General features: G+C 39.9%; 1 protein-coding gene across 3 annotated transcripts; it reads right to left on the reverse strand.

Annotated features, from left to right (window-relative positions):
- Positions 1–28,270: 28,270 nt before the first annotated feature.
- LOC149823500 (Pseudouridine synthase family protein) lies at positions 28,271–207,903 on the reverse strand. Of its 3 annotated transcripts, XM_090018879.1 has the most exons (7): positions 207,524–207,879; positions 207,390–207,422; positions 203,940–204,052; positions 186,105–186,253; positions 95,663–95,807; positions 78,244–78,672; positions 28,271–28,878 (listed from the first exon to the last, which is right to left on the reverse strand). In XM_090018879.1, the coding sequence occupies exons 1-7, from the start codon at positions 207,777–207,779 to the stop codon at positions 28,429–28,431; spliced, it is 1,575 nt and encodes a 524-aa protein (XP_089875005.1). In that variant the 5' UTR covers positions 207,780–207,879; the 3' UTR covers positions 28,271–28,428. The 3 variants fall into 3 exon arrangements, with proteins under 3 accessions (XP_089875005.1, XP_089875006.1, XP_089875007.1); XM_090018880.1 differs by lacking the exon at positions 95,663–95,807 and having other exon boundaries at positions 78,244–78,628; positions 207,524–207,903; XM_090018881.1 differs by lacking the exon at positions 78,244–78,672 and having other exon boundaries at positions 207,524–207,903.
- Between the last annotated feature and the right edge of the window lie 80,455 nt (positions 207,904–288,358).

Here is a 288,358-nt window from a genome sequence, read left to right on the forward strand (position 1 = left end):
ATCACTTTTCCCTTGTTATTGTCACCAAAGGTGACGGTTCCTCCGTCCTTATTTTGGAGGGTGGAAAATAACTCCGGCCTTCCAGTCATATGTTTGGAACAGCCGTTGTCCAATATTCATTTGCTCCTTATGTTGTGTACCTACAACAAAATAAAAAAACAGAGCATTTGACCCCTTTCTATTTTCGGGTCCATGAGAGTTAGTCTTAGGAACCCATATCCATTTGGATTTTGGTTTCCTTTGATAATAAATATTTTTTCTATAAAAGGATTTAGAATAAACATGTCTAGAATAATCATATCTAGATGCATTTCTATTAGAACTAGAAAGTTTAGTTTTATGAACAAAAGGTTGAAAATAATGTCTTTGATTTTTCACCATATAGTTTGGTCTATTTTGAGTATCAAAGAAGCTATATCCCAATCCGGTTTTATTAACCGAGCATCTTTGAGAACCAAGAAGTTTTTCTAGATTCTCTTGACCATTTGTGAATTTGGTCACTATAGAAAGAAGATCATTTGACTTTTCTTTAAGACTAGATATTTCTTTTTGTAAGAGATTGGTTTTAACTCCAATTTCTTTTATCTCAAGTGCTTGGCAAGAATTTTTCTTCTTGAGATCTTCTATTTCTTGAAGTAACACTTTATTTTGAGAGTCAAGAGTTAAATTTTCAGTTTTTAACTCTTTATTTTTAGAACTAAGACTCTTAAATTTAGCATATAAATCATTAAATGTTTCAAATAACTCATCATAGTCAAATTGACTTACCGAATCTTTTTGTGCTACAAAACACATGTTGGCGACTTCTTTATTTGATTCTTCATCGAAAGAGGAGTCACTATCATCTCAACATGCTTGAAATGCCTTTTTCTTCTTGAATTGGTCCTTGGGCTTGAATTTGAGAAGAGGACAATCTTTCTTGATATGTCCTGCCTTTTTGCAGTTAAAGCACTTTACTTCATTGGGAATGGAAGAATCTGCTTTCTTTGCCTTTCTTTGAAATCTTCCCTTTTTGATGAATCTTCTTAATTGCCTTGTGATGAGGGCAATATCTTCATCTTCATCTTCTTCTGAATTTTCTGAGTCAGAAGTAGCCTTAAAAGCAAGAGATTTATTCTTAGGCTCTTCTTCTTGTCTGTCTTGAAGTTGGACCTCGTATGCCATTAGGTTACCAACTAAGTCTTCAAGAGTGAGAGTATTGAGATCATTTGCTTCTTCAATAGCAGTGGTTTTTCTCTCTCATTCAGGAGTTAAACACCTTAGAATCTTTCTGACTAAATCCACTTGTGAATATTCTTTTCCAAGGGATTTCAAAGTGTTAGTTATATCGGTCATTCTAGTTACCATGTCCGATATAGATTCATTTTGCTTCATTTTGAACAATTCAAATTTATGAACTAAAGAAGCAATTATAGATTCCTTTACCTTTGATGTACCTTCGTGAGTTACTAGAAGAGTATGCCAAATTTCATTTGTTGTAGAGCATTGAGAGATGCAATTGAATTCTACCTTGTCAACGCCACAATATAATGCATTCATGGCTTTGGCATTTAGTGAAGCAGTCTTCTTTTCATCATCGGTCCATCTACTGAAATCAGTTGATGGAGTTTGGTACTTTTCTGAAACAACTCTCCAGATATCGAGATCCATGGATTGCAAGAATATTGTCATTCTTACTTTCCAGTATCCATAGTTTGTTCCGTCGAAGAGAGGAGGACGAACAGAGGAGCTTCCTTCTTTGTGCTGAGATGTTGTAGTTGTCATGCTAGATGATGGTCAAATCAAAGTAATAGCAAACCTGTGCTCTGATACCAAATGAAAGTGCATAAGGATCGAGGCAACGAGCACTAGAGAGGGGGTGAATAGTGCTTTTAAAATTTTCTGCGGAATATAGAATGATTTTGCAAATCTCAAAGCAAACACACAAAGAACACAAGATTTTATCCTGGTTTGGTCTAACCCGACCTACATCCAGTCCCCAAGCAAAACTCGCTTGAGATTTTCCACTATCAACCTTGTAAACTACAAGATCACACAGACCATAACTGGTCCCACTTTCAGTAACAACCCTACTGAAAGAAAACAACTCCTTTAAACCAAGGAGTCCTTCTTTTTACAGAAAAGAAATAACAACTTACAATACAACCTATGAGCCTTCCTTTTGAATGCAAATGAGATGCAATTGGCTTTTGAGGTTGTTGAAACACTCTACTCACGAATTCACTATCTCTCAAAGTGATTTGAGTGAAAAACTGAAGTGAAAATATCACGTGAGTGAGAAAACAAATACTTGAATGAATAGGAGTGAAAAGCAATAAGTAAATGATTCAAATCGATTGAATTCTTGTTGTTTTTTAGTGTACAATGCACTCATATTTATAGTTAAAGTTTTCCATACGTTGAGGGTATGAAAGGGAGTCAAACTGTTCATTTCGAACGATCAAAACGTTTGAAAAATTAAGACACGCCTTTTTGAAGTTTCAGGAAAACGGCAAAATTAGTCGACTGAAACATCAGTTAGTCGACTAATAGTTAGTTATTAGTAGACTGACAGTTATCGTCGGTCGACTGATCTGTTAATCGAGCCGTTTGAAAATCTGAACTTTTGAAACTTAGTCGACTTGAGAAAAGTTAGTCGACTGATAATATCATCAGTAGACTGAAAAATCTTTTAGTCGACTGCTGCTAAAATCTTCTGAAAAACAAACATTCTATTCAGTCGACTGATAAAACCTTCGGTCGACTAATTTGACAAAAATGACTTTTTAGAAAATATGGCGCGAAAGGATTAGTCGACTGGTAAGTCTATTGGTCGACTAATAAACATGAAAATTTAAGAAAAGAGTTTTCAAAAAAAGATTTTCATGAGGGTTCTTTTTAGAAAAGTTTTTCTAAAGACTTTTAAGGTGAAATGCAACCTAAATATGCACTATAAGTAAGGCTCTTACAAGAATCTAAGACTTTTAATGAATTAAATATTTGCACACTAGTCTTCAAAGATTCTTCACTGAATTCTTCAATTTCTTCATGGCCTTAGCTAAAATGCAGTTGATTCCACTTGCTCATCATCAAAACCTTGTACTTGAAGTATCATGTATGGCTTCATTGTCGTAACACATTTCAGCGGCATCTCCCCTCTTTGGCGGGAAATCGCTACGCTTAACTCAGGAAATGGATGTGCACCGTTGTGCGTACCTTGCATCCATCAAGGCTGTTGGAAACAGTGGGCCATAGCTAGGCCATACGTAATTGACTTAGTCTTTACGAAAGAGCATTTTGCCAAAAAGCGAAGCCTTTCTAATAGGGGCTTTATTCGTCAAGCAGAATCTTGAACAAGAAGCGTTAAGGTTATCACATTGGCGATTTGGAGTTGATCTCCATTTGACCGCTTATTTACGCGTCATATTTGTAGTATAAGTGGAAGCTTGTACTTTATATGGCGGCGACGTAAAGGAAATGCATATACTATTGTTCAGGGTGTGTAACTGAACGAAATATTCTACATATGTATTTGCAGAAAGTAGGACCCTTGGCGTCTTTCAACGCGACGACGTAAGTAAATGCATAATCGGAAGTGCATTAATCAGAAATTGCAGAAAGCAAGACCCTTGGCATCATACGACGCGACGGCAAAGGTAAATTACATAGCCTATGCGATATAAGACGCACCGACAGTATCAGCAGATATACACCTAGATCCGCATCCAACGATAGTTACGAGGCGAGCGGGTGAACACCGAAGTGTTCTGAAGGGCTCAACCAAGAACTAGGGCGAGATACCATTTTTAAGAACGCATATACTGTGTATTTGAACATATATATCTGACGATAGTTACGAGGCGAGCAGGTGAACACCAAAGTGTCCAAAAGGGGCTCAACCAAGAACTAAAGCAAGATGCTATTTCAGAATGTATATGTATATACAACCAAACAAATACTTGAGAGAGATGGATTAATGAAGCGAACTTACTTCAAATTATGGAAGAAACGACTCATGTTGCTTCAAATGATTTGATCTGTCCTCCGAGAGGTCTGGCTTTAAAAAGAATCAAATCTGGACTTCGGATGAAAAATGACTTTGACTTCAAACCTAACTAGGTTCAAGTCAAGTCAATTGGGTTTGGACCAGGTCAAGTGGGTTCAAACTTAGGTCAGGTGGGTTAGGACCAGGTCAGGCAGGCTCAGACCAGGTCAGGTGGGCTAGGCTAGGTAGGAGAGGTTTCGAAAAGGAGGAGAGAGAGAGGGGTTAGCGATTTTCAAAAGGGGTGCTCCTCTATTTATAGCCAAGGTTGCTTAGGGGCTAAGCAACCCTTTTAACCAAAATGCTCTTTGGCTTTTTCAGAAATTCAGCTTGATCTTATCCATCTGACTGTTTGATCTTATCCAGAAGGAATATTCTATGGAATATTCCCTGGAAGGTGTTGGAAGATCCTGGAAGGCTTTGGAATATTCTAGAATATTCTAGATTATTTTCTAAGAAATATTTTTGCGGGTCCCACAAATATTTTTGCGGGTCCCGCAAAAATATTGAGTTTTTGGTATTTTTTCTGAAAATTTCTAAGTAGGCTATTATCTTCGTATCTACTTAAATAAGAAAGTTGGCTCGTACAGATCTCTTGATTTCGTTCAGGTAGGAAGTTATGGCTTCTAGAGTGTTTGAGCATATATTCGTGAAGATACGAATATCCTAAGTATATTTGGGTCGCAGGAATCAGTTCGATTTGCTTTACGACAAAAACGCTATTTTTCACTGGAAAATGCCTCAAGAATTTATTCAGAGTTTGAACTGAAAAATTGCGGGTCTTACATCATTACCCCCTTAAAGGAATTTCGTCCACGAAATTCAGTTAAGAGTACTAAGTGAATAGCTTAAGATACTTATCCCGCATATTGGATTCAGGATCCCAAGTGCAGTCATCAACTCCATGATGTTGCCATCTCACTTTAACAAGTGGAATGACCTTCGACCTAAGCACTTGCTCCCGATGGTCCACGATCTCAACAGGTCTTTCTTCCATCGTCATATCTTTCTGGATGTTGATGTCTTCATGTTAGATGACATGGTAAGGGTCGTGAACGTATTTTCTAAGCATTGACACGTGAAATACGTTATGTATCTGTGCATACTGTGGTGGCAATGCTACTCGATAGGCAGTATCTCCGATCCGACTCAAAACTTCGATGGGACCAACGAATCTGGGGCTAAGTTTTCCCTTCTTTCCAAAACGGAAAACACTCTTGGTTGGGGAGACCTTGATGAAAACCTTATCCCCAACCGCAAAAGTGAGCTCCCTACGCCTTTGATCTGCGTAGCTCTTCTATCAGCTCTGAGCAGTCAGTGGCTTTTTTCTGATCATGTGGACCTACTCAGTGTAGTGCTGCAACACAATGGGCGGGTCCAAGGTTCACTCACCCACTTCGCCCCAATGGATTGGTGATCGACAGGGTCGCCCGTACAAGGGTTCATACGGTGCCATCCCAATACTAGCGTGGTGGCTATTATTATAAGCAAATTCAGTCAACACTAGATGGGAGTCCCAATCACCCTTTCATTCCAGCATACAGGCCCTCAACATATCTTCAAGAGTCTGTATGGTTCGCTCAGATTTCTTATCTGTCTGGGGGTGGAAAGTTGTGCTGAACTTGAGCTTTGTCCCCAGGGTGTAAGACCCACGAATTTCTGAGTGCTTTATTGTTTGATTTGAGTTGGAATGTATGCTTGTGTGTACTTGTGAGGTGTAGCACGTGATTTGATGAGATTTGATTATACTTTGTATTTTTGCCTTGTATTTGCGACCTAAAAATCGCGTAAATATATTGTGCAAGTAAGAAGTGTCTAATTCTGGATGAATTAGCCTCTAAGAATTTAAGAGTTGAATTATATTATATTTTTATGGTTTGTCCTCGAATTTGGGACTTATTTGACGTAAGAACCTTGTCAGTGCATGTGAATTACGAGTTTTGATCCACAATTGAACCTGAATCGTGATACACTTAATTCTCACAAACGAAAGGCAATTTTCTTGAGGGGTTTTGAGCATTCTATGTTAATTGAGGTGTTATAGAGAGCTAAATGATTCGTTGGGATTAATTTGATATTTTAAGGCATTAATGAAGCGTTGTTTTGAAACTTAATGAATTAGCGATTTTGGATCTTGGATCCGGGTCACCTAGAGGACCCAAAACCTTTGGGCGCCCCTCTAGGGGGACGATTTTGTCTATGTTTGACCCACTGGTCAAGGTTTGATCAGCTGGGTGGCACTTTTGAAAAAGAATTTCATGAGTATAAAAATATAGGCCACGATTGGCTCCTTTTCTTCTTTTGAAACTCATGATGAGCCTTGAAGCTCATCATGAAAGGTGTTTTCCAATAAAGGGGACATGGGGTTGGCGCCCCATGGTGTTTTTGTAATTATTTCAAAGTGTTTCAAATAGCTAAATCGGATTGGTTGGGTTGAGTGGCAGCCCAAGTAAAAATTACAAGTTTTAAAGTCTTTTTGAAACCCTTTACAATGGCATTACTGAAACTCTTTTGAAATGATTTTTAAAGCTCAACATGCATTGGGCGTGGATACCCATGGGTGGGGCGTGGAGCACTCCAGCCCTCCATCTTATGAGTTTTAATCCTAGCCGTTCCTTTTTGTAAACCCTATGTACTTAAGGAAGCAAGAGAGAGAAAGAACCCCTTGGGGGCGATTTTCTTAGAGGAGTCTCTCGCTCCTCCCTTGCTCTTCTCCCCTACTTCTTCTTCTCCAAAACCGAGTGAGAGAAGTCGTGAGTGTGAGTGTGGGGTGGTTCTAGCCGTGAGCACCTCCTTCATCTCTTTAGTTGATTCAAAGCCGCGAAGGTGAGACACCTCCTTTTCCCTATGCTTAGTGTGGACTTCGGATAAGTAAATGCACCTTGTTTCATGCATTTTCGTAAGTTGCCAATACATGTTTTCCTTCAGATTTGTGGATGTTTAATGGATTAGATTGCATGCATAATGAATGTCCGGTTAAGTATGTTTTCAAGCTTCTTTCTCATGCAATATTGGCATTGTAGCTCAAGGCCATACGGTTCTCCACGTTGGCATGCTTATTAGTACTTCTTAAATCCCATTTTAGCATTGGAAAAGTGTGACTTGCAAGATAACGATTTAACTTTTCGTTTTCCTCAAAAGCTTCAAGTATCATTTTTTCATGATTTGCTTTGTAACAGCAAGACTTCTTAAAGTCTGGTTCGGTTGGAAAGGAGGCACGCCTTGGCATAAGCCTAGCTAACTACCCGTTCGGGTTGACCTCCCTTTGGAGGTGCTGGCTTAAGCTCAAGCAGTCCGAGCCATGGGGAAATCGCTTCCTATCTTAACTTTTTGCCTCTTTCCTCTCGTCTTCGTCCTACTTGAGCAAAACCCCTTGCCAGCGCCCATTGCGGGTGGCTGGGGTTTTCGTTGGGGCCGACATGGTCTGGACCGAACCGGTTCAGACCTGCCCAAGGCCTTGGCCGGTTATAGCTGGTTGGGCTCTTAGCCCTTTTTCTTTTTTTCATTTCGTCCCAGCTTTGGCGGCAGCCTTACGGCTGTAGCTGGGTGCAGGCGGCAGGACTGCACCCCACCCCCCCTTTCGGTGATGGTTGTAGCCAGCTGGATCTGGACCAATCGGTCCAGATCAGCACAAGTGATTGTGCCCTCCTTTTTGGTTTGGACCAATCGGTCCAAACCTGGTCCGATTTGGGTGCCGGACCCAATGTGGGTTCATGGGGTTCGGTCACCCCCGTTCTTTTCCTGTTAGGGGGTCCCTAACTGAACCGACTCCGGTTAAGAGGCTTTTCGCCCTTATGCCCAGCGAACCAGTGCTACATGGGGCTGTTGCAGCCTAGCCACAGTGCTTTGGACTGCAGCCCACTGGGTCACATGTGTGTGTTCACAGCATGGGGTCCAATACTCCAATGAATTCCACGTTTTGACGCGTTACGACTTGGACAAGAACGCATGGTTGCCAAAAAGAAAGAATAGATGTACATATAGTTATATGTGTGCCAATGAATGATGATGTCATTGATATGATTGTATGGACTTTGCCTTTCGCGCGGGTACCACTTTCGATATGAAACGCAATATGCTTACAAGCAAATTCATATGTATTTTGCCGTCTTTATCGTGGTACCTTTAGCCTCGTTAGCAATCTCTGAGCTGCAGCCAAAGAGGGGCTGCAAGTGTGTTTGGAGTGGGATCCAATATCCCAACGAGTGCACTAAGTGTTTGGACTTATGCGATGTATGTGTGTGGACCGATGTGATGTATCAGGATGCTACTTAGCGTAGTTGGTGCACATTTTAGTACATAGATAACACGCACAATGAATGTGATCGCAGACTCATGCAATTAGCCCATGGGTATTGCAGTTGTGCAAGACTTACGCGACTTTGGACTCCTTGGCGAGTTGTTAGCGAGATGAGTTCGCTTATGGTTGCAGCGTGCGGGTTATGAACCTTGGCACCGCTTGTGAGTTAGGCTTTACATGCCAGATGCTTCTAATTGTCCCATCATAGCATCATAGCATACGATGTTGGAATCATCATAGGATAGTTCTTTCGCCTATGACAAGATGCACAAAAATATTCATTTGTACTTTATGTTCTGTGATGCATAATAGTCACTCATGCTTTGACTACTTGCATTGATGTATGCTAGTTACAGTCTTTCATGTTGATACACTTGTACTTTATGTTCTGTGATGCATACCTTATTACAAATGTTGATCCATTGCTAAAGCATGTTTCCTTGATGCATGCTATATCATTAATAGAAATTCTCGATAATGCTCCATGTATAGATATCACTGCTCTATACTTGTTCATGCTGCAATTGCCCAAATACTTTATATTGGCATGCTATGTTTACCATGTATAGCTTGTTCTTGATTTCCACACCTTTGGCATATCATGTTGGTTTGTCTCACCAGCTCGAAAGAGTACTGACCCCGTTTTATGGGGATACAGGTTTACTTAGGCGTGCGATGGAGCTCGATGTGCTGCAGCGGATTTTGAATCCACACTTCTGAACCTCACCTGTTGGATCCTGGCGTTTTGATTTTGTATAAGGGATTGATATGCACAGTTTTGTAAAGATGAAAATGAATTTAATAAAGGTTGTTTCATTTAAATGTTGTTTCACACCTGTAGTGACCGCCCAGGGCTTCCCGCTTGTTGGTATCCCCTTTTGGTTTCTTCCGCGCTTGCGCTTTGGTTTTCAAAAAAAAAAAAAGTTTTACCTTAAATCCAAAGGATTTTCAAGACGGGAATTATGGATTTGGGTCGTTACAGAACTGGTATCAGAGCACTGTTTTAAAGGAGTTAAGAAGTGTGGTTCAAGTCTCTGCACGCATCAGCCATCGCACTGTAAGTATTTCTAATCCTGTGTCTGTCGTTTAGTAGCTTGTTCTGCTTGATTTGGTGAATTGTGTGCTTTTCGGGCGTCTTCCAATGTGAGGCCCCATTTCGTGCTTAAGCCTCATATAACGGGCTTGAGACATCGATCATCGAAATCTAAGGGTTTGTTTGTGCTTGTGGATCTAGTTCCCAAGCTGTATCGAGTCAACTCCAGTGAGAGTTGAAGCTTTCGACTGAGGCTTAGGGAACTACTTGCGTAGTTCACCCTTCTCGTTCCACGTTGTGTTAGTGGAAACGATCGATATGTCGTAGTGATTATCGAGCTTTAGCCTTATCGTGGTGTAGACAGGATGGCTTCGACGAGAACCATCGTGCGAGCCACGGAGTGACAGCTTTCCTCTTCTCCAATCTTGTGGGTATTGTTGGTAACCCTATCCTTGACGAAGGGTATCTCGTTAGATGCGAACCTTTTGAAACAGAAAGGTGGAAGCCTTGACTGTGCCAGAGAGCCTTTGCTTATCCCGTAGGCGGATACTTGACACTGTCATTTTTCCCCAGTTGTTCTTGGTGATGGGAACGTATCTGTTGTTTCGTGCTTTGTATGTCGCGTGTGTTGCCGGTGACGGCATTTGACTCCTGAGTGGGTCACGTTCTGGGGATGGCTCGACACCGATTATCTGGGTGTAGCCACTCGTGAGAGAGCGTTGCGAGAATTTTGTTTCCCCCCCCACCACCACCACTGTTTGGAGGATGGTGGTGAGTTGGCTCAGGTAGTGGTTCCTGGTAGTGCCGACTGTACCGCGGGGTGGAGTAGCTCTTCAGCGATGCCGTTAGCGTGATGATTCGCTAACGATGCCATTAGCGTGGTGATTCGCTAGCGATGCCGTTAGCGTGGTGATTCGCTAATGATGCCATTAGGATGGTGATTTTCTAATGACGCTACTGAAGTGGTGATTCTTCAGTAATGCCGTTAGAGTGGTGATTCTCTAATGATGCCATTAGGGTGGTGATTCTCTAATGAAGGTCATTAGAGTGGTGATTCTTCAGTGATACCGTTGGGATGGTGACACCTCAGTGATGCCGTTAGCGTGGTGATTCGCTAATGATGCCATTAGAATGGTGATTTCCTAATGACGCTACTGAAGTGGTGATTCTTCAGTAATGTCGTTAGAGTGGTGATTCTCTAATGATGCCATTAGAGTGGTGATTCTCTAATGAAGGTCATTGGAGTGGTGATTCTTCAGTGATACCGTTGGGATGGTGACACCTCAGCGATGCCGTTAGCGTGGTGATTCGCTAGCGATGCCGTTAGCGTGGTGAGTCGCTAATGATGCCATTAGAATGGTGATTTCCTAATGACGCTACTGAAGTGGTGATTCTTCAGTACTGTCGTTAGAGTAGTGATTCTCTAATGATGCCATTAGGTTGGTGATTTCCTAACAAGGTTGCGGGAATAGTAATTTCTCTTAGCATGGCAGATCTCTGACGATGCAGTTAGCGCGGTGATTTGCAGACGATGTCGTTAGAATTGTGGTTTCCTAATGATGTCGCTAGGGTGGTGGTTCCCTAACGATGGTGTGCTTGACTAGTTACGATTAATGACGTTACGATCAATGATGTCTCGTGACGATGCTAGATGAGTATAGATGACTCGTATTTTTGCCTTGTCATGTGATGATGACTTTCCTGGTTTCGTTAGAGTGGTGTTCTCTAACATTCGTCGTCGAGAATAGTGGTTTCCGGTGATAGCGACCTTGTTTGGTGTCGTTTGAGATCGTTCGTAGAACGCGCTTTTGTCGTGTTGTGTTGCACGATTGAATATGATGTAAATTTTGTTTGAATTTTTGTGTGCTTATGCTTATGATAGTTGGTTGGCTGCTGCGATTGTTGTTTCGTGAGCTAGGTTTTTCGGACCTACCTTTGACTCACTTTGCTTCTGATAATGATAGATGACTTGGAGGACTAGATGCAATGTTGTTATGGGCACTGTGAACAACCTTGCAGAGGTTGTGCATCAGCAAGCGGCTGCAATGCATCAGATGAGTGAGAATCTTCAGCATGTAGCCCAGACTGTGCAAAACAGTAGTGTGGTTACATATAAGTGATTCATGGAGTTAGATCCTCCTGCTTTTGTGGGTAAGACAGACCCTGAAGCTGCTGAGTCATGGTTACGTGAGATGGAACGTATTTTCCGTGTTCTGGATGTACCAGAAGAGAAGAAGGTGGATTTTGGCACTTATCGCTTGAAGGACCATGCAGAGAAGTGGTGGGACACTGTCTCTTCGGTCAGATTCAAGGATGCGACTGTTACATGGGATGAATTCGTGGAAGTTTTTAACTCTGCTTACTTTCCAAAGCACGAACGTAGTAGGAAGATGCAAGAATTTCTGGACTTGCAGCAAGGAGCAATGACCCTATCCGACTATACTACAAGATTTCGTTGTTTGGAACGATATTGTCCGAACGTTTACGTTGCGGAGAATGATCGAGCAATGAAGTTTGCTCGTGGTTTGAGGCCTACTTTGAGAACTAAGGTGTTCACTAACGGGCCTAAATCGCTCGAAGAAGCTATTGAGGTAAATACTCTGTTAGATGAAGATCAATCCGAGCATCAGGCTCAAGTTTTTGCGATTATAGCTGAGAAGAAACCTATTGTGGTGCAGTCCTCGCCACCTACTAGAGGGCGGAAGCGTCAGAAAGTACAACTGAATGTCCAGCGGAGACGACCTCAACAATCGAATCGCCAGCAAAAGCAACCTCAGCGACCGGGAGTTGAGGGGAAGTGTCGGCAATGCGATGTAGATCATGCTTTTGGAGCTTGTCCTCGTTTCAAGGGCAAATGTTTCAAGTGTGGACAACCTAGGCATATTGCCAAGTTTTGTTTGGAGAAGCCTCCAACAAACTTAGTTGTTGCCGAGTAGGCGCAGTAAGGCGAGATCTGACCCTAGCATTGTTGCTTGTTGTTTCGTGATTTCGCGGACGAAATCCCTTTTAAGGAGGGTAGAATGTAAGACCCGCGAATTTCTGAGTGCTTTATTGTTTGATTTGAGTTGGAATGTATGCTTGTGTGTACTTGTGAGGTGTAGCACGTGATTTGATGAGATTTGATTATACTTTGTATTTTTGCCTTGTATTCGCGACCTGAAAATCGCATAAATATATTGTGCAAGTAAGAAGTATCTAATTCTGGATGAATTAGCCTCTAAGAATTTAAGGGTTGAATTATATTATATTTTTATGGTTTGTCCTCGAATTTGGGACTTATTTGACGTAAGAACCTCGTCAGTGCATGTGAATTACGAGTTTTGATCCACGATTGGACCCGAATCGTGATACGCTTAATTCTCACAAACGAAAGACGATTTTCTAGAGGGGTTTCGAGCATTCTATGTTAATTGAGGTGTTATAGAGAGCTAAATGATTCGTTGGGATTAATTTGATATTTTAAGGCATTAATGAAGCGTTGTTTTGAAACTTAATGCATTAGCGATTTTGGATCTTGGATCCGGGTCACCTAGAGGACCCAAAACCTTTGGGCGCCCCTCTAGGGGGACGATTTTGTCTATGTTTGACCCACTGGTCAAGGTTTGATCAGCTGGGTGGCACTTTTGAAAAAGAATTTCATGAGTATAAAAATATAGGCCACGATTGGCTCCTTTTCTTCTTTTGAAACTCATGATGAGCCTTGAAGCTCATCATGAAAGGTGTTTTTCAATAAAGGGGACATGGGGTTGGCGCCCCATGGTGTTTTTGTAACTATTTCAAAGTGTTTCAAATAGCTAAATCGGATTGGTTGGGTTGAGTGGCAGCCCAAGTAAAAATTACAAGTTTTAAAGTCTTTTTGAAACCCTTTACAATGGCATTACTGAAACTCTTTTGAAATGATTTTTAAAGCTCAACATGCATTGGGCGTGGATACCCATGGGTGGGGCGTGGAGCACTCCAGCCCTCCATCTTATGAGTTTTAATCCTAGCCGTTCCTTTTTGTAAACCCTATGTACTTAAGGAAGCAAGGGAGAGAAAGAACCCCTTGGGGGCGATTTTCTTAGAGGAGTCTCTCTCTCCTCCCTTGCTCTTCTCCCCTACTTCTTCTTCTCCAAAACCGAGTGAGAGAAGTCGTGAGTGTGAGTGTGGGGTGGTTCTAGCCGTGAGCACCTCCTTCATCTCTTTAGTTGATTCAAAGCCGCGAAGGTGAGACACCTCCTTTTCCCTATGCTTAGTGTGGACTTCGGATAAGTAAATGCACCTTGTTTCATGCATTTTCGTAAGTTGCCAATACATGTTTTCCTTCGGATTTGTGGATGTTTAATGGATTAGATTGCATGCATAATGAATGTCCGGTTAAGTATGTTTTCAAGCTTCTTGCTCATGCAATATTGGCATTGTAGCTCAAGGCCATACGGTTCTCCACGTTGGCATGCTTATTAGTACTTCTTAAATCCCATTTTAGCATTGGAAAAGTGTGACTTGCAAGATAACGATTTAACTTTTCGTTTTCCTCAAAAGCTTCAAGTATCATTTTTTCATGATTTGCTTTGTAACAGCAAGACTTCTTAAAGTCTGGTTCGGTTGGCAAGGAGGCACGCCTTGGCATAAGCCTAGCTACCTACCCGTTCGGGTTGACCTCCCTTTGGAGGTGCTGGCTTAAGCTCAAGCAGTCCGAGCCATGGGGAAATCGCTTCCTATCTTAACTTTTTGCCTCTTTCCTCTCGTCTTCGTCCTACTTGAGCAAAACCCCTTGCCAGCGCCCATTGTGGGTGGTTGGGGTTTTCGTTGGGGCCGACATGGTCTGGACCGAACCGGTCCAGACCTGCCCAAGGCCATGGCCGGTTATAGCTGGTTGGGCTCTTAGCCCTTTTTCTTTTTTTCATTTCGTCCCAGCTTTGGCGGCAGCCTTACGGCTGTAGCTGGGTGCAGGCGGCAGGACTGCACCCCACCCCCCCTTTCGGTGATGGTTGTAGCCAGCTGGATCTGGACCAATCGGTCCAGATCAGCACAAGTGATTGTGCCCTCCTTTTTGGTTTGGACCAATCGGTCCAAACCTGGTCCGATTTGGGTGCCGGACCCAATGTGGGTTCATGGGGTTCGGTCACCCCCTTTCTTTTCCTGTTAGGGGGTCCCTAACTGAACCGACTCCGGTTAAGAGGCTTTTCGCCCTTATGCCCAGCGAACCAGTGCTACATGGGGCTGTTGCAGCCTAGCCACAGTGCTTTGGACTGCAGCCCACTAGGTCACATGTGTGTGTTCATAGCACGGGGTCCAATACTCCAATGAATTCCACGTTTTGACGCGTTACGACTTGGACAAGAACGCATGGTTGCCAAAAAGAAAGAATAGATGTACATATAGTTATATGTGTGCCAATGAATGATGATGTCATTGATATGATTGTATGGACTTCGCCTTTCGCGCGGGTACCACTTTCGATACGAAACGCAATATGCTTACAAGCAAATTCATATGTATTTTGTCGTCTTTATCGTGGTACCTTTAGCCTCGTTAGCAATCTCCAAGCTGCAGCCAAAGAGGGGCTGCAAGTGTGTTTGGAGTGGGATCCAATATCCCAACGAGTGCACTAAGTGTTTGGACTTATGCGATGTATGTGTGTGGACCGATGTGATGTATCAGGATGCTACTTAGCGTAGTTGGTGCACATTTTAGTACATAGATAACACGCGCAATGAATGTGATCGCAGACTCATGCAATTAGCCCATGGGTATTGCAGTTGTGCAAGACTTACGCGACTTTGGACTCCTTGGCGAGTTGTTAGCGAGATGAGTTCGCTTATGGTTGCAGCGTGCGGGTTATGAACCTTGGCACCGCTTGTGAGTTAGGCTTTACATGCCAGATGCTTCTAACTGTCCCATCATAGCATCATAGCATACGATGTTGGAATCATCATAGGATAGTTCTTTCGCCTATGACAGGATGCACAAAAATATTCATTTGTACTTTATGTTCTGTGATGCATAATAGTCACTCATGCTTTGACTACTTGCATTGATGTATGCTAGTTACAATCTTTCATGTTGATACACTTGTACTTTATGTTTTGTGATGCATACCTTATTACAAATGTTGATCCATTGCTAAAGCATGTTTCCTTGATGCATGCTATATCATTAATAGAAATTGCCGATAATGCTCCATGTATAGATATCACTGCTCTATACTTGTTCATGCTGCAATTGCCCAAATACTGTATATTGGCATGCTATGTTTACCATGTATAGCTTGTTCTTGATTTCCACACCTTTGGCATATCATGTTGGTTTGTCTCACCAGCTCGAAAGAGTACTGACCCCATTTTATGGGGATACAGGTTTGCTTAGGCGTGCGATGGAGCTCGATGTGCTGCAGCGGATTTTGAACCCACACTTCTGAACCTCGCCTGTTGGATCCTGGCGTTTTGATTTTGTATAAGGGATTGATATGCACAGTTTTGTAAAGATGAAAATGAATTTAATAAAGGTTGTTTCATTTAAATGTTGTTTCACACCTATAGTGACCGCCCAGGGCTTCCCGCTTGTTGGTATCCCCTTTTGGTTTCTTCCGCTCTTGCGCTTTGGTTTTCAAAAAAAAAAAAAAAAAGTTTTACCTTAAATCCAAAGGATTTTCAAGACGGGAATTATGGATTTGGGTCGTTACACAGGGCTCTTTGCAGCTGCTCCCAGAAGTGGGAGGTGAACTTCAAGTCACGATCAGATATGATCGTGGTCGGCACTCCGTGGAGTCTGACGATTTCCCGAACGTAGATTTCTGCCAACCTTTCTGTTGAATATCTGGTGTTGATTGGCAGGAAGTGAGCAGACTTGGTGAGTCTGTCCACGATCACCCATATGGAATCGTGTTGTCTCTTGGATCAAGGTAACCCTACAATGAAATCCATCATAATACCTTCCCATTTCCATTCTGGAATCTCAATCCGCTGCATCTTTTTGCCAGGTCGTTGATGTTCGATCTTAACTTGTTGGCAGATCAAACATTTCGAGACAAATGTAGCCATGTCTCTTTTCATTCCCCTCCACCAGTACTTTCTTTGCAAGTCTCTGAACATTTTGGTACCTCCATGGTGGATAATGTACTTGCTACCATGAGCTTCCTGGAGTACTTCCTCCCTTAGCTCAGGGTTATTCGGAACCCAGATCCTTTTTCCCATCCATATTCCTCCATTTTCCTTCAAATGGAAGAAAGTATCATCTTTTTCAGCTCGAGCCTTTAGCTCCAGGTACTGGGGATCTTTTAATTGTTCAGCTACGATCCGATCCATGATCTCAGGCTGTATTGTCAGGCTTGACAATCGTATTCAGCCTGTATCAGCCAAGAAAGGCTTCTAGTTGATGAAATCCTCCATTAACTTCCATTGTTCGGTGAGGCTGGCCAGAGTGCCAACAGTCTTGCGACTAAGGGCATCTGCTACGACATTCGCCTTTCCAGGGTGATAGGAAATTGTGAATTCATAGTCTTTGAGGAATTCCAGCCATCGCTGCATATTGAGTTCTTTTTTAGAAAAGAGGCATTTTAAGCTTTTATGGTCCGACATGACCTCAAATTTCACTCCATAAAGGTAGTGTCGCCAAATTTTAAGTGTGAACACTACCCGGCAAGCTCAAGATCGTGGGTTGGACAGTTTTTCTCATGGATTCTCAACTGTCGTGATGCATAGGCAATCACTTTGTCGTGCTTCATCAACACACAACCCAGACCTGTTCCCGAGGTATCAGTATAAACAACGAAGCCTCCTTGACCAGAAGGTAAGGTAAGGACAGGGGCAGTGGTAAGCCTTTGTTTGAGAACCTCAAAGTACTCCTTACACTGGTCACTCCATTCAAACTTGACTCCCTTTTTCAACAGTTTTTTCATCGGTACGGTGATTCAGGAGAAGTCTTGTATGAACTTCTGATAATATCCGACAAGTCCAAGGAAGCTGCGGACCTCAGTGATATTTTCTGGTTGCTTTCAGTCTATCACAACTTTGACCTTCACAGGATCTACTGCGATTCCATCCTTTGAAATTACATGACCTAGGAACATCACTTTGTCTAGCCAGAATTCACATTTTGAAAACTTGGCATAAAGTTGATTGTCTTGAAGGGTTTTCAAGACGATTCTCAAGTGCTCCTTATGTTGTTCCTTGTTCTCAGAATAAACGAGGATGTCATCGATGAAGACGATGACAAATGTGTCTAAGTATGGCCTGAACACCCAGTTCATCAGGTCCATAAAGGCAGCAGGCACATTATTGAGTCCGAAGAGCATTACTACGAACTCATAATGGTTGTATCTCGTTCGAAAGGCAGTTTTAGGTATATCCTCCTCCTTTACTCTGAGTTGATGATACTCAGACCTGAGGTCGATCTTGGAGAATACCCTCGTTGTTTTGAGTTAATCGAATAGGTTCTCTATCCGAGGCAACAGGTACTTATTTTTAACAGTTGCCTGGTTAAGCATCCGATAATCGATGCATAACCGAAGGGATCCATCCTTCTTCTTTACAAACAGTACCGGGGCTCCCCACGGTGACATAATTGGTCGGATGAACCCTTGTTCCATCAGTTCTTCCAACTGACATTTCAGCTCACTGAGTTCAGCTGGCGCCATACGATAAGGGGTATTGGATATTGGTGCAGTTCCAGGCAAGGATTGAATTCTAAATTCAACCTTACGAAGTGGTGGAAGTCCTGGCAATTCCTTAGGAAATACTTCGGGAAACTCCTGAACCACTTCCAAACTCTCAAGGGATTGGATATTTGAGCCTTTAGCTGAAATGCTAAGTAGGAAGGCTATACAACCCTTCCTAAGGTATTTCTGCATTTTGAGAGCTGATATAAGCCGTTTTTGTGGAACAGACTTGGATATCCGGTATTCTATCTTAGGCATTCCTGGTTGTGATAGAATCACTCTGCCCTCGCGGCATAAGATCCTAGCATGGTTCTGGGCTAACCAATTCATTCCCAGAATGACATTGTACTGTACCATATCGATTAAGATGGCATCAGTAGGCAAGTGTTGCCCAGCTATCTCTATATCTAAATTCTTGATGCAATGGATACATTTGGTGCGTGAACCCAACAGGTTGTATACTTCGATCATTTTATCCACCGATTGTACCGAAGCATGGAGTTTTTCGGTGAAATCATCAGAGATAAAGGTATGAGTAGCACCATAATCAAACAAGACGTAAGTTGCATGTCCATTAACAGGTACGGTGCCTTAAATGAGGTCACCGGTTTCAACTTGTTCAGTCGTTACAACGTATACACGACCTGCAGCAGACCTTTGTTCTACTCTAGGCAAAGGCTGTTGGATTTGTGACCGTTGTGGTATTTGTTGAGAGGGTCCGACAGATCCGGCATTCCTCTTTTGCTCATCTGCAAGCTTCTTTCTGCACTGTCTTGCAATGTGGTCTACCTTGCCACAATAGAAGCAACCACTCATGTCACGTGGACATGGTCCTCTTCGTGATTTACATGGCATTTTGGGCAGTTTGGGTTAGACTGCAGATTATTTGGAGCCATGTTCTGCCTTGGCCTCACGGCTTGTTGAGTAACGTTCCCACCTTGGAACTTTCTCTTTTGAAAAGGTTGTCGTGAACCCTGGCCACTTGGGAATGTTCTCTTCCGATTTCCACCATCAACTACGGGCCTCTTTGCTACGATCACTTTTGATCGCTCCCAATCCACTTGAATTTTTGAAGCTGCGGCCACATTAGTTTAAAAAGTTTGGGGCATGCTGGTGATAACCCGTGACCTTAGCCCTTCTCGCAGTCCGTTGATGTACTTTTCGGCCCTTTCTTGGTCGGTCTCAAATAACCAGGAACAGTACCGCTCAAGATTTTGAAATTTGGTGGTATAGTCAATCAGACTCATACCACCTTGCTCCAATTCCAGAAACTCCATTTTTTCTTATTTCTGGAGTGCAACGGAAAGTAGTTATCCAAGAAAGTTCTCCGAAAGTCAGTCCAATGAATGACTTCGACTTGTGAGAACTGGATAATCTTAGTGGTATCCCACCACTTTCGTGCGTTGTCTTTCATCCTATACGTGCCAAAGTTGGTTTTTTTCTCTTTTGGTACTCCCAGTACCAGGAAGACACGTTCTGTCTCTTCGACCCAACCCTCTGTTAGTTCAGGATCAGCTCTACCGGCGAAGACTGGTGGATCGAGCTTGAGGAATTTTTCATAAGTTATTCCCCCAAGGTTCTCGTTACGAGGTACGACTGGTTCTTGCCTTGTTTCGCGGATGGCGGTAACCAGATTGTTGAGCGTTTCTAGCAGGAATCCTTGAGTATGGGACTCCTCGCTTGGCATGGTTCTCCTTGTTGTAGGAGCCATTTATCTATCACATACAAGCAACGTGTTTTAGTTTCTCAATGTATATATCGAAGCAAAGCTTTATTTACTTAATATACATTACATTCTACAAGCACATACATCGCCCTTATATACAAGTGTCACGCCACTCTGGCGGACATAGGCGGTGAGAAACTATATACATGAGTCTATTGACTCCAAAACATTACCAGTCTCTTCTAAGAACTGAGTTTCTTTCTTGACCAAAACGACCCAAAGTATCGTTTACTTCCACATTGCCTTGGGGCAGGCACAACTAGTTTTGGCTTGGGCGACACTTCCGCACTCTCAAGCGAATCTTATGGGTAGATCAGTGATGCCGGTCCACTTGCCCATTCTGTATCATTATGACTCGGGGAGTCCAAGATTATAACGGGATAATAGGGGTTGTATCCCTCTACCTAGCCATTCAGGCTCGGCGTTTGTGAAGCCGCTCCATTCCTCCATATAATGGCACTATGATTTGAGGAATTCGAAATCATAATGGGATTATAGAAGGAGTTGTTGCATCCCTCATCCTAACTGTGCAAGCTAGGCGTATATGATGCTTGTTGATAGCCTTGCGTCTGACCGAATCCCTCAAGGAATTTCAAGTCAAATTCTACCCGATGTGGTAGTTCATCTGAAGTCGATGAGGTATGGCTACTCCCCACACTGGAGTGATGTGGTCCACTAACACACGAGGTCTCGTCCCTAAGACCAAGCAATCCCTGCCGACCCATATCGGCGGTATACCTCCTTTGGCATTCTTTGGCGGAATGCCCCTCTTTGCCACAAAACTGGCAATCTTAGACCTCATATGGGCATACTCACTCATCGTGCATGATCCCGCAACGATAGCAGTACCCTCGTGAGTCATGAGTTGCCATCTATACAAAGATGCACTCAAATTAGTAACTATTATGAAGAGATATACTTACAGTGCGATACGGTGAACAAGACGGATCTCGAACCAGGTTTCTCAGACTCAGGCTCTGATACCAATTCTGTAACGCCCCAGATTTCCAAAACAAGCTAAGTTTAAAATTTTCATGAATTTTTTTTTTACAGCGGAACTTAGAAAAGGTTTTAGCAGCGAAATCAGACGATAATGAGTCGTCGGTTTTAGAAAACTCTGAGCATGTTGCAGGTATGTGGCCAAGCAACTCATTGACCACCAAAGTGTTCCATCTATCGAAACCACTGGTTTATTACAACATCACTGCTTGAGAAAAGCAAGATTTGTTCGATAAAAGGAAGCAGTACAACTTTGTCTAGAGAAACCCTTGAACTCGATGCTGTCTTACTCCGCATATCGCAACGCAGGTCCAACACCTGAAATATCCATAAAACGGGGTCAGAACCACTGATGGTCTGGTAAGCAAACAATCATACATTCATTCAACTCAAGTAAATGTGTAGACCACTCAGGGTCGCAATTCGTAATACGACGCTCAAGCCTCCACGACTTAGCGTATATCGCAAGAGCCTCCTCGGAGCTATGAGTTGAACATCCACGCAAGTCTTCATGACTTCGCGTAAGCCTTTTCAGGGCTGTGAGTTGGAATAACCGCTGAAATCTCTATGACTTAGCCTTGACCTCTTCAGGGTCTCGAATGGATGTCTAGCTCAAGCCTTTATGCTTGGCACATCCGTATCCTACGAATCTAAGAACAACTCTTCGAGCTTCGCTTAGTCGTACGGATATCATTTGGATTCTTTCCCAATCGGTCCAGTAGTATACCGACCATGACACATTCACAAAGGTTATGTAGGATTGACTCAACAACATCCATACACTCATACATTCAAAGTATCGTTGTACCTAAGCTAATGCTTTGTTTCGATAATTTCACCTCCCCCTGGGCTTAGGGGACTCATATCTAGGTGACAACGCGATGATTTGGGGGTTGATTATTCTATGTATTTTAGATACCTCAGAGGCCTGTTGACCCCATCCTACTAGTAGAACGGTACAACATACCAGAAGAGATCCTTACTAGATAGTCGGATGCATCCTGCTACTGCAGTAGTTGGGTTTAATCCTTAGATATTTAAGGATAACCACGACCTTCATACCTCTGAGTGACGGAGGCCATCAATGAACTTTATCTGGTTCAGGTGAAATATATGTCACTCAAGGTTGCGCCATCACCATCTTCCTCGGTTAGAAAATCTGAAAGGGGTCTGCCAGTCTTACAATTACTTGATGAACATTGCATGCCTATAAGGCAACCTTTGAGAAGTATGTACCCGACCCCAATCACCCACACAACTTTCACCGTGGAACAAAGGTTTTATTCATATGCATGCTTAACTCTGCTCTCGGCACTTCGGCCTGGACGAGCACTTCACCTCTTTCGGTGGAAACAATACACTCTGGCTCAGCGGCCCTTACGAGTCCGGTTGTCTAATAATTCTCAATGAGCATGCACATGACTCGATCTCTATGGATCAGCTACTCAGCGTATTTTTACGCAACGAGCTCAGAACCTTGTCAAGGTGCTACCACTACTTTGGCGCAATGACTCTTACAAGTACGGTGCTCTTACAGGTATCAGGGAGACGAGTCATTCTGACATCGTTACAACAAATGGCATCGTTATGCCACTTAACTGGTTCTGGCAGTTCTTCTGCCAACCATTTTGTCAGCACCTCCGCTGCTCTATCGACAGTGGTGCGACGACCCTTTCTACATCATAGAAAGTGTTTCATGAACTAGGTAGCACTCTGCTATATGACAGAGTATCCTGCTACATTTTTCTGAGCTATTCTTAGCTTCTTCAGAAATTTCAGTAGCATTTCCTCTCTTTAACGGAGAAAGCATGCGTTTCTTTTATCCATTTCAGCGACATCTCCCCTCTTTGGCGGGAAATCGCTACGCTTAACTCTAGAAATGGATGTGCACCGTTGTGCGTACCTTGCATCCATCAAGGCTGTTGGAAACTCTGAGCCATATCCAGGCCATACGTAATTGACTTAGTCTTTACGAAAAAAGCATTTTGCCAAAAAGCGAAGCCTTTCCAATAGAGGCTTCATTTATCAAGCAGAATCTTGAACGATGAGCGGTAAGGGAATCACATTGGCGATTTGGAGTTGATCTCCATTTGAACGCTTATTTACGCGCCATATATATAGTATAAGCATAAACATGTGCTTTATATGGCGGCGGCGTAAAGAAAATGCATATACTATTGTTCAGGGTGTGTAACTGAACAAAATATTCTACATATATATTTGCAGAAAGCAGGACCCTTGGCGTCTTTCAATGCGACGGCGTAAGTAAATGCATAATCGGAAGTGCATTAATCAGAAATTGCAAAAAGCAAGACCCTTGGCATCATACGACGCGACGGCAAAGGTAAATTACATAGCCTATGCGATATAAGACGCGCTGGCAGTATCAGCAGATATACACATAAATTTGCATCCAACGATAGTTACGAGGCGAGCGGGTGAACACCAAAGTGTTCTGAAGGGCTCAACCAAGAACTAGGGTGAGATACCATTTTTAAGAACGCATATACTGCGTATTTGAACATATACATCCGACGATAGTTACGAGGCGAGCAAGTGAACACCGAAGTGTCCAAAAGGGGCTCAACCAAGAACTAAAACAAAATACTACTTCAGAAGGTATACGTATATACAACCAAACAAATACTTGAGAGAGATGGATTAATGAAGCGAACTTACTTCAAATTGCGAAAGAAACGACTCCTGTTGCTTTGAATGCTTCGATCCATCCTCTGAGAGGTCTGACTTCAAAAAGAATCAAATCCGGACTTCAAACAAAAAAGGACTTTGACTTTGACTTCAAACCTAACTAGGTTCAAGTCAATTCAACTGGGTTTGGACCAGGTCAAGTGGGTTCAAATCTAGGTCAGGTGGGTTAGGACCAGGTCAGGCAGGCTCAGATCATGTCAGGTGGGCTAGGCTAGGTAGGGGAGGTTTGGAAAAGGAAGAGAGAGAGAGGGGTTGGGAATTTTCCAAAGGGGGGGGTCCTCCTCTATTTATAGCCAAGGTTGCTTAGGGGCTAAGCAACCCTTTTGACCAAAATGCCCTTTGGCTTTTTTAGAAATTCAGCTTGATCTTATCCATCTGACTGTTTGATCTTATCCAGAAGGAATATTCCCTGGAAGGTGCTGGAAGATCCTGGAAGACTCTGGAATATTCTAGAATATTCTAGAATATTTTATGAGAAATATTTTTGTGGGTCCCACAAATATTTTTGCGGGTCCCGCAAAAAAGTTGAGTTTTCAGTATTTTTTTCTGAAAATTTCTGAGTAGGCCATTATCTTCGTATTGTCGTAACTAAGAAAGTTGGCTCGTACAAATCTCTTGATTTCGTTCAGGTAGGAAGTTATGGCTTCCAGAGTGTTTGAGCATATATTCATGAAGATACAAATATTCTAAGTATATTTGGGTCGCAGGAATCGATTCGATTCGCTTTACGACAAAAACGTTATTTTTCACTGAAAAATGCCTCAAGAATTTATTCAGAGTTTGAACTGAAAATTTGCGGGTCTTACAAAGGTTCTATCCTTATCTAAGATTATTGAAACTTGCTATAGGGGTTAGCTGCATATTCTTGGTATAGAATTGCTTTGTCAACATATCAAGCTTGCAATTATTTTTCTTGGCTTGCATACATATCACAAGTATTTATATATATTTGGTAGAATTTTTTCAAGCAACTTGATGCTTATTGGGATTATTGGAATTGTTCTTTTCTTTTTTGCTTCTTGTGTTGTGCAGGATCAATTGTCATGAACAAGGATTGGGATTTTTCATATGAAAGGAGTCGTACTATATAGATTGGTTGAATGTGAATTTACTAAGAAAATTTGAGGTTAGTTATGGATAAGTCAGTTTTGTGGCATCAAAGATTATGTCATATACCAAGCAACATTAGGTCATATACCAAGCTCTAGGTTGCAACATTTAGTGTACATTGGTAGTTTAGGTGGGTCAAAGTTACTTGTGTCAAGGCATGTGCAAGAGTGTGGCAGCTGTAGGCTTACGAAGGGTTACAAATTGCCATTTGGGAGTAGAGATAGGGAAGCTAAGTGTCATTTCCATCCTATTTATTCAGATATGTGGGGTCCCTCACTAGTCATGTCCAAGGGGGATTCATCATATTTTGTCATCTTTATTAATGATTGCACAAAATATACTTAGGTATATTTCATAAGTAGAAATGAACTCGTTGAGATCTTTAAAAAGTTTTATGCTATGATCGAAACACAATTCTCAACTAAGATTAAGACTCTTCGAACTGACTGTGGTGGTGAATATGTCAGTTTTGTGTTTGAGAAGTTCTTGCAAGAAAAAGGAATAGACCTTAAAAATCATATTCCTATACTCCTAAGTATAATGGAGTAGCTGAAAGAAAGAATAGATATATTTTCAAGACAATGAGAGCTCTTCTCTTTGGAGGTTGTATGACAAAAACTTATTGGGTTGTTGCAGTTCAGTTGGTCATTTATTAAATAAATTGTATGTCATCATGTATTTTAAGGGTACATCTATTTTTTAAAAGTTATATGAAATAATTTCAAATTATAGAATGTTAAAGGTGTTTGGGTGTACATGTTTTGTGCTTCTACTTGATAAATATAGCGACAAATTGTTGCCCAGATATGTTAAATGTTGCTTTCTTAGTTTTTCAAATTGTCAAAAAGGTTATAAGTGTTATGTTCTAGTTGAAAAGAAAGTTTGGGTATCTTAAAATGTTGTGTTTCATAAGGATACGCCTTATTTTAGTCAGGTTGGGGATAAGGTAAGAGATGAATCTGATTTGTCCTTTTAAGTGTCATTTCCTAAGGAAGAAAGAATGAATGAGCATATGGAGGTTTAGGGGGAGCAAGTTCATTTGTGAGACAATAAGTTTTGACAAACATATTCTAAAAGAAATGATAATATTGTTGAGATTTCATTCTTGGATCAAGTGGAAGCAGAGGAAGTAGAAAATATAGAGGACAACTCTAATCTTATTCCTTGCACAACTAAGCCAGATCACAAAAACTTGGAGAGTTCCTCCACTTCATCTCCTCCTTCTTTGTTACCTCCGCAAGTATGTCGAATTTCAAGATTGTCTATTCCTTCTTGTTTTGTGTCTTATGAGTCTTTCTCTCCTAAACATCACACATTTTTTTATTTAATTTACTCTCATGTCAGACTTGTGTCTTATTTAGAAGTTGTTTCAAAAGATGAGTAGCAACAGGCTATGGTTGAGGAGACGAATGCACTAGAGATAATGCACACTTGGGAACTAATAAAGCTTTCATCTTGAAAAAATATTATTGGAAGCAAGTGGGTTTATGATATCAAAACAAAGGCAAATGGGTCAATTGAGAGATAAAAGGCAAGATTAGTGGCTAAGGGCTACAATCAACAGTATGAGATTGATTTTGTTGAAACCTTTGCACATATGGCACATATGACCACCATAAGAACCTTACTTGCAATGGTTGGTGTTTATGACAACTAGTTGTAACAAATGCATTTTTGAATAGTGAACTGAATGAAGAAGTATATATGGAGTTGCCTCAAGGATACTCAGATCTTGAGAGTGGAGTATGCAAACTGAAGAGGGCTTTGTATGGTCTCAAACAAACACCTCGAGCTTGGTTTGAGAAATTTAGTTCTACAATCAAATCGCTTGGCATTGAACAAAGTTATCATGATCCGGCCTTATTTGTGTGTTCTACTGCGCTTGGGAAGTACATATTGCTATTGTATGTTGATGTCATGATCATCACAAGTGATGACCTAAAAAAGGTTGAAGATACCAAGAGAAAATTGGCTAATATTTTTAAAATGAGGGGTTTGAGAATCCTAAAATATTTCTTGAGCTTGGAATTAGCATACTAAAAAAGGGGACTATACTTGTCTCAACACAAGTATGCAACTAGCCTGGTGGTTAAAACAATGTTATCCTAAAAAAGTTAGTTTGCCCATGAAAGCAAATTTGAAGCTAAGAGCATAAGATGGGGTCAAGCTTGAGGATCCAGTGATTTATAGACAACTAGTTGGAAGCTTGATAAATTTAACTAAATTTAGACCGGATATTACTCATGTAGTGCATGTCATTAGTCAGTTCATGAGTTCTCCCACTACAGTTCACTTGGCAGTTTTACTACAAATCATTAGATATATGAGGAATATTATGCAAGATGGAATGTTCTTTTCGACATCAACTTCTTCAGAGTTGAGAGCTTTTTGTGATGTTGATTTTGAAGGTGCTACTAAATATCACCTTTCTATCACTAGATTTAGTGTTTTCTTTGAAAGCGCCCTAATCTCTTGGAAGAGTAAAAAGCAGCAACGAGTTGCCTTGTCCATAACAGAAGCAGAATATAGAGTGATGGCTTATGTCACAGTAGAGATTATTTGGATAAGGTGGTTATTGAGAGAGCTAGGAGTTTTTATTGATGATCAAACTCCTTTATATTATGAACACATGAGTGATATTAATATAGCAAAAAATCCTGAGTTTCATGAAAGAACTAAGCATATTGAGATTGATTGTTACCATACAAGGAGAGCCTATGAAGATGGAGTTATTGCTCTTGAACGTGTGAGCTCTAAAGATCATATTGTAGATATGTTCACTAAAAGTCTTACTCCTTTGAATTTCAACACTTTCCTCTTCAAACCTGGGATGATTCCTCTTGCATCATCTCAAGTTTGAGGGAGACAGTTAAGAGTTATGTATAATGTGTATCTCCATTAGTGTGTTACCCCTCCTCTTGCATTTATTTATACATAGTATTATTTTCAAGGGATATTTTTGTCCTTGTCAAAATAGCATTAAGTCAAAAGATTTTGTCTTGTATTGGAGTAGAGGAGCGTCTCTCCTATAAGGGTGTATTCTTTTCATTTCATGCTTAATGAAGTTTCTTCCTCCAATGTTCTCTCTTTTGTGCTTCTTTCTAGCTTTGATAGTTAAAACAGTAAAGTGCAGTAATATTGTATATTGATTAAGGGTATTTTCGCTCATGGATATATATAAAAAAGAAAGCCTAGACGTCCATTATATTGTTTTCTGGTGTTCTCTAGCTGCCGTCACATTGTGTTTCTTTTCTTCATTGCTTGCTACACGAATCCCAAGGCACGTTTAACGTCAAAATATATTAGTAACATGTGGTGGAATGGCGTGTCCTACTGCACCCTCCAAAATCTGAATCACAAGTTCTAAGATAAGTGTTGAGGACGATGAGAAAATTATAATTTAATGCATCGTATCTCGAACATATCGAATAATCTTCAATAGATGTGTTGTTTGAGGTGCACTCATAAGCTAACCATGTGCGCTACATAAGCAATATCCGGCCATGTAATTGTCAGATAAATGAAGACTTCCAACCAATTGTTATATATTGTAGGGTCATCAAACAACTCCCCATCAGTTGATTGTAGTCTCACATTAGCCTCAATGAGATATCCACATGCCTTTTGTCATCTGCTAGTCTAGCACGAGTTACTAAGTGTGTTTGGTAGAAAAAAATAAAGTTTCAGTGCAAAAATCAGTGATTAACCGAAAGCAATTGAGAAGTTTACAGATATTTGCAAGTCCTACTTAATGCATGGTTTGAAAATTATTAAATCATCATATACAAAGGGTTTAATATTAGGGCACATTGAAAACAAAGTAGTTTCTATTTTAAGATATTTCGCTGAAGAAAGTAATAATGAGTTTTATGACCAGAGCAGCTGGCAAGTTTCAAGAGAATGGTACAGTGGTATGCTGGCAATTCTCTCTTGGGATACAATTATTCAAATAGCTATTCTTCCATAGCCTCCAAGCACTTCTGACTTGTTCAAGTTGTTCATCAGGAATGCTGGCATAAGTGTCAAGGTTTTCGACCCACTCTTTCCATGGGGATTTCGATGTAGCTAAAAATTTAGACATTTGAGGTAATACAATGTCAGAATGAAATTGATCGACAGACTTCTGTATCTCATCCGATTCAATTAATCTCACAACTTCAGGCTTGGAATCAGAGCCAGGGGAAGTGTTCCTCAAGGAGAATTGATTGCCCTTCAAGATGAGAACTTCAGAGGGAGCAACAGGTAGGACTATTCGAGAATACTTGGCCAGAGATAATTGTATAATATCTTTTGGCAGCAGAGACCGTTTCACTGCTACTGCAGTGCCCACCATCTTACGAATCTGCCAATATAAACAAGAGAATACTGAAAAAAGAAAGATACATGGACTAGCAAAGCAAGTAAATAAAGATTAAAACATAGACATGCAAACAAACAACATACTTCTTGCAAATGCTGGTGATCAGTTTAAGTCTCAGCCAAGATCACTCAAAAGTGATATATCATGCACAAGGACAAGATAAATATTATAACTAGAAGAAAATTTATGTAAATACCTGAAATTAGAAACTGAACTGTAGATGTCCATTTCCATTACATACATCGTCAGGCAGATTAAGCAAGCACGTCTATGTGCATCTATGTGTGTGTGCGTGTGTTTGTGTATCATTTAGTGAACAATGGACAATAATACATTTATGTGCTTAGGAACAATTGAAATTAACTTGGATAATTTATTTGGCATGTCTCCAATATTATTACAAAAGAGCACACACACTTCTACCTAACCCATTAAAAATTTTCACTTAACCCATATTCCATGGTCAAAGTTTATCCCTGCCATTCTTGTTTTACTTTGAATTTTTATTACTATTAACATTACTAGCATGAATACATCCTAAGAATGCCTTCCTATTATGTTTTGGAAACTGGTTTACCTTGTGAGTTGTGAGTTGTGAGACTGTGGCTAGGAGAGGTTATGTGCTTCATATTTAGTTTTTTACTGTATAAGTATAACCATTTTGGCTACTGAAAGTGGGTACACTATTTTATGCATCCACTCAATGTTAGTCACATGAAAGCAAGTATGTGAAAGGCACTACTACCGATGGGCTTGTCTATGAGGTTCCCACCCAAAGACCACGTAAACATTAACTAACTATTCATGATAAGTCGAGTATGGGGTTTCTTCCAATTTTACATTTTCCCAATGTGGGAATATTGTGAGGCATCTCTCTCTCTCTCTCTCTCTCTCTCTCTCTCTCTCTCTCTCTCTATATATATATATATATATATATATATATATATCACACGGACTCGGTTAGGGAGGTGCCGCACCCGAGTCGACACGCCCCGACACAGGTGCGGCTTAGGACACGGTTCGGATTCGATCAACGCTGAGTCGGACTCGGTCGACGAGTCGAGGCCGAATCCATCCTCGTTTTGGGCTCGGTCAACGTTGACCGAGTCCAAAACTGTCCATTTTTGAAATATGTTTTGGATTTGGGTTGGGTTCGGATCTGGACCCGACCTAGATCCAAATTTTCTTTCGAACCCTAAAAGGGGTTTACGACAGGGGGAGGGGCTTACCCTGTCGATTTTGCCTCCCCCCATCCCCTACAACTTCCTTACGCCGACGATCCACTCCGACGACCGTAGCCGTAGGCGACACCAGCCACTGTCTCCCCCTTTCCTCCGTCCACAGGTATGCCCCCCATTCCCACTCTCTCCTCTTCGTCCGGCAGGCGTAGAAGTACATTAGATGCTTTGGTTTCAACCTCCATTTTTTTTTCTATGCACCAATCCATCCTTCGGATCCACAGTAGTAATAGAGGCGGACACAACAGAAAATCTTGTAGTTCATCAGTCTATGATGTTCTCTGTTGTGGCAGATGATGAAGTCAACCCCATAAGGAGGCTGAGTGCAAATGTTATGAGAAAGAAAAAAAAATGGTGGCAAGATCTGGAAGTCAGAGAGTGCACCTAAACATGCTGCTTCTTTGGATTCACATATGATAAAACCAATTAAAGGATATGATGTTGACATGCCAACCAATTTCAGTGAGGATGAAGCAGAAGATACTGGTTCTTCTATTGAAAGATAGGATTAGTTGAGAGGACCAGGGAGAAAGTTAGTTTTTCCAGTGGATATGCTAAGTGGTCTTGGGAAATAACCATCTTGGTTGCACAGGGCTACAACTACAAGGACTCCAAACTATACCGGCTAGACCTTTTTTTCTTGATATCAGAACCTTTTGTGAACACCCCAAATTTTTCAAAATGATTGTAAACATTCCCCTTTTTCCCCTAACCCTCGTTTTCTGACAAAATTGAGTCATTTTAAAAACAAAGCTCCAGTTTATTCTCGAATTTTTTGGAGTCAAATCAATCTTCTTATATCTGACTTAATTTTGGTCCAGATCCATTCAAAATCCAAATCTGAGCCTCGTTGACCAATTCTCAAATTAAAATTACAAAAATACCAAAAAATAATTTTGAATGGCTCAGACAACCCATCCGACATCCATTTGGATTCATTGCTCTATATTTCTCAATTCGAGGTTAAAAGCTCGAAAATCTTCTTAAATCTTGAATCCAAACCCATTTTATGAAGAATTTTCCAAAGAATAGCCTTGAATCCTCAAGAAAATTCCTCTTTTCATAAATATTTCTGGCCTTCCTCATTTTCCAAAGAATAGCCTTCCTCATTTTCCGACAGGTGGTGGAGCCCCTTGCCTCCACCCCTTGTCGGAAAAAAAATGAGGCAGGGTGCTCCGCCCCTGCCTCGTTCTCATTTTTCGGCAGCCCCCCCCCTCCCTGCACCCTCTGCTCGCAAAAGAGGGGTCCCTGTGCCTCCGATTCACAGAGGAAGGGCTCGACCCCTCCTCGTTTCCTATTTGTCCGGTAGGGGTAAGAAGGAGGAGGGGGCTCGACTGACAGGCCGAGCCTTGCCCCGTCGGACAGAAGGGAAACGACAAGGGGCTTGACCCCTCCTCATTTCCCTTCTATCCGGCGGGGCAAGGCTCGGCTCGGCCTGTCAGCCGAGCCCCCTCCTTCCCCCACTCCTCCTTACACCTGTCGGGCACCCCTGCCAAAAAAAATAACGGGGCAGCGGGCTCTGCCCCTGCCTCATTCTTATTTTTCGACATCCCCCCCCCTCTCCCTGCACCCTCTGCTCGCAAAAGAGGGGCTCGGCAAGGTTCAACAGGGGCTTGAATTAGAAGATTCTATTTTATTTACTTATTTTCTTTTCAGTTTTCACTTTTCAGATATAATGGCAAGTTCTAGCGATAGTGTCAATACATTTGGTTCAAGTTCTAACCCTGAATTAGAAGATTCTAAACCACTTTGAAGGTTTGTGACAAAAGGGATAAAAGCTGGTGGTGGTGGTGAGAATGTGCAGTTTCATTGTAATCTATGTAAGACTGTTTTCATAGGTTCTTATACGCGTGTGAAAGCACATCTTTTGCATATTCTTGGTCAAGGAATTAAGGCATGTTCTGGGGTTGACAAAGACATGTTAAAGCAATTAAAGAAAGAACAAGAGGAAGTTGAAAAGAAAAAAATTGCAGAGATCAGAAATGATTCGATTAATTGTCTTTTCCTATTGCCAGTGATATACAAGAAGAGCTTTTAAAGAAAAGAAAGATGAAAAACAATAAAACAATACAAGCATCATTCAAAAACATGGCAAGAGCAGAAATTGATAAAAAGATTGGTCGATTCTTTTACTCAAGCTCAATTCCTTTTAATGTAGCTAGAAGTCCATACTGGAAAGATATGATTACATCTTTGGCTAATTGTAATTTGAGTGGTTATGTGCCTCCTAGTTCAGAAAAACTAAGAACAGTCGTTCTTGCAGAGAAAAAAAATAGAATTGAAGACTTGTTAGAGACCCAAAAGTTTGCATAGAAACGACATGGAGTGCCGATTGTTTCTGATGGGTGGACTGATATACAAAGGCGACCACTGATAAACTTCATTGCTTACTCACTTAATAGGCCAATCTTTTTGAAGACTGTTGATGCATCTGGAAAGTATAAAGATGCTGAATATTTAAAGAGATTATTTGTGGAAGTGATAAAAGAAGTGGGTGAAGAAAGTGTGGTGCAAATCATTACTGACAATGCTCTAGTTTGCAGTTGTGCAGGAATGAATTTGGCAAGTGAAGATACATATTCACATAGTTTTTGGACTCCTTGTGCAGCACACAGTTTAAATTTGACACTTAAGAGTATATGCAATCCATCAAAAAATGATGCAAATATACATGAAATATGCTTAGGGATTGAGGAAATAGAGCATGATGTTAGAAATATTAGAAATTTTGTTGTAAACCATCATCATGCCCTTTTTATATTTAATAAGCATTCTGATCTCAAGTTACTGAAAGTTGCTGAAACTCGTTTTGCTTCTCTCATTGTTATGATGAAAAGAATTAAGCAACTCAAGAATGCATTGATGATGATGGTGGTTGATCAAGATTGGGATTTTTATCGTACTGAAGATGATGTCAAGGCTCAAGCTATCAAAAAATGCATCTGTGATGATTTTTTGTGGGATAAAATTACATATTTTGTTGAATTTACAAAACCTATTTGGGAAATATTGAGAGAAGTTGACAGAGATGTACCCATGCTTCATAGAATTTATAAAATGTGGGACAATATGATTGAAAAAGTTCAAAGTATCATTTTTAAACATGAGAAGAAAGATATTGCACTTAATGATTCAAAATTTTACAATCATGTACATTCAGTTTTAGTGAGAAGATGGGATAAAAGCAATACACCTTTGCATTGCATGGCACACTCTCTCAATCCAAAATACTATGCAAAAAAATGGTTGACAGCAGGTGTTGGTCGTGTTTCTCCAAATGAAGATCCTGAGATATCAAAAAATAGAATGATATGTTTGTTAAAATGTAGCTCCTAAAATCATTGTAAATATAAATATATATATTTATATACATAGAGATATATTTACATATAATATATTATATGTACATATATCTCTATATATATAAATATATATATTTATATATTTTTACCCGAAAGGGCATTTCTGTCATTTCCTGTTTTGCGCATATTCACTTTTAGAATATGCTGTAATTTTCTTTTTATTTTTACTTTTGTAATTTCTTTTTTTTCTTTTTATTTTTTGATTTATTTTATGTGCATTGGGGGTCCCCCAATAGAGTCGTTGGGGGCCCCCAACGGTCACAAATGTGACCGTTGGGGGCTCCCAACGACTCCTTTGGGAGCCCCCCCTTGCACCTTCTAACATTTGTATAAATAGGGATGTTCCCCCCTTGTATTTCCTAAGCTTGAGAGTCTCAAGCATTTGCTTTTATATATTGAAATACATGCATTATTGCATGTTTATTATTTATACACTTTTTGTGTATTTTGTTCAAGTGTTGTGAGAGTGCTTTCGTGCACTTCTTTTATAAAGTTTTTATGCTTGTTTATGTATTGTCTCTTCGTAGACAATTTCACAATGTTTGGGAAGACTTTTTAATGATCCTTACATGTTTAAGGTTGTAAATAGTGAGTTTGACAAGTTTTCTACTATGAGATTTGATTCTTTAGCAGCACTCGTGGCAAGGGACGAGGAAGATCCCCTTAATTGTTGGGCAACATATGGATCAGAGACACCAAATCTGCAACGTCATGCAATGAAGTTGTTATCCCAACCTGCTACATCATCTTGTTGTGAAAGAAATTGGAGTACATATGCTCAAATTCACAACATTAAAATAAACAAACTCACTAGTAAAAGAGTAGAGGATTTGGTTTATGTTCATTCTAATCTACGATTAATTTATCGCCGCACCAAAGAAGAGTATAGGTACATTTTTTTCTTTGTATTCAAAGTTTGTATTTAAATATTTGTATTCAAAGTTTTAAGTTAGATACTAATATAGTCATTTTTTGATGCAGTTGTGGACCATCCAAGAATTGAGATATAAATCCAAAAGATTTTGACTTGGAGGGAGAACATAATTTGCATACTCTCAACATGGACTACATCGATCCTGTTCTTCCCTCAAATTTAGACGATGAGGCAAACTTATGATAAGTTTTGTTGTTTATCACACTCACAAGCTTCTTTATGTGTTATATTTTGGTAAGTTTGTGTTGTTAAGAATTGCTTTTTTATTTTTGCTTTAAAATTTACAATCTTTATGTGTCAATTTATTGTTATATACATAATTATAATTATATATATATATATATAGCTGAGTCCCCGTGTCCGAATTTTTTGAAATTGCGCTGCACCCGCACCCATGTGACATATATATATATATATATATATATATATATATATATATATATATATATATATATATATATATATATATATATATATATACATATATATGTTACAAGATACAACCAATTACAAAATGCCCCTAAGTTAATAACACAACAATTATACAAAGAGGGGCAAAACTCGAATAAGGAACAAATACATAAAGAAATAATTCTGCCTGAATCTATATCTAATTTTGATCCAATCCGGATCCAGAACTAGAACCAAGGTCACGTCTCAATAGCCTTGCTCAAGTTGTACATGGTAATCACCGTGGACAACTTGGACTTCAAATAAAAAAATCTTCGTGTGGTTAGACCTTTAGTACACAAATCGGTCAACTAATCTTCTGTTTCGAAAAACTTAGACTCCACCATAAAAACATAATAGCCTGAAGCTGACCTTTCATCTGGATTACCTGCCCAGTTTGCATCATCACTATAAGGATATTTTTGTGAGATTCTTCACTAGAATCTGTTTTGTGAGAAAGAGAAGAGGAGGAGAATAGGGGTTGCGGCTGTCACGATTTCAATAATGAAATCGTGACCTAGAACCTGTATTTAAAGTTTTAATATACAATATGGGTCCGGGTCTGTTATAATATCCACACCCGATACATGGTACATTCAGTATGACATGTGATATACAAAATACTACTTTTTCACCTCCCCTCAAGTTGATCATGGTTTTGAACCATGAACAACTTTCCTTTAAGCATCCAAAAATGATCTTTTGTTAAGCCCTTTGTAAATATGTCTGCTACTTGTCTTTCAGTATTAACAAATTCAGGCTCGATCTCTTTTTCTTCAACTTTTGTCTTACAAAATGTTGGTCGATCTCAATATGCTTAGCGCGACTGCGATGGACTGGATTGAATGACATGTTGAGAGCACTTTGATTATCACACAGCAAGGTAGACCGAGAGATCGTTTCTCCCACTTCAGTCAATAAATGCCTGACCCATGTGACTTCGGCAGTAGCGGCAACCATGGATCTATACTCGGCCTCAGTGCTTGATCTAGCAACGACCTTTTGTTTTCTACTACTCTAAGAGACTAAGTTTCTTTCAATGAAGACACAATATCCTGATGTAGACCTTCGTTCATCTGGATCCTCTGCCCAGTCTGCATCACAATATACATTAAGCTCACGCATTTCCTTGCCAGACGATTTTGGAGAATATATCAACCCATCCCCAATTGTTCCTTTCAGATATCTGAGTATCCTCTTAACTGCCTCCATATGGCCAATACGTGGTGCATGCATAAACTGAGACACTTGATTGACTAAATTGTTAAAATATGATTGTACATATATATATATATATATTTAGATCACGACACATACACATATATATATAATTACATATATATATATATATATGTCTATGTGTCTATCTACATGTATAAATATATATATTTATATATTTCCTTTGTAATACCCACTAGGGGTAAAATAGTCTTTTTACCCTCATTCACGCCATGTACATTTTTCCTTATTTCTTTTTCCCTTTCTTTTTTCTTTTATTTTTCCTTTTTCCTTTCTTTTTACCTTGGAAAAGCCCCCCTTAAGGGACGTTGGAGCCTCCAACGGTCACATTTGTGACCGTTGGAAGGGATCCAACATCCCTTAGGAGCCCTTCCAAGGGTTCTCTTTTGTGCCTATAAATAAAGCGGTTCTCCCCTATTGTAAGCATGCTTCTTTGAAGCCCTCTTGAGTGGAATATATTTTCTCACTTCATTTTGTGTGTTTTTACCACTTTTGTGGTGTGTTGTATTTTTGCCCATTAGTGGCTACTCGTGTATGTGTGTGTTTTGCTCTTGGAGATATCGCCTCTCTCATTTGGCACTTCATTACATGGTATCAGAGCAAGGTTAAGGAAGCTTCATCGGGATCTCACTTGACAAGTAATATTGATCCTCTCTCTTGCCTTTAAACCTTTTTTTTTAATATGGCAAACAAGGATGCAAAAATTGATCTCTCATTCAAATTGAATGGGACCAATTACCGAATGTGGGCAGCCGCTATGGAGAATAACCTCAAAGGTAAAAAACTTTGGAGGTATGTGTGTGGGACCATTCCAGAACCTCAATTGAAATTAACTAAGTTTGAAGGCGATGAGGAAAAAGCTTTGAATGAAGAAGAAAAAGAGAAGGCTATTCTTGACTTCTCTTCAAAAATGGAGGATTGGGAAATTGAACATGCTAAAATTCTAGCATGGTTCATGAATAATGTGGATTTAAAGATTTGTGCAAATCTTGCAAAATTTAAGAAGGTCAATGAAGCTTGGTTCTTTATGAAAGGAATGTACACGCAAAGAGATCTTGCTAGGCATTTCTTTTTACAAGAAAAGGCGAGAGAAACCAAGCAAGGTGATATGAGTATTAGGGACTATTATAGTGCCCCATCTTCTTTGTGGAATGAACTTGTTCTCCTTGAACCTCAATGGGAAGGTAGTGCTATTGCCAAGAGGCAAGAGCAAATGGAGAAAAAAAGATTCTTTCAATTCATTCATGGGCTTCGTCCCGAATTTGAGCAACTTAGAGGATCCCTACTTCATAGGGTTTCTACTCCTCTAAATGATATTTTGGCCGACTTATGTCAAGAAGAAACACGTTTGGCCTTGAAAAGAGATGTTGATGAAGTTCATGTCGTATCTAGACCCTGCAATAATGTTAGGTCATATAAACCACCCCATTTTTGGAAGAATAATAGTGGTGGAGGAAGAAAGATTATATGTCATAATTGTAATGAACCGGGTCATATTCACCCGGATTGCCCTAAATTCAAAAGGAAGGTTGCTTCCGTTGGTGAAATTCCTCCAAATGCAAATGAAGATCCAAAGAAGGATGGAGACATAAAGGAGTCCATTGCGCATCTTACCGAAACTCTTCAACAATTCATAAAGCTGAACTCCTCTACATCATCTTCTTTGTCTTCTACTTCCGGTGCCGCCATTTCCTCTTTTCCGAGTATGACTTATTGGATCCTTGACTCGGGTGCCTCCTTTCATATGACCCCAAATGCATCGCTTTTATCAAAACCAAGTCTAAACAAATTTAAATTATTTGTTTCAACCGCCTATGGAACATCCTTGGATGTTGAAGGCATTGGAAACCTTGAGAAAACTTTTTGACTAAAACAAAGAATTTTTTGTTCCTAAAATCTGAATTATTTCAAAATTTAATTTAAATCTTTTTTCTGTTTCTCAAATTACCGACTTTGATTGTAATGTCTCTTTTTTACCAACCCATTGCTATGTGCAGGATCTCCAATCCGGGAAGCGGATTGGGCAAGGCCATAGAAGAGGGAATCTTTACTATATGGATTTTTTGTCTTTGCCATCTAAATCATTTTGTAATCATGTTCAATCTAAAGATATTGAGACTTGGCATAAGAGGCTTGGACATCCTAGTATTTCCAAGTTGTATATTTTTCCTTTTTTGGAAAAACTTTGCAATACAAATACATTTACATGCAATGATTGTATTCTTGGAAAGATTTATTCGCTTCTGTATTCGCATAGTAATTTTGTGTCAAAAAGATCTTTTGAACTTGTGCATTCCGATGTATGGGGGCCAGCACCCGTTATGTTCAAAGGGGGATATTCCTACTATGTTACCTTCATTGATGACTTTTCTAGATATACATGGTATACATTATTAAAAACAAATCCGATGTCTTCAATATTTTTAAAGAATTTCATGTTCTTATTCAAAATCAATTTCAACACAATATAGCTATATTTAGATCCGATAATGGAGGGGAGTACATGTCTAGAGATTTTCAAAATTATTTTAAATCAAATGGAATTTTACATCAACGTTCTTGTCCTAAAACTCCGCAACAAAATGGTCTTGCGGAAAGGAAACATAGACACTTAATTGAAACAACAAGAACCCTTGTCTCTAAAAATGTTCCTAAAAATTTTTGGGTCGAAGCTCTTCTTACAACAACATATCTTATCAATCGTATGCCCTCCTCTTCATTAAAGAATGTATCACCTTTTGAAAACTTGTTCAAAATTACTCCCGATTTTAATAGACTAAGGATCTTTGGATGTAAATGCTTTGTGCTTATTCAAGGACAAGACAAATTATCACCAAAGGCCCTTGAATGTGTATTCATTGGCTATGGTGAAAATAAAAAAGGTTATAGATGCTATGATCTTCAAAACAATAAACTCTATGTATCAAAGAATGTAAACTTTCTTGAGGATCAAAATGGTTTTGATATTCACACATCTAAAGAAGACATTGATTATTCCTTCCTATTTGATTTAGCTCCTCGAATTGAGTCCCTAAATACAAATATTTGTGACAATACTTGTAATGGGATCTTACATCATAATGACATACCTCAACATGATAAGGTTTTTCAAAATGAAAACCTTAATGATTTAAATGTATATACCCGGCGGTTTGAAAATGAACATCAATCGGCTCTTGAAAGATATTTTCAAAACTTAGAAGAATCTATTGATGACAACCAACCTAGAAGGTCTTCTCGTAATAGTAGGCCACCACAAAAAATTGTATCTTATGAATCTTTTTCACCCAATTATAGAACTTGCCTCATGATGATACATTTGTATCATGAGCCTACCTCTTATAAAGAAGCTAAGGATCATCCTCATTGAATTGAATCAATGAAAATTAAATTAGAGGCTCTTAACAAAGCCCAAACTTGGAGCATTATTCGTCAACCATTAGGAAAAAAGGCTATTGGGTGTAGATGGGTATATAAAGTCAAAACCAAATGTGACGGATCCCTTAAAGATTGTGATCATTGCAAAATTTTTTCTCTCGTTCATTTTTCCTCTATCTTTTCCTTTCTAGCCTCTATTCCCTTTTTGAAGGGAAATAAAAGATAGAAAAGAAGAGAGAAGAGAAAAGAAAAAGAAAGAAGAGAGGAACTCTTTTGCAAAGGTCTCACTTAACCTTAATTTTGAAAATATTTTGAAATTACTCGCCTCCGTTTTTGAAAATTTACGGGAAGATGGAGAGACGGGATTCGCCCGTCGGTACGAGGTTCGACTGTTCCTGGCACCTTTACCAGGGGTAATCGAACTTATGCCTTTTTCTTTGCCTAAATAATATCTAAGAATTTATTCTAAGTCTAAAAATGCACAAAAAATCATGCTTGTGCAATGCAAACACAGAGATGTATGCTTTTAAGAAGAATAATTTTAGAACTTTTGGGATTATCCAAGTGATTTTGAAATAAGTTTGAAAATATTTTGAAGAAATGGTTTTTGAAAATTGATTTGAGAAAGTTAGATTTTGAATCTAACTTAGAACTTGAAATAGATCTGGAAGAAGAGACTTGAAGTTCTAAGTCTTGGAATAATCAGAGATTTGAAAATAGATCTTGAATTTGAAGAATAAAGACAAAAATGAGAATTTGAACTAAGATAGATTTTTGAAGTCAAAATGAAGTTTCAAAGTTAAAATGAACTTTGAATTTGAATTGGTTTTCAAAAGAAAACCGATTTTGAAAAGGAAATCTGATTTTGAGTTTTGAATTCAGAACCTGAAACAAGAATTGAATTTGGAAGTTGAATTTAGACTTCGGAAATAGATTTGAAAAAAATGATCTTGGAAATAGAAATTGAAATTGGAATTGGAATTTTGAAATCCGGATGAAATTTGAAAATGGAATTGAGAAATCCAGATGGAATCTGAAAATGGAATTGGATCTGAGAAATCCAGATGGAATTAGAAAATGGAATTAGATTTTGGAGATCCAGATGGAATTTGAAGATGGAATTGGATTTAAGAAATCCAAATGGGTTTTGAAATGGGATCAGATTTGAGAAATCCAGATGGAACTTAAAAATAGAATTGAATCTGCAATTGGAATCAAGTTGGAAAAATGGGATTGGATTTGAGAATCTGGAATTCAAGATGGAATGGGATTTGACATCTGGACAGGGCTCACATACCAATTATGAAAATTAAACACTCAAAGACGATAAAATTGCAAGTATTTGTGGTGGCTCTGATACCAAACCTGTAACGACCCCAACTCATCCCCTTTTGAAAATGCGGAATTTTTTTTTTTTAAAACAGTGCGGAAAACTTCCCAGAGACCCGGGGTCCTCACAGTTCCAATTCCAACTGGATAGCCATAAACCACAAAAGAACTTACAATTAACATCCATAACTAACCATTGCCTTTATTCATGAATTAAAAACTAATCTCAAAAATAAAGTGTCTGACTCAAGTAACCACTGATGACAATAAGCAAATAACAAGAACACTAGACTGAAAAACCAAAATAAAGAGCTACTCTGTCCACAAAGAAGACTGTCAAAACTCGTTGTGACTCTCGCGCCCTCGCAGTAGCTGTCGACTTCACTGATCACCTGTTCCTGCGAAAAACCAATGAAGTAGGGTGTCAGAATCGAAATCCTGAGCACAGCTACTTCTTAATTAAACAAGTGAGATAAAGAGTCAAGATGAGATATCATGCAACAATTAAGGGAAATACATACAAGACAGTTTATAGCATTTGAGAATTTATTCATGCAACAATCATAAATGCTAAGCATGCAAGGACAGTAAAGCAGTAGCATCTACTAAAATTTCAGCATGCAACAAGAATTAAACATTCAACACTTACCCTCATGTACTGAGTAAGGAAACCATTAAAGTATGCATGATCGAATGCATAACAGGAAAAATGCATGTCTTTTATGCAATTCATGAATCATTTTATTATCTTCCATTAAGTCTTTTGTTTCCTTATGCATGCCCTATTAAATGCATACAGCTTTAAGTTTCTCTTTTTAATTACCGTTGCCCACGGATACACCAAACGGGTACAAACCCCGAGGTTAAGTTAGGTTCCCAGGGTAGCTTAGTACACAATTTAAATATTTTTACTAGGTTCCCAACTTAGCCCTCGACCGAATCACCTTCGGAACATTAGACCTCCACATCTAATGTCGGGGACACAAGGGACACCCCACGCCCACAAGTGCCACTTCCTTGGTACCAAAAACAACAGCTGTGTCAAACACACCACTCCCGGGTAAAGTGGCGGACTCTCCCTAAAACTGTGGCCAGGAGAAGGAACCTCAATATCGGGTTTAGGGGACCAAAATTACGCACACGGAGTTTTGTATCCTCACAGTCTCCCCAAGAGCGGATTTCTAAGATCCCCATTCTCCAGATGGGTGATCCCAAAAGGTATATTACACTGTGCTTTGTTATTACTTTTTAATTAATTCCTTAAGTTTTGCAACATCATATGCAAAAAGAAAGATAAAAGCTCGCATCTACCTCGCGAGAGCCATCACAGGACTCCGGCCTGTGGAAACATATAGAACAGTGCAACAAAGCTGAAATATTTATAAAGCATGATCTTTGAAATGCATTTAAATGAGTAAGGGAAAATATTTCCACAGCTCGGGTTTACCAAACCCTCGATGATTCATTTTGATCACCGGAACACTAATGCAGGAATCTCAATCATATGTAATATAACAACACACATCGAGTACATCAATGAGTAAACATGTCCCAACAGTCATGTAAACCACCTCAACTCCTAACATAAAGAGAAATGAGACTGTAGGTACCTAATGCATGCTCAAGATTTATCATGCATCACAAGATTAGAATTCTTAACTTTATCAATCACGTAACCAGGCCGTGTTTTCATATGCTATCAACCTATGTTACTAACATGGCATGGTTCCCAGCATAAGAGAAGTTTTTGAAATTAGCAGCTCAGCCCAGCCGACCCTATCGGCTGGGTGTGGCAGCATAGACACAGGCCCAAACAGGGGCTGTGTATGCTGTCCGGAAACGCACCAAAAAGGGATGCTATATGCTAATATCCCCGTTTACGTATATACATATATATATATACATATATATATATATATATATGTATATATATACAGACAGACCTATATATATATGTATGTGAAAAGACTGGACCCAGCCCAGCCGATCCCATTGGCTGGGTCTGGCAGCATATTTATAGGTCCAGTATGGACCTGTGTATGCTGTCAAAACGACAGCCTAACCTATTTCGAAAACAACCATTGGATTACTTTATATATATCTCTTCTTTTTTTTTTAAAGAAACACACCCCCACCCCAGCCGACCCTGTCGGCTGGGTCCAACAGCACGTACACAGGTCCAGTTTGGACCCGTGTATGCTGTCAAAAACAGCAGCACTTCAGATTTCAGGGAACTGATTTTTTTTTTATTACTCATATACCCTTTTTGAAAACAACTAGGCACAATCCCTTTTTGTCTCAGGTTTCCTAAATGCCCAGCTGGTTAAGCTTTAACAGTTGCTAAGCAACGATCACAAATTCAATACCATATTTAATTTCTAAGACATATCAGAATTAAACAATGGATGAATTATCATCCCATTCTAACCATTCAAGTTCAAATAAAAGATGCCTATTAACATGATAATTCTGATGCAAAACTTCATTAAACAATATCAACTTATTCTAACCATTCAAGTTAAAATAAAAACGCCTATCAGCTTGATAAATCTGATGCCAATTTCATTAAACAATATCAACTTATTCTAACCATTCAAGTTCAAATAAAAGATGCCTATCAACATAATAATTCTGATGCAAAACCTTATTAAACAATAACAATCTCATTCTAACCATTCAAGTTAAAATAAAAATGCCTATCAGCTTGATAAATCTGATGCCAACTTCATTAAACCATATCAACTCATTCTAACATTTCAGGTTCAAATAAAAGATGCCTATCAACATAATAATTCTGATGCAAAACCTCATTAAACAATAACAATCTCATTCTAACCATTCAAGTTAAAATAAAAATTTCAAACAAAAGACTCAGCTAAAACTGGGTCTAGCACCCAGCCAGACCCACCCAGCCGACCCAGTTGGCTGGGTCTGGTACACAGCCCAGCCGACTGCATACCTGGGCCCCAAATCATGCAGGTAAAGCTTTTAGTTCTGTTTTTTTTTTTTTTTCAAAACAACAAGAGCACAGAAGGTGCGCGGGAGTAACAGTGGAAACTGTTCTCCATTAGATTCCATCGATTGTTGCATGGAGATCAAATCTCCACCGATGCCCCATTTGAATCAAAAAGAGGTACCCGTACCTCGTTTCGCAAATCCGGATGATCGGAGGCAGCTTAACTAGAGAGAGATCGGCTGAGGTCGATCCCACCCCCACTATCGAGCTCCGGCTGAAGGGAAACAACGAGGAGGAGGAAGGACCGTCGCCTGCCAAGGGTGGTGCGCACGCCTGCCGCAGTTGGGGAGTTGCCGGTGGTGTGGCTCCAGCAATGTGCACCAAAACGAGGAGAGTGAGAGAGATTTGGGGCAAGAATAGAGAGGTAAAGGGGAAGGGGATACCAACCTGCCATTTTAAAGGAGGAAGCCTTCCGAATTTGGTGGAGGTCGTTCCCCTTTCGCCGGAGGCTGCGGCTCACCTTTCCCTTTTTCCCCTCACACGATAGGGGTTAGGGTTTACTCTCAGCACCCTAACCCTCCCCCTTCTCACTTTCCCCTTTTTCAGAAAAATCGGGCAACCCTATCGGGTTACCCCCTTTTTCTCTTACTCGATACACAGGGGCGACCCGGGTCCGGACCCGGGACCCGGTAACCGACCCCGAGTTGGGTCTACGCCTGTTTCTCAACGAAAATGGGTCCACAAGTTGGATCCAACTGTGGATCCGTGAGTTCGCCATACATATCTCGCTTTATTACGAACGTTAATATATATATATATATATATATATATATATATATATATATATATTTTTTTTTTTAAATGCCCTAAGCTATGCATCAATACCCATTTATGGGTCCGAGATCCGAAATATGGATCTTAGGTCCAAATTGCATGTTTTCCCCAAAATTTAAATGGCAAAACTTACGGTTTTTACATCCTTACCCCCTTAAAAGAATTTCGTCCCCGAAATTAGCACGTACCAAATAAAAGAGGGTAATGATGACGCATGTCTGCCTCAGGCTCCCAAGTGCATTCATCTAGCCCATGATGCTGCCAATGCACCTTTACGAACGGAATCGTTCTACTGCGCAGTACCCTTTCCTGACGTTCCACAATCTCTATCGGCTTCTCGTCCGTAGTTAAGTCAGGTTGTACCTCGATCGCCTTATAGTGAATTATGTGTGAGGGTCAGGTACGTACTTTCTCAACATCGAGACATGAAAAACATCGTGAATCTGCGAGAACTGAGGAGGGAGGGCTACCCGATACGCAGTCTCTCTGACACGTCCAAGGACTTCGAAGGGTCCCATATACCTAGGACTCAACTTGTCTTTCTTCCCAAACCGGAAGATACTTTTCGTAGGAAAGATTCGAACAAACACGTGATCGCCTACCTCAAAACTGAGCTCTCTACGCCGCTGGTCGGCATAACTCTTTTGCCTACTCTGAGCTGCAATCAACCTCTGCCGAATTAAACGCACCTGATCCGCATAGTGTTGGACAATTTCTGGAGACTCTACTGCTCTCACTCCAACCTCATCCCAACAAACTGGATATCTACACGGTCGGTCATACAGTGCTTCATACGGGGCCATGCCAATACTAGCATGAAAACTATTGTTATAAGAAAACTCTGCAAGCTTCACATGTTTGTCCCAATCACTTGCCCAATCCAAAGTGCACGCTCTCAACATGTCCTCGAGCGTTTGAATCGTTCGCTCTGACTGCCCGTCTGTCTGCGGATGGAAAGCAGTACTAAACTTCAAGGTAGTGCCAAGGGCTTTCTGAAGCTATCGCCAAAATCGAGATGTGAACCTCGGATCCCGATCTGACACTATCGAACGAGGCACTCCGTGAAGCCTAACAATCTCCTCTACGTAGAGATCGGCCAAGCTCTCCAAGCTTTGACTAATCCTGATCGGAAGAAAATGAGCACTCTTTGTCAAACGATCCACAATCACCCATATGGCATCTCGTTGTCGTCGGGTCTTAGGCAGCCCTACGATGAAGTCCATTGAGATATCATCCCACTTCCACTCTGGAATCTCAAGAGGCTGCAAAAGTCCACCTGGTCTCTGGTGTTCAATCTTCACTTGCTGGCAAGTAAGACACCGAGATGTGAACTCCGCGATGTCCCGTTTCATCCCATTCCACCAAAAAGTCCTCTGAAGATCTTTGAACATCTTGGTGGAACCAGGGTGAACGGAATACTTCGACCTGTGAGCTTCACTCATCAACTCTTCCCGTAACGCTTTTGGAACCCACCATCGGTCCCCGAACATAATGGTTCCGCCCTCCTCCCGGCGAAACTGCGCTTCTGGTTTCTGAGCACTATCGCACAACTTTTCAAAGTCCGGATCTTCTGATTGGAGTTCCTCGATTCGATCTATGATCTCTGGTCGTGCCTGCATCCCGGCACAAAGGATGCGTTCAGAGTCATCAGAAAAAGGTTGTCATCGTACGAACTCCTCGACCAGATTCCAACTGCGTCCAATTAAGCTAGCTGCTGTGACTGACGCCTTTCTACTAAGTGCATCAACCACCACATTCGCCTTACCCAGATGGTAAGCGATGGAGAAGTCGTAATCCTTTAGGAATTCCAACCACCTACGTTGCCTCAAATTCAAGTCCCTCTGGGTGAAGATATATTTGAGGCTCTTGTGGTCAGACATGACCTCAAACGTTTCCCCATAAAGGTAGTGGCGCCAAATCTTCAGCGCGTACACTACTGCCGCTAACTCCAAGTCATGTGTGGGATAATTCTTCTCATGCACCTTTAGCTGTCGGGAAGCGTAAGCTATGACCTTTCCATACTGCATAAGAACGCAGCCCAGTCCAGTCCCCGACTCATCACTGTATACCACAAAACCACACATCCCGGAAGGCAATGTCAAAACCGGCGCTGTGGTCAGCCTCTTCTTTAACTCTTGGAAACTGTCTTTGCAGCGAGAGGACCACTCGAACTTCACTCCTTTCTGCAACAACCGAGTCATCGGAACCGCTATACGCGAGAAATCTTGAATGAAGCGACGATAATAACCCGCCAATCCCAAGAAACTCCTAATGTCTGTCACTGTCTTCGGCTGTTCCCATGACAAAACGGCTTCCACCTTGGTTGGATCAACCTCTACACCTCTCTCGGATATCACGTGACCAAGAAACATCACCCTATCGATCCAAAACTCACACTTTGAGAATTTAGCGTAAAGCTGATGTTCTCTCAATGTTTGCAGCACGAGTCGCAAATGCTCTCGGTGATCTTCCACACTCTCCGAATATATCAAAATGTCATCTATGAACACGATGACAAAAGAATCCAGCTACAACCTGAAAACCCGGTTCATCAGATCCATAAATGCCGCAGGGGCATTTGTAAGTCCAAAGGACATCACTAGAAACTCGTAATGCCCATATCTGGACCTGAACGCTGTCTTAGGAATATCTTCGGTTTTAATCCTCAGCTGATGATAACCCGAACGAAGATCAATTTTCGAGAACACCTTGGCCCTTCTCAACTGATCAAACAAATCATCGATCCTAGGCAAAGGGTATTTGTTCTTCACCGTTACTTGATTCAACATGCGGTAGTCAATACAAAGTCGCATTAAACCATCCTTCTTAACAAAGAGGACCGGGGCACCCCAAGGGGATACACTCGGTCTAATAAATCCTTTGTCAAGAAGATCCTGCAACTGCTTTTTCAGTTCCCCTAACTCAGCAGGTGCCATGCGATACGGAGCACGAGAAACTGGTGTTGTACCAGGCACTAGCTCGATCGAGAACTCAATTTCTCGATGCGGAGGCAAACCCGGCAAATCCTCGGGAAAAACATCCGGGAATTCGCGGACAACGTCTAACTGCTCCAAGGACGGCGCCTGACTGTCTTGAGCAGAAACACTGACCAATAATACCATGCAACCCTTCTTGTGGTACTTGGAGACCTTCAAAGCTGACATGATCCTCACCCCATCGGTCGGTCTCGTCGAATGACACAACACTGCAGATAATTTGGGGTGCTCCAAGATTACCTTCTTGCCCCGACACTGGAGGGTCGCATTATGCTTAGACAACCAGTCCATACCCAAGATGACATCATAAAATGTCATATCCAAAATTACCAAATCAGCAGACAACTCCTGGCCTTCTATCACCACGCATACGGATGGAAAATACTTCCCGCAGGAAGAGGATGCACCCATAGGTGACATCACATCAAGAGCCCTCTCGAGGCTAGATGGAACTAAATCAAGCAACTTTGCAAATGAAGAAGAAATAAAACTATGTTGCACTCGAGTCAAACATAACACGTGCAAAGTGTTCGGCGACTAAGAATATACCTTCGATCAGATCATCCTGGGAGGTTGTTGTTGCTGCGTAGACCCGTCCATTGGTCTTGCGCTGACCCTGCTGCTGTTGAGGCCTCTGCTGCTGTGGTTGTTGCGGCTGTCCACCCGGAACCGCAGGCTTGTTCGGACAGAAGGGGGCAATGTGCCCTGGCTGCTGGCACTGGTAGCAGACCCCCTTGAACGATGGGCAGAAACCTAGTGGATGGTTCTTGCCGCATCTGCGACATGCCGGCTGGGACTTCCCCTGTTGTCTCATCGGCTGAGGTCGGCCCTGTTGCGCGCCCTGCTGTCGCCCGTCATGGGTACGCTGCTTTTTCCCGTTCTGCACTCCCCCTCCTGTTGGAGGATTCTTCCTGGTCCCACCTGACGAACCTCCTCCGTTGCCACCCTTCTTCTGAAAACCACCTTTGGATCGTTCCCAGTCCTCGGTCAGTACGGTGGCTGACTCGATCGCCTCGGCCAGGGTAGAAGGACGACCCCCGAGCACACAAGTCCGTAACCCGTCCTTCAGTCCACGCACGAATCTAGCTGCCCTTGCCTTCTCATTCTTGAAGAGGTTTGGGCTATACTTCTCAAGACTCCGGAACCTGGTAGTGTATTCCACGAGACTCATGGTCCCCTGACTCAGATCGAGGAACCTTTGTTGCATCTGCTCCTCGGCGTAAGGGGGAAAGTAGGCATCCAGAAACTCCTCCCTGAACGTCTCCCAAGGAATCTCATCCCAATCAGCAAATTTCACCCTTCGCAGGGTGTCCCACCAGTTCTTGGCATCGCCCTTCAAGCGGTACGTGCCAAAAGGTGTCTTTCTCTCCTCAAGGACAAGTAAGACGTCAAACACCCGCTCAATCTCCTCGACCCATCTCTCGGCAGCCTTTGGGTCTGCCTTTCCTGAAAAGGAAGGCGGATCCAACTTCAGAAACCTCTCGAACGAAACGCCACCTGTGTTGGGAACAATATTGACCGGAGGGTCACGAGTCGCTGCCTGCGCGGCTGCCTGTGCAGCTAGTGCCGCTTGGGCCGTTTGTGCAGCTTGTGCCGCCTGAAGGTTCTAAGTCGCTTGCAGCGCCTGCGCTGTCTGTGTCGCTTGAGCCGTCATAGTCTCTGTCAGGGTATGGATGGCCTCCATCATGAAATCTCTTTGCTCCTGTCAGTTCGTGGGAGCAGCAGTAGAAGACGAAGCGCCTCTACGGGTATAGTGTGACATCTACAATGCACCACCTTTTACAACTTAGACTATTATTGATACTACCCCCTTAGGGTTGATCACGAGCAGTATTCGTTCCCGAATCACATCAGATTTTTAAAATTCACAACAAAGAGCATGGAATTTTAATTACCATAATCACACAGAACTTATATAAATTAAGTAAAAGTATTACGCAACTATACCAGTGAAGAAGACTGCTCTGGAGGACGAGTCACAACTTGTTGACGCTTCAGGACAGGGCTCACATACCAATTATGAAAATTAAACACTCAAAGACGATAAAATTGCAAGTATTTGTGGTGGCTCTGATACCAAACCTGTAACGACCCCAACTCATCCCCTTTTGAAAATGCGGAATTTTTTTTTTTTTTAAACAGTGCGGAAAACTCCCCAGAGACCCGGGGTCCTCACAGTTCCAATTCCAACTGGATAGCCATAAACCACAAAAGAACTTACAATTAACATCCATAACTAACCATTGCCTTTATTCATGAATTAAAAACTAATCTCAAAAATAAAGTGTCTGACTCAAGTAACCACTGATGACAATAAGCAAATAACAAGAACACTAGATTGAAAAACCAAAATAAAGAGCCACTCTGTCCACAAAGAAGACTGTCAAAACTCGTTGTGACTCTCGCGCCCTCGCAGTAGCTGTCGACTTCACTGATCACCTGTTCCTGCGAAAAACCAATGAAGTAGGGTGTCAGAATCGAAATCCTGAGCACAACTACTTCTTAATTAAACAAGTGAGATAAAGAGTCAAGATGAGATATCATGCAACAATTAAGGGAAATACATACAAGACAGTTTATAGCATTTGAGAATTTATTCATGCAACAATCATAAATGCTAAGCATGCAAGAACAGTAAAGCAGTAGCATCTACAAAAATTTCAGCATGCAACAAGAATTAAACATTCAACAATTACCCTCATGTACTGAGTAAGGAAACCATTAAAGTATGCATGATCGAATGCATAACAGGAAAAATGCATGTCTTTTATGCAATGCATGAATCATTTTATTATCTTCCATTAAGTCTTTTGTTTCCTTATGCATGCCCTATTAAATGCATACAGCTTTAAGTTTCTCTTTTTAATTACCGTTGCCCACGGATACACCAAACGGGTACAAACCCCGAGGTCAAGTTAGGTTCCCAGGGTAGCTTAGCACACAATTTATATTTTATTACTGGGTTCCAACTTGGCCCTCGACCGAATCACCTTCGGAACATTAGACCTCCACATCTAATGTCGGGGACACAAGGGACACCCCACGCCCACAAGTGTCACTTCCTTGGTACAAAAAACAACAGTTGTGTCAAACACACCACTCCCGGGTAAAGTGGCGGACTCTCCCTAAAACCGTGGTCAGGAGAAGGAACCTCAATATCGGGTTCAAGGGACCAAAATTACGCACACGGAGTTTTGTATCCTCACAGTCTCCCTAAGACCGGATTTCTAAGATCCCCATTCTCCAGATGGGTGATCCCAAAAGGTATATTACACTGTGCTTTGTTATTACTTTTTAATTAATTCCTTAAGTTTTGCAACATCATATGCAAAAAGAAAGATAAAAGCTCGCATCTACCTCGCGAGAGCCATCACAGGACTCCGGCCCGTGGAAACATATAGAACAGTGCAACAAAGTTGAAATATTTATAAAGCATGATCTTTGAAATGCATTGAAATGAGTAAGGGAAAATATTTCCACAGCTCGGGTTTACCAAACCCTCGATGATTCATTTTGATCACCGGAACACTAATGCAGGAATCTCAATCATATGTAATGTAACAACACACATCGAGTACATCAATGAGTAAACATGTCCCAACAGTCATGTAAACCACCTCAACTCCTAACATAAAGAGAAATGAGACTGTAGGTACCTAATGCATGCTCAAGATTTATCATGCATCACAAGATTAGAATTCTTAACTTTATCAATCACGTAACCAGGCCCTGTTTTCATATGCTAACAACCTATGTTACTAACATGGCATGGTTCCCAGCAAAAGAGAAGTTTTTGAAATTAGCAGCTCAGCCCAGCCGACCCTATCGGCTGGGTGTGGCAGCATAGACACAGGCCCAAACAAGGGTTGTGTATGCTGTCCGGAAACGCACCAAAAAGGGATGCCATATGCTAATATCCCCGTTAACGTATATACATATATATATATATATATATATATATATATATATACAGACAGACCTATATATATATGTATGTGAAAAGACTGGACCCAGCCCAGCCGATCCCATTGGCTGGGTCTGGCAGCATATTCACAGGTCCAGTATGGACCTGTGTATGCTGTCAAAACGACAACCTAACCTATTTCGAAAACAACCATTGGATTACTTTATATATATATCTCTTTTTTTTTTTTTTTAAGAAACACACCCCCACCCCAGCCGACCCTGTCGGCTGGGTCCAACAGCACATACACAGGTCCAGTTTGGACCCGTGTATGCTGTCAAAAACAGCAGCACTTCAGATTTCAGGGAACTGTTTTTTTTTATTACTCATATACCCTTTTTGAAAACAACTAGGCACAATCCCTTTTTGTCTCAGGTTTCCTAAATGCCCAGCTGGTTAAGCTTTAACAGTTGCTAAACAACGATCACAAATTCAATACCATATTTAATTTCTAAGACATCAGAATTAAACAATGGATGAATTATCATCCCATTCTAACCATTCAAGTTCAAATAAAAGATGCCTATTAACATGATAATTCTGATGCAAAACTTCATTAAACAATATCAACTTATTCTAACCATTCAAGTTAAAATAAAAATGCCTATCAGCTTGATAAATCTGATGCCAATTTCATTAAACAATATCAACTTATTCTAACCATTCAAGTTCAAATAAAAGATGCCTATCAACATAATAATTCTGATGCAAAACCTTATTAAACAATAACAATCTCATTCTAACCATTCAAGTTAAAATAAAAATGCCTATCAGCTTGATAAATCTGATGCTAACTTCATTAAACCATATCAACTCATTCTAACATTTCAGGTTCAAATAAAAGATACCTATCAACATAATAATTCTGATGCAAAACCTCATTAAACAATAACAATCTCATTCTAACCATTCAAGTTAAAATAAAAATTTCAAACAAAAGACTCAGCTAAAACTGGGTCTAGCACCCAGCCAGACCCACCCAGCCGACCCAGTTGGCTGGGTCTGGTACACAGCCCAGCCGACTGCATACCTGGGCCCCAAATCATGCAGGTAAAGCTTTTAGTTCTGTTTTTTTTTTTTCAAAACAACAAGAGCACAGAAGGTGCGCGGGAGTAACAGTGGAAACTGTTCTCCATTAGATTCCATCGACTGTTGCATGGAGATCAAATCTCCACCGATGCCCCATTTGAATCAAAAAGAGGTACCCGTACCTCGTTTCGCAAATTCGGATGATCGGAGGCAGCTTAACTAGAGAGAGATCGGCTGAGGTCGATCCCACCCCCACTATCGAGCTCCGGCTGAAGGGAAACAACGAGGAAGAGGAAGGACCGTCGCCTGCCAAGGGTGGTGCGCACGCCTGCCGCAGTTGGGGAGTTGCCGGTGGTGTGGCTCCAGCAATGTGCACCAAAACGAGGAGAGTGAGAGAGATTTGGGACAAGAATAGAGAGGTAAAGGGAAAGGGGATACCAACCTGCCATTTTAAAGGAGGAAGCCTTCCGAATTTGGTGGAGGTCGTTCCCCTTTCGCCGGAGGCTGCGGCTCACCTTTCCCTTTTTCCCCTCACACGATAGGGGTTAGGGTTTACTCTCAGCACCCTAACCCTCCCCCTTCTCACTTTCCCTTTTTTCAGAAAAATCGGGCAACCCTATCGGGTTACCCCCTTTTTCTCTTACTCGATACACAGGGGCGACCCGGGTCCGGACCCAGGACCCGGTAACCGACCCCGAGTTGGGTCTACGCCTGTTTCTCAACGAAAATGGGTCCACAAGTTGGATCCAACTGTGGATCCGTGAGTTCGCCATACATATCTCGCTTTATTACGAACGTTAATATATATATATATATATATATATTTTAAATGCCCTAAGCTATGCATCAATACCCATTTATGGGTCCGAGATCCGAAATATGGATCTTAGGTCCAAATTGCATGTTTTCCCCAAAATTTAAATGGCAAAACTTACGGTTTTTACATCCAGATGGAATTTGAAGATGGAATTGGATTTAAGAAATCCAAATGGGTTTTGAAATGGGATCAGATTTGAGAAATCCAGATGGAACTTAAAAATAGAATTGAATCTGCAATTGGAATCAAGTTGGAAAAATGGGATTGGATTTGAGAATCTGGAATTCAAGATGGAATGGGATTTGAGATCTGGAATTCAAGATGAAATTGGATTAGAAATCTGGAATTCAAGATGGAATTGGATCTGAGAAATCCAAATTTGACTTGAAAATGGAAGTGGATTTGAGATTAATCTTGAATTTATAGAAAATCGACTTAAGAACTAATCTCAGAACTTTGATTCTTAATTTCAAAGTGGATTGAATTTTGAAGATAAAAAACTCAAAAGATTTCAGAAAGAACTTGGGGATTATGGAATTCGAAATAGAGAATAAACTTGAATTTTAAACTTGAATTTTGAAATCAGGACGTGAATCTGGGATTTCAAAGTTGAATTGAACTTTGAAATTTGATCTAGAATGTTGAATTGAATTTGAAATTGAATCCTGATCTTGGAAATGAATTTAGAATTTCAAAGTTGAATTTGAACTTTGAAATTTGATTTGGTTTGGAATTGAATTAAGAATTTAAAGATGAATTTGAAATTTCAAAGTTGAATTGGACTTTGAAATTGAAGTTTAAATTTTGAAATAAGATAGAATTGAGAATAAGAAGATGAATTTGAATTTATAAATAAGAATTGAAGGTTGATTTGAGAAATGATAAAGATATTTGGAAAATTATCTCAAAATCACTTGGATTTTTGAAGAAAATTTGAAATAATTTGAGAAATAAAATGCAATTTTATCTTAAATGATGAATGATTAAAAGAATTTGAAAATTGAATTTGAAAAGCATATTTTATTCTTTAGAAGAATTGAAATAAGATTGAAGATATAATACATTCCTGACTATGGTCACAAATGTATTATAAAATAATTTATATTTAAATTCTGATAAAGGATAAAATACATTTTGGTGCTTTTATAGGGTTTGAAATGAGATTAACTTTCAATATATCTTGACTATGGCCATTGATATATATTTTAAGTTAATTTACAAGTCAAACTCTGATAAAAGGACGAAAAATTCAGAAAATATAATGATTTTTTAAGGAGACCCAGTGTGGATCAAATATTATTCTATAAAAGATAAAAATCCTAAGTATTGTTCACATTTTGACTATGGTCATAAATGTGAATCATTTACTTAGGACTAATTACTTCTTATTAGAATGGTGCACGTGTCATTCGTGTTTCACCATTATGGATTTTTTGAGAAATAAGATAAAATGAGATGAAAAACATGATTTATGGGATTTTACATGCTCATACATTCCAATCTAGACTAGAAATATAAAATTCTCATTGATATCTAGCTATTATATCTTTTAAAATTGAAATTAAAATGATAGAATTCTAAATCTAAAAGAGGAATTCGACAATTTCTGCATATTTCCTGCAAAATTCCAAATTAGCACAAGCAATATGAAAAGGAGATGTCATGTTGAAAGACTAACAAGCATATGATCATATCTAGGCTAATAATAAAATGTAGATATACCTATCTGAGTATAATGTTCATACTGAATGAATGAGACTATAGCAAATATAACATGTAACTAAGAAACTAGAAACTCTAACGAAGATGAAACGAGAAATGAAATATAGATGACATGCATAGAGGCATAATGGATGAGATTTTAGTGAATGTCACATGATTTTGCAGAAAACTTGCAGAAATTATATTAATAAATTGATGAGAGAGGGTGACATGTGAATGGTTTAATATACCTAAATACATAATGATTGGGCAACCTGCATGATCCATTTACATTTGTACAAGCAATATGCAAGAAAAGATAGGAAAAGATGATATAAACATATACTGAGATGCAGCAATACGGGCATGAATACAGTGTTACAATAGATGTGCTCAAGGTGAGTGAATGACTACAGCAGTGGTGGTTGCGTGTCAGTGAGATGTTGTTGTGGTGTATTGGAACAGAAGCATGAAGGAAGGCAAGCATTAGGTGTTATGACAGTAAAAGGGGCTATGAAGAGTGATACATGTTTGCAAAGGACACACGTGAAGATTGTGGAGTATTGAATGATGCATGACCCGTGTGTGAGGGCACATAACCTGCATGTGGCACTTGTCCAGACAGATTATAATATGAAGAGAGCAAACCAGAAAATTCTCTGGTTATCTGAATCCCAATCTCAGAGTTCTCATCCTGTGGATTTGGAACATAGAGACTGTTGAGATTAAGAGGTTTCCAGTTTAAGTTTTCTTAGATTAGAGGTTATTTGATATTTTAGTTTAATGAGGGACTTTGTAAAACCCCATTTAAAAAAAAAAATCTGTTTGGACCCGGGCCGGGTCGGGTCCGGACCCGACCCGGGCCCCTTTTTATTTTAGGGTTTTCAAAAACCCGAGCATTCGGGCGCCGCAACCCCCCCCCCCTTCTCTCCCTTTCGCTTGCGGGCAGATTAGGGAAACCCACCAGGGGTTTCCCCTTTCGGTTGCCCCCCTGCGCCTTTAAGAGAGGGTTGGAGGGCGAGGGGAGTCACGCCTCCCTCTCCAGCCCTCGCCCCCCCCCCCTCCGCGCCGGTCTCCTCCCTCGCTGCGCCCCGCCGCCGACGTCGGCCACCCCTCCCAGGTACGTCGCCCTTTTCTCTTCTCTTCCTCACCCCCCCCCCCCCCCCCCCTCTCTGTCACCTCGCCGGGAGGCCGACAGGCGGCGCACAGCCCCTGCCGCGCCCTCCCACGTCCCCTGTGCCTTTCGGAGGGTCGACAGGGAGCCCTCAGACCCTGACGCCATTTTTTCTTCCCCCTTTCTACCAGGGGCTATCGAAGGGCCGGCAGGGGTCCAGTCACCCCTGCGGCACCTGTTTGCCGTCATTGTTTTGGGGTCGCCATGACTCGGTCTGGCAGGGGCTGGGACCCCTGCCATTCGTTGACTCTTCCGGGCAGGGGCCGAGGCCCTGCCACCTCACCGCCATCGGCAGGGGTTGGGCCCCTGCCGTCTCGTGTCTGTCGGCAGGGGCTCAACCCCTGCCACTCTTCTTTTGCCGGCAGGGGCTCAGCCCCTGCCACATAATTGTTGCTGGCAGGGGCTCATCCCCTGCCACTTCATCGTTGCTGGCAGGGGCTCAGCCCCTGCCACTTTCATTTTCGCAGGCAGGGGCTCAGCCCCTGCCACCTAATCGGTTCTGGCAGGGGCTCAGCCCCTGCCACCTAATCGGTTCTGGCAGGGGCTCAGCCCCTGCCACTTGATTGTTTCTGGCAAGGGCTCAGCCCCTGCCACATTTATTTTGCCGGCAGGGGCTCAGCCCCTGCCGCTTCTTTGCAGTTGGCAGGGGTTGACCCCCTGCCGCCTCAGTATTTTTTTCGACAGGGGCTCATCCCCTGTCGCCCCGCTGCTGTCTGCAGGCAAAAGGCTGGTCCTTGACGTTCTTCTGATTTCGGCCAGCAGGGGCACACCCATGCTGCCTCTCTCTTTTCCTTTCAGCAGACTTGTTTTTCTACTTCTCCACATAATAATTAAAGTAGCACTATTGCAGACCTCGCATCGAACCCCCCGCTCTGGCTCCGCGGCTCGAGCCTTGTATCATCTACACGCGTAGACGCACGCAGCTGCACGACATCCCGAGGTAGGGAAAAGTCGCACGAATAGTATGTATGAACAAGATAGAATAAGACTTCTGTGATAGAATAGTTATTTGCGTATCTGAAGAAGTATTGGTTGGTCAAAGTTTTACTCTTTGTAATTCTTTTGAAATTGCATAATGAAAATTCTTTGGGTAGACTCATTCTAGAAAGAATCAAGTAGTTTACTTGGCATGCCTGTTTACGTGTAGGATTGCTTAACTCATAATTGTCTATTATGCATGCTTATTCCTTTGAAACTGCATACTTAAGACAGACTTTGTGAATAGACTCAAAACCACTGCAATTGCTATTGTAACCGAACCTTAAGGCAGGTACGGTATGAATTTTAGATAAGATCATGGAGTGTATTGAAGTGTGAAATCTACACTGATTTTGAGGTGGTAATATCGGCCTCCACAGGCCAATTGCTCAGAAAAGCAAAACATGTCACGTAGGAACCAAAAGAATCATAAAACATTATGTTGCCCTCTCATCGTAGTTGTACCTCTAGGAAGGTACAATCGTACTTTTGGACAAGTACGTCCCATGTGGGTTACGATGGTGGGATGATGAGGTTGTAGCAACCTCGATGAGTGCAATTAGCACAATGCTGAGATCACATAAATGGTGACCATTCGTCTTCACAGGCAAGATGCTCGAGTGGGTCTAAGGGACCAGAGCATGTAGGATGGGGCGGCGGTTAAGAAACCCCCGTCATACCCATCCGATCTTCACGGTTCATCAAGGGAGAGGATGGATGGTACAAAGACTCCGATGGACAGGTTGTTAACAACCACCCCACGGGCAAAAGACTCGGTTTCCCCAGTCATCGGAGTTAGGGGAATTGGGATTACCATAAATTATCCTAGGTGGTAACTCCCAGGCACTTCTGCAAAAGTTGGATACATCCATGGGCCACGAATGCCTTTGGGGATTTACTCTCTTGGTCACTGACCGTCCCCTTAGAAGCGGACTCAGTCAGCCATCCGGGTTAATGAAAACACCTGACATAATAAACCCCCGGATCGGTCTCGGTTGTTTCTACGTTTCGCGTCTGTGCGTACCCACAAGCTAGTTAATATCAGAACTTAAAGAATATATTCATGAATAGATGTAGATGACTGAGACTTACACTGCTTCAACTAACCACTCTTTGCACTTATTACATTTGTTAGAATAGACTACAACTGCTTTAATTGCTTAAATATCATAACTGCTTATCTCATGAATGTCCTGTTTTATTTTCATTCTACTTATCTGTTCGTGCACCTACTGGTTTGTTATGAAACTGACCCATTTCATGGGCAGGTGAGGAGTAGGACTTCACTGGCGGCCGATGGCGTGGTGCAACGTGGATCAAGATTCATCTTCTTTCTGCTGGCGGCTTGGCTCTGGGTCTTTTTTGGAGTTTTCTTTAGATTTATTGAACTTTGGAACAAAATGCTCATTTTGTAATAAACTGCAGATTTTAATCTATTGCCTTATTTCTTAAATTCCTTTAAGTGGTTATACATGTGAGTGATGGTTTTCCAGCTAACGTACCTAGGATTGTTGACTTGTGTTCCTTTCTAAATGTCTTCCGCTGTCGTTTTTAAAAGTTAAAACTTTAAATCTTTGAAAGGTTTTTCGATAAAGTTTTCGAAATCACAAGTCGAAATTTTGGGGCGTTACAGACTTATATGTAATTTCTCTTTTTTGGCCTCTCTATTTAACATAGAGATTAGCCCTAATAACAATTAACGAGTTCTCTTATTTTGCAGTCGTCTCTCTCTCTCTCTACCTAGGTTTCTGCACATCTCACTTAACCTTCTACATGGTATCAGACCAAAGCCATTGATCTAGGGAGCGTGATCGATCTTGATTGATCTACACCAACGAAAAAAAAAAGTTGGAATCAGGTGTGCAGTTTCTTTTTGCGTAAGATCTGATAACAGATCTGGTGTCTGACCAAGGTCATGACCCAGATCTGTCATCAGATCTAAGGGACACGGTGGATGCGTGTCTTCGGTCTGGTAGCTGTAACCCTTGAGCCCTTGATTTTTTGGATTTTTTTTCTGCCGTGATTTCCTACTGTTTGGGAGCAGCGGCAGTCTCATTTCCTGTGTTTTTTCTTGTGATCGAGATATGACTGATTTGTTTAACTGTGCCCTGAAGAAATGAAATTCTTGTTGGTTGTCGTGCTTTATATGTCTGGGAGCAGCAGATGTCGTGATTTTTTTTTTGCGTCTGCATATTATCGTGAATCTGGGTGCCGAGTTCTTCTCAAAATCTTAGTTGGTTGTTCTATTTCAGAATATGAATATCAGCAGTCGTGATTCCTTGCTGTGTCGTGATTTTTTTTTTTCATGCGTGCTGTGAAAGAAGCATGTTAGTATCAGTTGTGTTTCTGTCGTGGAAACAGCAGGCGTGATTCCCTGCTGTGTTGGAAAATATCCCTGTTTGTGGGCTGCTGTTTATTACTGTCATGGGATTCTGTGTTGAGTATAGCTGTTGGTTGTCGTATTGGATGATGCGTGATGGTAACACACGCTATTCCCTGTGTCGCTTGAAGCCTGTCCAGATTTTATCTCTGGTGTGGAAAACTGTGTAGTCGTGGACTTGCCTGACGCGTGATTATAAAACTTGTTGTTCAAGTGAGTGAATCTGTTTTTTTTTTGGCAGCTGAAATAGAATTAAATCTTCAGTATGGCTGAAACTTCGAAATGTGATTCCAAAATTGAACATATTGGGGAGTATAAGGCTTTTGCCAATCCCTTCTCGTACGGCTCTTCTGTAAGGTTGAATGAAACTAACTATGCCAGGTGGTCCATAACTTTTATGATGTCGGTATCTGGACATCATAGAAAACATATTTTGTTGGAAGACGAACCCACTGAAAAAGTGGGAAAATATGTTACTTGGGATGAAGATAATGACATAGTTATGTCATGGATCATGAATAGTGTCGAACCCCATATTGCAGATGATTTAATTTACTATAATACAGCCAAACAGATGTGGGACAATCTTCGAGATACGTACTCACAAGAGACTAATGTGAGTCGTATCCTACAAATCGAACAGGAGATATATAATTTACAGCAAGGAGATCAGACCTTGGCCCAGTACTATGCCTCCGTCAAATCTGCGTTTGAAGGACTCAATGCTCACAGGCCTCTTTGTTGTTCGAAGCAAAAGGATCATCAAGAACAGACTATGGTTGCTCGGTTTCTTACAGGTCTATCTTCAATTCTCTGTTGCAAAAGTCCAAATGTTGACTGGATCAGATGTACCTACTCTTGCTGATGCATACAATCGTCTGAGTAGACTTGCAATCTCTCTTCCACAATCTCAGTCTGTGACTCAGTCATCTGCTCTAGTTGTCTCATCTGGTTATGGGCGTGAAAATATTCAGAATATCAGAGGACGAGGTCGTGGACGAGGTATGAGAGGCAGAGGAAAGTTTTAATGTACATTCTGTAGAAAATCTGGACATTTAGAAGATCGTTGCTGGGATAAGCATGGTTGGCCAACCTCTTCTTCATCAAATCCATATGCTCCTAAAGCAAATGTTACTACTATAGAGGCAACAAATGTACGTGATAATATCTCTGCAAGTGACAGTATCACCCTTAGTCGAGCTGAATATGATGAGCTGATAGCTCTTCGCCCTTTGAGTTTCGCCCCTCCTGTAGCCGGTGTTGCCTACTCAACAGGGAATCATCTTCATCCGAATGACAGTAAGTGGATTATTGACTCTGGTGCATCCAGACACTTGTGTGGAAATTCGCTTGTTTTTTCAGATCTAAAGGATATTACTGTTCATCGAGGAGTCTCATTAGCCGATGGGAGTTCCTCACCGGTTGTTGGTCAGGGAAACATTTCTATATCCTCCTCCTTACAGTTGAAAAATGTTCTTCATGCTTCGAACTTTCCTCAAAGTTTACTCTCTGTTAGTTGTCTTACAAAAGAATTAAACTGTAGAGTGATATTTGATCTGATGGGTTGTCATTTTCAGGATTTGCTGACGGGGAAGAAGATTGATGGAGGCTATGAAGAAAATGGAGTCTACTACCTATATCATCCAGTGGGTACTGTTCATGCTGCAGTGGAACACTCATCCAGTCCTGTTCAGTGGCATCGGCGTCTTGGCCATCCTTCATTGTCAAAGCTTCGTTCTGTCTTTCCTCAAATTCCTTCCACTACATCATTTTAGTGTGAAGCATGTCAGTTGGGCAAGCATCATCGAAGTTCGTTCCCTTCGAGTCAGAGTCAGTCTAGTCATAAAGTTTTTGAACTTCTTCATGCAGATGTATGGGGTCCTAGTAAGATTCTTACTAGGACTTAGTGTCGATATTATCTTATTATTGTTGATGATTTCTCTAAGTTGTCATGGGTGTTTTTAATAAAAGAACGATCTGAAGTTCCAAGTATTATCAAATCCTTAATTCTTGAAATAAAAACTCAGTTTGAATCTATTGTCAAGATTGTTCGCACTGATAATGCTCTTGAGTTTAAATCCAAAGTTCTGTTACAATTTTACCAAGATCATGGCATTCAACCCCAAACTTCCTGTGCCTATTCATCTCAACAAAATGGGGTGGCTGAGCGAAAACATTGACACCTGCTTGATGTTGCCCGGACCATTATGATTCAATCCAATGTTCCTGCATTATATTGGGGTGATGCGATTACCACTGCATGTTATCTGATCAACCGCATGCCTTCATCTTCTGTGGGTGATCAAATTCCATTACATATTCTAAAACTTAATGCCCCACTCTTCTCTTTCTCACCAAAAATATTTGGATGTGTTTGTTTTGTACACAAACTTGGTCCTGACCGTGATAAATTATTTGCTCAAGCTACAAAATGCATATTTATAGGTTATCCAAAAAATCAAAAAGGGATACCGATGTTATGATCCTATTTCTCGCCGAGAGTATGTCAGTGCGGATGAATCTTTCTTAGAATCCACTCCATATTTCTCTAGTACCGGTTCCCCGCTGCAGGTTGGTCCAACTGACTCTTTTCCCTTACCTATACCTCCTTTTCCTTTGGAATTTGTACCCTTGGTACCAAACCAAACTTCATCCTCTTCACGATTTAATAATCCTCCATTGGTATATGTGCGTAGAGCTCCACCTCTGCCTGTGCCTCCATCCTCTTCTTCTCCAGAGGTAAGTACTACTGACAATAGTGATCTTCATGATGATGATAACAGGCCTATCGCTCTACGCAAGGGGACACGACAATGTACCTTATATCCCATATCTCATTTTGTCTCCGATGTCAGAATTGGAAATCAGATGAAAACTTTTATTTCAGCCTTATCTGCTGAAACGATTCCTCTGAACTATCAACAGGCAGAGCTAGATAACCGCTGGAAGCTAGCTATGCAAGAAGAAATTGATGCTTTAGTGTCTCAGCATACATGGGATTTAGTTGATTCCCCAATAGATGCTGACATTGTTGGATGCAAATGGGTATATACAATAAAGTACAAATCAGATGGTTCTATTGAAAGGTACAAGGCCAGATTAGTAGCAAAAGGATATACTCAGACATATGGTATTGATTTCTTTGAAACCTTTTCTCCTGTTGAAAGGATGAGCATCATTCGTCTTGTTCTCTCAGTAGATGTTCATCATGGTTGGAGTTTATGTCAATTAGATGTAAAAAATGCGTTTCTATATGGGGATCTATCTGAGACAGTTTACATGCAACAACCTCCAGGTTTCGAGGTTGAGGGGGAGTGTCAGAAGGTGTGTAGATTGAGAAAAGCGATTTATGGCTTGAAACAAAGTCTGCGTGCATGGTTTCAAAAGTTGTTTGAAGTGATGTCACGCTTTGGCTTCAACAGGTCAGCGGCAGATCATACACTATTTATCAAGAAAACTAACTCAGGCATAGTTGTTATGGTGGTATATGTGGATGACATCATTCTTACAGGAGACGATGTGAAAGATATTGAAGCCACAAAGGCTCATCTTCAAAAACACTTTGTTACAAAAGACCTTAGTTCACTTAGATATTTTCTGGGTATAGAAGTTGCCAGGAGTCGTGAAGGGATGGTTTTGTCTCAACGGAAGTATGTTCTTGACTTATTAAAGGAAACGAGAATGTTGGGAGCTAAACCAGCAAATATTCCCATGGACCATAAAGTTTAGTTGTTTGAAGAAAGGTCAAAACCGGTTGATAGCAAAAGCTATCGCTCACTAGTAGGGAAGCTACTGTATGTAACTGTAACCAGGCCGGATATTGCTTTAGCAGTAAGCAAAGTTAGTCAATTTATGGACAAACCAACTGAGGTACACTGGAATGCAGCTATAATGACTCTCAGGTATTTAAAATCTTCTCCTGAAAAAGGGTTATTGTTCAAGAAAGGTGGAACTCTGGAGATAGTGGCCTATTCTGATGCTGACTATGCAGGATCTATAGTGGATAGAAAATCTACCACAAGATTCTGTGTGTTTCTGGGAGACAACCATGATTTCATGGAGAAGTAAGAAGCAAAATGTGGTTTCTAGATCGAGTGCAGAATCAGAATATAGGGCTATGGCTCAAACATCTGTTGAATTGATGTGGGTTCGTACTGTTCTTCATGATCTTCAGGTGAAGGTTTCCTCTCCTATGACCATGATGTGTGATAACAAGGCTGCCACATATATAGCAAACAATCCTGTCTTTCATGAGAGAACAAAGCACATTGAGGTTGATTGCCACTATGTAAGAGATATGGTTCAAGCTGGTCATATCTCTACCAAATATCTAAAGTCGGAGGACCAAGTTGCAGATATGTTTACAAAGCCCCTTGCTAGACCAAATTTCTCAAAATGTTGTGACAAGCTGAGCATGATTGATATCTATGCTCCAGCTTGAGGGGGAGTGTTGAGATTAAGAGGTTTTAAGTTTATGTTTTCTTAGATTAGAGGTTATTTGATATTTTAGTTTAATGAGGGACTTATATGTAATTTCTCTTTTCGGCCTCTCTCTATTTAACATAGAGATTAGCCCTAATAACAATTAACGAGTTTTCTTATTTTGCAGCCGTCTCTCTCTCTCTCTCTCTCTCTCTCTCTCTCTCTCTATATATATATATATATATATATATATATATATATATATATACCTAGGTTTCTGCGCATCTCACTTAACCTTCTACAGAGACTGTTCTCCTTGTACTTGATGCTGGACACATCGTCAATGCCAGCAGTACCACTTAGTGTCATTGGTGTTGTGACTGCATATCCGGCAGGATTAGTGTAACTTCCATAGTCTATTGGACTAACAGCAGGAATGGGCTTATACTATGTAGGCGCATATTTCAGACTACCTGGAGCAAGGTGTGAGGTGATATGCTATATAGTAGGCTGCAGGGAGGCGGAATGGAGGGTAAACAGTATCATCGGCAGGTGGTGAAGTATGTGAGAGTGTGACAGATGCAACCAGTGAGTGGTAACCATGTAACAAGTGCTGTGGTGACAAAGACATATGAAAACTGCTAGCCTGGACGAGGTAACAAAAGCTGTGGAGTGGGTGTGCGACAGCAGGTAGGTGTTAAGGTGGGTACAGTAAGGCATGGTGTGCTGCTGTGAAACGGAATGCAATGGTAGCTACTGTAGATGCAGAAAGTGAATGAACAGTAATGAATCAGGTGCACAGGTGCAGTGACCCTCTGACGTGAATAGTGATATTTGCAGGATATGCATATACTGGAGATATTAAGACCATGCATGTGTTTAGTGGAGTGGGATAGTGAGTATAAATGCTGATGATGCAGTGGTTAAGTATAACAGGAGAATGCTTTAAAGCATCCTGTAATTTTTGCATTAAAACAAACATCACCATTTGCCTTAAGTGCAGAAGGCAGCACAATAATAACAAATCACCCGGGCCTTCTCAAAATTCGAAGAAAGACCAGTGGAAATCTTCGATCGTCGTGACCAAGTGCTAAGATCAAAGACCATTTCCTTTGTAAAGGTTCGGTGGCAACATCATGGAATTGACGAATGTACTTGGGAACCTGAGAGCGATATCAGGGAAAAATATCCTGACCTGTATTTTGATTCTTCAAGGCAATAAATATTTCGCGGAGGAAATTCTTTTAAGAGGGGTAGGATGTAAAACCCACAGTTTAAAAAAAAATTTATTATATCGGACCCGGGCCGGATCGGGACCGGGCCCGTCATTGATAGGGTTTTAAAATAACCCGACTCGAGAAGGGGATTTTGAGAAAAACCCCTTCCCGAGCACCGCACCCCGCCTGCGAAATCGGGCGGATTAGGGAAACCCACTGAGGGTTTCCCCATTCATTGCTCCCCTGTGCCCTTTAAGAACAGCGTAGGAGGGTGAGGGGAGGCACGCCTCTCTCTCTCAAAGCCCTTCGCCCCCATCGCGCAGACCTCCTCCTTCCCTACGCACGCCACCAGCGCCGCCGTCGCTGCGATCCACGTCGATCGACGACGCTGGCCACTGCCGTCGGTCTCCTCCCAGGTTAGTACCCTCCCTCTTCTCCTCCTCACCCCCCTTCTCTGTCACCTCGCCGGGAGGCCGAAAGGCGGCGCACAGCTCCTGTCGCGCCCTCCCGCATCTCTTGTGCCCATCGGAGGCCCGACAGGTGGCCTACGGGGCCCCTGTCGTCTTTTCCCTCTGGGGGTTCGTTGGAATGACGGCAGTGGACCAATGGCCCCCTGTCACCCCCCGTCCCGATCTCTTTCTCTTTGTCGGCAGGGGTTGGCCCCCTGTCACCCCCCGTCCCGATCTCTTTCTCTTTGTCGGCAGGGGTTGGCCCCCTGCCGCCTCTCGGCTGTCGGCAGAGGCTGGGCCCTGCCACCTTATTGCTGTCGACAGGGGCTCAGCCCCTACCGTCTCGTGGCTGTCGGCAGGGGCTCGGCCCCTGTCGCTTCAATGCTCGATGTCAGCAGGGGCTCGACCCCTGCCGCTTCAATGCTGTCGGCAAGGGCTCAGCCCCTGCCGCTTCGATGTCGTCGGCAGGGGCTGGCCCCCTACCGTCTCATGGCTGTCGGCAGGGGCTCGGCCCCTGCCGCTTCAATGCTGTCGGCAGAGGCTCAGCCCCTGCCGCTTCGTTGTTGTCGGCAGAGGCTCAGCCCCTGCCGCTTCGTTGCTGTCGGCAGAGGCTCAGCCCCTGCCGCTTCGTTGTTGTCGGCAGGGGCTCAGCCCCTGCCGCTTCGTTGCTGTCGGCAGGGGCTCAGCCCCTGCCGCTTCGTTGCTGTCGGCAAGGGCTGGCCCCCTGCCGCGTCGCTGTTGTAGGCAGGGGCTGGCCCCCCCTGCCGCCTCGTTGCTGTCGGCAGAGGCTGGCCCCCCTGCTGCCCTGCTGTTTTCGACAGGGGCTCATCCCATGTCGCCCCGCTGTTGTCGGCAGGCAGGGGCTCGCCCCCTGTCGCTTTTCTGATTTCAGCCAACAAAGGCACACCCCTGCTGCCTCTCTCTTTTTCGATCGACAGGCCGAACTTTCTATTCTTCGCATGATAATTAATGTAGCGCTAAATACTCACACTTTTGCAGACTTCGCATCGAACCCCGCTCTGGCTCCGCGGCCTGAACCTCGTATCATCTACACCCGTAGACGCACGCAGTTGCACATCCCGAGGTAGGGGAAAGTCGCACGAGGATTTTGGATAAATGAAATAAAATAAGACTTCTGAGATAGAATAGTTATTTTACATGCCTGCTTATCTAAAGAAGTATTTAACTTATGATTGTCTAGTCAGTGTTTTCCTCGTTCTGATTCTTTTGAAATTGCATGCTTAATGTAAACTCTATGGGTAGGCTCATTTTAGAGAGAATCGAGTAGTTTAATTGGCATACCTGCTTACCTGTAGGATTACTTACTTTGTGATTGTATATTCTGCATGCATATTGTATACTTAAAGTAAACTTTGTAAATAGACTCATTACTAGAGCGAAACCCACCGCAATTGCTATTGTAACGGGACCTTAAGACAGGTACAGTATAAGTTTTACAAGAGGTAACGAAGTACCCTGAAGTGGAAAATCAACACCTTATAGATATTAATGGGATAATGTCAGCCTTCACAAGCCAATTGCTCAAAGAGCAATGCATGTCATGTATGAACTAAAAGAATCCTAAAACATTAATTGTTACCCTCTCATTGTAGTCGTACCTCTAGGAAGGTACGATCGTACTTTTTGGACAAGTACAGCCCATGTGTGTTACGATGGTTGGATGATGAGGTGGTAGCAACCTCGATGCGTGCATTTAGCACAATGCCGAGATCACATAAATGGTGACAACTCGCCTTCACAGGCAAGATGCTCGAGTGGGTCTAATAGACCAGAGCATGTAGGATGGGGCGGCGGTTAAGAAACCCCCGTCGTACCCATTCGACCTTCACGGTTCATCAAGGGAGAGGATGAATGGTACAAAAACTCCGATGGACAGGTTGTTAACAACCACCCCATGGGCAAAAGACTCGGCTTCCCCAGTCATCGGAGTTAGGGGAATTGGGATTACCATAAATTATCCTAGGTGGTAACACCCAGGTACTTCTGCAGAAGTTGGATGCATCCATGGGCCACGAATGCCTTTGGGAATTTACTCTCTTGGTCACTGACCGTATTAAGTGTCGTATGCTGGTTTGAGAGTTTGGGCCTGGATCCAGTTTGGGTCTGACCCAGACCCAAACTGGGAAATCCTATTAACGTGTTTACTGGGGCACACATGTAATTTATAACTTATTCAATTGTAACCTAATACCTACTGCTTAAATACATTAAGCCAGGCCACAATAATACATTGAAAAAAAATATCGTCAGCCTGTGTGCAGTAAAATCGACTCAGCGTCTATCTTCTTTCTCCCTTTTTCTTCTCACCTTTCCCTCTTTTGCAGATCAGCCCAGGAGGAAACTGAAGTTCTAACATGGTATCAGAGCGTGGTTGGACCTAGGGCTCGGTGTTGATTCCAAAAAGGTATGACCTTAGAGATCATCTAATTTCAGCCAGGAAACCTTCCTTCTTCCCAATCTGGGTTATCGTTTTCTCTCTCAAACCACGATCTCTTCTTCTCTTCCAGTTTTCCTTTTTTGAAAGCACTATCGTGTTTTCATCTGAAACCCTATCTTGAAACTCGTGATTTCCTCTTTCTTCCTTCATCTGAAAACACGATTTCTTCTTTCTTTCTTCTCTAAAATTTGTTTTCTCATTCCTTTATTGCTGATTAATCTGCAAATACGATTAATCAATATCTCTTGAATCGTTGCTTGTACTTTCCTTCCTTCTCTTTCTGTTGGATCTGTTTTTCCATTCCTTTATCTGAATATTCATCGTTGATTAATCTGAAAACTCAGTTAATCAACGTGATCTGGCCCTTGTTCACGTGATCCGATATCTTGAATATTCATAACATTGATTAGTTGTGCTTTGGCTTGATTCACAAATATTGAGTTGATAATTTGAGTATTCACGTGATCAAAAAAAAAAAAAAAAAGGATCCGAGTTCTGTTATAGTGAGTTCTCTTCTGGACTGATTTTGAACAGTTACATTATCTTGAGTTTTAAGTAATCATTTGATTGCATTTTCTTAGAGTGCTTTCCATTTTATATTCTTGTGTCTCGTTACCATGGATTCTTTTCCATCCCAGTCTGGTCTGTCATCAAACTTCCTCAGTCAACTTGTTTCTGAAAAATTAAATAACTCCAATTTCCTGACTTGGAAGAGGCAAATAGTTCCTTTTATCAGGAGCCAAGATCTCTTTGGTCATCTAGATGGATCAATTCCAGTCCCACCAGAGTTCATTGCAAAGGAGGAAACAAACGCTCATGAGGCTGCATCTACTCACCGTGTTCGCAACCCGGATTATGTCTCTTGGATGAGAAAAGATCAGGCATTGATTGCCTACATCACCTCTACTTTGTCTCAGGAAGTACTAGTTGCTATCCCCGACGACTGCACAGCGATGGAATTGTGGAACAAGTTGACACAGACATACGCTCAGATATCTGAGGCAAGAGTTTTATTCCTCAAGCGAGAATTCCAGCTTCTTAAAAAAGGTGGTCTATCTATCATGGATTACTTGAATAAGATAAAGATCATTACAGATCAATTAGCCATTATTGGATGTGAAGTGTCGGACAAGGATAAAGTGCAACAGACATTGAATGGTTGAGGCCCAGATTATCATGTATTGGTGACATCATTATTGTGCTTGCCCGTGCTTCCCACATTTGAAGACCTCCGAGCAAAACTTCTACAATATGAAATGTCATTGAAAGGCATCGCTGAAGATTCTAGTGCTCAATCTGACTCCCAAGATGTCTTAGCCACTAGGTTCTCCTTTGGTCGTGGAGGAAATGGCTTCAGAGGAGGAAGAGGTCGTGGCAGATTTGCAGGTCCAGGTTTGCTTCCCACACCCAATATGTCGTTCAACTCTAATGTGAAGAACCAAACTCAAAGAGTTGTCCCGACATGTTACCTGTGCAATAAAAAGGGACATATTAAGGCAAATTGCTGGTTTAATCCTCAAAATAAAGGCAAATTGCAAAACACTGAGAGCAAGAAAGAAGATAATGTTACAAAGTCTGATGGGGAGGTGAAACAACTGTTGTTGGCCGCACTGTCTGGGTTACACTTGAAACAGAATGATCAAGGATCATGGTATGTTGATTCAGGAGCAGCGACCCATGTTACAGGCGATGTTGGTAAGCTCTCGAACTCGGTTTCTTACTTTGGTAAAAATAGTATTGTTACTGGAGATGGATCTCACCATCACATTTCTCATATTGGTAATGCAATCATTCCTTTGTCAAAATCATCTCTCAATTTGTCAAATGTTGTTCATGCTCCTAACATAAAAAAGAACATCATCTCTGTGTCTAAACTTGTTGATGATACACATTCTTATGTTGAATTCACTCCCTCTTCTGTGTATGTCAAGGATCTTCAAACGAGGGAGACATTCGCTGAAGGGGAGCGAAAAGGAAATATGTACATCTTCAAGGAAGATCCACTTACGCATACCAGTCCTGTCTTAAAGCCCTTATTGAAGTCTAAGTCTTTTCAGTCTGAGTTATCTAAGTCAGGTCCTGAGTCTATTTTTAGTCTTTCCAAATATAATAAGCCAAGTCTTTGGCATGATCGTCTTGGTCATTGCAGTTATTCTTTTCTTGAGAAACCTGTATCAAGCAAATTAATTCCTAAATCAAGCTTAGCCCTTGAGATCAGTAATAAAAAATGTCTCAGTTGTCAGATGCGTAAGAGTCATGTACTTCCTTTTGATTCTATAAATAAAAGAGCTTCAAGATCCTTTGAAATTGTTTATTCAGATGTTTGGGGTCCTGCGCCCGTATGCTCTTCTTCTGGCAGCAGATATTATCTCATCTTTATTGACAGTTACTCTCGTTATACTTGGATATTCTTTATGAAGCATAAGTTTGAAACCTTTTCCATATTTCGCAACTTTCATGCCTTTGTTCGAAACCATTTCTCTACCAATATTTTGCATTTTCATTATGATGGAGGTGGTGAGTATACATCGAAGGATTTTACTGATTTTCTCCAAAGTAATGAAATAAAGCGTAGTGTCTTGTCCACATACGCCACAACAAAATGGGGTCGCTGAGAGAAAGCACAGGCATATTGTTGAAACTGCCATGAGCATGATGCACGACAGTAATCTTCCCATTAGTTTGTGGACAGAAGCATTCCATTCAGCTGTTTATATTATAAATCGTCTGCCTATGACAATTTTGCAAAATAGTTCACCATTTTGTTCTCTTTTCAGCATTCAACCCGATTATAATGCTCTGCGGGTGTTTGGATGCATTTGTTATGTTCATATTGATGATTCTCTCAGGAACAAATTCCAACCAAAGGCTTCCAAGTGTAGATTTGTGGGATATGCTGATGATTATAAAGGCTATCGATGCTATGACCCCATGACTAAGCGTATTAGGATTTCCAGGAATATTGTGTTTGACGAGAATAATCTTGAAGATGTATCATTTAATACTAGTCAAGGGATTCCCAGAGAAGAAGTTTATCATCCGTGGATGAATGCAGAATTATTTGCAGATACTTATGGTGATTGCTCACCTCAGTGTACTCAAGAAACAAACTCGGCGGACCAAAATAATGTTGACTCAGGCCAAGCATGCTTACCTCAATCTGGGGATCAAGTCGGTGGAGCTTCATACACTGAAGAAGGGGCAGACCCACAATCGCATCCTATTGAAAAATTTAAAGGGTATGTGTATGTGCGAAGAGAAAAAGGTACTCCCCCTGCTCCTCACATTGGATCAGATACTTATATGCCTGTTGGAAACCTGAGGAGTTCGAATAGAATCAGACATCCTATTGACGGATGGGTCAGCTACAATAATTTTTCTATGGATCTTCAACTTTTTCTATCTCAGGTTGATAAGCATGATGAACCTATAGGGTTTCATCATGCTGTGAAATCAAACAAATGGATTGAGGCCATGAATGAAGAAGTGGAAGCGCTTCATGAATGTCAGACATGGGAAATTGTTGCCAGACCTCCTAACAAAAATGTTGTTGATTCCAAGTGGGTTTATAAAATCAAATACAGACTCAATGGCACTATAGAACGATACAAAGCAAGACTTGTTGCAAAGGGGTTTACACAGGAATATGGTCAGGACTATGATGAGACTTTCAGTCCAGTGGTCAAAATGGGGACAATAAGAATTATATTGTCTTTAGTCGTCAAACATGGATGGACACTGAGTCAGTTAGATGTCAAAAATGCATTTCTTCATGGAGACTTGAAAGAAGAGGTTTATATGGAACAACCTCCAGGATATGCTGAGGGAGACCCGAGCACATATGTATGCAGATTAAAAAGAGCCATATATGGTTTGAAGCAGGCCTCACGCTCGTGGTTTGAGAGTTTCTCCTTAGAAATACAGAGGCATGGGTTCTGTAAATCTCTCTTAGACCACTTTTATTCATCTTCAAGGATAAAGGCATAACCACCTTGTTGTTGATATACGTTGATGATATTATAGTTACAGGGAACTCCATGAATCACATTGAAGAAATAAAAGGACTATTAAGTCAAAGGTTTAAGATGAAAGATTTGGGAGATTTGCGCTATTTCCTTGGAGTCGAGGTAGACAGGAAGGATGGTTACCTGACCTTGACACAACATAAATACACGCTAGATTTATTAAAGAAATTCGGTATGCAAGACTGCAAGCCTTTGTCTACACCGAGTGTCTTACATCAAAAGCTCAGTTCACAGGATGGAGATTTGTACCCGGATCCTATAAGATATCGAAGTGTAGTTGGCATGCTTCAATATCTTACCTTTACTCGCCCTGACATTGTTTATTCTGTCAATCAAGTGTCGTAGTTCATGCATGAGCCACGAACAGGGCATATGGATGCAGTCAAGAGGGTATTGAGATACTTAAAAGGTACTATTGGAGATGGGTTGGTGTATCAGAAAAGTTGGAAAAAAGGAAGCATGCATGATGTCATGGTCTACAGTGATGCAGACTGGGCAGGAGATCCTGATGAAAGGAAGTCGGTTTCCGGATATTGCATCTTTCTCGGGGAGAACCTAGTATCTTGGAGCAGTAGAAAACAAAAAGCAGTGGCTAGATCAAATACTGAGGCTGAATATCGATCAATGGCTGTTGCAACTGCTGAAGTTACTTGGACGAGACATTTGTTGAATGAATTGGAAGAACAGATTTCCAAGTCTATTTTATTGTGTGACAATCAAAGTGCCATTAACATATCCTTTAATCCTATTTTCCACAGTAAGACAAAGCACATTGAGATAGATCAGCATTTCATTCGATAGAAGGTTGAAGACAAAGAGATTGAACCTCATTTCATTTCTACAGAAGACCAAGTGGCAGATTTGTTTACAAAGGGTTTGACGAAAAACAAATTTTGGTTCCTGAAGAACAAGTTGTCCATGGTTCAAGACCATGCACAACTTGAGGGAGAGTATTAAGTGTCGTATGCTGGTTTGAGAGTTTGGGCATGGATCCAGTTTGGGTCTGACCCAGACCCAAACTGAGAAATCCTATTGACGTGTTTACTGGGGCACGCATGTAATTTGTAACTTATTCAATTGTAACCTAATACCTAATGCTTAAATACATTAAGTCAGGCCACGATAATACATTAGAAAAGAATATCGTCAGCCTGTGTGCAGTAAAATCGACTCAGCGTCTATTTTCTTTCTCCCTTTTTCTTCTCACCTTTCCCTCTTTTGCAGATCAGCCCAGGAGGAAACTGAAGTTCTAACAGACCGTCCTCTTAGGAGCGGACTCAGTCAGCCATCTGGTTTAATGAAAACACCTGACATAATAAACCCCCGGATCGGTATCGGTTGTTTCTACGTTTCGCGTCTGTGCGTACCCACAAGCCAGTTAATATCAGAACTTAAAGAATATCTTTTGAAATAGTTGTAGATGATTGAGACTTGCACTGCTTCAAATGCTCTTTGCACATGTTACACTTGTTAGAATAAATTACAATTGTATTGATTGTTTTAATATAATAATTGTTTATCTCATGAATGTCCTACTTTATTTTTATTCTACTTATCTATTCGTGCACCTACTGGTTTGTTATGAAACTGACTCATTTCATGGGCAGGTGAGGAGTAAGACTTCACAGACGGCCGATGGTGTTGTGCAATATGGCTCAAGATTTATCTTCTTTCTGCTGGCAGCTTGGCTTTGAGTCTTTTTGAGTTTTTCTTTAGATTATTGAACTTTGGGAAAATGCTCATTTTGTAATAAACTGCAGATTTTTAATCTATTGCCTTATTTCCTCAATTCCTTTAAGTTGTTGTTCATGTGAATGATGATTTTTCAGCTAACGTACCTAGGATTGTTGACTTGTGCTCATTTCTAAAAATCTTCCGCTGTCGCTTTTAAAAGTGAAAACTTTAAATCTTTGAAAGGTTTTTCGATAATGTTTTCGAAATCACAAGTAGAAATTTTGGGGCGTTACACAAGGTATGTTGATATTGTGTTTTTTATATTTTAAATTATGATTTTTGAACATTTTAATTTTTTAATGTATTCATTATAGGAAATGAAGGAAGGAGCAGAAGACATGGTAGTGGAGGACAAGACACACGTGATGATGCAGAAAGTTCGCGATCTATTGCTGACTTGAAGGGGAAGAGAAAGATGATAGATTAATGAACTCTTGAATTATTAATTATTTTTTTGGTGATGTAGTTGGAGTAATCCAACTTAAAAACTTTTATGTTACTTTTTTGTCATGGTCTTATAATATTTTGTTGGTTTGATATGTACTTTTATTTTGAATCTTTCATGATGAAGTGAAGTAGTGGATTATGTTAATTTTAATTTTAGAGTTTAGAACTTTGTAGCTTATAATGTACAGTTTCAAAATTTATAGATTAAAAATTTAACCATATCTCTATGTAATCTTTGAGTTTATTGATTTCTCATTTTCTATGTTGCAGAGATGACAAGATTTACAACAATCACAACATCAAATAACAAGTCATTTGATTCTTTCGTTGAAAAAAATACACTTTTTGATCAAATTTAATTATTTTCTTAATGCATTATTTAGTGCTTGCATGCATTTGTTAAATGGTTGCAACAAGAATGCGAATTATGATCTTCTCTTGACGTATGATTTTTTAAATGCTTGACAGTTGCAATATGATGCATTTGTTAGATAATTACAACTTATATTATTTATTGTCTTAGATACATGTTTTATTTTGTTAATGATGATATAAATCTTATTTTTTGATAAAATAAAAATATATAATATTATAATTATATTTTCGCTTCCCTTTCGATTCTTATTCGCTTCCCTTTCGCTTCTCACTCGAATCCTATGACGCTTTCTTCTTCGCTTCCTAGGTCGCTTCCGAGACGCTTCCTAGGTTGCTTCCGAGACGCTTCTTCGGTCGCTTCCGAGAAGCTTCCTGATTTGCTCCTAAGTCGTCCCGCGCTTCCCGCTTCCTAAAATTTTAGAAGTGCCTCGCTTCCCACTTCCGCTTCCCGTATCGCTTCCCGCTCCCGCTTCCTCGACTGGCAACTCTGGTCCAACCGACTGAACCTGTCAACCAACCCAACTATATACATATTCTGCAGGAACAAAACTGGAAAAATCTTAGGCATAAGCAATATTTCCATCTATTTCACATGAATGGAATTAGTATTATGGACAGCACCAACCATGACAAATATGGTTAGCTTAATGCACATATATCAACACGCATTCAAGTTGTTTCTCTCACGATTTCAGTGTCAGTACAGCCCACGCACACACAGTTTTATAACAGGAATATTATCTTTTGTTCAGCACTGAAGCACCCCATAGAAGTGGGTACCTAAAACATATTTTCCCAGTCAAAAAAATTCAGTTGGGCACCAATCATATTTCCCTTTTTTTTTCTTTTGAAAAGAACATGCCCAGCCCAGCCGATAGGGTCGGCTGGGTCCAAAAGCATTTACACAGGCCTAGTTTGGGCCTGTGTATTGCTGTCAGGAAAGAAGAACAAACAGCAGTGATGGAATACTAAGAAAAAAAAACTGTTTACTCATCATCATACACCCATTCTTTTTTCTTTCTTTTTTTTGAATCAAACGAGTCACAGGCCAGCACCCAGCCGACTGAGTCGGCTAGGCCTGCTATGGCCCGGCCCAAAAAAGCACAGCACTCAGCCGACTGGCTCGGCTGGGCCTGTCGCCTCCTACCAGCGTACTGGTGGTCAGCAACATGAAGCAGCAAAATTTTTTTTTTTTAAAAGAAAGGGGAAAGTAAACGGAAAACAAACAGTCGAGCCATGGAGAGCGACTCGTGGTTCGCCCTCCATGTCTCTTAGGGCACACAACCAATATAGGGTTTTTATTTTCCATGGGTTCTCATCTCCAAACCCTACACGGAATCGAACCGATATTCGATCCCTCATCTAGACTCAAGATGAGCACCATACCTCTTTCGATTTTTTTTCGACAATCGGAGGCTGCAGTCGCGAGAGCAAGGTCGACTGAGGTCAAATCTCTCCGTTGTCGAGCTCGAGTCAAGGGAGAAACAGCGAGAAGGAGGTGGAAAAAGGGGGCTTCACTTGTCGAGAGTGGAGCAAATGCCCAGGTGGGAGGTCGTTGGCGACGATGGCTCTGGATCGACCGGCGGCGTCGGCTGCTGCAAAGCAGGGAACGCATGAAAGAGGGAGAAAAAGAGGGTCGAGTGAAGAGGGCAAGACCCTCTCCACTCCCCTTTTATCGCACTGAACCCCCCTCCCCTCTTTTCGAGAAACGCGGGGTCGGTTACACCTTCTGTAACCGCCCCCCCTCCTCCCCTTCGATATTTACAAGAATCGTGCCTAGGGCACGATTCTTGTTTCTACCGGGTTACGGATCTGGGTAGTCCGGGTCCGGGTTTTAAAACCCTACCGAGTTACGGATTTGGGTCGAGTCCGACCCGGGTGCGAGTGTTTTTAAAGGAATTTTTTTTTCTTAAAAACACGGGTTTTACACTAGCGCACCCTTTCTTTCCTTGGGATCTCGCAGCCAACCATGGCCAACTGATCAGCAATGACCTTTATCTAGAGCCTTGCTTAAAACTCTGGAACTTCTGCTTTAAATGTATAATCCTGGATTATGATATGTGAGAAACAATTTAAACTAGCTTGGGCCACAATTGCATAGTCGTAGCATCATCAGGAATGCCTATGAGCAGCTCCTAAAACAGAGTAGAAGTGATGTAGGCAACAAGTGCTTGATCTCTCTTTATCCAGAAAACAAATTCTAGATTTCTCATAAGAGTAGTGGATGTGACCCCTTTCTCATCTATCTCTTGCTTCTGGATATACTCTGAAGGAGGAACAATGGACCCATCAAGAAGTCTCAAAAGATCTTGAATCCTAATAAAAAGAGTTATTTTCCTCTTCCAAATAAGAAAATTATAATGATTAAGCTTTTCATAAACCAGTTGGGGCAGGAAAGTAGAGGACAAAGAAGGTTGGGAGTTTGAATACATTATGTGATATAGCAGGAAAGACAAGAATGAAGCAAACAAGAAAACTGAAAGCACGTCACAACAACCCAATGCAAGGAGCCTTGGGAGCTCCCATAGAGTCGTTGGGAGCTCCGGCTATATTAGAGGACAAAGAAGGTTGGGAGTTTAAATCCATTATGTGATATAGCAGGAAAGACAAGAATGAAGCCAACAAGAAAACTGAAAGCACATCACAACAACCCAATGCAAGGAGCCTTGGGAGCTCCCATAGAGTTGTTAGGAGCTACCAATGGCTATATTTATAGCCGTTGGGAGCTATCCCAACGACTCTATGGTAGTTTACCATAGATCCCCTCTATATACTAATAATTACAATTATAAAAAACAAAAATTAATCTAACTAAACTGTCCCTATTGGACAGACCTAGTTAAAAGAGATGAAATGACCATGTTGGGCATTACTTATTACAACAGAATATATATATATATATATATATATATATATATTCATTATATTAAGAATATATATATACATACTTTAACAGTGCCTGGACGTTATGAGCCACTAAAGCTCATTATTACTATCTGAGGTAAATTCTATTAGCCACTAGAAAGCAAGTGAAACCATGCAACCTTAGTTTGGATGATTATTTTGATACTTCAAGGATATGCAATATGACACTGCTTCTGTCCCATTAAAACTGAAATTTTTGTCTCTGAACGAATAATATATCACTATTTGAATTCAAATTACCTGCAATGATAGATTAGATGGTAATGTGTTACAATACGGTATTTGTTGAAATCAAATATTATGTTATTTTGCCTTTAACATAAAGATCTGAATTTATATTTCAAAATACATTTGTGACAGTTAATGTACGGTTCAATCATTGACATATGAAACAGTGTCTACTGACTAGGCCAGATGATGCATGACACAGGTAATCACAGCAATTAGGTAAATATGAAGAACATTCAACTAGGATAATGAATCCAGAATGCAGAACTCAATGCTACATAAACAACAGAGAGATGAAGCAAACTTACTTGATGCAACATAAAAGACACACCACAGATAGAGATCTCAACATATTGAAAACCACAGAAAGATTCAAGCTTTCCACAAGTGCAAGAGATAATTCTTCTGAAGTGTGAAGCACTGAGTCTGTCCATTTGATCAGGCTCATTCAGCCATCTTGCATGAATTGCCACAGGTAAATCTAAATCATTCACCATATTCTCAGATAGGGAATGTTCAGGTATATCTTCATCTGAATCATTAACAAGCAAAAGATCCTGCCTTTTTTCAAAGGCATCTTTAGCCTCGTTGACTGCACAGTCACCCTGCCCATTGTTTATCTCAATACCAGGGGATGCACCATCTGATATTCTTGTTCTGAAGGCGGCATGTTTCAGGCCATGTGAACTTTTTCTGTATTTTGATCGAATAGTATAATTATGAAAAGGATGTGATCCCTGAAAGGATGAATGCCAATAGCGATAATGGTCTAAGCACAAAAAGTTACACATTAATTATCTTACACAATCAGGCACTAGGATAATTCGCTATAGCAAATAAAGTTACAAAGTAAGAAACTAGTTGCCTTACAAATGCAATTTACGTTCAGGATCTCAGAAGAGCAGAAAAATTGATATTAGCACATATGCAAGAAAATGGACTTCTTATCTTAGCACATCAGGCAATTAAACACCTTTTCACTATATGACAAGGAAATCCTGAAACATGACAAATGTGGCCACTAATGAAGTAACTAGTTCCTCCTCTCAAAATTTTCAGGATTGAACTTTTGAATAACTCATCTATCACTAGGAGCCATTCTGTCAAGAACTCAGACTAGTCACGCAAGGCTCGTAGTCTCTAGCTGGCAGGTCAAACCATCACTGAGTACCTGGACATGTAAAACAGATTTTGAAAATGGGTAAGAATCAAAGTCCTTTGTACGATTCCTCTAAAATTTAAACAGTAATAAAATAGCATAAACCAAATTCAATGCATAATTTCAGAGGAATATCACAATAAATTTAAACTAGTCAGAGTTGCTTTTGTATGCATGTCCTTATTAAATGCACATCAATTTAGTTTTCATTTTTCCTTAAACCCGCGGATTCTCAAAATGGTCACAAATTCTCGAAGTCCAAGTTAGGTTCTCAGTTGTAACTAACACACAATTTGTATTTTATTACTATATTTTACACTCGTTCCTCGACCGATATCAGGAATCAGCACCATTCATCGGAACATTATAAATCAACATCTAATGTTGTGACATCAGGGAAATCAGCATCCACTGACGCCACTTTCATGGTATACCAATAATAACAGTTGTGTCAACAACACTCCCAAGCAAAGTGACTGAATCTCCCTAAAACCGTGGATGGGAGGTGCACCAACATATCGGGTTCAGGGGTACAATCACATAAGAAATTTTAGTATCCTCACAGTTTTTTCAAAACTGTCATCCAAGATTCTCTTCTAGAAGAGATATCAAGAAAGAGATTAATTACATTGTTCGGTCTCTTTTACCTTTTTAAACAAATTCAGGTTCTTTACACAAGAACTGTTTTGTAAATCAACATGCAAAACCAATTTTGGGCCTTGACTCGCATAATTTAACAGTGCAATTAACTTTGGAAAACTAATAATTTCCAAAAATAAATTTTTCAATGCATAAATTAAAATCAACAACATTGACGCAACACCTGCACCTGGACCACATGGTTGTAGTGGTTCACATCTTATTACAAAAGCATCTCAAAGTGATTTATGCATCTTTTGCAAAATTTTAATGAACATGCAACACACCTTGTTTCAAAACATGTCCACAATACACATTTAATCACACATGAATGCACATAAAGCTAACTGCAACATACATTATCATGATCCATTTCATGCATAAACACCCAAACATGCACATAATAATATTTATGCAAACATCAAAATAACTTCAAATTTTTCATACGTATGATATGCTCATTTGCAACATAGTAATTGAATGCATAAACATGCACAATCAAATCCAAAACATATATATCACCTTGCAGTACACATGAATGAAGGTCTGACAACATTGTTCAGAATCAGCATCCAACACACTACCAAATCTGATCGGGATGTACAAGCACACACTTTATCAAATCTAATCAGATTGCATATAACGCACCACTCGACAATCTGATCAGACTACACATGTGCAATTAGTGTTAAATCTGATTATATTGCATGTGCACCAACAGTGCCCAAATCTGGTTAGATTGTACCCCGTACCCAACTCAACAAAAAAATATGATTTTTCAATGCATAATTCTGCTCAAAGACATGCTGTCAACAGCATGTCGTTGCTGCACTAAAGCAAGCAACATGTTAATGATGTTAAATGTGCACCACAACCAGGGTGGCAATCGGGTCGGGTTGGCGGGTCAGAATACCTCAACCCGAACACGACCCGTTTATTAAACGGGTCGGATGTGGCAAACACGAACATGACCCGTTTATTAAACAGGTAACCCGACACGACACGGTTAACCCGTTTAATAAACGGGTCGGGTGGACACCCAATTACATGACGTCGATAGAGTCTTTTGAGTTTTTTCTGGTAGCTGCCGACACAGAACCCCTTTTGTTGGAAAGGGATTTTCTGACAAGATGCTCGCGGGGCTCACTGCCTCGTCGGTGATGTCCTATGTCTCACCGAGGTTCAACATCGTGCCGATGAAGTTTGTTGTCGTTAGAGACGCAGAAGGAGCTTTTCCTCTCTTCGGTCTCAACGATGGTCGGCCATCACGCTGTCGTCGACGGAAGGCTCCAAGGACCTCTTTCGGAGGCCACCATCAAAGGGTTGTCGGATGGTCACCGGTAAACAACGTGGGTCACCAAGCATTGACCGACGTTTTCTTCCTTTGACCCCGATCATGATGCTAATGGGGGAGGGTTGCCATCGTCAGTGGCCTTTCGACTGGCTGGCGGTGCTGGTGACCTCTGGGTGCCGCTCAGGCGACGTGGGTTGGCTATTGCTCTCTTGCGGGTTGACGGGTTCGTGTAAACGGGTTGACCCGCCCGCCTAACCCGTTTATTAAACGGGTCAAATGGGTTGGCGGGTTGGCATACCCCTAACACGAACCCGACCCGTTTAATAAATGGGTTAGGTGGGTCGACCCGTTTACGACACGAACCCGTTTAAGCCCAACCCTAATCCGGCTAAGAAGCGGGTTGGCGGGTCAGGTCAGATTTTGCCACCCCTAACCACAACAAGCTATTGACAGCATGTTGTTGCTGCAAAATGTGCACAGCAACATGTTGTTGGTAGTGTGGTATTGCTGCACAAGTGTGCGGCAAGGTGCTGCCCTAACCATCACATAAAAACCCGCCTATATGCAGAATAATCCACACTTATAACAAAATAATCAGACTTGCAATCAGCCAACAAGACATATATATACATCATCCGATAACAGCCAACATAATAGCATATGCTCAATTTGATGATAGTCAACTCAACAGCATAATTTAGAGTTGATGACAGTCAACATAACGACATAAAGAAACAGATTTGATGGCAGTTTAGAACAAAAATTTAGATTTGATGATAGACAACATAACAACAAAAAAAATCAGGTTTGATGTCAGTCTATCAAATTCATATATAGCCACCCTATAGTCGTTATCAATAATAACTGCATAGTTAATCTGATAACAGCCATCAAGATTAACATATACAGTTAAATTTGATCGGCATCAAAACAGCGTGAGATTAATGCTATTCATAGTTCATAAACTAATAGCAAAATTAGGTTTAATGACAATCCACAAAATAACATGTCATCGAGTCTGAAAAACAGTTATCAAAATCACATAATAAGATTTATCAACAGTTAACCAAAATAACTTTCAGATAAATCGGCAGACAGTCCTCAGGTACAACACATTCAGCTCTGTCACGTGTTAGACTCTACAACAAACAACAACAACAACAACTACGCCTTCATCCCACAACAATTGGGGTCAGCGATATGAACCAAAAAAGAAATTCATTTTGGGTCTTCCACATGAATCCTTTTCCTCCAATCATTTCTATCCAACGCCATGTCCTCGGTGAGGTTCAAAGCATTCATATCCTTTCCTATCATCTCCATCCAAGTCTTCCTAGGCCTACCCCGACCTCTTTTAACTAATATATTTTCCCATTTCTCCAACCTTCTAACTGGAGCATCATTAGGCCTTCGCCGAATATGTCCAAACCACCGTAAACGATTCTCTCGCATCTTATTTTCAATGGGTGCAACACCTACCTTCTTACGTATCTCTTCGTTCCGAATCTTATCTTTTATTGTATTTCCACACATCCATCTAAGCATCCGCATCTCAGCTACACTCATTTTTTGAATATGATGTCTCTTGGCAGCCCAACATTCCGTACCATATAGTAAAGCGGGTCTAATAGTCGTCCTATAAAACTTTCCCTTCAACCGCAATGGCATTCTACGATCGCACAGCACTCCAGTAGCACTTTTCCATTTCATCCACCCAACCTTTATCCTATGATTTACATCTCCATCAATTTCTCCATACTTTTGAATGATGGATCCCAAATATTTGAAATAATCATTCACCGGTATATCTTGCTCACCAAGCTTCACTACACTCCCATCCCTACTTCGTTGCTTACTAAACCGACATTCCATATATTCAGTCTTACTCTTACTCAACTTAAAACCTCTAGCTTCCAATGTCTGTCTCCATAATTCTAACTTAGCAATAACCCCAGCTCTAGACTCATCAATCAAAACAATATCATCAGCAAACAACATACACCACGGTACATTTTCTTGAATTGATCTCGTAAGCTCATCCATCACTATCGCAAATAGGAAAGGGCTTAAAGCAGATCCTTGATGTAACCCAACCGTTATCGGAAAATTGGTTGTCACCCCTCCACAAGTGCGGACATTGGTTACTACTCCTTCATACATATCTTTAATTATACTAATGTACTTGAGAGAAACACCTTTCTTCATCATTGTCCACCAGAGAACGTCCCTAGGTACTCTATCGTATGCCTTCTCTAAATCAATAAAAACCATATGCAAATCTTTGTTCCTCTCTCTATATCTTTCAATAAGTTGTCTAAGAAGATGTATAGCTTCCATAGTTGATCTTCCAGGCATAAAACCAAATTGATTCTCCGATATCATGACAACCTTCCTCAACCTAGACTCAATCACCCTCTCTCAAAGTTTCATAGTATGACTCATGAGTTTTATACCACGATAGTTTGTGCAATCTTGTATATCACCCTTATTCTTATATAAAGGCACCAAAGTACTCTTCCTCCACTCATTAGGCATCTTATTTGTTCGCCAAATCAAGTTAAAAAGATTTGTCAACCATTCTAAACCTTTCTCTCCCAAGCATTTCCAAGCCTCGATAGGTATACCATCTGGGCCAACTGCCCTTCTTGATTTCATTTTCTTCAAAGCCTCTGCAATTTCTTTCTTTTGAATCTTGCGCATGAAGTCACGATTTATCTCATGAAAAGGAATGGAGAAGTCTCCAAGATCTGATCAACATAATAGCATAACACAGATTTTTAATAACAATCCATGATCAGCTTTGATAACATCATAAATCAAAGTTCTACAGCATGTCTGATCAGCCTGCACTCACAGCCAACAGTGCCGACCTGATCAGATTGCTCATGCTCTCATGCATCGGCAATCGAGTAAGATTGCACAGCCAAGCAAGGCAGCAGTCTAATCAGATTGCCCATGCAGCACATTGGCAATCTGATCAGATTTGTTGGCAGCATAAAAAAAAATATGGAAAAGGCTGGTGCAGACTTTGCAATAGCATATATGCATATGAGCAGTTCTGAACTGGATCAAAACTGATCCCCAACAATATATGTATTGTTATTTTAAAATGCACAGTAAACTTCTCTCTCCCAACTTCTCTCTCCCTTTCTCTCTCTCTCTCTCTGTTTTTCAGATCTCACGCGTGGAAGGACCTGGAGATTCAAAATCTAACACAAGTAAGAGATTAATTACACTGTTTGGTCTCTTTTACCATTTCATATTCTTTACACAAGAACCGTTTTGCAAATCATGCAAAAGAAATTTTGGCCCCTGTCCCTCACAATTTAACAGTGTAATTTAATTTTGAAAAAATCAATAATTTGCACAAAATTTTAGGGTACAAAAATACCCCTCATTACAATAATCAATATTACATAATGCCATTAATGAAGAAGTGGATGTCACGGGTCCTGGATCTTCAGATCCATGACCCGTAACCGAGAAAACACTTCTTTTCACCCTCCCTCAAGTTGTGCATGATCTTGAATCATGAACAACTTGCCTTTTAACATCCAAAATCTGTCTTTTGTCAATCCTTTTGTAAATATATCCGCCACTTGATCTGTAGTTCGAACAAATTCAGGCTCAATCTCTTTCTCTTCTACCTTTTGTCTCACAAAATGCTGGTCTATTTCAATATGTTTGGCACGACTGTGATGGATTGGATTAAAAGACATACTAATGGTGCTCTGGTTGTCACACAGAAGAAGTGATCGAGATATCGATTCTCCGACTTCTGTCAGTAGATGTCTAACCCAAGTAGCCTCAGCAGTGGCGGCTGCCATTGACCTGTATTCAGCCTCTGTACTGGATCTGGCAACAGCCTTTTGTTTCTTACTACTCCAAGAAACCAAATTCATCCCAACAAATACAGAATAGCCTGATACTGATCTGCGTTCATCTGGATCTCCCGCCCAGTCCGCGTCAGAATAAATAGTGATCTCATGTGCACTTTGCCCATTTGTCTTTCGCTTATATGTGAGACCATCCCCAACCGTTCCCTTCAGATATCGTAGTATCCGTTTAACTGCTTCCATATGCCCTTCACATGGGGCATGCATAAACTGAGAAACTTGATTCACCGAGTAGACTATATCAGGGCGAGTAAAAGTGAGGTATTGTAACATACCCACTATGCTACGGTACTGTGTGGGATTATCAAATGGATCTCCGTCTTGAGAGCTAAGCCTTTGATGAAGAACGCTAGGAGTGCTCAAGGGCTTGCAGTCTTTCATATCCGATTTATTGAGAACATCAATGATATACTTATGTTGAGTGAGTCATTTTTTCAGAGGAACTGTCGACTTCAATTCCAAGAAAGTACCGTAGTTTGCCAAGGTCCTTCATTTTGAACCTCTGATTCAAGAGATGTTTGACTTCTTCAATGTGCTCATTGGAACTGCCAGTAATGATAATATCATCCACATATATCAACAACAGAGTAATTGTGTCTTGGTTCTTAAATATAAATAAGGAGTGGTCAAGAAGAGATTTCTTAAAACCATACTTTTGTATTTCAAGAGAAAAGTTGTCAAACCAAGATCGAGATGCCTGCTTCAATCCATATATCGCCCTTTTTAGTCTGCAGACATATTTTGTAGGATTACCTTCTGCGTAACCAGTGGGTTGTTCCATGTAAACTTCTTCTCTCAAATCTCCATGAAGAAAAGCATTCTTCACATCAAGTTGGCTAATGGTCCATTGGTGTTCAATGGCTAAAGAAAGTATGACTCGGATTGTCCCCATCCTCACAACTGGACTAAAGGTTTCATCATAATCCTGTCCTTGCTCCTGTGTAAAACCTTTGGCTACAAGTCTCGCCTTGTATCGCTGTATAGTCCCATCCGGTTTATACTTTATTTTGTACACCCATTTCGAACCAACAACGTTTCTGTCAGGTGGTCTTGATACGACATCCCACGTACCACATTCATGTAGAGCTTCCATCTCCTCATTCATTGCTTCAATCCATCTTCTGGAATTTGATGCTTGAGAGAACGTTGTGTGTTCATCTTCTTTATTCAAGGCTGTTAGAAAGAGTTGAAAATCTAATGAGAAATTTTCATAACTGACCCACCTTTCAATTGGATGGCGAGAACGTGTGGATCTTCTAGTATCAACAATGTTGGATGTTGAGGATGCGTCCATGTCTGAATCAACTATGGTGGGTGACTCTCTTCCTCGTCGAGTGTAGACAAGACCTTTATACCTTCCTGGATTCAAAGTTGAGTCTGTATTTTCATGATCAATCATTCCATCAGTAGACACAAGTTTCTTATCCTTTTGAATGCAATTTGAGCAAGCATCACTAGCTCCTGAGAGAAGTTCATAATTCAACCAAGGATAATAAGCCTCAACTCTATGTTTTGATTCTGAAGAACTAGTACATCGACAATCAAAATTCAATTCATCGAAGATGACATTTCTTGATATTTTGATGCGCTTGCTCACCGGATCATAGCACCTGTACCCTTTATAGTCATCAGCATAACCCACAAACCTGCACTTTAAAGCCTTGTCCTGAAACTTATGTCTCCTTGAACTATCAACATGAACATAACATAAACATCCAAAGACATGCAAATCATAGTAGTTGGGGTGTATACCAAAAAGAGACAAGTAAGGAGACTTGTTTTCCAAAATAGTCATGGGCAATCGATTTATCACATGAACTGCAGAATGAAAAGCCTCTGTCCATAAAGTGATCGGAAGATTACTGTCATGCATCATGCTCATCGCACTCTCAACAATATGGCGATGCTTCCTTTCAGCAATCCCATTCTGCTGAGGTGTGTGTGGGCAAGACACCTTTTTTTTTCTTATCCCATTACTTTGAAGAAAGTTAGTAAAGTCAATGGAAGAGAATTCACCTCCTCCGTCACATTGGAAACTTAGGATGTTTTCAGAAAATTGGTTTTTGACAAAGGAATGGAAGTTACGGAACAACTTGAAGGTCTCAGATTTATGTTTCATGAAAAATATCCAGGAATATCGAGAATAACTGTCAACAAATAAAAGATAATATCTAGTTCCAGACATGTAAGCAACTGGAGCAGACCCCCAAACATCAGAACAGATAGTCTCAAAAGGTCTTGAAGCTCTTTTATTGATAGAATGAAATGGTAAAACATGACTCTTACATAAGAGACAACTAGAACATTTATTGTCATTGACATTTATTCCTAGACTTGACTTGGGAATAAGATTATTCGAAACAAGCTTTTCAATGAAACTACTACTGCAGTGACCTAGACGACCATGCCAAAGATTTGGCTTATTGATTTCAGAGACACTAAAAACGCAGGTAGGATTTTCAGAAGACAACGATGATTGGAGCTTCAAGTTTGGATCTGCAGAGCTAACATGTGCTGAAGGATCTTCTTGAAAAACATACATATTGCCTTGTCGTTTTCCTCTAGCGAATGTCTCCTTCGTGTAGAGATCCTTAACAAGAACAGAAGAAGGAGTAAATTCAACTGAGGCTTTGACATCATCAACAAGTTTAGAAACTGAAACAATGTTTTTCTTGATATTAGGAGAATAAAGAACATTTGAAAGATTGATGGAAGATTCGGGCAAGGGTATGATGGAGTTTCCAATATGCGAGACAGAGTGGTGTGATCCATCTCCAGTAACTATACTACTTCTACCAATGTAAGGAACAAGTTTTAGGAGCTTACCTGCATCACCAGTAACATGAGTCGCTGCGCCAGAGTCCACATACCAAGTACCTTGCTCATTCTGTTTCAGATTCAATTCTGCTAAGGCTGACAACAACAACTCTTTTACTTCTCCATTGGTCCTTGTACTGTCTGTGCCTCTTTTTGCTTCAGTTTGTGTTGATTTTCCTGTTGGCTTTGATGTGCCCCCTTTTATTACACAGAAAGCAAGTAGGGATTGGCCTCCGTCTTTGTGAGTTGGTATATGAGTTGACTGAGAAAACTGGAAGAAAGAACTGATTGACTAGGAAGTGAATTCATGTTTCACAGAATTAAGAAAGTATTCAGCACAATCTGCTTACACCTGCAGTTTGTTTGTTTTTTTTTTTTGCAGGAACTAACTCAGATCGATGCTATCAGACTGCAGAAACTAATTTAGATTGCTGATATGAAACAGAAATTGAATGTCAATCAGATTTCTGATTTGATATGAATGAAACAGAAAATGAATGTATCGGCTTGATTAAGGATACAGCTGAATCAAAATAGGACCCTGCGTGATTAGATCACGCTATTATCAACCGCGATAAACTAGGTATTTGGGTCGAAAATCTGGATTGAGTTATTCAAGGGATAGAAAGAAGGCTGTGGAGTCGAAAATCCAAATCTGGATTGAGTTACTCAGGGGATAGAAAGAAGGTTGTGGGGGAATCGAGGTTCAGCCACCACCGAGGTAAAAGAAAAATAGAAAGAGGCGAAAAGAAGACTGTGGGAAGAAGAAGTCAGATCTGAATCAGATTATCTTCAGATCTGATTGATATCAGATCTGATAGAGAAGAAAGGAATGTGGGGAGACAAAAATGGGTCGTTCGTGAACCCAAAAAAATTGAAAATAGGGAACGGAGGGATATGTTCTTGACTTAGAAGAAGAAATCGAGAAGGATAGATCTATCGGACGTACCTTTGAGATCGATTCCAGTTTCAACTGAAGCGTGGCTCTGATACCATGTTAGATTTTGAATCTCCAGGTCCTTCCACGCATGAGATCTGAAAAACAGAGAGAGAGAGAGAGAAAGGGAGAGAGAAGTTGGGAGAAACCGATACCCCTTCAGCAATAGGGTCGGCTGTTGTGTATTCCTTCATATTAACAAGTGATTACAAAATTTTAGGGTACTAAAATACCCCTCATTACAATAATCAATATTACATAATGCCATTAATGAAGAAGTGGATGTCACGGGTCCTGGATCTTCAGATCCATGACCCGTAACCGAGAAAACACTTCTTTTCAACTTGATGTCCCTTCCACAATATGAAAATCTTGGATGGTGGTCATGGAGGACCGTAAGGATATTAAAACTCCGTGTGCGATTATGCCCCCTCTAGAAGATCTATCCACCTTATCCAATAAATAAAATTTTGAAATTTAAATAATTAATATATTTTATTAATTATTAAATAATTAATTTTAAGAATATTTGATAGGGTATCTGCCCCCTCTGGAAGTCCTCTCATAGCAAAATTCCTACTCAATTTAACCTTTATATTGGTGACATTTGCATTTCAGATCTGGATCTGAATCCAAAATCCAAATCCATATCCAAAATCTATATGGATCCCAACCTGGACCAGATCCTAGTCAATATGGGTCCTGAATTGCGTCTAGATCCATATCAACTTGGATCAAATGGATCTGATCCGATCCAATCCAAAAAATGATAAAAACTAAAGCGGGTCATTTTTGAAAAATGTGATTTTCGAGCCAACCGTAACCCGATTTCAGAAAAATGAAATATCAATGTTCTCAGAATTATGACACATCTAACGGTATACTTACTTGATTTTTGCCTTCGAATTTTGCCTAAATTTTGCTCAAATTTAAAGGTTAAAAAGAAAAAGTTTTACAAATACTAATCATCTCATTTTGGTCTTGTCAGTGGGCTCTGGGCTACGCCCAGACCCAGCTGACTTCACCTATATTAGAGGATATTTTCCATTATATTTATCAACTTTATAAAACACGACCTAAATTTCAGAATTTTCAAATTTAAAAAAGCCATGGGAAAAACACATGATATTACATCAATACCCTAGCAGCGACGGTGACCACACATGTCCAGGCACAGGCGATGTAGTAGACGACATGTGTCCATCACGCCAAGGTTGCTCCGTGTAATATCGTGTGGTTTCCATGATTTATAACTTCAAAATTATGAAATTTGGGCTCAATATTTAATGAAAATGATAAAAATCGTGGGAAAATATCTTTATATATAGGTGACGTCAGTTGGGTATGGGTGTAGCCCAGAGCACGCTGACAGGACCAAAATGAGCCAATTAATGTTCGAGAAAAAAATTGTTTTTAACCTTTAAATTCAAGCAAAAATCAAGCAAAATTCAGGTTAAATTCAAGAAAAAATCAAGTATACCGTTAGATGTATCTCATAATTTTCAGAACGTTGATGACTTATTTTTCTAAAATCGGGTTACGGTTGGCCCAAAAATCATGTTATTTAAAAATGACCCGCCTCTATTTTAACCTTTTTCTGGATTGGATCCGCTCCATTTTATCCAAGTTGATATGGATCTGGACCCAGTCCAAGATCCATATTGATTAGGATCTGGTCCGGGTTGGATTTGGATATGGATTTAGATCTTGGAGCCAAATCTAGATCCGAAATCCATCCATGACAATTTTAAAACTACTTTGAATTTAAAGTTTAGAAACAACTTTAAAATAAAATAAGAATGAGGTAGAGCCCTATATGGGCTTCCAGAACTCCCTTGGAATATTTCTTGAGAATATTAATTTAAATAAAATAAAAAAGATAAGATCTAGATCAATAAGGATGGTAGAATATAATATTGTGTGTTTTTCTATAATATTAAATTCTGAAACTTCAAAAAAAATGGCTAAGTGTTGTAGAAAAATCAATAAATCCTTAATCCTAGGTGGCGTCAGTTGAGTCTGGGTTTGGCCCAAGTCTCATTGACAATACCTAAATGAGCCAATTAAGATATGGTAAAACTTTCTATTTTTAACCTTTAAAATCGAGTGAAATTTGGGTTAAATTAAGGCAAAATTCAGAGGCGAAATTGAGATAATATATCATTAGATGCGCCTCGAAATTCTAAAAACAACGATATGTTATTTTTCTAAATTCAAGCTACCATTGGCCCAAAAATCGCATTTTTTCAAAAATGGCTTGCCTCGATGTGATCGGTTCTTGATTGGATCGGATTTGATCCGATCCGTTTGACCCAAGTTAATATGGATCTGGACCCAATCCAAATCTATCCACGCGTGGTGGGACAGATCTGTGCAGATCTATCCACATGGACAATGTGACAGCTCTGTTCAGATATGTCCACATGCAAACTATGACAGATTTTTCCATATGGACAGTAGAATAGATTCAGCTATAAGCACGAAATCAGAAAATTGAATACATGTCATGACGAAAATAAATGGAAGATTTAGCATTATATATATATATATATATATATATATATATATATATATATATATATATATCGGTTGAAAAAGAAAGGGAAAATCGACTCAAATCAACGTTATGTAAATATGTATATAATCATGTATTCAAATTCAGATTGTTTCCTTCTTTTTTTCCACCAAAACATCACATAAACTTAATTTAGGCTATTTCTCCCTATTCGAATCGATAGAAGAACCTGTACCTTCGATCAGAGATGAAAAAAGATAAAAAATATACCTCGGATGATCGAAACAGAAGATCCCTCTCCTTCTTCTCCTCTTCTTCTTCTTCTTTCATTTCCTTTTACTCTTCTCTTTTCTCTCTCCCTCTCTCTCTCTCTCTCTCTCTCTCTCTCTCTAGAAAACGAAATCTAGAGAGAGGAGTGAGTTAGACCTTTTTATAATATTTTTGTTGGTCTTCTACAGAGAGGGTCACATCGCTTCTTGAGTTTCTCACCCATTTGGCTATGAGATAGAGAACTCTATCTCTAACCACCTTTTTCCTTTTCAACTACTCTTTTATCCATTTGGTATTTTATTTATTTTTACTATTTTACTTTAACCCCATCTGCTTTAAGCCCTTTCCTATTTGCTATAGTAATGGATGGGCTTACGAGATCAATTCAAGAAAATATGTCGTGGTGTATGTTGTTTGCTGATGATATTGTTTTGATTAATGAGTCTAGAGCTGAAGTTAATGCTAAGTTAGAATTATGGAGACAGACATTGGAAGCAAGAGGTTTTAAGTTGAGTAAGAGTAAGACAAAATGCATGGAATGTCAGTTTAGTAAGCAATGAAGTAGTGATGGGAGTGTAGTGAAGCTTGGTGAGCAAGAAATACAGGTGGATGATTGTTTCAAATATTTGGGATCTATCATTCAAAAGTATGAAGAAATTGATGGAGATATAAATCATAGGATAAAGGTTGGGTGGATGAAATGGAAAAATGCAATTGGAGTGTTGTGCGATCGTAGAATGCCATTGCGGTTGAAGGGAAAGTTTTATAGGACGACTATTAGGCCCGCTTTACTATATGGTACGGAATGTTGAGCTACCAAGAGACATCATATTCAAAAAATTAGTGTAGCTGAGATGCGTATGCTGAGATGGATGTGTGGAAATACGATAAAAGATAAGATTCAGAACGAGGAGATACGTAAGAAGGTAGGCGTTGCACCCATTGAAAATAAGAGAGAATCGTTTACGGTGGTTTGGACATATTTGGCGAAGGCCTAATGATGCTCCAGTTAGAAGGATGGAGAAATGGGAAAATATATTAGTTAAAAGTGGTCGGGGTAGGCCTAGGAAGACATGGATGGAGGTGATAGGAAATGATATGAATGCTTTGAACCTCACCGAGGACATGGCATTGGATAGAAATGATTGGAGGAGAAGGATTCATGTGGAAGACTCAGAATGATTTTCTTTTTTGGTTCATATCGCCGACCCCAATTGTTTTGGGATGAAGGCGTAGTAGTTGTTGTTGTTGTACTTTAACCCCATTTGGGCTCTTCTAAAATCCCTATATATTAGGTAGCTGCCATATCCAAAAGAAATTTCGAAATTAATTAATTTTTAATACTTAATTATTATTTATTAAATAATAAATTCTCATAAAGTACCCTTTGGGAGTCTTTTTAACTTGCAAATTCACTCAATTAAACCTTTATATTGAATTTAAAACTTTAAATTCATTGGACTTAGATTTTAGATCTAGATCTAAATCCAAGATCCAAATCCATATGAATCTCTAACTGAACCATATCTTAATTAATATGGGTCTTGGATTGGGTCCAGATCCATATTAACTTGAACCAAACGAATCCGATCTGATCCAATCCAAAACCGGTCACATCGAGGCAGGTCATTTTTGAAAAAATGTGATTTTTGGGACAACCATAGTGCAACAACAACTACTACGCCTTCATCCCAAAACAATTGGGGTCAGCGATATGAACCAAAAAAGAAAATCATTCTGGGTCTTCCACATGAATCCTTCTCCTCCAAACATTTCTATCCAATGCCATGTCATCGGTGAGGCTCAAAGCATTCATATCCTTTCCTATCATCTCCATCCAAGTCTTCTTAAGCCTACCCCGACCTCTTTTAACTAATATATTTTCCCATTTCTCCATCCTTCTAACTGGAGCATCATTAGGCCTTCGCCGAATATGTCCAAACCACCGTAACCGATTCTCTCTCATCTTATTTTCAATGGGTGCAACGCCTACCTTCTTACGTATCTCCTCGTTCCGAATCTTATCTTTTATTGTATTTCCACACATCCATCTAAGCATACGCATCTCAGCTACACTCATTTTTTGAATATGATGTCTCTTGGCAGCCCAACATTCCGTACCATATAGCAAAGCGGGCCTAATAGTCGTCCTATAAAACTTTCCCTTCAACCGCAATGGCATTCTACGATCGCACAACACTCCAGTTGCTCTTTTCCATTTCATCCACCCAACCTTTATCCTATGAATTACATCTCCATCAATTTCTCCATACTTTTGAATGATAGATCCCAAATATTTGAAACAATCATCCACCGGTATTTCTTGCTCACCAAGCTTCACTACACTCCCATCACTACTTCGTTGCTTACTAAACCGACATTCCATATATTTTGTCTTACTCTTACTCAACTTAAAACCTCTTGCTTCCAATGTTTGTCTCCATAATTCTAACTTAGCATTAACCCCAGCTCTAGACTCATCAATCAAAACAATATCATCAGCAAACAACATACACCACGGCACATTTTCTTGAATTGATCTTGTAAGCCCATCCATCACTATAGCAAATAGGAAAGGGCTTAAAGCAGATCCTTGATATAACCCAACCGTTATAAGAAAATTGGTTGTTACCCCTCCACAAGTGCGGACATTGGTTACTACTCCTTCATACATATCTTTAATTATACTAATGTACTTGAGAGAAACACCTTTCTTCATTATTGTCCACCAGAGAATGTCCCTAGGTACTCTATCGTATGCCTTCTCCAAATCAATAAAAACCATATGCAAATCTTTGCTCCTCTCTCTATATCTCTCAATAAGTTGTCTAAGAAGATGTATAGCTTCCATAGTTGATCTTCCAGGCATAAAACCAAATTGATTCTCCGATATCATGACAACCTTCCTCAACCTAGACTCAATCACCCTCTCCCAAAGTTTCAAAGTATGACTCATGAGTTTTATACCACGATAGTTTGTGCAATCTTGTATATCACCCTTATTCTTATATAGAGGCACCAAAGTACTCTTCCTCCACTCATTAGGCATCTTATTTGTCTGCCAAATCTTGTTAAAAAGATTTGTCAACCATTCTAAACCTTTCTCTCCCAAGGATTTCCAAGCCTTGATAGGTATACCATCTGGGCCAACTGCCCTTTTTTATTTCATTTTCTTCAAAGCCTCTGCAATTTCTTTCTTTTGAATCTTGCGCATGAAGTCACGATTCATCTCATGAAAAAGAATGGAAAAGTCTCCAAAATCCTGAGCATGACTTTCATGGGCCAACCGTAGCGCAAATTCAGAAAAACAAAATATCAATGTTTTCAGAATTTCGAGACGTATCTAATGATATATTACTTGAATTTTGCCTCTGAATTTTGCAAAAATTTAACCCAAATTTTGCTCGATTTTAAAGGTCAAAAATAAAAAGTTTTACCAAATCTTAATTGGCTCGTTTAGGTCTTGTCAATGGGTCCTGAGTTACACCCAGATTCAGTTGACGCCACCTAAAAATCGAAGATTTTTATCGACTTTCAAAATACTTCGTCAGTTTTTCAGAAACCTTAGAATTTAAAATGATAGAAAAACACACGATATTATAAATGTTGGGTACTTTTTGCGTAGATAAAATAAAAAAGAGTGAAGAAAATGCATCAGGAAGAACTCTAATGAGAAAAAGAAGTGCACTAATGTATAACAAACCCATTATATATCAACAAGTTCTGATTAAAATTTAAAACTACAGTAATCTTAATTTTATCAAACACGAGATAAAGAGCATGGGCATTTTGTCCAAAACAATTAGCATTTTTGGAAGGAAAAGCTATGAGACTGGAACAAACTAACAACTCATGAGTTGTATATAAAGTAGTCAAAGAATATAAGCACAATATAAAAGATTAGGAAAGAACAAAAAGAAAAGAAGGCCCATCATGGCATTCAGCAAACAAATGTGAGCTTATATACAAACAGCAGATCAACTTACACTGTTTTTGGTATCGAATTTTTACCTTGAAAACTTTCAATATACATGAAAACTCCATTAAATGATTGTTTATTTCTTCAGCACTACTATGATGTATAAAAGATTAGGAAAGAACAAAAGGAAAAGAAGGCCCATCATGGCATTTAGCAAACAAATGCAAGCTTATATACAAACAGCAGATCAACTTACATTGTTTTTGGTATCAAATTTTTACCTCGAAAACTTTCAGTATACTGGAAAACTCCATTAAATGATTGCTTATTTCTTCAGTACTACTATGAGGTGTAATCCCTATTACTTCAGCAGGAAGAAGGTATGCATAATTGCGAATGACACATTCCCTTCGAGCATCAAAGCTCCTATCATGGTCCAAGAATAGAAGCAATAACAGTTCATGGGTCAGATACTCAATGGAAACGGTGTTAAAAATCAAATAAAGATTAGCAATCTCAATAGCTGTGTATTCTACTATTTTCCTCAAAGTAGCTAAAGCATGGGGCATTGCACAAGTACACTAAGCTTGGGAGGCAACATTAGTAAACAATGTTGTATATGTAAGTGAATAGTCAAAGTTAATAAGGACCAAATCTGTCCTCCTTTCAGTGCTTTATTCACTATTGTATTTATTCATGTTGTAAAGGGTACTTTAGTCAAGAAGAATGTTGTAAAGGGGAAGTTGACCCTATATGTAATGAAATAACGGAAAATGCAAAAACAATGTCACTAAAGGCTTACAAGATCACAATAACAATGTACGCAAGTCCACTATAGGACAATACAATAACCAACAAAAGCACTAAGTGTATATAAAACATTAAAGAACTAAATAGAAAACATAAAAATATTTATCTTTATTGAGCATAAATGCTTAAGAAAAGCATTGAAAAATGAAAGGGGATAAAAGCCCTTATTTATACACATACAAGAGAGAGGAAGACCTCAATAGATTTGTTGGACTGTTCCAATTGCTCTATTGACTAGTCAACTCTATGTTGACTAGTGAAAAAAGAACCTAACAACTATATTTGGTATTTGACCAAATAGTCCTTAGAAAAACAGAAAAAGATAAAAAGAAAAGAATAGCCTATTACAAGAACTGAAATGACCAAAATACCCCTAATGGGTATTTACCTATTACATCATTTATAAATAAAATATATATATATACATATATATGAATGTATATGTATATATGTACAATATGAACCAAATATATATATATATATAAGTATGAAAATACATACATATATATATATATACATGTACAACTTAACACTCCCTCTCAAACTTACGGTGTGATATACCGAAAGTTTGAAAATACAAAAATAATCAACATGAAGGATCAAAGTCTTTAAGTGTCTTCATTGGAAGTCTCCATCTTTATGTCGGATCAAAGACTTTTGCAAAGACAAGTCTCTGAATGTCTTTGTTGGTGATCATCTTCAAACGCCTTCATCAACTATCTCCATCATCATGATATAATGCATCAAATTCATTCATTTCTCAATCCATTGCATCTTTAAGAAACTGCAGAGAAAACAAAACCAAATTTTCAAAAAAAGGGTAATAATTTTTAAAAATATGAGATAATCATTAAGAAAGATAAAGAGGAGTATTCCTTAAGGATCAATTTTTATGAAATCAAACCATAAACTCAAAATCAACATATTTTTTTAAGAAGACATAAATGTTGATCGATAAGATGTGATCACTAAAGGATACATAAATCATCAAGACGAGATAAACAATTATGCATAAAAAGAGACCACACGAAGAGAATAGCTAATTAAATTATAATATCTCATATTTTTTTATGTTTTTTTTAAATAGAAAAATACAATTTTTAAAATATATATTTATATAAAATTGATAAAATTATGAGAAAATACTTATAATAGAGGTGACATCAGCTAGGTCTAGGTGTGGCCCAGAGCCCACTCACAAGACCTAATTGAGATAGTTAGAGTTTAAGAAATTTTTAGTTTTTAACCTTTAAATTCGAGCGAAATTCAGGTTAAATTCGGAAGCGAAATTCAAGTATGGATCAAAACTGATCCCCGACAGTATATATGTATTGTTCTTTGAAAATGCACAGTAAAAAAAAGCAGAATATGCTAAAATCGGCAAAACCAATATATATATATATATATAAGAAGAATATATGCAAAAATTGAGAGCATGTATTTGTAAATCCAAAAATAAATTGATGTTGAACACATGCCTAAACATGAAAATCAATGGCATGCTGACATCAAACCAAAATACACGAAATCATGAATCAAGGCATATATTTATACATGTTTTTTAATCAGATTTTCCTTTCCCATCCAAACTTACACATGAATCAAGTTTAAAACTACTTCTCCCCGTATGAATCTAGAGAGGAACCTGTACCTTAATTCAGATGCAGAGAAGATCGAAAATTTGATGGATGTTCGATGAGGAACTAGTTTTTTCTGCTTCTTCTTTCTTTCTCTCACTCTCTCCCACGAGTTGGGCTCTCTCTTCTCTCTAAGTCTCTTTCTTCTAAGAGTTGGGCTCTCTCTCTAGAATACGATTCTAGAGAGAGGGGTGTTAGATTTCACTAGGATCTGTCACTTGTGAAAGAGAGAGATGAAAGAGAAAGAAGGAGTTGCAACTATCACAATTTCCAATAATGAAATCGTGACCTAAAACATGTATATATATCCTTTGTTTACAGTATGGGTCAGGTCTGATATATTATCCAGACCCGGAATACAAAATAACAAATACAAGTAAAGAATACATAGACAAATAGACTTTTTCACCCCCCCACCCCCCTCAAGTTGACCATGAACAACTTGCCCTTAAGTGTCAAAAAACGATCCTTGGTCAAGCCTTTTGTGAATATGTCTCAACTTGTCTTTCAGTGTTAACAAATTCGGGCTCGATCTCCTTTTGTTCAACCTTTTGTCTCACAAAATGTTGATCTATCTCAATGTGCTTGGCACGACTGTGATGAACCGGATTGAATTACATGTTGAGAGCACTTTGATTGTCGCACATCAAGACAGACCGAGATATCACTTCTCCCACTTCAGTTAGCAAATGTCTAACCCATGTGACTTCAACAGTAGCGGCAGCCATAGATCTGTACTCAGCCTCAGTACTTGATCTAGCAATGGCCTTTTGTTTTCTACTGCTCCAGGATACCAAATTTCTTCCAATGAAGATGCAATATCCTGATGTAGACCTTCATTCATCTGGATCCCCTGCCCAGTCTACATCACGATATACAGTAATCTCGCGCATGTCCTTGCCAGATGGTTTTGGAGAATATATCAATCCATCCTCAATTGTTCCTTTCAGATATCTGAGTATCCTTTTAACAACATCCATATGCCCAGTACGCGGTTCATGCATGAACTGGGACAACTGATTGACTGAATAAACAATATCAGGTCGAGTGAATGTGACATACTGTAACATCCCTATTAGACTGCAGTACCAGGTGGGATCCTCACACAAGTCTCCATCATGAGCGCTCAGTTTTTGGTGAAGAATACTTGAAGTCCCTAGAGGTTTACAATCCTTCATACCTGCTTTGGTTAGAACGCCCATCGTATACTTGTGTTGGGTGAGAGTCAACCCATGAGCTCGGCTAGAAACTTCAACTCCAAGAAAATAACGCAGGGCACCAAGGTCTTTCATTTTGAATCTCTGACTCAGTAGTTTCTTGACTTCTTTGATATGATCCTCAGAGTTTCCTGTAATGACAATGTCATCAACATAAATTAACAATAAGGTGATCACATTTTGCCCTCTAAAGATAAATAATGAGTGATCCACTAGGGAGTGAGCAAAGCCATGCTTCTGAATCTCAAGAGAGAAGCTATCAAACCAAGAGTGAGATGCTTGCTTTAGGCCATAGATAGCCCTTTTTAGTCTGCATACATTTGTCTTACAATCTTCCTCATAGTATCCAGGTGGTTATTTCATGTAAACTTCCTCCTTCAAGTCTCCATGCAAAAATGCATTCTTAACATCAAGCTGACTCAGTATCTATCCATGTTCAACAGGTAAGGAAAGAATGATTCAAATCGTTCCCATTCTCACCACTGGACTAAAGGTTTCATCATAGTCTTGTCCTGCTTCTTGTGTGAAACCCTTTTCCACGAGTCTTGCCTTGTGTCGTTCAATGGTCCCATCTGGCTTATACTTTATTTTGTAGACCCATTTGCATCCTACCACATTTCTGTCAGGCGGTCTGGGAACAATTTCTCAGGTTGCACATTCATGCAAGGCTTGCATCTCATCAATCATGGCTTCTACCCATTTCTTAGAAGTGGTTGCCTGGTAGTACGTAATAGGTTCATCCTCCTTGTTGAGAGCAGTCAAAAAGAGTTGAAAATCCATGGAAAATTTGTTGTAGCTGACCCACCTATCAATACGATGTCGCATGCGAGTGGATTTCCTGACGTCAAGGGTGTGTGAGGAGGTAGGTGCAGCCTCTTGAGCCTGATTTAGCAGTCCTGAAGCAACCGCTCTTTGTCTAGAGTAGGAAATGCCCTTATACCTTCCTGATTCCAATGGTGGTGCTGCTTCACAGTTCTGCGATTCCGATGTACCAACGATCGTGGGACTCTCTTCTTCGTGTTGCACACAGTCCAAATGGCATTCTTCATTCAAACTATCAAAGAGCTCTGAATTCAGTCAAGGGTAATAAACTTCAACTAAGGAAGAAGACATGTCACCTGTGCCAATTTTATGATCGAAGTTCAGCTCGTCAAAAACAACATTTATCGAGATTTTTATGTGTCTGCTAATGGGATCATAACATCTGTATCCTTTGTAGTCATCCGCATATCCCACAAATCTACACTTTTGAGCCTTATCCTGAAACTTGTTTCTCAATGATTGATCAATATGTGCATAGCAAACACATCAAAAAACACGTAAGTCATGATAATCATGATGAATTCCAAAAAGGCAATGATAAAGAGACTTGTTGTCTAAGACAACCATGGGCAGTCTATTTATCACATGTACAACAGAATGAAAGGCTTCTGTCCACATATTAGTGGGAATATGACTGTCATGAAGCATACTCATCGCACTTTCAACAATATGCTTATGTTTGCGCTCAGCAATCCCATTTTGTTGTGGCATGTATGGGCAGGACACTCTTCTTCCTATCCCATTATTTTGAAGAAAAGAAATGAAGTCATTGGACGTGTAACGCCCTGAAATTTCAACACAAAATTTTGAGGATTTTTTTTGTACAGCGGAAACAAATAATAATTTCACGGTGAAGCATTCTGGAACGATACAGGAAAGTAAGAGCAAACCACACCATTTATTTTTATTTCAATAAAATTAAACCTCAGAGTTTCCACATTATGAGTCTCAAAACCAAATCCAATATGAAAGAAAGTAGGATAGCCCGGGAACAAGTAGATCAAGTCTCGATCAGCGCCTCATCCCACAGTCGCTCAAAAACCCTATTATTCACCTGAAAATAGTAAATTTATAGGAATTAGACTACAACTGTATAAGTAGGAATTACTGTAAAATTTCTCACAGGTATAACAGGTGTCAAGCATGTGATGTGGGTGCCTTGTGTGATTTTCAATATTACTAAATAAAACAAGTAAGCACTACCCAGATATATTAACATGCAAAATTTTTATGTAACGATTATAACAGAAAATCTATTGTCTCACAATTACCATTTCTAAAGTATGCTGGAAGTAAAGAAATACATTCTACAGGAATATGTACGATTGACAATATACTAAGTCCTATGTCACATGGGTGCGGGTGCGGGTGCGGGTGCGGGTGCGGGTGCGGGGATTCAACACTTCCAAAAAACCCGGGTGTGAGGGTGCGGCAGAGGCAAAAATGTAAAAAAAAAAAATATATATATATATATATATATATAGAAGGTTCCCCCAACGCGGGTCGGGATTCAGTGTTTTTTGCTGGTGTGTTTGTTTGAAGACTTGTTACCCACGTTTTGCTTGTGTACTTTAGCTCAACGGGAAAAAATTGATGAACCGAAAGGATTGGCAATCTAATCGACCCAGCCTGTTGTGTTCTGCTGACTGTCATGATTCAATCATGTTTGAAACTCCCTGGTCTTCACAAAAAAAAATATAAGCGAAAGGTTTGACGTGGTTTGTTGGAGAGAGAGTCTTCACGAGGCCTACGACGCCACTGCCACGCCATTGCCAAGGGTTCTTCAAATTTCATTTTATATACAGTTGCACACAGATGACAGCTAAAAGAAATTTATTGGATTTGACATGTGGAAAAGAGAGGTCTACACAAGGCTATGGCTAGAGCACCCATCTCGTCAGGAGAAAAGTGAATACTAATAGCCACCAAGGCTCTACCACCACCATTATCATTTATTATGGAGAGAGAAAATCCTTGACGAAAAAGGATTTGGTTGGTTGAATCATAAAGACTTCAAAAGGCTCTTGAATTTTGGTTTTAATTTTTTAGGAAGATGGATCATCATTTCCAAGTTAACAGTATGTTTTCCAAGGCTGTGAATTAATTGTTTGGAGGCAGGAATAGCATGGGATGCCAACAAAGCGCGTCAGATGTTGTGGACAAAAGTGCCCCTTTATAAAACAAGAGCAGCAGCAGCAAGCAGTTGTCCAGAAATTCTTTTTTTTTAAATTTTGCAGCCCATTTCGTAGGGCAAATTTAAAAAAAAATCCAAACAAAAATGGACCGAAATGACCCTGGGTGCGCTCAACGCACCCAGGATCTGGTTGACCGCACCCGCGTCGAGTCGCGTCGACGCAGGTGCGGCACCCTGCTAGCCGAATCCCCGTGACATAGACTAAGTCTACTCAATGTAATACCTAAATTGTTCTAATTAGTGTTTATATTTTCTTATCCCGTGGGTACACACGAACCAAGGCAACCGTAACAGAAAAGAACATTCGGGAGTGTATTATTCAAAGGTGTTTTATTAACCCGAATGTTCTAACTGAAACTGAAATCCCAAGGGAGCGGCCAGTGACCGAGAGAACCTCCCAAAGGCCAAAACCAAAACAGAATGCATCCCTAACTTCTGCAGAAGAACATGGAGCTACCACCTATGACACATTTGGTAGTTCGAGTCCCCTAACTCCGAGAACTGGGAACCAACGAGTCATTTTTGCTCGAAACACAAAACACATGTTCTCGGAGTTTTGTACCACCTACCCTCTCCAAGGTAAGCCCGAATCTGAGTGAGTTGATCTTTTATTTCTTTAAATTACCCAAAATACAGGGGCATTTCCCCAAACTACCTCCTACTATCATAGTAGTAGGTTCACAACCTTAGTCATTTTACCAAGGCATACACATCCACAACTTTTTTCATATTGATTGCACAAACCCACTCAGAGTGCTCTGATACCTTTAAATCAGTCAAGCACGGATTGTAATGCCCCAAAATCTTAAGCAAAATTTTCAAGAGAAATTTTTTTTTTCATATAAGCGGAAATAACTGATACTATGAGGTTAAGCATTCTGGAACATTACAGTAGAGAGCAAGCAACACCATTTCTTTTATTTCAAATATCAAGTAGATAATGACATCAGAGTTTTCAAATAACAGGAATAATAATAAATTGAAATTTAATGAGATTGTCCCAGGAACACAATAAATAAACATCTCGATCGAAGCCTCATCCTTTAGTCACTCGTAAATTTTATTATTCACCTAAAAATGGTAAATATATATAGGAATTAGACTACAACTGTCTAAGTATGTAACGACCCCAACTCATCCCCTTTGAAAATGCGGAATTTTTTTTTTTCTAAAACAGTGCGGAAAACTCCCCAGAGACCCGGGGTCCTCACAGTTCCAATTCCAACTGGATAGCCATAAACCACAAAAGAACTTGTAATTAACATCCATAAACTAACCATTACCTTTATTCATGAATTAAAAGCAAATCTCAAAAATAAAGTGTCTGACTCAAGTAACCACTGATGACAATAAGCAAATAACAAGAACACTAGACTGAAAAACAAAATAAAGAGCCACTCTGTCCACAAAGAAGACTGTCAAAACTTGTTGTGACTCTCGCGCCCTCGCAGTAGCTGTCGACTTCACTGATCACCTGTTCCTGTGAAAAACCAATGAAGTAAGGTGTCAGAATCGAAATCCTGAGCACAGCTACTTCTTAATGAAACAAGTGAGATAAAGAGTCAAGATGAGATGTCATGCAACAATTAAGGGAAATACATACAAGACAGTTTATAGCATTTGAGAATTTATTCATGCAACAATCATAAATGCTAAGCATGCAAGGACAGTAAAGCAGTGGCATCTACTAAAATTTCAGCATGCAACGAGAATTAAACATTCAACACTTACCCTCATGTATTGAGTAAGGAAACCACTAAAGTAGGCATGATCTAATGCATAACAGGAAAAGTGCATGTCTTTTGTGCAATACATGAATCATTTTATTATCTTCCATTAAGTCTTTTGTTTCCTTATGCATGCCCTATTAAATGCATACAGCTTTAAGTTTCTCTTTTTAAATACCGTTGCCCGCGGATACACCAAACGGTTACAAACCCCGAGGTCAAGTTAGGTTCCCAGGGTAGCTTAGCACACAATTTATATTTTATTACTGGGTTCCAACTTGGCCCTCGACCGAATCACCTTCGGAACATTAGACCTCCACATCTAATGTCGGGGACACAAGGGACATCCCACGCCCACAAGTGTCACTTCCTTGGTACCAAAAACAACAGTTGTGTCAAACACACCACTCCCGAGTAAAGTGGCGGACTCTCCCTAAAACCGTAGTCAGGAGAAGGAACCTCAATATCGGGTTCAGGGGACCAAAATAAGCACACGGAGTTTTGTATCCTCACAGTCTCCCCAAGACCGGATTTCTAGGATCCCCATTCTCCAGATGGGTGATCCCAGAAGGTATATTACACTGTGCTTTGTTATTTCTTTTTTAATTAATTTCTTAAGTTTTGCAACATCATATGCAAAAAGAAAGATAAAAGCTCGCATCTACCTCGCGAGCGCCATCACGGGACTCCGGCCTGTGGAAACATATAGAATAGTGCAACAAAGCTGAAATATTTATAAAGCATGATCTTTTAAATGCATTGAAATGAGTAAGGGAAAATATTTTCACAGCTCGGGTTGATCAAACCCTCGATGATTCATTTTGATCACCGGAACACTAATGCAGGAATCACAATCATATGTAATGTAACAACACACATCAAGTACATTAATGAGTAAACATGTTCCAACAGTCATGTACACCACCTCGACTCCTAACATAAAGAGAAAATGAGACTGTAGGTACATAATTCATGATCAAGATTTATCATGGATCAAAAGATTAGAATATTAACCTTACCAAGCACATAACCAGGGCCTGTTTTTCGATGCCAACCACCTATGTTACTAACATGGCATGATTCCCAGCATAAGAGAAGTTTTGAAATTAGCAGCTCAGCCCAGCCGACCCTATCGGCTGGGTGTGTCAGCATAGACACATGCCCAAACAGGGGCTGCGTATGCTGTCCGAAAGCGTACCAAAAAGGGGATGCCATATGCTAATATCCCTGATTACATATATACATATATATATATATATATGTATATATATACAGACAGACCTATATATATATGTATGTGAAAAGACTGGACCCAGCCCAGCTGATCCCATTGGCTGGGTCTGGCAGCATATTCACAGGTCCAGTATGGACCTGTGTATGCTGTCAAAACGACAGCCTATCCTATTTCGAAAACCACCATTGAATTACTTTATAGGTATATCTCTTTTTGAAATCACTAGGTACAATCCCTTTTTGTCTCAGGTTTTCCTAAATGCCCAGCTGGTTAAGCTTTAACAGTTGCTAAGCAATGATCACAAATTCAATACCATATTTAATTTCTAAGACATATCAGAATTAAACTATGGATGAATTATCATCTCATTCTAACCATTCAAGTTCAAATAAAAGATGCCTATTAACATAAAAATTCTGATGCAAAACTTTATTAAACAATATCAACATTATTCTGACCATTCAAGTTCAATTAAAAGATATCTATCAACATGATAATGCTGATGCAAAACTTCATTAATCAATATCAACTTATTCTAACCATTCAAATTAAAATAAGAATGCCTATCAGCTTGATAAATCTGATGTCAATTTCAATAAACAATATCAACTTATTCTAACCATTCAAGTTCAAAATAAAAATGCCTATTAACATGATAATTCTGATGCAAAACTTCATTAATCAATCTCAACTTATTCTAACCATTCAAATTAAGATAAGAATGCCTATCAGCTTGATAAATCTGATGCCAATTTCATTAAACAATAGCAACTTATTCTAACCATTCAAGTTCAAAATGAAAATGCCTATTAACATGATAATTCTGATGCAAAACTTCATTAATCAATCTCAACTTATTCTAACCATTCAAATTAAGATAAGAATGCCTATCAGCTTGATAAATCTTATGCCAATTTCATTAAACAATATCAACTTATTCTAACCATTCAAGTTCAATTAAAAGATATCTATCAACATGATAATGCTGATGCAAAACTTTATTAAACAATATCAACATTATTCTGACCATTCAAATTAAAATAAGAAATTTGGAATAAAAGACTCAGCTAAAACTGGGTCTAGCAACCAGCCAGACCGACCCAGCCGACCCAGTTGGCTGGGTCTGGTTCACAGCCCAGCCGACTGCATACCTGGGCCCCAAAACATGCAGGAAAAGCTTTTAAATCTGTTTTTTTTTCTCTTCAATACAACAAGAGCACAGAAGGTGCAAGGGAGTAACAGTGGAAACTGTTCTCCATGAGATTTCCATCGATTGTTGCATGGAGATCAAATCTCCACCGATGCCCCATTTGAATCAAAAAGAGGTACCCGTACCTCGTTTCGCAAATCCGGATGATCGGATGCAGCTTAAACTAGAGAGAGATCGACTGAGGTCGATCCCACCCCCACTATCGAGCTCCGGCTGAAGGGAAACAACGAGGAGGAGGAAGGACCGTCACTTGCCAAGGGTGGTACGCACGTCTGCCGCAGTTGGGGAGTTGCTGGTGGTGTGGCTCCAGCAACGTGCACAAAAACGAGGAGAGTGAGAGAGATTTGGGGCGAAAATAGAGAGGTCAAGGGGAAGGGGATACCAACCTGCCATCTTAAAGGAGGAAGCCTTCCGAATTTGGTGGAGGTCGTTCCCCTTTCGCCGGAGGCTGCGGCTCACCTTTCCCTTTTTCCCCTCACACGATAGGGGTTAGGGTTTACTCTCAGCATCCTAACCCTCCCCCTTCTCACTTTCCCCTTTTTCAGAAAAATCGGGCAACCCTTATCGGGTTGCCCCCTTTTCTTTTACTCGATACACAGGGGCGACCCGGGTCCGGGACCCGGGACCCGGTAACCGACCCCGAGTTGGGTCTACGCCTGTTTCTTAACGAAAATGGGTCCACAAGTTGGATCCAAATGGATCCAACTGTAGATCCGCGAGTTCGCCATACATATCTCGCTGTTTTACAAACGTTAATTTATATATATATATATATATATATATATATATATATATATATATATATATATATATATATATATATATATATATATATATTTCTTTTTTTTTAAAAGCCCTAAGCTATGCATCGATACCCATTTATGGGTCCGAGATCCGAAATATGGATCTAAGGTCCAAATTGCATGTTTTCCCCAAAATTTAAAGGGCAAAACTTACGGTTTTTATAAAGTAGGAATTACTGTAAATTTTCTTGCAGGTATATCATGTGTCAAGTATGTGATGTGGGTGTAGTGTATGATTTACAGCAATACAAGAATAAGTAAAGATCTATGCTACGACAATCAACAATTTATCAGAAGCTAACTGGCAGGTAACATCATTAGCAGCATTTAAATATCTCATAACCACAAATTTCATTGAATGCTAAAAGTAAATGACCACATCTCAAAAATAACTGTGTATGGGTACAATTGTAAATCTATCACTACCTACTCAGATGTGACACCTAAGATGATCTAATTCAAATGTTTATCTTTAATTATCCTACGGGTACACACGGGCCAAGGCAACCATTTCAGAAGAGAACATTCAGGGGTTCATTATTCATTGGTATTTTATTAACTCGAATATTCTAACTGAAACTGTAAATCTTAAGGGAGCAGTCAGTGACCGAGAGAACCTCCCTAAGGCCCAAAACCAAAACAGGATGTATCTCTAACTTCTGCAGAAGAACAAAAAGCTACCACCTAGGACACATTGGTAGTCCGGGTCCCCCAACTCCGAAGATTGGGGACTAACGAGTCATTTTCTCTCGGAACAATTAAACACATGTCCCCGGAGTTTTGTACCACCTACCCTCTCCAAGGTAAGCCCGAATCTGAGTGGGTTGGTCTTTTCATTTAATTAAATTTCCAGAAGTATAGGGGCGTTTCCCCAAAATTTACTATCATAGTAGTAGATCCCCATCCTTTGTGATCTTACAAGGGTATACAAGCCAATTTTTTTTGTCTATTTGATTGCACAGACCCACTCAGAGTGCTCTGGTACCTTTAAACTAGTCAAGTACGAATGCCCCGGTACTTTTAAACCAGTCAGGCTCACAAAATTTAAATTTAAGTTTCTCACCGGTGTTATTTACATTGAGTGCAAGCTCATCAACCCAAGTACCTGCATCAGGTACTCAACTCATATTGCCCATTGGGTAAGATTTCTCAAACACCCACTCAGAGTGCTCTGGTGCCTTTAAACCAGTCAAGCACACAAGCTCTGGTACCTTTAAACCAGTCGGGCAAAGTATTTCAAATTATTTGTGGAAGTACCTACATTTTATAAGGTAGTGTGATCACATTACCCCTTTAATCTATTTTAGACTCATGCCCAATCGAGGCAATCTCTTGTACGTGCATACCATATAGGTCATAAAACAGTCACATCACCACCTGTGCACATGGGGCACCACTTTGGTACCTTTGACCCTATGCTCACTCATAAGACAAAGCCTGTGCATGCAACATTTGTTTGTTTGTTTATTTTTTGTAGCCACATGCATATAAACCAACCCAAATGTTATGCATAATTTTCATGTCATTACAATGTTGCAATTGTGAATAGCAGGCATCCATTGTTACTAACATGATGTACAAATCACTTGCATAGCACACATAATATTAACCTGCATCAATCATTCATATGCAAGTATCCTAGACATGTTTCACATCATACGCATACCATTGTAAGAATAACATATCCATAAGCCGCACATCCTAGCATTACAAGCATTAATAAGTTTACTGTGTATCTAGATTCAACACGCAGTTATATAAAAAAAACAAGTTTTTGTGTGCTTGAATCAGCACACCCACAGTCACTTAAAAAAAACAAATTGTGTGACAGAATTCAACACACTTATAATCAATTTAAGCCAAATTTCTATGTACCTAAATGCAACACACACCCAGTAAATTTTAAACAAGTCTGTGTTCTTGACTTTAACATACAGTAAATTCTAAACAAGTTTTTGTGCTTGATTCATAACAGAGATTATCAGGACCCCAACTAAAGTTCGACAAAATAAATGAAGGGTGATTCATAACAGAGATTATCAAATTTTATTAACAGGAATTTTCCTTATCCTGACTAATAAATCAAATAGCCCACCAAAATCCATTCTGCCGCACTTCAAAACATTACACATACGCAAGTCAGGATTTATCTCAGAGAGTTAAAAATTATATTCCCAAATTGAAACACATTGATCAAGTAACTTGTATATTGTAATACACGCAGAACAAGGATTAATGTCTTCCAGGAAATATAATTTAGCACACAAATTTTATTCATTAAGGCGAGATACATGAATAAAACCAAAATATATTTTGCCGCACTTCACAACATTACACTAAGCATGGCGAATTGAAACAGGTATGCAAAATATTATTACCAAGATAGTATGATGCATCTTATAAATATGACATGCTCGAATAATAAAATAACAAAATGGATCTGAATCGACATCCAGCAAACAAAGCCCCAATCCCCATTGGCTATTTGAACAAATTCATGATGCACCGATACATCTGTGGATTATGTTACATAAATTGTTTCCCAAACCAAAACACGCAAGACAGGAATTTAAACCTTTAATATTTTTTTTATTTGGGTGTATACGGCAGTTAGAGAGGGAGAAAGAGAAAAGAAACGGGAGGCAGTTGGGGAAACCGAGAGGGAGAGAGAGAGATAGCGAGAGTGGGAGGAAGAGGTTCGGGAGAGCCCCTTTTTGTAGGAGGGTGGCCTCCCGGAAAGGAAGGACCCCAGCGGCTGCGCATCCCTCCTCCCCCAGCCTCCTCTCTCATCGCGTTAGGGTTCAGAAATGAACCCTTACGCTCGTTTTATCGGGTGTGGTTTTTTTTTTAACTTGTAATTCACGTTTTAACGCACGCCCCTTTTTTCGTGCTTTCATTTTAGCGCACCAATGAGTGCGGATTTGGTTCGACCGAACCTGTGACCCATGACCCATTTCGGTTTGGGTCCTCCTTTTGGAACTTGTCCCGGATCCATTCGCGAGTCCGGATTTTCTTTCCAAGTATAGGTATTTGAATTTTTTTTTAATATAGAACCATATTAAATTACTTTAGGTCTAAGTTCATTATTGTGGATCAGTATTGTGAAAAGCGTTGAGGCGTAGAGAGGCGCTCCACCAAAATCTGAGATGAGGCACAAGCCTCGAGGCGTAAAGCGTAAGCCTCAAAGTTTTTTTTTAGAAAACTTAAAAAATATATAAAAATTATCTAAAATTATAAATAAATAAAAAAATCTTTATTGATAAAGCAACAACCAACAGGAAATAAAAAATCTCAAAAAATAGTGAGTTCATCAAAAATAATAGTGAGTGAGTTCATCAAAAATAAAACTTTAAGCCTTAGGATTTTTCTTCATAAGCTTGAAAATACAACACACATATCTCCAATATTTAAGCCCAAACAATAGTGAGTTCATCAAAAATAAAACTTTAAGCCTTAGGATTTTTCTTCATAAGCTTGAAAATACAACACACATATCTCCAATATTTTCAAACTATCACAATGTTTTAGCAGTATTTTCATGAAACATTATTAAAGTATTTTGTCATCATTTTTTCAAAATAATGAAAATTTGAAGCATGCAATGATATTATCATGAAACATTGTGATATTTCCCCTTCCTAGATTTCTGATTTAACATCTTTTTCTCAATTTCATATTATTTCTATCTATTATCTTTTTTCTATTTTCCATAGTTTGGCATGAAAGACAACCTATTTCTATTCTATTTCCTAACTTTTCCATTTTTTCTCTCTATCCACAATTGCTAAGCTTTTCTCATGGAAAATAGGTGTGCTTGAGTTATCTCATCTAATCAACTCACTGAACATTGATAGTGATATCATGACTAGCTCAAAAATTATATCTTAGTCAGTAGGTTATGTATCCCCTTAACTTAAATGTTAAAGTTTAGCATAAACATGCTACAAGATCAACAATAGCACCTCAACCAAGGTGACTGCAGTCAATCATGTCAAAAGGCTCATCAGAAGCAGAAGAGCTGTGGCACTCCACAATCATCATCATGACTGATTGGTGACTATGCCCTTAAGTAGCAGAGGCTCTAAAATGAACAAAGTCCTTCACACTGTTAAAAGCTGATAATCCAAAAGCCATTGAAGGAAGGCAAAATGTCAGCCAGCCATTGAAGGAAGGCAAATTGGGGTGCGTGGTTGCGGGAGGGTATAAATTTGCGCGATGCAGCACCTTTACTAAGGGGCGTATGGTTTTTCCACATTAACTGAAAACAAAAAGAATAAATTAGAATAGTTGAATGCATTTTCTGTGCATGAACTACAGCAAAAAGAGGCGTGTACGGCTCAGTCCGAGGCGCGCCTCGCCTCATGGGTATTGCGCTTTATACCAGTGCCTCAAGGCACAAAGGCCCTCGCCTTGAGGCGAGGCGCGCTTTTTGCGCCTTGAGGCGCGTTTTTAATAACACTATTGTGGATCTTTACTCATTTATTATGGATCCAAAATCCATTATGCTCATAAAACCCTTTAAGAAATCAGGATCTAAGGATCCGAAATTTTCTTCATATGAGGATTTGGACCCATGGATCCAAATTACACTATCGTGGATTTCAAGTGACTTATAATGGATCCAAGTAAATTTTAATTGGTTCCCTACCCTTTTTACCTCTCCGATGTTCGGGATCCAAAAAGAAATATTATGGGTCTAAACTTCACATAACTACGGATCCCATGAAAGTGTTATAGATCCGATATAGAAATTTTCCTCATTAAAATTCGGTTTCAACATCGTGGATCAACTCCATTCGTCCTGGATCCAATATCCAATATGACCCTAATATTGAGGATCCAATATCAAAGATCTGATCCATTTGCCTAAAATCCCTTATTGGTTATCCAATTAAAATGTTCGTGATCCATTATCTAAAATTCGAAGGGAATATTGAAGATCCAAACAGGATACTAAGAATCCAACATAAAATATCCAAATAGGATATCCGAGATCCAAGTACGAATAAATAACTAAATTAATAAAATATCCTTGTATCAGCTTAATGACTTAAAATCTAAGTTCATTTATCTGGTAAAATCTACGGGTATTACATCGTTTCCCCTTAAAAAGAATTTTGTCCTCGAAATTTTATTGCGGAATTCCCGTAGAGATCGTAGTCTGAGGGGATTAATATCGACAAGGATGCACATATGTGTGTGAGCTCCCAACATATAAGGATCAGGACAACACACAATGAGTTTCTAAGAGAAGTTTGGAGCTAAAATTTGGTCTTGACAAAATTCATACATGATTTCTTTGATAGCAAAAACGTACTAAATCACGAGAAAGTCTTAACCTAAGATAGAGTGTATGTTCACTACTTCCTACTTGTTTAGTCACGGATGATAGACACGACCTGCTATTCCTTTAGCTTGTTCTTGATTATTGGATGGTGTTTCCTTTATTTTATCATAACCACGTCGTTGTTTGTTGTCCTCGCTATTTCTAACAAACTCTTTGTCCTGAATAACCTCCACTTATTCCTATTTCTCAAGGCCTTGCGTGGCTAGTTGTCACATGTTGTGACCTCGCTCAAGATGTTATTCTTAAAATGGACCCATATTTTCACAGACGGCCCAAACACATCCTCAAATCAAGGTCTAGAATCTCTCACAGAGTGGCCCTTCTATCCACAAAAGACACAAACATGTCATTATATCAAGATTTAAAATCAATAATGATCCAATTTTGCTATAACTAAATCCAAATCTATTGATCAATAACTGGCTATATTAATCAATCTCAGGAAATTCTCCCAATTTATCATAACTCTTTATTAATTAAAAATTAACAAGATCCACGCCAGATCACCTGGTTTGGGAAATGCATGACCTCAGAAAGAATTACCGCCCTAGAGGGTATACCTGGTCTTGGACAATACACTTCCTCACAGAAATCCACCGTCTTTGCGGCTACCCGTTCTTGAACAGTATACTTCCTCACAGAGATCCACCGCTCTCACTGGATTACCTGGTCTTAATCATGCATACCCTCACAGAGAATCCTTTATGGAAACAAAAATCATAAGATCCCCGTAGAATCACCTGGTCTGGGAAATGTACAACCTCATACGGAATTATCGCCCTAGATGGTATACCCGGTCTTGGACAATACACTTACTCACAGGAATTTACCGTCTTTGTGGTTGTCCGCTCTTGGATAATGTACTACCTCACGGAGATCTACCGCTCTACCCGGATTACCTGATCTTGGTCATACACACCCTCACAGATAATCCTTTGCGAAAAAGGTCCTCAACAGGTGCCAAAATAGTGATACATGCATAAATACAAATAACCGCTCTCAGGGTCGATAGTCACCAACATGGGCATAAGCATACATATCATCAATATGCATCATCACATAAATCATAAAATCACACCTTTCACTAATAAGGTTTCATGAATCATAGTTCACTATTGAACTTAAGCATATATTGCATGCTTTCAAATCACGTGGAATTTCAATCATATCATACAGAAGCATATTATCCTATGCATCATCATATCATTACCACCAAGAACATTGCATTTTCCAAATTTAACCTTGAAGCATGCGTAACCGAAGCATGAGTTCTATACAATGTGATCCAGCATATATCAAGAATCAACTAAACCTCAAGATACGTAACTTCTACGTAGTTCGAGTTATGCACACAGGATTCAAGTCATATATGCATATAAGACATTCAGATCATTTCATCATTTCATGTGCATTAATAATTCTTATATCATATCACATTCGATTATTTTGACATGAAACACACGCACTTATCTACTAAGAAATTTAGTCAGAGATCCATGATACACACATCAATCATGCTATGCAAGTATGATAAATCCATTCAGACAACCATAATACAATCATCTACAATGGAACTATGTAGGCGTGATACATCATTCACCTAGTAGGTCGATACCAATGATTTGTAGGCGTGATCAATAACCTAAAAGCTTTTAGATTTTAGATTGTTGACTTATCACGCCTACAAGTCATTAGTATCGACCTACTTGGGAATGATGTATCACGCCTACATAGTTTCATTGTAGATGATTGTATTATAATTGGCTGAATGGATTTAGGATACTTGCATGGCATGATTGATGTGTATATCATGGATATCTGACTAAATTTCTTAGTGTATATATGCGTGTGTTTCACGTCAAAATAATCGAATGTGATGTGATGTAAGAATTATCAATGCTCATGGAATGATGAAATGATCTGAATGTCTTAGATACATATATGATTGGAATCCTATGTGCATAACTCAAACTACGTAGAAGTTATGTATCTTGAGGTTTAGTTGATTCTTGATATATACATGATAACATTGTATAGAATTCATACTTTGGTTACGCATGCTTCGAGGTTAAATTTAGAAAATGTAATGTTCTTGGTGGCAAGGATATGATGCATAGGATAGTACGCTTTTGTATGATATGATTAAAATACCACATGATCTGAAATTTTGAAAGCATGTGATATATGCTTAAGTTCAATAGTGAATTATGGTTCATGGAACCTTATTGGTGAAAGGTGATTTTATGATTTATGTGACAGATGAAGTGATGATGCATATTGATGATATGTATGCTTGTGCCCATATTGGTGACTACCGACCTTGAGAGCGGTCATTTGTAGTTATGCATGTATCACTATTTTGGCACATGTTGAGGACCTTTTCTGCATACATGTTGAGGACCTTTTCTGCATAGGATTATCTGTAAGGGTGTGTATGACCAAGATCAGGTAATCCGGCTAGAGCGGTAGATCTCCGTGAGATAGTACATTGTCCAATAACGGGCAAGCGCAAAGACGGTAAATTCCTGTGAGGAAGTGTCTTGTCCAGACCGGGTATACCATGTAGAGTGGTAATTCCTTGTGAGATCGGGCATTTCCCAGACCAGGTGATCAAACGTGGATCTTGTTAATCTTTAATTAATAAAGAGTTATGGTAAATTGGGAGAATTTGCTTAGATTGATTGATATAGCCAATTAGAGATCAATAGATTTGGCTTTAGTTATAGCAGAACTGGATCATTATTGATTTTAAATCTTGATATAATGACATGTTTATGTCTTTTGTGGATAGAAGGGTCACTCTGTGAGAGATTCTAGACCTTGATTTGAGGATATGTTTGGGTCTTCTGTGAAAAGACGGGGTTATTTTGAGAATAACATCTTGAGCGAGGTTATGACATGTGACAACTAGTCGCGCAAGGCCTTGAGAAATAGGAATAAATGGAGATTATTCAGGACAAGAAGTCAGTTAGAAATAGTGAAGACAACAAACAACGACGTGATTATGATAAAATAAAGGAAACTCCATCCAATAATCAAGAACAAGCTAAAGGAATAGCCGGTCGTGTCTATCATTCCTGACTAAACAAGTAGGAAGTAGTGAACATAGACTCTAACTGTCTTAGGTTAAGACTTTCCCGAGATTTAGTACGTTTTTGCCATCAAAGAAATTATGTATGAATTTTTGTCGAGATCAACTTTTAGCTCCAAACTTCTCTTAGAAACTCATTATGTGTTGTCCTGATCCTTATATGTTGGGAGCTCACACACATATGTGTATCCTTGTCGATACCAATCCCCTCAGACTACGATCTCTAAGGGAATCCTGTACTGAAATTTCGAGGACAAAATTCTTTTTAGGGGGAAAGAATGTAATACCCATGAATTTTATCCGATAAATAAACTTGAAATTTATGCCCTTGAACTGGTACAAGAATATTTTTATTTATTGTATGTGTTATTTGTATTCAGATATCGGATATTTTGTTTGGATCTTCAATGACAAAACCCTAATATGCTACTCGAATCGTAGATATCGGATCACAAACCTATTATGTGGATACCTAGTAGTAATTTTCAATCTCTTGTTTCGGATCTCCGATATTGGATCCTCAATATCAGGGTCATATTGGATACTGGATCCGCGAAGAACTCAGTGGATCCGCGAAGTTTAAATTAGACGTTAATGAGAAAATTTCTATATTGGACCTACAACACTTTAGTAGGAATGGGTATAGCTTAAGGCGATATTCGGATCCACAATATTGCATTTGGATCTTTGACATCGGAACTTCAATATTAATCTGGATCCTTGTATCGAAACCGTAAGGATCAATGTACATTTAGTGGGATCCATAATAATTCATTTGGACCCATAGTTCCAAATCAGAGTATGATCAAAACTTCGGATTCCTGGATCCGGATTTTATTAAAGGGATTTACGAAGTACAATGGATCCTGGATCCATAATAAGTTATGTCAATTTTTTTTAATGTAAATGGATCCATATTAACCTATGAAAGACCCACAAGATCGTATCGAAGAATAAACCAAATGTATTAAGAATATAGTATTTTAAAGCTTGTAATAATTTGAATCCTCAGACAAATCCAATTTGCCCAACTGGGTGGATCCATTAAAGATTTGGGTCGCGGGTCTCGGTGGTGGCCAAACCGAAACCATACACAATTGGGGTGTATATATATATATATATATATATATATATATATATATATATATATATATATATAGATAGATAGATAGATAGATCCGCAGTTGGATCCGTATGGGTCCAAATATCGGACCCAAACCATCGATGGGCCGTAGATACAAACTGTGGCTAGATCGCAAGTCGTGGATCCGGTCGATCCATGCCCCGCACCTCACCGTGCGTTAAGTAAAGAAAAAAAAAAGAGAGGCCCTACCCGATAAAATGGGCATTAGGGTTCTGAGAGAACCCTAACGCAGCCGATAGGGAAAAAAAAAGGGGGGAGGTTTTGGGTGCGCAACCGCCGGAAGAAGGGAGGAAGGTAATTGTCTCCTTCCGTTTCGGGGCCACCCTCCCTATTTACTCCCCTCCCACACCCGTCTTCCTCTCACGCTCTCTCTTTAGCTCTCTGGCACTCTCGTTGTCTCGCCTCGCTCTCGGTTGTGCCCTCGCTCCCACTCCCGGTGACCTCCCCTCTGCAAACCCCAGTGAGCCAGACGCTCGCCTCTCCCTCGCTTCCTCCTATCTGGCGCACCTTGACGACAACCCGACGTCGGTCGATGCCGTCGATGACCTCGCACGACAGCCGACCATGCCTTCTCTTCAAGATTATGGTGCGGTTGAGGCAGGCAGACCCTTCCACCTGTGGCAGCAGCCACCAAACGCTGAAATTTTAACCCAAATTTTTGAGGATTTTTTTTTATAACAAAGGAAACAAGTAATACTATAAGGTTAAAAATTCTGAAACATTACAGTGGAGAGCAAGCCAAATCATTTATTTCATTTCATTATCAAATGAATAATAACATCAGAGTTTTAAATGACATGAACAAATAAATTACAATGAACCCAAACTATCCCGGGAACAGTAAATCCAAAAATCTCGATCTGATGCCTCATCCCGCAGCCGCTCATAAACCCTATTCTTTACCTGAAAGATAGTAAATTTATAGGAATTAGACTACAACTGTCTAAGTAGGAATTACTGTAATTTTTTTTGCAGGTATATCATGTGTCAAGTATGTGATGTAGGTGTCATGTGTGATTTGCAGCATATACAGAAGCAAGTAAACCAAACTATGCAACAACAGTAACAAGTATATCATTTAACTAACAGCTACACATTACAGGATTCAATATCTCACATGTTATAATTCTAAAGCATGCTAAAAGTACAAAACTATATTCTGAAAGAGTTATGAAGCTATAAATCTAACAGTTTACTCTGTGTGATACCTAAAATGTTCTAATTAGATGTTTATATTTAATTATCCCGTGGGTACACGCGGGCCGAATCACCTGTAACGGAAAAGAACATTCGGGGGTTTATTATTCATGGATGTCTTATTAACCTGAACGTTCTAACCGAAACTGTAAATCCTAAGAGAGCGGCCAGTGACAGAAAGAACCTCCCAAAGGCCAAAACCAAAACAGGATGCATTCTCAACTTCTGCAGAAGAACATGAAGCTACCACCTAGGACACATTTGGTAGTCCGGGTCCCCCAACTCCGAGGACTGGGACCAACGAGTCACTTTAGCTCGAAATAGTAAAACACATATCCTCTGAGTTTTGTACCACCTATCCTCTCCAAGGTAAGCCTGAATCTGAGAAGGTTAATCTTTTTATTTATTTAAATTACCCAAAGTACATGAGCATTTCCCCGGAGTTTTAGCCTAGTGTTATGAATAAACACTACTTAGTGTTACTATGTGATGTACCGATGGCCTAAATGAACCATCATCGACCTGGAGAGCCGTGGGTTTGGTTTTTTTCACATATGTTTTTTACTGCATCACTTAAACCACATAAGTTGGTATGGCACACTACTACACTGTTCTAGTTGTCCTCACGGGCTGGAGTCCCATAAGGGTCCCCGTAAGGGAGGATGTGGGCGTTCACTTTACTTTTGCATATGGTGTTGCAAACTTAAAGAATTGACTTTAATAAAAAAAAAGTATAAGAAATAAGAACAGTGTAATATATGATATGGGATCTTCCATCTGGAGAATGAAGATCTTAGAGATACGGTCTTGAGGAGACTGTGAGGATACAAAAACTCTGTGTGCTGTAATTTTGTCCCCTGAACCCGATATTGAGGTTCCTTCTCCTTGCCACGGTTTTAGGGAGAGTCTGTCACTTTACCTGGTGGTGGTGTATTGGTCACAGCTGTGAGTTTGTTTTGGTACCAAGGAAGTGACACTTGTGGGTGTGGGGTGTCTCTTGTGTCCCCGACATTAGATGTGGAGGTCTAATGTTTCAGAGGTGATTCGGTCGAGAGTTAAGTTGGAACCCAGTAATAAAATATAAATTGTGTACTAAGCTACCCTGAAAACTTACTTAACCTCGGAGATTGTACCCGTTTGGTGTATCCGCGGGCAACGGTAATTAAAAAGAGGAACTTAAAGTTGCATGCATTTAATAGGGCATGCATATGCAAAGGAAAAAGGAAACTTAAAGGTAAGATAATAAAATGACTCATGCATTGAAAAGAAATCATGCATCTTCCTGTTATGCACTAGATCATGCATATTTGAATTATTCTCTATATCATGACATGATATGGTGGTGGTATGTAATTTACTTCCTAAAAGCATGCTGCAATGTTTGGTTATTTAGTTTTTGATATATGGTACTGTTTTACTATTCTCGACCGATGAGTATATGCAATCTGTTGCATATATGAATTGTTAGACACTGCAAATTGTTATATCTGCACTAACTCAAATCATTATATGAAATCTTATCCATGTTATTTGTCACACCTGGTTTCTTTAGAAGTAGTTGTGCTCAGAATTTCGGTTCTGACACCCTACTTGGTTTTTCAAAAGAAATGGTGAACAGTGAGGTTGGACTGGCTACTGGGAATGAATGAGAGTCATACTTGGGCTTGACAACTTCAGCAGGGGACAGAGTGGCTATTTCTTTTGTTTTAGTTCTTTTTGCTTTTTCAGTTGTTGCTTTATTTTCAGTCGAATAAAACATTGTCTCTGAAATTTACTCTTATTTATAAATAAAGAAATTATTTTGGTTTGTATGGATGATGGTTGTAAGTTTGTTTGTGGTGTTTGGCTATCCAGTTGGAATTGGAACTGTGAGGACCCCGGGTCTCTGAGAAGTTTTCCGCACTGTTTAAAAAAAAACGCATTTTCAAAGGTTATGAGTTGGGGTCGTTACATTTATCATCAGAGAATGTGTAGTTTAAGAAATTATGCAGTTCAAGAGAAATGCAAACCATTCACATGGTAATAAACCCATTTTTCTTTTTTTTCCATATCTATACTTTCATGACTAAATATTACAGAATAGAAATCAAACTTTCACACCGGTTACATTCGAGTTCACTCGTGGTAACTCAACCAATTCAACATAAACATAACATACTTGTTATTAAGATCACATTGGTATTTTATTTTATTTTTCGATACATATTATCATCATCCAAATCATCTATAACTGAGTATCAAATTTTAAGAATACTTCTAGGAATACCCTTTTCAGAGCCGTTCCCAATAAAAATTGGCTGCTTATACAATGAATAAACATTTATAACAACTGATTCACCATTTTCAATATGAACAAATCAACCAACATAAGGTTCAAGCATAAGGTTAAAAATCGATAAAGGGTACCACAATTTAGACAGACCCCTAATTTCATCACCGTATTTATATATATAGCTATAAAAAAAAACGAGTAATATGTGTGAACACGAGTTTGAAATTAGAACTCCAAGACCTCCTGAACAGATTAGATATAAATAAAAAATAATCGAATTAAGGCTCTGTTTTCTTTCCTTTTTTTTTTCAAATCGCAACCAATACCCTGTATACCAATTGTCATGCTGTATAAATGGATTTGACAACTATCTGTTCTTTCACAACAATATGATAGACTCATCTCCTGGTACCATCGATTTCACAAGGAGGATATATGTAAACAGAATGTAGTAAGATAAACCGACCAAAAAAAATATTAATCTTATTCATCTAATCAGGAATTCTGGGTGAAACGTAACACAGAACCCTTTCAAAAACCATGGTTTCTGCACAGATCAAAACCTCAAATACGAGAATAGAACGCAGCAGAAAAATCCTACTCTAATAATCCACTGATATATATATATATAATCATTAGATACATTCTTCAAAACAGTAACTACGTTGGTCAGTTAAATTTTTCCAAACTAGATAGATAGGTCAAAACCCCGCATATCAAGTGATCTGTGAACACACTGCGCACAAGACCAAAAGATTTTCGGGGATTTACCCAAATTTGGTTCACACGAAGATGTTATAGCACAAACATTGCATAATTTGGAACAAAATACACAGCAACCACAGTGAAACTCCTACCTTGAACCGAAAATCCCCAAAATTTATTTGATTTCTTTACACGAAAGCACCATCGTTGTATCCTTATGAAAACTCAAAATTTTTGAAACTCCTTGATTTGAGACACAATGCAAACTTTGGAACACAATGCACACACAAAATCATAGTAAAACCCTACTATCCGAAACCTGAACCCATTTAGATTTAATAAACCCCCGAATCCCCCTTTCATTATTCGAAAACCCCTTTTTTTCAATCGATTTAGAGCCTCACCGTAACCCTATCAATGCTCGGACACCTGACACACCAAAACAAGAAAATAAACAGTAACCCCTACCTTTTTCTGGCGAGATGGGGGGCTGCTGCCGCGAAAGGGAAGTCCTGCCGGTGCCGGTGCCGGTGTCGCCACTGCTTCTTACGACGAGAGAAGGGAGAGGTGACTGCCGTGGGTGGGTCGCGCGTGGAGTCGAGAGGAGGAAGATGGATTCGGGACCCCCTTTAGTAGGAGGGTGGCCTTTCAAAAAGGGAGGAGGCCGTTACTCGCTCCCTGGCGGCTGTGCTTCGACCCACCCCCTCCCATGCGCTATCAGTTAGGGTTCACGCTGAACCCTAACTGTCATTTTTTTTTCTGTTTTATCAGGCCTTCTTAAGCCCCTCACTTAAAATCCCTTTTATATATTTTTTTTTCATGTGGCGTGGCCCAGGTCCGAACCCGAAATCCGGAAGCCCTTTGAGTTGGATCCGCGCCACCCCCTTGTGATGTGGATCCACAATTTAGATCCAAATGGATCCAACTGTGGATCCTCGAGTTCGTTGTGTATATACCTTTATTATATGCACGTTTATATATCGATCCTTTATGGATCTTGGATCTGAAATACGGATCCTAGGCCCAATTTAGAATATATATATATATATATATATATATATATATATGTTTTTATAATAAAATTTAAGTAAATAATAATTAAAAAAATGAGGTTATTACAGTTGAGGAAGGAGGTGATTATAAAGAGATAAAGGAGAGATCGTGGGAGGAAAAATCTGGGGTCGGTTACCTCATTTCCCTCCAGTGGCTGCGTGAAAGCACACAGCCCCCCCCCCCTTCATTTCTTTTTTTTAAAAAAACCTTTAGGGTTTACTTAAGGAAACTCTTTTAACGCACATCGTTTTTTTAACATTACCTTTTTTAAGTTCATGTTTACCTTTTTAACACACCACTGTTGCAGGTTTGGTTCGACCGAACCCGCGACCCATATCAAGTTAGGTCCACCCTTGGGCCTATCTGGATCCATCATAGGATCCGGACCTACATCTAAATATTTATCTTATTAAATATTAAATATTTTTTTAATATAACACAAATTGAAAATTTTGTGGATCCAATTACATTATTATAAATCTCCACTAACTTACTATGGATCTGGGGCCCATTGTGCTTCATACACCCCTTAAATAAATATGGATCCAAGGATCCAAAGTTTTCACCGTACCATGACTTGGAACCATGGTTTTAAATTTAATATTTACAAGTCCAAGCCAACTATTATGGACTCCAAGCAGTGAATCTCAGATCCAATCAGAAATTCTAATTGGGTCATTGTCATATTTAAACCTCTGATGTCCAGGGTCCAAATGCAATATTGTGGATCCGAACGTCGCATAGGCTATTACGAATTCCCATAAGGTGTTATAGGTCCGACATAGAAATTTTCTCATTAAAGTCTAATTTAAACTTCGCGGATCCACTGAGTTTTTCCCAGATCCAGTATCCAATATGACCCTGATATTAAGGGTCCAATATCGGAGATCCGAAACAAAAGATTGAAAATTACTACTAGGTATCCACATAATAGGTTTGTGATCCGATATCTACGATTTGAGTAGCATATTAGGGTTTTGTCATTGAAGATCCAAAAAAAATATCTCATATCCGAATAAAAATAACACATACAATAAATAAAAATATTCTTGTACCAGATCAAGGACATAAATTTCAAGTTTATTAATCAGATAAAATTCACGGGTATTACACGGATGTCCCGGTACCTTTAAACCAGTCAGGCCCACATTTAACTTTAAGTTTTTCATCAGTTTTATTGTCATAGCACAAAAGTTAACAACCCAAATACCCGCATCGGGTATTTTACCCATATTGCCCATTAGGCAGGTTTCCAGCCGACACTATCCATTTCGTGTTCTATTCTAGTATAATATGCAGAGACCCTTTAAGATGATTGAGTATGGTCATAATATGCAGCTAACTATGCATTTGAACATAGAGTGAATATGTAGTTAAATACTAAATTGAATCTCAGCCTAATATGCAACTAAATAAGCATTAAGCATCAGTTTAGTATGCAATTTCATATGAACAGAAGATTATCATAATATGCAGCTAACTAGGCATCCAGCATTTGAATAACATGCAGCTTCATAAGAAATCGAAGATTAGTATAACAGGCAGCTAACTAGTCATTGAGCAATCTGGAATACATGCTGGACATGAGACAAAATATAACCAGAGACACATTTGTATATGTTGTTTCATTTGTACAACTCCTATGTATTGTTGTTTTTCATAACATACTATATACATAGGCAAGAAGAGTATGTCCCAACTGGGCGTGCAAGTGCAGCATAAATGTGCAGCAATTTTCATCATGGAATTGCATATCTATGTGTGTGCAGGGTCACCATCTAGTATGGATGTACATACAGTATAAAGAAATTCAATCCCATATCTTCATCTCTTGAAGTTTCAAGTGGATCGACAACACAAACATGTTAGTTTTGGATCATGGATCCGACCCGCACCACATTCCAAGGATCCATCTTGGGATGCGTGGGCGGTGGCATGTTTGTAATTTGGTTTTACTTCTTGTGTAATGTCATACTATGTACAACACTTATAAATAATAAGTAAAAGAGGGGAACCCAATTGCCGCCGACCCCTCTCTTCTCTCTCTTCTCTCTTTACCTCATCTCTAACCCTTGCAGGTGGATATTTTTGACATGGCATCAGAGCACAGGCACGAAAATCAATCATCTAGAAGGCCTCTAAAGACCAACACGTGTTGCTAAAGGACGTAGGTTTATTTCTGTCCCTTCTTCCTTAATCAGTTTTTGCTTCTTTCCTCCTTTTTCTTAACCCTCTTTCACGTCATTCCAGTTTTTCTTTTTGGTTCTTCTCATTATCAATATTTCTGGTACGCACGTCTTAACATCCTGTTTCAGTCTGCCGAGTTTTTGTTTTTCTCCCCCAAAATATTTCTGATTCTTTCCCTTTTTCTGGTTCGCACGTTACTATTCTCTGTGTAACGTGTGTGCTGATATCTTTTTCAGCACACAGCAGCATTGCTGCTTCCTTTTCTCTGTGTAACGTGTGTGCTGATATCATTTTCAGCACACAGCAGCATTGCTTTTCCTTTTTCTCTGTGTAACGTGTGTGCTGGTAGCATTTTCAGCACACAGCAGCATTGTTGTTTTCCTCTTTCTCTGAATAACGTGTGTGCTGATATTATTTTCAGCACACAGCATTGTTGTCTCCTCTTCAATACACTGTTAAAACAGTTTTGGCTTCTCATTCTTCATATAATCCATGGATTCCAAGTTGAACCCTAGTTTTCTTACTCACCTCATGACCCACAAGTTATCTCATGATAACTACTTACTTTGGAAACGTCAGATTGTGCCTTTTATTCGCAGTCATGGTCTTTATGGGCATCTAGATGGGCGATCACCCGCCCCACCTACACATATCATGCAAGAAATAACAGGTGAAGATGGGAAGGTGAGTCAACTTCGAACCACCAATCCTGCTTATGACATATGGGTACAACGGGATCAGACATTAGTTGCTTACATAACTTCCACACTTTCTGATCGTGTTTTACAAACAATTTCTGATGATCAATCTGCTACCAAGTGATGGAATGGACTAGCTCATTCATTTTCTCAGGTTTCTGAATCTCGGGCTTTGCAACTTAAGTGGCAATTCCAATCCATGCGAAAAGGAAACAAATCTATTACAGAGTTCATGGGGGATGTCACTCCAGGTTGTCTCAGTTCTTCTATGTTTTGATGATCTTCAATCTAAGCTTTTGCAATATGAGGTCAGTTTAAATCAGGAACACGCATCAGATGATACTCATCCTGTGATGATGGCACATACGCCTATTCAAACAGGAGCCTTATTTACTCCTCCTCGTCCCAATGAAACAACTATAAACAAAGGAGGATTACTACCTACACCAGCTGGAGGAGGCCTTGGCTCAGGCAGTGTACCACGAGGGGGACGTGTTCCTACTTGTTTTCTATGCAACAGGCGGGGACATGTTAAAGCAAATTGCTGGTACAATCCTCAGAACCGGAACAAAACAAGGAGGCCAGGGCAGAGGGCAACTCAGACGTTTGCACGCACTCCTCAGGGACAGGTTCTTCCACAGGACGTATAAAATATCCTTATGACTACTTTCAATCAGATGAACTTGCGTCAAAATGATGATGGTGTATGGTATATTGATACATCATTCCCAAGTAGGTCGATACCAATGATTTGTAGGCGTGATCAATAACCTAAAAGCTTTTAGATTTTAGATTGTTGACTTATCACGCCTACAAGTCATTAGTATCGACCTACTTGGGAATGATGTATCACGCCTACATAGTTTCATTGTAGATGATTGTATTATGATTGGCTGAATGGATTTAGGATACTTGCATGGCATGATTGATGTGTATATCATGGATATCTGACTAAATTTCTTAGTGTATATATGCGTGTGTTTCACGTCAAAATAATCGAATGTGATGTGATGTAAGAATTATCAATGCTCATGGAATGATGAAATGATCTGAATGTCTTAGATACATATATGATTGGAATCCTATGTGCATAACTCAAACTACGTAGAAGTTATGTATCTTGAGGTTTAGTTGATTCTTGATATATACATGATAACATTGTATAGAATTCATACTTTGGTTACGCATGCTTCGAGGTTAAATTTAGAAAATGTAATGTTCTTGGTGGCAAGGATATGATGCATAGGATAGTACGCTTTTGTATGATATGATTAAAATACCACATGATCTGAAATTTTGAAAGCATGTGATATATGCTTAAGTTCAATAGTGAATTATGGTTCATGGAACCTTATTGGTGAAAGGTGATTTTATGATTTATGTGACAGATGAAGTGATGATGCATATTGATGATATGTATGCTTGTGCCCATATTGGTGACTACCGACCTTGAGAGCGGTCATTTGTAGTTATGCATGTATCACTATTTTGGCACATGTTGAGGACCTTTTCTGCATAGGATTATCTGTAAGGGTGTGTATGACCAAGATCAGGTAATCCGGCTAGAGCGGTAGATCTCCGTGAGATAGTACATTGTCCAATAACGGGCAAGCGCAAAGACGGTAAATTCCTGTGAGGAAGTGTCTTGTCCAGACCGGGTATACCATGTAGAGTGGTAATTCCTTGTGAGATCGGGCATTTCCCAGACCAGGTGATCAAACGTGGATCTTGTTAATCTTTAATTAATAAAGAGTTATGGTAAATTGGGAGAATTTGCTTAGATTGATTGATATAGCCAATTAGAGATCAATAGATTTGGCTTTAGTTATAGCAGAACTGGATCATTATTGATTTTAAATCTTGATATAATGACATGTTTATGTCTTTTGTGGATAGAAGGGTCACTCTGTGAGAGATTCTAGACCTTGATTTGAGGATATGTTTGGGTCTTCTGTGAAAAGACGGGGTTATTTTGAGAATAACATCTTGAGCGAGGTTATGACATGTGACAACTAGTCGCGCAAGGCCTTGAGAAATAGGAATAAATGGAGATTATTCAGGACAAGAAGTCAGTTAGAAATAGTGAAGACAACAAACAACGACGTGATTATGATAAAATAAAGGAAACTCCATCCAATAATCAAGAACAAGCTAAAGGAATAGCCGGTCGTGTCTATCATTCCTGACTAAACAAGTAGGAAGTAGTGAACATAGACTCTAACTGTCTTAGGTTAAGACTTTCCCGAGATTTAGTACGTTTTTGCCATCAAAGAAATTATGTATGAATTTTTGTCGAGATCAACTTTTAGCTCCAAACTTCTCTTAGAAACTCATTATGTGTTGTCCTGATCCTTATATGTTGGGAGCTCACACACATATGTGTATCCTTGTCGATACCAATCCCCTCAGACTACGATCTCTAAGGGAATCCTGTACTGAAATTTCGAGGACAAAATTCTTTTTAGGGGGAAAGAATGTAATACCCATGAATTTTATCCGATAAATAAACTTGAAATTTATGCCCTTGAACTGGTACAAGAATATTTTTATTTATTGTATGTGTTATTTGTATTCAGATATCGGATATTTTGTTTGGATCTTCAATGACAAAACCCTAATATGCTACTCGAATCGTAGATATCGGATCACAAACCTATTATGTGGATACCTAGTAGTAATTTTCAATCTCTTGTTTCGGATCTCCGATATTGGATCCTCAATATCAGGGTCATATTGGATACTGGATCCGCGAAGAACTCAGTGGATCCGCGAAGTTTAAATTAGACGTTAATGAGAAAATTTCTATATTGGACCTACAACACTTTAGTAGGAATGGGTATAGCTTAAGGCGATATTCGGATCCACAATATTGCATTTGGATCTTTGACATCGGAACTTCAATATTAATCTGGATCCTTGTATCGAAACCGTAAGGATCAATGTACATTTAGTGGGATCCATAATAATTCATTTGGACCCATAGTTCCAAATCAGAGTATGATCAAAACTTCGGATTCCTGGATCCGGATTTTATTAAAGGGATTTACGAAGTACAATGGATCCTGGATCCATAATAAGTTATGTCAATTTTTTTTAATGTAAATGGATCCATATTAACCTATGAAAGACCCACAAGATCGTATCGAAGAATAAACCAAATGTATTAAGAATATAGTATTTTAAAGCTTGTAATAATTTGAATCCTCAGACAAATCCAATTTGCCCAACTGGGTGGATCCATTAAAGATTTGGGTCGCGGGTCTCGGTGGTGGCCAAACCGAAACCATACACAATTGGGGTGTAAATATATATATATATATATATATATATATATATATATATATAGATAGATAGATAGATAGATAGATAGATCCGCAGTTGGATCCGTATGGGTCCAAATATCGGACCCAAACCATCGATGGGCCGTAGATACAAACTGTGGCTAGATCGCAAGTCGTGGATCCGGTCGATCCATGCCCCGCACCTCACCGTGCGTTAAGTAAAGAAAAAAAAAAGAGAGGCCCTACCCGATAAAATGGGCATTAGGGTTCTGAGAGAACCCTAACGCAGCCGATAGGGAAAAAAAAAGGGGGGAGGTTTTGGGTGCGCAACCGCCGGAAGAAGGGAGGAAGGTAATTGTCTCCTTCCGTTTCGGGGCCACCCTCCCTATTTACTCCCCTCCCACACCCGTCTTCCTCTCACGCTCTCTCTTTAGCTCTCTGGCACTCTCGTTGTCTCGCCTCGCTCTCGGTTGTGCCCTCGCTCCCACTCCCGGTGACCTCCCCTCTGCAAACCCCAGTGAGCCAGACGCTCGCCTCTCCCTCGCTTCCTCCTATCTGGCGCACCTTGACGACAACCCGACGTCGGTCGATGCCGTCGATGACCTCGCACGACAGCCGACCATGCCTTCTCTTCAAGATTATGGTGCGGTTGAGGCAGGCAGACCCTTCCACCTGTGGCAGCAGCCACCAAACGCTGAAATTTTAACCCAAATTTTTGAGGATTTTTTTTTATAACAAAGGAAACAAGTAATACTATAAGGTTAAAAATTCTGAAACATTACAGTGGAGAGCAAGCCAAATCATTTATTTCATTTCATTATCAAATGAATAATAACATCAGAGTTTTAAATGACATGAACAAATAAATTACAATGAACCCAAACTATCCCGGGAACAGTAAATCCAAAAATCTCGATCTGATGCCTCATCCCGCAGCCGCTCATAAACCCTATTCTTTACCTGAAAGATAGTAAATTTATAGGAATTAGACTACAACTGTCTAAGTAGGAATTACTGTAATTTTTTTTGCAGGTATATCATGTGTCAAGTATGTGATGTAGGTGTCATGTGTGATTTGCAGCATATACAGAAGCAAGTAAACCAAACTATGCAACAACAGTAACAAGTATATCATTTAACTAACAGCTACACATTACAGGATTCAATATCTCACATGTTATAATTCTAAAGCATGCTAAAAGTACAAAACTATATTCTGAAAGAGTTATGAAGCTATAAATCTAACAGTTTACTCTGTGTGATACCTAAAATGTTCTAATTAGATGTTTATATTTAATTATCCCGTGGGTACACGCGGGCCGAATCACCTGTAACGGAAAAGAACATTCGGGGGTTTATTATTCATGGATGTCTTATTAACCTGAACGTTCTAACCGAAACTGTAAATCCTAAGAGAGCGGCCAGTGACAGAAAGAACCTCCCAAAGGCCAAAACCAAAACAGGATGCATTCTCAACTTCTGCAGAAGAACATGAAGCTACCACCTAGGACACATTTGGTAGTCCGGGTCCCCCAACTCCGAGGACTGGGACCAACGAGTCACTTTAGCTCGAAATAGTAAAACACATATCCTCTGAGTTTTGTACCACCTATCCTCTCCAAGGTAAGCCTGAATCTGAGAAGGTTAATCTTTTTATTTATTTAAATTACCCAAAGTACATGAGCATTTCCCCGGAGTTTTAGCCTAGTGTTATGAATAAACACTACTTAGTGTTACTATGTGATGTACTGATGGCCTAAATGAACCATCATCGACCTGGAGAGCCGTGGGTTTGGTTTTTTTCACATATGTTTTTTACTGCATCACTTAAACCACATAAGTTGGTATGGCACACTACTACACTGTTCTAGTTGTCCTCACGGGCTGGAGTCCCATAAGGGTCCCCGTAAGGGAGGATGTGGGCGTTCACTTTACTTTTGCATATGGTGTTGCAAACTTAAAGAATTGACTTTAATAAAAAAAAAGTATAAGAAATAAGAACAGTGTAATATATGATATGGGATCTTCCATCTGGAGAATGAAGATCTTAGAGATACGGTCTTGAGGAGACTGTGAGGATACAAAAACTCTGTGTGCTGTAATTTTGTCCCCTGAACCCGATATTGAGGTTCCTTCTCCTTGCCACGGTTTTAGGGAGAGTCTGTCACTTTACCTGGTGGTGGTGTATTGGTCACAGCTGTGAGTTTGTTTTGGTACCAAGGAAGTGACACTTGTGGGTGTGGGGTGTCTCTTGTGTCCCCGACATTAGATGTGGAGGTCTAATGTTTCAGAGGTGATTCGGTCGAGAGTTAAGTTGGAACCCAGTAATAAAATATAAATTGTGTACTAAGCTACCCTGAAAACTTACTTAACCTCGGAGATTGTACCCGTTTGGTGTATCCGCGGGCAACGGTAATTAAAAAGAGGAACTTAAAGTTGCATGCATTTAATAGGGCATGCATATGCAAAGGAAAAAGGAAACTTAAAGGTAAGATAATAAAATGACTCATGCATTGAAAAGAAATCATGCATCTTCCTGTTATGCACTAGATCATGCATATTTGAATTATTCTCTATATCATGACATGATATGGTGGTGGTATGTAATTTACTTCCTAAAAGCATGCTGCAATGTTTGGTTATTTAGTTTTTGATATATGGTACTGTTTTACTATTCTCGACCGATGAGTATATGCAATCTGTTGCATATATGAATTGTTAGACACTGCAAATTGTTATATCTGCACTAACTCAAATCATTATATGAAATCTTATCCATGTTATTTGTCACACCTGGTTTCTTTAGAAGTAGTTGTGCTCAGAATTTCGGTTCTGACACCCTACTTGGTTTTTCAAAAGAAATGGTGAACAGTGAGGTTGGACTGGCTACTGGGAATGAATGAGAGTCATACTTGGGCTTGACAACTTCAGCAGGGGACAGAGTGGCTATTTCTTTTGTTTTAGTTCTTTTTGCTTTTTCAGTTGTTGCTTTATTTTCAGTCGAATAAAACATTGTCTCTGAAATTTACTCTTATTTATAAATAAAGAAATTATTTTGGTTTGTATGGATGATGGTTGTAAGTTTGTTTGTGGTGTTTGGCTATCCAGTTGGAATTGGAACTGTGAGGACCCCGGGTCTCTGAGAAGTTTTCCGCACTGTTTAAAAAAAACCGCATTTTCAAAGGTTATGAGTTGGGGTCGTTACATTTATCATCAGAGAATGTGTAGTTTAAGAAATTATGCAGTTCAAGAGAAATGCAAACCATTCACATGGTAATAAACCCATTTTTCTTTTTTTTCCATATCTATACTTTCATGACTAAATATTACAGAATAGAAATCAAACTTTCACACCGGTTACATTCGAGTTCACTCGTGGTAACTCAACCAATTCAACATAAACATAACATACTTGTTATTAAGATCACATTGGTATTTTATTTTATTTTTCGATACATATTATCATCATCCAAATCATCTATAACTGAGTATCAAATTTTAAGAATACTTCTAGGAATACCCTTTTCAGAGCCGTTCCCAATAAAAATTGGCTGCTTATACAATGAATAAACATTTATAACAACTGATTCACCATTTTCAATATGAACAAATCAACCAACATAAGGTTCAAGCATAAGGTTAAAAATCGATAAAGGGTACCACAATTTAGACAGACCCCTAATTTCATCACCGTATTTATATATATAGCTATAAAAAAAAACGAGTAATATGTGTGAACACGAGTTTGAAATTAGAACTCCAAGACCTCCTGAACAGATTAGATATAAATAAAAAATAATCGAATTAAGGCTCTGTTTTCTTTCCTTTTTTTTTTCAAATCGCAACCAATACCCTGTATACCAATTGTCATGCTGTATAAATGGATTTGACAACTATCTGTTCTTTCACAACAATATGATAGACTCATCTCCTGGTACCATCGATTTCACAAGGAGGATATATGTAAACAGAATGTAGTAAGATAAACCGACCAAAAAAAATATTAATCTTATTCATCTAATCAGGAATTCTGGGTGAAACGTAACACAGAACCCTTTCAAAAACCATGGTTTCTGCACAGATCAAAACCTCAAATACGAGAATAGAACGCAGCAGAAAAATCCTACTCTAATAATCCACTGATATATATATATAATCATTAGATACATTCTTCAAAACAGTAACTACGTTGGTCAGTTAAATTTTTCCAAACTAGATAGATAGGTCAAAACCCCGCATATCAAGTGATCTGTGAACACACTGCGCACAAGACCAAAAGATTTTCGGGGATTTACCCAAATTTGGTTCACACGAAGATGTTATAGCACAAACATTGCATAATTTGGAACAAAATACACAGCAACCACAGTGAAACTCCTACCTTGAACCGAAAATCCCCAAAATTTATTTGATTTCTTTACACGAAAGCACCATCGTTGTATCCTTATGAAAACTCAAAATTTTTGAAACTCCTTGATTTGAGACACAATGCAAACTTTGGAACACAATGCACACACAAAATCATAGTAAAACCCTACTATCCGAAACCTGAACCCATTTAGATTTAATAAACCCCCGAATCCCCCTTTCATTATTCGAAAACCCCTTTTTTTCAATCGATTTAGAGCCTCACCGTAACCCTATCAATGCTCGGACACCTGACACACCAAAACAAGAAAATAAACAGTAACCCCTACCTTTTTCTGGCGAGATGGGGGGCTGCTGCCGCGAAAGGGAAGTCCTGCCGGTGCCGGTGCCGGTGTCGCCACTGCTTCTTACGACGAGAGAAGGGAGAGGTGACTGCCGTGGGTGGGTCGCGCGTGGAGTCGAGAGGAGGAAGATGGATTCGGGACCCCCTTTAGTAGGAGGGTGGCCTTTCAAAAAGGGAGGAGGCCGTTACTCGCTCCCTGGCGGCTGTGCTTCGACCCACCCCCTCCCATGCGCTATCAGTTAGGGTTCACGCTGAACCCTAACTGTCATTTTTTTTTCTGTTTTATCAGGCCTTCTTAAGCCCCTCACTTAAAATCCCTTTTATATATTTTTTTTTCATGTGGCGTGGCCCAGGTCCGAACCCGAAATCCGGAAGCCCTTTGAGTTGGATCCGCGCCACCCCCTTGTGATGTGGATCCACAATTTAGATCCAAATGGATCCAACTGTGGATCCTCGAGTTCGTTGTGTATATACCTTTATTATATGCACGTTTATATATCGATCCTTTATGGATCTTGGATCTGAAATACGGATCCTAGGCCCAATTTAGAATATATATATATATATATATATATATATATGTTTTTATAATAAAATTTAAGTAAATAATAATTAAAAAAATGAGGTTATTACAGTTGAGGAAGGAGGTGATTATAAAGAGATAAAGGAGAGATCGTGGGAGGAAAAATCTGGGGTCGGTTACCTCATTTCCCTCCAGTGGCTGCGTGAAAGCACACAGCCCCCCCCCCCCTTCATTTCTTTTTTTTAAAAAAACCTTTAGGGTTTACTTAAGGAAACTCTTTTAACGCACATCGTTTTTTTAACATTACCTTTTTTAAGTTCATGTTTACCTTTTTAACACACCACTGTTGCAGGTTTGGTTCGACCGAACCCGCGACCCATATCAAGTTAGGTCCACCCTTGGGCCTATCTGGATCCATCATAGGATCCGGACCTACATCTAAATATTTATCTTATTAAATATTAAATATTTTTTTAATATAACACAAATTGAAAATTTTGTGGATCCAATTACATTATTATAAATCTCCACTAACTTACTATGGATCTGGGGCCCATTGTGCTTCATACACCCCTTAAATAAATATGGATCCAAGGATCCAAAGTTTTCACCGTACCATGACTTGGAACCATGGTTTTAAATTTAATATTTACAAGTCCAAGCCAACTATTATGGACTCCAAGCAGTGAATCTCAGATCCAATCAGAAATTCTAATTGGGTCATTGTCATATTTAAACCTCTGATGTCCAGGGTCCAAATGCAATATTGTGGATCCGAACGTCGCATAGGCTATTACGAATTCCCATAAGGTGTTATAGGTCCGACATAGAAATTTTCTCATTAAAGTCTAATTTAAACTTCGCGGATCCACTGAGTTTTTCCCAGATCCAGTATCCAATATGACCCTGATATTAAGGGTCCAATATCGGAGATCCGAAACAAAAGATTGAAAATTACTACTAGGTATCCACATAATAGGTTTGTGATCCGATATCTACGATTTGAGTAGCATATTAGGGTTTTGTCATTGAAGATCCAAAAAAAATATCTCATATCCGAATAAAAATAACACATACAATAAATAAAAATATTCTTGTACCAGATCAAGGACATAAATTTCAAGTTTATTAATCAGATAAAATTCACGGGTATTACACGGATGTCCCGGTACCTTTAAACCAGTCAGGCCCACATTTAACTTTAAGTTTTTCATCAGTTTTATTGTCATAGCACAAAAGTTAACAACCCAAATACCCGCATCGGGTATTTTACCCATATTGCCCATTAGGCAGGTTTCCAGCCGACACTATCCATTTCGTGTTCTATTCTAGTATAATATGCAGAGACCCTTTAAGATGATTGAGTATGGTCATAATATGCAGCTAACTATGCATTTGAACATAGAGTGAATATGTAGTTAAATACTAAATTGAATCTCAGCCTAATATGCAACTAAATAAGCATTAAGCATCAGTTTAGTATGCAATTTCATATGAACAGAAGATTATCATAATATGCAGCTAACTAGGCATCCAGCATTTGAATAACATGCAGCTTCATAAGAAATCGAAGATTAGTATAACAGGCAGCTAACTAGTCATTGAGCAATCTGGAATACATGCTGGACATGAGACAAAATATAACCAGAGACACATTTGTATATGTTGTTTCATTTGTACAACTCCTATGTATTGTTGTTTTTCATAACATACTATATACATAGGCAAGAAGAGTATGTCCCAACTGGGCGTGCAAGTGCAGCATAAATGTGCAGCAATTTTCATCATGGAATTGCATATCTATGTGTGTGCAGGGTCACCATCTAGTATGGATGTACATACAGTATAAAGAAATTCAATCCCATATCTTCATCTCTTGAAGTTTCAAGTGGATCGACAACACAAACATGTTAGTTTTGGATCATGGATCCGACCCGCACCACATTCCAAGGATCCATCTTGGGATGCGTGGGCGGTGGCATGTTTGTAATTTGGTTTTACTTCTTGTGTAATGTCATACTATGTACAACACTTATAAATAATAAGTAAAAGAGGGGAACCCAATTGCCGCCGACCCCTCTCTTCTCTCTCTTCTCTCTTTACCTCATCTCTAACCCTTGCAGGTGGATATTTTTGACATGGCATCAGAGCACAGGCACGAAAATCAATCATCTAGAAGGCCTCTAAAGACCAACACGTGTTGCTAAAGGACGTAGGTTTATTTCTGTCCCTTCTTCCTTAATCAGTTTTTGCTTCTTTCCTCCTTTTTCTTAACCCTCTTTCACGTCATTCCAGTTTTTCTTTTTGGTTCTTCTCATTATCAATATTTCTGGTACGCACGTCTTAACATCCTGTTTCAGTCTGCCGAGTTTTTGTTTTTCTCCCCCAAAATATTTCTGATTCTTTCCCTTTTTCTGGTTCGCACGTTACTATTCTCTGTGTAACGTGTGTGCTGATATCTTTTTCAGCACACAGCAGCATTGCTGCTTCCTTTTCTCTGTGTAACGTGTGTGCTGATATCATTTTCAGCACACAGCAGCATTGCTTTTCCTTTTTCTCTGTGTAACGTGTGTGCTGGTAGCATTTTCAGCACACAGCAGCATTGTTGTTTTCCTCTTTCTCTGAATAACGTGTGTGCTGATATTATTTTCAGCACACAGCATTGTTGTCTCCTCTTCAATACACTGTTAGAACAGTTTTGGCTTCTCATTCTTCATATAATCCATGGATTCCAAGTTGAACCCTAGTTTTCTTACTCACCTCATGACCCACAAGTTATCTCATGATAACTACTTACTTTGGAAACGTCAGATTGTGCCTTTTATTCGCAGTCATGGTCTTTATGGGCATCTAGATGGGCGATCACCCGCCCCACCTACACATATCATGCAAGAAATAACAGGTGAAGATGGGAAGGTGAGTCAACTTCGAACCACCAATCCTGCTTATGACATATGGGTACAACGGGATCAGACATTAGTTGCTTACATAACTTCCACACTTTCTGATCGTGTTTTACAAACAATTTCTGATGATCAATCTGCTACCAAGTTGTGGAATGGACTAGCTCATTCATTTTCTCAGGTTTCTGAATCTCGGGCTTTGCAACTTAAGTGGCAATTCCAATCCATGCGAAAAGGAAACAAATCTATTACAGAGTTCATGGGGGATGTCACTCCAGGTTGTCTCAGTTCTTCCATGTTTTGATGATCTTCAATCTAAGCTTTTGCAATATGAGGTCAGTTTAAATCAGGAACACGCATCAGATGATACTCATCCTGTGATGATGGCACATACGCCTATTCAAACAGGAGCCTTATTTACTCCTCCTCGTCCCAATGGAACAACTATAAACAAAGGAGGATTACTACCTACACCAGCTGGAGGAGGCCTTGGCTCAGGCAGTGTACCACGAGGGGGACGTGTTCCTACTTGTTTTCTATGCAACAGGCGGGGACATGTTAAAGCAAATTGCTGGTACAATCCTCAGAACCGGAACAAAACAAGGAGGCCAGGGCAGAGGGCAACTCAGACGTTTGCACGCACTCCTCAGGGACAGGTTCTTCCACAGGACGTATAAAATATCCTTATGACTACTTTCAATCAGATGAACTTGCGTCAAAATGATGATGGTGTATGGTATATTGATTCAGGGGCAGCAGCACGTTACTTCTGATGCAGGTAAATTTTCTCACTTGACTCCTTACACTGGAAATGGCACTATAGTCATAGGAGATGGATCTCACCACCCCATCTCTCACACTGAAAATGTCTCCCTTTCTTTGCCTGAATCTCAATTACCCTTGTCAAATGTCTTACTCACACCTGTTATTCAAAAGAATATTCTATCTGTGTCTAAATTAGTTGATGAAATAAATTCTTCCGTTGAATTTACTCCTTTTGTTTATCTTAAGGATCTTCACACCAAGAAGACGCTCGCTAAAGGTGAACGGCGCGGGAACATGTACGTCTTTGAAGAATCTCATGTGCCTTTGAAGACGTCGTCTTCCATAGCCGTGGCTTCTTCAGCTCCTTCCTTTCCAACATTTTTGAGTCGATCCACAGATCATAGTTCTTCATCTAGAGTCTTGAAACTTAATAAGCCAGACTTATGGCATCTTCGTTTGGGTCATTGTAATGAAGTTTTTCTTGATAAGTTGTCTGCTAAAGGTCTAATACCCGCAGTCAGTTTAGAGTCAAAATGTCCAAGTTGTCATTTATGCAAAAGTCATGTACTTCCTTTTCATAGTATCAATAAAAGAGCAATATGCTCAGATGTTTGGGGTCCTGCGCCCACTGCCTCTCTTTCTGGATCTCGATACTATGTACTCTTTCTTGATTCTTACACTCGTTTTAGTTGGATTTACTTTATGAAAAACAAACATGAAGTTTTCAAGTTGTTCAAACAGTTTCATGCACTAGTCCAAAACCAATTCAATACCAATGTTGTATATTTCCAGTGTGATGGGGGGGGAGAATACATATCCCATGATTTTAGTGAATATTTGAAGGAGCATGGCATTACACGTAACATTTCTTGCCCTCATACCCCTCAACAAAATGGAGTAGCTGAGAGAAAACACAGGCATATTGTTGAGACAGCCTTGAGCATGATGCACACTGTGGGTATTCCCTTCTCTCTTTGGACCGAGGCTTTCCATACAGTTGTTTACGTTATCAACAGGTTGCCCATGACCATCCTTGAAGATAATTCTCCATACTTTGTTCTTTATAATTGTCATCCATCATATGAAGAACTACATCCTTTTGGTTGTGTATGTTATGTTCACATTGATCATTCATTGAGAAATAAGTTTCAAGACAGAGCTATACAGTGTAAGTTTCTTGGGTATGCAGATGAATATAAGGGATACAGGTGTTATGATCCTCATACAGGCAAAATTCGGGTATCTAGAAATGTTGTTTTTGATGATGAGAATTTTGACACTCTGGGTTCGTCTTCCACAGATACACAGGACAGTTATGATCCTTGGCTCAGTGACTCACTTTTATATGACTCGTTGCCTTATGAGGATTCATCTTTATTGACAGACAATGAGCCCTATACTTTCGATGTGGAACCGCATATGGAAGACATTCCTCCTACAACAACATCCTCACATTTTTTTGGTCTTGTTTATTCTCGTAGAGCTCATCCAGTCAATGATGAGACTCCTCTATGACGTTCCACTCGGATTAGACATCCTATAGATCGCTGGGTAAGTTATAACAATTTCTCTTTGGATTTTCAAACATTTTTAACCAGAGTGTCCAAAGAAAAAGAACCTTCCTCATTTCATGATGTTGTACATTCCCGTGTCTGGGTAGAGGCGATGAATGAGGAAATAGAAGCATTGCATGAATGCAATACACGGGAAATTGTACCAAGGCCAGATAACAAGAATGTTGTAGGGTCCAAATGGGTGTACAAGATCAAGCACAAACCGGATGGCAGTGTTGAGCGCTATAAAGCTCGTCTGGTTGCACGAGGTTTCACACAGCAGTATGGGCAGGCCTACGATGAAACGTTCAGCCCAGTAGTAAAATTGGGCACCGTCAGGATTATCATTGCATTGGCGTTACAACATGGATGGTCACTCAGTCAACTTGATGTTAAAAATGTTTTTCTGCATGGTGAACTAAAGGAAGAAGTTTACATGGAGCAGCCACCTGGTTATAGCATGCATGATTCATCAAATTGGGTATGTAAACTTCGACGCTCTCTTTATGGCTTGAAACAAGCTTATCGATCTTGGTTTGAAAGTTTTTCCACGGAGAACCAGCATCATGGGTTCACTAAAAGTGTTCTATACCATTCATTGTTCATATTCAAAAGTGATTCAGCTATTGTTTGGGTGCGTATATATGTTGATGACATCATTATTACCGGGAGTGATGAGGTTCACATATCTTGGGTTAAGTCTATGCTGATGGCTAAATTCAAGATGAAAGACTTGGGTCCCTTGCGATATTTTTTGGGTGTGGAAGTTGATAGTCGACATGAGACTATTACATTGAGCCAACATAAGTACACCATTGATATTTTACTTGCTACAGGGATGGAGAATTGTAAACCAATTAGCACACCTTGCCTTCTAAATCATAAGCTAAGTGCTAAAGAAGGCACTACTTATCATTATCCTACTTTGTATCGTCGAGTTGTAGGGATGTTACAATACTTAACATTCACTAGGCCTGACATAGCATACTCTGTCAATCAGGCTTCACAGTTTATGCATGCTCCTACAGATGTACATACGGAAGGAGTAAAAAGGATCCTTCGGTAGTTAAAGGGTACGATTGGAGATGGCTTGATGTACACCAAGGACACAGCTTATATGTCAGGGCATCGACTATTCACCTACACAGACGCGTACTGGGCGGGTGATCCTGACGAGCGCAGATCAGTTTCGGGGTATTGCATTCTTATCGGCAATAATATTGTAACATGGAGTAGCAAGAAGCAAAAGGCAGTGGCACGATCTAGTACTGAAGCAGAATATCGTGCAATGGCAGCAGGAACAATCGATGTTACATGGGTGAGACATCTACTGCAAGAATTACAAGAACCGATCTCGTCCTCTATGCTTCTTTGAGATAATCAGAGTGCTATTAATATTGCCTTCAATCCCATCCTTCATTGTCGCACGAAGCATATCGAGATCGATCAACATTTTGTTAGGCAAAAGGTGGAAGAAAAAGAAATTGAACCTGCATATGTTCGGTCAGATATGCAAGTTGCTGACATCTTTACCAAGGGATTATCCACTCATCAGTTTTGGGCACTCAAAGGCAAGTTGAGCATGATCAAAGACCATACTCAACTTGAGGGAGGTTGTTAGTTTTGGATCATGGATCCGACCCGCACCACATTCCAAGGATCCATCTTGGGATGCGTGGGCGGTGGCATGTTTGTAATTTGGTTTTACTTCTTGTGTAATGTCATACTATGCACAACACTTATAAATAATAAGTAAAAGAGGGAAACCCTATTGCCGCCGACCCCTCTCTTCTCTCTCTTCTCTCTTTACCTCATCTCTAACCCTTGCAGGTGGATATTTCTGACAAAACAGGCTCATTTGTCTCACTTTAGTGGAATTTAAGTCTTTCAACAAGTTGCATATGGAACACTATATTTGCAATTCCATTTTGGTGTAATCTGGACGGTTCATCTTTATTAAGATTTATTTAAATACTTAACTGTCTTGATTAAAAGTAAATAAACCATGAAACTAATCATATGATTAGATTCCTAAGACTGCACAAGGAGATATCACTGTTACCAACTTTGGGGTTCACACATCTGTACCAAACAAAATACCGAAAGGAAATTAGCTAGAAGTCTAAAGAACAAATGCTGCATAATTTCTAACCCAATCAAAGCTCAACCTTTGGTACAAATCCATAGAAAGTGTACACAGCAAAAGTGTAACAGCTATTTGAATTACAAGGCTGGTAGTGTACCAGACTCATGCATTCAGGCAGGCTACAACTTGACCGTGTAAGATTGACAGGTTATTTTCCGGATTTACATATGTATTACCAATATACTTTTATTGCCAAAAACAAACAATTCACAACAACTCAAACCCAGCATATCAATTCTCTGTATGCACATGAGTCTCAGTATTAACCTCTAAACCACAACGTTTGCAGTCCCTCTAATACCATCACGATTTCAGTTAACAAAACTCTAAAATAGGCAGATATGTGCAAAGGAAATTTTTTTTTTCATCAAGGAAGATACCAAACAAAAGAAATCATATCCAATTTATCTGGATTTTACAGCTGCCGAAACCCCCAAATCTCTTGATTTGGGGTTTCCGGCAACTGTGATCAATTAGGGTTCCATGGCAGCCAAAATCCCTAATCAGTCGATTTGGGGTTTCCGACAACTCCCAACCCATGCTCTACCCATGGAATGCCCAAGAGAAAAAAAAAACAGAAATCCTACCTCTGTCCCGGAGTTTGGTGGTTGCTGCCACGAGTTGGAGGTCTGCCGGCCACCGGTCCACTATCATCGTCCCCTCACGTCGCGCGAGAGAGAGAAGAGACGGGAAGGGTGTACCAGAGAGAGACAGGGAGACAGAGGGGGAAATACCAGAGGAGGTGCTCGAGAAAGAAGAACTGTTGCTGGACTGCTGACGGTAGGTGGCCGGACGTAGGGCGAGCTGAGGGAGTGACAGAGTCGATCGGGGCTGCGTTGGGGATGTCGGCCGAGGCTAGCAGAGCGGGAGGCAGAGAGAGAGAGAGATAGTGAGAGTGGGAGGAAGAGGGGTTCGGGACCCCTTTTGTAGTAGGGTAGCCTCCCAAAAAGAGAGGAAACCTCCACGGTGGCTGCGCAGTGCCCTTCCCTCCTTCCATTTCTTGGGCATGTGTTAGGGTTTTGAACCCTAATACGCCCTCTTATCGGGCCTTTTACACATTTTTTTTTACGAGGCGCGGCCCAGATCCGGACCCGAAACCCGGAAGCCCTTTGAGTTGGATCCATGCCACTGTTAAATTGTAATTTATAAGACAATGTATTTTCTATATATATTTTATATATATAAAAGAAGATACATATACATATATATTTCATATATATGTACATGTATCCATCTACTTGTATATATAAAATATATATTTCTTTCTTGTATTGGTTGTAGGGGTATTTTAGTCATTTCTATATTTTATGCATATTCATGTTTTTTAATATGATTGTAATTCCTCCTTTTTATTTTTTCTTATTTTTGTAATTTTTTCCATTTCTTATTTTTGTTTTTTTTATATAATGCTTTTGTACACAGTCAGTACTACAATCAACACTGACTGACTGTGTACACAGTTTTAAAAAGATAGACGTTGGGCTGATTCCCAACGTCTCTTAAGTATGCTTATAAATAAGGGCTATGTGAGCCCATTGTATGCATGTATTACAGTAAGGAGTTGTCTCCTTAAGCTTATAAACACTGTGCATTTATTGCACTTTCTTTGGTGTAAAGCTTACAAACATTGTGCATTTATTGCACTTCTTTTGTGGTGTAAAGCTTATAAACACTGTGCATTTATTTTGTGTATTGAGTATTTGAAGTATCAAGTTATTTAAAAACTTGATTGTTTGCAAGGATTCTCAGAGCAAGGTTGGAGAGAAAAAAAAAGATTGTGTGGATTCTCACTTTTTAGGTGCCTCGAAAAGTGTGCCCTCAATTTTTTTTGTGATTGAAGTGGATTCGCTTGTTCATCCAATATTTTAGAAGACTCTTCTATTAAGAAAGGTCTAAAAATCCTTTGTGGTACGTATTCTTTTTCATCTCTCCTCTCTAATGGGTGAAAAAGACTCATTTTTCTCTCAGCTTCAAACTCAATGGGTCCAACTATCACGTCTGGGCCAGAAACATGGAGGCTCATATTAAAGGGAAAGGGCTTTGGGGTTATGTTCAAGGCTCGATTCCCGAACCGGAGTCAAAGATAATCTTATTGAAGAAAGGAGAAATAAAAATCCTTGAAGGCGAAGAAAGAGTTAAGGCTCTTAAAGACTACACCAAAAAGCATGAAGAATGAAAGATGAGAAATTTTAAAATCCTCTCATGGATTTTCTCATCCGTAGAAACAAGAATTAATGCCAATATTATCAAGTTTAAGAAGGCTTCTCAAGCGTGGGAATACCTTGAGAATATGTACACCTCTAGGGACTTGTCTCATAAATATTACCTTCAAAAGAGAGCTCTAACTCTTCATCAAGGAGAGATGACTATAAGGGAGTATTTTGCTGAACTCTCTTCTATTTGGGATGAGCTTGGTATGCTCGAACCCAAGTGGAGTGGAGAAGCCATAGAGCTTCGTTATAAACAATTGGAAGAAGATAGATTTTTTAATTTTTTGAATCGGCTTAGGCCTGAATTCGAACAAATTTGATCTTCTCTTTTATCCGCCTTCACTTCCCCCTCTCTTGAAGATGTAATTACTAAACTAAGTGGGGAAGAGACTCGTATGGGTATAAGCAAGAACAACCCAAGTGTTCTAGCTACACCTTCCTATAATGAAGAAAATGAAGGAGTTAATGTCGTCTCAAGACCGGGGAGCAACTTAAGGACCTACAAGCCTCCTCACTTCAAGAATCAAAACTCAAGTGGTCAAGGAGGAAAGAAGGATTATAACAAGCATTTATGCCATTTTTGTAGGGAACCGGGGCATATCAAGCCTATTTGCCCAAAGTGGAAAAAGTTACTTGCCATGGCTACTACATCCCAACCTTAAAAGGAAGAGTGCTCGTCATCTTCAAATGGAGATCTTTCATTGCAACAAATCGTGGATGCACTTCAACCTCTTCTAAAAGGGGCTATTTCCGGAGCCGCCATGTCAACCTCTTCTCCTCCCGGTAAGACCTCTTGGCTTTTAGATTCGGGTGCTTCTTTTCACATGACCCCAAGTTTTAGTTCTTTTTCCGAATACTCAAAAAATCCCTCTCCATCTTTTGTTTCAACCGCGGATGAAACATCTCTTGAAGTAAAAGGAATAGAAAATTTTGAAAAACAAGGGTTCTTTATTCCAAAAATTAGATTTATAACAAAATTAAACTTAAATTTGCTTTCTGTTTCTCAACTCTCGGATCATGGGTGTGATATAAAGTTCTCATCTAACAAATGTTGGATACAGGATCCCTGGTCCGGGAGATTGATTGGGGAAGGCTCTAGGAAAGGCGATCTATACTATGTCGATTCCCTTCAAATTTCAAATAACTTGTTTTATAATATTGTCCAACAAAAGGATATTAATGTGTGGCACAAGAGACTTGGACATCCAAATATTGCAAAAATTTCTCATTTACCTTTTGTTAAAAGTCTATGTAAAAGTGATTTCACTTGTAATGACTGGATTTTTGGGAAAATAAAAAAATTGCCTTTTTGTCAAAGATCTATGTTTACAACAAGACCTTTTGAAATTATCCATTCGGATGTATGGGGACCAACACCCGTCCTATCAAAAGGAGGCTTTGCATATTATGTCATTTTTGTTGATGACTACACGAGATATTGTTGGATTTATTTTCTTAAACACAAATATGAAGTTTTCTCGATTTATAAAACCTATCATATGATGATTAAAAATCAATTTAATGAAAATCTAAAAAATTTTAGAACCGACTCTGGTGGAGAATACCTTTCAAGTGAATTCAAAAATTATCTTGAAAGTCATGGTATTCTTCACCAAAGATCTTGTCTCAAAACCCCTCAATAAAATGGATTAGCCGAAAGGAAGCATAGACATATAATAGAGACAACTCAAACATTACTTGTTTCTCAAAACATCCCAAAAGGTTTTTGGGCTGAAGCAGCTTTAGCATCTGTCTATCTGATAAATCAGCTACCTTCTAAAAACTTGAACAATATCTCATCTTTTGAAAAATTGTATACCAAACAACCCGACTATAGTCGATTGAGAATTTTTTATTGCAAATGTTTCGTTCTTGCTGACAATAACGACAAGCTTTCACCAAAAGCCATTGCCTGCGCTTTTCTTGGATATTCTGAAACCCAAAAAGGGTTTCGTTGTTATGATATTAAGAATGACAAGCTATATGTTTCCAGAAATGTGAGTTTTCTGGAAAATGTTAATGGTTTTGAAAGGAGTGAACCCTTTGAAGAAAACATGGATTACTCCTTTTTATTTGAAATGTTAGCACATGATGATGATAGTGATGATGATTTCATTCATAATGACGTCAATGATAAAGAAGATGGCTTTTGCTATCCACCTATCTCCCAACATAGAAATAAAGGAGCATTGAGAGATCCTATAACATATACCCATAGAGATAGAAACAGTTTTAGGAGTGCAATTAAAAAATTCAGTGAACCTAGTAGGTCCAATTTAATAAATGATGAAAACCTACGAAGAACTGAGAGAAGTAGAAAGATGTCTTCTAAGTTTATTTCATATGATTCGTTTACTCCTAAACATAGAGCCAGCCTTAGCGCCATTCATTCCTATATAGAACCCAAAAACATCGAAGAAGCCAAAAAGAATAATAAATGGCTGAAAGCAATGGAATGTGAGCTTTCAACTCTCAACAGGGCAAAGACTTGGGAGTTCCAAGATCTTCCTAAGGGTAAAAAAGCAATAGGGTGTAGATGGGTATTTAAGGTAAAAACTAAGAGCGATGGATCTCTTGAGAGATATAAGGCTCGATTAGTTGCAAAGGGATATAGTCAAGAATACGGGATTGACTATGAAAAAACTTTTGCCCCTGTGACCCGAATGGTCACTGTCTGATGTCTCATTATCGTTGCCTCAATCAACAAATGGAACATCTATCAAATGAATGTTAAAAACACTTTCCTAAATGGTGATCTCAATGAAGAGGTATATATGGATGCTCCACCAGGAATGGAGACTCCCAAAGGGAAAGTGCTTCATCTTCGAAAAGCACTTTATGGTTTAAAACAAGCCCCCAAGGCTTAGTATGATAGATTTAACTCCGTAATGTTAGAAAATGGTTTTTCTTCCTGTTTCGCTGACACTGCCTTATTTGTTAGAAAAACCAATACATGGATTGTCATTCTGCTCTTATATGTGGATGATATGCTTATAACCGGAAGTGATTCTAAAGGGGTTAAAAGCATAAAATCAATTTTGAAGGATAGGTTTGAAATGTCTGATTTGAGATTTCTAACTTATTTTTTGGGTATTGAAGTAGCATACTCTCATAGAGGATATTTTTTATCTCAAACTAAGCTTGCCTCTGAGACTATTGACCGGTCAGGTATTACAAATGATAAGGTTTGTGAAACTCCTGCTATAGTAGAAGCCAAAATGAAGATTGATGATGGCATTCCTCTCTCTGATCTCACCCCCTACAGATAGCTTATGGGATCTTTGATGTATCTGAGTATTACTAGACCAGATATCTCTCATGCAGTTTATACTGCAAGTCAGTTCCAACATGCACCAACATCAGTTCACATGAGTGTCATATTGCGAATTGTGAGATACATAAAAGACACACTAAACAAGGGAGTATTTTTATCCTCTTCTTCTGAATTAAAATTAATTGCTTATACTGACTCTAACTGGGGAGGTGACCCAAATAATCGTCACTCCACCACTGGTTTTTGTGTGTTTTTAGGAGACTCGCTGATTTCATGGAGATGTAAGAAGCAGCAAAAAGTGTCTCTATCCTCAATAGAAGCTGAATATTGTGCCATGATGACTACTATCATGAAAATTGTATGGATTCATCAGCTATTAGAAGACATGGGGATCTCAATAGAAGGGCCCACCAAGCTATGATATGATAACAAGAGTGCAATATACATTGCCAAAAATCATACTTTTCATGAGCGGACTAAACACATTGAGATGGACTGTCACTATATTCGGGAAGCGTATCTGAAAGAAGTTATAGATCTTCCATATGTAACTTCAGAATATCAGTTGGCAGATTTCTTCACCAAAGCTTTGTGTGCTCTGTGGTTCAATTTTCTCCTTGGCAAACTTTCGGTCATCTTGCCTTAAGTTTGAGGGTGGGTGTTAAATTGTAATTTATAAGACAATGTATTTTCTATATATATTTTATATATATAAAAGAAGATACATATACATATATATTTCATATATATGTACATGTATACATCTACTTGTATATATAAAATATATATTTCTTTCTTGTATTGGTTGTAGGGGTATTTTAGTCATTTCTATATTTTACGCATATTCATGTTTTTTAATATGATTGTAATTCCTCCTTTTTATTTTTTCTTATTTTTGTAATTTTTTCCATTTCTTATTTTTGTTTTTTTTATATAATGTTTTTGTACACAGTCAGTGGTTGACTGTGTACAGTGTACTACAATCAACACTGACTGACTGTGTACACAGTTTTAAAAAGATAGACATTGGGCTGATTCCCAACGTCTCTTAAGTATGCTTATAAATAAGGGCTATGTGAGCCTATTGTATGCATGTATTACAGTAAGGAGTTGTCTCCTTAAGCTTATAAACATTGTGCATTTATTGCACTTTCTTTGGTGTAAAGCTTACAAACATTGTGCATTTATTGCACTTCTTTTGTGGTGTAAAGCTTATAAACACTGTGCATTTATTTTGTGTATTGAGTATTTGAAGTATCAAGTTATTTGAAAACTTGATTGTTTGCAAGGATTCTTCACAGCCACCCCCCTGTGATGTGGATCCGCAAATTGGATCCAAATGGATCCAATTGCGGATCCTCGAGTTTGTTGTATATATATATATATATATGTTTATATTTTGATCCTTTATGGATCCAGGATCCGAAATGCAGATTCCAGCCCAAACTCAAAAAAATTGATGTATAAATTTATGTAAATAATAATAAAAAAATTCAAGTTATAACATCCTTTCCTCTTAAAAAAGAATTTTGTCCTCAAAATTTACCTTTTTAAAGATTCTCAAAATTTTTGTGTTCCAAAAGTAAGAGTTGTTCCCAAACTAAATTTAAACCTATTTTCGGTTTCTCAAATTGCCGACCATGGATGTGAAATATCTTTCTCATCTAATGGATGCTTTGTGCAGGATTTCCGGTCCGGGAAGCGGATTGGGCAAGGCCATAGAAAGGGAGACCTCTATTATATAGACCATCTTGATCTCCCTACAAATTATTTTTGTTCTTATGTCCAAGAAAAAACCATGGAAACTTGGCATAAAAGACTTGGTCATCGAAGTTATTCCAAAATGTATCTCTTTCCTTTTGGAAACAAATTTTGTAAGGAAAAAGAAATTAATTGCAAAGATTGCATTTTTGGAAAAATGAAGTTTATTCCATTTCCAACTAGAACTTTTCTTTCATCAAGGCCTTTTGAATTGGTGCATTCGGATGTTTGGGGGCCTTCTCCGGTTATGTCTAAAGGGGGCTATTCATATTATGTTACGTTTATTGATGACTTTACTCGGTATGTTTGGATTTATTTCCTTAGCCATAAATCGGAAGTATTTACATTCTTTAAAGATTTTCATAAAAAGGTTCAAAATCAATTTCAAAATAACATATCTATTTTAAGATCCGATTTCGGTGGCGAATACTTATCTCACGAATTCCAAAACTATTTAACCCAAAATGGCATTTGCCATCAAAAGTCATGTCCTAGGACTGCCCAACAAAATGGCCTAGCGGAAAGGAAACATAGGCACATTATAGAAACCGCTAGAACATTACTTGTTTCTAGGAATATTCCAAAAAAGTTTTGGGCCGAAGCCGTTCTAACCTCAACCTATCTAATCAATAGAATGCCCTCTTCTAAGTTAAAAAATGATTCTCCCTATGAAAAACTCTTTAAATTTTCACCCGATTTCAATCGTCTTCGTATTTTTGGTTGCAAATGTTTTGTCCTATTACAAAAAAAGGATAAGTTATCTCCAAAAGCAATTGAATGTGTTTTTCTAGGATATGGTGAAAATAAAAAAGGGTATAGATGTTATGATTTTAAGAATGATAAACTATATGTTTCAAAAGATGTAACATTTATAGAAGAAGAAAACGGTTTTGATAAAATAGACGAAATAAATGAAATTGATTATATATTCTTATATGATCTTATTGATGACATACAAGAAGATTTTCTTGAAAACATAGACGATACTCGTGAGGTATCCCCTCTTGACATAACACCCTCAAATGATAGTGATTCAAATATAAATGTTCATGATAGTGATACCAATATAAATGTTTACTCAAGAAGAAATCAAGAAAATCCTATTAGTGCCCTCGAAAAATACTCTCAAATTTCTGAATCCACTAAGGAACCACAAGTTAGGCATTCTTCTAGAATATCAATACCCCCAAATAGGTTTGTATCCTATGATTCCTTAACTCCCAACTATCGGGCATGTTTAATAACCCTACATTCTTATTTTGAACCGGCCCACTATAATCAAGCTAAATCTATACCTCATTGGGTTGAAGCAATGCAAGTTGAACTAAATGCTTTAAAAAAGGCCAATACTTGAGAAATAGTTAATCTACCCTCACACAAAAAACCTATTGGTTGTCGCTGGGTCTTCAAAGTTAAAACTAAAAGCGATGGCTCTTTAGAACGATATAAAGCTAGATTGGTTGCTAAGGGATACTCCCAAGAATATGGCATTGATTACGAAGAAACATTCGCTCCCGTAGCTCGAATGACCAGTGTCAGGACCTTAATAGCTGTCGCATCAACCAAAAAATGGCCTATTTATCAACTTGACGTAAAAAAAGCTTTTTTAAATAGAAGTTTAAGTGAAGAAGTTTATATGGATCCGCCACCCGGAATAAATATTAAGCAAGGTCAAACACTTCGGCTTTTGAAGGCATTGTATAATCTTAAGTAAGCTCCTAAGGCTTGGTATGATCGTTTCAGTGATATCATGATAAAGTTGGGATTTCACTCTTGTTATACTGACACTGCTCTTTTTGTTAAACATGCAGGTTCTAGTATCATAATTTTGTTGCTTTATGTTGATGATATGATTATCACTGGGAATGATCAAAATAGTATTATTAATGTTAAAAATATGTAAAAAAATAATTTTGATATGTTTGACTTAGGTTTTCTCAGATATTTTCTTGGAATTGAAGTTGCATATTCTCCTAGAGGATATATTTTGTCACAGATGAAGCTTGTTGCAGATATATGTTCTAAGTCTGGGATTTCTGATGATAAAAAAGTAGAGACTCCCGAGGTCATTAATGTCAAATTGCGGTTGGAGGATGGGGTTCTTCTGGAAGATCCCACACCTTACAGACAACTCATTGGGTCTCTTACCTATTTAACCATCACTAGACCAGATATCACTCATGTGGTTCACTCGGTTAGCCAATTTCAGCATGCTCCTACAACTGTGCATATGAGTGTTGTTCTCTGAATCATCCGCTACATTCGGAATACCATCAATAAAGGGTTATTTCTATCCTCCTCTTCTTCCTTGAATCTGCTTGCTTATAGTGATGCAGATTGAGGAGATAATCTCAATGATCGAGTCTCAACTACTGGTTTTTGTGTCTTTTTAGGGGACTCTTTGATTGCCTGGCGATGTAAGAAGCAGCCAAAAAGTTTCACTATCATCCACTGAAGGTGAGTATCGGGCTATGGCAACCACGACAATGGAACTTGTATGGCTTCGCAGTCTGCTTAAAGACATGGGAGTTGATATTACTGAAGCCTCAAAACTATGTTGCGACAACAAGAGTGCCATCTATATTGCGAGCAATCATACTTTTCATGAGCGTACAAAACATATCGAAATGAATTGCCACTATGTTCGTGACGAATTTTTACGAGGAACTATTGCTCTTCCATATGTCACTTCAGAATATCAGTTGGCGGACTTCTTCACTAAAGCTCTTCCGGCTCCTTGCTTCATGTTTCTTCTTGACAAACTTTCCGTCATTTCCCCGTAAAGTTTGAGGGGGGTGTTAAAATGTATGTAATATATATATATATATATATATATATATATACTGTAGATTACATCAATACCCAATAGGGGTATTTTTGTAATTTCACATAGTTGTTTTAGAAAACAACTATTTTCAGTTTTTGTTTAAATGTATTTTTCTTTTCTTATTTTTTTTATTTCATTTTATGTATTTCTTAAAGGCCAAAAGGGGCTCCAACCATAGAGTCGTTGGAGCCCCCAACGGTCACAAATGTGATCGTTGGGGGCTCCCAACGACTCCATGGGAGCCCCCTTTTGGGCTCTCCTTTTGAGGCATTTTGCCTCTCTTTCTCTCCTCTCCCTTTTGTATAAATAGAGGTGATCCCCTTGTATATTTTCATTCTTGAGAGCTTTCTTTCTTCTCAATAAGAGGCTTTTTATATTGTTGCCTTCTTAAAGGCTTGTGATTGTATTGTCCCTTTGTGGACTTGTGATATTGTCTCTTTTATTCATTGTTGTAAGTGCTTGTATGCACTCTTTATATTTCCGCAATATCTCATTACAGCCATATCTTCAAAGTGAACATCATGGCTGCCAATTTGAGATCATGAGTTGGATAATTTCGCTCATGAATCTTTAGTTGGCGAGACACATATGCTATTACTTTGTCATTCTGCATTAAGACACATCTCAATCCTGTACCTGATGCATTAGAATAGACCACAAAACCACCATGACCCACTGGTAAAGCCAACACTGGGGCAGTGGTAAGTTTCTTCTTTAGGATTTGAAAACTCTCCTCGCACTTATCCGTCCATTTGAACTTAATTCATTTCCTCAAAAGCTTGGTCATGGGCATGGCAATCCGTGAAAAGTCCTGAATAAACCTTCTATAGTAGCCTGTCAGGCCGAGAAAACTCCTTATATTGCTTATATTCTTCGGTTGACCCCAATTTAATACAGCTTCAACCTTCGTCGGGTCTACCGATACTCCATCTTTTGATATGACGTGGCCTAAGAACATGACCCTCTCAAGCCAGAATTCACACTTGGAGAATTTTGCGAACAACTGGTGTTCCTTGAGAGTCTCTAATACAATCCTCAAATGATCCCGATGTTGCTCTTTACTTTCAGAGTATATAAGTATATCGTCAATGAAGACGATCACAAAAGTATCCAAGTACGCTCTGAATACCCGATTCATCAAATCCATGAATGCGGCGGGAGCATTTGTCAATCCGAATGGCATAACCACAAACTCGTAGTGACTGTACCTTGTTCTAAAGGTCGTTTTTGGAACATCATCATCCTTAATCCGGAGTTGGTGATATCCAGATCTGAGGTCGATCTTGGAGAATACCTTAGCCTTTTGCAACTGATCAAATAAATCTTCGATGTGAGGTAAGGGATATTTATTCATGACGGTCGCCTGATTCAGCATCTGATAGTCTATGCACAACCTCATAGACCCATCTTTTTTCTTTACGAAGAGAGTTGGTGCTCCCCATGGTGACACACTAGGTCTAATGAAGCCTTGCTCCATCAATTCTTGAAGTTGTCTCTTCAGTTCTTCCAACTCCACTGGGGCCATACGATAGGGCGCTTTCAAGATCGGTGTTGTCCCAGGCACTAACTCAATATGAAAATCCACCTCACACTGTGGAGGTAGTCCAGGCAACTCATCGGGAAACACTTCCGAAAATTCACGAACCACTTCTAGTTCTTCTAGTGGTGTGACCTTTGGCTCACAGGAAAATACATTCACTAGGAATGCTCGACACCCTTGCCGCATATACTTCTGAACCTTTAATATTGATACTATTTAGGCCTTTACCGTAGGTCTGGAGAGTCTAAACTCAACCTTCGGCAATCCTGGTCGGGACAAAACCATTTTCCCTTGGCGGCATAAAACATTGGCATAATGTTCATATAACCAATTCATCCCCAATATGATGTCATATTCAGTCATATCGAGTAGGATTAGGTCAGCAGGTAAATTTTGCTCCTCCAGAACAATCGCTACATCAGAAATGTAGTTTACACATATAGAATTATATCCTATAGGATTGTACACATCTAATACATGTTTTAGAGATTCAGTATGTGCACCTAGTAGTTTTGCAAACTCTATGGATATGAACGAATGTGTAGCACCACAATCAAACAGAACAAGTGCAGCATGGCCATTAACAAGTACCGTACCTTGTACTAGATTTCCTTTCTCCAACTCCACAGTGGTGGCATATACGCGTCCAGGCACCCTCTTCTAAGCATTTTGATGTGGTGCCTGCTACTACTGAAATGTTTGTTGTTGTTGCTGCCCTCCTCCAACGTTCCGCTTCTGCATGTCCGCCGTCTTCTTGTGGCATTGACGGGCATAATGACCCATCCTTCCACAGTAGAGACATGCACCGGTATCCCTGGGGCAAGGTTGCCCGTAGTGGAACTGATTACACTTCTGGCAAACCTGATTTTGTCCCTGTTGCTGCGGAGGACGATTACCACCATTGTACCTCTGCTTCTTGTGAGGTGGTTGGTGCTTCTTGCCACCTTGGTGTTGCTGCGGACCGACTCCCCGCTTCCACGGTGCGCCATCCTGACCCTTCCTTGATCGCTCCCAATCTTCGTTCAACATAGTAGCCACTTCAATGGCTCGTGCGAGGGTGGACGGCAGATTGGTCATCACTCGTGTTCATAATCTGTTCTTGAGTCCCTGAACATACTTGGTTGCCCTGGCCTTATCATTGGTGAACAAGTTCGGACAATATTGTTCCAAGGTCCGAAATTTGGTAGTGTACTCTACCAGGTTGATATTCCCTTGAGTAAGCTCCAGGAACTCCTGTTGCTTCTGATCAAGAGCATGCTGAGGAAAATATGTCTCTAAAAACGCCTCCTTGAAATCTTCCCATGGAATAGGATTCATCCCAGCAAAGTGGATGGTTCGGGCTGTGTCCCACCACTTCTGAGCATCTTTCGTCCGACGGTAAGTGTCGAAGTCTGTTTGCTTATCCTCGGGAACAGGCAGAACCCGAAAAGCTCGCTCCGTCTCCGCGATCCAGCTCTCGGCTAACTCTGGGTCAGCCTTTTCTTAAAAAGTTGGTGGATATAACTTCAAGAACTTCTCATATGTGATTTCGCCGACATTATGACTTTCGCTTAGGGTCGCGGCTAGCTTCGTCTGGTTGCGCATTTGGGTTTTCATTGTTTGAGCCAGATTACCGAGAGTTTCCATCACGAAACCCCTCTGCTCCTGCCAGTTATTGGTCGTGCTCGAACTCGCTTGGGATCGGCGATACATCTAATAATCATTTCAATACAACACATTTTTACTATCTAAGATTTGTAATGTTTCTACAATTATCACATATATATATCTATACTTATACAGGAGAAATAATGCAATTATCATGATTAATAAAGAATTATACTCACAGAGCGATTACAGGGTATGGCACAACCATGATCTTTGATTTACTGTTCCCAGCTCTGATACCATAAATATAACACCCCGAAATTTCAAACCAAAATTTTAAGGATTTTTTTTACAGCGGAAACAAATAATAATTTCAAGGTTAAGCATTCTGGAACGATACAAGAAAGTAAGAGCAAACTACACCTTTTATTTTTATTTCAATAAAATTAAACCTCAGAGTTTCCACATTATGAGTCTCAAAACCAAATCCAATATGAAAGAAAGTAGGACAGCCCGGGAACAAGTAGATCAAGTCTCGATCAGCGCCTCATCTCACAGTCGCTCAAAAACCCTATTATTCACCTGAAAATAGTAAATTTATAGGAATTAGACTACAACTGTCTAAGTAGAAATTACTGTAAAATTTCTCGCAGGTATAACAGGTGTCAAGCATGTGAGGTGGGTGCCTTGTGTGATTTTCAGTATTACTAAATAAAACAAGTAAGCACTACCTAGATATATTAACATGCAAAATTTTCATGTAACGATTACAACAGGAAATCTATTGTCTCACCATTATCATTTCTAAAGTATGCTGGAAGTAAAGAAATACATTCTACAAGAATATGTACGATTGACAATATATTAAGTCTACTCAATGTGATACCTAAATTGTTCTAATTAGTGTTTATCTTTTCTTATCCCGTGGGTACACACGGGCCAAGGCAACCGTAACAGAAAAGAACACTCGGATGTGTATTATTCAAAGGTATTTTATTAACCCGAACGTTCTAACTGAAACTGAAATCCCAAGGAAACGGCCAGTGACCGAGAGAACCTTCCAAAGGCCAAAACCAAAACATGATGCATCCCTAACTTCTGCAGAAGAACATGGAGCTACCACCTAGGACACATTTGGTAGTCTGGCTCTCCTAACTCCGAGAACTGGGAACCAACGATCCATTTTTGCTCGAAACACAAAACACATGTTCTCAGAGTTGTATATCACCTACCATCTTCAAGGTAAGCCCGAATCTGAGTGAGTTGATCTTTTATTTCTTTAAATTACCCAAAGTACAGCGGCATTTCCCCAAACTACCTCCTACTATCATAGTAGTAGGTTCCCAACCTTAGTCATTTTACCAAGGCATACACATCAACATTTTTTTTCATATTGATTACACAAACCCACTCAGACTGCTCCGATATCTTTAAACCAATCAAGCACGGATGCCCCGGTACCTTTAGTGTTGTGTTGTTATTGGTGAAGATGATGATGACAAATGGACAAGATGATAATAACATTGAGAGTTAGGAGGCAATTGTAAATAAACTATAAGTCATTTTATGTATAGAAATTCTTTTATAAGTGTTCATTTGACTACAGTAGTCTTAATCAATGGCTTTATACTCAGTGTCAATATTAAAGAAAAACTATTATGCTTGCATTGCATTTTTGGCTTCTTGCAGTACTGTTTCGAACCATGCATCTCTTTCACAACAAATTAAGTAGTTGTAAAATACTCTCTTGGAACTTACTTGGAAGCATACCTCTTAGCATACTAAAGTCAAAGTTTTCAGAAATACTAGCTAATCGTGTTAGACCTGGCTCTTTGCATACAGGCGAATGAAAATGCTAATATGCTTAGACTTGATTTGTTGTGCTTGAGTTGGATATCGTTGTCTAGTTGTTTTCATGGGCATGAGCAATCATGAAAGTAATGTTTTATTGCTTGAATCTACATGCATGGGTGCTCACGTGATATAATAAAAATTATCAAGGAATGACAACATACATTTTGGTATAAATATGTGAATCCTTGCACATGAATCTTTGAAACCATGCTTGTGAGTGTTGTTGTTTCATGTCCATGGTTATATTGGCATATATGGATGTGCATTTGAAAACACTTGTCGTGGAGGTTTATGCTTTTATTTGACTGTTATGATTATGGTACTCATGAGTGTGAGCATGATTCAGTTATTAGTAATTCTTCTTGAACATGTACGCTTGATTTATATGTGAAATGGTACATGTACACTCACACACACTTAAAGAAACCATGGATGGGTTACTACCCATATGTGATGTAGGTAACACACACATATTGAAAATGCATGTGAAGGAATTATGACATGCATATGTTTGGGTGTATGATTGCATAAGTGCACATGCTTTTGGCACTATTGGCCTAGTGTTACGAATGAAACACTAATTGGGTTTTATTATGTGGTGCATTGATGGCCTAAATGGACATCGGCCTGGAGCGCCGTGGGTTTGGTTTTCTGTTACTTATGTTTTTAAATGCATCACTTGAACCACATAAGATGGTTTGGCACATTACTACACTGTTCTAGTGGTTTATACGGGCTGGAGTCCCGAATGGTTTCCGCAAGGGAGGATGCGGGTTTTCACTTTACTTTTGCATATTGTGTTGCAAACTTAAGGAATGAAATTAAATCAAAATATAATTAATAAGAACAGTGTAATATACTTTCTGGGATATCTCATCTGGAGTATGAGAATCTTAGATATCCGGTCTTGGGGAGACTGTGAGGATACAAAAACTCCGTGTGCGTTGTTGCCCCTGAACCCGATATTGATGTTCTTCTCCTGGCCACGGTTTTAGGAAGAGCCCGCCACTTTACCCAGGAGTGGTGTGTTAGTCACAGCTGTGAGTTTATGGTACCAAGGAAGTGGCACTTGTGGGCGTGGGGTGTCCCTTGTGTCCCTGACATTAGATGTAGAGGTCTAATGTTCTGATGGATGGTGTTGTTTCCTGATATCGGTCGAGGGCTAAGTTGGAACCCAGTAATAAAATACAAATTGTGTGTTAAGCTACCCTGGGAACCTACTTGACCTCGGGGTTTGTACCCGTTTGGTGTATCCGCGGGCAACTGTAATTAAAAAGAGGAACTTAAGGATGTGTGCATCTAATAGGGCAAGCATATGAAAAGATGAAACTTAAATGAAAGATAACAGAAGAAATCATGCATTGCACATAATCATGCATTTTTCTGTTATGCATTAGATCATGCATGTTTAAATCATTCTTGATATCATTTGGTGGTAGCATATGATTTACTTTATGGAATCATGCTGAAAGGTTTGATTTTTCGTTATTGATGTATGACATTGCTTTACTGTTCTTGACTGGTGAGTATATGCAATTATTGGAAGTTATGGATATTTAAATGTTGCAAATTTTATATCTACACTCACTCAAATCATTGCATGAAATCTTATCCATGTTCTTTATCTCACCTTGTTTCTTTAGAAGTAGTTGTGCTCAGAATTTCGGTTCTGACACCCTACTTTGTTGGTTTTTCACAGGACCATGGTGAACAGTGAGGCTAGACTGGCTACTGGGGATGGATGAGAGTCATACTTGCGTTTGTCAGTTTCAGCAGGGGACATAGTGGTTCTAGTTTTACTTCTTTTAGCTCTTTTAATTTCTGCAGTTACTTTACTTTCAGTTGAATAAAACCTTGTCTTTGAAATTTACTTACTCATAAATAAAGAAATTTGGTTGGGTTCTTATGGATGATAATTGTAACTCCGTTTGTGGTGGTTGAGCTATCCAATGGAAAGTGGAACTGTGAGGACCCCAGATCTCTTGGAAGGTTTCCGCAACTCTTAGAAAAAAAAATATATTCCGCATTTTTAAAGGGACTGGATTGGGGTCGTTACACCTGTGGCAAAAACTTCCGAGAATTTGTGTGAACGTGAGATTCCTCAGAGAACCCTTTCAGACTCATCTCATACTGAATTAATTTTGCTCGCAACTCATCAAAGGTAGGAAGGGCAGGGAGACACAATAGGGAAGTGACGATCATGTTGTAGTCGGATCCCAATCCACTCAGAGTCTGTTGTGTAACGACCCCAACTTCTTTCCTTACAAAAATGCAAGATTTTTTTTTTTTCTTTTATAAACCTTCCCAAGGATCTGGGGTCCTCACAGTTCCACTTTCCATTGGGTATCCCATCATCACAAAGTACTGACAATCATCATCAATGAGTAGCAACACCAGCCATTTATTTATGAACCGAAGTAAATTGTTATTACCATTCTTCATACAATCAAAGAGTTCAAGAATTGAAAAGAACCATGGAGCCAAAAAAAAACAAACATAAAATCCCTGTGCTACTGCCGAACTATCCACTCCAAATTGTGAACCTCGTCCATCCATAGTGAACAGCTCATCTCTCACTGCCCTCCATTTCCTGTAAAACCAACGAAGTAGAAGGGTCAGAACAAAATTCTGAGCACTACTAATTCAAGGAAATTAGGTGAGACAAAGATCATGAGTACGATTTCATATGTGAGTTTGAGTGAGTGCCAATACCACCAACATGCAACATCCAATCATGCATAAGTGTAATAGATTTTTCATACTCACGGCTAAAGGACAGTAAGTCAGTAATACATAGCAAAAATAAAACATTTCAACATGCTTTTAAGAAATGAATTGCATACATTTACCATATCATGAACTAGAGATCATTTCAATCGATGCATGACTTAGTGCAAAGAAGAAAATGCATGGCTTCCTTATTATCTTATATTTAAGTTTGAGTTTTCTTTTCATATGCATAACCTTATTTAATGCATACAACTTTAGGTTTCTCCTCTTTAAATTTCCATCGCGCGCGGATACACCAAACGGGTAAAAACCCCGAGGTCAAGTAGGTTCCCAGGGTAGATTCACACACAATTTGGTATTTTATTACTGGGTCCCAACCTAGCCCTCGACCGAGTCACCCTCGGAACATTAGACATCCCCATCTAATGTCGGGGACACAAGGGACACCCCACGCCCACAAGTGCCACTTCCTTTGGTACCAACAAATTCACAGCTGTGACCATCACCACCACTCCCGGGTAAAGTGGCGGGTTCTCCCTAAAACCGTGGCCAGGAGAAAGAACCTCCATATCGGGTTCTGGGGACCAAAAATTCACGCACACGGAGTTTTTTGTATCCTCACAGTCTCCCCAGGACTGGAAACTCTAAGATCTCCATTCTCCAGATGGAAGACCTCAGATCAAAAGTTACACTGTTCTTTATTATATTTTTATTTAATTCAGTTCTAAATTCTGCAACACCCTATGCAAAAGTGAAGTGTAAAACTCGCATACGCCTCTGCGAGAGATCATATGGGACTTCCGCCCACGAATACCATGTGAACAGTGTAGTGGTATGCCACCATCTTACGTTGTGTAGGTGATGCAGCCAATGTGGAAACAAAACCAACTTTCTTAATAAAGTGCACAAATTACCACACCATATGCATGTACTATCCATGTACAAGTGTCTCTATGTCACCCCCTACCTCTTATGCATTCATCCATCGTTCATAAATTCATGACAACAATCTATGCATGATATCACATTTTAAAACCCACATTGATCCATATATGCACATAAGGCTTTAAACAATACATACTTCCATGTAATCATGTCACATATTTCAACAAGCATTCATGATTAAGACAACCAGCAGTATACTAACCAAACTCCCATTTAAATATCATAAAATGGAATACTATCATTCATCCATCCATCAGGATGATGTAAAAAAAAATCCCAGCACCTACTAGAAGAAATAGTCAGGCTTGCCACACTCGGCCTTTCGTCCTACTGTCTAAGTAGTCCACACTACTTAGACTGCTGGCTGGACTAGCTAGATGAGAGCATCCAGCACATCCCCTGCTCACATTACTGCACATACACAAAAAAAGAAACAGAAAAGAAACAAATAGGCTAGTCCCCTACGGCTGGTGGTCTTTATACAAAGAAAACACCATTAGCAGCCGACCATGGAGAGACAGTAATAGCATAAAAAAAATGCTAATAATGGCAGTCATCGGTACCCGGGCATCTGTTGACAGGGGGTGTCCCCTGCAAATCCTCATAACATTATAAATGAACAACATCTTATAGTGCATTATGTACTTGTTTTGGATTTAAAGCATGCAGAAGGTATACTTAAATTATTTCAGAAACATCGGTTTAAGAGTGTCACTATAAAACCCCAACTATCACCATTGTTATCATGAACTACAAATTGAAATTAAGAGTTATTTTGATACACTCCTAGCTGGTTGAGTCCAACCCTCAATACCTTAACACAATTCGGAGAAACCATAGACTTCAGCAGACCCATGATAAAAAAAATACTTCGCAGCCCTGAAGTTATGGTGAACCGAGCTGCCAATATGAGGCTCCCTCATACATACACCAAATTTAACCCACTGTTGCAACTTATTATAAAGCCTATGATCAAGACTATTGAAATCAATTGAAAACTGTAAAAAGATGCTACGCATAAAGTAACTTGCCATTCATGGTTTTAGTTCTATCAATACCCCTGTAAAGGAGAAATCAGATTTTCTTTACGGGAATCGTGTTTTCCCCAAAATCGACAGATGAAACCCTAGATTGGGCAAATCAGGTGCTTCCACACTGATTCCCTAAATCACTACACACCCAACCCGCAATCGGTGTAGAGCACGCATGAAAAAAAATCAGGGATTTATATTGACAAGATAAACCCTCATTGTTGTCCGATTAGGGCTTCCCCTATAACCCCTCACATGGAAGATCCGAAGCCCCAATCTCACCGATTGGGGGTTTTTTTAGGTTTAGGGCTAATGTAAACCCCCAAACCCTACCCTCAAACCCTCATACAAGATCGAACCCACGTTCGATCCCTCACCCATTTCCGAGGACAGCCGTACCTGATTACGGTGATTTCCGGCGGCTGGTGGCTTCCGGCGTGAAGAGGTGCAGGCCGATCGTGTTTCCCCCCCCCCCTTACTGCCGTGAAGGGCTCCTTCCTTCACTGCGTGCGCACCGGTCGGGAGAGGGAGGGAGGTCGAGTGGGGGAAACAAAATCCTGGATGTGGGGGTTTCCCCTCCTTTTCAACGCCGAGCTCCTCCCCCTTCCCTCCTTCTTCCGGGAAAAGAGGGGTTGGTTACGTTCGGCGTAACCTCCCCCTTTCTCCCTTCTCGCCTTTTTGAAACTGCAAGAATCGTGCTTGAGGCACGATTCTTGATTTTTATTTAAAAATGCTCGCACTCGGGTCCGGGTCCAAACCCTGCGACCCGCAACACCCGATCCAACATGAGCATGGATCCGGGTCTCTCAGGGCTAATGGATCCTCAGTGGATCCTTGCGGGTCCAACTGTGGATCCGACCTTAATGCCTGAGTATTTTCCTAATTGAATTCATTATAGAAATCCGAATTTACCACCCATTTATCGATTCCTTTATGGGTCCGGATATCGGGTCCTATACCCAAATCGACTAAATATACCCTAATTCTTCCGGATATTACATCCTACCCCCCTTAAAAGAATTTCGTCCACGAAATTTGAACATACCGAATAAGTGTGGATAATATTGGCGCATGTCCGCCTCAGGTTCCCACGTGCATTCGTCCAACCCATGATGCTGCCAGAGCACCTTTACAAAAGGGATCGTCCTACTGCGTAACACTTTTTCCTGGCGTTCCACAATCGCTATCGGTTTTTCATCTGTAGTTAAGTCGGGTTGTACCTCGATTGCCTCATAACGAATCACGTGCGAGGGGTCTGGTACATACTTCCTCAACATAGAGACATGGAACACATCGTGAATCTGCGAAAACTGAGGAGGAAGTGCTATACGGTATGCAGTTTCTCCGACCCGACCAAGAACTTCGAAAGGTCCTACGTATCGGGGACTCAACTTTCCTCTCTTACCAAACCGAAAAACACTTTTCGTAGGTGAAATCCGAACAAAAACGTGGTCGCCAACCTCAAAATTGAGCTCGCGACGTCGTCGATCGGCGTAGCTCTTTTGCCTACTCTGAGCCGCGACCAACTTTTGCTGTATTAAGCGCACCTGATCCGTATAATGCTGAATGATTTCGGGAGACTCCCCCGCTCTAATCCCAACTTCACCCCAACACACTGGAGACCTACATGGTCGACCATACAAAGCTTCATACGGCGCCATCCCAATACTAGCATGGTAGCTATTGTTGTATGAAAACTCCGCAAGTTTCACGTGCTTATCCCAATCTCCTGCCCAGTCCAGGGCACACGCTCTCAACATATCCTCGAGAGTTTGGATTGTACGTTCTGATTGCCCGTCCGTCTGTGGATGGAAAGCTGTACTGAACTTCAAAGTAGTACCAAGAGCCTTCTGCAGTTGTCGCCAAAATCGAGATGTAAACCTTGGGTCTCGATCTGACACTATAGAACGAGGCACACCATGGAGCCTAACAATCTCCTCTACGTAGAGATCGGCCAAGCTCTCTAAACTTTGGCTGATCCTAATCGGAAGAAAATGCGCACTCTTAGTCAAACGATCCACAATTACCCAAATGGCGTCATGCTGACGTCGAGTCTTAGGAAATCCTATGATAAAGTCCATTGAAATATCATCCCACTTCCATTCTGGAATTGCTAGTGGCTGCAGAAGTCCACCAGGTCTTTGGTGCTCGATCTTTACCTGTTGACACGTGAGGCATCGAGACACAAATTCCGCTACATCCCCCTTCATTCCATTCCACCAGTACGTCCTTTGAAGATCCTTGAACATCTTGGTGGAGCCAGGGTGAACAGAGAACCTAGACCTATGAGCTTCACTTAATAACTCTTCTCGCAAAGCCTTCGGGACCCACCATCTATCCCCATACACGATGACTCCATCCTCTGTTCTGCGTAATTGTGCTTCTAGTTTCTTAGCACTCTCACATAATTTCTCAAAATCTGGATCTTCCGACTGAAGTTCTTCGATCCGTTCCAATATTTCTGGTCGTACCTGCATCCCTGAACAAAGGATGCGTCCAGAGTTATCCACAAAAGGTTGCCATCTGACAAACTCCTCGACCATATCCCAACTACGTTCTATCAAAATTGCCGCTGTGACTGATCCCTTTCTGCTGAGCGCGTCCGCCACCACATTCGCTTTACCCGGATGGTAAGCGATGGAAAAGTCATAATCCTTCAAGAACTCCAACCACCTCCGCTGCCTCAAATTCAAATCCCTTTGAGTGAAAATATATTTGAGGCTCTTGTGATCGGACATAACCTCAAACTGTTCCCCATAGAGGTAGTGGCGCCAAATTTTCAACGCGAAGACCACTGCCGCCAACTCCAAGTCATGCGTGGGATAATTCTTCTCATGCACCTTCAGCTGTCGGGAAGCATATGCTATAACCCTTCCGTGCTGCATAAGAACACACCCTAACCCAGTCCCTGACGCATCGCTGTATACCACCAAACCACCTGTACCGGAGGGCAATGACAGAACTGGGGCCGTGGTCAACCGTTTCTTTAATTCTCGAAAACTATCTTCGCATCGAGGGGACCATTCAAACTTTACCCCTTTCTGCAACAACCTAGTCATTGGTGCTGCAATACGAGAAAAGTCTTGGATAAATCGACGGTAATACCCTGCCAGTCCCAAGAAACTTCTTATATCAGTCACAGTCTTTGGTTGTTCCCAAGACAACACAGCTTCTACCTTGGCTGGATCAACCTCAACACCCTTTTCTGATATTACGTGACCGAGAAACATCACTCTATCGATCCAAAACTCGCACTTTGAGAATTTAGCGTACAACTTATGTTCCCTCAGCGTCTGCAGTACAATACGCAGATGCTCCCTATGATCATCCACGCTTTCCGAGTAGATTAAGATGTCGTCAATAAACACAATGACAAAAGAATCCAGCCATAATCTGAAAACACGATTCATTAGATCCATAAACGCCGCAGGAGCATTAGTGAGTCCAAACGACATCACCAAAAACTCATAATGCCCATATCTGGACCGAAAAGCTGTTTTTGGAATATCCTCAGTCTTAATCCTCAGTTGATGATATCCCGACCGCAGGTCAATTTTTTAGAATACTTTTGCCTTTCTCAATTGATCAAACAAATCGTCAATTCTCGGCAGGGGATACTTATTCTTTATGGTCACTTGATTTAACATGCGGTAGTCAATACAAAGCCGCATAGAACCATCCTTCTTCTTAACAAAAAGGACCGGTGCTCCCCAAGGAGACACACTTGGTCTAATGAATCCCTTGTCCAGGAGCTCCTGCAATTGTTTCTTTAATTCTCCCAATTCCGCGGGTGCCATACGATACGGAGCGCGAGAGACTGGTGTCGTACCAGGCACTAGCTCAATTGAGAACTCGACTTCCCGCTGCGGGGGAAGCCCCGGTAAGTCCTCAGGAAAAACGTCCGGAAACTTGCAGACAACATCTAGTTGATCTAACGGTATCGCCTGATTATCTTGAGCGGATACACTAGCAAAGAACACCATGCAACCTTGCTTGTAATACTTGGATACCTTCAAGGCGGAGACAACCTTTACTCCTCTGGTCGGTCTCTGCGGAAAGAAACACAACATAGACAATTCAGGGCGCTCCAAGATCACTTTCTTGCCCCGACACTGGAGAGTCGCGTTATGTTTTGATAACCAATCCATACCCAGGATAACGTCATAAAAGGTCATATCCAAAATAACCAAATCAGCGGACAATTCATGGCCCTCGATCACAACGCATATCGCGGGAAAATACTTCCCGCAGGAAGAAGACACACCCATTGGTGACATCACATCCAAAACTTTTTCGAGGCTAGAAGGAATTAAATTGAGTGTTTTTGCAAATGCAGAAGAAATAAAACTGTGGGTTGCACCCGAATCAAACATCACACGTGCTATATGATCAGCAACTAGGAATATACCTTCGATCAGGTCAGGCTGATCGTCCTGAGGGGCTGCTGTAGCAGCGTAGACTCGCCCATTGGTTCTGCGTGGACCATGTTGTTGTGGCTGTTGGGGCCTCTGTTGCGGTTGGCCTGCGGATGCTGGCTTGTTTGGGCAGAAGGGAGCGATGTGCCCCGGTTGCTGGCACTGAAAACAAACCCCTTTGAACAATGGACAGAAGCCTGGTTGATGGCTCTTGCCGCACTTACGACACATGGGCGAGGCCCTCCCCTGCTGCCTCTGGTGCTGGGGTCGTCCCTGTTGTCCCCCACCATGGGTCCGCTGTTTCTTGCCACCATGCACTTTACCCCCGGTTGGTGGGTTCTTCCTTGGTCCACCAGAAGAACCATCCCCGTTGCCGCCTCCTTTCTTAAACGTAGCTCGAGACTTCTCCCAATCTTTGGTTAGGACAGTGGCTGACTCGATAGCATCGGCCAACGTAGGAGGCCGGCTAGTCAGAACACGAGTCCTCAACCCATCTTTCAGTCCGTGCACATATTTGGCCGCTCTTGCCTTCTCGCTCTTAAAGAGGTTCGGACAATACTTCTCGAGATTCCGGAACCGGGTAGTGTACTCCACCAGACTCATGGTTCCCTGAGTCAGATCAAGGAACTCTCTTTGCATCTGTTCCTCAGCATAAGGAGGAAAGTATGCATCCAAAAACTCATCCCTAAACAATTCCCAGGGAATTTCGTCCTGGCCGGCGAACTTTACCCTTCGTAGGGTATCCCACCATTTCTTGGCATCTCCCTGCAGACGGTACGTGCCAAATGGAGTCTTTCTGTCCTCGGGAACAGGTAGGACGTCGAACGCTCGTTCCATTTCTTCGACCCAGCTCTCGGCGGCTTCTGGGTCCGACTTTCCTGAAAAAGTTGGCGGGTCTAACTTCAGGAACCTTTCGAACGAGACACCACCCACATGTGTACCAATGTCGATCGGATGGTCACGCGCCGCCGCCTGAGCCGCCTGTGCTGCCTGAGCAGCCTGAGCAGCCTGCGCCGCCTGCATGGCCTGTGCAGCCTGCAAAGCCTGAGCAGTCTGATTTGCCTGAGCCGTCATAGTCTCGGTCAGGGTGTGAATGGCTTCCATCATAAAATCTCTCTGCTCCTGCCAGTTTGCGGGAGCAGCAGTAGATGACGAAGCACCCCTGCGGGTATAATGTGACATCTACAATACCCACATTAATAACATGATTAGCCTCATAGTGGTCCTACCCTCTCGGGTTTAATCACGAACAAGAACGTACGTAAAAACATATTAAACTTTTAATTCCATACTAATCAAACACATCAAACTATGAATGCAATAAATCATGTATAATTCATATAATTTTAAATAACAACATTAATTAACTTTACCAGTGAGGATGACTGCTCTGGAGGACGGGTCACAACCAGTGGATGTTCCGGGCAGGGCTTTCTTACAAAAATAAAGATCTCTTACTACTTAGAGATGATAAAAATTTCAGTCCTTTATGATCGCTCTGATACCAAACCTGTAACGACCCCAACTTCTTTCCTTACAAAAATGCAAGATTTTTTTTTTTTCTTTTATAAACCTTCCCAAGGATCTGGGGTCCTCACAGTTCCACTTTCCATTGGGTATCCCATCATCACAAAGTACTGACAATCATCATCAATGAGTAGCAACACCAGCCATTTATTTATGAACCGAAGTAAATTGTTATTACCATTCTTCATACAATCAAAGAGTTCAAGAATTGAAAAGAACCATGGAGCCAAAAAAAAACAAACATAAAATCCCTGTGCTACTGCCGAACTATCCACTCCAAATTGTGAACCTCGTCCATCCATAGTGAACAGCTCATCTCTCACTGCCCTCCATTTCCTGTAAAACCAACGAAGTAGAAGGGTCAGAACAAAATTCTGAGCACTACTAATTCAAGGAAATTAGGTGAGACAAAGATCATGAGTACGATTTCATATGTGAGTTTGAGTGAGTGCCAATACCACCAACATGCAACATCCAATCATGCATAAGTGTAATAGATTTTTCATACTCACGGCTAAAGGACAGTAAGTCAGTAATACATAGCAAAAATAAAACATTTCAACATGCTTTTAAGAAATGAATTGCATACATTTACCATATCATGAACTAGAGATCATTTCAATCGATGCATGACTTAGTGCAAAGAAGAAAATGCATGGCTTCCTTATTATCTTATATTTAAGTTTGAGTTTTCTTTTCATATGCATAACCTTATTTAATGCATACAACTTTAGGTTTCTCCTCTTTAAATTTCCATCGCGCGCGGATACACCAAACGGGTAAAAACCCCGAGGTCAAGTAGGTTCCCAGGGTAGATTCACACACAATTTGGTATTTTATTACTGGGTCCCAACCTAGCCCTCGACCGAGTCACCCTCGGAACATTAGACATCCCCATCTAATGTCGGGGACACAAGGGACACCCCACGCCCACAAGTGCCACTTCCTTTGGTACCAACAAATTCACAGCTGTGACCATCACCACCACTCCCGGGTAAAGTGGCGGGTTCTCCCTAAAACCGTGGCCAGGAGAAAGAACCTCCATATCGGGTTCTGGGGACCAAAAATTCACGCACACGGAGTTTTTTGTATCCTCACAGTCTCCCCAGGACTGGAAACTCTAAGATCTCCATTCTCCAGATGGAAGACCTCAGATCAAAAGTTACACTGTTCTTTATTATATTTTTATTTAATTCAGTTCTAAATTCTGCAACACCCTATGCAAAAGTGAAGTGTAAAACTCGCATACGCCTCTGCGAGAGATCATATGGGACTTCCGCCCACGAATACCATGTGAACAGTGTAGTGGTATGCCACCATCTTACGTTGTGTAGGTGATGCAGCCAATGTGGAAACAAAACCAACTTTCTTAATAAAGTGCACAAATTACCACACCATATGCATGTACTATCCATGTACAAGTGTCTCTATGTCACCCCCTACCTCTTATGCATTCATCCATCGTTCATAAATTCATGACAACAATCTATGCATGATATCACATTTTAAAACCCACATTGATCCATATATGCACATAAGGCTTTAAACAATACATACTTCCATGTAATCATGTCACATATTTCAACAAGCATTCATGATTAAGACAACCAGCAGTATACTAACCAAACTCCCATTTAAATATCATAAAATGGAATACTATCATTCATCCATCCATCAGGATGATGTAAAAAAAAATCCCAGCACCTACTAGAAGAAATAGTCAGGCTTGCCACACTCGGCCTTTCGTCCTACTGTCTAAGTAGTCCACACTACTTAGACTGCTGGCTGGACTAGCTAGATGAGAGCATCCAGCACATCCCCTGCTCACATTACTGCACATACACAAAAAAAGAAACAGAAAAGAAACAAATAGGCTAGTCCCCTACGGCTGGTGGTCTTTATACAAAGAAAACACCATTAGCAGCCGACCATGGAGAGACAGTAATAGCATAAAAAAAATGCTAATAATGGCAGTCATCGGTACCCGGGCATCTGTTGACAGGGGGTGTCCCCTGCAAATCCTCATAACATTATAAATGAACAACATCTTATAGTGCATTATGTACTTGTTTTGGATTTAAAGCATGCAGAAGGTATACTTAAATTATTTCAGAAACATCGGTTTAAGAGTGTCACTATAAAACCCCAACTATCACCATTGTTATCATGAACTACAAATTGAAATTAAGAGTTATTTTGATACACTCCTAGCTGGTTGAGTCCAACCCTCAATACCTTAACACAATTCGGAGAAACCATAGACTTCAGCAGACCCATGATAAAAAAAATACTTCGCAGCCCTGAAGTTATGGTGAACCGAGCTGCCAATATGAGGCTCCCTCATACATACACCAAATTTAACCCACTGTTGCAACTTATTATAAAGCCTATGATCAAGACTATTGAAATCAATTGAAAACTGTAAAAAGATGCTACGCATAAAGTAACTTGCCATTCATGGTTTTAGTTCTATCAATACCCCTGTACAGGAGAAATCAGATTTTCTTTACGGGAATCGTGTTTTCCCCAAAATCGACAGATGAAACCCTAGATTGGGCAAATCAGGTGCTTCCACACTGATTCCCTAAATCACTACACACCCAACCCGCAATCGGTGTAGAGCACGCATGAAAAAAAATCAGGGATTTATATTGACAAGATAAACCCTCATTGTTGTCCGATTAGGGCTTCCCCTATAACCCCTCACATGGAAGATCCGAAGCCCCAATCTCACCGATTGGGGGTTTTTTTAGGTTTAGGGCTAATGTAAACCCCCAAACCCTACCCTCAAACCCTCATACAAGATCGAACCCACGTTCGATCCCTCACCCATTTCCGAGGACAGCCGTACCTGATTACGGTGATTTCCGGCGGCTGGTGGCTTCCGGCGTGAAGAGGTGCAGGCCGATCGTGTTTCCCCCCCCCCTTACTGCCGTGAAGGGCTCCTTCCTTCACTGCGTGCGCACCGGTCGGGAGAGGGAGGGAGGTCGAGTGGGGGAAACAAAATCCTGGATGTGGGGGTTTCCCCTCCTTTTCAACGCCGAGCTCCTCCCCCTTCCCTCCTTCTTCCGGGAAAAGAGGGGTTGGTTACGTTCGGCGTAACCTCCCCCTTTCTCCCTTCTCGCCTTTTTGAAACTGCAAGAATCGTGCTTGAGGCACGATTCTTGATTTTTATTTAAAAATGCTCGCACTCGGGTCCGGGTCCAAACCCTGCGACCCGCAACACCCGATCCAACATGAGCATGGATCCGGGTCTCTCAGGGCTAATGGATCCTCAGTGGATCCTTGCGGGTCCAACTGTGGATCCGACCTTAATGCCTGAGTATTTTCCTAATTGAATTCATTATAGAAATCCGAATTTACCACCCATTTATCGATTCCTTTATGGGTCCGGATATCGGGTCCTATACCCAAATCGACTAAATATACCCTAATTCTTCCGGATATTACATGTTGTACCATATCGCTGTCACTCACCGCGCATCCTATAACTGCAAGTTGGTCTGTGATAGTCTTCATCTTGTTCAGATATTCCATGATGGTCATGGAATCTTTTCTCAACATCTGGAATTCCCTCTTGAGAAAAACCATTCTCGCCTGCGAAACTTGTGAATATGTTTGAACCAATTTTTCCCAAAGTTGCAGAGCAGTACAATTGTCGGGAATGGCAACAAGGACCTCTTGGGACAAGGTGGAAGTGATGTATGCAACCACTGATTGATCTTTCCTTTCCCAGTTGAGGTACTCAACATTCTTGACATACACAATTGAACTTACTCCTTCGTCGTCTTTTTCTTCTCTCGTAACAAATTCGAGTGGGACGGGAGTGGTTTCATCAACGTGACCTAAGAGACCTTGACTCCTTATAAAAGGAATGATTTGTCTCTTCCAAATCAAGAAGTTTGAGGTAGTTAACTTTTCATAAACGAGTTGAGTGAGAAAACTTGAGGAAAGATTGGATGAAGAAGAATGAAGATCCATGAAAAAGGAGTTTTAACAAGAAAGGGAACCCCTTTTTTTTTTGAGTATTCACAGAGTGCTCAGTCTGCAGTCAGAGAGGTTTGTTGATCGCCTATTTTTTTTTTTTTTTGCACTGAGTAACTCAAAGATAGACGACCAGAAGCTGTCAGAAAAAAGACTGAGTTTTCAATGTGAATTTTACTTGTAACAGTCAGAACAAAAATGATACGAGAAAAGGCAAATGAGAGCAAAGAAATGAACAGATTTTTTGTGGCACGGCAGGCTGGACAGCAAAAAAATTTATTTTTTTTTAGATTTTAGAATCCCAGATTATATGTCAACTGGGGGGTATGCAGGAAAAGAGATTTGGATAAAGAGAGAAGATTCACGTGAAGAAGATTCACGTGAAACAGAAACAAAAACAGGAGATTAAAAAAAAATTGAAAAAAGGAGATTCACGTGTCCCAGATTTTATGTTGCAAGTCTGCCCAAAATAAAGAAGGGATACGCAAGAAAAGAGATTTGAATAAAGAAAGAATATTCACGTGAAGTAGATTCACGTGAAATTCACGACCTTTTGATGTACAGCGTTCACGTGAATCAAGATTCACATGAATCCTGCGTGAACAGATTAGGGATTCACGTGAGATGTGAATCCACTAAAGGAAGAAATGAAAAAGGTGGGAAAACAGAAAGGGAAAACGAGAGGTGGAGATTGAAATCGTGGTAGAGAAAAAAATCTGAAGGAAATGAAGGAAATGAAGGAAAGAATAGGCGAAACCTCAAACCTTGATTTGCCGCACCTTCGGAATCCACTTCAACCCTTAGCTGGATCTTGGCTCTGATACCATGTAAATTTTCCTTCTTGTTCCAGTATTGAGAAAGAGAAGAGAAAGAGAGAGGGAGAGAAAGGGAGAGATCGATTGCGGCTGTCACGATTTCGGTAAAAAAAATCGTGACCTAAACATGTATTTAAGTTTACATTACATTATGGGTCGGGTCTAGTATATCCAGACCCGATAACTAAATACATGATCTTTACATACATGGATGGTGACATGGATCGGGTCGGATCCTGCACCTTTTTCATGTTCCCCCTCTTATATCTAAAATGTTTTTCTAACCATTCTCTCATAATAAAGATAATATTTTTAAATGTTTTATGCTCTTTTGTATGCCCATTAGTGGCTATTGTAATCTTTTGTATTTGCCATTGTTTGGGTTGTGTATTGTCCCTTTGTGGACTTGTGTTTGAGCACTCTCTTGTTGTCTATTGTATGCCCGTGGTGGCCCTTTTTGTATTTCCCGTGTTTCATTACATTGTATCAGAGCAAGAGAGCAAGGTTATGACCATCTTGGTATTTGGCTTATATTGATGGATTCGGGATTCATTGAATAAGGGAATCTTAATTCGGTAAGTATTTTAAAATCTTTGTTCTTGCTTTTGTTGCCTATCTCATGCATTTTGTATGAGAGCATTTGTTTATGGTTTTTTAAAAGAAAATTTATTAAAAAATGTGTTTGGTGTTCCCTTAAAACCTTTTTGAAATATTCTTTGGTTGATTATAAGCACATGATTAAGCTCTTTGGAATTTCTTTGTATGTGTTTTCTTGTTTTTTCAAAATTTATTGTGTTTTTTATCCTTATATTGGACTTTTTTGAACTCATATTGGTTTTGGTTTTTCAATCTTGTTAAGTATTTTAAAATGATTTGAAATATTTATTTTAATAATGGTTTCGTGTGTTATTCACAAGTATGATCTTATGAGATTTTTCTTAAGTTTAAATTTTCTTTGATGTACTCTTATGTGAAACCTAGAATACTTTATGTATTTGGAAAATATTAAGATTATATGTGGTTGGGTCTTAGTGATCATGAATATCTTGTTAATTTTTAGAAATTTGAATACATGAATTTTTCTTATGATCAAGAATATCCTGTTTTTTTTTAGAAATTTGAATACATGATTTTTCCCTATTGATATATGATGTTTGTGCACTTGTGATTGTCTTACATACACATTGATAAATAAGTTTCTTTATTCATGTATAAGGTTTTGACCATGATTTTTTCATGCACAACTTGTTCTTTTATGGGAATTATGCACTCATCCTTGTGGAATTCATGTTGAACTCCATGAATACATTTTAAATGTGCATTTTCAAATTATTAAAAATATTTATGTTATTATGTGCTCTCTTGTTGGCCCTTTTAGTGAACCTTATGTAGGATGGCACTGGACCGGAGGGAAACGGGGCCCTGCCCCGCGTCGCCTCGTTTTGACCGAGGATGGAGGACATGAAACGGGGAATGGACTGGGGATGGAGGTTAAAATCAAAACTCGTGGAAGGATGGAGGTGGGGATGGACTTACTCTTGCCTCTGCCCCTCCCCGTCCTCGATACTTGTCAAGAAAATTACTATTATACCCTTATACATATTATAAAATCCTATATATATATATATATATATATATATATTCCTAACCTTAACGTAAACCCTTTCTGTAAGGTCCATGGTTTATTTTGTAATGATATTACGTAAATTGTGTTGAGATCGATGAAATTTTATTGATTTGGCAATTTTTGTAATTTAGCCTACTTTGAGATATTGGTCAAATCGTGTAATTTTACGTAAAAAGGCAATTGAGGGAAATCTAGAGCGAATTAACTTCCGAAATTGTTAGGGCAAGTTTGGAATTGGTCTATGGTGATTTACCCCGAATTTGAGGTCCGAACGACCAAAAAAAACCCGTCAGTGCATGTGAATTACGGGAGATCGCTTAGAAATTTAGCGAGGGCCTAAACGAGACCTAATTCGTTCAAAACGAAGATTTCTTTGCTTGAGTAGCTTTGTAATATCATTTACATTGATAATATAAAATAAAATTATTGCACATCATGGAAAACATTTGGAATTTAATTAAAAATAGAAATCGATATAAGAAATTATTTTTCCTTTCATTGGTCAAGGTCGACCAAGGCCGTATCCGTCCACTCTGGAGAGCCTTGGGACGACCCTGGCCATGAAACCAGCTGGTCACGTTGACCAGCTGGGTTAGTGGCAACATTGTAAGAAGACTTTGATAGCTCATAAAGGGAGGGCCACGATTGGCCCTACCCAAATCATTCAAAAAAAAATAAGAAAAAGAATTTAATAAAAGTAGCATAATGAGATTTTGTTTGGCATGTGTGGGGCGTCATTCTCTCTTGAAGAATGCGTGGGATATGGAGTGCTTGTTGCCTTGGGATTTAAGAGATCCCAAGGGCTCTTCTCACATCATTAGGTTAGACATAAGCCCATTGGATGCATGGGGCGGCAGCCCCATGGCATCTTTGTAAATTCTAAAAGTTAATTTCAAATCTCATATAATGAATGGAAGGGCTGGGCAGCGGTGGAAAACCGTGTTCCACCCCAGCCCTACATCTTGGAGGGGTGCTTCCCCACCCTCCATCTCAAACCCAACCTCTTTAAAACCCTTTAGAACAAGTCGAGCCCCCCATTTGAGGGGCGATTTTCCTAAAACCTCTCTCTCACACTCTCTTTCTCTCTCCCACTCTCCTCTCCCTCTCACTTTCTTCTTCCTTCAGTCGTGGGAGTGCCCCACCATTTTCGTGCAAGGAGCAGCTGCTACCTACCTTCCTCCTTTTCAACACTAAGGTGAAGACTCAACTTGGTTTGCTGAAGATTTCGGAGCAACATGAAACCGATGGAGCAATGCATCCATGCATGCATGCTCCAACGGTGGATTAGCCTGTAGAGCTTGTTATTTTTAGCTTTGATTCACTATGATTTATATTCGTTGGACTGTTGTATTCGATTACCTGAACTATGATTTATATTCGTTGGACTGTTGTATTCGATTACATTCAGGTTTCTTTTCCAATAACCTGTTTTTTTTTCCTTGCTCATGCTTTGAAGATGTGTTGGTTGTGTTGTCGCTCTCGTTGATGGATTTCGTTTCCTTTGGGCATCCGTGAGAGGGGTAGCATTGCTGGGGTGCACTGGACCGAGCTGGGCTCGTCCAGCATGCACCCAGCACCCGTTGGCACCCTTTTGCAATGCATGCAAGCACAGCTGGTGCGCTGCAGCCGTCAACACCCTCAATGGATTTTTGTTTGGCGCGTTGGGTTCAACCCAGTCCCAACACGTTGGGATTGGTGCTGCAGCCATGAGTGGCCTGGGTCACGCATGACCAGGCCCCCTTAGAAGAGGAGAAGCCCCTGGCCCCCAGCGTTTTGCCTTGTTATTTTATTTTTTTCGGTTCAGCATGGTGGGCGAGTTGGGTTAACCGAGTGATTTTAGTAGGTTGGGGCCAGCCTATGGCAGGCGCCCAACCCTCCTTAGCGCAGTTGTGCGAGCCGTAGGCTCCAGCTCATGTGGATGGCGGTCCGGTCCAGCGGACTAGACCCTTCAGCCAACCCATTTGCACCACTTTGGGGCTGGGCACCATGCGGGTGGCCCGCGTGCCCAGCATAGGCCATCAAAATTTTTTTTCTGTATTAAAGTTTAAATGTTTCTTTTATTTTATTTTGTTGGTATTCGTCTTGGGCTGAAGTGCTGGTCTGAACCATGGGTTCAGACCAGCACTACAGTCCGTTAGGGCCGGCTGGTGGGTGAGCCTAGACCCAGCCCGGGCTTGGCACTTGGTGCCAGCCCGGTTTCTCCTTTGTTGGAGCCGGGTGCGCGCCACTAGGTGCTGAGCACCCTTACCCCGTTCGGCTAACCTCCTGCTGCATTCAGGTCTGAACCAAAGTTCAGACCTGAGTGCGTTGGCAGTCGGGCTGGCACATAGTGCCAGCCTTGGTTTTCCCATTTTTGGGGGGTCAGGTGCCAGCCGCGTGGTGTTGGGCACCCAGGCCATGTGTGGCGCCAATTTTTTTTTTTTTGGTCCAGGTCTGAACCAAAAAGTTCAGACCTGTATATGGTTGACAGCGGTCTGGCCCTATGGACCAGACCCTCGGATCTGGCCCCTTTGGCACCCAGACCCGCAGGGTTACCCGCGGCTGTCACCATTGGCAGCCTGTTTCAGCCCCTACCGAGCCACTTCCGTGGTCTGGTCCGGACTGTGAGTCGGATGTTAAAATGTATCTCCCAAAATCGTTGATGTAAATATAAATATATATACTTATATAAATAGAGATACATTTACATATAATTCATATCTATATATATATCTATATATATATATATATATATATTTATATATATATTTATATATATTTCTCTTTTTTATTTTATGTTTACCCGATAAGGGTATAATTGTAATTTCCCCACTTGCGCATATTCCATTTGGAATATGTTGTACTTTTCTTTCTTTTTATTTTTGTATTTTCTTTATTCTTTTTATTTTTATTTTTCACTTTTCATAAAAGGTGCATTGGGGGGTCCCCCAATAGAGTCGTTGGGGGCTCCCCAACGACTCCTTTGGGAGCCCCCTTGCACCTCCTCTTTCTTGTATAAATAGGGGTGTTCCCCCCTTGTTTTTCCTAAGCTTGAGAGTCTCAAGCATTCGGTTCTTTCTATGAAATACATGCCATTGTGCATGTTTATTATTTTTACGCTTTTGCGTACTTTGTTCAAGTGTTGTGAGAGTGCCTTCGTGCACATCTTTTCTATTTTATTTGTGCTCGTATGCGTATTGTTTTTTCATAGACAATTTTACATGGTATCAAAGCAAGGTTGATCATTGAAGATCGTGGGATTCTCTATTTTCGAGTGCCTCGAAAAACGTGCCTTCCGATCTTTGAAGTTTGAAGTGGTGGATCCTTCTTCTCAAATATTTTAGAAGAATCTTGTGCAAAGTTGGTGTTGGAAAGATTGTGTTGGTACGCTTTTTTCTCTACCTCTTTACTCTCTAATAGGCGAAAAAGAGTCCCATTTTGCTCTTTGTTTCAAATTAAATGGGTCCAACTATCATGTTTGGGCCGGAAATATGGAGGCTCATATAAAAGGAAAAGGCCTGTGGGGATATGTACTTGGCACAATCCCGGAACCGGAACCCAAGATTACCATAGTAAATGGAGGCGAAATCAAGATTCTTGAGGGAGAAGAAAGAACCAAAGCCCTTGAAGAATATTCCAAGAAACACGATGAATGGGAAATGAAGAATTTCAAGATTCTTTCATGGTTCTTTTCATCCGTGGAAACCAAGATTAATGCCAACATTATTAAATTTAAAAAGACATCGGAAGCTTGGCATTATCTTGAAAAAATGTACACTTCAAGGGGTCTCTCTCATAAGTATTACCTTCAAAAGAAGGCTATCTCCCTTACTCAAGGTGAAATGACGATTAGGGAATACTTTGTCGATCTTTCCTCTATTTGGGATGAGCTTGCAATGCTTGAACCAAAATGGAGTGGAGAGGCAATTGAGCTCCGTCACAAGCAACTTGAAGAAGATCGGTTCTTCAATTTTTTGAATGGGCTAAGGCCCGAATTTGAGCAAATAAGGTCATCTCTTCTCTCCTCTTTTTCTCCCCCTTCTCTTGAAGATGTTCTCACCAAATTAAGTGGTGAAGAGACTCGTATGAATTTATGTAAACAAGGACCAAATGTTCTTGCGGTTCCTTGTAATATTGAAGAAAATAGTGAGGTCAATGCCGTATCCCGACCCGAAAACAATGTAAGAACCTATCGTCCCCCTCATTTTAAATTTCAAAATCAAGGTGAAAATGGTGGTCAAAGAGGAAGAAGGGACTATAGCAAAACCATTTGTCATTTTTGTAAAGAACCAGGGCATATCAAGCCCGTATGTCCCAAACTATGTCACATGGGTGCGGGTGCGGGTGCGGGTGCGACACGGGTGCGGCACAATTTTAAATTTTTTGGGCACGGGGACTCGGCAAAATATATATATATATATATATATATATATATATATATATATATATATATATATATATATATATATATATATATATATATATATATATATATATATTTTATTTTATTTTTAAAATGCCACAGGTGTCTGTGCACAGTCACAGACTGTGACTAGACTGTGACTGTGCCTGTGCACAGTCACAGGCACAGCACTGTGCACTGTGCACTGTGCACTGTGCACTGTGCACAGTCTGTGACTGTGCACACTGCAAAGACTTCACAGTCACAGTGCCTTTTTTTATATATTTTTTTTTAAATAAAAAATATAAATAATTAGTTTTTTAGGGACATTTTTGGACTCGGTCAAAGTTGACCGAGTCCAAAATGTGGACGGACTCGGCCTGGACTCGTTGACCGAGTCCGACTCGGCGTTGACCGAGTCCGGGCCGAGTCCGAAGCCGCACCCGAGTCCGCACCCGTGTCGGGGCGTGTCGACTCGGGTGCGGCACCTCCTTAGCCGAGTCCGTGTGACATAGGTCCCAAATGGAAGAGACTTCTTGCCATGGCTACTACTGGTGTACCGCAGAAGGATGAGGCATCTTCGAGTGGGACCCTTTCTATAAATCAAATAGTGGAAGCTCTTCAACCTCTCCTCAAGGGATCTACTTCCGATGCGGCCGTATCCACTTCTTCCTCTCCAGGTAAAATCTCTTGGCTTTTGGACTCCGGTGCATCCTTTCATATGTCCCCAAACATTTTTTCACTTTCCGATTATTCGAAAAATGGTTCTCCATCTTATGTCTCCACTGCAGATGGAACCTCTCTAGAAATTAAAGGAATATGTAATTTTGAAACTCAAGAATTTTCTATTCCAAAAATCAGATTTATACCTAAACTTAACTTGAATCTCCTCTCTGTGTCTCAACTCACGGACCATGGCTGTGATATTAAATTCTCTTGTAATAAATGCTTAATACAGGATCGCCAGACCGGAAAATTGATTGGGGAAGGCTTTAGAAGAGGAGATTTATACTATATGGAATCTCTTCAAGTTCCAAAAGTTTTGTGTAATGTTGCCCGACATAAAGATATAAATGTATGGCACAAAAGACTTGGTCATCCTAATATCACCAAGTTATCATATTTACATTTTGCAAAAAACCTATGTAAAAGCTCTTTTTCTTGTAATGACTGCATTCTCGGAAAAATGCGAAGCTTACCTTTTGAGCAAAAAACTATGTTCTCTTCTAAAACTTTTGAAATTGTTCATTCGGATGTTTGGGGACCTGCACCTGTTGTTTCAAAAGGAGGATTTTCTTATTACGTTATATTTGTGGATGATTTTTCCAGATATTCGTGGATATATTTTCTTAAGTTTAAACATGAAGTGTTTTCATGTTTTAAAAATTTTCATTCAATGATTAAGAATCAATTCAACAGCAACATAAAGATATTTAGAAGTGACTCTGGAGGAGAATATCTCTCCAATCAATTTAAGGTATATCTTAAGGATCACGGAATTATTCACCAAAGGTCTTGTCCTAAAACACCTCAACAGAATGGGTTGGCTGAAAGAAAACATAGGCACATTATTGAGACCACTAGGACCCTTCTTATATCTCAAAATATTCCTAAAAACTTTTGGGCTGAAGCAGCTCTTGCTTCTGTTTATTTGATAAATCGCTTACCATCTAGGATATTAGGGAAAATATTTCCCTTTGAGGTATTACATAAGCTTGAACCTGATTATAATAGGTTAAGAGTCTTTGGATGTAAGTGTTTTATACTTACAGATAAGAATGACAAGCGTTCTCCCAAGGCTATTCCTTGTGCCTTTCTTGGTTATTCCGAAACACAAAAAGGTGTTCGTTGTTATGATCTTAGAGATGATAAGCTATATGTCTCTAGAAATGTAACTTTTTTAGAAAATGAGTGGTTTTGAAAAAAATGTTTCTCAACAAGAAAATTTTGATTACTCCTTATTTGACTTATTGTCTAGTAATGATGATATATCTAGTGATGATGAGGTATCATTAAACCATGATGAGGAAAATGATGCAGATATTGGTGAACATAAATCACTCAATGAACAAGAAAGTAGAGTTCCAAGTGAGCCTATAACCTACTCTCGTAGAAACCAAGACACCTTTAGAAGTGCTATTGATCAATATAGTGAGCTTTCTCCTATTCTTGACCATAGAAGATCTGAAAGGAATAGAAGACCTCCAACTCGTTTTGTATCTTTTGACTCTTTTTCACCTCGATATAGGGCTTGTCTTAGTGCCATTCACTCTTATTTTGAACCAAGAAATTTTGAAGAAGCTAAAAAATGCATTGAATGGCAAGAAGCCATGCAAAGTGAACTTAATGCTCTTAAAAGGGCAGAAACTTGGGATTTCCAAACTCTACCTACAGGAAAGAAAACTATAAGCTGTCGGTGGGTTTTTAAAGTTAAAACTAAGAGCGATGGCTCTCTGGAAATGTATAAAGCTCGCTTAGTTGCAAAAGGGTATGGGCAAGAGTATGGAATTGATTACGAAGAAACCTTTGCCCCTGTGGCTCGAATGGTTACCGTTAGGTGTCTTATTACTATTGCATCTATTAAAAATTGGAACATTTTTCAAATGGATGTTAAAAATGCCTTCTTAAATGGTGATCTTAACGAAGAAGTATATATGGATGCCCCACCAGGCATGATAATTCTTAAAGATAAAGTTCTTCGTCTTCGTAAGGCTCTCTATGGTTTAAAGCAGGCTCCCAAAGCCTGGTGTGATAGATTTACTAGTGTAATGTTAGAAAATGGTTTTTCCTCATGTTATACTAATACTGCTTTGTTTACTAGAAAATCTAATGCAGGGATTGTAATTTTGTTACTTTATGTTGATGACATGTTGATTACAAGTGATGATGTTCAAGGAGCCAAGGGTATTAAGTCCGTCTTGACTTCAAAATTTGAGATGTCAGACTTAGGTTTTCTGACATATTTTCTTGGAATTGAGGTTGCATATTCGCAACGTGGTTATTTTCTATCTCAATCTAAACTTGCCTGCAAGATTATTGACAGGTCAGATATTTCTGATGACAAAATATGTGAAACTCCTGAAGTTGTGGGAGCAAAAATGAAGATTGACGACGGTGTCCCTCTAACCGATCCTACTCCTTACAGGCAGTTGGTAGGTTCTCTAATGTATCTTAGCATTACTCGACCCGATTTGTCACATGTTATACACATCGTCAGTCAGTTTCAGCATGCTCCTACAACCGTTCATATGAGTGTTGTGCTTCGCATCATCAGATATTTGAAGGGAACGGTAAATAAGGAAGTATTCATATCCTCTTCCTGTGAATTGAAATTGCTTGCTTATACTGACTCAGATTGGGGAGGTGACCCTAGTAACCGTCACTCCACCACTGGTTTCTTTGTTTTCTTAGGTGAGTCCTTCATCTCATGGCGATGTAAAAAGCAACAGAAGGTCTTCCTGTCATCCACTGAAGCCGAATATAGAGCCATGGCATCTACCACCATGAAAATTGTATGGATTCGAAGTCTTTTGGAAGATATGGGAGTGTTTATCAGAGAACCAACAAAGCTGTGCTGTGACAATAAAAATGCAATTTATATAGCCAAGAATCACACCTTTCACGAGCGAACAAAGCATATAGAGATGGACTGCCATTATGTCAGAGAAGAATACTTGAAGAAGGTCATTGATCTACCATACGTAACGTCTGAGTATCAGCTTGCTGACTTCTTCACCAAAGCTCTATGTTTGCCCAGGTTTCATTTCCTCCTTGGCAAACTTGCGGTTATCACACCGTAAGTTTTAGGGGGGGTGTTAAAATGTATCTCCCAAAATCGTTGATGTAAATATAAATATATATACTTATATAAATAGAGATACATTTACATATAATTCATATATGTATATGTATCTCTATATATATAAATATATATATTTATATATATTTCTCTTTTTTATTTTATGTTTACCCGATAAGGGTATAATTGTAATTACCCCACTTGCGCATATTCCATTTGGAATATGTTGTACTTTTCTTTCTTTTTATTTTTGTATTTTCTTTATTCTTTTTATTTTTATTTTTCACTTTTCATAAAAGGTGCATTGGGGGGTCCCCCAATAGAGTCGTTGGGGGCTCCCCAACGACTCCTTTGGGAGCCCCCTTGCACCTCCTCTTTCTTGTATAAATAGGGGTGTTCCCCCCTTGTTTTTCCTAAGCTTGAGAGTCTCAAGCATTCGGTTCTTTCTATGAAATACATGCCATTGTGCATGTTTATTATTTTTACGCTTTTGCGTACTTTGTTCAAGTGTTGTGAGAGTGCTTTCGTGCACATCTTTTCTATTTTATTTGTGCTCGTATGCGTATTGTCTTTTCATAGACAATTTTACATCGGACCAGACTCTCCTAATAGACTCGGCAGTCTGGTCCGAAGGACCAGACCTGCAGTTTTAGGTAGAACCACTCTGGCAGCAAGTGTGCGAAATCCATCGGCACCCTTGCAGCCCCGTAACCCCATCAAACCAGCTGTCAATCCTTTTCTTTTTAAGGCCAGCACATACCTACTTCTAGCTGAACCTTAGTAGGTCCAAAATTCGTGTTTTTGTCTTGCCCCGCACCCTTTCGCAATTCGGTTAGGGTGTTGGCATGCGTGCACATGCCTTGGGATGCCCCTGTTTCGGGTATAGTATATATATATATAAGTGTATATATATTCATTAAGGGGTATGCAGTATTGAAAGTACTCGTAAAAAGGTAAATATATATATATGTATATATATATATGCCGACGTCTGTAAGCTTCGTGAAATATATATATATATATATATATATATATATATATATATATATATATGTTAATGCACGTAATTGAGTGTTTCGGTGCGACCGAATGGACATATGACAGTCCTGTGTCCCGTCCAAGTGTCTCCTCAAATAACTTTACACTCTGAACTAGGTATGAGTTCCTTAGTGTTATTTTACGTTCGTCTTGTCAAATGGTTCGTTTCGAGTCTGCAGGCACGGCACCCCGAACCGTGGAAAGCCAATGTAATCCCCATTAGAATGGGATATTTTCAGAATTCACCTTTGACACGTGTGTGTGTCGTACAGTGTAAGGAAATTACTCACACCGTGGAAATGCTAATGTTATTCCCATAAGATGGGAATATCCCAGATTCACCGTAACCCGTAAGTGTGTTGAATCACGTATGATGGTCTTTCGTGTCGCAATTGCATCTTTCCCTGCAAGAGCGACGATCCACCTTGGAAATGCGAATGTAATTCCCATACGCATGGGAATATTGTTAAATTCAATCTCAACACATAAGAACGCCAAATCATGAATTTCCCTTACAAGAATGATTTCATGTTATGTTTCAGCTATTTGAATGATGAAAATTGATGAAATTTCATATGCATGAAACTGTATATTTGTTTGCATATTCTTTGTCTCTCAGAAATGGAATCATTTAATGCATCTGTTTTTTATAACCGTGCAAATGATAGAAAATATATGGTACTATTACACTTTGCACATGGCACATCCTGACACTGGTACTGAGTAGTGCGTACCTCGGTTGGTACATTGTTTGAGGCATTGATGAGTGCACAAGGTGCACTTACTTCATGAAATGAAAAGACTGAAAGTTGAACACCATAGGGTATGAATAAATATGATGTGTTTTAGACTCAGTTGGAGCCCTTGGGCAATGGCCCTTTTGTTGTGAGCGGACTCATATGTGACTATACCCTGAATTAGAAAAGAAAATAATATGGTGTTGTGACCGCTTTCACGAGCGGTGTGCTCTTGTTGGCCGCGTAAGGCTGAGCACGTGGATGGGCAGACCAAGTCTTCATTTTGCGTACCCCTCGGGGACCACGAGGCAAAATCCTCGTTGAGAGGTATGACTGAACAATGAGCCTAAAAAAAGATAAACCCGCTTCGCCCCATTCACAAAACGGTTCACCTTGGAGAGGGTGGATGGTACAGCCCTGAGTGACTTGTCGTTACTACGACATGTGTTTTGACAGGAGTCGTAGCGCCTTTTGGCCTCCAGTCACTCAGAGTCAGGGAGGTCAAGGTTACCTTTTTAGGACCTCACTACTGTAGTAGTATGGATTGTAATCCTTGCCTATGCGAGAGTTTTCTCCCAGTTGCATGTTGCTCGCATGAGATTTACTCAGTCTGTAGCATCCACGGTTACCACACTAGAATTTGAATAACAGACGTCGGGTGCATGTCTCACAGAATGCGAGGTTCCTTCGCGTACCCGAAGGAGTAATAAGAAGAACTTAAAGACTAATCAATCATAGCTAACTTATTGTAGTTGCTACTTTACTTGTTCAGTAGTTTTCTCTTCAGTTACTTCACTTGTTCAGCTGTTACTTCAGTTACTTACTTGTTTAGTACTTGTTACAGTTCTGTTTCTGTCCTTAGTTACTTGCTTACTTACTTCAGTTCTGTTACTTCTTCACTTGTCACGTACGCACTTACCTGACACTGACACATACACTTGTTAGTTCTTTTTCTGCTTCCTGTTGGATTGTTATATATATATATTGTGGTTGTTTCTTCACCACCTCGCGAGAGGACTGACCCCGTTTTATGGGGATGTAGGTGACGAACAGGGGAAGTACTGATGCGACGACGCATGATGGAGGCTTGGGGACCCACACTTAAGCTGCAGATCCTGTCCCAGTGGTTTTGGGTGTTGTTGGGATATTTTGGACATTTTGTACTCTTGCTTTTTGTAAACTTTAAATTGTTGGGTTGTATACCCTTTTTACGTTTGTGGTTATACTTTTATTTATTTACACTGTTGTTTACTTGTTGCACTCACCTGTAGCCGTCCAGACTCGCGGCTTTGTTGTTTTCCTTACACCTTGTTTTCCATTGTTTTCTAGTAAAACCTTTCAAAAAAAAATCACAGAAATTTTAAGGATTTTACAAAGTCGAGGTTTGGGGTGCCACACTTTCTCCTTCCTCTAACGAGCTGCACGAGCTCCCATTTCTCGCCTCTCCCTCCTCTCCTTTCTCTAACAGCAGAAGGTGGCAGCAGCGAAAGGACCGGGGAAACAGAGCCACGCCTCGCCTCACTCCATTTGGACTGAAGATTGAGGACATGAAATGGGGAATGGACAGGGGATGGAGGTTAAAATCAAAACCCATGCGGGGATGAAAGCGGGGATGGAGTGCAAAATTTTGAGATAGGGCGGGAGTGGAGACCTTGTCCCCTGCCCCCACCCCGGTCCACTACCATCCCTACCCTTATGATTGTGCCCACTTGGGAGGTGTTTATTATGAGTGTACTTATTGCACTTAATGATTTGTGCCCTGCGTGCTTAGTGCAGCATAATCATTAATAATAAAAAAATATTTATTGAAAAAGGTTTTTGTGAGGGCTCTCTTGGAGACCTTAGTGGCGTTTGTGTCTTGTGATTGTGTTATTCCTTGGACTCATGGCCCTTTAGTGAATATTATCTTACATGTTTTACATTGTGTTACCTCACATGGGATTTAAGTATTATGCTTTTTGTACACTTAGTATTAATAAAATATTAATTTATTAATCATGAGAGCCTTCTTTGTGTGTGCCCTTTGTGGGTTTTATAAGTGTGCCATTTGTGGTTCACTTTTTTGCTTGTCCATTTTGTATCTATTGGTGGACATGCTTGTTCATAGTTGAAGACTCTCACTGGTGGACATTTTATCTTGTCATATGATTGCATTTATTGCATGTTTTTTACTAAACTTGTTTAAAGATTCAAACGCTTGTTATTTCACTTGATTTGAAACTTTTGTCAAATCGGTTCTTGTTTCCTTTATCCTTGGAATGTGTTTTTTTTTCTTGCACCTCAATGTTGTGGAGCTAGAGTTAGTTGTTGAGGTGAGTTATTTGTGCACCTGTATCTTCTTGTTAGTATAGATTGTTAAGTTTATGAATGTTGTATTGGCACTTGTCTGGGCTCTAACAGTTGATTGACCTCTAGTTCTAAGAGTGAGTTATATCACTCAATTGTTTATTTGGCCTTTATTGTTTATTGGATGCTCATATCGATTTTTGTTAGTGATGGCTCTATTGTTAATTGCTTGTGACCATTTTTCGGTCCTTGTAGATTAAATCTTATATTATTGCAAAATTTATTACTTTGATTCAAATATTGTTTTCAAATCTTCTTGTTTATTGACATCAGTTTGTCTTCAATACAGTATATTTGCGTATCTTGCTTTCTCCACTCTTCCCTCTTATTTGAGTGATTTTTTTTATAAGATATTTTTGTTTATCAGTTTTACAACCATGATTGTGGTGAGTTATGTGCACCCGTTGTAGTTGATGTTATTGTTTGCAGTTTTACAATCATTTGTGAGGTGAGGGATGTGCACATCTTGTGGTGGTAGTTAGTTTGTATTGTTAGATAGCTAGTATTGTTGGTGCATGGTCACTGGTATGGTTATTGTTGACATTTGTGTTTGAGATCTTGTCATATGCATTGGTACACTTGAATTTTGAGGCTTTTTTGATTGAAAGTTAAAGAGATGGTTGCTTGTGGTGAGGAAATTGGTGTTGAGATTTCCAAATATCATTCCTTTTGTTATGTGGGATTTTTAAAATCTCTTCATGAAATTTCTAAACATTTACTACTCATTTGCCTTTATATGAAAAATGTTTATTTATTGAAAATTTTGCATGCATTGTTATGTGCATTGAATATGTTTGCGTAATAAGAGTAGCCTTTTTTTTTCTTTCCCATGATTCTGTGCAGGCATGTTTATTGATCATGTTGTTTGTTCAAGTTTTGGTTATGTTTATTGGCTTGAAATATTATTATATCTTACTAAAATTTCAGTCTTCAGAAACATGATTGCTTGATTGCTTCCAGAAGTGATAATCCTCAAATACAAAAAGTAGTAAGGCCATCTGATCCATCCTGAACCACTGACAAACATGCAATCTAAATAAAGAAAATAGTAGAGAAAGGGTTTACCTTGTAGAAGGTAAAATGCCAAAAACTTTGATATTACTAGGCAGATGACGATTAACACAATTTGCAAGGTCAATGCCATAAGGATCGCCTTTCCAAGCATTCTCAGAGATCTCCATCTTTAAAGAGATCATTGTAGCCAAGGAATGAACCTAATAACATAAACATTAAGGAGATTTTAGTGGCTTCTAGAATCAAAATTTAAGTTTTAATAAAAAGTGTAATGAAGTTGAGGACAATATCAACCATAATGGCATATGCATAAATAATGTATGAGACTAAAGCTTTCTCTTGAAATAGAAAAAACTCTCAGTACTTCACAACAAGACCATTGAGTAAATCAACCTTTACACAGACTGTGTTTGAGAGCTAGGCATCAATCAGAGTTGAGTAAAAGAACTGGAAAGCACTCGGATCTTGATTGGCAAATATCTCTTAAAGAAGAGACATACCAATTCTAGTTTTAGGTGAGAAAAAATTTCACCTAGGATGCTACCTGGCTCTAATCCTTTTAATTCTCTTCCCTGTTTTCCCTGCTTCGTTTCTGCTGAAAAGCCCCAAATCCACCAAACTGCTGCTGTTGTCATTTGATACTTCCAACAAGTGTTTCCCTTCCTGACAGCCTAACAAGGTTGTTAAATGTGATGAGGCGAAGCAAGGCGTTGAGCATGTTATGAAGCGAGGCGTAAGCATCGAGGCGTTGAAGCGTAAGCTTCATGATCAAAATAATAAAATATATAATATTAATAAAACAGCACTGGTAAATGGTTTTTTAATATAAATATACATATATGAGTTTGTTATATACATATATGAGTTTGTTATATACTTCAGGAGAAAGAAATTAAGAAAAAGCATTCCCAGTTACTATGTATCACATATAAAAATTGGCCACGGAAACTAAAGAATGTCATTTTGGCCTTTCAGAAAGAAATTAAGAAAAAGCATTCCCAGTTACTATGTATCACATATAAAAATTGGCCACGGAAACTAAAGAATATCATTTTGGCCTTTCAATTAGTTCAAAGGACGAAAAAAGCTCGATTATTTTCTCCTCCATCATAGAATACATTTTTATCATACTATCACAACCAGTATTTACCTTTAACTAACAAGTTTCAGCGCAAAACTAATACTATAAAACTTGCACAACAGAAAGCAACTATTTTTTTTCAGTGCTGCTATTGTCTACTCAAGTAATTTATGATGCAAATATGACTTAAAAGTCTTCAACTTGATTGCAAGAGGCCTATATTTTTTGTCAATACAGCATCAATCATACCCCTCAAGTGAGCGCATGCTCTCTCACATTTCTTTTCCATTTAGTATAGTTTATACCTGACTAGAAGCTTCCTACTTAATAGCGTTTGAAAAGCTTTCTCATCTTTTTGAGGTCGACCTCAACGCAACTGTTCTCGTGTCCGCCTTATAACCTTAGTCAGGAAAACCTGTTTTGATAATACTCTGCACCTTGACTTACATACTTATGCAGAACAGGGAAGTTCCTAAGCCATGGGCTTATTCAGAACAGAGTGACAATTCATAAGACATTGTATTTCAAAGAATCCAATTGATGGTGTTCTAGATCAAATTATAACATCTCATAACGCATAAAGAAAGCTCAGAAGCTTTAAGGGTATGTCCTAACATCCACTGAAATCTTCAACCAGGCTAAGTAAATTACATTTTTACTAAAACCTGTGCCATTTAAATAAGTCAGATAGATTACATCTTGAACTCAAAAGCAGGCTGCACAAGAAAATTTAAGAAAGAAAGAACTAAAGAATTAGAAAAACATTAAAACACTTAAATTCAACTTACTCTAACTCATAATGCTAAAACCCAAAAAGGCCTTTTTTCTTCTGAAAAGGTATAACATCTTTTTCGAATTCAACCAACTTAGATCATACCAACCAACCAAATTGAGATTGGGAAGTAAACCAAAGGATGAATTTTTCCGCTTTAGTTAACTCAGACTGCTTAAGCCATGAAATCAACAAATGGGAATTCAGACCATAAAAGGAAAGCAAGAAACCATCCCTAAAACTGGCATCGTTCTCACGAATCCTCAAGAAATGGACGATGATATACGTTGCGTCCTCTTGGGTCATCCACTTTCGTTGAGAATTGAGGATCCTGATAAGCGTGGCGGGCTTGTGGGAGTGCAGAATCTTACAGAGCCAGGCAACTTTCGACCGCCTCCATTGCTCGGGAAGCTCCTCCAGGTCCTTCACCTCCAACGGAGGGCCTGTCGGCGTCCAAACGTCTCCGTCCAAACCCGAAGGGTCAGCTCCGGCGAACCTCTCACCCTCAACCTCATCCTCGGCGGTTCTTTGGTCCTGCAATTCGAGGGAAGAGGCGGGCAGAGTGCCGTGGAGGAGGAGGTGGCGGCGGCGTCGCCGGGAGGTGAGGTGGATTCTGTTGTGGTGGTGAATGTGGGCATGGGGAGGAGCCCATTGACAATGGCGCCAACCTGCTCGTCACTGTCCCCGGCGGCGAATTTTGGCAGGAAAGGGGCGGTTTGTAGGGACTACACAAATGCGTACGCTTTAGAAGCGAAGCGCGTTTCGACTTGAGGCGTGCGCTTCACATGAGTGAAGCGTGCATTTCAAGCCTGAAACGCCTCAATGCAACGCCTCAATACCTTGAGCGTGCGCTTCGCCTATGAGGCGTACGCTTCAGGTATTGAGGCATACGCCTCTCACAACATTGCAGCCTAACATGCCCCAGCAAGTCCATAGCTTCAGATAGGGCTGGTAAACGAGCCGAACGAACCGAACAGAGCATGTTCAGGCTCAATTCAATTTCCAGCGGACCGAGCTCGTGACTTGGCTTATATTCATGTTTAGCCAGCCAAGCTCAAGCTCAGCTCATCCCTGAAGGAGACAAGCCAAACACGAGCTGGCGCTTATAAAAAATTTCATGATATTTATAAAGGGAATATATATTGAACTTGATAGTTCATATTTTTATATATTAAACTTAATAGTTCATATTTTACATGTATATTTTTCATGCATCCTTTTCTTTATATATATACAAATATATGTGTGTGTGTGTGAGTGTGTGTGTAGGGGCGGAGCCAGATTATGGGGAGGATGGGCACGTGCCCACCCTGACAAGGTGGGCACTGGCGCCTGACCCAAGGCTCGCTCCGGCCCTCCCCTTTCATTCCCAAATCCACTGCCCACCCTGACGCAGGTCAGGTTGGACACTGGTGCCTGACCCAAGGCTCGCTCTGGCACTCTCCTTAATGGATAAATCCCCAACTCCCTCCCTCACTCTCTCTCTTTTGGAGCTGTGATTATCTCCATTGGTACCAGAGTAGAATATTGGTGATGAATGAAGTCTTTTTTTCTTGGAATGTTTGTGGGGTCTTATGAATCGGTGTGGTGTTTGTAGCGCCTGTTGTTCTTTCCTGGATTCTTCCTCAGAGTCTTGAAGCTCTCATCTCACCTAGCATTCCATACAAACTTAGTTTCCTTTCGTAGCAACTTGGTCATAGGCAGGGCAATCCATAAAAAATTCCTGAATAAACCACATGTAGTACTCTGCTAACCCCAAAAACTATGTTTCTCTATGATGTTCTTCGGTGGATCCCAATCCAACACTGCTACCACCTTTATAAATCTAAACACCGATTTCATAAATCCAATAAAATCATTAAAATTTGCAACTTAATTCCTCACATTTGATTGCAATTAAATCACTTACCTTCGAAGGATCTATGAATACTCCATCCTTCGAGATCACATGGCCCAAGAACATAACATTTTCAAGCCAAAACTCATACTTAGAGAACTTTGCATACAACTAATGTTCTCTAAGGGTCTGCAACACCTTTGTGCTCCTCCAAGCTCTCTGAATAAACCAAGATTTCATCGATAAAGACAATCACAAACTGATCCAAATATAAACTGAATATCCGGTTTTCTTGGTTAAGCATCCTATATGATAGATTTGTCATTCTTCTTTATGAAAAGGACTGGTGCTTCCCATGGCGAAACACTAGGCCGAATAAATCTCTTATCAAGCAGTTCCTGCAACTGCTTCTTCAGCTCCTTCAACTCAACTGACACCATCCAGCAAGGGGCTTTAGAGATTGAACTCGTTATAAGCACCAACTCTATAGTAAAGTTAACTTTCTGAATAGGAGGTAACCCAGGAAGATCCTTGAAAAACACATCCTTGAAGTCGCTCACCACATCTAGGTCTCTCAAGTTGGTCGGTCTAAGCTCTAATAGTACAACACTAGCTAAGAAGGCTTCATAATCATTCTCGACCCATCTCTGTGCTTTCAGAGCTGAGATCAACTTGACATTTTCTAAAGGCTTTTCGGCTCGGTACTCTAGAATAGGTTGATCTGGACAAACAAACATGATTCGCCTATCGTGGTAATCCAGACAAGCATAATGCTTGTATAGCCAATCCATCTCTAGGATGGCATCATACCTAATCATATCCAAAATGATCAGGTTGACAGATAGGTTCTGCCCAATAATATTGACCTCTATATCAAGCAAATATTGATGAGCGACAGGCCTATCGCTCAAAGGTGTTACAATCTCAAGAACATAATTCAAGTTTACAAGATATAAATTCAGCATACATAAAAATCTTTGAGACAAAAGAATTAGTCGCTCATGAATCAAAGCCTACGATAGGAAGGGTACCTTCGATGACATCAATGTTCTGCTCCAACTCTGATGCCGAAGTAGCGTAGACTCGACCTATGGTCTTCTTCTGACACTACTGCTGCTATTGTTGAGGCTGACACTCAGTTGGATAGTTCCCTCTGGTTTGCATCCTCTATGGATACTTCTTGATGAAGTGTCTCATATGTCCACACAAGAGACACGGTCCTGTCCTGTGTCCCTAGGAGAGGGCTTCCCATCATGGAACCGATTACACTTAGGACAATGTTGATCAGTCCTCGGCTTTTTCCACATGGCCTAGGGCGCAATCTTCTTTCATTTGAACTTCTTTTTCTGGCAAAATGTCTTCTGGCCACCCACTTGCTGTTGTGGCTTCTTTCCCTGCAACTTTTGGGACTCAACTCAATCATCGTTGAACAGAGTAGCCACCTAGATGGCCTCGCAAAGTGCCCTAGGCCTATGTGTATAGACCTTGGTGCACAAAGCCGACCTCAGTCCTCAAAAAAACCTCATCACCTGATCCCTCTCCTCAGTGTACAAATTGGGGTAGTACCGCTCCAACCTATGAAATCGCAAAATATAGTCTTTAAGGCTACCCGTTTGATGCAAGTTTAAGAACTCCTAAATCTTCTTATCCCTGACATGCTTCAGGATGTACGCATCATTGAAGACCTGAAGAAACTATTTCGAGGTGACTGGTCCATCGTGAAAACGAACCGTGTGAGTGGTCTCCCACCACTTCTCCGCCTGCTCCTTCAGACGGTGCGTCCTGAATGCAACTTGCTTGTCTACCGAAACCTCCAGTACACAAAAGATCCTCTCAATCTCCCGTACCCAATTCTCAGCTACATTTGGATCCACCATTCTTGTGAAAGCGGGTAGATCCATATCCATAAATGGCTTATATGTCATACCACCGCCCCCAATAACCTATTTGTCCTAAGCCACTTGCTGAAGGTTGGCTCCCATAACTTGTATAGTCGTGACATGTTGTCCCACAATCTCCATGAAGTTGTTCAGCATGTCCATGATAGTATTGCAATGTGTTTGCCAAGCCATCTATTCCAAAATTAGAAAAAAAAAAGCACAATGAATTTCTACCAAAAATCTCAATGTAATGTCCCTAGCATGCGTTTAGGTTTTTGCATTACACCATAGTTTTTCAAGTAAACAATAAAATTAAACAATCAAAACTAGGTTGGACCATACTTACAGTGATGCCAGAGTGTTTGACGTGACGAGTCACAACTTCTTAACCTTAGACTTTGATACTAAGTATATAATGCCCCAATTTTTAAAACCAAAAATTAATTTTTTTTAAAATCTCTTTACATGATGTTCAAGAAATACAACAAAAACTCTTTTATAATTAAATATGAGGTGACGCCAGTTGGGTCTGGGCTTGGTCCAGAGCCCGCTAACAAGATCCATAAATGTTACATAAAATCTGTGAAATTAATTATTTTTAACCTTTAAATTTGAGCAAAATTCGAGTTAAATTTAGGCAAAATTAGGAAGCAAAATTGAGCTGAGACTATTGTTAGATTCGTCTCGAAACGTAGATATAGTAGGAGATTTATTTTCTCGAAATCGGATAATGGTTGGCTCAAAAAATACATTTTTCTAAAATGATCGGCCTTTATTTTTTAGGTCTTTTTTTGGTTTTGATCATACTTGACTCACTCCGTTGGACCCATGTTGGATCTAGACCCAGTCCGAGATCCATATTGACTAGGATCCGATCTAGGTTGAAATCAAATTAGATTTTGGATATGAATTTGGATCATAGATCCAACCTAGATCTATAATCCATCCATGTCAATTTAAAACTAAAATGAATTTAAAGTTTTAAAAACAACAACTTTTAATTTAAGGCTATGGATGAGGTAGAGTTCTACTTGGGGTAGAATTTTACCCCATATGGACACTTAAAAGGGGGCATCCCCCTTTGGAATATTCTTTAGGAATATAAAATAATAATAATAAAATGAAATCTAAAATCTAGAAGGATAAGGGTGTAGAGTTCTATACATGGTAGAACTCTACCCCATATGGGGATCTAGAGGGGGGTGTCACCTCCCCTTTAGAATTTTTTTTTTAATTATATAAGGAGGTTAGAACCTCCTCTCTCTCTAGAATTCGATTTTTAGAGAGAGATTTAAGAAAAAATAGAAAGAGGGAAAAATCGTGAGCTAGGAGAGAAAGAGAAGAAAAAAAAGAGAGAAAAGAGAAGAAGAACAAAGCATCCATCAATTTTTTTTTCATCCTTTAGTCTTTTTCAATCTTTCGAATCAAAGTGTGGGTTTCTCTCTTACTCTATACGGGAAGGGGATTAGTATAAATGTAACGCCCCAAAATTTTAACCATAAAATTTTAGAGAATTTTTTCTTTTTAAAAGAGCGAAAACAACCTTTTTCTTTGGGTTAAACATTCTGGGCGGGTTACAGTACAATCAATCATCATAACTGAATTAAAATGTGAACATTAAGATTTAATTCATTTTAATAATTTAAATTACATATCAGAGTATTTTAATAATAATAATTATTTTTTCAAAACTATACCCTGGAAAGGAAAAGACTGGCACTCGACACCGCCTAAGCATTCCGCATCCGCTCCGCAGTTGCACATCATAATCTACCTGAAACCCCATAAAATGGGTCAGACTCGTGAAAGCCTGATAGAAAATTACATAATTGCAATAAATGCACGATATCATAATACATTCAAACACAGCGTCGCATATCAATCATATAAAACATATCTTAGCAGACAATGACATAAATCATGCTAGCAACAAAATAGCAAGTCAATTTAATGTGCATTCATTCATGCTAAAATTTGTGACAATACAATAAATTATGCACATGCATAAACATTTACAAAATGCATGAACATATACAAGATGCATGAACTTACCATTTCATGATATGAGTCCTTCATGCATGAGTAAGTTCTTATCTTCAATTATCATTTTCATACTTATATGATGCATACAATGTTCTATCTACATACAATTCACATTTTTGTTTCACTTGCCAATATATGTCTGTGGGTACAACACATACACTCTCAGTATGGAGGTATAACCAAGGTTTGTATTTTCAAGCAATTGTGTCTTATTAGCATACGTGATCCCCAACTGTAACTACTCCGGAGAGAAAAATATATTATTTTTAGAGAGAGAATTCTCAACCTCCTGCAACCTGATATATCAGATTTTTCTCATGAGTCTTACCTACCATACCGCGGACAAATCATGGTAGTTCCAACAAAAAAATCAACCTTTTGTGCTAAAACAATATCTCAACAAAAAAATCAGTATCATGTTTACTCTCTCAATAAGCCACAAGAAAATTAACTTCATTTTGATTTCTTAATTAACTCTTTTATTAATCGTGCCAATGCAAACATGCAACCACATTCAGGGTTCATATGCAATAATATTCATGACACTCTATGCATGCTTTTAATTAGTCTCTACCATAAAATTTATATAATAATGCAATCATTATACACTTACACAGTTAAGCTAGACTAATCATTCATATTTATGCATGCACAATTCAATCATGGCAAATATTCACAATACACTTTATGTATGCACTTATGCAATTTCAGATCATGCTATCATGCAAGCATATCATATATTAATTTATGTATACATTCAATTGCAAGCATATCCATTGCAAAATTTTCATACAATTATACATGACACAAATACATTCAAATATTGCTAATTTCATTGCCTCATTAGGCTTGATGTAAAATTAGTTTACCTGCATTAAATATCACAATTCATGCTTCATGTATTGCTGAATAAGAATTATCAATTGAAAAAGACTTAGGCATAACCATAAACAATTGAGATAAATTCAGACCAGAAATCACACAAAACAGATTCGACTTTCATCTTTTTACTGAGTATGCCTTGATATGTTGGAAAACAACCCAAAAAACAGATCTTGAAAATCAATTATAGAAAAAATATTTAAATTTTGTAACCGCATACTGACAGCCCAATTTCTGCAATCTGCAGAAATTTTCCCAACTTGGGGATTTTTCGTGGATTTTCTGGCAACTCTTTTTGCAAAATCCTTTTTATAGTATCTTTTACTATAGGTTAGATCTATGACTAAGTTTTCATGATTTTATCTGATCTATTTTGAATAGGTTTTCGGGACTTTCAAAATAACTGGTTAAAACAGCCCTATAACTAGAGCTAAAAATTTGTTCTCTGTTACAATGGGCCTTTCTCCCTCAAAACATATTCAAATCGAACAAAATAACATGCTATAATCAAGTCTCAGATAGGTAGAACATTATAATATTTTTATTTATGTTTTGATGATCTGTATTCTATGAGAAACAGATTTATTTCGAAAACTGGTTGGTCACAAACAAAAACAACATTTCAATTTTATCAGAACTCATGATAAAAGGAAAAACCATAGGCTAAACGTGGCAGGAACACAAGATTCAGCACCATGGATGATGCTCTGACATGAATACAGTAAACACACAACAATATTTAGCCTTCTTTCATTCTCACCCACCATTAAAATTCATAAATCTTATTAGTAAATCATAAAACATGAATTTAATTTTTAATTTATATTTAACACTAATCACATGATGAATAAATTAAAACATGATATTCCAGATTATTGCAGACATGATAACATCAATATTCTATTTTCTAACATGATATAATCCAGATACATGAAGATGAACGCGTACATGAATCGGAGCAGCATAATGATGTTTCTGTTTTGCCGATTTGTGTACATGGTGTATGTACATAAATCTGACTCTCTTACAAAATTTCTGCATAGCCGATTTGCGTACATAAAGATGGTTATGTACATGTTTATGATTGAAATATATATTTTCTAAGTTGATACATAAATGGAATGGTTTGTGGTTTGCTATATTAAATTTGTGATGTGCCCCAGATCCTTGAAAGTGTTTTCCATAATTGTTTAAAAAAAATCCACTATTTTTAGGAGGATCAGTTGGGGTCGTTACAGAGACATAGGGAGGGCAGAGAGAGAGACGCAAGGAGACACAGGGAGAGCCGGGAGAGACCAAGAGACGCAGGGAGAGCAGAGAGACCAGGGAGAGACCGAGAGATGCAAGGATACTAAGAGACGCAAGGAGAGCAGGGAGAGAGAGAGAGAGAGGATTGGTACGTACCTTATTCTTCTTCTCCTTCTTCTTCTTCTTTGCCAAAGACGTCGGGAGACCGAGAGACGAGAGCCAGAGAGCAGGGAGGGAGATAGCCCAGAAAAAATTTGGGGCTATTTAGCCCCAAAATTGAGTCAAATGGGGGCGTTGAGCCCCCATTTGACTCATAATTGTGAGGCACGCCTTGCCCTGAGGCACACGCCTCATAGCGCATGAGGCGTACGCCTCAAGGCAATTGTGCCTCACGCTTGCACCTCAAGGCAAAAAGGCCCTTGCCTTGAAGTGAGGTGCGCTTTTTGCGCCATGAGATGCATTTTTAACAACACTAATGTACATGCACATAATCAGAATATATGTATATGGCTGTCAGTTGAATCTGATCCGAACATATACATATATTGCTAAAGCTTCCTGTCAGCTGATTCATGTACATAAAGTTGATCATGTACATGAAGCTGATCAGCACTTATATTTCTTATCAGTCGGTTTATGTACATGAAGTTGATTATGTACATGAATCCGATCAACATGCTTTCATATTTCTTATTTGTCGATTCATGTACATGAAGCTAATCATGTACATGAATCTTAGCAACTCTCACGTATATTTGCTTTTTCCGATTCATGTATATGAAGTTGATCATGTACATTAATTTGATCAACACTTGTTTATTTTTCTGATTGGCCAATCCATGTACATAAAGTTCATCATGTACATGAACCTGATCAACAGTTGTATATTTTTTTGCTTAGTTGATTCATGTACATGAGGCTGATCATGTATATGAATCTAATCAGCACACACATATACTTTAGTTAGCATATTCACGTACATGAATCTGATCAGAACTCATATATAGTTATTGTAAGCCGATTCATGTACATGAAGCTGAACTTGGGCAGTTTGCAATCAGTTAATCATGTACATGAATCTGATCAAAAATTATGTAACTAGTGCTGCTAGCCGATTCATGTACATGAAGCAGAACATATGCATGTTTGCAGTCAACTGATCATGTACATGAATTTGATCGGAATATATATTTTTTGATTAAGTACATAAATTTTATCCTAAAATAGATTAGTTTGTAGTTTGCATATCATACTCATGATTTGGTTATGATTAGATGTTTGCATGATTGTGATCATATGCATAAATTTGATCATGGATAGTGTGGTCTGTAAGCTTTCTATATGCATGTTTATGTGCTTGGCTAAATGTGCATTGTGAACATAAATTGTGAAATTGTGTGTGTTTATGTTCACTGAAATTTTGTAATTTGCATAAATCACTTTTTGAGTTATATTAGTGATTCTGTGTGAACCACTTTGGGCCTATGTAAGCTAGGAGCATGTGTTGCTCCAGTGTATTCAATTATTTATGCATTGCAAAATGATTTATGAAAATAATTGTTTTTCCAAAATTAATTACACTGTTGAATTGTGAGTGTCAAGGCCCAAAATTGTTATTGCATGTTGATTTGCAAAACGATTCTTGTGTAAAGAACTTAAAATTGATTTAAAATGGTAAAAGATACCAAAATAGTGTAATTAAGTTCTTCCTTGATGTCTCTTTTAAAGTGTGGGAATCTTGGATAATGGTCATGGGGGACTGTGAAGATACAAAAACTCCATGTGCAATTGTGTTCGTAGAACCCGATGTAAGGTTCACGTTCCCGGCCACACGGTTTTAAGGAGCTTAGCCACTTTTCTTGGGGGTGGTATTGTTGACTTAGTTGTAGTTATTAGTATACCAAAAAATGTTGATTTCCTTGATGTCCCGGCATTAGGTGTAATATCGTGTATTTTTCCATAGTTTTAAATTCTGCATTTCTGAAATTTTGGCTGTGTTTTATAAATTTGATACAAATCATGAAAAATATTCTCAATTTTAGACGACGTCAGCTGGGTCTGGGTGTGGCCCAGGGCCCACTGACAAGACAAAAATGAGGTGAATACTATTTGAGAAACTTTTGTTTATAACCTTCAAAATCAAGCGAAAATCAGGTTAAATTCAAGCGAAAATCAAGTAAGTATACCATTAGATGCATCTCATAATTCTGAAAACATTGATATTTTATTTTTCTGAAATCGGGTTACGGTTGGCCCAAAAATCACGTTTTTCAAAAATGACCCGTCTCTATTTTTATAATTTTCTAAATTGGATCTAATTTGATCTGATTTGTTTGATCCGAGTTAATATGGATCTAGACCCAATCCAAGACCCATATTAACTAGGATCAAGTCCAGGTTGAGATCCATATGGATTTTGGATATAGATTTGGATCTTGGATCTGGATCTGAAGTCTAAGTCCAACCAATTTAAAACTTTAAATTCAATCTAAAGGTTAAATTGAGTAAGTATTTCACATTGAGAGGACTTCCAGAGGGAGGAGACACACTCTAAAATATTCTTAAAATTTATTATTTAATAATTAAACAATTAATAATTAATAAAAATATATTAATTAATGAATTTCAAAATTTTATTTATCTAGTTAAGGTGGAGTTCTACGTTTGTAGAACTCTACCTAGTAAGGGGTGCTAGAGGGGGCGTCACCCTCTAGATAGATCCCAAAATTTATTAAAAAAATGATATATATAAATAATGAGAAGTATTTAGGGAGAGATAGAGTTCTATATTTGTAGAACTCTATCCTCTATTGAATAAGGACTCTAGAGGGGCGTCACCCTCTAGAGTCTAGAGGATCCTATTAAAATATAACACAAAAAAAGGAAAAATAAAAACAAAATCTAGAAAGTCTATTTAAGTGTTGGATTTTTGCCCTCTCTAGAATCGATATTCTAGAGAGAGAGGGAGAGAGTGATACTCGTGGGAGAATGAGAGAGAGAGAGAGAGAGAAAAAAAAGAGAGATGGAAAACGGAAAGGAAGAAGAACGAGAGGAAGTCCATCTCTCGTGCCGATAGTCCGACGACTTCTCTTTCGGTTTTTTTCCGTTTCTAATCCAAGGTACGGGTTCCTTTCTTGATTCGAATGGGAAGAAATAATCCTAATCATGTTGTCTTTCATGAAAATGTGTGTGGGAATGTGTTGTGACCCTCTAACAGCATCTTGATACAGTCTTTCTGGCCATCCACATAAAAGACACAACATGTTCCAAGTACCATTGTTGTACCTGAATTACAAAGGCCAGCAAGTTTGCCTCTCACTATAATAACTAGGAAATCTAGAGGTTTTGGGCCTAGGATCCATTACCCAGATCCAAAAGAGTTAGATAAGTAAGATATTAAAAAATATATATATATAGTTACTAAATAAATAAAAAAGGTGTATCTTGGGTCGAATCCACAGTTGGACCCAAATGGATCCAATTGTGGATCTGACAGTTCACTGCCAACCCGGATCCATGTTAGGATGGATCCAACACTATAAAGCCGACTCGGATCCATGTTAGAGTGGATTCGGTATCACGGGTCACGGGGTTCGGACCCAGACCGAGCCCTCTATTAATAAAGCGTTGATTATAAGAATTGTGCCTAGGGCACGATTCTTGCTATAAAAAATCAAGAAGGGGAGAGGAGGGGGTTACAGAAGGTAACCGACCCCGTTATTCTCGGAGAGAGAAGGGGGGGGGGGGGGGGGGGGGTCGCTCAATAAAAAGGGGATTGTAGAGGGTCTCGCCCTCTTCACTCTGCTCTCTCTCCTTCCCTCTGTATCTCGCTCTCTCGAAGCCCTTCACAGCGCTGGAGCACCGACGTCGGAAAGCTCCGACCACACCTGCAGTGTTCGTCGCCAACCACCTCCTCCTCTAGTCGCCGAAAAAAGGTAGGTTTCTGTATTTCTTTTTCTATTGGTATTGATTGCATCTTATTGTGATTGGGACGGTATAGTGAGAAAACCCTTTTATCGCACGATCGGGGTTTTCCAAATGGGGTTCTTGGCTGCCGAAAAATCGAAGATGGAAAAATGTTGGGTTTTCTGGTGGTTACGAACCAGATTCAGGGGTTATCGTGTACGACCCATATTCGAAGTAAAGGTGGGGTTAAGGGTTGCCGAAAAACCCCAGAGGGTATGAGATTATGTTTTGCATGTATACTAAGTCGAAACCACGGTGGGGTGACCCTGGCTGCCGAAAGATTCATTTGAGTAATCGAGCATTTCGACTGCCCTGTTAGAGACCGGCAGGGTCATCGGTTGTTGGAAATACCATTTTAATTGAATGGGGGTTTCAGTTTTACGAGTTTCGGATTTTGTTAAGGGGGATGTTCGAATTTTCTGATAGGGGCAGATGCTTTATTGACTGTCGTAGTGTAAATCTTTATTTATTCTTGTATATACTGAAAATCACACATGACACCCACATCACATACTAGATTCATGATATACCTGCATTAAAAGTTACAGATTTTCTACTTAGACAGTTGTAGTCTAATTCCTATAAATTTATCATTTTCAAGTAATGAATACAGTATATGAGCGGTTGTGGGTTAAGGTTTCGATCGAGATTTTGGATTTACTGTTTCAGGAATGGTTCGAGAAACTCTTATGTTAATTTTCATTGATATTGAAATGAAATAAATGATTTTGGTTTGCTCCCTACTGTAATGTTCCGAAATGTTTAACCTTATAGTATGACTTGTTTCCGTTGTTTCAAAAAGAAAAAAACAATCCTCAAAATTTAGGTTAAGATTTCGGGGCGTTACACTCACTGACATTGTTCAATCATCTTTCCAGTATTTTAAGCACGTGTATAGTCGCAGGAAAGACATACCACTCGTCATGCACAAGGGGACTGCTGCTATGCGTGGGGAATCAATGGCCCAACAAACAGAAGCATTTGTTGATCAGCCCACGCATCATTCCAGCAGTGCTGGAACTCCAGTTAATCAGGGATCTATTTGTGGTATAGTTCAGTCCACCAGTGATAATCCTGATCAGTCACACGAACCCTCTACTAGTGTGTCCAGTAGAGTTTGACACCCACCTGACAGATGGGCCTCTTATGAGTCATTTTATTTGGATTTCATGTTTATGCCACTAAATTAGATAATGCCCAAGAGCTGAGGTCTTTTACAGAAGCCTCCCAACATTTGCATTGGACAGAAGCTATGAATGATGAGGTTGCAGCCCTACATGAATGCAACACATGGAAAGTAGTTCCCAGACCTACGGATAAGAATATAGTTGGATGTCACTGGGAGTACAAGATCAAAAGGAAATCGGATAGCAGCATTGAACACTTCAAAGCCAGGTTAGTAGCGAAGGGTTATACTCAAGAATATGAGCTGGATTTTGATGAGACATTCAGCCTGGTTCTTCGGATGTGAACAATTCACATTGTTTTATTTCTTATTGTCTCCAATCGATGGGAATTATTTCAATTGGACGTTAAAAATGTTTTTTTTCCATGAAGATCTGTATGAAGATGTGTACATGGAACATCCGCCAGGATATCCCGAATGAGATTCTCGGTCCACTGTACTTAAATTGAAAAATACCATATATGGTCTTAAGCAACCTTCGTGAACCTGGTTCGATACATTTAGCATTGTAGTTCGATCTTTTAGGTTTGAGTGAAGTCAATGTGACTATTATCTATTTGTGCATTTTGATAAATCTGATCTTACTATTGTCTTGGTGTATGTGGATGATATAATCATTGTTGGCAATAGTGCTACCAAGATTAATCATTTGAAATCCATTCTTCATGGCCGGCTTCACATGAAGGATTTAGTACCTCTTAGGTTCTTCATGGGAGTACAAATGGACCATCAACCAAATCGTTTGATCCTCTCACAGCACAAGTATGCCCAAGATATTCTCCAGCGCAATGGGATGCTATAATGCAAACTTGTGCATACTCCCATGGCTATGCATTATCGGTTAGGCAATACCCTTGTTGATGATGATGATTTTCCTGAGCCAGAAAAATATCGCAGCATCGTTGGAGCCTTGCAGTACCTAACGTTTACTCATCCAAACTTGGCCTTTTTCGTGAATCAAGTCTCACAGTTTATGCATAAGCCTCAGATAAAGCATACGGATGCAGTGAAAAGAATTTTCCGCTAAATTAAGGGTACTCTTTCAGATGGCCTGGTTTATGTCAGACCTATCATGATAAACTCTCAAATTTTTATTAAAGTTGCATATTCTGATGCTGACTGGGCTCATGATCCCTTTACGAGACGGTTTGTCATGAGTTATGGAGTTTATCTGGGTTCCCACCTAGTGTCTTGGGATAGGGAAAGGAAAAAAATTTGTGGACTGTTCCAATACAAAAACTGAATATCGAGTTATGGCAGCAGTAACTACGGAGGTTGCATGGATTAAACGCATCTTACCCTGTTTGCATCAGCATATATCCAGCTCGTTATTGTATTGTGACAACCGAAGTGCAGTGGTCATCTCTACAAATCTGGTTCAACATGAAAAAATGAAACATGTTGAAATAGACCAGCATTTTGTTAGAAAAAAGGTAGAAGCCAAAGAAGTTCAGCCGATATTAATTAGAGGAGAGGACCAGGTGGTTGATCTGTTTCCCAAGGCACTCACTGTACATCGTCATTGGCACTTGAAATTCAAATTGTCCATGGATCTTAACCATGCTCAGTTTGAGGGGCGTGTTAAGACTATAACACGTGATGGGTTGGATCCGGATCCAACATATATATATACCTTTTGTATTTTTTTCTTGTACCAAAGGGTACTCTTGTAATTCATCATGCTTGTAATTATGATATATATAATGGGACATCACCCTAGACCTGGGTAAAACGACTTTCGTGTTTCCCTGGTTTCTTCCCTCTTTTTTCTTGTCTGGACATCGTGCAGGGCACATCTTCCAAGGTGTATTTCACACAAGCCACATCTATCACACTTGTCATGACAAGAAAAGATAGTTGATGCCATTGATACTTTAGTAGCAGGACTTAAAGCAGCTGGTGGATGCTTGTTTTTGTACACTAACCATACCACTTGAATGGAATCACATCAGGCATCACTTTTGTTTAAAATAGAACAGATATATCACTGTCCAACAAGAAATGTTTTTCAATGCATGAGGTTGAGACAAAATTTGAAGTATCTCAATAAAATAGAAGCAAAAATAATGTATTTTACTGTATGATGGGTCAATAAAAAGAAAATCAGGGCACAATTTCCATATTTGCAAAATTGCTCTAGCAAGGGTTTCCCATCTCTACCAAATTCGTATCACATATTGTCAAACATATTTATGTTTTCATATGCAATGCAGACCACACATCCAAGCAAAAATTAAAGAATAACAAGTGCACATGAAGCGGAAGGAAATCAGCGGTTATTTGGAATTTTGTGCACTAACATTGAATGAGCTACGCAAAACATGTATCCAAATAGCATCTAGTTTTTGTGTCTTAATACACCCACATAATTACAATGTTGAAGGAATGGCAGTTGCATTTCATGAGATGAAACACCACTTTATTCAATGATAGCAAGAAAAATAGAAACCCTTGTGGAATTGTATCTTTATCTGTCTCAGCACCTTAACTAATACACAGAAATTGCTAGGCCATATTAAAAGAATAAATCATAAGTCCAGAAGCTCATAATTAAGATTGCCTTCTTAAACTTTATAGTATCATATAGATGCTACTGATATGGCAGTTTAAAATTGCAAAACCAATCATTTTCACTAACCCATTTTACTAGACCATTTACATCCTTTTTGCACGACTAAAAGAATAGTGTTGCTTACATACCATCTGGCTGTCGAAATTCTTAATGGTAAATAAATGTTAGATATCTTTGACATCATAAACAGCATTGTGTCTTTAATATGTGTGTAAGTTTAGATGGGACCACAATATCAGTGGTTCTTATTTACATATGCATATTTTCTTCACAACTATTAGTTGCAGGCATGACATCATACTTTATTGACAAATGAAAGCAGAAACGTATGCAAGCATAAGGACTAGGCATCTTTTTAAAGATCAGCTCGATACTGTTTCTTTAAATCACTTCAGATTAGCTGAGTTGTAATAACTCACTCCTTTATCAGTTCTGCTACTTCGGGCCCATGCTATTTTATATAGATTTCCATAATTGCTGACAAGGATTCCACCAGCCTTAAAGATTGCTGCTTCTAGTTCACCTTCAATGGCTACAGAACAGAATAGAATTTCAATCGTGGTTATCATATCTAAATTTAAAAATTAAAGCACTTAACTCTATGTATCCATATTGAACTGATGAATGATGTTATCTTACATAACAGAAAGCTTTAAACAAGTGCTGATAAGAACAAACTTCATGCTACAACTTTGTCTAGTTGAGACAATGTGATCAATACATATATTTCACAAATGTATATGATCAATGACAGACTAAAAAGAAAATTTTATCAACAGAAGCCAGCCTGTTAAGACAGTGTGTCAACAATATGGACAGAGAGCAAATATAGGTGCATCCTGAAAATTCTTTAGACTTTTGTTGAGTGTAGCACACTTGAGCAGAAACAAATTCGTGAAAATTACATCTTTTTAATAAGGAAATTCACTAAAAAATAGACATACAATATGATGATAAGAAGTCACCAAAACAAAGTTCAAGGCTTCAAGCATTAGGATAAGAAATAGTGCCAAGTCTAGGAGTTCCAATCCAATCAATGTTTAAATGTTTCCAAACAGTTCTAGTGGAGGAAGAGAGTGGGTTTTCCAAACCGTAAGCCCTCCACCCATCATGGAGTTAGGTAAGGGAGAACAAACCGTTTTGGTTTTTAACTGATTCTTCCTCAAAGCACCTTCTCTTTTCCACCTTAAATCAGTTTTCAAAACCAGCCCATGCAACTAAAACAAGTTTCAACCTCCACTTCACTCTTCCAACCTGCTCATGCAACTAAAAAAAGTTTCAACCTCCACTTCACTCTTCCAACCTAAATTTGGGCCTAAATTTCAAACAGAACCCAGTACCAAACCCAGACCAGCTCCAACAATCTTTAGAACCAATTCACATATATCAGAAATCTTTCCCATTTGACCCATGTCCAAGTCTAACCTAAGCAAGCCTTAACTCAAATGAACCCTCAATTGATCCTGCTCTAAAATCCAATTCAAGACTCCGACCCAGTTGCGAAGAATTTAGCTTTAATTAAGCCTATTTGGATCCAGGAGCGTCTTCAGATTGATCTTTCTAGTTTGGCCCATATAATATATGCAAAACCACTTGTATGTGTCTACACCAGTCACAAGGGATCAGCAAGGTCAGCATACTCTTTCTATATGGATCTCTGGCAAAGTGGATCTCATCAATACCAGCTCCTCTAGATCTATATTTAGCAGATCCACAGCTATTGAAGATTGCATTGTTAAATGATTTTCTTGGATAGAGTGAAACTAGAAAAAACACAAGCAAAGCCAGACTCAAGGGCGAGTTTTCTCCAACTCGGGAAGAATGATGCAGATTGCAGCAATACACACCCAAACCTCTAGGATCCCTTTGGGATTCAATTTTTTTATTTGGATTTTTATTCAAAGTTGGATCTTAGTTAAGTATTAGATCCATCTTAGATTCAAATTAGAATAAGGTTTTCTTATTTGCTCTATAAATACTCATTTATAGAGATTGTTAATGGATGGATTGATTGAATATTAAGGTTCTTTTTTTTTACAGTTTAATTATTATTTTCCATTAGAGTAATTTTTCATGGTTTAGCATAATGCAACTAAGATGGTGTAATCAGAGCATAGTTTTTTATCCCATCCTTAGTTGTCAAAAGTGATGCCTAGGCGCTGCCTAGGCGGGCTGGGTGCAAGGCTACTGCCTAGGCTTATGGGTCTAGGTGGTAAGGCCATGTTTTCCCACGTAGGCCGTTGGGGCATAGTTGTCATTATCTTTTTGTTCTTTTTTTCTCTATATTTTTTTTTCTTTTTCTTCTTCTTCTTCCTCCTACACCAAAACCTTTCTTTTTCCTTTTCACCTTTTTTTCTTGTTCTTTCTTTCTTTCTTTTCTTCTTCTTTTCTTTTTTCCTTTTACCTTCTTTTTTTTCTTTTTAACTTGTCCTTTTCTTCTTCCTCCTCCTTTTGCCCCTCCATCTTCTTTTCTTTTTCCTCATCTTCCTCTTCTTTGTCTTTTTCTTCCTTTTTCCCCTTTCTCTTTTTCCTTTTTTTCCTTTATTTTCCTTATTTGAATTTTCCTTCTTTGTTTCTTCTTCTTCCTCCTCTTGCCCTCCACTCTCTTCTTTTTTTCTTCTTCTTTTTCTTCCTTTTTCCTTTTTTTTCTTTTTTCCTTCTTTTTCTTCTTTTCTTCCTTTTTTCCTTCTATTTTATTTTTGTTCTTTACATGTATGCCCAATATTTTTCACACACACACACACACACACACACACACACACATATATATATATATATATATATATATATATATATATATATATATATATATATATATATATATATATATATATTCGTAAAATTCCATGTGTGTGTGCACGTGTTGGGGGGGTGTTGTGTGTGTGTATATATATATATATATATATATATATATATATATATAGGAAAACTGAAATATGTTTATCAACCAAATATGTTTGCTGGTATGAATCGAGATTTCCATAGGTTTTTTTGCAAATCAAACCCTGCAGATGCATTCAGCATAATCCATTTGCTAGGAATCTACTGCTGGATCATCGCAATCGGATCAAGAAATGTGATGTTTTATGCTTGAATGAAAATTCTAAGCCAATGATTTTCAACCCTTAAAAGACCCTTTTTATGCATCGTAATTGGATGATTCAAGAGTCTGTTTATATAAAACCAAGCATCCAGATCACATCCATGAAATTTCGAAAAAAGTAAAAAAACATATGAAAATCTTGGTTCATACCAGTAAATATTTGGTTGGTAAACATATTTTAGTTACCCATATATATATATATATATATATATATATATATATATATATATAGAGAGAGAGAGAGAGAGAGATGCTTTGTTTTCAATGCTATGCAATTTTGTGATATTACACACTTATGCTTATTATAATGTTTACTTTTTTCTTGATATTTTGTTTTATTGGTCCTGCCTAGGGCCGGGCTAGAACTTTTTTGACTAGCGCTTTTGACAACTAAGATCCCACCACTTTCAAGCTTTCCTACATTGAATTTTCAAGCTATGCAGTCTAACGATGTGGCCTTAGCAAAACGAAATTTAAAGTTTGAGAAGAAATCGGTCCTCTATGGTTCAAACACTCTGAATCGATGGACTACAATGCTCAGCAGCTTGGCTATCGCCATACCAAATGAAAATTAGAGCGAACAACGCTCCCACGAACCACAATTAAGCAAGAAGCATTGATGACCAAATGTACAGAAAAGTGTGCATCTGAAATTCTGAATTCAATGGAGCAGTTCGAATTGTGGCACATTTGAATCATTAACCCAAAGATGTTGTGGGTACAAAGACAGGAAAAGCCCAATATATATGAAAGTTTCGGTTCTTACTCGGTGCGCCAACATCTCGCTGCAGTTGCAGACCTGAGAGAGAGAGAATTCAAGTCGATATCTCCGCTCAATGAAACACAATAGAGAGGGAAAAAAAGAAGAGGAAAAATGAAGAGAGAAGATAGAAGGCTTGCCTCTGTAATCCGTACCGACGTATCCAACCCGCATGATGACTTTCTTCTTGCGAAAGGGCTGCCATCCCTGATGGGATGAGGCCGACTGCGGGTTGGCGGCGGAACAGCAGCAAAGGGTGGTAGTGGTGATGGTGGTTCTCCTTCTCGAGGTTCGGTTGGCGATCCTCCTCAAGGATGGGAGAAAGATACGGGGTAGTATGGGATGATCGACAAAGGGTATCGCAAGGGAAGATGAAAGTATAGCATTGGTAGCCATGGGCAGCGGAGGGCGCCTTAGCCCCACCAAATTCGAAGGCAGACAAAGGCCTGCTGTCGATCTGGGTTCTTTTCTTATAAGTTGATATCTGTTTGATGTGCAGCGAGCAGTCATTAGTTCCCACTTCTCAGTTGTTCGCTCTGCCTCCGACTCCTGCAAAGTGCAAATATTATGTGTCAACCATAATGTGACACATGTTAAAATGGTATTAAAATAATTAAAAACTTAATTTTTAGTATTTTTGGCCATTTATTTAAAAAATAGCTGATGCAGGGTGAAGTATATCGAAATTCTAACGATATGATGTGTATCGGCCGATACTCACCGTAACATTGGTTTAAAAACAGGTTGGTTCTAAGTATGAAAATGTAGATTCGAAACTGATTAGATCCTACCATGGGAAAGTTTTGAAGTTTCGCTGGGAGAACTTCCCCCCTTTCTCAATGGGTCCCACACTCCCCTATCAAACATGAGGAAACTTCCCCCCGGCTCTTCTGCCGTTTTGGAGGGAAGTTTCACCCCAAAATTGAGGAGGGAAATGTCTCGAGGACCCTCTCATGACTTTTTCCCTCAGCGGAAGTTCCCCAACTGGGGAGCTTCCAAGCGTCAGACACGTTCTAATAGCTCTTTGTAATTTAAACAAAAAATGATTGTACTATACGAGAAAAGTGACACGTTTCCTAAAATTCTTTACAATTTTTGAAATAATATGCCTCATGTCCAAATTCTCAAATGCCCAACTTTTTTAAGACCTTTTTACCCTTTGCTTGTGTGAACCTATTGAGGTTTGCGTGATATATCAGAGTCCTAAGCAACTCATATGCACTTATTCATTAACTTTGGAGGTTTGGGAAAGGTATGAATCGGTCTATGTCGCAACCTCCCACCATCGCATGTGAATTCACTCACTTCTTGAAAAACATTAACAATTCATAGGGTCAGACAAAACATATCTCAGTAGGGTCGAGCTATACTAAATAAATAATCTAAAATTCGTAAGCAAGGATTTCTTTAGACTTTCATATATTTAACAATTCTAATACAACAAGACTCAACAAGTATTGCAATTATTTTAAATAAACATATAATTATAAAAGTCAACATTTATCCATCATTCATTGAACTTAAACAAGAACAAATGCATGAACTTAGCAATGCAAAAGCCCTTCATATGCATGAGTCGATTCTTATCTTTCATTATCTTTTCTTTCTTATATGGCGCATGCCATACTTATTTAATGCACATACATTTAAGTTTCACTTCTTAGCCTCGTGGGTATAAACACAGGCATATACCTGAATTAAGGCCATGGTGCAGGAATATTTTTATACAAGGGTGACTTTGGCCTAGACAGGCACCTTTCACCAGTCCGGGTGCAGGATGACAAGAGTGAGAGAGACTTCTAACACCACCAACCTGATGCATCAAACTTTCACTCATGAGTTTCTTACCCTCTAGGCTACAGTCTATTGTAGAGGTTTTTCCTATCTTCGTGGGTGGGGAAGAGCAACCTTTCATGCTCAAAACATATTTTCATGAAGCCATGAGTACCATTTGCCCCCTCTTTGCAAGCTTTTTTTTTAGTGTTATGGTTTCACTTATTTGTATTGATGTCTTACATGCAATACCATAACAAGATTCATGAAAGATGATTTTGCCTCTCTGGGCCAATGGATGCAAGTTTAGAATATTGTATTTAATCACCACTCATACTTCTTACTTGACAAACATGTGCACATGTAAATAATCAACATGATAGCATCAATTACAATTAAGCAATCATACATATCATATTGTGCAGATTCATAATTTTGTTAACCCGATTTTTAAAAATCGACTAAAAATTACAAAAACTGAATTGAACTCAATCTTACTATGAATGCAAACATGTCTTAAAAAAATAATCCAAGAAACAGAACTAAAAAATTCATTATAGTTAAATCAGAAAAAAAATGGGACTAAACCCTGCTCAGGAAAAATATAAGACAGACCCTGTCATCTATAGAAAATTTTCTTAGTTTGGAAAATTTCTCTGGACCTAAAGATAAATATTTTCATAAAACCGTTTTTACAAGATCATCTTATATGTTATCATTCACCTAATTTTTTTTTATTTAATTTGATCAGTCTTGATTGAGTAGTTGTAATCATCAAAATTTTGGGTCAGAATAGTCCTGCAAATCGAGTAAAAAACCTGTGCTCTGTTGCAAGAGAAGTTTCAGCCTCAATACTGATCCAAACGAAGCAAAATAAGACTCTAAATTCAAGCTTTGGATGCATAAAATACTCCAATATGTTTATTTGAATTTATTAACTTCATTTTCACTGAGATATTGATTTTTTTTCTAAAATAGGTTGAGATAAAAAATGAGAATAGAAAAAAACAAGATTCAAGCACATGTAAGATTCATCAAGAAAGAACAAGATTCAAGGTAGAAATTCATACTATTATGAATTTTAATGCTTTGAACATGGTTACATCATCATATTATGCATACTTAATTAAATTCATGTTAATCTTTGTTAAAATAATAACACACATCATTCGAAAATCACGAATTCATCAAGAAATATCTTATACATGCTTACATCTATGCAAGGATCACACAGAACCCTAAATAATCATGAAACATGAAATCATTATGAAATGAAATACTATTTAATCATGCTAAACATGAAATAATCTACCCTAGATGCTTAGATCATCTTTCTTTAGCAAGAACATCAAAACCCTACACTCAAAGATCAGTTGTCAACCTAGTCCTAAATTTGCAAAAATCCCAACTCTGGCTGACTGTTACAGAGGCTATGAATTTTTTTGTATAGTGGACAAATCTGAAAAAAATTCATTTGTAGAAAATTTTGTCAGGTTATCGATGCCCTAAACCATTTGTAAAAACTCATTTGTAAGAGGGAGTTATAAATATTTTAGTGCAGACCTATACTGATGCAGCCATCAAGTGTTCCTGCTGATGGTGGTGAAGGCACAATTCTTTGATACAACCTTCACAGTTCTCAATAGTAGCTGTGAAAGGCACAACCCACACAGTCGTGTACAGGACCCGAGGAATAGCAATGCCCACCACGATGGTGAGGCTTTAATTTATTTTCAATCAAATGTCAAACGAACAATATGCTGAATATGAATGAAGATTAAAGACAAACTCTGAACAGTAATAAGCAATTGAAAGAACGTCTGAAAGGGAAAATAAACAAATGCTGAAACAAAAAAAAGGGTACCGTATTCTTCAAAAAAGTGTCTTCACGCAACCCTAGGCAGTGTTTTTAAAGATGGCCATTGGATCCAGGTCTCGGGTCTGGATCCGGGCCCGAGACAACTTCAATTTGAAACCAGATCGGTGTCGAGACGGGCCTTCCTTCTTCTGGATGCCACGAGCCCTGGACTGCAGGTGGACCCAACATCACGCTGGGTCCCTCTTCAGGCCCAGTTTTGTCTGTCCGACTCGGGAAGGACACGTTGTACCCTCCTGACCCAGTGTGTGGAGGTCCAGTGATAGTGTACCCATGCACTGAAGCAAGAGGGCCCCTTTGGGTTGGGTCGAACCCAAGGGGGGGCGGTTCAGTACTACCCTCAGTAGGACACAAACCCGATTCGCAGGGACCATCCATTGGGTCTCAGGGAATGGGTCTAGATCTCGAATCCTTTCACCCGGCCTACCCAAGTGGACCCAGTTCGCGGGCTGCCCCGACCCAGATCCCACCTGTTATTTTTGAACACCAACATGGATCCAATGTTGACCCATATTTATATCAGACCCGGACGGAGCTCCAGTTTGATTTTGAGTCGGGTCAAAACTAGGCCCTTAATCTTATGGATCATGGATCGAGTTTGAACCAAGCCTTTTATCCCCATAACTCGATCCCCGATCCAACCTACCAAAATCTGGGTTCGACGGATAGTTTAAGACTAGGCCCGATCCAGATCCAATCGGGTGAACCATCCCAATACCCTTACCAAAACCCTCACCTGAATCAACTCGTTATCCCATCCTCGATCCACAACCCGACACCCTACCCAATCCACTACCTCTACCCTGATCCAACCCATAACTTAGGCCCACGTTACCCTGTTCCTACCCACTTAGAACCCGAGACCCAACAAACCCGTCCACCTTTAGTAGGACCCCATTACATACCGGTACAACCACGTCAGCTACAGATGGACCCCACCTGCGGGCAAGCCAGGTCGCAACAGAATCAGCAGGGATCGGCACGACCAGAGCGTCGACCACCCATCGGTGAAGTTCGTCAGCACCAGCATCCAGGCGAGCAGTACCACACAGAGGGCGATAAAGCAGTATGGGACGATGACACTTTCTGGAATGAGTATCCCGCATGAATGGTGGAGACTCGTCAGCAAAGAGCACCCGAGCACCCCTCCACTTACGGGGTGAAGCTGGATCTTCCGGAGTTTGTGGAATGGTTCGATGCAAAGCAGTTCTTCGGCTGGTCTTATGTCGTGCAATTCTTCTTTGATTACCACACTGCCATTGAGCACCGTCGTGTTTCTCTAGCGTCTACTCGACTGAGAGGCCTAGCACAAACATGGTGGGTTGAGCTGCAGAGGTCGAGAGAGCGACAAGGAGTAGAGTTCGTACAATCATGGGAGGAGATGCAGAGATTGATGCAGTCAAAATTTGTTCCTTTAGATCATGCCGAGAGAGCCTACAAGGAGTACCCGACCCTGCGTCAAGGCACCCGAACTGTGGCGGAGTACACTGCTGAGTTCCATCATCTTTTCCTACATGTGCAGATCGAGAAAACCGCCCGCCAGCAGGTCACGAGGTATATTTCTGGTCTTCTTCCTGCTATTTCTTACGATTTTAGTTGTATCACAGTTGAGACATTAGATCAGGCAAGCAGTTATGCCATGAACGTCGAGGAAAAGTTGAAAAGGAGGCAGGAATATAGGACCTTCTGTAGTGAATAGTCCAGTCGACCTAAGTCGAGTTTTCCAACCAGAGGAGCAAGCTCCCCTAGAAAGGAGGACTCAAAGCCTAGAGCAGACCTTATCAAACTTGACCAGTCAGGACCTGCATACAATACCCGGTCCAAAGTCAAGCCTAGTGAGTCGACCATTCATTGTTTTAGGTGCCAGGAGTTAGGACATGTCACGTCTAAGTGTCCCACTATGAGCAAGAACACCCATCTCATCGAAGGTATTATGGAGTCAGCATCTGAGAGTGAGAGTGAGTCATTGGTTGAGGACGAGGATGACGAGGAAGTGGTAGAGTTCGACGGTAACGTCAAAAATTTGTTGTCCATCCGTCATGTGTTAACCATACCCCGGGAATCGGCCCCATCAAAATGGTTGAGGAATAATATTTTTAGAACCCGGTGCAACTGTGAGGGTCACGCGTGTGATGTTATCATTGATATCGGGGCATGCGAGAACATGGTGTCCGAGAGTGTAGTGTCTACCTTGAAACTCAACACCGAGAAACTGTCCCAGCCCTATAAGATGGCTTGGTTCAAGAAGGGGAACGAAGTCTTCATCACTCAGCAATGTTTAGTCTGGTTTTCCATGGGGGAACACTACCACGATGAGGTATGGTGTGATATAGCCCTTATGCATGTGTGCCACATCCTTTTGGGATATCCTTGGCAGTTTGACTGCAAGACAATTCACGATGGCCGCAAGAACACATACTCTTTTATCTTTAAGGGCCATAAAATAGTCCTTCTCCCTATCAAGGAGACTGGTTTTCCCATTGTGGATAAGCCTAAGCAAGTTCCCAGGCTCGTGGGCCTCTCTTATCGATCTTTCTTGAACCATTGTCAGGAAGATGACTATTGTTATGCCCTGGTGGCTAAGCCATTGATGAGTACATCTTTGTTCGTTCCCGCGAACGTGCCCCTCTTATTAAAAAGTTTCGCGACATTATGCCAGATGACCTGCCTAATGGGTTGCCTTCGATGAGGGTGGTCCAGCACACCATTGATTTGGTTCCGGGATCGAGTCTTCCTAACCTCCCCGCATATCGCATGAACCCATCCGGGCATGCCGAGTTGTTGAGGTAGGTTCAGGAATTACTGCAAAAGGGCTTTATTTGGGAGAGTGTTAGCCCTTGCGCAGTACCCGCCCTGCTCACTCCTAAGAAAGATGGGTCCATGAACATGTGTGTTGATAGTCATGCGATTAATCGCATCATGGTCAAATACCATTTTCCCATCCCTCATTTGGACGATATGTTTGATATGTTGTCTGGTGCCTCCATTTTCTCCAAAATAGATTTAAAAAGCGGGTATCACCAGATTCGTATCCAGAAGGGGGATGAGTGGAAGACGACATTCAAAACACGTGATGGGTTGTATGAGTGGTTAGCCATGCCATTTGGGTTATCTAATGCCCCAAGTACTTTCATGAATATGATGACCCAAGTGTTGCGTCCTTGTATAGGAAAGTTTGTCATTGTGTATTTTGATGATATCTTAATTTATAACTCATCTTTGTCTGACCATTTGAGTCACCTACGTTAGGTCCTAGAAATCTTAAGGAATGAAAAGTTGTACGTCAATGCCAAAAAGTGTGAATTTGTGATGTCTAATGTCGTGTTCTTAGGTTTCATCGTGTCTTCCGATGGAGTTAAGGCAGACCCTGCGAAAGTCTGTGCGATCGTCGATTGGCCCACCCCAAAGACTATTGGAGAGATTCATAGTTTTCATGGGCTAGCCACTTTCTACCGTCGTTTTGTGCAAAATTTCAGTACCCTCATGGCCCCTATCACAGAATGCCTAAAGGGTACTAGTTTTCATTGGACGCTTGTTGCGAAAAAACCTTTACGATCATCAAAGACAGGATGATTAGTGCCCCTATTCTAGCTCTTCCTGATTTCAGTGTAGTCTTTGAGGTTGAGTGCGATGCCTCTAAAGTGGGAATTGGCGTCGTCTTAAGTCAGAACCGCCGACCTGTTGCTTTCTTTAGTGAGAAGCTGACTCAGGCCAGGTGCCAATATTCCACTTATGACATCGAGTTTTATGCCATTGTACAAGCCCTTCGTTATTGGAGGCATTATCTCATTTATAAGGAGTTTGTCTTGTATACGGATCATGAGGCATTGAAATACCTGAATAGTCAAAAGAAGCTAAGTGCTCGTCATGCCAAGTGGGTCAGCTTCTTGCAAGAGTACACATTTACGATTTGCCATCAGTCTGGTACTCTGAACAAGGTGGTTGACGCTCTTAGTAGGAAGAACAACCTTTTGATGACTATGTCAGTGCAGGTCATTGGGTTAGAGCAGTGCAAGAAGTTATACCCGATGAACCCTGATTTCCAGCAAGCCTGGGAAGGGTGCATCTCCTCAGATCGCACTATCGACCACCGTTTTAGTATTCATAGGGGTTACCTCTTTCGTGGGAACAAGTTATGTGTGCTTGATTTCTCTCTTAGGCTTCAGTTGATTTCCGAATTACATGAGGGAGGGTTAGCTGAGCATTTTGGACATGATAAGATGTTCGCTCTGTTAGATGAACGATACTTTTGGCCCAAAATGTGCAATGTTGTTGTCATGTTCGTTCAAGATTGTCATGTGTGTCAGGTGTCAAAGGGTCATCGTCAGAATAGTGGTTTGTATACTCCGTTACCCATCCCTGAGCAACCGTGGGAGCACGTGTCCATGGATTTTATCATGGGTCTTCTCATAATCCCACATCATTTTGATTCAATTTTAGTCGTTGTTGACGGGTTCTCCAAAATGGCTACTTTTGTCCCGTGTAAGCGAACCACCGACGCCTCATTAGTATCTTTCTATTACTTCAAGGACGTCGCCCACTTCCATGGTTTATCCCATACGATTACCTCCGATCGTGACACGCAATTTTATGAACCATTTTTGGAAATTGTTATGGGCCCTATTGAAGACCACGCTTCAGTTCAGTAGTGTGTACCACCCCTAAACTAATGGCCAAACCGAAGTTGTGAACCACACCTTAGGAAACTTGTTACGAAGTCTAGTAGGGGAAAATGTCAAAACCTGGGACCTAGTCTTGCCTCAAGCCGAGTTTGCATATAATAGTTTCATCAACAGGTCCACGAGCAAGTCTCCTTTTCAAGTGGTTTATGGTCGGTCGCCCACTCATGTCGTCGATCTAGCTCCAGTGTCCAGTCTCCCTGACCCAGCCCCAGACGTCTTTGATGCCATTGAGTACATGCATGATATACATAGGCAGGTTCGAGCCAAACTCGTTGAGAGTTACGAAGCGTACAAAGCTTTCGTTGACCAAGGTCGTCGCAACACCCAGTTTCAAGTTGGTCAGTTAGTTTGGGTTTACCTACGCCCTGAGCATTTCCCCATGGGTACGTATAGTAAACTGAGTCATAAGAAATATGGCCCATTCAAGGTCCTCCAGCGATTGAGCCCGAATGCCTACCTCCTAGAACTGCCCGACGATTGGAACATTTCTCAGATTTTCAATGTGTCGGATCTATATGCTTACTGTGGGGACAACAAGTCGTCATAGCCGACTTCTTCCCAACCGGGGGAGAATGATGCAGAGCAGTCGGTACCACATGACCCTGGCACGACTAGAGAACCCGGCCCACCACTTGGAATGGACGATGAGATTTAGCAGCAGGATCTGACCACAAGTGAGTTGACTTGATGCAGGAAGCTAACACACACCTACTCCATAAGAGGAAAGGCTCGGCTCGACACCGATCCGATTCCAAATTGAAGTTGTCTCGGGTTCGGATCCGAACCCGAGACCCGAATCTAATGGCCATCTTTAAAAGCACTATCTAGGGTTGCGTGAAGACACTTTTTTGAAGAATACGACAACCTTTCTTCACTTTGTTTATTTTGGTATTTCAGCCACACATTATTATTGTTTGTTTGTCTTTATTTCTTTTGAATCAGTTTGTTTAATCGCTGTCAGTCTTTGTCTTCTTTACTTCGTTGCTTGCCCTGCCTCCACCATTGTTTGGGCTATCGTGTATTGCACAGTTATGCAGTGGAAGAGTGCAACCAACGACAAACTAGCAGCATGCCAGCACCCATTAATGCGAAAGTTCACGCCGCATCAACGAGTATTGACGTCGGCACCCATTAGCGAGAGTTTTTGGTTCCCTCACTGCATCATATACTTTTCTGTTCTAACTATCATAGATCCATGCTCAGTCCATGAACAAAGCCCAAAATTTAATAGTAGATGCAAAATTTTGTTAGATTTCCGACACAATAAACCGCTCATTAAAACTCCTCCGGACGAGGGAGATACGAGTGATTTATTGGTCAGGTGTCAGGCTGGAAATACAATACAAATTGTTTTTTCTAAGAAACCTGAATTACAAAATATGTATTTTATCATGAAAACGACCATAGAAATCATTCAAATTTTTAAAGAATATCAATATTATCATAATCTACTAACCCAAATCAAAATATTTAAAAAAACAATCAAGTAACATACATATTTTATAGTTTTTATGATTTTATTTATTGAGGAAATCAGTTTTAAGAGAAAACAATTTTTAGAGGGGTTTTATTTCAAAAACCCCTTTCAATCACATGAATAGACAACCCTAACCCAAACCCACGTGTGGGAGGCATGGTTTAGGGTCTGTACTTATGAAAAATCAAAGGAATTCATACCCACGAATTCTAGATTACATGTAGAGTATGAAACTCCCTACCTTAATTAGGTTCTCAAATGTTGACCGACCTTCGCCTCCCGTCTCGTCGACCCTATTGAGTTTCAATTTTTCAGAAATTATTTCTGAAAAATTTGAATTAACCACTTAAGGAATATTTAAAATAAATAATTTAAATATTTATTGTCTAGCAACTTCTTCATTTGGCAGGGTGGTCTGACCCACCCAGGATGGCCTCCCCCAACTAATTGGGGAAGGGCACCACACGGGTTGCCCTACCGACTCGGGTGACTGGGTGTGCACTGCACCCGGGTCACCTCTTTGCTAGCGCGCCCTTCGGATGGCATCCTAGCAGGCTGCAGGCTGCTAGGTACACCAGCCACCCAGACCCAACAGGGTCTGGTCCGGTGTGGACCAGCCCGGCTGGCTGGTTTGGTCCAGCACCCCTAGTGGCACCCTTTTCCCGCGCTTCCCTCGGAACCGGCTGTGGGTAGCCCTATCAGTCTGTATGCCCCGTTGTGGGCTGCTGCTCCATTTTGGCAATCTCAGTATGACACACGGGTCAGACCTAGGGTAGTGCCAAGTCTGGTCCTACGGACCAGACCTCCCAACTCCTCCGTTTTGAGCACCATAGTCGGCGCCGGGTGCTAAGTGCACTCGAACGACGTTGCTAGACACTAGGTGGCGATGGGTTGGGCTGCACTTAAGTTGCAGCGAGCCTTGTGGGCTCATTTTCAAGGCTGTGTTAGACCTATGGGTCCGGTATGAGAACCCAAAACACCAACCGATCTATCTTTAGTTTCGCCGCCAAACTTAAATGCGCGGAAAGCGAGTAAGGAAAAAAAAAAGGAAGAAAGGCAAAAATGGATTTTTTGCGGCATGTGTGCGCTGTCCAAGCAGCCCCATATCATACCCTTGGCACCGACGGTGCAAGGTATGGGACCACATTTGTGGCCCTTCGCGCTGCGGTTAGCAGTTTTGACTCGTTGGCATGAGTTTCACCACTTTGGACTTACCTAGTGCGTGGTTGGTCCGAAGTGACCACCACGGCCTTCGCTGCCCCTGTCTTGGCAGTATGGTGATGTATAGTGTGGTGAGCAGTACGCTGCCCATGTAGCTATACACGATTCCCATGTATTGGGTTTTTCAACGTTCTCCTCAGAAAACCATCGTTTTGGCATTTTTGAGTTTCGTGAGTGTGACGACACATCGTGAATGTGGTAATGTATTTCCCATACGCATGGGATTACGCTAAGAGTCATTCTTAACACTCGTGGGAGTTGACCTCGCTAATTCCCTAAGCGAGTGGCCTCGCTATGCGTGATGAGCTGACGTATGACACATGAAACATGCATACTTGGGAAATTTGTATTCAAAGCTTTGGACACTCGTTGCACGTGCGATCATGATTGGATATGCATTTTGAGCCTCGTATCACTCAAAAATACTAAAATATGCCTTAGCATAAATATGTGTTTGTATTATTGCTTTCACTTTGATAATTGTGCTAAAGGCTTGAAAATGTGTGGCTTGTGAACGTTGGCACATACTGGCACGTTATATTGTTTAGTGCGTACCGCGTATGGTACACTATCACCTTATGCTCGAGACATTGAAATGCACCAAAAGGCGTGCTATACACTTGATGTGACTCATGAACGAACTGAACACCATATGGATATTGGCAAAGAACCCCTATTGAGGGTTGCGATTCGGTTGGAGTCTTTGGGCGATGACCCCATGATCGTAAGAAAGAGCTCACGTACTGTTGTAAGACCCAGGAAATTTTCTGAGGAATTCACTGCTTAATTAATATTGAAATGTATGCTTTCATGTGTTCATGAGATTATAGCACGTAATTTGATGTGAATTGACTATATCTTGTATTTTGGCTTTGAGCGCGCGACCCGAAAATCACATAAATATACTGTATAAGTAAAAAGTGCCTAATTCCGGACGAATTAAGCCTTGAAACTTTAAGGGTTAATTTATAATATATTTTTATAGCTTGTCTCTGAATTTGGGACCTATACAACGTAAAAACCTCGTCAGTGCTTGTGAATTATGAGTTTTGGTACACGAATCATAATACGCTTAATTCTTGCAAACAAAAGGCAATTTTCTTGAAAGGCATCGAGCATTTCATATTAATTAAGGTTTTGAAGAGAACTAAATGATTTATGGGAATTAATTTAATATTTAAATGCATTAAATAAGCGTTGTTTTGAAACTTTACATTGGCGATTTTCGGATTTGGACCCGGATCACTAGTGGAGGACCCAAACCCATTGGGAGTCCTCTCTAGAGGACAATTTTGAGCTTGGTGGACCAGCAGGTTCAGGTTTGACCAGTTGGGTGGCATATTTGAAAAAATTTGCATGGCTCTTGAAAAGAAGGCCACTATTGGCATTGCTCTTATTAAAAACTCATGATGAAGCTTGAGGCTCCATCATGAGGGGCATCATTTCATAAAGAGGAACATGGGGCTGGCGCCCCATGGTATTTTTGTAATGTTTTTGAACCTTTTCAAATAGTGAAGACCGATTGGATGAGTTGGGCGGCAGCCAAGGGCGCCCCCTTGTAATTCCTTCAAGTTTTAAAGGCTTTCATTAAACCTTTTTTTAATGGCATTTTTGTAAATCTTTCCAAAAGAATTTGAAAGCTGGACATGCATTGGTCCATGGGTGGCTATGGAAGGGCGTGGAGCACCCCAACCCTCCATCACTCCCCATTAAATCCTACTCGTCCAATCTAAAAGACCTAACTACTTAAGGCTTTATGAGAGAGAAAGAGGGGACCCCTTGGGCGATTTTGGAGGAGCCTCTCTCTCCTCTCTTGCTCTTCTTCCCTTCTTCTCCTAGACGTGGAGAGTGAGTTTGTGAGGGGCTTAGTTGTAGCTCCTAACCCAAGCATAGCATCCCCACCATTCTTTCAAACCCGCGAAGGTGAGATTCTCCATCACCTCCATTGTGTGTAAAATCGTGAGTTGCCTTTCACCATTTGTGGGTTTCATTTTTGATAAGTTCTATATGATCTTGCATTTTCGTAAGTCCCCCTATTCGCATACCTTGATGTGGGTTTATGCTTGAGATTAGTTTAGTTTTTGTTCTACATTGTCTCTCATTTTAAGCAAGCTTGCATGCGTTGCAAATGAAGTTTTCGATTTAGCATTTCGGGTTTCTCACATTGTTGATTTTATTTTTATGCTAGTTTGCATGCATTTCGAATAGGGTTTTCGATTCAGCATGTTTACAAGCAATTTTGCTGAGAAAGGTATTACTAGGCTCATTTCATAATGGTGGATTTTACAAGAATATTAGCACGCATCTATCTTGGTTTTTCCATTTGCATGCACAACAGATTTCCCCATTTTTCCAGCTATTCGTTTTTCTGCTCTTAGTCTTAGTCTTCGTTGGGCTATCAATTGTAGTCACTTCAGCTGGACTTGCCCAGCTTATGTGCCCCTAGTCGACCACAGTCGGGTCAGCAAGGGCCTTCCGCGCCCTTGTGCCTTTCAGCATTTTAGAACCTTGAGCTGAGCCCACTCGGTGGCTACGGGGTTTGGTCACCCCGTTCGACCCGACATGGTCTGAACTGAACTCGGTCCAGACCTGTCATAGGCCCTGGCCGAGCCCAGTCCAGCCAGATTGGGCGTTAAGCCCCTTTTTGGTCCTCATTCTTTTTGTTTCGAGCCTGCTTAAGCCGTGTGCTGTCGGGCTGTAGCTGGGTGCAGGCTGTGGGCCTGCACCCCACTCTTCTTGGTGCTGGCCGAAGCATAGCTGGGTCTGGACGCTCAGTCCAGACCGTGCTCAATGTTTGGAGCACACCTTCCGTGGTCTGGACCGGTTGGTCCAGACCTAGACGGTTTTTGGCAGCTGAACCACACCCGGTCTGGACGTCCAGTCCAGACCTCGCCTTCGTCATGCCAAGCCCAGCATGGGTCTGGACCGTCTCGGTCCAGACCTGGGCCTCCCTCACGTTGCCGGGGCCAATCTTGTGGCCTTCCCCTGAACCAAACTCATTTGGCCCAGGAAGTTCAACCCTAGTAGCAAGCATGTGGCTGCCCTCTTCCTTTGGTTCAACAGGGTCACCCATTTTGGGCCCTGCTGCGTGCGCTGTGTGCCCCCTGGCACCGAGTGGCCGGTGGTCACAGTAGCCGAATGTTTATATATTTTCTTTCCTCTCGTTGTTACGCGTTCAAGCATTGTTTAGTGAGCCTTCGGGCTGCAGGTGCATACGTAGCATGGGGTCCAATACCCCAATAACCTTATGGAATATGACTCGTTATGTCGCAAACAAATAGTGCATGTCAACCAAAGCAATCTGATATAAATTCGATTATGAATGCACAAAGAAATGATCAATTCATTGATGTGTTGTTGTATGGACTTAGCCCTTTGCACGTGTGTCCGTTGTCGCAATAAGAACGCAAATGCTTGCAATAATACCTCATTAAATGCCTTTTTATAAGATAAGTTCTTGGCGTAATTGAGGAATCTATGGCGTAGGACAAAAGAAATAAATGAATATGGCTTTTCTCTTGTCTTACAAGGCACAATGCAAATTATATATTTATTTAAGAGTTTTAACACTTGTTTGTGGCGTGGCTTTTGATGGGGTTGGAATGACATGTACACGGCCACACACGCTTTAACACGAAAGTGATTGCACAAACGAATGATATTACATGCTCTTGCTCGTGAAACTTGAATGTACAAATCACGTTGGCAATTATACATTTTCCCTAAGTATGAAGGGAGCTTGAGGCACACGTATGGTTATCGCAGTCTTATGAGACTTATGCGACATTTGGAACTCCTTGACGAGTTGTTTATGGGTGATGGACCCACTTAGCGAGATGAGCTCGCTTATGGTTGTAATACATGATTTTTGAACTTTAGCACAGCTTGTGAGTCATGCTTTACCGTGGCAAAATGCTTCTAATTGTCTCATTTTAATGTGCAATGTTTTGTATCGTCACTTGGCTAGTTCTTGAACTTATGGCACGTTACACATACTTGTCCACTTGTATCTGTGCACAGTTCACGATGACACACCTGTTTGCATGTCACGGTCTTTTGTATTGTTACATAAGTGATTTACGTTCTATGATGCATACCATGTTATAAATGTTATAAACTGTGTTAGATTATGTTCCTTGATGCATACTTTGCTAATTAAAAGGAATTGTGAAATAAAATGTCGTGGTTAGATTCTCCTGCTTTGCTTATTTGCATTAGTTCATGCTAGTTACATTCTCTTATAGATCCATGTGTAGCTTTGTACACTTGCTTAGGATGTAACTGTTCAATTAGTTAAGCATGCTATGTGTTCTTGTTAAACTGTACTCTCGATTTCCACACATTGGTATATTGTGTTTGGTTTGTCTTACCAACTTGAAAGAGTACTGACCCCGTTTTATGGGGATACAGGTGTTTTACTTAGGCGTGCGATGGAGTTCGATGTGCTGCAGCGGACGTGAACCCACACTTTTGTACCATCAGAGATCTTGGCAGATGTTGTTTTGTAAAAGGGAATTGGATGTATCATTTGAAAAAGGTGTATTTAATAATAAGCGGTTTCAAACCTTGTTGTTTCACTTCTGCGACCCGCCCCGGAGTTCGCCACTTGTCTTCCTTTTTGGTACTTCCGCACTTGCGCACTTGTTTTAAAAAAAAAAAGTTTACCCAAAAATCCAAAGGATTTTACAAGTCGGAAAATATGGGGGATGTTGCAGTTTTGGTATCAGAGCCATGTTTTAAAAAGAGATAAAGAAGTGTGGTTCAAGTCTCTGCACGCATCAGCCATCACACTGTAAGTATTCTTAATTCAGTAGAATTGTATTTCTGACGTTTAATGACTTGTTTTGCTTGATTAGATGACTATGTGTTTTTCGGGTGTCTTCCGATGCGAGACACAGTTTCGTGTTTAAGCCTCATATATCGGGCTTAAGACATCTATTGTCGGAACCTAAGGGTTCGTTCGCGCTTGTGGATCTAGTTTTCCAAGCTGATCCGAGTGGACTCTTGTGAGAGTTGGAGATTTTCGACTGAGACCTAGGGGACTACTTGCGTAGTTCGCCCTTCTCGATCCACATTATGTGGTGGAGACGATCGATACATCATAGCGATTATCGAACTTTTAGCCTTATCGTGTTGAAGATGAGATGGCTTTGATGAGAATCGTCATGTGAGGCTTTGAGCGAGTGTTTCCCTCTTTTCCAACTTCGTTGGAACTGTTCGTAACCTTGTCTTTGACGAAGGGTATCTTGCCGGATGTAATCCTTTTTGAATAGAAGGCAGAAGCCTTGTTTGTGCTAGTGAGCCTCTGCGTATTCCGTTGGCGGATACTGCTGATTTCCCCAGTCATTCTTGGTGATGAGAACGTATCTATTGTTACGCGCTTTGCATGTTGCGTGTGTTGCCGGTGATGGCATTTGACTCCTGAGAGGGTCATGTTCTGGGGATGGCTTAACATCGATCATCAGGGTGTTGTTGCTCGTGAGAGAGCATTGCGGGAATTTCTGTTTCCCCCACCACTGTTTGGAGGATTGTGGTGCGTTGGCTCAGGAGGTGATTCCTGGTAGTGCCAACTGTGACGCTGGATGGAGTAGCTCTCCAGCGATGTTGTTAGTGTGGTGAGTCGTTAACGATGCCATCAGGGTGGTGATTCTCTGATGATGCCATTAGGATGGTGATTTCCTAATGACGCTACTAGAGTTGTGATTCTTCAGTAATACCGCTAGGGTGGTGATTGTCTAGCGATACCATTATAGTGGTGATTCTCTAATGAAGGTCATTGGAGTGGTGATTCTCCAGTGATACCGTTGGAGTAGTGACGCTTCAGCGATGCCGTGTGAACACCCCAAATTTTTCAAAGTTTGGTAAAAATGACCTTCAGGCCCCTGGCCCCATTTTATGAGAAAATCAAAGCAATTTCAAAACTAAATTTCAGTTATTCTTCAGATTTTCTGGATTGAATCCCATACTGATATATCCAATTCAATTTTCAGATCCGGACCCAGTGTCAAAACCCAAATCTGAGCCTCGTTGTCCAAAATTTCAAATTAAAATTTTAAAATATCAAAAATAAATTTTGAAAAGCTCAGACAGTCCATCGGGTATCCTGTTGGAACCGCAACCCTGTATTTCTCAATTCGAGGTTTTAAACCTCGAATATTTCCTAAAAATTCAGATATAAACCCATTCTCTGAAGAAATTTCCCAAAATAGCCTTGAGTTTTCAGAAAACTCTCTTTTGTAAATATTTTGCAAAAATACAAAAAAATCAGTTTTAAATCTCTATTTCCTCGTAAATCTTAGGAGTTTATTCCAAAAATACAAAAAATGGAAAAATAACACAAAAACCAAAAAATTGGAAAAACTACGAGAAAAACAAATGGTTTTAAAGCTTTTTAAAAGTTGAATTTTGCTAAAAACCTCATTTTAAAACCATTTTATAAAATTTTTTCTTAAAAGGGACCCTTCTTCTGAAGAAGGGAAAAATCCACAACGGCTTGCTCCTGCGCGTTTCCTTCTTTCCCCACCATCGTCGATCTCAAACAACCCTCTCCCTTTTTCACCTTCCATCTTCAACTGATTTCCTCTCTCGAACCCTCCATTTTCCCTTTAAGAAGGGGCTTCCATCGACTCTCAGGGCATTGAGTTTCTTTCTAATCCGTTATCGACATCATCCATAATTCTCTGATCATCCATTTTTTCTTAACTTTCACGCAACAAACCTCCTTCACGATCATCCTTTCTCCTTCAGAATAGCCTGCAAAGCCACGGTAAGTGCTTTCCATTCCTTTTCTTTCCCCTCATGTTTTCCTTGTTTCAAGCCCTCCCAAAGACGCCCACAAGGGTATTGAGTTGCCTGTAGCAACCTCAACACCTCTTTGTGTGGTAATTAACAAAATTGCTTCTCATTATAAAATTTTATTTCGGTCCCCTGCCTCGCTTTAATTTTCGATTGCTTGTTTGTATTCTAATTTCGGATTTCTCTCTTGCATCATCATCGTTCTGTTTAGATATTTTGATGTCCAGCCTCCAGCTTAATCCACCATCATTTTGCTTCTTTCCTGCATTATTTTCTTTTATGTTGTTCTCTTATTTCTGGGATCTTATTGACGCATTCTCCATGATCCTGATTCGCATATAGCAAAATCAGTCAATGGAAATGCAATATCAATGGAATCATCGATTCCAATATCACTTGTTTTCTTTGCTAAAAAAAATATTTTTTTTATGCTTAGACAGATCTGAATGTTAATATGCCCCGTTTTTGGTTTTCATGTCTTGTTTCCCCTTTCCTATCATTTTTTTTATTCACCCCTGATATTCATATCAGATTGTTTGTTCTACATTTGATTTCCAGTTTCAGCGTTATTTTGTGGTATTTATTATTTGCCTCAATGACCTCCTGCATATGAACGTCTGTATGCCATCCCCATTAATCGATTTCTGGTCCTCTACAAATCTAAACCCAACATATCGTGTAGATTCTTTCTTTATTGTGAATCTTAGCAGTTACTTTTGTGGCTACATAGTATTTCACCCTCAATTTGTAGCAGAGAACTGTATGAATACAAGGTCCAGAATTGATCTGCCAAATCAATATATGATATAAGCATGGGAAATCCAACGTGTGATATCAATCTGTTCAATAAGTCTCAAGTTCACAATCAGGGTTCTCGTATGGTGTATCTGTATCTTCTAAAGACATGAAATTCCACATTTCATTCAATGGATAGATCCTCTTGTCATAGCGTGGATTCTAAACTGATAGTTCAGTAATGCTGCAGAGAATTCTGAATGATGAAATCATCATACCAAATAACTCTATAGATGGTATCCCTAAACTAAGACTTAGGATTATGGAGAGTCCAGGATCTAGGGGTGTCATTATTTTCTCTTATGTTGGTTACGTTCAGTCATTTATTGTAATAGATTTTGACAGTATGTAACCACCTTGTTTCTTTTTTTTTCTCTTCTTACTGCATGTGTAACTGGTTGGAAACTATTCAAAGCATCGACTGGAGATGAGCTGGTAGGAGTTGCACTAATGTGCATTATCCTGGAAATATATTGATTTATTGTGAGGTCATCACTGAGGAAGTTGTTTTAATGTGTTGAATAAAGTCATTAGGAAATGCGTCATTAATTCAAATCTTTGGTATTTTATTTTCTGCAAGACATATGACTTTGAAGCTAGATACTTGATTTACCTCCCGTAGCATTGCAATCCTTTTTATTTGATCATCTTCCTCGCATTTTTGTGTCAAAATTCCATTTCTGATGTTCAAAGTGCTACCTTACTGGAAAAAGGAAAAGGTCGGTATCCACTATGAATGTATTCTGCTAATAAGATATGACAGGACTTTAGGTTCCTGTAAGAGATTTTTTTTAGCCGTGGGAACAAACAGGACCAGGATGGTCATATGACGTTCTGTGATTGATTTGCATTACAAGAAGAGGTCATTATATGCAAATGCCTCATCAGACAGGACCAAAGTATTTGAACATGGCGATGATGTTGAGTTTGCTGCAGAAGTTATTGCTAGTAAGGTGCTTTCATATATGACTTCAGACAGTGCCACCGCAGATGCTCCAGGAGCCTCATACTTTCCAACTGGAGCTGCATCCAAGAACCTCAGTTTCTCTTCAGAAAATCAGAGAATTCAAACTAAACTTGAATCTCATGATAATTTTCCTAGTCCAGCTACTGACTCAAGGTGTGCCACAACCTCCATTGATGTGGCAGAAGACTCCTATACAAGTCTTAAACTTCGTTTTTCCATAAATTCTCAGTAATAATGATGATACTGCTTTTAGGTGTATTGACCTGTCACTTGTGAATAAAGAACTACTTGATCACATTTTTTTTTACTTCATTTAGGGAATGTGATCAAGGGGATTTTCAGCTGATCGCTTACATTTGCAATGCAGAGGCCATGCCTGCTGCAGTTCAAAATGTTCCGGAGTGGTTTGGCCTCATGGAGCCTCATGTGTCTTCTGAAAAGAATTCTAATGTCAGTAGCACAAAATCCTTAGCCTTGATTCTTTGGAGGGCTTGATCAGAAACAACCAGCTTTGGAGATGAAACTTGCTATATCAGACTCTGAAAGAGTCGTTCCTTTAAGTTGGTGATCATTTGCTAAAGGGTGCTGCAACATCCATGGCAATGCCTACAACTGTCAGCATCCTACATTCCTACTTACTGCATCTTATGCCCATCACCCCCCCTGTTGCACAGCGACACTTTGCTGCATTTTTGCCTTCACCAGCACTCCAGCCCTTCACTGTCACACCACCTACATGCACTTACCTTCAGCATGTACTTTTGTTCACTGCAACACTCACCTACACCATATGTACCTAATCCCTCACCCTCTACAGCCCCTGCACGTTGCTGTATCTACAGCAAGTTCACATCACCCTTGCGTTATATATCCCTTCCCAGTCTTCCCTGTAAAATAACACTCCCCACTACCGCCACTTGCTGCAGACTGTGGCATACATAGTGTTCCTCTGTTGTGGCTTACAGCTCCCCTTTAGCCTCACATTACCTTATAAATATCACCTGGGTAATGTCCTAACCTATGCTGCTGCAATCCTGCACATTTCCAGCAGCACACTCAACACCATTTGCCACACATCACTATTGTTCTACCTATGTTATTTGTGGTCGCCCATCTATTTCCAGCATCATTTCTCCAAATTGCTAAGACATTAGCCCTTATCTGCAAATGTTACAGCCCCATTTAAATCCCCACTGTGGTTCCCTTTATCATATTGCTACCTCACAATACCCCTCCCAACATGTAGGGCCTCCACAGCAGTCTGCAAATTTTTTTGCAAAAGACACTGCTGCCCACCTTTATCCATGTGATTTGCACAGTATGAAAGTTGTCTAATCACCCTCTGTTGTTGTAAATACTCACAACAAGTGCTTTATGTGGCTGTAAGTGTTCCCAGCATACACTTTCACACCATCTTAAAAACACCTTGCTGCACTCATTTTCCCACTTTCCCTCCATAGCAGTATATCATTTCCAATAACTATAGTAACATCTCCCATGCCTTGCGGCACTCAATTTTTTTATTTATTATTAATGACTTATCATTTTTTTTTTGCTTTTTATGAGATGTGTGATTGTGATACTACCTAACATTTCCATAATATTTGTCATAATGTTCTTATACTCAAAAGATGTGTTTTGGCTGTGATAGGTAAATCTGATCCATATATCAATGTTAGCAAAGGAAGAATCCTCCTTGAGCAATTTCTATGACAGCCGTGGTGGACATTGCAATTCTCCCAATAACAGCCATTGTCCAGTTATCACCTGTGTCCACACCTCTTATCTCACAAGCTATTGTATATACCCTATATATATATATATATGATATACGTGTATATATGCCTATATGTATATGGATATACATATCTATATGTGTATATATATGTATGCATATAGGTGTATATGTCACTTTCCATCCTTCCGTCATGAATATCTTGGTATATATGAACATTCTATCATCAACATCTTTGAAATCCATATGATATGAGCAATTCTCTTTCTATACTTACACTAATCAAGTGTTTTGCAGGGAATATGTGGAAAATGTCATTGCTTAGGAAATGTATTTTCAATTTTAATTGTTGTAATAAGTTAGGCCTTAATGAGAATTTACATTTTCAGCTATTAGATAGAATGAATAAGCATTGTTAATATCATAAATTGCTTATTTTAATGCTTTTTACCTTCATTTTCCAAAATCTCACAATGGTGAAACACGAATGACACGTACACCATTTCGTAAGAGGTAATTAATCCTAAGTTGATGATTTACATCAATGGCCATAGTCAGAATGTAAACAAAACTTAGTATTTTTATCTTTTACAAAATAACACTGGAACCCCACTGGGTCCTTTTTCAAAATTCATCATATTTTCTTTAAATATTTTCTCTTTTATTAGAGTTTAGTCTAAAATTGTTTCAATACATATATCAATGGCCATAGTCAGGATATATTGAGAATTAATTTCATTTTAAACTCTATGAAAGCACCAAAAATGTATTTTATTCTTCACTTGAATTTAAATGTGGTTATTATATAATACATTCAATGACAATAGTCAGGGATGTATTATATCTTCAATCTCATTCTTAATTCGTTTAAAGAATGAAATATGCTTTCTTTTAAAATCTCATTTTAAGATTCTTTAAATTCATTCATCATTTAGGATAGAATTGCATCATATTTTCAAAAATTCAAGTGATTCTTTTTCTTCATTTCTCAGATCAAATCTTATTTATGAATTCAAATTCAATTCTATCTCATTTCAAAATTCAAAAATTCAATTTCAAAGTCCAATTTGACTTCGGAATTTTGAAATCATCTTATATTCAAACCTCAAAATTCTAATTCAACAAAAATTCATTTTCAAAGTTCAATTTAACTTTGAAGTTTCTGATTCATTTTCAAATTCAAAACCAAGTTTATCTTCCTATCTTCAAATTCAAAATCAAAGTTTGAGATTGATTCTGAATCTCAAAGCTTGACCCTTCCTAAAATTTAAATTCAATCTGGGTTTTCAAAACCCAGATCCATATTCAAAAGTCCCATTTGGACTTTTCAAAATACAAAATTAGATCCTAATCCCCACTTGGATCCAGATTTCCAAGTGTAAACTCCACTTTTGGATCTCAGATTTCAGATCCAAAACCCATCTTAGGATCCAGAATCCAATTCCATCTTGGATCTCAAACTTCAGATCCAAAATCCATTTTTAGGATCCAGAATCCAACTTCATCTTGGATCTCAGATTTCAGATCCAAAACCCATCTTAGGATCCAGAATCCAATTCCATCTTGGATCTCAGGCTTCAGATCCAAAATCCATTTTAGGATCCAGAGTCCAACTTCACCTTGGATCTCAGACTTCAGATCCAAAATCCAGTATAGGATCCAGAATCCAACTCCATCTTGGATTTTAGACTTCAGATCCAAGTTCTATTCTAAACTTCAGATCCAAATTCCATTCCAAACTTCATATCCAAATTCCATCATTGGATTTCAGATTTCAGATCCAATTCCCATTTAGGATTCTAAATCCAGAATTCAATTTCATCTTGAATCTCAACTCTATTTAGAACCCAGACTTTGGATTCAAATTCCATCTTGAATGCCAGATTTCAAATCAACTTCTATTTCCAATTCCAATTTTTCAAATCCAAATCCATTTCATTCCAGATTTTAAAATCTAAGTTTATCTTGATTCCCAAAAATTTCAAAAACCAATTCTATTTCTCAATCTTATTTGGATCTCTCAGAACTCCTTCTGATTTCAAACTCTGAAGCTAGAATTCAATTCCATCTCAAACATTCACCCAGGTTCAAAATCCTAATTCAAATTCCACTTATGACTTTGGAATTTCCTTTCTTCTCATTTTATCTCAACTTCAAAACCATTCCTTTCGAAGTTCAAATTTATTTTCCAAACCTCTGATTATTCCAAAAAAACTTAGAACTTTAAATCTTAAGTTCTAAGTTAGAAACCATTTCTTCACTTTATTCATCGGAAACACTTAAAGATTTTCCAAAATCACTTTTGAAAGAGCATACATCCTTGCATCTGCACAAGCATGATTCTTTGTGCATTTAGACTTAGGATAAATTCTTAAATAATGTTTTAGCCAAGCAAAAAGGCATGAATTCGACCCTTGGTTCGATTATCCCTGGTAAAGGCGGCAGGAACGGTCGAACCTCGTACCGACGAGCGAATCCCGTCTCCCAGTTTTCCCACAAATATTTTAAAATGGAGACGAGTAATTTTCTAAATATTTTCAAAATTAAGGACAAGTGAGACCCCGCAAAAATGTTCTTCTTCTCTTCTTTTCTTTTCTCTTCTTTCTTCTTTTCTGTCTTTTATTTTCTCCCTTCAAAAAGGAGGAAATAGAGGCTGGAAAGGAAAAGAGAAGAAAGAGAGAGAAAACCATAAGAGAGGAAAATTTTTGCGATGATCATATACCGTTAGCGTGGTGATTCGCTAACGATGCCATTAGAGTGGTTAATTTCTATTGAAGGTCATTGGAGTGGTGATTCTCCAGTGATACTGTTGAAGTGACGACGCTTCAGCGATGTCGTTAGCGTGGTGATTCACTAACGATGCCATTAGGATGGTGATTTCCTAATGATGTTGCTGGGGTAGTGATTCTCCAGCAATGCCGTCAGCATGGTGATTTGCTGGCAATGCCGTTAGCGTGGTGATTCGCTAACAATGCCATCGGGGTGGTGATTCTCTGATGATGCCGTTAGAATGGTGATTCTCTAACGATGCTGCTAGGGTGGTGATTCCCTAACAATGATATGATGTTTAATCATGTCATGTGATGACTCTCGTGTTTTGTTGTGTTAGAGGGGTGATTCTCTAACATTCGTTGTCTAGAATGGTGACTTTCTAGCGATAGCGGCCTTGTAGGGTGTCGCTTGAGATCATTCGTAGAACGTACTCATTTGTCGTGTTGTTGCTGCACGATTGAGCTGTGATATGGTTTTTGTTTGAATTATGTATGCTTATGATCTTTATATGATTGCTGTGAATATCGTTTTCACGAGCATGGTTGTAAGACCTAGCGATTGATTTTTTGTGTCTTTTTGTTGCGATAGATGACTTGGAAGACTAGATGCAACAATATTATGGGCATTGTGAACAACCTTGCGGAGATTGTGCAATAGCAGATGGTTGCGATACAACAGTTGGGTGCGAACCTTCCGCACGTAGCCCAAGGTGTGCAGAACAGTAGCACGGTTACCTATAAGCGATTCATGGAGTTAGATCCTCCTGCTTTTGAGGGTAGGACAGACCCTGAAGCCGCTGAGTCATGGTTACGTGAGATAGAGCGTATTTTCCGTGTTTTGGATGTCCCAGAGGAGAAGAAAGTGAATTTTGGTACTTATCGTTTGAAAGATCATGCTGAGAAGTGGTGGGACACTGTCTCTTCGGTCAAATTCAAGGACACGAATGTTACGTGGGTAGAATTTGTCAAAGTTTTTAACTCGGCATATTTTCCTAAGCACGAGCGCAGTAAGAAGATGCAAGAATTTCTGGACTTGCAATAAGGAACGATGACCTTGTCAGACTATATTATGAAGTTTTGTTGTTTGGAACGATATTGTCTGAACGTTTACGTTGCGGAGAATGATCGAGAAATGAAGTTTGCTCGTGGTTTGAGGCCTACTTTGAGAACTAAAGTGTTCACTAGTGGGCCGAAGTCGCTCGAAGAAGCTATCGATGTAGCTACTCTATTGGATGAAGACCAAGCCGAGCATCAAGCTCAAGTTTTTGCGATTGTGAGTGAGAAGAAACCTAGTAGGGTGGAGTCTTCGCCACCTACTAGAGAGCGGAAGCGTCAGAAAGTATCTCAGAACCGCCAGTGAAGGTGATCCCAGCGACTGGAAGTCCAGCAGAAGTGTCAACGATGCGATGAAGATCACGCTTTTGGAGCTTGCCCTCGTTACGATGGCAAGTGTTTCAAGTGTGGACAGCCCAGACATATTGCCAAGTTCTATCCCAAGAAGTCTACGAGAGACTTGGTTGTTGCCGATTAGGCGCTGTCAGACGAGATCTGACTATTTTGTTGTTGCTTGTTGTTTTGTGATTTCACAGACGAAATCCTTTTTAAGGAGGGTAGAATGTAAGACCCACAAAATTTTGTGAGGAATTCACTGCTTAATTAATATTGAAATGAATGCTTTCATGTGTTCATGAGATTATAGCACGTAATTTGATGAGAATTGACTATATCTTGTATTTTGGCTTTAAGCGCGCGACCCGAAAATCACGTAAATATACTGTGTAAGTAAGAAGTGCCAAATTCCGGACGAATTAAGCCTTGAAACTTTAAGGGTTAATTTATAATATATTTTTATAGCTTGTCCCCAAATTTGGGACCTATACGACGTAAAAACCTCGTCAGTGCATGTGAATTATGAGTTTTGGTACACGAATCGTAATACGCTTAATTCTTGCAAACGAAAGGCAATTTTCTTGAGAGGCATCAAGCATCCCATATTAATTAAGGTTTTGAAGAGAACTAAACAATTTATGCAAATTATTTTAATATTTAAATGCATTAAATAAGCGTTGTTTTGAAACTTTACATTGGCGATTTTCAGATTTGGACCCGAATCACTAGTGGAGAACCCAAACCCATTGAGCGTCCTCTCTAGAGGACGATTTTGATCTTGGTGGACCAGCTGGTCCAGGTTTGACCAGCTGGTCCAGGTTTGACCAGCTGGTTGGCATATTTGAAAAGTTTTGCATGGCTCTTGAAAAGAATGCCACTATTGGCCATTGCTCTTTTCAAAAACTCATGATGAAGCTTGAGGCTCCATCATGAGGGGCGTCATTTCATAAAGAGGAACATGGGGCTGGCGCCCCATGGTATTTTTGCAATGTTTTTGAACCTTTTCAAATAGTGAAGACCGATTGGATGAGTTGGGCGGCAGCCAAGGGTGCCCCCTTGTAATTCCTTCTTAAAGGCTTTCATTAAACATTTTTTTAATGGCATTTTTGTAAATCTTTCCAAAAGAATTTTTAAGCTGGACATGCATTGGTCCATGGGTGGCTATGGAGGGGCATGGAGCACCCCAGCCGTCCATCACTCCCCATTAAATCCTATTCGTCCAATCTAAAAGACCTAACTACTTAAGGCTTTATGAGAGAGAAATAGGGGACCCCTTGGGCAATTTTGGAGGAGCCTCTCTCTTCTCTCTTGCTCTTCTTCCCTTCTTCTCCTAGACGTGTGAGAGTGAGTTCGTGAGGGGCTTAGTTGCAGCTCCTAACCCAAGCGTAGCATCCCCACCATTCTTTCAAAGCCGCAAAGGTGAGATTCTCCATCACCTCCATTGTGTGTAAAATCATGAGTTGCCTTTCACCATTTGTGGGTTTCATTTTTGATAAGTTCTATATGATCTTGCATTTTCTTAAGTCCCCCTATCCGCATACCTTGATGTGGGTTTATGCTTGAGATTAGTTCAGTTTTTGTTCTACATTGTCTCTCGTTTTGAGCAAGCTTGCATGCGTTGCAAATGAAGTTTTCGATTGAGCATTTTAGGTTTCTCACATTGTCGATTTTTCTTTGATGCTAGTTTGCATGCATTTCGTATAGGGTTTTTGATTCAGCATGTTTACAAGCATTTTTGCTGAGAAAGGTATTAGTAGGCTCATTTCATAATGGTGGATTTTACAAGAATGTTAGCACGCATCTATCTTGGTTTTTCCATTTACATGCACAACAGATTTCCCCATTTTTCCAGCTATTCGTTTTTCTGCTCTTGGTCTTAGTCTTTGTTGGACTATCAATTGTAGTCACTTCAGCTGGACTTGCCCAGCTTATGTGCCCCTAGCCGACCATAGTCGGGTCAGCAAGGGCCTTCCGCGCCCTGGTGCCTTTCAGCATTTTAGAACCTTGAGCTGAGCCCACTCGGTGGCTACGGGGTTTGGTCACCCCGTTCGACCCGACATGGTCTGGACTGAACTCGGTCCAGACCTGTCATAGGCCCTGGCCGAGCCCAGTCCAGCCAGGTTGGGCGTTAAGCCCCTTTTTGGTCCTTGTTCTTTTTGTTTCAGGCTTGCTTAAGCCGTGTGCTGTCGAGCTGTAGCTGAGTGCAGGCTGCGGGCCTGCACCCCACTCTTCTTGGTGCTGGCCGAAGCATAGCTGGGTCTGGACGCTCAGTCCAGACCGTGCTTAATGTTTGGAGCACACCTTCCGTGGTCTGGACCGGTTGGTCCAGACCTGGACGGTTTTTGGCAGCTGAACCACACCCGGTCTGGTCGTCCAGTCCAAACCTCGCCTTCGTCATGCCAAGCCCAGCATGGGTCTGGACCGACTCGGTCCATACCTGGGCCTCCCTCACGTTGCCGGGGCCAACCTTGTGGCCTTCCTTTGGACCAAACTCATTTGGCCCAGGAAGTTCGGCCCTAGCAACAAGCATGTGGCTGCCCTCTTCCTTTGGTTCAGCAGGGTCACCCATTTTGGGCCCTGCTGCGTGCGCTGTGTGCCCCCTGGCACCGGGTGGCCGGTGGTCACAGTAGCCGAATGTTTATATATTTTCTTTCCTCCCGTTGTTACGCGTTCAAGCGTTGTTTAGTGAGACTTCGAGCTGCAGCCTATAGGGCTGCAGGTGCATACGTAGAACGGGGTCCAATACCCCAATAACCTTATGGAATATGACTCGTTATGTCGCAAACGAATAGTGCATGTCAACCAAAACAATCTGATATAAATTCGGTTATGAATGCACAAAGAAATGATGAATTCATTGATGTGTTGTTGTATGGACTTAGCCCTTTGCACGTGTGTCCGTTGTCGCAATAAGAACGCAAATGCTTGCAATAATACCTCGTTAAATGCCTTTCTATAAGATAAGTTCTTGGCGTAATTGAGGAACCTATTGTAACACCCGCGAATTTCCTAAGGAATTTACTGCTTACTTAGTCTTGATATGTATGCTTTTGTATATTTACGAGGTTATATTGCATAATTAAGTATATTTTGATTGTGCCTTGTGATTTAGCTTTGCACGCCCGACCCGAAAATCACGTAAATACATTGTGTAAGTAAGAAGTGCCTAATTCAGGATGAATTAATCTTTGAAATTTTAAGGGTTAATTTATAATATATTTTTATACCTTGTCCCTAAATTTTGGGACATATACGATGTAAAAACCTCGTCAGTGCATGTGAATTACGAGTTTTGCTCCAAGTTTGGACACGAATCGTAATACGCTTAATTCTTGCAAACAAAAGGCAATTTTCTTGAAAGGCATTGAGCATTTCATGTTAATTAAAGCTTTGGAGAGAACTAAATGATTTATTAGAATTAATTTAATATTTAAATGCATAAAACAAGTATTTTCTTGAAGTATTGTATTTGGTGATTTTTGGATTTGGATCCGGATCACTAGTAGAGGACCCAAACCCATTAGGATGATTTTGGCTTGGTTGACCAGCTGGTCAAGGGTGGACCAGCTGGGTGGTATATTTGAAAATATTTGCATGGGTTTTAAAAAGAAGGCCACTATTGGCCATTGATCTTTCCAAAACCTCATGATGGAGCCTAGAGCCCATCATGAGGGGCACACTTTCCAAAGAGAGAGCATGGGGCTGGTGCCCCATGGCATTTTTGCAAAGTTTTTGAAAGGTTTCAAATGCTAGAACTCGAGTGGATGAGCTGGGCGGAAGCCCATGTAAATTCTACCAGTTTTAAAGGCTTTTCTAAAAACTTTTCAATGACACTTTTGAAACATTTTTGAAATGCTTTAAAAGCTCAACATGCATTGGGCGTGGACATCTAGGAGGGGGGCGTGGAGCACCCCAACCCTCTATCCTAGTTGGGTTGATCTCAGCCGTCCATTGCCTTAACCCTACCTATTTGAAGATTGAAGAGAGAGAAAAGGGGTCTCTCTCTTGGGCGTTTTCCTTGGAGCTTCTCTCTCCTCTTCCCCCTTTCTTCTCCAAAACGAGAGTGAGTGTGAGAGGTTAGAGTGTGGTGTGAACCTTGTTGCAGCTCCAACCGTGAGCAGCTCCATCTCCTCCATTTCTAAAGCCTCGAGGTGAGATTTCTAACCATCTTCTAGTGCATGATTTCTAGTTTTGACTAAATGAAGCATACATTTCTTTTCTCCATCGTAAAGCAATGAAACCGAACTCCATTTTGTGCATTTTATGAAATGCATGGAGATTTTGGTGGATTAGATGTTGTTTATGTATTTTTGATTTCGGTAATGCCTATTCTTGCTAAAATTGTGTTTGGATTGGGTTTTAGTAGCATGTATATGTTCTTCTACCACTTTTTGAGTTAAGTATGCATTTTTAGAAATTGGCAATGTCGTCTCACGCTAGTCGTGTTTTGATTTGGGTTGCATGCATTTCGTTTTGGTTGCATGCATTTTATCCTTTTCTCAAGTAAAATGATGTTTTCGGGGCTGTATGTATCCTTTTCCATTTTCAAGATTTTGGTTGGGGCAATCGACCCCTCCATGAAACCGAAGCACCTTGCATTGCATGGCACGCAAGGGGTCTTCGGTAGATTAGACCATCTTTGCTTATTGTCGATGCTTAAACTTTTCTTTCATTCCATGTTGCTTCCAGACTCTTCCATCTTTTTCCTCTCGTTTGAGGTCTGTTGGGGGTGTGTGGTCTGCTGGGTTGCAGCCACCACTTCCGTTGGAGGTTGGGCAACAATGCTGCCATCTTCCTGTTCGTGATAGAAAGGCGGTTTGGGTTTATCCTTAGCCGGATCAGCCGTCCCTCTTCCCTCTGTCTTTCGGCGTTCGACACAGCCTGACCCGAGTTGGGTTCAGGCTGGACGATGGTTTCCCCCACCTCGGGTCTGAGCATAGGCTCAGACCAGCTCCGTTTGAGCCCAGGCCATACGGGTGACCTGGGTGCGCTGGTGTCCATGCGCCTTGCGCCAACGCCCTTGGCGCTGGCCCTCTTTTCGGCTGGTGAGGGTTGTTGCGCCATGCACCTCCCCTAGCTGGTGCTGACAACACACCTGCTGGCCTGAACACTCCCATCCAGACTAGTACTCGGACTCCCGTGGTTGGACCCGGGCCTGCAGTAGGCCCGCGTTGCTGCCGCTGCCCCTGAACCAAATTCGGTTCAGGTGGCAGGCCGTGCATGCTTGGGCAAGTCTGGATCAGACTTGCCGTGGGGTTCTTGGCCCCTTTGGCGCAGGCATAGGTCTGTTCCAGACCTGTGTTTGGCCCCGTTGCACCTGAACCAGACCCGGTTCAGGGTGTGTTCTTGTGGACTTGAGCTGGGGCAAGTCTGGACCAATTTCCAGACTTGCTGCCAATTGTTTCCGGACCCCATGGTCCAGCTGCCTAGGTCTGGACCGTTGTCCAGACCAGCGGGCTTTTTTTGGACACCGCAGGGTAGCAGCAACATATATGTTTATGTTCGGAGTTTCGGCAGCACTTTGGCTGCATTATCGAGTTGAGTGGGTGTCGCGGTTTTTGGGCCAAGGCATGGCCTTGGTTGCAGCCTGTTTGCGGGGCTGCTGCGGCTGTTTGGGACAGCAAGTAGTCATGACCTACATGTGTCATTTCATGAGTTCGTAGCGTACTTTAGTCGCCTTAGATTGTCAGCAGATTGCATTACACGACATAGATGCCGAATTTTTCCTTCCCGCAAACAACTCTTTGTGTCACCTCTATGGCATCAAAATGTATATAGTTAGAAATGTAATTATCATATGCGCAATGGCATACTAAGTGCACTGTAGTTAGCACTTTACGTAATTTGGTGGTTCGCAATTGTAAAGCAATTATAGATATGCATATGTAGTTATGTATTCGCAATGTAATTGTAAGAACCATCAATTTGGGTAGTTTTGACTCACCTTCGTTGTGGGTATGGTCGCTTCGACATAAAACACAATATAGACGCAAATGAATGCCTTGTTATTTGCCTTCAAGTAAAATACGGTTGTTACATATCTACGAGACACAAGGCGTACAACATCAGATGAATGTAGTTACCTAGTCGTGCTTGTTATTTTTGATTGCACGAGATCGATATATATATATATATATATAAATGGATTGGAATTAGCATTCTACGTGTTTTGAGGTTCACAAGTATGTATGGCAACTTAACACTTGTGTATGGCACCCTATCAAATGTTTTTAAGTAAATAAGGGTTTTTGCGGAATCAAGAGACTAATGGCGCTTGTAAGATGAAATAATACAATTTAGGTGTTTCTCTTGTCACACGTTGCGCGCACCTTGGCACTTCGCAATTTAATTAAACATATCATAATGTGTTACGTAACGTAGAGTCATGAAAAAGTACGTGCACTGCCACTCACCCTAGCACACGGGTTGTTGCACAAATGAAAATACTCACATGATCGTGTTCGTGATATTTGAATGTATTCTCCCTAAGTACGTAGGGATTTCTCGAGACTCATGTTTGAGATTACGATCTTTTGAGGCTTATGCAACTCCCTGACCTGTCAAAGGTTTGTCCCATATTTTGTTCGGATGGGCGTCAGCCCTTCTCGCTTTCTGTTCAGGCCTGCTGCAGCCTTGTGCAGTTGTTGGGCTGCAGCTGGGTGCAGGCAGCGGGCCTGCACCCCTCTCCTTTTGCCATTGAGCCGGTCCAGCATGGGTCTAAACCGATTCGGTCCAGACCTGGACCTCTTATTGTTGTCGTGACCATCATTGGTGGTTTTTCCCTAGGCCAAATCCACTTGGTCCAGGGGGTTCGGTCCCAGCAGTATGCGGTTTGCGGGGCAGTACAACTTGTTGTCAATCTTCTTCTTCAGTTGGATCCCTGGAGCAAATGGGTTGCTGTCACCTCGTCGTGGGTGCTGCCGCAGTTCGGCAGCACAGCCCAAACCGGGCTTGCTTGTGTGTGCTTGGTGCCTTTTACACCTTGTGACTGGTAAGGTTGCCAACCTTTTTGGGACTGTTCCAACACATCTGTTGGATATTTCTCCCTTTCGTCGCGCTTTCCACTTCGATAGAGAGCTCTGGACTGCAGCCTATGGGGCTGCATTAGTGCCTATGACATGGGTCCCAATGGACCAGTTGCCTAGGTCTGTACCATTGTCTAGACTAGCGGGCCACGTGGACTCGCAGGGCAGCAACACCTTTATGGTGTTTTGGAAGCTTCGTTCCCGAGTTGTGTGGCTGCATCACTTTGGCTGCATTCTAGTTGGGAGGTGCTGCAGGTTTTGGGCCAAAGCTTGGCCTTAGTCACAACCAGATTAGGTTGATGCTGCTGCGGTGTTGGGGCAACAAGCGTTCGGGCCCCGCCCTTGTGGTTTCGCAGTCTTTTGCACGAGATAGCTAGTTGACTAGCCACACTTCCCATTTGCACGACATAGTTGCCACTTTACCTTTTCGCAAACAATTGTCTTTGTCGCCGCCATGACAACGAAAATAAATAGCTAAATATGTATTTGTCACACGTGCAATGACATGCTAAATGCATTGGAGTTAGCACTCTCCGTTATGTGTGGTTCGCCAATTATAAAGCATACTAACGCTAGTGTATAATGCGATTTAGTGTAAACCGAGGAAATCATGTGCTTATTGACTTGCACAAGATTAAATTACCCGAATGCATTAGTTCGATAATTCGAACACTTTGTCTCCACCTAAGTGTTCATGACACTTGGCATTTGCACACTTTCCGATGTACATGTCCCTCGTTGTATAGTTATAGGATTCATGAAATTTAAGTGTATGTACGACAATACCTTGTGTATCCATGTCGTAGAACTCCTTGGTGAGTTTTCGGGCTGTAGACCCACTTTGCGAGATGAGCTCGCTTATGTTAAAGATACATGTTTTGTATGCTTGTGCACACCACTTGATTTGTTCGAGAGCTGCCTTACCATGGCCAAATGTTTCTAACTGTCTCATCGTGAGGCACGTTGCTCTGAAATGTGAAATTAGCTTGTTCGTGTATTTGTCGTATACTACACATGCATGACTACTCACACTTGTGATTTACTCGCTCAGTTCATACTATTGTATTGAATTATGATGAATGCTCACACTTGATTATTTAGTACGCACTCGATACTGTTTCGCCTTGCTTGTGAACATGCAAAGTGCCATTGTAATGAGTTAGAGACAATTGCTTAAATAAATGGAAAATTGATGAAATGTCATATGCATGAACTGCACATCTGTTGCATACTTAATTGTCTCTCAGAAATGAATTGATACAATGCCTCTGTTGTTTATACTTGTGCAATAGTTAGTAAACATGTGGTACTTTTACACTTTGCATGTGGCACATCCTGACACTGACAATGAGTAGTGCGTACCTTGAGGAGGTACATTGTTGAGGCATTGGTAAGCGCACTTACTTCGAGAATGGAAAGACTGAAAATATAACACCATAGAGTATAAATGTAAATGACTTATTGTGGGCTCAGTTGGAGTCCTTGGGCAGTGGCCCTTGTGTTGTAGATGGACTCTTGTGTGATATACCCTGAATCAGAAATAAATAATATGGTGTTGTGACTGCTTTCACGAGCAGTGTGCTCTGTTGGCCGCGTGAGGCTGAGTACTTGAATGGGCAGGCCAAGTCCTCGTTTTGCGTACCCCGCGGGGACCACAAGGCAAATTCCTCGTTGAGAGGTATGAATGAACATGAGCCTAAGAAAGATAAACCTGCTTCACCCCATTCACAAAACGGTTCACCTTGGGAGAGGGTGGATGGTACAACCCTGAGTGACTTGTCGTTACTACGACACGTGTTTTGACAGGAGCTGTAGCGTCCTTTGGCCTTCAGTCACTCAGAGTCATGGAGGTCGAGGTTACCTTTTTAGGACCTTACTACTGCAGTAGTATGGATTGCAAACCTTGCCTATGCGAGTGTTTTCTCCCAGCTGTGTGCTACTCACATGAGGTTGACTCGGTCTGTAGCTTCCCCGGTTATCACACTAGAATTAAATAACAGACGCCAGGTGCATGTCTCATAGAATGCGAGGTTTCCTTCGTGTACCCGAAGGAGTAATCAGAAGAACATAAAGACTAACCAAACAACTGACTTACTGTAGTTGCTACTTTCCTTGTTCAGTAGTTTTACTTTACAGTTACTTTACTCGTTCAACTGCTACTTTAGTTGCTCAGTGGTTTAGCACTTGTTACAGTTCAATTACTGCTTGAGTTGCTTACTTTATAGTTACTTTAGTTACTGTACTTGTTTAGTTGTTACCCTAGTTGCCTTTCTTGTTCCATTGTTACTTTGGCTACTTTGTTGTTCAATACTTGTTACAGTTTGTTACTGCTTTGAGTGCCTGCTTACAGTTACTTCAGTTGTCACTATAGTTACTTGTTGCTTAGTACTCATTACAGTTCAGTTTGCTGCTTTAGTCGCTTGATTTACTGTTATTTTAGTTACTTGCTTGTTCTCAGCACTTGTTACAGCCTGTTACTGCTTTGAGTACTTACCTTTCAGTTACAAATGTTATGAAATGTGTTTAATTATGTTTTGTGATGCATACCTCTATATAAATATAATGAATTGTGCATATGGACTGTTTGGTTGATTTCTCACCAGCTCGAAAGAGTACTGACCCCGTTTTATGGGGATACAGGTGTTGCTTAGGCATGCGATGGAGCTCAATGTGTTGCAGCGGACTCTGAACCCACACTTCTGGCACTTGTTGGATCTTCGCAGTTTTGGTTTTGTAAAAGGGAATGGTTGTACAAATTGTAAAAAGGTGTTTAATAAAGTTGTTTCTCTTATTGTTGTTTCTTGATGCACTCACCTGTGGTGGCCGCCCAGACTTGAGGCTTTGTGGTTTTACGTACACTGTGTTTTCCGCTGTTCTCTGGTTAAACCTTTTCAAAAAAAAAAAATTCACAAAAAATTCTAAGTTTTTCCAAAGTCGGGGTTTGGGGCGCCACACCTATGGCGTAGGACAAATGAAATAAATGAATATGGCTTTTCCCTTGTCATACAAGGCATGATGCAAAGTATATATTTATTTAAGAGTTTTAACACTTGTTTGTGGCGTGGCTTTTGATGGGGTTGGAATGACATGTACACTACCACACACGCTTTAACACGAAAGCGATTGCACAATCGAATGCTATTACATGCTCTTGCTCGTGAAACTTGAATGTACAAATCACGTTGGCAATTATACATTTTCCCTAAGTATGAAGGGAGCTTGAGGCACACGTATGGTTATCACAGTCTTATGAGACATTTGGAACTCCTTGACGAGTTGTTTGTGGGCGATGGACCCACTTAGCGAGATGAGCTCGCTTATGGTTGTAATACATGATTTTTGAACTTTGGCACAACTTGTGAGTCACGCTTTACCGTGGCAAAGTGCTTCTAACTGTCTCATCATAATATGCAATGTTTTGTATCGTCACTTGGCTAGTTCTTGCACTTATGGCACGTTACACATACTTGTCCACTTGTATCTGTGCACAATTCACGATGACACATCTGTTTGCATGTCACAGTCTTTTGTATTGTTACATTAGTGATTTACGTTCTGTGATGCATACCACGTTATAAATGTTATAAACTGTGTTAGATTATGTTCCTTGATGCATACTTTGCTAATTGAAAGAAATTGTGAAATGAAATATCGTTGTTAGATTCTCCTGCTTTGCCTATTTGCATTAGTTCATGCTAGTTACATTCTCTTATAGATCCATGTGTAGCTTTGTACACTTGCTTAGGATGTAACTGTTCAATTAGTTAAGCATGCTATGTGTTCTTGTTAAACTGTACTCTCGATTTCCACACATTGGTATATTGTGTTTGGTTTGTCTTACCAACTTGAAAGAGTACTGACCCCGTTTTATGGGGATACAGGTGTTTTACTTAGGCGTGCGATGGAGTTCGATGTGCTGCAGCGGACGTGAACCCACACTTTTGTACCATCAGAGATCTTGGCAGATGTTGTTTTGTAAAAGGGAATTGGATGTATCATTTGAAAAAGGTGTATTTAATAATAAGCGGTTTCAAACCTTGTTGTTTCACTTCTGCGACCCGCCCCGGAGTTCGCCACTTGTCTTCCTTTTTGGTACTTCCGCACTTGCGCACTTGTTTTAAAAAAAAAAAGTTTACCCAAAAATCCAAAGGATTTTACAAGTCGGAAAATATGGGGGTCGTTGCAACTGTGATACCCTAGAAATGAAAATGAAGATGGTGTTAGATCGCTTTCACCGGTGATGTGCTCTTCTATGGCCGTATTAGGCCGAGCACATGGATGAAATGGCTAAGACCTCGTTGCGTACCTTGTGGGAACCACGAGGTGTATATGTTTAAATACTTATGCGAAGTTAAATTCGTGCAAAAAGGCACATGTTTGATACGCTTGCATTGACATACTTGTAAATATCGTAATGTGAGCGCTTAGTTATGGTTATGGTTGCTTGACCTCACTTTGCACTTGCACGTATCTACTCGTGAATAGAAATGAAACACGTAAATATTATCGGTTACGTTTGATGGTTGACTATGTACTCTTCGCATTTACGCATATTGACACGAACGGTCAATGGATCATATGCAACACATATGTATATGTGGTAATTCACCTCTTGGCATTACGCTAATGCATGTCGCATGCTATGTATCTGACTTGTCCCGAAGAAGGTTTGGGATCAACCACCATGTTAGGGTGTTGGCATATTTCCTAACTAATATGGTTGAACTCCGTTGAGAGTTAAGCATGGGTGAGGGACCCATCACGTGAGTGAAGCTCACTTGTTTAAATATGTCACATCCCTGATTGCTAATGTATTCTCCTTCATCGATAATGTACTTCTCTTGTTGTGCTTGAGTACGTAAATGTTGAGTGTGACATTAACATTTCTCCTCGTGTTGCCCTGTGGGGAACACAAGGCTAGATGGGCCTAAGTACCTCGAAAGGAGGGATTGTGACTGGAGATGCCTAATTAAGGCTAACTGTTGATTAATGAATGCGATGATTCCCATCATCATAATTGCTCCATTATTAAATTGCTTTACTGCTTAAATGCCTGAATATCTTCGTGTACGTTTGCATTGGGCACACGGTTTACCCTTGACACTTGATCTGTCCCGTAAGTACAAAAGGGGACTTGAAGCATATTGTAGAAATATATATAATTGTCTTCAAGACTGGACTGAATGCTAGAAACTCTGTGGCGAGTTTGTGTGGGCAATGGACCCATTTCGTGAGTTGAGCTCACTTGTGCTAAAAACGTGTGGTTACACATATCTTCCTTCGTAGTATATCCTGTGTGCTTGGATATATAATTGATGAAACATTCATCGTTGCCCTTAAACGCAAATGCTAATTCCATAATCCTGCTAATCGTGTGATCACGATAGTACTGCTTATCTTGGATCATGATGCTTGAATTATATCTTCCTTGTTCACTTACTTAGACGTTTGATATTATTGTCTAAGTGTAATAATGCTTGCCATTATCGCTTATCACTTAGCGTTATCTTTACTTCACTGCTGGTGTTAGTATTGTGCCTGTACTTGTAATGCCCCAGATTTTCAAAACAAAGCTAAGTTAAATTTTTCATGATTTTTTTTTCTTTGCAGCGGAACTTAGAAAAGGTTTTAGCAGCGGAATCAGACGATAATGAGTCGTCGGTTTTAAAAAACTTCGAGCACGTTGCAGGTATGTGGCCAAGCAACTCATTGACCACCAAAGTGTTCAATTTTATCGAAAACCACATGTTTATTACAACACTACTGCTTGGAAAAGCAGTGTATGTTCAATAAAAGGAAGCAGTACAACTTTGTCTAGAGAAACCCTGGAACTCGATGCCGCCTAGCTCCACATATCGCAACGCAGGTCCAACACCTGTAATCCCCATAAAACGGGGTCAGAACCACTGATGGTCTGGTAAGCAAACAAACACATATCCATTCAACTTAAGTAAAAGCATGACCACTCAGGGTCGCAGTTCACAATAATGACGCTCAAGTCTCCATGACTTAGCGTATATCGCAAGAGCCTCCTCAGAGCTATGAGTTAAACATCCGCTCAAGTCCTCATGACTTAGTGCAAGCCTCTTTAGGGCTGTGATTTGAATGACCGCCTAAGTCTCCATGACTTAGCCTTGACCTCTTCCGGGTCTCAAATGGATGTCTAGCTCAAGCCTTTATGCTTGGCACATCCGTATCCTACGAATCTAAGGACAACTTTCTGAGCTTCGCTTAGTCGTATGGATATCATTGGGTTCTTTCCCAATCGGTCCAGTAGTATACCGATCATGACACCTTCACAAAGGTTATGCAGAACTGACTTAACAACGTCTATACACTCATACATTCAAAGTATCACTGTACCTAAGCTAATACTTTGTTTCGATAATTGCACCCCCCTGGGCTTAGGGGACTCATATCTGGGCGACAACGCAATGATCTGGGGGTTGATTATTCTATGTATTTTAGATACCCCAGAGGCCTGTTGACCCCATCCCCTAGTAGGACAGTACAACATACCAGAAGAGATCCTTACTAGGTATTCGAATGCATTCTGCTACTGCAGTAGTTGGGTTCAATCTTTAGATATTTAAGGATAACCACGACCTCCATACCTCTGAGTGACGGAGGCCATCAATGAACCCTATCAGGTTCGGGTAAAATATATGTCCCTCAAGGTTGCGCCATCACCGTCTTCCTCGGTGAGAAAATCTGAAAGGGGCCTGTCGGTCTTACAATTACTTGACGAACATTGCATGCCTATAGGGCAGCCTTTGAGAAGTATGTACCCGACCCCAATCACCCACACGACTTTCACCGTGGAACAAAGGTTTTACTCATATGCATGCTTAACTTTGCTCTTGGCACTTCGGCCTTAACGAGCACTTCATCTCTTTCGGTGAAAACAACACACTCTGGCTCAACGACCCTTATGAGTCCGGTTGTCTAATAATTCTCAATGAGCATGCACATGATTCGATCTCTACGGATCGGCTACTCGGCGTATTTTTACGCAACGAGCTAAGGACCTTGTCAAGGCGCTACCACTACTTTGGCGCAACAGCTCTTACAAGTACGGTGCCCTTATAGGTATCAGAGAGACGAGTCATTCTGACATCGTTCCAACAAACGACATCGTTGTGCCACTTATTTAGTTCTGGCAGTTCTCCTGCCAACCATTTCGTCAGCACCTCCTCTGCTCTATCGGCAGTGATGCGACGACCCTTTCTACATTATAGAAAGTGTTTTATGAACTGGGTAGCACTCTGCTATATGACAGAGTATCCTGCTACATTTTTTTTGAGCTATTCTTAGCTTCTTCAGAAATTTCAGCAGCACTTCCTCTCTTTAACGGAGAAAGCATGCGTTTCTTTTATCCATTTCAGTGGCATCTCCCCTCTTTGGCGGGAAATCACTACGCTTAACTCGAGAAATGGATATGCACCGTTGTGCGTACCTTACATCCATCAAGGTTGTTGGAAACCCCGGGGCCATAGCCAAGCCATACGTAATTGACTTAGTCTTTACGAAAAGAGCATTTTGCCAAAAAGCGAAGCCTTTCTAATAGGGGCTTCATTCGTCAAGCAGAATCTTGAACGAGAAGCGGTAACGGAATTACATTGGCGATTTGGAGTTGATCTCCATTTGAACGCTCATTTACGGTATATATGTAGTATAAGCAAAAACCCATGCTTTATACAGCGACGGCGTAAAGGAAATGCATATACTATTATTCAGGGTGTGTAACTGAACGAAATATTCTCTATATATATTTGCAAAAAGCAGGAGCCTTAGTGTCTTTCAACACGACGGCATAAGTAAATGCATAATCGAAAGTGCGAAATCGAAAATTGCAGAAAGCAGGGAGCCTTGGCATCATATGACGTGACGATAAAGGCAAATTACATAGCCTATGTGATATAAGACGCGCTGACAGTATCAACATATATACACCTAGATCCGCATCCAATGATAGTTACGAGGCGAGCGGGTGAACACCAAAGTGTTCTGAAGGGCTCAACCAAGAACTAGAGTGAGATACCATTTTTAAGAACACATATACTGTGTATTTGAACATATATATCTGATGATAATTACGAGGCGGGCAGGTGAACACCGAAATGTCCAAAAGGGGCTCAATCAGGAACTAAAGCAAGATACTACTTCAGAAGGTATACGTATGTACAAACAATCAAATACTTGAGAGAGATGGATTAATGAAGCGAACTTACTTCAATTTGAGGAAGAAACGACTTCGGCTGTTTCGAACGCTTCGATTCATCTTCCGAGAGGTCTGACTTAAAAAAGGATCAAATCCAGACTTCAGACGAAAAAGGACTTTGACTTCAAACCTAACTAGGTTCAAGTCAAGTCAACTGGGTTTAAACAAGGTCAGGTAGGTTCAGACCTAGGTCAGGTGGGTTAGGACCAGGTCAGGCAGGCTTAGGCCAGATCAGGCAGGCTCAGACCAAGTGGGCTAGGTAGGGGAGGTTTAGGAGAGAGAAAGAGGAGGCAAGAGGAGGGGTTGGCGATTTTTCCAAAGGGGGGTCTCCTTATATAGGCAAGGTTGCTTAGGGGCTAAGCAACCCATTTGACCAAAATGCCCTTTGGCTTTTTTCAGAAATCCAATTTGATCTTATCCATCTGACTGTTTGATCTTATTCAGAAGGAATATTCCCTGGAAGGTGCTGGAAGGTCCTGGAAGGTCCTGGAATATTCTAGAATATTCTAGAATATTTTCTGAGAAATATTTCTGTGGGTCCCGCAAAAAGTCGAGTTTTCAGCATTTTTTTTCGAAAAATTCTGAGTAGGCCATTATCTTCGTATTGACGTAACTAAGAAAGTTGGCTCGTACAAATCTCTTGATTTCGTTCAGGTAGAAAGTTATGGCTTCCAGAGTGTTTGAGCATATATTCGTGAAGATACGAATATCCTAAGTATATTTGGGTCGCAGGAATCAGTTTGATTCACTTTACGGTAAAATGCTATTTTTCAGTAGAAAATGCCTCAAGAATTTATAGAGAGTTTGAACTGAAAAATTGTGAGTCTTACATCATTACCCCCTTAAAGGAATTTCGTTCGCGAAATTCAGTTAAGAGTACTAAGTGTGTAACTCGAGATATTTCTCCCATATGTTAAATTCATAATGTTATTCACTTAGTTCGACATCGTATTCATTCCAATCATAACCTCATATCATGATTCATGGTCGATGAGGTATGCTTCTCATATCTGAGTTTAAATTACGCTACAACCACAATAGTTTTGTTGAATCAATGCTCTTCTAACCTGCTATCAACATAGCTATCTTGTGTAACTATTTCATACACACAGATCATTCTTTTAGAGATTAACTATATTGGAATAAGTTTCCTGTCAGACTACCTGGTATTGGAAATGTACCTCCTCACAGGTTCGCTCTCGTCAGACTTACCTGATATATGATCAGTACACCCTCACAGAATCATACTAGCCAAGCTACTGATTTTGGAACATATACACTCGCGCGGAGCTGTATACCCTCACAGACTCACCCTGGCTAGACTATCTGATCTTGAATATGTAAAACCTTACATGACTCTCTTCTTGAGAACAATTCTTCACTGGTTTATTTTATTAAGTGACTTTTAGCGTTCTAATTATGCAAATTTAATTTCTCAATCACGGGTCTATAGCCATCAATTTTGGGTATAAGCACTTAAGATTTAATTTGACAAATCCAAAATTACTTTAGAGAGCAAGGATACATATCGATCCAGATGACCGTACATAAGGTCATAAGCCACTTGTCTCGAGCATTCATTGGATCTTGTCTTTCAATTGTTTCTTACCCTATACAACTCTATCTATCAAGGTATTCAAACTCCTTGATATGGTCATCATTCATGAGTTGTTCGGCTGTCACCGCATAGACACGACCTGCCACAGGTTTATGCTCTGCCCTGGGTAGTGGCAATTGTCATTCTTGTGTTTTTTAAGAGGGTCCTCCATATCCCATATCTCTTCGTTGAAGATCTGAGGCCTTTTGGCGACATTCTCTTACGCGATGCCCTGGTTTGCCGCAATACAGGCAACCTCTCGTATCGCGAGGACAAACCTCTCCGGGATGATCTGAGCTACACCTTGGGCATAAAAAATTAGACGGTTGGTAGGGCTGATTGGTTTCTACCATCTGTAATGGCCGCTCGGCCTGTGGAGTAATGTTTTGTTTTTGAAAATCCCTCTTATAAAAAGGTGGTTGCGATTCTTGGCTACCTGGGAACGTCCTCTTGTTATTCTCATTACTTGTTACTGGTCTCTTTACTATGATCTTTTTGGATCGCTCCCAGTCTGCACTAATCTTTAAAGCTGTCGCCACAACGGACTGGAATGTCTGGGGCATGCTAGTTATCACACGATACCATAGCCCTCTTTGTAATCCATTTATATATTTATCAGCCCTTTCTTGGTCAGTGTCGAATAACCTAGAGCAATATCGTTAAAGATTTTGAAATTTGGTGGTATAGTCAATCAGACTCATACCACCCTGCTCCAATTCCAGAAACTCCATTTTCTTCTTACTTCTGAAGTGCAACATGAAGTAATTATCCAAAAATGCTATCTGAAAGTCATTCCAAGGAATGACTTCGTGATGTGAGAACTGGATAATCTTAGTGGTATCTCGCCACTTCCGTGCATTGTCGTTCAGTCTATATGTACCGAAGTTAGTCTTTTTCTCTTCTGGTACTCTCAATACCAGGAAGGCACGTTCTGTTTCCTCGACCCAGCTTTCTGCAAGCTCTGGATCGGCACTGCCAACAAAAACTGGTGGGTCGAGTTTGAGGAATTTTTCATAAGAACAAAATTGAGATAAAATGAAACTAAATAACTATCTACCTTAACCACTAATTAAACTCAAATTTAGGCTGTAAAATACTCAACTAACCTTACGGTTTCTGCTAAAAAAATTCAGACTTACAAATTGACAAAACCAAAAATCGGTTAAGCTATACTTAGCCGATTTTTACAATTAACCTAAATACAAAACACAAAATGATTTAACATACTAAACTAAATTAAAACTCATTCTTAGGGGGTTTAACATGCTTTTAACCTACTGTCACTAACTGAAAAGAAATCATAACTTGACACACCAAAAAAACTATCAAGACCCTCCAATCGGCTAGATTGAATCTAGCCGATTCTTCCTAACTTAACGAATTGCATGACCAAACACAAACTAACATTTAAACTAACCCTAAGCTCGATCTTAGCTTCTAAAAACGTGAATTGCAGACAGACCACTAACTGTAAAAAATCAGAAAATAAAATTGTGTTTTAGGTATTTATTGGACTCGACAAGGGTGACTCTCTCTAAATAGAAGGAGGTGAAGACGACCAACCTCAAGGGTGATCCGACGAGAGAGAGGGGTGAGGTAGAGCTGTTGATGGAGCTTTTAGAACACGCCCAACATGTTCTTCAATGAGCTGCACTCCTCCTTTGCATGACTGCACCCACGTTGAAACCGATTTGTAGAGGATTCAAAGAAGAAGAGGGAAAGTCGTGTGGAGAGAGAGATGGCCAGCCAAGTTGGTGTAGACGACACACCACAAGAATAAGATCCACATGGTTTTCAACACCTGCAAAAAGAAAAGAAAACAACACACAAAAGAATGACACGAACAAGGAAGAAATGAAGAAGATGAAGGGAAGACACACACTCGTAGAGAGGGGCGAGTGATAGAGGGGGAGAGAGAAGAGAAAGAAGAGAGAGGAGAGAGAGGAGAGAGAGGAGAGAGAGGAAGGTGGTTTTCCAAGGCATCCAAAAATGTGTGATTCTACTTTTTCTAACTTTTTATACCCTAAACTCTCTCTAAATTCTAAAAACTACCTACTTAAAAAGTTATTTTCAATTACAAACCTAAACTACTTGTTAATTGCATCTAACTACCAAAATGAGTTAGAAAGAGGGGGTTTTCAGAAAACATTTATGAAAAACTCTTTAAATCACATGGGTTTGAGATATTTAAGGTTTGGATATAGTCCAAGATCCAAATTAGAGCTTTTGGGTTAGAACTAGATCCAGTCTACCTCGAAATCCGATCTAAAACCCTAAAAATATGATATTTTCTTCGTTTTAACTCCGATTCGAGTGAAATTTGATTCATGACCTATTTATATCTAAATACATCAATACATGGGTTCTAAGCCTTTAAAATATGTGAAAATGCATAAATTTTGCATAAGATTGATGTGTATTTCATGCATCATCATATGCTCATTCCAATAACATGATGGACAAAAAAATGAATTCATCATTCTTATATCAATTTACCGGGTTTCCAAATGGAATAACCACCCTAGATGAGTGTATGACAATACTTTTGAGGATCCAATCATGCAATATTTCAAGACACATAATGAGCATCTATTTCAATTATAAATATACACTTGTATATATTTAAGAACCTTGCAACTGCAGTAACATATATATATATATATATATATATATATATATATATATATAGAGAGAGAGAGAGAGAGAGAGAGAGAGAGAGAGAAACTGGGTTGCGGTGGACCACTACTGGTCCTACCATGCACTCATCATAGATATACCGACATCATGGCAACAATTGATAGCATGCACTATTGGTTACACACATTTATTCATTTAGTATAATTTTTTTTTATAAGGCAAGCCTGGCTGTGGTAGCCTGCTGTCTGCCACTGCCTATGGCTTACAGGTACAACAACAAGGTGGCATGCCCTGTTGGCTGCCCTACATAAGAGGGAAGAGGCTAGGGGTCAGGCTGACCCCAACCTACTACACCTGTTAGGGTGCAGCACTGCAACACCCCCAAAGAGAGAACATGATGGGGTTTGCAGAGCCCAGCCTGATATGCCCAGCCGGGGCGGCGTGCAGCAATAGCACCCAGCAGGGTGTGGCACACCCTGCTGCACATAGATCGGGGTCGGACAGACCCCGGCCATGCTGGATCAGTCCAACCAATCAGGTCTGAACTAGCTGACAACGCAAAAAAAATTTAGACAGCTGGGGTCGAGCATACGCCAACCCGCAATATCCAAATAGCAGCTATGTGTGTGCAGTCACAAAGCACACTAGCTTAAGACAAAGGGTGGAACAGGTCGGTGGGCTGGGATCAGACAAACCACACTAAATTCTTTTTAACATAAAAGGAATTAGAATACTTATTACATGGTAGTCAACATATACCTTTTGAAAATCCAAAACATTCTGAATCAGTACTGAAATGCATAGATCTACACCATGTATACTTTTTTTTTTGAAATCTAAATACGAACAAATGAATCATGTAGGATCTAATGTATGGACAAGTAATTCTAATGCATGATGGAAACAACATAGATTTACATATACCTTTCGGAAATCCAACACATCATGAATTATTACTGAAATACATAGATCTACACCATGTATACATTTTTTTGAAATCTAAATACGAACAAATGAATCATGTCAGATCTAATGTATGGACAAGGGATTCTAATGCATGATGAAAACAACGTAGATTTACATATACCTTTCGAAAATCCAACACATCACAAATCATTACTGAAATGCATAGATCTACATATAATATATTATATATATACACTTTTTTTTGGAAATCTAATTTAAATAAGCACACAATGATTTATGAATGGACATGTTTGTATGCATCAAAGTGTATATAGTAAACTGATATCTATACATATATATTCCTTTTTTTATTTATTTAGTAATACATGCATATTAGCATGAACCTACATGTATTATGCTATCGATCTCGCCATTTAAGGCGGATCGATATGCACAATGACATGCATCCCAGCATAGTCATGTATGCTGGCCATTATTCACATACGAAGGTTGATGACCCTATATCAGCCATGGCTAAGACCATGGCTGAATACATGTATTTTCATACATATATTCAGATGGTGTGCAACATACGCATACTCCATGGCACCATGCACACTCATAGAGACACTATGCCTCTTACCTCTATTGATGAACCGAAACTCCGAATAAGACCGATAAAACTTGTTCCAAGATATCGCCCCGCCAGGTGTTTTCTTCAACTCCGGTTGGTGATTTTTAGTGCTTTAAGATCTTCCTCCACTTGCTGCATGACTGTCAATGGGGCCTTTCCAACGTGTGGGGAAAAAGTGAGGGAGATGGAGATAAGAAGAAGGAGAGAGAGAGAGAGAGCTTGTGAGAGTGATATAGAAAGAGAGATGAGAGGTTTTTTTTCTTCACGTGAATCCTACAGAAGTCCAAGGCTAGGGTATCCTTTTTGGAGAGAAGAGTGAAAGGTTGAAAATTTTTAAAACCCAAGTAAAAAAGGAAATCACCAAGGTAAGATTTCCTTCTCTCTTCTCCAAAATGTGTGGGAGAGAGAGATACACATTTTATTTTTGATTTTTTTCTAATTGGTCCTTCGAAAGTTCTACACTCAAATTTAAGGTAAGTTGAGTGGGTGGGTGTGGTATTTCTATTGAGGACCACCCAAGAAAATAAATGGAAATAGAGGAGCGTCACCCCCTTTTATTCTAGTAGAATTTCTCACCCCCAAGTAATTTCCTTGATTACTTTACTTTTTATTTATTTTTTCTCATTGTTGTTGACCACTTTTTTTCTATTCCTTTACCCCTCCCTAAAAAAAATGTGTCATTGATTTGAAAATCCCCTTTTAAAGTTCCTTTAACACCTTTTTTTTTGTATATATATTTATTTTTTCTTACCTGTCAAAACAAAAGAGAGGAGGGGGGGGGGGAGAGGGGGGGTCAATTTTTCTCTTTTGTGTTAGGTGTAAGACCCACAATTTTTTTGAGAAAATTTAATTCATGATGTGAATTCTGAGATAAATATTTTTGTATGGTTACGAGGAGTTTTGCACACACACACACACACACACACACACACACACACACACATATATATATATATATATATATATATATATATGAAACCCTAATGTATACATATGTAGATATACATGTACGAATTGATATGAATGTGAATTCACAATGCATTATTCATCAAAACCCTAAATTCATTTTGAAAAGTGCTATATTGGGGTTATATTGGTATTTTGAAAAGTGCTTGAGCATCCCTCCATTTCGTTCCATGAAAGAAGAGGGGCTCTAAGCAACCGAATCCCCATTCGGTTCTCATGTTTTTGCTTTTGTTCCATACTAGTTTCCAATAAAAAATATATGTGTATCTTATGTTTTTCTTTTGTAAATGTCTTTCAACCAAAAAAAAAATGCATCTTTAGTTTTTAGCTTTCTTTTGTGTTTGCAAATAACTGAAAATTCATTGTACGCTTTCTCCTTCTCATGTTGCTTGCCTTCAACAAAAAAGCATTTTATTTTTTTTAGTTTTGCACGTGTAAACTTCCTTTTTCTTTTTGTTGTGTTTGCCCTGTCCGCAGCCTCCTCTCACAGTTAAAAGGTCAACTGAGGCAGCTCTTGGGTCCTGGAGTTGGCTGGAGTGGTCGGACTGGGCTCATTTGTAGCCCAGCCTAACTGTTGCCACCTTCTCCACCCCCGGTTCGTTGCAACACTTTTTGCTGTTTATTTTTTTTATGTCCATTCGGTTGTTGTGCCGGCTGTGGTTTGCAACCATCTGAGTTGGACACAGCCAGAAGCACCCTGGTCCGAGCATATGCTCGGCCAAGTGCTCCCAGATAACTCTTGGGCGCAACAATAGGCAACCGGGTGCTAGTTGCGCCCGGGTGGCCTTGCCGACCACTGTTTTTGGCATTGGGACAAGGCTGCATTATGTTGCAGCACCTGGTCTGAACCTTCTGGGTTCATACCAGGGTCCCCTCTGACCTATAAGGTCTGGTCCGAAGGACCAGACCCTGTGGTCTGGGCGCCTCTCTTGCTGGAACACCAAGACTGTTTCAGTCTGGGGGTGTTCCAACCGGTTCCTCTCTTTCGGCACCCACCTGGTCTAAACCACCCCGGTTCAGACTAAGGTGTGGGTGAGCTCAGCTGGATCTTGACCCACCTGGACCAGACCTGGCTGAGCTCTTTTTTGGTCCTCAGCCACCAGTTTTCATGTTCCACCCTTGTTGCCAACCTACAAAAAAAAAAGGTAGAAAGATTGAAGTTTTGCGACGGGTGTTTTATGCACTTGCTATCCAGCAAGCACTGGCCTGGACACTTTGCACAGGCTGTGCATGTCCAGACCAGTGGGCTATTGGCCTCCTTGGTCGCAACTTTCACCCTTCGTGTCAGCAACTTTTTGCCTTTTTGTTTGTCACATTCGGCCAACCGCATTCGGTCGAATGTGTGTGCTGGCCCAGGGCACCTCCGTGGCCCACCTTGCTGTCCTGTCATGGCAGCGAGATGATGAGTAGAGCAGTGAGCAGTATGCTGTCCACCCGATGTGCTCTCTTTTTCTTCCGCTATAGGTTTTGGCTGCTTTCATCAGAAACCCTAGATTTGCATAGTTAGTTTCCGCAAGTGCAGCGACCACCTTGGAAATGCTAATGTAATCCCCATACGTATGCAAATATTCAAAATTTTATTCCTCAACACTCGTGTGTGTTGTTGTCGCGAGTTCTTTATGCAAATGGTTGCGCTATACAAATTGACCTATGAGCGATGTTTTGAATGCGTCTACTTGGAATTTTATGATCATGGCTCATGCACAAAGTATTCAATAACTATCTTATCTTGATATATATGCAATCATGACCAAGTTACACATTGTTGAATCTTGTATCACATAAGAATGTCGAATGATACACTCACTTGCATGTTTTCACGTGTTGCAATGTGTTTACATAAGAATACGTAAGTACCATTGTTGTTGTTTCGATATATGTGCGAATAATTGGAATTATGTGTGGTTTGACTTCGCACTTACATGTTGGCACATCATGATACATGTACTATCCATTTCTTACCTTGAGTGTTACACTTTAGTCTTGTGCTCGAGATAGCAAAAAATGCACCAAGTGCACACTACACACTAGATGTAACAAATGGTTGAGACTTGAACACCATAGGGTATTAGCACAAATACTTTTTGAGATTGTACGACTCTACTGGAGTCTTCGGGCGATGGTCCCATGTTTGTGAGAGATCTCACATATTGTGATACCCTAGAAATGAAAATGAAAAATGGTGTTGTATCGTCTTCATCGGCAATGTGCTCTTTCTTTGGCTGTGCGAGGCCGAGCACGTGAATGGGCAGGCTAAGACCTCGTTTGCATACCCCGCAGGGACCACGAGGCATATACACCTCGGAAGGAGGTGTGATTGTCAAATCATCTTAAGAAAGATAAACACGTTGTCGCCCCATTTACAAGAATGGTTCACCTTAGAGAGGGTGGATGGTACAACTCTGAGTGACAAGTCGTTACTATGACACGTTTTATAAGACCAGATGCATCCTTTGACCTTCAGTCACTCAGAGTTAGGGAGGTCGAGGTTACCTGTTAAGGTACCTCTACTACTGCAGTAGTGAGGATTGCAATCCCTTACCTATGCAAGGTTTCTCTCAGCCGTGGGCTGCCTGCATGAGGTTACTCGGTCTGTAACATCCTCGGTTACCATATTAGAATATGAATAACAGACGTCGGGTGCATGTCTCACAGAATGCAAGGTTCCTTCATGTACCCGAAGAAGTATTCAGAAGAACATAATTACTAACCAATCATATACTAACTTACTTTGTCAGTTGCCTTGCTTGCTTACGTTAGTACTGTTCTTGTACTGTCTTACTTGTGTTTTCCTTAGTTGCTCGTTCGGTAGTTGCTTTGATTAGTTTCTTGTTCTGTTTATTGTATCCTGTTGCACTTGTTATTTTCTTTGTTGCTTAGACTGTAGCACTTGCACTTACCTGCTGCATGCACATATACTTGTTAATAAATTGTTTCCATGCTTCATGCATTTCCCTTTTAAAATGATAATATATGGTTGTTGTTCTTCACCAACTCGCAAGAGTTCTAACCTTGTTTTATGGGGATACATGTGATGAATAGGTTCAGCTGCGATGCAACAGAGCACAATTGGAGGCTTGGGACCCACACTTAGTATGCTGATCCTGGCTTCTTCTTTTAGGGTTTAAGGGGATTTTTCCTCTTGTTTGAGAGACTGATAAAAAAGTTGTATAATATCTCATTTTGTACTTTTGTAATTATTTGTCTCTGGAGAGTTTGGATTTTGGTTTGTATGTATTTCATCTGTGGCTCGCTGAGACTTGTGGCCTTTTCCTTTCCCTTTTCCTTGTATTTTCATTGTTTCACTTAAACACTTGCAAATTTTTATTTTTATTTTTGCTAAAAAACCAAAGGTTTTTCCAATATTGGAGTTTGGGGGCGTCACAGAGATTGGTATCAAAGCAGAGTTCTAAGTGTGGTCCAAGACTTCAGCGTGCATCGTCCATCGCACTGTAGGTATGCTTGAATTTGAAATTATGTTATTTGATGTTCTTTATTTCTTTAGTTAGACTTGCATGCATAATTGAATATATGTTGAATAGATGTCATCTAGATTGAGGCACAAAAGGGTTCTTGTAGCCTTGCAAGACTTGGTTCAAGGAATAGAAGCCCTAGACCAAGCAGTTCAGAAGATCGTCAGTAGTGCCCAAGTGATTGTGAATCAGTCACCTCCATGTGCAAGATGTCAGTTGGAGCACGTGGAACAAATTTGTCCACGCGAGCTGAGCGATTGCCCTTATTGTGGTCTTAGAGGGCATATCGAGGATGAATGCCACATTAAATTGTGTGATGAAATGTGGAAGGGGAATGCCGAAATAGTAGAGAACGTGGCATCTGAGGCTAGTCTGGTGCTACTAGAAGTGGAACATGGGGGAAATTTGTGCTTTTTGCCGAATTCTCCCCAGTACTCGCCAACTTCTTATTCCTATTCTATTTCCCCTTAGTATGTGCCAACTTCACCTCCCCTATCCCAAGCTCTGAGTCCTCCGGAGTACACTCCTACATCTCCTCCTCGTCCGAAGCAGAGACGGTGTAGAGACCAAAACAACTACCATGACAGATACACCAGTCAGAAATGAAGAAGATTGTTGATTTTTGAACATTTTATGAAAACACTGAGTCAGTGTTTCATTTTTGTTTTCCAATGTAGTTGGATATGTTTTGTAACCCTGTCTTTGTGACGCCCCAGAATTTCTGACTTTGAAAATCCTTTAGATTTTAGGATAATTTTTTTTCTTTTTTTTGAAAACATTTCGCAAATGCAGAAATACCAAAAAGGGAAAACAAGTGGAAAACTCTGGGCGGATCACAAAGAGAAGCAACAACATTTATGAAACATCTTTTATTTATCACATTTTATAAATAGTACAATCATTCCCTTTACAAAAACACTGCCAAGATCTCAACGTTCAAGAAGTGTGGGTTCATGTCTTCCGCTGCACATTGAGCTCCATCGCACGCCTAGAAGCAAAACACCTGCATCCCCATAAAACAGGGCCAATACTCTTGCGAGCTGGTGAGGCAAACCAATCACAATATACCAGTTGTGAAAATCGAAAGCAAAGCTATCATGCAACACATGACATTATCATTCATTCACCATGATCTCATAGATATAACAACAGCAGGTATAAAGACAGTAAGCAAACTAAAAGTGGAGCAGTAAGTGATGACAATTAATAATAACATGCTTTCTAATACAATTAAGCGAATTATGCAAGCAAACAATATAAGGTTACATGCATTGCGATGAGACAATTGAGTAGAACTACGACTAACATAATGGAATAGTCAGGAATATGTAATCCAAGCATAGGTGTAAGTGAGTATATATGTGCATCGTGCAACAAGTACGAGAACTAACAATGTGACGATACAAATCAATGAGCATCACGATGAGACAATTAGAAACATTTAGCCACAGTAAGGCATCTCTAGAACGAATCACGAGACATGCAAAAGCATATAAGTCTATGTATCTCTAACATAGGCGTGCTCGTCTCACGAGGTGAGGCCATCACCCACACCAAAACTCGCCCATGAGTTCCAACTCTCACATAAGTCTCAAAAACTAAAATTTCCATATATGTGCCTCAAGATCCCTTCGTACTTAGGGAATACATTTAATTGCCAAAGTGATACGTACACCCAAATATCACGAATATGAATAACTGATTGCATTCATTTGTGCGCTAGCTTTCGTGCTAATGTGTGTGGCAGTGTACATGCCATAAGATCTTCTTCATAATACTACGTCACCTAACACATGATGACACCCTTAAATAAATAATTTGTGACGTGCCATGGTGCCAAATACGTATGACAAGAGAAGTGCCATAATTGCATTATCTCGTTTGACATGCGCCATAAGTTTCTTGATTACACGAAAGCCTTATCTCGTTTTATTACATACTTTGTTACGATATCATTTGCGAACTTATGCATTCCATATCGAAAAAGGGAAAAGAAATGTACGAGTGTGAAACCACACTACGCGCATCTACGGTTATTATTTCTTTATGTAGACATATGCCTTACACTTATTTTTGCTTTGGTAAGCGCTCACATTGCCCATGCCTTGATGAGCCGGAATCTAAGAATTTGTCGGGGCAATAAGGAACTACGCTCTATACCTACATGCAGCCCCAAAAGCTGCAGCCCGTAGGCCCGCCAACACTGCTGATAACACTGCTAAAGGACTCGAAATGGAAGTTCAACAAGGGAGGGAAAGATCTAGTGGGCTGAACACGGGTCTGGCCCGATTAGGCCCATCAGCTCACTAGTCACCCGGCGCCATGGGGCACCACACTCAACACATAGCAGGGCCCAGTTTGGGCGGCACTGCTGATCCGAAATAAGGCAGCAACCTAAACTGCAAGGCGACAACAAGCAGCTTGCTGCAGGGGCTGAAACACCTAGACTAAGTAAGCCTGGTCCGGTGAAAAGTCCACACACACAGATCACGGCTACCAAGGAATAGCCCAGGTCTGGACCGACTGGTCCAGACCATGCTAGGCTCGCTCAGACTTGAGCACGGTCTGGACCGAGTGTCCAGACTCAAGCTGGGCTCAGCCAGCACCGAAAGGGAGGGGTGCAGGCCCACTTGCTTGCACCCGGTTGCAGCAACCCCAAAAAGCGCCATCCTTAGCTGGGCACAAAGGCGAAGTGCCCTTAACTGAACCCAGTTTGGCTAAGGGCTTCTGACAGGTCTGGACCAGGTTTGATCTAGACCATGTCAGACCAAAGACAGAAACCCTAACCCACAGCCACCCAAAATGGGCACGCTGCCATGGGTTTACGCAATGCCGAAAGGCACAAGAGAGAGGAAGGCCATGGATGATCCAATTGTGGTCGACCTGGGACGCACTTGCTGGACACGTCCAACTGGCTGGACTGGTCCAACCGAACAGAAAGGGACCATGACGTCCTTGGTCAGACATAACCAAAAGGAAAAAGAAGAAGATAGTGTTGGACCATTCTGGCTCGGTCGAGACTAGCCCAGACCAACACGAACCAAACCCAAGAAGGACTAGTCCGACTGATAAAGGGGTGCTTGGCATAGGGCTGGTCCATGGCCTCCTTGCCAACGAACAAATACCTTGGCAGCCCGGATTCACTGCCATAGCAGGGCAGAACCATGGCTACCACGAATCAAGCCAAACATGTAAGAAAATGCAGCGAACCAAAGAGGAAAAACAAAGAATATCAACTTGCAAGGGCAAGAGAATGTAGAAAGTGGCTTCATGCCACCACACTGCTACATGCACATAAAAATCAGAATGGTAACTCACAAAAATGCAAGAAAACGTAAAAGCTTGCTCAATCGAAACCCACTACATGGTATGTGAGAAGGAAACTCACAATCGAAGGCTTTCAAGCCGGTGTAGAGGAAGCTCTGCTTTCTAGCTTGAGGCTACCACCAATGGGATACACAACATCCCAAGAAGCTCACACACTCATCACACGACCTTGGAGAAGAGGAGAAGGTGAGAGAGAGAGAAGATGAGAAAGAATGAAGGGAAGAGAGAGAAGGAAAATCACCCATTTGGGCTTTCCTTCTTTCTTCTAGGTATAAGTACCTAGGGTTCTAGAATGTAGGGCTAGGATTCATTGAGGGAAGATGGAGGGCTGGGGTGAAACACGCCCTTCCATGGCCGCCCACAAGGCCAATCAAAATCTTCTTTTTGAAATCTTTGAAAATTCTTTCAAAAACGCCATTCCTTAAAGTTTTAAAGTGCCATTAATGTTTTGAGAAATTGCAAGGGGAACCCCAAGGCTGCCGCCCTTTCTAGCCAACCATTTTTTGTAGTTTGAAAGGGTTTAAAGGAATTACCAAAAGACCATGGGGCGCAGCCCCATGCCTTCCTCTCTTGGAAAGACGCCCCTTATGATGAAGCTTTAAGCCTCATCATGAGGCCTTGAACCAAGGGCATGGCCATTCGTGGCCCTCCCTTTTCAAGCAAAGCATTCCTTTACAAGGATGCCACCACCCAGATGGTCAATCATTGACCAGCTGGTCCTCATGGCCACAAACGTCCTCTAGTGGGGCGCCATATGGGTTTGGGCCACCTCTGGTCGATCCAGACCCAAAACGATAATTGAATCATAAAAATAATTGTTCGTTTAATGATTTTAAAATAAAATTTGACTTCAATAAATCATACACTCATTCTCATATTCTTGATTGACATGAAATGCTCAAAGCTCCTTAAAGAAATTTCCCTTCGTTTGCGAGAAATACACTTGTTACGACTCACATACTATCGTTAAGCAATTCTCGTAATTCACATGCACTGACGGGGTTTTTTCGTCGTATAGGTCCCAAATTTGGGGACAAACTATACAGATATATTATAAACTTACCCTTAAATTTTTAGAAGTTAATTCATCCAGAATTGGGATCTTCTTACTTATATATTGTACTTACGCGATTTCGGGTCACACACATAATGAACTGAAACACAAAGCATAATCAAATTACATCTAATTACATGCTACAATCATAAACACACGAAAGTATACCCTTAAACTCTATGCAAACAGTGAATTCTTCAGAAAAATTTGCGGGTCTTACAGTCTTAGTGAAAAGGGTATTTTGGACTTGTTATGTAATGAAGATCATGAATCTTTTTGCTTATGAATGAAAAAATTGTGTTCTTGAAGTTATACTTTATCTTACACGAGTCATTTCTTGTTCAAGATGATGTGGTGAGGCCGTTGTGATGATTTGATGGAGTCGCTCAACAACCTTACTGAGGTTGTTGGCCGACAAGCAGAGACTATGCGTACCATAGGTGACCATCTTCAGCAAGCCACCCAGGGACGCGAGACGCCTGCTCAGGCTCCAGCTACCTTAGTACCCTACAAGCAATTCATGAGCATGAACCTTCCATCCTTCGATGGAAGGTCTATATCGAAAGCAACAGAAGATTGGGTGCGAGAGATAGAATGCATATTTCATGTTTTGCAAGTCAGTGAGGATCAGAAGGTAGACTTTGGGATGTACAAACTCCGAAAGGATGCAGAAAGGTGGTGAGCGACCACCTGGGAGATCAAGTTCACGAACAAGCTGATAACATGGGAGCAGTTCGTGAAAGTCTTTTATGTAGCCTACTTCCCGACACACGAAAGGAGCCATAAGATGTAAGAGTTCCTCGACCTTCAGCAGAGGAGCTCTACACTAGCCGAGTACGTCACCAAGTTCAGGGGTCTAGAACGCTATTGTCCCAATATTTATGTGACGGAGAAGGACCGAGCGATGAAGTTTGCTCACGGATTGAAGCCTTCCCTCCGTATGAAGGTTTACACTCGCGCTCCCATGACACTAGAAGAGGCTTTAGAGACAGCTACACTCCTGCAGCAAGACTGATCTAAGTCGCAGAAGACACAGCAGTTCAGAGGATCCCAGCATCAAGGCCAAAAGAGTTGGCCTAAGAAGAGACAATTTCAGAAAAACCCCGATGAAAAGAAGTTTCATCCACCAATAAAGAAGAACAGACCGTAAGGCAACAACCATAATAACCATCAACAACATCAGTACCGCTAGCCTCAGCAATGATATCAGCAGCACAAGAAGATAGCGGCAACACCCGGTTGCCCTAAGTGCCCCGTCGATCATTCGAGATGATCGTGTCCTCGCAACACCGGAGGATGTCTCTATTGTGGCAAGATGGGCCACTACATCAAGGACTGCCAGAAGAAGCAGCCAGATGATTTGAAGAGGAATGTTCCCAGAACATCCCAACCAGCATATTAGCGACCACCTCAGCAGCAACAACAACAATCGCATCAACAGAGACCAGGCAATCAGAAGACGATAGCCGGACAAGCCTACGCAGCGACAGTCGAGCAAGTGACCAAGGGAGAGTTGGTCCAATGTATGATTCGAGTCGCTGGACAAGCGGCTTTTACATTATTTGATTGTGGAGCTTCTCATTCTTTTATTTCTGTTAGATTTGCTAGAACTTTGCCTTTGTCCGTTGAATCTTTGAATTACCCGTTGGAGGTTCTGTGAACACCCCAAAATCTTCAAAATTTGTAAAAATTTCCCCTTTTGCCCCTGGCCCCAATTTTTTGAATAATTGAGTTAGTTTTGATCAAAATTCCTGTTATTTCTCAGATTCACTGGAATCCAAATCCATTTTCTATATCTGACTCAATTCTGGATCCGGATCCGATATCAAAATCCAATTCTGAGCCTCGTTATCCAATTTTCAAATCAAAATTATAAAAATACAAAAATAATCTTTGAAGGGCTCAGACAGTCTATCTGGTATCCATTTGGATCCACCACTCTGTATTCCTCGATTCGAGATCTAAAACTCGAATACTTTCTCAAAACTTTAGATTCAGACCCGTTTTGTGAAAAATTCTCGAAGTTTAACACAGTATTCTAAAAAAAACCCTCTTTTGTGAATATGTTCAAATTTTACAAAAATATTTCAAAATCCCTTATTTTCTTCATAATTTTAGAGAGTTTTATGTCAAAACATAAAAAAATATGGAAAATACAAAGAAAACAACAACAAATTAAAAATAGAAAAAAATTACAAAAAAATAGTTTAGAAACCCCTTTTTGAAAGCATTTTTTTAGTTGAAACCACCGTTTTGAAAAAAAAAACTTCTTTTCAAAAACCACCCTTTTGAATTTTTTTGAAAGAAGAAGGATCAAATTTGAAAAAGGACCAAGCGGCCACTTCTTATAAAATCGACCCTGAGAGGGGTCAATTCTGGATCGCTTCTTCACCCCCCCACCCTTCTGGCTCCCGATCGCTTCTTCACTCCTCTATTTCACGCTTTTCTTCTAGATTCTTCCTTCTTCTTCCTCTCTCAATTCCTCTTCTAGCATCCGAGCTACTGAAGGAATCAACTATCCATCGCTGGTGCTCTCATCAGCATTCATCTGAATTTCTCTCCTTCAGAAACCCCTGCAGAACCACGGTGAGTACCCCTCTCCCCTTTTACTGTTCTGGATTTTCTTTTAATTTCTTTGTTTTGACCCCCATTAGCGCACCAGTTGTAATGTTGGTCTGCTTATGGCATCACCAGCCTACACATTGCAATATCTATAGAGTTTTTACTCCAGCATCTCCTTCCTCTTTGCTTTATTTGAGTTTCTTTGGTTTATTTATACTCCAATTAAGCAGATATGCCTTTCATCTGGATCGTTTTTATACATCTATGCTTTTGGTTATAGCATCTCTTTCTTTTCTTTCATCCTTGATTTTTCTGTTTGTAATTTCCTTTGATTTAGTTTTCTCGTTTTCATTATCCTTTTCTCTTGATTTCTTGTTCATATTTCTGATTTCTTATTTTTATCCCCCATCTTTTGGAAGTTTTCTTCATTTTCTGAATTTTTCTTGTTTACTACCCCCATTAAAAGCACGTTTGGTGGTGCTGAGTTGCTCATATCAACTTCAGTCCACCCCTGTACGACATTAACGAAATGCTTGCATTCCCACATAATTTTTCTTCTTTGTTTATGATTTATCGTTGATTTTCATTGGTTTATATTCGAGTTTGGTCGATGTTCTTATCATTGACCTGTATATTTCAATCCATATCAGATTTCGTTTTGATTTCTTTCTTTACTTTCTTTTCTTCCATCTTTAATTTTCTGTTTGCAATTTCCTCTAGTTTTCGTTTTCTTGTTTTCATCATCCTTTTTTATCTTGATTTCTTGTTCATATTCCCAATTTCTTACTTTCATCCTCTCATTTCACATTACAGCCGATCCCCTGTATTCAGATCCCATCCCCTTTTTTTTTCCTATTTTGATTCTCATATTTCTGTTTGTTCTAAGGGTCTGTTTATATTTGGTTTCACGTTTTGATAAAATCCAATATCCATTTCCTTTCCTTTTGCCGCGAATTCATTGTTATGCTCTTATCATCTTTAAAAATCCTGTAGCCATCATTGTTAACACACGATTATCAGTTTAACTTCATTATGATTCTCTCATTTTCTTCCAATTCATGCTTTTGTTTCCCTCATTACTTCTCATTTATGCTTTTATGATGTTAACTCAGCATAATCTGCATCGTTTATGCCATTCTGCACTCGTTCTTTTTTTTTTAGCAACTCAAGTGTTTGATTTAATAGAATCTCATGCCCCTCCACTCATGGATATATCCTCATTAAGCACACATCTGATCACCTAGTGATCGATGTTCATGATAAAAGGCTAAGGTTGTATGGACTGGGACTGACAGGAATTTGATAGCATCTGTAAAAAGAGTGTCTGTAATCATTCAATTTCCCAAAAGACTCAGTAAAAGTTTCGATAAAAGAATGCTGACAATTCCATCTTCAGCATTTTTGCAAAGTTTCTGATAAGATTAACATCAAAGAAGTTCTTTCATGTGATGTTAGAGACAACCAAGATAACTTGAATGAGTATGTATAGCAAGACCTGCAAATACTTATAGGCACATCAAAGAAGAGGGGTTGGGATGCATCATACTACCAGAAGGGTGGCGTTGGATGTTCAACATTAACATATGGGTTGTTTAACCTCTTCTCAATACTCAAAGATCTCGCCATCTTGGATGCAAGAGCAACTTCTCTGAATATATTGCATGACTCTACTGAATCCCAGTCTGATGAGACAGGGTTGGTAGCTTCCATCACATCCAAGACAGGTTGTGAATCCAGTGTGGATGTATACAATGCCCCATTGATTTCATCAGAGACAGAAGCCGCCCCATGTGGTAGATAGATTCGATGATGGACCTTCAGCTGGACCCAGGACCCTACCGACCAACCACAATTGTTTGAAAAGGTAAGTGTTGTCCTCAATTGATTCATTTTGGGTAGAACCGTAGGAGAAGCTCCTGCTCTTTTATTTTTCATTTTCATAAATCCTATCACATAGATATGGCTGCAATCACATACAAATGGCTTGCTCCTGCCAACAAACCCATACAACACCATGCTACCTGCGTTTTCCTGCACTTGTGATATATTAACTGTTGTCGTCACCACCTATCACACCCGCTTTTACACCATATTGCTACTTCATCTACTTATACTGTGCATAGCTGCTGCAAACACCAGCACCTTCACAATGCACATCATCCACTCACAGGGCTACTACATTAATACCCACTCCACTTACCTGCCACCACCTTCCAACATTTTATTCCTTGCATATCATGCATCACTTCACTTCTGTACATCATATGCATACTCCACCATCTCCAATAACACACCCTGTGTGCACTTTTCTCCCTTTTAGTATACTGTTAACATGTGCACACTCACTGCACTCACTCCGGCATTCACCATTTATGCCCTATCATGCATTTCCTGCATTTTATAGTGCATAACCTCATTAGAGCTTCACCATATCATCATAGGAATTTGTTAAAAATTCATTTTCTGTGCATTACCCATTGCTATCCAATATATTTTCATGCATCTTGTACATACGTTGTCATATATACCACAACTTACGCATAAATCTTCTATCTTTTCATTCTCATGCCAATGCATCTTCCATAACATTTTCAGCTGATATTTAGCATGAACGTCATTCATGTATTCTCATAGGCACCCTTTCATAAACATCTCATTTAAATACATGTACATTGCCTCATTTAGTATGAATATCATACTTAGATACATATGCATGTTCGATTCATTTAGTTTAGGATATCATATATACATTTTATACCCACTTTCTCATTTGCTTAGCATACTATATATATCCTTTTATCAACACATCCATTTTAGTTCCAATTTAACACTTTAAATTTCTTTCCATGTTTGATATTTTACTTTATGGCTAACTCTGTTTTTACAGGAAATGTATGGAAAATGCTATTTCCTTTCTTAGCTTAGAAATTGTAACTTCAATTTCAGAATTGTAATAGCTAGATGATAATGAGAACTCTTTACTTTTCAGTATTAGAATAGAATGTATGAGCATAAAATTACTTGTTTCATATCATTTTTTTTTCTTTCACAAATCCACAATGGTGAAACACGAATGACACGTGCACCATTCTAATAAAAGGTAATTAATCCTAAGCAAATGATTCACATTGATGGCCATAGTCAAAATGTGAACAATGCTTAGGATTTTCATCTTTTATGGAATAACATTAGATCCACACTAGGTCTCTTTAAAAAATCATCATATTTTCTAAAAAAAAATCTTTCTTTATCAGAGTTTGGCTTGTAAATTAACTTAAAATATATATTTGTGGCCATAGTCAGGATATATTGAAAGTTAATTTCATTTCAAACTCTATAAATGCATCAAAATGTATTTTATTCTTTATCTAAATTTAAATACATATTATTTTATAATACATTTGTGACCATAGTCATGAATGTATTGTATCTTCAATCTTATTTCAATTCTTCTAGAGAATGAAATATGCTTTTCAAAATTCAATTTTCAAAACTCTTTTTCAAAGCATTCATCATTTAGGATAGAATTGCATTCTTTTTCATATTATTTAAAAAATCCAAGTGATTTTGAGATAATTCTATAAATATCTTCCTCACTTTTCAAATCAATCTTCAATTCTTATTTATAAATTCAAATTCATCTTTTTATTCTCAATTCTATCTCATTTCAAAATTAAAACTTCAATAACTCAGTTTCAAAGTTCAATTCAACTTTGGAATTCCCAGATTCATCTCCTGATTTCAAAATTCAAGCTTAAAATTAAAGTTTATTCTCCATTTCAAATTCCAAAATCTTCAAGTTCTATCTAAGATTGAGTCTTGATTCTCAATTCAATTCATTTATCTAAAATCAAAGTTTTGAGATTGATTCTGAATCTCAAAAATTTGGTTTTCTCTAAATTCAAGGCAGATTTCAGGATTAATTCAGGATTAATTCAGGATTTCCCAAATCCAATTCTAAATTCAATTCCATTTTCGATTTCCATTTCTTAAATCCATTCCTATTTTCAAATTTTCATTTGGATTCCTTAAATCTAGTTCTGTTTTTGAATTTCATTTTGGATTTCTTAAATCCAATTTTATCTTAAAATCTCATTTGGATTTCTTAAATCCAATTCTATTTTCAAATTCCATCTAGATTTCTCAAATCCAATTCCAAATTCAATTCTATTTTTTTCATCTGGATTTCTCAAATTCAATTCTATTTTCAAATTCCATCTGGATTTCTCAAATCCAATTTCATCCTTTAAATCTCATCCGGATTTCTCAGATTCGATCTATCTTCGAATCTCATCTGGATTTTCAAGATCTATTTTTCAAATTCCATCTGGATTCCTCAAATCCAATTCCATCTTCTAATTTCATCCGGATTTCTCAGATCCAATTTCATTTTCAGATTCCATTTAAATTTCTCAAATCTAATTCTATCTCCAAATCTCACCTTGATCTTCAATTCCAAATTCAAATCCCAACTCTATTTTTGAAATTCACTTTTCAAATCTATTTCCTAAGTCTAAATTTAACTTCAAAATTCAATTCCCGTTTCAGGTTCTGAATTCAAAATTCAAGATCAAAGATCCCTTTTCAAAATCGATTTTTGAGAATCAAATTCAAAGTTCATTTTTGGATTTGAAATTTCATTTTTTACTTCAAATTCTATCTCAGTTCCAATCTTCCTTTTCTCTTCATTTCTTCAAATTCAAGATTTATTTTCAAATCTCTGATTATTCTAAGACTTAGAACTTCAAGTCTCTTCTTCCAGATCTATTTCAAGTTCTAAGTTAGATTCAAAATCTAACTTTTCCAAATCAATTTTCAAATACCATTTCTTCAAAATATTGTCAAACTTATTTCAAAATCACTTGGATAATCCCAAAAATTCTAAAATTACTCTTCTTAAAAGCATACATCTCTGCATTTGCATTGCACAAGCATGATTATTTGTGCATCCTTAGACTTAGAATAATTTCTTAGATATTATTTAGGCCAAGCAAAAGACATAAGTTCGATCCTTTGTTCAATTACCCCTAATAAAGGCGCCAAGAATGGTTGAACCTCGTACCAACGAGCGAATCCCGCCTATCCATTTTTCTCACAAATTTTCAAAAATGGAGGTGAGTAATTTTAAAATATTTTCAAAATTAAGGTCAAGTGAGACCTTTGCAAAAGAGTTCCTCTCTTCTTTCTTTTTCTTTTCTCTTCTCTCTTCTTTTCTATCTTTTATTCCCCATCAAAAAGGGAATAGAGGCTAGAGAGGAAAAGAGAAGGAAAAGAGAACAAGAGAGAAAATTTTGCAATGATCACAGAAGTGGCGACCGTGATGGGACTCGTCTTTGTCTGGTAGGATTTTTGCCTTTGCTTTGCTTTGATATTGTCTAAATCATTATTCTACAAATGTCAGCTTCATTTCCATGCAAACCTTAGGAACCTAGACTCTGTCTGTAAGGCCCACGATAATTTTAAGATAATAGTATGCGAAGTGTTTCAATAAATGAAAAATTCTTGTGCGATTCATGAATTTTTCATTTTTGTACCTGCTTGGATACGTGAGGTCCGAAATCACATAAGTAGAATGTAAGTGGCAATTGAAAAAAATCCGTGATGATTTAACTTTCAAAATTTTAAGGGTAAGTCTATAATGTATATGTGTAGTTTTTCCCCGAATTTGGGACCCAAACGATGAAAAACCCCCGTCAGTGCATGTGATTTACGGGAAATCGCTTAGCAATGGAACGAAAGCCTATACGTGACCAATTTCTATATGAGATGGAAAATTTTTCAGATATGAGCTTTAGAAGGGTAGTGTATTGAAAATTTAAAATAAAGATATGCGTCATGATATATGTATTTGATATTAATTAACAAATTTGGTAAATTAAGGGTAAAATTATTTTGGGCGAGTTAGTCAAGGGGTCAACCAAGCCCTTGGTCAACCACTTTAGGTCATAAGGGGATGACTTTAGCCATGAAGACCAGCTGATCAGGTTGATCAGTTGGGACAATGGCAATCTCGTAAGAGGCTAGTGCATGATCCAAAAGGGAGGGCCACGATTGGCCCTACCTCAAATAAAAATAAAATAATATATATATATATATATATATATAAATAAAAATCGACATTTCCTTTTATAATGGTGCAAGGGGAAACACTATCATGGCAAGGGGAGCCTCTCCAAGCCATTAGCTTGGGGCTGCGCCCCATGGGATTTATGAGATCCCTATGGCTCTTCCCAAGGAAGAGCCATAATGAGAATAGTAGTGTCTCATTGGGTGCATGGGGCGACATCCCCATGGCACCCTTGCAATTTGTTAAAAACCTTTTGAATCTCAGAATTTGAGTGGAAGGATTGGGCGGCTGTGGGAAGTCGTGACTCACTCCCAGCTCTCCATCCTCCTGGAATGATCCCAGCCATCCATCCACCTCCCCATCCTACTTAAGCCCTTTTGAAAAAAATGAAAAGCCAAAAGAGGGTGATTTTTTTTAGAGACTCTCTCTCACTCTACCTCTCTCTTCTCATTCTCTCCTTCCTTAGTCGTGTGGGTGCTTAAGAGTTCAACACACCATTTTCGTGGAGCTTAGCCTTGCATCTGAGCCTCACCTTCAACCAAATCAAGGTGAAGTTTTCAGCTCATTATTTCATTTCTCTTGGAAAAAAATTGGTATGTAGCGTGAGCATGAAACTGTGAAACCCCTTTTTGCATCCATGCATGCATGGGTTCTCAGTGGATTTAGTGGTATTGTTACCTTTCCTTTCTTCTTTGGGTTGAGCATTTTCTCCACTCCTGTTCCATGAGAGTGTGAGGATGCCTCCAAACAAATGGATGGTCGTGTTAACCATTGCCTTTCATTTGCTCTTTGATTTCGGATTGTCCTTGTGCATTACATCTTGTTTTGCTTATGGTTTAAAGATCTTTTCTTTCTTTCTGTTTGCACACAGTATAGACACTTGTTTTCTTGAAGTTTCCTTGTCACGAGTTTCATAGTGTGTCCTAGTGTTTGTGTGAAAGTGTCCACATTCTTTCACCCCTTCTTTTCCCTTGTTTTTTTTGAGATTGGCGATTGCAGGGTGTGGTGGGTCTGTCCCCTCCGGCGACAGACCTGACCAGGTGCACCCATCTTAGGGTTGCCCTTCCTTATTTTGGTGCATCAAAGTGCCGGGTGCCAGCATGCACCCGGGTAGTCTTGACCCCCCTCCCTTGGGCGTTGGGTTTAGACCAGGTCCCTAAGAGTTGGTTCTGGTCTGAACCATGGGTTCAGATCAGAGCCACTTCATGGCCAGGGACCCGTCCGAGGACCCTTTGGGTTCGTTTGGTGCGCTAGATGGGTTACCGGGTACCGAAGGCACCCGGGTAGCCCAATTTCTAGTCTTGAGCTCCTTGCTCTGGGTGACTGGTCTGAACTACGGGTTCAGACCAGTATCTGTGTCAGACCTTGTGGTCTGTTCCAAGGGACCAGACCCGCACCAAGGTCTGTGACGTTTTGGTTTCTTCCCATTAGCCCAGAACAAGCTGCCGGGTGCTAGACACCCGGATCAACCATGTTAATCTTTTCTTTTGGCATGGTCTGAACCTGTGGTTCAGACCCATGTGGAGGTTTGACAGCATGGTCTGATCCAGAGGACCAGACCCATGACCAGATCCGTGGCCATCTCTGCGATGCCCCCAGAATTCCCGACTTGAAAATCCTTTAAAATCCTTTGGATTTTTGGGTAAACTTTTTTTTTTTTTTGAAAACGATTGCGCAAGTGCGGAAGTACCAAAAAAGAAACAAGCGGCGAACTCCGGGGCGGGTCGCAGGAGTGAAACAACACAGTTTTGAAACAACTTTTATTATTTACAAATTACAAATCATACAACCAATCCCTTTACAAAAACACTGCCAAGATCCTTGAAGGTTCAAAAGTGTGGGTTCACGTCCACTGCCGCATATCGAGCTCCATCGCACGCCTAAGCAAACACATGTATCCCCATAAAATGGGGTCAATACTCTTTTGAGTTGGTGAGAAATCAACCAAACAGTCCATTTGCACAATTCATTGCATTTATATAGAGGTATGCATCACATAACATAACAAACCAATATCATGCAGGACCGATAAAGTATTGTGAAATGTAACAAGCTGAAGTAAAGACTACTGAACAAGTAAAAGTAGAAACTTCAGTAAGCCAGCTGTTTGGTTAGTCTTTAAGTTCTTCTGATTACTCCTTCGAGTATGCGAAGGAACCTCACATTCTGTGAGACATGCACCCGACGTCTGTTATTCAATTCTAGTGTGGTAACCGGGGAAGCTACAGACCGAGTCAACCTCATGCGAGTAGCACACGGCTGGGAGAAAACATTCGCATAGGCAATGATTGCAATCCATACTACTGCAGTAGTGAGGTCCTAAAAAGGTAACCTCGACCTCCCTGACTCTGAGTGACTGGAGGCCAAAGGGCGCTACGGCTCCTGTCAAAACACGTGTCGTACTAACGACAAGTCACTCAGGCCTGTACCATCCACCCTCTCCAAGGTGAACCATTTTGTGAATGGGGCGAAGCAAGTTTATCTTTCTTAGGCTCATTGTTCAGTCATACCTCTCAACGAGGAATTTGCCTCGTGGTTCCCGCAGGGTACGCAAAACGAAGACTTAGCCTGCCCATCCACGTGCTCAGCCTCACGCGGCCAATAGAGCACACCGCTCGTAAAAGCGATCACAACACCATATTATTTCTTTTCTGATTCAGGGAATAGTCACATAAGAGTCCATTTACAATACAAGGGCTACTGCCCAAGGACTCCAACTGAGCCCAGAACAAGTCATTTTCATTCATACCCTATGGTGTTCAAAGCTCATTCTTTTCATTTAGTAAGTGCACCTTGTGCGCTTACCAATGCCTCAGTATGAGTGTCAGGATGTGCCACGTGCAAAGTGTAAGAGTATCACATGCTTTCTAACTTTTGCACAACATAAATAACCGAGGCATTACATAAATTATTTCTGAGAGACAAGTAAAGGTGCAAGTAAATACACGTTCTCATGCATATGACATTTCATTAATTTCTATCATTCAAGAAGTTGTTTTTTCATCATTAACATTGGCACTTTGCAAAACAAGAAATTATTCTCATAGAGAACTTATGATTTTGCATACTTCAGTGTTAAGATTGAATTCAACCATATTCCCCTACGTATGGGAATTATATTCGCATTTCCACGGTGAATAGTCGCTCTTGCAGGGGAGATGCAATTGCGATACGAAACTCCATCACACGTGGTTTAACACACTTACGTGTTTATGGTGAAATCCGGGATATTCCCGTCTTATGGGAATAACATTAGCTATTTCCATGGTATGGGGTGCCACGCCCTCGGACCCGGAACAAATCGTTTGAAAAAACGAACGTAGAACAACAGTATGGAAATTATACTACGTCATAGTGACATGCCATTCCCAAGGTTACCCCTCAAATCCGGGGACTTCCATACCATACAACGGGGGCCATTTGCATTGGGAAAGTGAGAGTGCCATGTGTCATAATTACATAAATGGAGACTTTAGTGCTCGAATCATCTAACCAATGTATTTGAATAAATTTGATTTCGTGCAAGAGCCAATAAGCACCCGTTTTCCATGAAATGAGATCAATTCGTAAATGTTGATTTACTTTACCTATTTGCAAACCATGTAGTTGTGTAAGGTGCTAACTATGGTGCACGTACGCGACACAAGTAGAATGTCATCATACACATGATGAACGTATATCTAGCTACGTACTTTTGCTTCCATTGCGACATCGAGGGGAATTGCAAATAGGTAATGTGGCTACTTTGTTGAGCATAGGAGACGGGCTGCTAACCAAGACGGCTATACTATGCAAAAAATCCGCGAACACACAAAGGCGGGGCCCCAAACACTTGCTGCCCCAAACTGCTGCAGCAGCCTCACAAACCGGCTGCAACCAATGCCACGCCTTGGCCCTAAAACTGCAGCACCTACCCAACCCGATAATGCAGTCAAAGTGCTGCCAAACCACAAACATACACATATAGGGTGCTACTGCCCTGCGGGCCACGCAGCCCACTGGTCCGGACATGGGTCCAAACCCCGGACAGTTGGACCATGGGGTCTCGAAAATGCTGACAGCAAATCTGGACATACGGTCCAGACTTGCCCAGGTCCGTGTCCACGGAGCACCACCTGAACCGCGTTTGGTTCAGGTGCAGCGAGGCCAGACACAGGTCTGGAACAGACCTGTGCCTGCGCCAAAAGGCCAAGGAGCCCACAGCAAGCCTGGTCCAGGCTTGCCCACAAGCGAACCAAGTGAGCCACCTGAACCGAATTCGGTTCAGGTGCAACAACTACAACTCGGGCCTGCTGCAGGCCCGAGTCCAATCATGGGAGGCCAGAGCATGGTCTGGACAAGGGTGTCCAAACCAGCAGGGGGGTGCAGGATGCACTAAATGAGGTGGTGTAGGGCGCTACAGCCCGCACCAGCCAAGAAGGGCCAGTGTCTTATGGCGCCAGCGCAGGGTGCTTGGGCGCCAACGCTCCCAGGCCACCCGAGTGCTCTTCCAGCACTCGGCGTGCCATGGGCTCAACCAGTGGCCTTCCCCGTAGGTCTGGGCCTGTGCTCAGACCTGGGGAAGCCGACGTCCAGTCTGAACCCAATTCGATTTAGGCTGAAACCCGAGAAGGGGAGGAGGAGGATTGGAGGGGTTCGGCTAGGGGCGAGCTCGAACCGACTAATCCTAGCACCACCACAAGAGATGGCAGGGTTGCTGCCCATCCACGACCATGAGTGGTGGCTGCAAACTAACCAGACCATTCACCCCCCCCCCCTACGAAACCAAAGGAAACAAGAAACCTAACAAATATCATGAACAAGATGAGTTGAAACAAGAAAGACAACCATGTAATAAGTAAAAACCATCTAATCCACCGAAAACCACTTGCTTGCCATTGTTGCAAGGTGGTTCAATTTCATGAAGGGGTCAAAATGCCCCCCATCATCTCAAAAAGTGGAAAGGACACATGCAGCCCGAAAACATCATTTGAGAAAAAGAGAGAGATCAAGCAACAACTCATTCAAGGCTCGACTCAACCTAAGAAAGCATCTCTAAATGCTAAAATGTACATGCGTTGTCTAATCCATCAAAATCTCTATGCATTTCATAAAATGCACAAAATGGAGTTCGGTTTCATGCCTTACGATGGAAAGAAAGAACATATGCTACATTTAACCAAAACAAGAAACCGTGCAATAGGAAAGAGGGTTAGAAATCTCACCTCCGAGGCTTTGGAAATGGAAGAAAGAGGTGCTTCTCACGGTTGGAGTTTCAGCTAGGTGCTCACACACACACAATCTCTAACTCTGTCACACTCTCTCACTGTTTGGAGAAGGAAAGAGAGAAGAGAGAGAGGCTCCACCAAAATCGCCCAAGTGAATGACCTCTTTCTCTCTCTTCAAGTCTTAAATAGTTAGGTTTAATAAAATGGATGGCTGGGATCTAAAGAGGCAAGATAGAGGGCTGGGGTGAAACACGCCCCTCCATGCCCAATGCATGTCTTGCATTTAAAACTTTTAAAAAGGTTTTTCAAAAACACCATCAAGGGGTTTCATAAAAGCCTTTATTGTTTTGAAGATTTACAAATGAATGTCATTAGGTGCCGCCCAACCCATCCAACCAAATTCTAGCATTTGAATTAGTTCAAATATATTTTAAAAATACCATGAGGCGCCAGCCCCATGCTCTCCTTTGTTGGAATGCGCCCCTTATGATGAAGCCTTATGCTTCATCATGAGTCTTGAAAAGAGGCAATGGCCAATCGTGGCCTTCTTTTCAAATCCATGCAAACTTTTTTTCAAAAATGCCACCCAGCTGGTCAAACCTGGACCAGCTGGTCCACCATAGCCAAAATCATCCTCCTAGAGGGGCGCCTAATGGGTTTGGGCCTCCTCTAGTCGATCCGGATCCAAATCCAAAATCGCCAATTTCAATACTTTTTAAAATAATGCTTATTTAATAACTTTAAAATGAAATTCAACTTCAATAAATCATTTGATTATTTTCAACACCTTAATTGACGTGGAATGTTCAATGCCTCTTAAGAAAATTCTCTTTCGTTTGCAAGAAATAGGCTTATTACGACTCATGTACAATCGTTAAGCAAATCTCGTAATTCACATGCACTGATGAGGTTTTTTCGTCGTATGGGTCCCAAATTCAGGGACAAACTATATAAATATATTATAATTTAACCCTTAAAATTTCAAAGGTTAATTCATCCAGAATTAAGCTCTTCTTACTTACATAGTGTTCATACGCAATTTTCGGGTCGCGCGCACAAAGCCAAAACACAAAGCATAGTCAATTTCATCAAATTACATGCTATAGCCTCATAAACACATGAAAGCATACATTTCAATACTAAGTAAGCAATAAATTCCTTAGGAAATTTCACAGGTCTTATAATCTCCTTTAGGTTTCCACTCTTGAAACCGTGGTGCATCTCGGGTGCTAGCCGCCTTTGTGGTCCAGATCTGGGCCTTCATTGCCCTATCCTGGATGTCTGGTCTGAACCATGAGTTCAAACCAGAACCCATGACAGAACTCTCGATCTGGTCCAGAGGACCATACCCACACCTAGCCCTATTGGGTTCACCCTAGCACAACAGTGGGCTGTCGGGTGCCCTGCTGGTTGGGTGCCCTTTCATCTTTGTTAGGGCTGCTACCACCTGATCCGAATCGGGGAATTCGGGGCAGGGCTGGACCAAGACCATGGCCTGGTCCGAAGGACCAGACTAGAACTCCTTTTTCCTCATATTTTTGCCCTTGTGCATTTGTTCGGGTCACGCTTGATTAGGGCACTATGAACGTGATAGATGGAGATACGAGTAACCAGACACACACACACACACATACATACATACATACATACATACATATATATATATATATATATATATATATATATATATATATATATATATATATATATATATATATATATATATATATATATATATATATATATAATTGTTGGACGATGTAGGTCCGCTGCCTAGCGAAACCCAGTCGGATATATGGCACTATTGTGCCTTGTCCAAATATTTCAACGGTAATCCTTAGACTCAAATTGGTGTTTTTGGCCACATAGGTGTTTTGTACCTTGTGTTTGTTCATTGGGGTAGCCGAATTGAAGTATGAGTTTGGAGTGGACCCCATATCCTCCTTAGTAACCGTGTTGATGGTCCAGTGTGAGTAATAGGGTGAGCTCCATGCCACCCACACGAACATAAAGTCCTTTCATTTGTTATAAGCCTTAGAATTTTGTTGTATCATCATTGGGTTCCACAAGCGCGACAACCGACCGTGGTAATGCTAATGTTATTCCCATAAGTTGGGAATATCCAAGATTCCATCCTCAACATGTAAGTATGTCAAATTCATGAATCCCTGTATGGAATTAGTTACAATTTGTCAGCATCAGAGCAAGATGTTTTGCGAACATTAGTAACCCAATGATGCATATACGTATATTGGTCTTCGTGACATATTTACATCATTTCTCCCGCAAGTGCGGTGATCCACCTCAGAAATGCGAATGTAATTCCCATACGAATGGGAATATTCTAAATTTCAATCTCAACACATGAGTGTACGAAATCATAAATCTTTTCTACGAAAGTGGCCTCGCTATGCGAGAAGTTGCCAAATTGAGACTTAGAAAGTTCTAATTAGAAGCTTGCAATACCTGTTTCAACTTTAGGTACTTATCATTATGTTAAGTTATGCTGCGGAATTGTACACTCACCTGCACATTTTCACGTAACTGAAATATGTTCCTAGATATGCATATTTGCCTCTGTTTCTTAAATTGTGCGATTAACTTGAGATCATATGGTTCTTAGTTCGCACCTAAACGTAGCACATATTGACACTTGTACTACTAAGTACGTACCTCGAAAGGGTACATTGTGAGACTCGTGCTTGAGGCATTGATAAGTGCATCAAGTGCACAGTATACATGTAATGAAAAGAATGACATAAAAACTTAAACACCATAGGGTATGAGGAACACACTGTTGTGGTGGTTAGACTCAGTTAGAGTCTTTGGGCGATGGGACATGGTTCATGAGTGAGCTCATGTATGACTAGACCCTAATAAATCAAAATAAATAAATAAATAATAATATGGTGTTTTGATCCCTTTCACGAGCGATGTGCTATTGTTAGCCGCATGAGGCTAAGCATGTGAATGAGCAGGCTAAGTCCTTATTTGCGTACCCTGCGGGGACCACGAGGTAAGAACACCTCAAAAGGAGGTATGACATGATAAATGAATAAGCCTAAGCAAGATAAACCTGTCGTGCCCCATTCACAAACGGTTCACCTTAGAGAGGGTGGATGGTACAACCCTGAGTGACTAGTCGTTACTACGACACATGTTTTGACAGGAGCTGTAGCGTCCTTTGACCTTTAGTCACTCAGAGTTAGGGAGGTTGAGGTGATCTTTTAAGGTACCTCACTACTGCAGTAGTATGGGTTGCAATCCTCACCTATGCAAGAGTTTCTCTCAGCTGTGTGCTGCTCGCATGAGGTTTACTCGGTCTGTAGCATCCCCGATTATCATAATATAATTTTGAATAACAGACGCCAGGTGCATAACTCACAGAATGCAAGGTTCCTTCACATACCCGAAGGAGTAATCAGAAGAACTTAAAGACTAACCAATCTGTGAACACCCCAATTTTTTTTAAATATTATAAATATTCCCCTTTTGCCCCTGACCCCATTTTTTTGAGAAAATTAAGTCAATTTCAATATAAATTTCAGTTATTCTTCGGATTTTTTTGGAATAAGCCCCATTTTTGTCCATCTGACTCGATTTTGGATCCGGATCCATTGCCAAATGCCAAATCTGAGCCTTGTTATCCAATTTTTAAATCAAATTTACAAAAATATCAAAAATAATTTCTAAAAGGCTCAGACAGTCGATCCAGTGTCCATTTGGATTTGAGGCTCTATATTTTTTGATTCGAGGCTAAGAACTCAAATATTTCCTCAAAATTTGAATCTAAACCCATTTTCTAAAGAAATTTCCAAAGATAACCCATTTTTTTAGAAAACCCCTCTTTTGTAAATATTTCTGAAAAATACCAAAAAAAAGTTTTAGATCTCTTATTTTCTTATAGTTTTAAAATTTTATTTCAAAAAGTAAAAAAAAATGTAGAAAATACCAAAGAAAACAACAAAAAATAAAGTTTGAGAAGAAAATACAAAAAAAAAATCGGTTTAAAAGTCCCTTTTTGAAAGTCGTCTTTAGTGAGAACCGCCTTGTAGGGAAAACTCTTTGAAAACAATCGTGTTTTTGAAAAAAAAGAGGGTGAGCTTTGAAAGTTGTCTAACGGCCTCTCATTGCCGAGGGGAGACCGCAGAAGAAGGCTTCATCTACCCTCTGAGCACCCTCCCCCATGTGCAATCCTTCCTTCCATCCGTCGATCCCCAACAGAATCCCCTTCCTTAGCCATTCGATCGCCAACAACCTCCCCATTTTCCCCGAACCTTCTTCTCCTTCTTTAAAAAGGGCACGAAGGGAAAGCCCTGGGCATCGATTGTTCACCTATTCACTACGCCTTTCTGGATAAAATATCACCCACCGACGCCCCTCGACCCTTCATTGGAAAAGCTTCATAAGAAAGGAAAAGGGAAGCTCCCTCCTCTCTCCTTCAAAATTCCAGTGCAATCAAGGAACTCCAGGCAATTCAAGAAATGTTATAAAAACACCTATGGAGTCCCGTTGCCAGACAGCCTTTGGGAAGTCTGATTGTCATAAAGAAGTTATCAGAGTCTGGGTGTTGATATCACTTGAGGTTATTTATGGTGAAGAAGCCATATCTGCATATGTTAGTATAGCAGAACATTGAGTATCATGAGTTGGTGCACAACAGAGCTCGCAGATCAGGTAATTTCAATCGTTGTTAAAGGGCATGGATATTCTTCATCATCAGACCTATCAGAGCAATGAATGCTTGAATTTTCTGCGTATATCTTTCTTTCATTGTTTTTCTGGGAAATTTGCACAATTTCCATCAAAATCGAGTTTGTGCGCACACTGATGGAATAATCATTAAAGACCTGGATTTGATCTCTGGATCAACTCCAGTCATATGACTATTGCCCTATGGTTATCACTTGATTCTCTTTCTTTAAAATCCAATAAATAATTTTGATCTCTCTGTTTTTCGGAAAATAATGGAACAGATGTGGCTGATCTTGTTTAGATTGGTAACATCCAGATTATGGATTTCTGTTGGCTGGTTGACTGGAATTTATTCTGAATTCATTAGTTTTGATTACAGTAAAACATTAGTGGTAAAGCATGATTAAATGAAATCTTTACTGTATTCTTTTAATAAAATTTCATTACATTTCAAAGCATTGGTTGCATCACTGGCTGTTTTATTGTGCTCTTTCATTAATTTTTTTTTAGTGTTGTGTGTAATTCTGAATTGGTTAGAGTCACTTTTAATATCTTCTGTTCAAAGACTTCAAACCCACCTCATATGCTTGTGATCCCACAATGGTTGTGGTCATAATGGTCAAAGACAAGAGACTTGTATAAGTCTTCCAATGAAGAAGATACAGCAGAACCATTGTCTGATAGAGGCTAGGAATCAACCCTGACCCATGCTGGTGGTCCTAAATAATGTTTTGTCTAAGCCAGCTCTTCAAAAGCCTATTTTCAGAACTGCAGATAAAAAAAACTGGATTCAAATTATTCGGTTCTACTTATTCCATGAGACCTTCTTCTATGGATAGTCCAAATCACATGCCCCTAATACCTACCACCATACTGCCAACACTCCCTCTAGAACCTGTCATAGCACCCAACGACTGTGCCTTCTTCTCTTTCATATCAAATTAATATAGGTTGGGTTTTTTCCCTTTCATAATATATCTTCATCATCCCTAGGTAGGCATGTACATACATTTTCTTACCAGCTTTCACCTAGACCATGGATAACATGTCCATATCTCCCCCTTTAGTCTAGGCATATTATATATATATTCTCCATTTAGAACAAACATGAGCATTTGCATTAAGATAGAATGTCTTCCATTACCCTTACCTTGTGCTAGACTTGAAATTTTGCAGGGATTAGGTCGAGAATGTTATTTTCCTTCCTAGTTTAGGGATTTTTTTTGTCATCCAAAACTTGTAATAGCTAGATTATAATGATAAATTTACCTTTCCTGTATCAGATTAGAATGTATGAGCATACATATCTTAAAATTTGCTCATTTTCATATCATTTTCCTCCTTTATTGTAAAATTCCATAAATGGGAACACGAATGGCACGTGCACCATTTCATAAAAGGTGATTAAATCTTAAGCTGATGATTTACATCAATGGCCATAGTCAGGATGTGGACAAAGCTTATGGTTTTCATCTTTTATGGAATAATACTGAATCCACACTGGATCTTTTTTAAAAATCATCATATTTTTAAATATTTTCTTCTTTTATCAGAGTTTAAATTAAAATTAACTCAAAATATATATCAATGGCCATAGTCAAGATATATTGAGAGTTAATTTCATTTTAAACTCTATAAAAGCACCAAAATATGTTTTATTCTTCACCTGAATTTAAATCTAGATTATTATATATTGCATTCAATGACCATAGTCAGGAATGTATTATATCTTCAATCTTATTTCAATTCATTTAAAGAATGAAATATGCTTTTCAAATTCAATTTCAAAATTCTTCGATTCATTTCATCATTTAGGATAGAATTACATCATATTTTCAAAAAATTCTTTTTATTTCAAAATCCAAGTGATTTTTGAGATAATTCTTCAAGTATCTTCTTCACTTCTCAAATCAATCTTCAATTTCTATTTCAATTCGTCTCTCTATCTCACTTCAAAATTCAATTTCAAAGTCCAATTTGACTTTGAAATTTTGAAATTCTTTTCTTATATTCAAAATTCAATTCCCAATTCAAGATTTCAAAGTTCAATTCAACTTTGGAATTCCCAATTCATTTTCAGGATTCAATTTCAAATTCAATTTAACATTTTAAATCAAATTTCAAAGTTTGATTTAACTTTAAAATTCCTAATTCATCTTTTGATTTCAAATTCAAAACTTTAAAATCAAGTTTATTTTTTATCTTCAAAGTGCTATCTAAAGATTGAGTCTTGATTCTCAATTCAAAATCAAAGTTTTGAGACTGATTATGAATCTCAAAATTCATTTTTTTTCTCTAAGCTTTAAATTCAAATCTGGGTTTTTCAGAACGCTGATCCATTTGGATTTTCAAAATCCAACTCCATGGATTACAGACTTCGGATCCAATTCCATTTAGGATTCAAATTTCCAAATCTAATCCCCATTTTGTTTGGATTACAGACTTCAGATGTAAGGTCCATGATTAATTTTGAGGTAATATTACGCGAATTGTGTTGTGATCGAGAATTTTTGTTGAATTTACAATTTTCGTATTTAAGCCTAGGTGGAGATACGAGTCAAAATCGCATAATTTTACATTAGATAGCAATTTAGGGAAATTTATAACAAATTAACCTCCAAAATTTTTTGGGCAAGTTTATAACACTTATATTTTGATTGTCCCCAAATTTGAGGTCCGAAGATCGCTTAGAGACTTAGCGAGGGCCTAAACGAGGCCCATTTCATTCGTAATGGAGATTTCTTCTCTTGGGTAAGCTTTGAATGGTTATTTACATTAATAATATAAAATAAAAATAATTATACATAATGGAAAAATATTTAAAATCCATTTAACCATAAAATTAGTATAATAATTTGGTTTCTTTGTTGGTCAAAGGTCGACCAAGGCCATGGTCGTCCATTCAGGATGGCCTTGGGACGACCTTGGCCATGAAACCAGCTGGTCACGTTGACTAGCTGGATGGGTGGCAGTCTCGTAAGAGACTAAAATAAATCTCAAGGGAGGGCCACGATTGGACTTACCCAAATCAATCAAAAAAAATAAAATATAATGAATCTAATAAAGAAGGTGGAAGAAGGAGTGCATGGCGTGAAGAGGGGGTCGACTTCTCCCCTTGAGAAGTGTGTAGGCTTGGAAAGCCTCTTGCTTTGGGATTCAAGGAATCGCAAGGGCTCTTCCCAAGGTGGAAGAGCCATAATGAGGCTGGACTTGCCTCATTGGATGCATGGGGTGGCAGCCCCATGGCATTTTTGTGATTTTTGGGAGGATTTTCAAATCCTCCATGATGTGTGGTGGAGCTGGGCGGCGGTGGGAATTCATGACCCACCCCCAGCCCCACATCTTGGAGGGTGAATCTCCACCCTCCATCTCAACCAACTCTCTTTATCACCCCTTTTGAAAAATCGAGAATCCCCAAAGAGGGGGCGATTTTTCAAGACTGTCTTTCTCTCTCCCTCTCACTCTCTCTCCCATACTCTTTTCTCTCTTCTCTTCTCCCCAGCCGTGGAGTGTACCTCCACCATTTTCGTTGGAGAAACCCTTGCAACTGTGACTTCCATTTTCTACTTCCAAGCTCTGAAGGTGAAGACTCAACCCGTTTTCTTTTTATGTCGTTTTAGTACACCATGAAACCGAGGAGGCATGGCATCTATGTAAAATCCGTGAAATTTATAGAATTCTAAACGAATGAAAGTGAAGCATTTATGTGAAATAGTAAGATTTTATGCTATGCAATACAATTTTGATGACTTGAGGTTTCTAGAACGAAACCAGTAACAAACTCTCAAAAGTGGTATTTGGATATCCGGATCTTGGCAAGATTCGATAATCTGACCCAGTTCATGGGACCCAATGGTAAATTCAATGGTTTTAGGATAATAGCATGAGATCCGAAACACATTTAAGGTAAGAGAGGTCAAGTTTAGAACAAATAGGAGTAAAATCCACATGAAAACAGAAGAAATCCACCAATGAGGAAAAACATCCCAATATGACATAAAATGAATTTTCTTGCAAAAGTAAACACCAAGTGATGGTGGGGTGTAGTGGTAGGACCCACGGTTGTGTGGAGCCACAACCCGAGTTCAAAACCCCAGGGCGCCCACATAGAAGTGAAAGGCATTATATTTTTCATGAAATCCGGAATGAAATGGATAGGGTTAAATACAATTTCATCCACACACTTGGCAACGAAAAACAACATAGCACAAGTGGTGGGGTTCGTTTCCCCTTTGGTGGAAGACCATGGTTTAAAACCCCCTGTGCATGCTTTTTTTTCTTTTTGCACAAGAAAAGTGGGATTTTTACTTTGGTGGGAAAAAATAATAAAGAAAGGGAAAATCGTGGGTGAGTTAAACCCCTACTTTCTAGACCCTCTCCCACAATAAACGTGTGGGAGTTGGCCTTTTTGCTTCCTCTTTTCCAAGAAACATGGGAAATCCCCCCAAATGAGGTGGGGGTACCACTAAAGCAACCAATAAAGGTAGTTAGAGAAACTTTTGTTGAAGGTAAGGGGGGCAATTTAGGAAATGCTTACACCCACCAAAAAACGTGGGATGGGGGTTTGAGAGTTGAGAATTTGAAACTCCCCTAAAAGGGGGGGGGGGGGGGAATTAAATGAGAAAGTTATGATGGGGAGCCACACGAGACTACCCATCTCTCTCTCTCTCTCTCTCTTGACGTTTTGGCCAGCCACCCTTTCCTTCCCTGCTGATCGTGGGGACTCCATTATTGAAGCTGTGTGGGTTGCTCCAACGAAGGAACGAGAGTGCAGCTGTGCCGTCGCAAGACTTCAAATAGGTAAGGGGTATTATGCTTATGTGTCATATTCAATGACTTGCGATACAAATATATAACATGTTGTTCGCAAAAATGCTATGAAACCATACAAGTCGTGGTTGGGTATGTGGTTTCAACCTGAGCACGAATGGACTTAGATTTTACAACTTATGTATATATATGTTGCAAGGTCCATACGTGTGAGTATAGGGTGTGGGTTCTGCCCAAACGCTTGGTGGGTTATACCATAAGCGTTTGGCATGGATGACCTGAATGGTGTTTAGCAATTGTGGCCACCGTCAATACCGCACCTCAACTTCTGTTGTTGCATCTCCATGTATAACCGACAATCAGTTATCCAATGTGCATATGGGCTGCACGGGATATCAATAAAAAAAATATTAAATTTTTTATATTCCATTGAGGTACGATAGATCTTACCACAATTTTTCTGTGTAGATTATTAGCAGACCATTTTGGCCACACACATATTTATGTCTTACTGAAAAAAAAATGATGAGATCGTTGGATTTTAAGTAGAGGTTTTGGCTTTGATGACCTTGTCAAAATGTTGCTATTAAATCTGTCCTACCATGACATGGCCAGAATTAAGATAGGAAATATGTAGTAACTAGAGATTTATTTGCTTCTTGGATGCATTATTGATTTATTTTTCTGATTTAAAGCTAATGTGTGTGTTAGTTGGCATGATACCTGTTGCTAATTTATGTTATAACGTTAGGCCTTCTCTTTTACGCATGTAACTTCATGTGAATATAGGTCAATTCAAGCTGAAAAATATTAATCCAGTGAATTGCATGATATTGGATAGTGTTCTCATGTGTGGTACCATGATTCTAGCGTCTGGAAAAGGGGGACATATTCATTTGATGTTGAACATAATTCAAAAGACTGAACTAATTCTTATTTTGCTTAACAAAGACACTTTGTAGGATACAAAAAGAAATGGATGAAGTTCATTTGCTATGGATAAAATATATAGTTCAATGTCTGGATGTTTTAATGCTGCTGTTGGTTTAAAATAAAGTAGATATGCGACCATGACTTAAGGTTAACACAACATGTAATTTCTTATTCTGGAAAAAAATTAACAACCATGACTTAAGGTTAACACAACATGTAATTTCTGATTCTGGAAAAAAAAATTAACAACCATGACTTAAGGTTAACACAACATATAAAGCTAGTTCTTATTTCTTATTCTGAAAAAATTAATATTGGATGGTTAGTAGTTGTGAGTTTCTACAATATATTGCCAATACTGTAGTTAAATAGTAGTTGCACACATATGAATAGCAAGGTGACACACAACCGGTTGAAAGGGGCTGAACAACAACACACACATGTTATTATAGTATATTATGCTTCTTAAAAAAAAAAAAATTAATTTTGGTGGCACCCAACATTTGGTTGGTTTCGGTTGGTTGTGAGAGAGGCTCGGTTGGGGACCTGATTTGATCCCAACCAATGGCTAGGCCACTTGTGTCTAACCGGGTTGGGCCAGAGGTCTTGTGACATTACCATCTTCAGTTGCAGACTGGAGGAGCCGACATTGCTTACTACCTAGAAGTGACACTCGACTGGAGCAAAACCGTAGGTTACCTCTCCTTGGTAACCGCAACGGTGCAAGCCTTTGGGTATTATTGTGATGACCTTTTGGGGTCTGCCATAACTGCGGGACCCGATGGTGACAGAGCACCATTGACTCGGGTGGTAGCTGGATCCTACATACGTAGGTGTGACATACGGGACCAATGGGTCCCGTTTCTTGTCAAACAGTTTGCGACAAGACGAGCACTACTATAACGACTTGTAAAAAAAAAAAACGAGAGGCTATGGTACAAAGTACTCGGGTAGTCGCCATGATGCGATGAGTCACAATGACCATAACCAGAGAATACTCTAGAAAAGAATATATAAAACAAATAAATTATGCCACAAAGTTGGCATAGTTCATGGGGTACAAATGACTACACCCTAGCTCATAACTTCAAAAAAAAATTTGATGACTGTGAGTTCCGAGTCGACCCATGTTCCGAGAAATGCTATCTTGATGGTGCTCATGGCACCCTGACAAAAAAAAATCATACAATGTGTGTGAACCGCAATGCGGGTTCGAGATTTTGAGAATCCTCTGTGGTGCGATGAGTCGCACAGGAAAATAATTGAGAAATCAAATATGAGATTTTTGAGGCTCTGGGTATACCTGAAAGAAGGTATATGTTATCGGACCCCTCGTAGTGCGATAGCACGCACTTGGTTATAAAGAAAATGTAAAATGAAATATAAAACATAAAACATAAAACCTTTGAGACTCTGGGTA

Source organism: Nuphar pumila, chromosome 10, assembly GCF_984573655.1.
Source record: "Nuphar pumila chromosome 10, dmNupPumi1.hap1.1, whole genome shotgun sequence".
In the NCBI taxonomy this organism is placed as follows: domain Eukaryota; kingdom Viridiplantae; phylum Streptophyta; class Magnoliopsida; order Nymphaeales; family Nymphaeaceae; genus Nuphar; species Nuphar pumila.

Excerpts from the sequence above, each read along its gene's own strand:
- LOC149823500 (XM_090018879.1), bottom strand. The coding sequence starts at position 207,779 with ATGGCTACCAATGCTATACTTTCATCTTCCCTTGCGATACCCTTTGTC. Across the intron at positions 204,053-207,389 it reads GCGAGATGTTGGCGCACCGA|CCATTGAAGGTGAACTAGAA; the intron begins GTAAGAACCGAA and ends TCTGTTCTGTAG. Across the intron at positions 95,808-186,104 it reads GGCATTTTACCTTCTACAAG|GAGCTTTGATGCTCGAAGGG; the intron begins GTAAACCCTTTC and ends GGACCATGATAG.